At 37.0% G+C, this 244,556-nt stretch overlaps 6 protein-coding genes across 16 annotated transcripts in view; 4 read left to right on the top strand and 2 right to left on the bottom strand.

Moving 5' to 3' along the window:
* LOC128866553 (dynein regulatory complex subunit 2) overlaps positions 1 to 8,792 on the top strand; it is a 13,570-nt gene extending 4,778 nt beyond the window's left edge. Inside the window, exons 4-6 of the mRNA XM_054107378.1 lie at positions 5,356 to 5,748; positions 5,822 to 6,019; positions 8,241 to 8,792. Coding sequence (XP_053963353.1) covers positions 5,356 to 5,748; positions 5,822 to 6,019; positions 8,241 to 8,681 — 1,032 coding nt within the window. The 3' untranslated portion in view covers positions 8,682 to 8,792. The remainder of the gene's footprint in view (positions 1 to 5,355; positions 5,749 to 5,821; positions 6,020 to 8,240) is intronic.
* On the bottom strand, positions 3,919 to 5,049 carry LOC128866554 (odorant-binding protein 59a). The gene is made up of 2 exons (XM_054107379.1): positions 4,343 to 5,049; positions 3,919 to 4,280 (listed from the first exon to the last, which is right to left on the bottom strand). Exons 1-2 carry the CDS (start codon positions 5,030 to 5,032, stop codon positions 4,044 to 4,046), a joined length of 927 nt encoding a protein of 308 aa, XP_053963354.1. The 5' UTR covers positions 5,033 to 5,049; the 3' UTR covers positions 3,919 to 4,043.
* Positions 8,793 to 18,584: 9,792 nt separating the features above from the next.
* Positions 18,585 to 48,585, top strand: LOC128867866 (cilia- and flagella-associated protein 61-like). Its single transcript, XM_054109432.1, has 17 exons — positions 18,585 to 18,980; positions 19,059 to 19,240; positions 19,315 to 19,459; positions 21,845 to 21,989; positions 28,978 to 29,123; positions 29,942 to 30,052; positions 30,133 to 30,299; positions 30,371 to 30,663; positions 34,161 to 34,519; positions 34,617 to 34,809; positions 38,499 to 38,782; positions 38,855 to 39,085; positions 39,507 to 40,081; positions 40,152 to 40,315; positions 45,310 to 45,561; positions 47,978 to 48,190; positions 48,273 to 48,585. Exons 1-17 carry the CDS (start codon positions 18,637 to 18,639, stop codon positions 48,456 to 48,458), a joined length of 3,990 nt encoding a protein of 1,329 aa, XP_053965407.1. The 5' UTR covers positions 18,585 to 18,636; the 3' UTR covers positions 48,459 to 48,585.
* A 50-nt stretch (positions 48,586 to 48,635) lies between these two features.
* Positions 48,636 to 55,996, bottom strand: LOC128867867 (uncharacterized). 3 transcript variants are annotated; one of them, XM_054109433.1, is made up of 4 exons: positions 55,161 to 55,430; positions 55,014 to 55,061; positions 49,062 to 49,178; positions 48,636 to 48,998 (listed from the first exon to the last, which is right to left on the bottom strand). In XM_054109433.1, the coding sequence occupies exons 1-4, from the start codon at positions 55,215 to 55,217 to the stop codon at positions 48,636 to 48,638; spliced, it is 585 nt and encodes a 194-aa protein (XP_053965408.1). In that variant the 5' UTR covers positions 55,218 to 55,430. The 3 variants fall into 3 exon arrangements, with proteins under 3 accessions (XP_053965408.1, XP_053965409.1, XP_053965410.1); XM_054109434.1 differs by lacking the exons at positions 55,014 to 55,061; positions 55,161 to 55,430 and adding an exon at positions 55,852 to 55,996; XM_054109435.1 differs by lacking the exons at positions 55,014 to 55,061; positions 55,161 to 55,430 and adding an exon at positions 55,797 to 55,915.
* Positions 55,997 to 61,872: 5,876 nt separating this feature from the next.
* On the top strand, positions 61,873 to 219,808 carry LOC128868337 (protein N-terminal asparagine amidohydrolase). 4 transcript variants are annotated; one of them, XM_054110319.1, is made up of 8 exons: positions 61,873 to 62,199; positions 158,786 to 158,906; positions 207,664 to 208,075; positions 208,370 to 208,552; positions 210,371 to 210,579; positions 211,381 to 211,542; positions 211,618 to 211,731; positions 219,459 to 219,808. In XM_054110319.1, the coding sequence occupies exons 3-8, from the start codon at positions 207,823 to 207,825 to the stop codon at positions 219,468 to 219,470; spliced, it is 933 nt and encodes a 310-aa protein (XP_053966294.1). In that variant the 5' UTR covers positions 61,873 to 62,199; positions 158,786 to 158,906; positions 207,664 to 207,822; the 3' UTR covers positions 219,471 to 219,808. The 4 variants fall into 4 exon arrangements, with proteins under 4 accessions (XP_053966294.1, XP_053966295.1, XP_053966296.1 ...); XM_054110320.1 differs by having other exon boundaries at positions 158,789 to 158,906; XM_054110321.1 differs by lacking the exon at positions 61,873 to 62,199 and adding an exon at positions 62,665 to 62,871.
* Positions 219,809 to 224,993: 5,185 nt separating this feature from the next.
* LOC128868535 (maternal protein tudor) lies at positions 224,994 to 236,858 on the top strand. Of its 6 annotated transcripts, none has more exons than XM_054110728.1 (10): positions 224,994 to 225,669; positions 226,517 to 227,196; positions 227,634 to 227,795; positions 227,879 to 228,325; positions 228,397 to 229,200; positions 229,264 to 230,465; positions 230,532 to 231,319; positions 231,389 to 231,623; positions 231,680 to 231,879; positions 231,968 to 236,858. In XM_054110728.1, the coding sequence occupies exons 2-10, from the start codon at positions 226,783 to 226,785 to the stop codon at positions 235,810 to 235,812; spliced, it is 8,097 nt and encodes a 2,698-aa protein (XP_053966703.1). In that variant the 5' UTR covers positions 224,994 to 225,669; positions 226,517 to 226,782; the 3' UTR covers positions 235,813 to 236,858. The 6 variants fall into 6 exon arrangements, with proteins under 6 accessions (XP_053966703.1, XP_053966709.1, XP_053966704.1 ...); XM_054110734.1 differs by having other exon boundaries at positions 229,267 to 230,465; XM_054110729.1 differs by lacking the exon at positions 224,994 to 225,669 and adding an exon at positions 226,194 to 226,292.
* Positions 236,859 to 244,556: the final 7,698 nt, after the last annotated feature.

A 244,556-nucleotide genomic window follows, 5' to 3' on the forward strand; every position in this document is an offset into this window, starting at 1 on the left:
TGCGCTTCAACTTTTTTCCGATAGGGAGGGCGAACGACGCAATATTTTTTATTTTTCGCTTATCATTTGTAAACTTCATTAGTATACATTTCATCGTGGAATGCTACACACTTGAGCAACGATTGCAAATCGTGCAAATTTTTTATGAAAATAATCGTCCAGAAAAAAAATAATGATCCAGATTTTTTCCAAAAAATCATCTTCAGTGATGAAGCTCACTTTTGGCTCAATGGCTTTGTCAACAAGCAAAATATGCGTTACTGGGCAGAAAGCAATCCACACGTGATTCATGAGGCACCGTTGCATCCCGAAAAAATCACTGTTTTCGAGAACGATCGCCACGTTACTGTGAATGGAAATCGATACCGCGACATGATAAGGGATTATTTTTGATTTGTTGAAGAGTAAGTTCGATGAGCGCATTATTTCCAGAAATGGCCGCCGCGCTCGTGTGATTTGACGCCTCTAGACTATTTTCTTTGGGGTTATGTGAAGTCATTGGTCTACAGTAACAAGCCGGCGACGATTTGTGAGCTCAGAGCCAATATTGAACGCGAAATTGCTGGAATTTCGGCCGATTTATGCAAAAGAGTGGTCGAAAATTGGGTTCAACGATTGGACTTCGTAAAACGTGCACGCGGTGGTCATGCAATAGAAATCGAATTTCATACTTAAATGTATATGTTCAAACTCGATAATAAAAAAAAATTAGTTAAAAAAGTCAAACTGTTTGTGTTTTATCCAAAAACAAAGTTGAAGCGCTCTTACTGAAAAACGCTTTATTTATATTCCCACGCTCGTCCAATCCGTCGTTGTTCAGACGCCAACGAAATGACATTGTGTCAATTTTTCGTATATCACTAACATACTCTTAGTTTTTTCGTAAATAAACCGATTCATTACCCCTACTACGTCAGCTTAACTGATTCTATCAAATTCGCTAAGAGCCGGCTAATGGTTTTAATATTCGCACTGTAGCACAGCTGCAAGTATTTTATAATCATTCAACTATAGAGAGAATTATTATAATTTTTTATAATGTTCCTTTAACTGCAACGAATTTTGGTTTGTATTTAATATTCATATTACTCTACATTGATTTCCTATTAGTCTACAGTTCTTCTTCTTCTTAATTGGCGCGATAACCGCTTACGCGATTTTGGCCGAGATTAACAAAGCGCGCCAGTCGTTTCTCTCTCGTGCTAACCGGCGCCAATTGGACACACCAAGTGAAGCCAAGTCCTTCTCCACCTGATCTTTCCAACGCAGAGGAGGCCTTCCTCTTCCTCTGCTACCACCAGCTGGTACCGCATCGAATACTTTCAAAGCCGGAGCGTTTGTATCCATTCGGACGACATGACCCAGCCAACGAAGCCGCTGGATCTTAATTCGCTGCGCTATGTCTATGTCGTCGTAAAGCTCATACAGCTCATCGTTCCATCGTCTACGATATTCGCCATTGCCAACGTGCAAAGGTCCAAAAATCTTACGCAGAATCTTTCTCTCGAACACTCCAAGCGTCGCTTCATCGGATGTTGTCATCGTCCACGCTTCTGCGCCATACGTTAGGACGGGCATGATGAGAGTCTTGTAGAGTGTTAGTTTTGTTCGTCGAGAGAGGACTTTACTGCTCAATTGCCTACTTAGTCCAAAGTAGCACTTGTTGGCAAGAGAGATTCTATGTTGGATTTCAAGGCTGACATTGTTATCGGTGTTAATGCTGGTTCCTAAATAAACGAAGTCTTTTACAACCTCAAAATTATAACTGTCAACAGTGACGTGGGTGCCGATACGCGAGTGCGCCGACTGTTTGTTTGAAGACAGGAGGTACTTCGTTTTGTCCTCGTTCACCACCAAACCCATTCGCTTTGCCTCTTTATCCAGTTTGGAGAAGGCAGAACTAACAGCGCGGTTGTTAAGGCCGATGATGTCAATATCATCGGCATACGCCAGCAATTGTACGCTCTTATAAAAAATTGTGCCTGAGCGATTAAGTTCTGCGGCTCGTACGATGCTCTCCAACATCAGGTTAAAGAAGTCACACGACAGCGAGTCACCCTGTCTGAAACCTCGTTTGGTATCAAACGGCTCGGAGAGGTCCTTCCCAATTCTGACGGCGCTGCTGGTGTTGAGCAACGTCATCTTACATAGCCGTATTAGTTTTGCGGGGATACCAAATTCAGACATAGCGGCATACAGGTAACTCCTTTCCGTACTGTCGAATGCAGCTTTGAAGTCGACGAAAAGATGGTGTGTGTCGATTCTCCTTTCATGGGTCTTTTCCAGGATTTGGCGTATTGAGAATATTTGGTCAATGGTGGACTTTCCAGGTCTGAAGCCACACTGATAAGGTCCAATCAGTTGGTTGACGGTGGGCTTCAGCCTTTCACACAATACGCTCGCTAGAACCTTATAGGCGATATTTAGAAGACTAATCCCGCGGTAATTGGCACAAATTGCAGGATCGCCCTTCTTATGGATTGGGCAGAGCACACTTAAATTCCAATCGGCAGGCATGCTTTCATCCGACCATATTTTGCATAGGAGCTGATGCATGCACCTTACCAGCTCCTCGCCGCCATGTTTGAATAGCTCAGCCGGCAGTCCGTCGGCGCCCGCGGCTTTGTTGTTTTTTAGCCGTGATATTGCTATTCTCACCTCGTCATGGTCGGGTAACGGAACGACAATTCCGTCGTCAACGATTGGGGTATCGGGATCTTCACATTCTCTATGACATGCGCAGCTGTCACCGTTTAACAGGTTCGAGAAGTGTTCCCTCCATAATTTAAGATTGCTCTGTACGTCAGTCACCAGATCGCCGTCTTTGTTCTTACAGGAAAACGCCCCGGTCTTGAAACCTTCTGTAAGCCGCCGAACTTTCTGGTAAAATTTTCGGGCGTTGTTCCTGTTGGCCAGCATCTCAAGCTCCTCGCACTCACGTATTTCGGCCTCTCGTTTCTTCTGTCGGATAATACGTCTCTCTTCCTTTTTCAGCTCTCTGTAGCGATCCCACATGGCTCGCGTTGCGCCCGATCGCAGCGTGGCTCTATAGGCGGCATCCTTTCTTTCTGCGGCAGCATGACATTCCTCGTCGTACCAATTGTTTTTTCGGGCTCGCCGGAATCCGATTTCTTCTTCGGCGGCGGTACGTAGTGAACGAGAAATGTTGCTCCATTGCTCGCGCATGCCGGTTTGTTGGGCAGTGCTCTCCGAGAGCAGGAGTGAGAGTCGAGTGGCGAATCTTCTGGCTGTCTGTTGTGATTGCAGCTTTTCGATGTCGAACATTCTTTGCGTAGGTAGATGTACGTTTTTTGCTGCACAGAGGCGGGTGCGCAGCTTGGCTGCAACAAGGTAATGATCCGAGTCGATGTTGGGCCCTCGGATCGTACGTACATCTAATACACTAGAAGCGTGTCTTCCATCTATCACAACATGATCGATCTGGTTTCGCGTTTTTCGATCAGGAGACAGCCAGGTAGCTTGGTGTATCTTTTTATGCTGGAATCTGGTGCTGCAGACTACCATGTTTCGGGCCCCGGCGAAGTCGATCAGCCTCTGTCCGTTACCGGATGTTTCGTTGTGCAGGCTGAATTTTCCGACTGTGGGACCACCCTGGCGTTGAAGTCGCCAAGCACGATTTTTATGTCGTGGCGGGGGCAGCGCTCAGTCTACAGTTTATTATTGTTTTATTTAAAAAATTTTGGTTTTTGCCCTCGGATATATTACATTTTTCCAAACAAAAAATTCAATCTATGCTAATTTCTCCCACCCCTGCCGTAACCTACATAATCCCGGTACGTTACTACTACATAATGAAATACGCATACCACAGAGAGCAAACCCAAAGGGGGATGCGAATGTGGATCCTTTCTTTGAGCACACAACTTGCACAAAGACTGTGTATTTCTATGTGTTAGTTTCCTCATCATTCAAAACACGATAGTTTTTTAAGTTGCTAAATTCTTTTTATAGCTTTGAGGTGTACAAAAAGTCCTTGTGTTATAGTTCATATGCACACTTGCATATATGTGTACGTATATAATTTAATTAAAAACCATATTAAATTCCTGCCAGTCGTCACAATTCACCTTCGCATATTCACTCATACAATTTATGAGATCACGTGAGTAGTGACATTTGTCACGTCGACGCTGTGACTCCAAATAATGAAAGCAATCCTGTATTGTGTCTGTATAGAAATTGCGTAGCTCACGATCACGCATATCGCGCGTGAGCCCATATTGTACCTTATACCGATCCGGATAGTCGTCGGAGTTAAGCTGTAAGCACAAAATAGGTTTCTTTAAAACAAGACTTGCGCCAATTGCCTACCCACACGCACCATATTCATCTCCTCAAAGAAACAATGCACCACACAAGTGGCATCTGCAGTGTCGTTGTTGGAACTTTTGTTATTGTTGTTACTGTTTGAATTTCTCTGCCCATAACTCCTTTGGCTGTTACCACTACCACTACCGCTGCCATTTCCTCCACCACTGCCACCATTGCCATTTCCATTCTCATGGCGGCCCCCATTATTATTTCCACCTGCTGATGAAGCTGATGATACAGATCTGTTGCTATCTCCGCGATTATTTTGTTGACGTTCACGATTGCGTTGCTGCAGCGCATTCCGATTGCCTTGATCGCGTTCGTAATTCCCATTGTTGTAGTTATAATTGTTATTGTTGTATTTGTTGTTATAATTGTTATTATTGCTATTATAGCGATCGTTATCATCATCCTCATAATCATAGTTATAATCGTAGCTCGAATTGCTGTTATACTGCGCGCCGAAATTCGATTGGTGCAATGGTCCATAGTGTCGGTTATTGGAAGAACTCTTTGACCCGCCTTTGCTTGAATGCGCATTCTCGCCGATCTTGCCCATACAACTGCGCGTAATTCGTTTTAGTTCAACCTCAGAGGGACCATCGTCGGTGCGGCACTTCAATGCGTAGCAGGTGGAGACTAGGAGCAGCACTGAAATCCCAGTACGACAAAAATTAAAGACAAGCGATCGCTTCGACATGATGGCCTAACTTGTTGCTTTGAACCAAAATGCAAGCATTTGTGTACCTATTTATAGTAGCGACTTTGCCAGAATTATATAAAATATACACTCAATTTCACTTGATGATTGTCAATCAAAGCAGCATGCGATCGTTAATGCGACTACGATGAACATTTTTAGAGATATTCGTTGTATTGTGCTGCTGTCTGAAAATCACTGCCGTGAAGCAGATTTTTTTATACATACATAATTGTGTATAATAAATTAAATTTGCATTCTACTCATCCCCACTATCTTCACATCCCTCTTTCTCCCTCTTTCTCTCTCTCTCTTTCACACAGATGCAACTCTACATTGAAAATGTCACTCAAAGTGGTGAAACAAAACTCGAACGCCTCTGGCAGGAATATCAGGATGTGCTCGCTGGTTATATGCAGCACACCGAAAGCTTCTACACTGAGTACATGGATCTGAAGGAGCGCGATGAAGAGAGTACAAATCTCATACGCGATCATTGCCACGAAATCGAACGAGCCAGCGATCAATTGGCCCATCTTAAAATCGTCTATGCCGATACTGCAGATCAAAATGACACGAAAACAGTTTATTTCATTAAGATGAGAGATGATCTGCAGCGTCGTATGACGGAGTCCAAAGCCGAGTTCGAATCGGAACAGAAGGCTGATGAAGAGCGTTTCAAACTGATAAGCGTTGTGAGCTACAATACGCTGAAGGTATGTATTGTACAAGGTAGTATTTACCACTTCAGTGTGAGTGCATTTGAAAGCTGTGTTATCCGGTTTGCAGCAACTCAAAAGCATCGCCGCTGAGGGAGAGACGCTGTTGCAGTTGGCATTCGTTTGTCGCAAATATGAAACCGAAAGAGAGCAACTGATGCCTTTGGGCTTGCCACCACTTACGAAACCGATGTTCGAGGAGGCGCAGAGCCCTGAGGAAATGGAAGGGCTGAAGGGTTCAGATCAGCCGTCAAAGGATTTGGAAGAAGTGAGTTTATTTTTAAGATTGAGTTTTATTAATTGATACTTTTCTCATATTTCGTTTATCAGTAAGAAGCATCTAAGCATCCTAAGTGAAAAGCAGAAAAATAATAATCCGAAAACGGATTTTTCATGCCACTTCCGATATTTTTTTCAAATTCTCCACAAATTTCACTCCGAAAACTTTATTGAGCTCTCTGCAATAAATCGATTCTGCAAGACATGCAAAATAGTTTTTATTTTACTGGAAAGTTGTACATCCCCATCAGTATACCCGTTTTTCCATAATTATGCCCATTATCCAGTTAATTTCAAACTAGGGATGGATATAGATATAAATGAAAGGGTACTTCAAAAACAAAGGCGCTGTGATTTCAAATATCTTTTATAGCCCACTAATAAGTAAATCCCTAACTCAGATTTTCCAGGATGCTTTCAGCATCCCTCGTGAGTGGTAAGGGGTCCTTGATGGAGGAATCTCTAGCTCCTAGTTCAGCTCAACAGGAATTGAAGTGTTTTAATCTCAAAAATTTATAAGCAACCTCATCGTTCCTAATACGCAGCCGACGTAAATGATTAGGTAACCAGTGAGAAACCTTACTCAAGAATTGTATTTCCCTTCCATTAAACAGGTGGACAAATGGATTCACCTGCGCTGAGTTTATACTCTTACCTTTTAAACCTCTTACCTTTAAACGATAACCAGATAAGGTCACAGAATTGTTCCGTTATCAGTAAAATTACTGATAAACCACTTCTTGTTAGCCCGAGGACAGTTTCTGATATCTCTCATAATATCTCGAGAAATGCATTATGTTATAGCGATCCTCGGTAATCATTCGATTAGAGGAAATCCTTAGGAGTGCTTAACTCTCTGAAAATAAAACAAAACTTTTTCCAGCACAACTTTAAATTACTGTCACCTGAAAAACTTTAGCCCACTCACCACTTCAAGGAAGAGTTTGATCAATCTATACACCAAAGTAAGTATTTGGCATACAGATGGGGCCAGACATTTCCAGCCGATGCAGATTCCCCTATTCATTAAGGCAATAATCCAGCACATTTCCAACCATAAAATATTTTCGACTTATTACACAGAAATATCTCATTAGAGTATGATGATAGTTTTTTCGGCCATTTAAAGATAGGCTCTTTAAACTTTTCAGATTCACTTCTTCTACGACCTTTCGTCCTTTCATGGCTCATGAAGTTCTGAAAGACGTTTCCTTCTGCAGTTAATTGAAATATGTTCCTCGGGTTTCTATGAAAAATGTCATCTTTAGACGAGATTTAAGGTCATCATTTACATATTAGCTCTCAGGCGCCAACGGACGTATAAAGATTGATTAGAGTAGAGCATGCGCGACTTTTCCTGTCAAATATCACTTTGAAATAGTAGGCAACACAGCCTCTCGAGTAGCAGGACTTCTCGGATATATCTTCTATTAGATTTTAAGTAAAATGTTTGTTGCGATTTTGGTCGAGATACGGACCTAAATTTTGATGGATATTTTGAAGTTTAAGCTTTAGTGGGCTTGGTGAGGTTTCATCACGGATACTGAGTTTTTCAACTTTCCTTGAGCTTCTCTTGCAAAGAGGCGACGAAATGGAAAAAACATTCAAGTTATCTTCCTTTTGAAAACAAATGGGCTCGCTTACCATTTTTGCAAAACTATAATATTTCAGGACTTCGCCATATATGCATGAGTTTGTACATGATAACATTCAGGAGTGCCTGAGTTTGAGCTCCACCGTCGGCATGGAACCACAAATGATAGAAAAGGTTTTTTGTGATGACGGTTGCTTCTCGGCTGGTAATGGCAAACCTCCGAAAATGTTTATACTGTGAAGAAATTTCATAAAATAATGACCTGCCATTCGGATGCGGCATAATGCTGTAGATCTCTCCATTTGTGGAACAACGTCAAGGCACACCTCAGAAATTGCAAGAGAATCTCGGCCAAACACCTAACAAAGAATATGAGAATGTGCAAGAACATTTCTCTCTGAATTAAGTTTTTAATGCTCAGCAGTCCTTTTTGATCTCTCTTCATGCAGTCTGTATTCAATACAATCTGTATTTAACATACTTTAGGCCAAATTTGTCTAAGATGAACAAATCTATACACCAAAAGTTTAGAAATCCATCCTTAAATAGCTTCTAGCTTCTTAAACTTTGTATTAAATATTTTTTGTTTATCCCTGCTCTTAACTCTCCTATACAGAACACCTTCGTCAATTGGGTGTTGATGGAGAACTTTTGGCGTCGTGTCAACAATGCACGCGTTGATGTAGTCTGCATGAAGCGACAGAAGAAATCGCTCGAAGCCGAGAATGCCCAACTCAAAACTCAACTCCAGGAGTACCTCATCAATTTGAACATCAGCAATGGTTCTAATCTTCACATCAATGACTATCTCGCAAAACGACCTAGCAGCATGCGTGTGGATCGTGTGCAGCGGCTAACTAGCAGCGGCCAACGTCAATCGAAATGTCACAGTGCTACCGAGGCGCGCCGATTATCCGGCAATTTTCGTAGCAACATCGGCTATCGGCGACCCATCACCGCTTGCATTGAAGCGAATTTCACGAACACTGTGCGGACAGCGCGTTTGTTACGCGGCAAACCCAAGCTAGCGAAAATTGAATCATTCGTGCGCCTATAAAAAAATTGTTTTTTCACTTCCCTTTTTTGCTTGGAAGCAACTTTTCTAACTGGCATGACATTAATTGTGGCGGATGAAATGGATAATTAATTTCTTAGCTTTTAAGTTGTATGTTGTAATTTATGTGTATGTTTAAATTGCCATAAATCGTCGCGCGACAGTGCACAATAAAAAATAATAATAATATATTCAATCAGTAAGTTGTTATCCTTTTATATCCGTTCGGTGATATATAGTTGAATGCGAGCTGTCATAAATTTGGTGGCGATGATTTATTGAAATTGCGAAATTTTCCATTGAACGAGAGAGATTTGCGTATGAATGAGTCGTGAGGCGGAGCGTTTGTGGTTTTTTGTTATATTTGTTGCTAGGTAGGTGGCTGTACGACATTTATTGTTGTGATTTAGAATCAAAAATTTAATTCTACTAGGTACTGAGGTACCGAGCTGCAGAGGAGCAGAGTGCGAATGTAAATGCGAATGCGGTTGTTTATCTATGAGCTCCGACTATGTCTGGCGAGCCTATTATTGTCACACAGCTTTGCCCTGTTGCTGCGGCTAAAATGTCGCTCACATGCCGTGCCATTCAAAGTTATAAAACAAAAATTACTGACAACAAATCAATTTCAGCGCAACAGCAAAAGCAGTGCCACTGATAGCGACAACAGACAGCTGGAAGCCCTAAAAGTCAACAATAACAACGATATAATGCAGCAACAAATTTTGCTGGATTGCTGTTCCCTGCTGGCGCGTACTCTTCATTGAATATTCATGTCAAATGATGAAAGCCATTTGTCAAAAATCTGTAAAACAACAAAACTACAGAAATAAACAATTGCAATGCGGAGAGATTTGCAAAACGCAAAAAAAATTTGCAAAATATTGGACGAAATTATTTCGAATGTCATCGTCTGGCCACGGCGCCGTCTGGCTGATTTTTGGCTGTTATCGCGGCCACCCGGCGCTTCAAAGTGACGATTCCCGCCAACTACCGCTATGCAACCAGCTGTAACTTTATGTATTATATTATGTAAGTAAATACTTTAATAAGTAAAGGGTGGTCCAAGTTTTTTGTTTTTAGTAAAATAAAATTTAAAAAAAATGAAATTTCCGATTTTTAATTTTAATGAATTTTTTAGTTTTTAGAAATACATTTTATAAGCGATTATTGTACGATCTTTGTGCAAGACTTTCCACAGTCTGGGACGGAAACGGTTTAGTGATTATAATCAATAGCGAAACGATATTCGTGCAAATAGAAAAGCGCTGTCCTGCCAAAGCAAAATTATATTCAAATAAATACTTAGGTTTGAACCACCCTGTATGAGTACAAAAATGCATAATAAAGGTTTTCCAATAACAGGTGTCACTTGGAATAGCCCGCTATTTCGGTATAAGCGACTCTTGAAGCTGTCATTTTTTGATATTTGACAAGTAGAAACTACGCCATTAATAAAAATGGCAAACAACGCATTGAAATTATTAAAATTCACTATAAAAGTGGTGAAAATTTGGGAGAGATGGTTCGTAAAACTCGAACATTTTTGAGTCATCGTGAAGCACCTTGTCGGACCGCAATACAGAGATTAGTGCAAAAATTCGAGCTGTTGGGACAAATTAGTGATGTAAAGAATAAAACCCGTGCATGTCGCTTAAGAACAGCCGAAAATATTGCTGTTGTAGCCGAAAGTGTTGAAGAAAACCCAGGTTTGTCCATTCCTCGTCGTTCTTTGGAATTAGGCATTCCACAAACGTCATTACACCGTATTTTGCATAAAGATTTGGGCTTATAAAGTACAGTTAACACAAGAACTCAAGCCGGCCGATCATCAACAACGTCGTGTATTTGCTGATTGGGTCGTTGAAATGCATGAAAATGATCCGGAATTCCATCGAAAAATCATCTTGAGTGATGAGGCCCATTTTCACCTCGGATCTGGGGCTCAGAAAATCCAAGAGTTATGGTTGAAAAGCCTCTCTATCCGCAACGTGTGACTGTTTGGTGCGGTTTATGGTCCGGCGGAGCCATTAGACCTTACTTTTCGAAAATGAAGCTGGAGCAACAGTTAAGGTGAATGGATTGCGCTATCGACAGATGATTAACGATTTTTTAAGGCCGGAATTGGATAGTATTGATCTGGACAACGTTTATTTTCAACAAGACGGCGCTACGTGCCACACAAGCAACGAAGCCATTGATTTTTTATCAAAATAATACCTCTTATTGGGAAACCCTTTATAAATGTACATCTAAGCATATGCTCATGCTCGCATACGCATATAGCCCAAATAAAGTCAGTCACAATTTCAATTTTATTCACTAGCTGTAATCAGTTTTGCTTATCATTTAATATGATTTTATTCCAAAATTACTTATCCATATTTCGAAATTAAAACCACTAAGCCGGAAATTGAATGCTAATTCATTATTGACATAATACTCATAACGCATTTTACCTATGTTTTGGGAGTACGAATGTTAAAAACGTATATGAGAATATTAATGCAGGTCTCATACTTTCATAATATTAGCAGAGCTAACGTTTACTTTTATAATTGAAACATTAAACCATTTGCAGCCTTTGAACAATACAAATGATAAAGATAAAGATAAAGATAAAGGTAAAGGTAAAGGTAAAGGTAAAGGTAAAGGTAAAGATAAAGATAAGGATAAAGATAAGGATAAAGATAAAGATAAAGATAAAGATAAAGATAAAGATAAAGATAAAGATAAAGATAAAGATAAAGATAAAGATAAAGATAAAGATAAAGATAAAGATAAAGATAAAGATAAAGATAAAGATAAAGATAAAGATAAAGATAAAGATAAAGATAAAGATAAAGATAAAGATAAAGATAAAGATAAAGATAAAGATAAAGATAAAGATAAAGATAAAGATAAAGATAAAGATAAAGATAAAGATAAAGGTAAAGATAAACATAAAGATAAAGATAAAGATAAAGATAAAGATAAAGATAAAGATAAAGATAAAGATAAAGATAAAGATAAAGATAAAGATAAAGATAAAGATAAAGATAAAGATAAAGATAAAGATAAAGATAAAGATAAAGATAAAGATAAAGATAAAGATAAAGATAAAGATAAAGATAAAGATAAAGATAAAGATAAAGATAAACATAAAGATAAAGATAAAGATAAAGATAAAGATAAACATAAAGATAAAGATAAAGATAAAGATAAAGATAAAGATAAAGATAAAGATAAAGATAAAGATAAAGATAAAGATAAAGATAAAGATAAAGATAAAGATAAAGATAAAGATAAAGATAAAGATAAAGATAAAGATAAAGATAAAGATAAAGATAAAGATAAAGATAAAGATAAAGATAAAGATAAAGATAAAGATAAAGATAAAGATAAAGATAAAGATAAAGATAAAGATAAAGATAAAGATAAAGATAAAGATAAAGATAAAGATAAAGAAAAAGATAAAGATAAAGATAAAGATAAAGATAAAGATAAAGATAAAGATAAAGATAAAGATAAAGATAAAGATAAAGATAAAGATAAAGATAAAGATAAAGATAAAGATAAAGATAAAGATAAAGATAAAGATAAAGATAAAGATAAAGATAAAGATAAAGATAAAGATAAAGATAAAGATAAAGATAAAGATAAAGATAAAGATAAAGATAAAGATAAAGATAAAGATAAAGATAAAGATAAAGATAAAGATAAACATAAAGATAAAGAAAAAGATAAAGATAAAGATAAAGATAAAGATAAAGATAAGGATAAGGATAATGATAAGGATGAGGATAAGGATAAGGATAAGGATAAGGATAAGGATAAGGATAAGGATACGGATACGGATACGGATAAAGAAAAAGATAAAGATAAAGATAAAGACAAAGATAGATATAAGGATATAAAAAAATGAATAATAAATTTAAACATTAATTAAACTAATGGAAACTGTTATTGGTGGTCTTTTCGATCAGAGGGGTACTAGTTCTTTAAAAGTTCTGACACTACTTCATGTCCTCAGATATGAATTACATTAGTGTTAGATATTTTCATACATGTTCAATGGTAAAACGGCGGATATCCGAGTACAGCTTGCATAAGCATTAATAGTTAGAAGACAAAAGATTAAAACAGAATGGAATAGCTGTATTGTTTGTACCCAATATCTGGGACAAGTATTTGTCCATTGAAGAACTCTGTGTGATGTCTAACAACAAAAATTATTTCTTTATTAATTAATTTAATTTATTAATTGTGTTTAATTTATCCCCAGAAACAGAGTTGCACGCTTGAAATGTAGGCCCATTTTCACATTTTTCAATAGCGACATTCCTTGTGCATTCTGGGTAAGGCAAATAAACCAAATTTTATGGAGATACTGATATACACACTGCATATTAAAAGATTTAGTCTTTAATAGCTGAATCTTCTTCCATCCATACTACAACCACAATGACCCACTGTACATCCTCCCAGCTGTTTACCTTTTCTCTTCATACCAGCGAAGCGTAACAAGTTTCGCGACTGTCATTTTGCCACAATGACAATACAGCGAACGGAGATTATTATATTTTTGCGGTTGTTCTTGTTTCTATTGTTGTCACGATTGTTGTATGCCTTTATTTATTCAAAATAAATGACATAACAAAGACAGCAAACGTAACGCACAAAAAAAGAGACTTTAAAAAAAGTAGAAAGAAACTAAATTCCACTAGTAACTACCGACAAAGGCGGCAGCAATCACCTCTGGCCATTGCCAACAAGCAACTTCGCTTTGTCGCAGTAAACAGAAGCAAGAGCAACAACAAACTGGAAAAAAACAAGTGCAACATAAAATTGGGAGTGCAATGAATTTGGTTGTCGGGTACACTGTACGTGTAGTTACTAGCATTTCATCCACCTTTAGCAATTCTGCAGAGTTATTTTTCCTAGCACTGTAATCAAAATTTAGATTGAAAGAGATTTTGAGCAATTTTCGTAATTTCAAAATTTTAGATGAAATACTGCATAATATTGTAATTCTTATGCGGCTACTTTGTAGGGAGATGGTATAATGAAGCAAAAAAGACACAATCTCATACAGTGTGTTAAAAAAGTAACGAGAATCGGGCAATCAAACACAAAATGTTTGTTTTTCATACAAATTTATTATATTGCCTTCAAAGTATGTCCCTTACAAAATAATACACTTACGAAGTGTGACAATTGAGTTCAGGAAATTATCAATAAAACAGAAGATTCTAAAAAATCTCGCACGATTGGAAACACAACTTTTTTTTATTGGGAGAGTGCACTGCGATTCCTGATGTGGTCGAATGAATTTAAGCACTTTACGGTAAGAGTTCGTAATTGCTCTCTATTCAGGCTTGGGAGCCTACTTCATGCTCTTTTAGAAGGAATGATAAATAGTTTTGTCCTGGACTTGTCGTCCAGTTAACTTACTTTATGTGGGGCGTGGTAGATTAGGCTAGGTTGACATGGCTGGCTGAAAGCCAGGACCTTAGTGGTCCCTAGTGGTACCAGATGGAGCTAGATGGATGGTTTCAGTATCTCGCTTTCTCGTTAAAAGGGCAGGTAAACTGCGCTCTTGACAGTCTTATCTACAATTTCGTTTCTTGCAATGCCTTTATGTCCGGGTACCCAATAAATATGCAGCCGTCTGTCTGCGGCCAGTCTTTCTATTTCTTCCCTGCTTTTTACAAAGCTTTTAGATGAAATTTTATATGAGAAGTAATAAACTGCCTTTATCGCTGTTTTACTGCCAGCGTATATATTTATCTTGGAGTTGCTCGATATCTTTGTGTGCTATTTCTGTAGCCTTTCCTACAGCAATGACCTCTGCTTGAAAGATGCTGCAGTGATCATGTAGCTTGAACGGCTGCCTCATGTTTAGCTCTGTTCATCAGATCCCTGCACCTACTTCGTTCAACATTTTCGAGCCGTCGGTAAATGCATTAAGCGTACTGGGACTAGGTTTCATTCCTTTTTCCCACCCCTCTTCTTCTATTACCGTATTCCGTATATAATCTATATTTGACCTACAAGTATAACTCATACCTATTGAGTTATGTCCGAATATTTTACAGGTAAAATCAGCCGTTGCGCTAAGCCTTACGGCAGTTTTAGCTGCTAGACATTCCGCCGCAATGTCAATCGGTGACAGCTTGAGTATTCTTTCATTGCCGTTGGATTAGTTCTCATCGCCATGTAGTGCAAAGACGTTGAAGACTTTCCATAGGTACTTCGTACGTTGTTTTCCTTAGCGTGACTTATCACACTAGAGCACCATAGAGGAATATTGGCTTTACTATAACTAAATAGCACCAGTACATTATAGAAGAAGATGGGCTCCAGGTAATTCCCAGCATCCTTTTACATGCATATAGTGCGTTGCTGGCCTTTTTCTTCATCTCTAATATCATATATTGTACGTCCATGATAGTGTGCTATCCAAAATTACTCCGGGGTACTTTGGAGTACTTTGTCTTTAAGAGTCATATTCATTACGTAGCTTATAGTCTCTATGTATTTGCTTGTCACTATTATGGCTATGTCAGCTGAATATGCTACTAGTTTCGATATGTACCTTCAAATTTCTTTTAAAGTTCATTAACAGCGAGCAACCAGAGAGAAGTAGCGGCAGAACACTTCCCCACATGCTAAAGCACATGGGTTTTGGTAAGTCCGCAAAATGATTCTGATCCATGAAATTTTGATGTAGTACCTAAACAAATCGTCAAAGTTAGCCCGTTCAGCATAGCTTTTGCAGTAAAAAGTTGCTTACGAAATCCACGCCATATTAAGGTACATATTTCCCGAGAAATAATTGAGGCCCCTCTCGTATGCCAACGACCAACTCAATCATCAAAACATTTTTCAAACGAGCTTCTTTGAATCGCCCCGCTTCTCGCCAAGAATTCTATTTTATTTTTTCTAACGATTGTGTGCCTCGAAGCGATAATTAAATTAAATTAGTAGGATTCTGAAAGAAAAAAAATCGACTGGATCAATATGGGCTGAATACGGTGATTGTTCGGTGATCTTTGTTGGGTTTTAGAGCAAAACTTAATTCACAGTAGTAATCTTATGAGATGGTGCGTTATCGTGAGGATAAAAGTATACATACGTCTTCGAAGAAATCTAGATTATTTCGACAAATCTTTTTTCTACAAATCAGACATTTTCCGGAAAATTTACTCACTCAAATACCACGTAACCGCCATACAATCAATATTCTTGAAGTATCTACCATCGGATCTTTTGTTATTGAACTTTTTAACTATAACTGAATTATTTTAACTAGCTTTTTGAATCAGCGATTACCGTTATTTTTTACACAGAATACACATACATATGTATGTATGTAAATGCATGCAACTATTTATGAGCACACAAGCGTTTGTATGCGGTTTATTTACTTGAAAGTTGCATACGTGCTGAAGAGCTCTATTATTTTCTGGCATGAACAATGTGGTATGACCAAGTGTGGTGAGTCAATCAAGGCAATCGTCTGTAAAAGCCACAAAATTAATGGCCCCTGGTAGGGGTTGGGGTTGGGCGGCTCAATGCATGCGGTTGAGCTCACATATTTCGTCTGATTTTCGAATCTTTCACGCAGTCTTCGATATGTGAGATTATAAATGAGATTGCTGTAAGTCCTGTGTGGCCAATAGTAGTTTCCCTCAATTGCAATTCACTCAAGTGCATAATAATGTTGAGTGCACAAGTTTTTTTTTTTTGTATTGCACAGAGATGGAGTGAGGAGGAAAGAATATCATATTAATAAGTAGGATATATACTTTATATATAGTAATAGGTTCTATAAAATGCTAGATAAGCGAGGTGAAATATGAGGCGATGACGATGAGAGTGAAGGCCGGAAGTACTGCCGGAGTAGGGGACGTCCCTCTGTCGAGGAATGCGTGTTACCTTAATTATATACCTACCTAGTGGTCATGCTGGTGTCGGTGACTAAACGCAATTATAGTTGACATTGTGGAAGCTAAATGGACAAGCACTCCAATGTGGTCCAGTACCGTACCTGCAGTCGTTAGAAGCTGAAATATGAAGCGAGACTGCACCGGCACCTGGTAAAATAAAAAAAAGAAAATCGGACTACCCAAGAGGTGAGGCAACCATTTATTAGCAACCATTAGCAGGCTCAGAAACCGTCTCACGCTAACAATGAAATATAGTGTTCAACATTTTGTAGTACATTTTTAGAAAATGTTTTTACGTACAATATTGCACACAATATTACAATACAAACAAATATTTCCAATTCCCAACCACTAGGAGATACGAAATATAGGCAAAAGATACGTTTAATAACTATTCCTGATCTTTTAATAAAAAAAAGGTTTTAGTACATTTTTAGAACATTTTTAGGACATCGTTTTTAAGTAGAAACGTTTATGAATAAACATAATATATAGTATATAGTTATTCAAGAAAATACTATTAATTTATCCCATATGCTGCATAATATGTAATTGTATATGTTTATAAGTATTAACTCAAAAATCAAGTAGAAAAAATATTGCCAACTTTCGAGATCCCAAAGAAAACCAATGGAATATACGCAAAGTGTTTAATTTTTCTAAGTTAGGTAATTAATACTAAATTTCGTATTGTGTTCATGTTTTAGTTCAGTTTTAGAACATTTTTAGCACATATTTTTTAGGCCAAAATGGTCAACAATAAACTTATTTTATGTAGTTAATCAAGAAAATATCATACCATACCATCTACTTATTAACTCAAAAATCGAATTGAAAAAATATTTCAAAATTTCAAATCATCATGAAAACTAATAAGAGATAAGCAAAACAGTTGCAAGATATTTTGAATAACTGCTTATTTTTTGTGAGAAAAAGCTTTTAACAACAGTTATATCAGGTGGCAATGGTTTGTTAGAAGACACACATGTATCTTCTTGTACAACATCGAACGCCTGTTTTATATCCATTTCAAAATGGTGTGAGGCTTTGTGTTTACAAAATAGTACCTCCTTGCCATTAGGCCTCTTCTATTCACCACTTGTCTGCTCGCTATCTCAACAAAAAAGCTATCAAGCAAGATTCACCTCATAAAACTGGTATAACTGACTATTTTAAAAACAACTGTAACCAGCGCTACAAAAATATGTTATTTGTACCAGTTGCTTCATCTATTCGCTACTTGCTAACGCTTGGCGAAAAGAAGAGGCCTATTATTACAAATGTTTCACTTGCAAACAAGTCTTAAGGTTTAGTTACAGCTAAGTAAGAACAATACTTAAGGTCTAAATAATCATAAGCACATGAACACCTCTACTTCTATGTACCTAAAGGCCTATTCAGATATACGTACGTGGTTACAATACTACACATATTTGTTGGTTAAAAGTTTTTAACAATGAACACTTTTAAGCAGTTATTTAAGAAAGAATACTATGTACTATTTCATGTTTTATGCTGCAAAAAAATGTAACATATTATTACGTCTATGCGTTGAAAACATATTTCCAATTCTTTAGGTTCTTGGGGCCTTCAAGCACATACTTTGAAACCAGTGTTCTTTTCTTTGGTTAAAGGTAGTATTTAAATTTTAACAATGAATTACTTAAAAACTATAAGCCTCCGGATGGCACGGTTTTCAGTTTTATGATGGGGATACACCCTTCTATCCCCACTTCACATATTTTTTCCAAAGCGTGGCGCATTATACTGAATATTCCCCGATTCATTTATATCTTATGAAACTCATGACATGAAAACTTGCCTGAAAGCGATCTGTGAATGAAATGCCAATTACTTATTATTCCGAAGGGCAATCAACTTCATTCAAAATTAGCAATCATTATTAAATTCAAACTCATCTCTCTGACATAAATAAAAACATAAGAAATTTCACAAAAGCAAAAATCATATCATATCCAAATATCGATTTTTATTTACATATTTTTTAAAAGTAAATTTATAACAAAATGGAATCTGAAAGAAGTTTCGACAACATCAAAGCTTCCCACGCAAGAATTGAGACAGACGTGGAAGAAAATCTATACATAATGTCCGGTATCACCAATATTGAGCGTGATTTCGGCTACATATCGAATATGCTGAGATGGAAGGAAATCCGTTTTTTCGGTCCATCCCCGCACGGTTTCCATAACGCATCTGACTTCTTTTCAGAATATTCAACACAACGCATCATGGTGCGCAAACGGGTTGCAGATGTGACGATTATAGGTTATGCGGAATTCAGTTACTATCCACTAATAGGAGCGCTGCCACCGGATTGCTGGACAAACTGGTTGCAACATCATTTCTGGTGCGTATCCTGCTGTGCTAAATATCTGTACTAAATATTTGTACTAAAGAGCATTTTCGCATACATAACTTTAAACAGTACCACCAAAGAGTACAATCTTAACAGGGGCGACACAATGTTTTTTACTCGCTTCATATTTTTCCCAAAATATAATCCGACGCTCTTGCTTCGTATACTTAATGAGTTTTTCCATCGTGAATTTAAAATATACTACGTTGTGATACTGCAAATGCCTACTGACCCTAAAATGCCGCCAGAAGGTGAGTGGGTGTAGAGAATATTTGAATTCCATTTAATTGAAATGTTTTGCTGATTGACTATTTCACTTTTGCAGATACTCCTTGCTATGATATGCTGCAGGGCATGAGCACTATTTTGTATCCGCGCAATTTTAGCGTACAACAATGCCACAATGTTCAACGGATGCATATAATACATCGCAATAATGTTATAGAGCGCATGCGTTACCGTAGAGCTCTGTGAGTACCGGAAATCCGTTATGTTATTTCGAAAAATTATAACGTACATGCGGCTTAAAATACTGTGAAACTAAAGTTAAAATATCATATAAATGATTTCTATACAGCCGCTAGCTGTCATGAGCCGCAGATGAAAAAGATTCCATCAGTTTCCCCTTGGATACCTGGTTTCAGTTGAAGTAACGAACGTTTATTACAATTAAAACTTAAGCGCTCCACTCAGATGGCGAGATTTAGTACATCATTAACAAGAGACTTATTATTTGTACCATAAACAAAAGAAGTTTTAAGATCGCAAAAGCCCCCGAATAACAAATTTTAATCACTTTCACAATTTTTTTCTGAAACTTCTTTCACATTATTGGCCTTAATAGAGCCACCATTTCAAATTTTAAATAATGTCACTTTGTGATTGAATGTGGACATGAGTGCCACTATGGCATGGCTGTAGGAGTGTGGACTGTGAGCCACATACGAATTAATGGTGTACTCGTGTTGGTTATCGCACTTTTTTAGTATGAAGAGAACCCCAAGGCAATGCCCCAAAGAATATTTTTATGAAACATTTTAACCCTCCACCATCTAAGTCCCTTTTACTTTTTTTTCTATTACGTGTGAAAATTGCCCACACGGTAAAGAAATATTGAATTCAGATACAGTCTGTGTCAGAAAAAAGAAACCACGATTATTCATGATTATTCATTTTTTACATGAAAGTATAGGGTTTTTTAATAGGTGCATTAATAGGTGCGCTTCAACTTTTTTCCGATAGGGAGGGCGAATGACGCAATATTTTTTATTTTTCGCTTGTCATTTGTAAACTTCATTAGTATACATTTCATCATGGAACACTACACACTTGAGCAACGATTGCAAATCGTGCAAATTTTTTATGAAAATAATCGTTCTGTTTTTCAATTGGCGTGGGTCGATTTTGGCGCCCTGTGGCAGCCATTTTGTTTTGGTGACATCTGTCAAATCTTTTGTTTATTATTCAGTTGCTTATGCCAAATCATCATGGCAAGTTACACGATTGAACAGCACGTTCAAATGATAAAACTTTATTATCAAAATGAGTGTTCATTAGCGCAAACGTTGCGCGCATTGCGCCCATTTTTCGGTAGACGTGGTGGCCCTTCCAATTTCTTATGGCCCATATTGAACCATATGGACCTAGACGACATGTGGTTACAGCAGGACGGCGCTACGTGCCACACAGCAAACGCCATTTTATTCCATTTCAACATCTACCCGCTCTTATTGAAAAACCCTATATGTACAAAACTACGAGTCGCAATTACTCAATAAGCAGCTTTTCTGCGTAGCTCGTCGACAAACAGGACTAGATTTTACGAACTTGATGCACGAGTTGCTTTAAATCATGGACTGGCCTTCCGGCAAGATGCGTTTTCATAGTTCCCCACACATTTTCAATGGGGTTAGTGTCTGGGGACTGGGAAGGTCAGTCCAATACTGTGACGCCATTTTCTTGTTTTCTTGTTTCTCAATGTGTTTTTCTGGAAGCAATGGTTTTGATGATGTGGGACGGTAGGATATGTTCGCCTCCTTCAGTCGACGTTCGATAATGTTGATACTCGCATCTATTCCCTTTTTAGCAAGAACTGATCGTGCTTGGCGTAGTCACAAAGAAGGGTCCCGCTTAAAAAGTTGGACGATATCTTTATCCTGATTTTTTGTCCTCACTCGCTTCAAGCCGCGCTCGGAAAAGTCATCAACATTTTTGTACACCTATACTGCTGATTCCACATCACAACAAACTTTTTTGATTTTTTAATTACTTTTGCAGTCGCGGCATAAGACAATTTGGGCCCTTTCGAATGCGTGCATAAAAGTACCGCCTCAAAACGCTTCGCGCACTTCTCACTCATTTTTGTTTGGTTGCGTTTGCGGGAAAGTTTCCAACGACACTAACCTGAGTTAGCACTGGCGTCGAAGCCCTTCAGTGGAACTATTATGCAGCAAAAAGCAGAACGAAATATATCTTGAAGTTACAAGAAAAAAAACGGTTATTTGCTTCTGACACAGACTGTACAAACAAAAATTTCCGCTATTAAATTTTACTATGGTACGATATTAATTTTAAAGGCAGTGTTATACGAGTTTTTTTTCAATATTTTATATCAACTTGAGACTAAATTAGAAATACTAAAATACAACATACAAAATTCTAACTTTTAGGGACAAAACGGCCGATGGCTTAATAGTATACATATCTTCCCCTTTTGTATTTGCTATACCGCAATCCTGTCTTCATTTTCATTCCTGCCTTTCGTTCGATTTTGTAATTGATTACACAGTGTAATTAATGAATTCATATTTTAAACTCAGCTACATTTTTTATAAATGCTGAACCTCTACTTTTAGGCCTGAAGATAATGACGACATCGTAGAAGTGATTGATGTGGATCGTCCGGATTTGCGTGAGGAATATGGTGACTTTTACATAGCCGAAGAACTGCAAAAAGAAATGGATGAAGGCGATAAACACAATACTTTCATAGCTTGTGAGGTATGTACGTTCTTCTTCTTCTTAATTGGCGCGATAACCGCTTACGCGGTTTTGGCCGAGATTAACAAAGCGCGCCAGTCGTTTCTTTCTCGTGCTAACCGGCGCCAATTGGACACACCAAGTGAAGCCAAGTCCTTCTCCACCTGATCTTTCCAACGCAGAGGAGGCCTTCCTCTTCCTCTGCTACCACCAGCTGGTACCGCATCGAATACTTTCAAAGCCGGAGCGTTTGTATCCATTCGGACGACATGACCCAGCCAACGAAGCCGCTGGATCTTTATTCGCTGCGCTATGTCTATGTCGCCGTAAAGCTCATACAGCTCATCGTTCCATCGCCTGCGATATTCGCCGTTGCCAACGTGCAAAGGTCCAAAAATCTTACGCAGAATCTTTCTCTCGAACACTCCAAGCGTCGCTTCATCGGATGTTGTCATCGTCCACGCTTCTGCGCCATACGTTAGGACGGGCATGATGAGAGTCTTGTAGAGTGTTAGTTTTGTTCGTCGAGAGAGGACTTTACTGCTCAGTTGCCTACTTAGTCCAAAGTAGCACTTGTTGGCAAGAGAGATTCTACGTTGGATTTCAAGGCTGACATTGTTATCGGTGTTAATGCTGGTTCCTAAATAAACGAAGTCTTTTACAACCTCGAAATTATAACTGTCAACAGTGACGTGGGTGCCGATACGCGAAAGTGCCGACTGTTTGTTTGAAGACAGGAGGTACTTCGTTTTGTCCTCGTTCACCACCAAACCCATTCGCTTTGCCTCTTTATCCAGTTTGGAGAAGGCAGAACTAATGTACGTTATGCCGACTAAAAAAGGCAATCTTTAAAGATTTTTATTAAAGCCTTTTAGATATGTAGGTAAAAACAGTCAAAATAAAATCTAGTTAACTCCAGAAACTTCCCGTTCTCTTTGGACATTGTTTTAGCAATCTCCAATTTCAAAATAATGCTCCAAAAGAATACGTTCACTGGCTCAGTTACCAGATTGCTGTCAAGGAATCGCATTCTTAAAATGTTCTCAAGTTGCTCAAAGTTTTTGTAGAATTGTCGAGCGCTCTTCAGTTGTCCAACGACCGTGGCTTTTCGCACTCATGTAATTCGGACTTTTTTCCAAATATGTAATATGTTTCTGTTTCTTCCTCAACTCGCAGTAGCTATCCCACAGAGCTCGCGCTGCATTCATTTGCGAAAGATTCCGGAAAATGCATTGAGAAATGCCTAACTGTCCTCAAGAATTTGTTAATATCGTCAGAACATCGTTTTGTTGGTACTAGGACATGTATGATGATTTATGATGACAACGAGCAGGTTGAATGCTTAGCGAAATTAGGCGATTTTTAAAAATTTCATGGGCCACAACCCTTTTATGGGCTCACTAAAGCCGACATATATGTAGGATAGGAAGCACGTACAAAATTAGCTGGAGAGTTCAGGACAGAGGCAGACTAAACAGTGTATCCTTCGCTTCAGAAGAGCACCAAATAGGTTTCTAAACCTAGATAGGGAGGGCTTACGAACTCTCACAGGATATTTTACGGAGCAATAAAGTGTGGTATAATTTCAGGAAACTAGAATTAGCAAAAACAATCATCTGCCATTTTGCGAACTGGTGGATGAAACCCTTGAGTACATTCGAATGTACGAATATTATATATATAAATAAAACTATTACATCCAAGTGGTGCAACCCTAAGTCCATTATTTATATGGCACAAAAAACCTGAGGAGGTATTCAAGTTGTCTAGTGGAACTCGCTGGAAAGGATGACATCAGTTAAGAAGCTGAGAACTATTACATCCAAGTGGTGCAACCCTAAGTCCATTATTTATATGGCACAAAAAACCTGAGGAGGTATTCAAGTTGTCTAGTGGAACTCGCTGGAAAGGATGACATCAGTTAAGAAGCTGAGAGGTTCAAAGGTCTGCCCTCATTGGAATCAGTGGGGCGCTTGGGACCACACCTACTCGACGCTATGATGAATGTGGCACCCGTGGACATTGCAGAAAAAACTGCAGCCTTAAGCCAAACTTAAGCTACAGACACTCTAGCATTCTTAACAACTTTGAGTTCATCCCCATGGTGCTGTATCATTGTACACCTTCGCTAGGTCCGAGCCGAACTTTTTCCATTCATACTCCTTCAAGGGAAGACTGGGCGGGGTACAACATTTGGTGGCAGAGCATGGCAAATATGTTTACGGATGGCTAGACGGGACGGAAGAGTTGGTGGCGGAGGATTCTGCGAGGAGCTCCCCATCAAGTTCAAATTTAGGCTTCCGGACCACTGTAGTGTTTTCCAAGCAGAAGTAGCCGCAATTAAGAAAGCTGTGGATTGGTTGCTCGCTTCTGTAATTACAGTAAAGGAGAAAAATATCTACTCCGACAGCCAAGCGGCAATTAGGGCCTTGGGCTTGTTGTTTGTGTGTTCGAAATTATTCAGGGAATGCCGACTTCTCTCTCGATTGCATCGGAATACTTCTATGTTAGGCTCATTTGGGTTCCCGATAACAGCGGCATAGAGGGAAACTCCAGGGCCGATGAGTTGGCTTGACAGGGGACCCTTGAGACGGCTTTATCGCAATATGAGAGGGTTGGAGCTCCCTTAAGAACCTGTGATCTACTCCTGGAAAGATGGGTTTCGCGTCAACTCAGCGAGTGCTGAGCTAGAGCGCAAACATGCAAGGTAGCGAGACCCTTCTGACCGCGGGTAGATCGGGGGCGCTCGAGAGAACTTCTAAGGCAAACAAAGCTACAGCTGTCGAATTTGGTAGGTATCCTCACCAGACACTGTCCGTTAGGTGTCCATGCGGTGAGGCTAGGCATTGCTTCAAGCCCTTTCTGCAGAAGCTGTCTAGGGCATGAGGTGGAAACATCCTCTTCTCAGCTGTCCTGCTCTCGTCGGGCTAAGGTTTAAACATCTGAGCTCTCACTGTTTCGCTACACCAGCGGATATTGCGATTTTAAATATTACACATCCGGTGAAATTCATCAGCAGCTTGAAACAGTCAAATCCTCTAATCGAAGCCCTGGATTCTGTCTGGTTCCTCCCTCTCTCCTATTCCCCTTCCCCCTTTATGGTATCACAATTAAACCCATTGCTTTTTACAAACTCTGTTCAATTACACGTATGATAAGCTTTAACCGCGCTAATACTTTTGAGACTGTGGAGTTCATTTCAACTCAAAGTAAAGTTTTGATTACCATCGGGAGTATGTCATTTCAAGCAAAGCCCCGAATTATTCATTAGCCCGCTGATCCTAAAAAATGTATTTTAATACCTAGTAAGATCTATCCTATTTTATATTTTAAAACTGCATTCGACAGCACGGAAAGGTGTTACCTACAGTGGCTCACAGCTTATTTCGTGTGGCTGTATGTTAAACTAAAGAATTGTAAAATTATTTTTATTTGATTTACTTTAAAAAAAATTTAAATGCACAATCAAAGATAAATTATTTCTAATTACAAACATGTATAAATGCATTCAAATTTTTTCTGCTTTAGTAGAATATTTACAACAAAAACAGAATACTAGGTAAATTGACGTCACAGCTTATTTCGTGTGTTCACTTTTACCGTTATCGGCTCCAGTAAACCGGTTAGCAATTATAGGAAATTTGTTTTGCATAGTATATTAGATTATATCCTTATTTAGTTTATACATTGAAAATAGTCGGTTGTCCAGCTTAATTTAAAAATACCGTGATGGGTCGTCGTACGTCGATTGAAAGGCGCGAATTAGTGATTACGCATAACAAAAATGGAAAGTCGCAGAAAAAAATTGCTGAAATTGTAAATTTAAGTACTTCCACAGTACAGTACATTATTCAACGCTTTTCTCGCGAAAAAAGAGTGGTTGACAAAGGCCGCCAAGCTCCAAACAAAATTTTTACAGAAGCTGATGAAAGGTGGATATTAAGAAAAATTAAAAAAGACCCACGAATTAGTGCGCCAGCTTTGACAAAAGAGGTTGAAAAAGTATTTGATAAGTCATGTAATCCTGAAACAATAAGAAGAATTCTGCGCAAAGCTGATTTCCATGGTCGTGCAGCTCGAAACAAACCGTTTGCTTATGAGCGTAACAGAAGATTAAGGGTGGAGTTTGCCGAAAACCATGTTAATAAATACCAAACATTTTGGAATGACGTTATTTTCGCCGACGAAAGCAAATTCAACCTCTTTGGTTCCGATGGAAAGTCTTTCGTTTGGCGTAAGCCCAACGCGGAGCTGGACCCGAAGAATCTGCGTGATACAGTAAAACACGGTGGGGGCCATGTAGTGGTTTGGGGCTGCATGTCAACAGCTGGTGTCGGAAACTTGGTTTTTATCGACGAAATTATGGATAAAACAGTTTATTTGAATTTATTAAAAAATAATTTACTACAAAGTGCTGAAAAATTAGGCATTCGGGACAGGTTCAGGTTCTATCAGGACAATGATCCGAAGCATAAGTCGGAATTAGTGCACCGGTGGCTTATATGGAATTGCCCTCATGTGGTAAAAACGCCAGCACAATCACCTGATCTCAATGTAATTAAGAATTTCAGGAATATTCTGGATCAAAAAATTAGAAAACATAACATAAGCAAAAAACAAGTTCTAAAAACAGCATTGCAAGTGGAGTGGGAGAAAATATCTCCTGAATACACTGGAAAACTTGTTAGCTCCATGCAATCCCGGTTAAAAGCTGTATTAAAACAAAAAGGCTACCCTCAAAATATTAGATTAGTAAAAACATAATAAATTAAAAAAAAAATCATGTTTTTTCTAGTTTGGTTAAGCACACGAAATAAGGTGTGACGTGGATTTACTTATAATTTTGATTTTGCTGTAAATATATTACTTAAGAAGAAATAATTTAAGTTTATTTATGTATGTTTGTAACAAGAAATAATTTATCTTTGAATGTACGTTTAAGTTTTTTTTCTAAATAAAGTTTATACAAAAATATTAAACTTTTTTATTTTGATAAACGGGCACACGAAATAAGCTGTGAGCCACTGTATATGTCGCGATGTCTGAATTTGATTTACCCCCAAGCTAAAACGGCTTTGCAAAATGCCGTTGCTCAATATGAGCGCTGTCAGAATTGATAAGAGCCTCTCCGAGCCATTCAATACCAAACGAGGTTTCAGACAGGGTGATCCTCTGTCGTGTGACTTTTTTAACCTGATGTTGGGAAAAGATCGAGGAGAGCCACAGATCGATATCATCGGCCCAACAACCGTGCTGTTTATTCAGCTTTTTTCCACACTGGATGAAAAAGCAAAACGAATTGGTTTGGTGGTGAACGAGGACAAAACGAAGTACCTCCTGTCATCAAACAAATAGTTGGCGCACGCGCCTATCGGCACCCACGTCACTGTGACAGGTTATGATGGTTGTAAAATATTTCGTTTATCTAAAAATCAGCATTAACATCGATGACAATGTCAGCCTTAAAATCCAAAGGATAATCTATCTTGCCAATAAGTGCGGCTTTCTACTAAGTAGGCAATTGGATGGATCATGTCGGCTATTATGACAATCATCGAGAGAGAGTTTAGAAAACATTACTCAATTCGTTCTTCATCAAATATTGCCAACCTACAGCCTGCGTTGTCGAAGTTTGAACTTACCGAGCCTTTCAAACAGAACAAAAACAGAGAGTAGATTCTTCTGAACTATTACATATTTATTTCGTCTTTAAATTTTCCTCAAGACTTTGAAGAGATAAGTGTATATTTTATCATATATCCCAATTTTTATTTAAATTTATCAAAATATTCAAACAAATAAATTATTATACTAGGCGAAAAATTTATCTTCAGATTTGTTTTTGAATAACTGGTTTACTAAATAATTTGAGTGATCGGAATCTTTATTTTGATCTTAGTAGATTTTGTTTGAATTTGTGAGGATCAAAAATTTACTGAACATTTTATAAAAGATGATCAACTCAGAGGTATCAGATTTTAAATTGAAATAAAAAAAGGGAAATTCAAATTGATTGGGCAATCTTTATTATTTTTGTGTAGAAACATTCATGACATTTCATGAGATAATCCCTTTCAAATGTTGGTCCCAACTACACTGTAATTCGGCCATCCGTAAACACCAATGTTGACTGACTCGCTGGAGGACTTCGGTCTGTATCTCGTAAATAACTTTAGTAATGTTGGCTTCCAATGCCTCATCGAAGCTGGTTTAATCACAAAGCATTTAGACTTTACATACCCCCTCAAATAAAAGACCAAAGGTGTGATATCATACAATCTTTGTGGCCAATCCACTGGTTCAAGGGCATAGATAAATGCTCACCCTAGCGATGATGTAGTAAACCCATTGTTTCACGGGCTGTATGGTAAGTAGCGCCGTCTTGTTAGAACCAAATGTTACACTGTCCCATTGTCTTTGAATAAATATGAGCCGATGATTGCTCCAGCCCATAGGCGGCACCAAACGTTTGTTTTCAATGAATGTAATGGCTGTTTGTGAATGGCTTCGGGTTGCTCTTCAGCCCAAATACGGAAATTTTGCTTATTGACGTAATGAGCGCACGATGAACGCTTTTTACAGAGCGTCGATTTTCGTAATACAATTGTATGGTTTGTATACGTTGTTTATGCGAAAATCTTTCAGTGATGGAATGTCAATAAATACTGGAAAAAATTATGTATTTAGTTTCACAGTAGTCACGCGTGATCCGTCAAAAAAACCATATTGGAAAAAAGTACCTCCAATCTGAACACCTTTTATTTTATATCTCAAACGCAATGATCTTATGATTTTGTAAGGGGAAGACTTAGGATCCCCATAAAAACGAATTCATATGCAGACTTTGAAAACGATGTAAGACATATGTTTTGTTATTTCTTGGCGCACTTAACCGGAAGTTGCTGCCTGAGCCTCATTATGAAGAAAAAAGTTAAATTTTATGTATTTGTACAATATTTGTAGGCAGTACACATGAATTTGTTTGTAATATTTTGTGCTTCTTTAATAGTTACAACACCAAACAGTCGGCTTCATATGGCTTAATGACGATGTCAATGTTATGGCGCTGGTGGAAAACTTCGAATGCGAGGGGTTTGGTAATATGATAAAGTTCTCGGCAGATAAACCCTCTTTTGACAAACGAGTTGTTGTTTCGTAAGTACATACAAGTGTGGGATTCTTATAAAATAATAATAATTGATTTATTCAATATATTTTTCTTACTTACTTACTATTTTACTTTTTATGAAAAGGATTTTTTTTAGAATTTTGAATTAGAAAGTTTTTGTCAAGAACTCAATAATAAATTTTCCTTTAATATAATGAGTGCAGAACTTATTCTGTTACACTGTTACTGTTACAAGTTTAGCCTGTTATAGATGTGAAATTATAATTTTTATTTAATGAAATAAGTTTTATTTAATCATGTTAATATTAAAAAATAAAATTTTAAATATTCATTCGAAATGGTCACCATTTGCTTTTATACAAGCCTTCAAACGATTAGGCCATTCAGCTATTACAGCTCGCACTGTTTCCATGGCGACCCTGCTCGAGCCAAAGATTGTTTGGAACTCTCCAAATTTCTGTGAGGTCTTTGACAAGCCATGTTCTCCAATTCTGGCCACAAACTGTAGTCCACTGGATTCAGATCTGGACTTCCAGGTGGCCAATCTTCTGCGGCTATGAACCCAGGAATCTTGTTTTTTAGCCTCTGCTGAGCGATTTTTGCTTTATGGGCAGGAGCGACATCTTACTGGAGGATCTAACGCTCTCCATTGAAGAGAGTACTGCTCAAACCATTACGGAGGCTGTATACATAGTGGCCACGCTGAACCCTTGGAGCAACATTTATTGCGTCTTTAGAAATTTTAGCATAGATTTTAAAGTTTTGCTTATTTAAAACTTCTCCCATACAAATTGACTCACCGTAATATTCATAGATATATATATTATACTATATTACGTTTCAGTGGCACTGAGAAGAAGCCCTACTATAACCTTTTTACATCAGAAGCAATCGAGGAAATATATGAGCAGGAATTACATACATTAACCGCTGCAACGAAAAAGATAGACTCTAGGTAAACCTTTCATCTACTAACTTAGAGAAACTACATCTACTGGTATTTGAATATTAATTAAAAAAACGAACAAAAAACAGTAAAACGTGCAAAAGTCCAACATGCCCGAAATATCCAGGCAAAAGCCTCGTAACCACTATTCCAAGTCAAGATGGCACAAATTTCAATTATAGCATCAGCGATACGGGCAATGATTACTTTCGCTTACGAGAAGAGTTCCTGCGAAAAGTGCAAATACTCGAAACTTGTGTGTAGTATTCGAAACTTGAAAACTTCTCAATTAGCAGTATTTCATTTTCAATATCTCGTTACTCGTAGGTTTGAAGAGTCATGAACACTACCAATTGGATTTTCGCAAACGTTTGCGCATTCCGTACAATGTACCAGATACATATAAGGTCGGCGACGATCGTGCTTTTCCATTCGATGCATATCCCAATGTGTTCGCCATAAAATTGTTGGGCATTAACGAAGCTACGGACACACGTTTTGCTTCACGTTTTATTGCGGTTGCTTTCACCGCACATCCGGATCGTGATTACTGTGTCATATCCATTCCCAATAGAATGAATTTACCGAGAAGTGTTGCAATGCTGCTGTGTTTGTTTGTGGTGAGTACGAGTACTAATTATACTTTGCTCTACTTTTTATACTTCCTCTACTTTTATGCAAAATTTTAAATTTTAAATTTTATGCGAATACTCTCGAGTTAAATTTTAGAGTGCATTAGGGTGTAGTGTGATTTTTTAATCGCTTTTGGCAGACCTGCAGAAAGTTGATTCTCTGTTCTAAAAATAAAGTTGCAAAATATTATGTGCCGCCAAGTCCATTATATTTTGAAAACATGTAAAATTCAATATCTATCCTTCTTATTATTTTGTGACGTCAAATGTTTTTCTGTGATGAGTAAGCATTGCATGTGATACGTAGTGTTGGTTTTTATTACTTACTAGCTGACTCGGCAGACTTCGTACTGCCTCAATCGATAAATAAAAGACCTAAACTTTTGTTTAAAGTAATCTTAAAATAAACAAAACGAGTCCGTATTTAATAATTTTATCATTATTTTCGAACATCATGTTGCTTAATTATAAAATACAGTTTTCCTGAGATGCTGGCTATGGAAGTTATAAGCGTTTAAAATCGAAAAGTAAATCCGTTGAAATCATCGATATCCGCGCGATCGGGACATCCTCTCCTTTGTATTTTCCATTTATGATTGTTGCCTCAATGACGTTATTCATCAGCTTTTTCACAGCCAGTCTTGTTCCATTGCACAGTCGAGGTTGATTAATGTTACGCAGCATGATGACAACTGACCCTATTTTTAACTGCAAATTGTGAGGTGATAATCCAGACAATTCAGTGAAATTAAAAACTCCGTGGGATAGTTGGTTCATAACGGTGTCGACTGATTTGAAGGAAACCAACTGTCCTGGAAGAAAATTCTGAATGGTCGCATTAAGATTCTCGATATCTTTATTTTTCGCTGTCAATATTGCTCGTTCACCCAGCCAATTATAGATATTGAACTTTTGCGCTATATCTGGGAAAACACGCTGAATAAGCTCCTCTTTTGAGTCTGTGATTTGACAGAAATCTGTGGGTAACGTGATGAATCCGGTCGAGGTGTCCACTGCAACTTTATTATTTCCAATGTCTAACAACTGTTCAATCTTGTTGCAAAAATTCTCGCTAGTTGTTAATTGGAGTGTCTTTACATACTGCCACAAATTCGATGATTTTAGGCATGCATTTAGTTCATCAGCAACAGTTGATCTGGAAATTACTGGAAGAGTCTGACTAAAATCACCTGACAACAGTATCATGGTCCCGACAAAAATATTTTGGTTGTCACGAAGATCTTTCAACGTTCTGTCCAGTGCCTCCAGTGACCTCTTATGGGCCAAATGAAGCCAACGCTAGAGCAACATCATTTCGCGATCTGATCCTCGCCAAAAGCAATGAAATTTAGAACGTTTTTCTGGTTCCTCTGGGAGAAAGAAGAAGAAAAATAATTTCCACCAGATCCACTCTTCACAGCTTCTATCAAAATGTTGTACGCAATTTTTTGTTAATGATTTAATAGTGGAACATTTGTACGAACTGTTTCGACCAATGCTTCAATGACGTACTGTTGTTCTCTTTGCAACTCATGGTTTAATGCATCGTGCATATGACGATTTGGTGCTGTCATTCCCAAACACGACAATACTTTATTTCTGCAGTCATATGTTGTGTAGGATTCAAATTTCGACGGCGCACACGATACAAAACATCCTCAGGCATGTCATCTCTATACTTAACCCACAAATATTTTGGATTCGAGGGGAAACATGTCGATATGATAATCGCAAACTATGTACGAATTTGATGCGGCGATGAAGATATTACGGAATCCTTGAGCGTATCATCCCAGTGCGAATCGTTCTCAAGTAAATGCAATAGTTGGCATGCCTCACGGTAAGTCGCACACAGCTGTCCATTAACTGTTCTCAGTTGTTCAAAAGATATCGTACCACGAATATTCACCAACAACAGCCGCAAATAATAACATTCATCGTTATTTGGATGTACTGTGTAGATGCGACCCAGAACGTCTGAAGAAAATACATTTGGATGTCCTTCAACTGGTGTTCCTTGTTTTCGACGCTGAAACGATTTCGATGATGCATTCCAGGTGTAATATCGTGGCATGTCAGCATACAGCAAAGTGTAAGCAAAATCATCAGTTTGACAGACTGTGAAGAAACTTGTTAATGTTGTCGACGGTGGACGTGCCGCTCTGTCTGCCGCGTTCGATTCATTAAAATAAACTCGTTGACCAGTTTCTAAATGGACTGCCAAATGGACTACTGTAGGGTGTCTTTCATGGATCTCAAATGAAAAGATACGCCAGATTACTTCGTTGCTACTTACATAGCAACCCATCTGTTACTGTGATATTTCATCATTTGCATTGGTTACAGCGAATACAGCCATATCGCTACCTTTGTTAACATATTTACATCTGTACTTTATGGACTTCACAGAGTTACAGTATTCTACATTTATGTGAGTTTCAAAAGCTTTGGACAATATTGGCGAGTATGGCACAATCCAACGATTACCTACATCAACATTTTGTCCTCTAACCCTCACAACTACCGATCGCCCATTATCCGCAACTGATCGCCGACGATACAATGGGTATCCATCATTTCCCGTTACGGTTTCAGCAAGCACGTGTCTTGGGTACCACTTGGAACAATTGCTGTCGACCATATAGCGTGAATTGTAGTTGAAAAGTCCGCAAAGTTCATGTATCAAGTGTCTGGTAACTACTGCATACAATTTTGGGTCAACTGTTTCATCTGGAACTTCAGCTGAAATTATGTAATCAATCTCATCTGGCCTTATTTTGTCCACTACCCTTGAAGTTACGTTTTGGTTCATTAAATTTAAAAAAAAAGTTTGATAAAATTGGGTGAAAGTGCTCTCCCATACAGTAACATAAATGACTTAAGAGAGGGGAGGAAATATATAGCGCTAAGTTGATGAATTAAGTTAACAAATGTATTTCTTTTTTGTGCAACTCCTTTTTTTCAATTTATACTCAAATCATTGCCGAAAACCAAAATAATATTTTTATAGAAGTTTTAATAGGAATTTTTTTGGTAAGCACATTTTTTTTATATTAGTTTTTAAAATTTACAATTAAAATTAAAACAATCATCATTTTCTTTTTCTTTTGAAGGTTTCTGAGTTTTTAAATTATGCTTAAATGACGGCTTGAAAATTTCCCTTTAAAATGATATCAAACTCTTAATGGAGAGACAAAATGTCAGTATTCAGTGTTCAGAAAACAATAAATAAATTTACAACAAACAACTTGAACTTTTGATTGATTTGCTCAAAAAGTATGGCTGTTTAATTTCTAACAATACATCCAGGTTCAAGTCATAGCTGCTAAATTAGCGAGAAAGCCCTACGTGTACTTAAACTCAAACTAAAAACAATAACCCGCGCATATTTAGTATCTATCGACCAATTTTTTTTAAAACCTGCATTGTAGAAAATATTTTCAATCAATCATAAATCACTTATTTATTACATTTTCAACCTTCAGAGCCTCGTTCCACGTCCTGGCTCAAAAATCGATGACACCGTTTACATCATTAACCGGAGTTCCATTTTCGGCTACATGGGTGTAATGAATGCATTGCCCGAGGATGTTCCTTTCATTGAAAAACTTGTAAAAAAATCAACAGCAATGCTCAATAAGCGTGCCTCAACCTATTCAGTAGTCCTTTCCAAGCAGTCGTTACTTGCACCACCCGAGACGCTGGTCGAATCTAAAATCATTCACACCGTATTGGCAGATGTCTTCGAAAATCCAAATAGCGAATACAATTTTTTAACAATCCGTTGTGGCGATCCGAAGCGGCCGTTGCAAAGCAACACCATTGTTGGCTTCGTCATAGTGAGGTACGTTGAAGTATCAAGAATATGGGCATGTTCTACAGCTAAATACAATGGCGCAAATAATTAGAGCAACCATTTTTCTTTTCTCTCACCCGCACAGACCCTTCAACAAGCAACAAGAGTTGGAGTATAAATATAATTGCATGCGTAATGAGACGAGGTTGAAATGTGCTCCAGGCGAAATTGTCGTGTTAAGACTACATCCAAATTACACGTGGGAGTCGGATGTCATATTTCGTCAAATATCCTGTGTGACTGGTTACTGGGAGTTCTATTATGTGCAGTCGACAATGGTGAGTACGGTTTGTTCATACAGGGTTACCGGTAAAGTCTAAGAATAATGTAGATGAATAGACTCAGCAGCTAGTCCAACATAACGGAACATCGTTTCTGAACCCTATCTGTTTTTGGCCGGACGGGTGAACATTTTTTTGCGATGGGGAACTCCCCATACTGCTGTTTAATCGTTTTTTTTTTTTGTTTGCTTTAATCTGTAGTATAGGACTATGAATAAGTTCGTGCGGTTTTTTTTCGAAATTTGAAACTTTATTGACGTAAAATGGTTACAAATTTAATATTCAAAATATTGTCCATCGCTTACTACTACTTTTTCCCATCTTTCTGGCAACTCACGGATTCCCTTTGTGAAAAATTCGGTCGGTTTTGCCGCAATCCACGAATCGATCCATTTTTTGACTTCATCGTAATTACGGAAGTGCTGGTCAGCCAGGCCATGTTGCATCGATCGGAAGAGATAGTAATCGGATGGCGCAAGGTCTGGACTATACGGCGGGTGGGGTAGGACATCCCATTTGAGCGTTTCTAAGTATGTTTTGACCACTTGTGCAACATGTGGCCGAGCATTGTCATGTTGCAAAATAACTTTGTCGTGTCTATCGACGTATTGCGGCCGTTTTTCTCGCAGTGCTCGGCTCAAACGCATCAATTGTCGTCGGTAGACATCCCCCGTAATCGTTTCATTCGGTTTCAGTAGCTCATAATACACAACACCCAGCTGGTCCCACCAGATACACAGCATAACCTTCAGGCCATGAATATTCTGCGCCGACGTCGATGTTGAAGCATGGCCAGGGTATCCATACGTTGCCCGACGTTTTGGATTGTCGTAATGGACCCACTTTTCATCGCCAGTCACAATTCGATGCAAAAAACCCTTTCTTTTGTGCCGTTGAAGCAGTTGTTCGCATGCCATAAAACGGCGTTCAACGTCTCTTGGCTTCAATTCATACGGCACCCAATGGCCTACCTTTCGGATCATTCCCATGGCTTTTAAACGTTTGGAAATGGTTGATTGATCAACTCCCAAAGTTTTTGCAACCTCTTCTTGCGTTTGAGCCGGATCTTGATCGAGCAATTCCTCCAATTCGGTATCCATGAACTTTGGCGGCGCACCCTCGCGTTCTTCGTCTTCCAAGCCAAAATCACCACTTTTAAAGCGTGCAAACCACTTCTGGCACGTTCGCTCAGATAGAGCATGCTCACCATAAACTTCCACCAAGATACGATGACTTTCGGCTGCTTTTTTCTTCATATTAAAATAATGACGAAGAATTCCCCGCAAAAGCACATTATTTGGCACGAAATTCGATTTGTGCCTTACGACAGTAGCTCTCCAATGAATGTTTGGAAATGTGGATCGATGGAATAATAATCAAGTTACGCCATCTGTTGTAAAACCGCACGAACTTATTCATAGTCCTTGTTACATAAGAACAAAAAAAAATTCTAGTGCACTCACACACGTTTCCTCTTAGAAAACCTTTAAATTCTTTTTACTTTTTAAAATAAAAACATAAAATTCTTTAACTTTTTTACCAAAGAAAAAAAAATTTGAGTGTTGGGAATCTTTATTTTGACCTTTACGCGTTTCATTGCTAGTCTGAAATATGATTGAAGTACAACGTCATTAGCAAAAAGTATAAGTCTTCCGATAGGGTGATTAATTTTGTGCCAATTTGTATATAAAACTACTGCCGCTTTGTACAACAAACAAAGTGGATTTTTGTCGCATGATAGCCAACCCTGCTTAGAGTGGAAGCATTTGTTTTTGAAAATCAAAGATGTTTTCAATGAATGTAGTGGCTGTTTGTGAATGGGTTCGGGTTGCCCTTCAGCTCAAGTACGGCAATTTTGCTTATTGGCGTAACATTAAGCCAAAATTGGGCCTCATCGCTGAACACCAGGAAAGAAAAGTTGTATCGTTTTTTTTAATTAGCTACCATCTAAGTAGTTTATCTAAGTGGATTTTGGTACTCGTAATGTCAATCCATCTCAATTGAGAGAAAAACTGTAAGCACCATAAAAACACAGTTGAGAGCAAGGATGATAGATTTACAAGTTTTGGCCAATAACTATGGTGAAAAAGAAAATTTTGAGGGGAATTCCGGCTGCCACATAACGGGGACTCGGCAACCGAATTCTGCACTATCATTTCACATGTATTCACACACTCGTCCAATCAGTCGGTGTTCAGACAGCAATGAAGTGGCATTGTATTGATTTCTTTCATATATCACAACACGATCTTAGCTGTTTCGTAAACAACCCGCTTTGTCACCCAAGCTACGTCAGCCTATCAGCTGATTCTGTCTGCAAGTATACACAAAATATTAATTTTACATTATTTTGTCTTTACAGATTTTTATACAGAATTGTGACCCAAAAGTTTTTTAAGCTGTTTAAAATATTTTCACATCTTTTCCAGTGTAAAAATTGGAAAATAAGTGTCGCAATATTTCTCCAAACTATTAAAAGTCGTTTACCAGGCATCTCGGCACTAAACTTTTGATCATTTTCAATGGTCAATTTCAACGAAATTGTCAATCGAAACAGCAAATTGAATGAGTTGGCAATTTATGTCATGACCATTTTGAAGTCCGATATTGCCAACATCTGTGAAGCAAAGGGCTATCATTTTACATGTTTAACAGCCAATTTCTATTTTTTTGTGACACTCGGATTGGCGGCATCTTTGCTGATTTTAGTTTACCAGACTTTGCATTTCCCTCTTTGCAAAAAATAATTCCCCCAGAATCTCGACGTCCTTCTTTCCTCTTCATCGTATAAATCAGACAATGTTTTCAAACAACTAAGAGCGCGGGCACAACTAAACGGCTTACCTGAGGACATTTTCGAAATGACGATAACATAACACGGCAATGCCTGCACTTAAAATATTGCCGTCGCATTCAATTAAATTTGGCAATTGTTATACAACGAAAAATTGAGTATCGAGATGTTGACTTATGTAATATTTGGTCGCTCATCATGGTTCATGAGCGCTTGGCATTCTCCAAAATCGAGTTCCCAGCCGAAGTGAAATTAAAAAAATAAGCCCATAACACCCCCTCTGAATATTGTCAAATATGATAGATTACCAGGATTGGTAATTCCCTATGTTGAAAAACAAAATTGAGCGAGCGACTTTGGCTGCCATATCATAGAAGTACTCGGGTGCCGAACTCTACCCGCTCGTTTCACACGTATTCACACACTCGTCAAATCAGCCGTTGTTCAGACGGCGACGAAGCAACATGAGCGAAGGCTGTTTCGATTTTTTTTCGTATACCACTAGTTTTGTAGTAAACAAACCGATTCATAATTCCGGCTACAACAGCCCATCATCTGATTTTGTCAAATTCGCTAAGAGTCGGTTAACAGTCTGATGTTGGCCACACTCTTGCATTCTGTACATCGTGGCCACATTCTCCTGAGTTCGCACTGCGAGACCAGTGGATTGTGCATGTTGCCCATTCTCAAACCAGCCCTCTAAACTTTTTACGAAAACTCGGTGTTAAACAACATACAGAAATATATTTTTATTTGTACTACTCTGTTAATCAGAATCTTGTAAATAAAAATCGCCCAAACGGGTTTCGTAACCTTTTTGTTTCTTATATTTCTCATTATATTTGCTTAATTACATCTCTTACGTCTCGTACGTCTCATCGCCCTCAAACAGAGCGGTGTTAAAGCACTAACCAATGATTTAGTCAAACAAATGCAACCCATTGAACCGCGAGAAATTGCACAATTACACCGTCGAGAATCAAACGAACCAACAGTCACAACTTCTACCGACACCATTAATCCTCTGGACTTTAAAAATGATAGTTTTGCTGTTTACTATCACAATTTATTGCCGTCAAAACCATTTGGTAATTCAGAACCCATTGTAATACTGGGCTTCAATAGTATGACTCGTGCCCTTCTACGAATACTTCTTTTCAACTTTATAAACTCCAGGTAACACATTTTTAATATTAAAACCCCTTTTTTCTTTATCGAACACTTCTATTGATTTTTTATTTGATTTAGCGAAATGAAATGTCATTGTTGCCTGCCGCGCCCGCGCGTTACCGTCGTTTCATCAACGGGCGTAGTGGAAGGCATCTACGATCGTAATTTTAAATGCAGTGTCTGTGAGGATCAGAGTAACTGTTATGTTAATACTGAGAATAGTAACAGTTTTATTCGCGACACTTTGAGTTGCATGGACTTTCGAAAATTTTTCTGTTTCACCAGCTCCACCGTGAAGATGATCAATAGGTAAGGTCACCTGAATGCACATGCATACGTAAGTAAAGTTATACTTACATATATACCTACGTTTATGTGTTACACGTATATACATACATATGTACAATTAGAGTTGGTGTTGGCGAGATCCTGCTATTTGTGGTGTGCGTCTTAATGTTGCCACGCAAATTGAGGGACCTACAGTTTTAAGCCGTCTCCGAATAGCAAAGTTTTTTTTATAAGAAGTTTTTTCATGCCAGAAATACTCTTGGAAGCTTTTCATAGCCTGCCTAGGGGCCACCGATAAAATACAATTAATAAAACGTTTTATAGAAGCGAGAGATTTCGCATTCAAAAGAGGGAATCACGCTAAACATTATCTAATTCGTAAACACCTCAAAAACTATCTAAATAATCAACTCATTCTGCACTCTTGCACTTTCATTCACAGAGAAGAACGAAAGCTTGTGTTAGTGAATGGCTGTGAACTTTTATATCAAAGTCTCATTTTTGCACTAAGTCAGCGTTTTGGTGTTCCACCAGCTGTACAACGTGAACAACGCCCCTCAAACTATATGCATATGAATAATCGTTTTGATAAAATCGTTATGTATTATAAACTCGAAGCCCTTCTGAATGATCGCAATGCGAATGATATCAACATAATTGTGTTTGGCTCTCACTTAGGCACCTTTGAGTTCATAAATTTTCTAATTACCCATAATACACCCCCACAAGCCATCACATTGGTCTTGCCATGGGATCCGAGAGCAAATGCAAATTACATGAAGTTTAATATAAGTAATATGGATATTAATATTGAAACAATACTGCAAGAGATGACCGAAGATTTGGGTGTGAAAGTGAAAGCAAATTGCGTTCTGAAAAAATGGATTTTCTACGAAAATGAGAAAATCATATCGCATGCAGTGTTCGAGAATCAGAATGACGGCAATATAATGACATTAGCTTGTGATCTATTTACCAGTTTCCATTCACATGTCATCAGCACAGAAGTATTGGACAGTGAGGGTCGAAAATCTATTTCCATATAATATATTTACTTTTGCCTAATATTTACCTTTGTATTCGGTAGTAATGGCAAATGCGAATATTGAAATGGATGGATCGCATATTCTAATTGATGAAAATTATCGCACCAGTGACCCGAATATTTTCGCTGTGGGAAACTGCGCCCGTTTGAGAGTAACTCCGAACCATCAGTATACACATTGTGCCAAGGATGAATTAGCGGCTAAGGTAAGGAAATTTATGCATTTGTGATTTTATGTATTACATGTTGGCATTTTTTCTGGAACTCTTAACCCTCGGTTAAATATTTCACTACTTTTGTTTCTTTCTATGAATCTTCCAATTTTCCAATTTAATGAAGAATGCGTCAGAAAAGTACTACAGTACTATAATTCGTATATCGTTTAACAGTAAGCCTACCAGAGCGGTCAAATTACCGCTTTTGCGACTTTAAACAAAATTATGAAATTCCAGGTTTTTTATTTTTCTTGAACTTACTGCACGACTTTTTCTATAATGTAGAGCTGTTTAATTTTTCAATACAGTAGAAGCCCGATAAGTGCAATACCGATAACTGCAATTTCGCGGAAAGTACAATTCGATTTTGAGTCCATAGAAAACTCGAAAAGAGCAATAAAAAATTGCAATTTTCGGGCGCTAAAGAAGTCTTGTTCGAAGAATTTTTTTACTTAATACGGCAATGTATTTGCGTTGATCACGCGCGAAGACACAGCTTTACAGCTACAGTTACGGTTCTCGGAATTATTGCGACCAAAAACATTGTTCTCACGCTTTGTGATTTTTGATTTTTACAAATAACTGTAAAATTGTAGCGCTGATATCATAAAATATGGCACTGAATCGTTTGTGACATTCAACACGCGTTAGTTTCAAGCTGGTTCTTGAGAGTAAAACAATCGTTCGGAGTTTGAATCATTTTTTTTTTTGCTTTCATCAAATAAAATCATGGGAAAAGTGAAAAAGAATCTACATTTTCTTACATTGATTCTCCAAAAAAGTGAAAAAGGCGTTAAACAACGAGATCTTGCATTCGAATACAAAGTTGATTGCGCAACGATTTGCCGAATAAAAAAACAATCCCGTTTATTAAAAGAAAATGCATACAATTCATTTTCACTTGGAAATAAACGGAAAACTTTGCGGTTTGGCAATCATCCAGAGCTCGAGAAGCGTTTGTACCAGTTTTTCATGAATCAGTGGCGACGAAATGCTCCTGTTTCTAGCTTGATATTGAAAAGCAAAGCATTAAAAATATTTGATGAAATAAAAAAGGATGGAAGTGATGGATGGTTTTCGCGATTCAAGAAACGCTTCGGACTTCGCTATTTGACTGTGATCATTATCTTGTGATCCAGAAGCCATTCAGCCATTTAAGGAAAAATTGACGGCGAAAATCGCTGAAAAAGGATATGTAACATCACAAATATATAATGCTGATGAAACGGGGCTCTTTTGGAAACTTTTGCCAAATAGCACCTACGTTTCGAAAGATGAAAAGAGTGCTCCAGGCAACAAAGTTTCAAAAGATCGAATCAGTGTTCTTTTGTGTGCAAATGGCGATGGCAGCCACAAAATAAAACCATTAACGATCGCAAATCTATGAATCCGCGTTGTTTTAAAAATGTTCGTCTACCGGTGAATTATGCTAGCAACAAGACTGCTTGGATGACGCGGGATATTTTCAAAAAGTGGTTCTTTGATAATTTTGTCGAAGAAGTGAAAAAATTCGCCAAAGAAAATGATGTTCCACCCAAAGCATTATTCTTGCTGGATCAAGCCCCATCTCATCCGCCCGAAGAAGAATTAGTTTGTGGTGAGATCGAAGTGATGTATTTTCCGGCCAATTGCACAGCGATTTTACAGCCAATGGATCAGAGTGTTATTAACTTGACAAAAATTCAATACAAAACATTGCCAATGGAAACCATAATTGAAGAAAATTGATTTGAAAACCGCCGTGATCATGTTGAGCCAAGCATGGGGGAAATTACTCCCTAAAACGATCGCTAAATGCTGGAAAAGCGTATTGGGTACAAGCCCAACGCGATTATTGAATCTAATCCAGACGATATGCCATTGGATATCGAAATGGACGACCCCCTTCTTGTTGGAGGATTACAACGGTTAAATGAGATGGTCGAAAACTATGTGGGTGAAGCAGACACAGATGAAATCCGCAATTAGGTTTTGGAATTAGGAATAGATAAAGGTGATAGTAAAGCCAATGAACCCGAAGATACTACTCAAGAAGAAACAACTGAAAAAGTCCAGCATGAATCGATTTTTGGCTGTGTCAATACAATTTTGAAATGGGGTGAACAGAACGATGTACTGTCATTCAATCAGATCGCTTGTTTGCATGGTATCCGATCAAAAGCACTTGAAAAGTGTTACGAGAAAACGCAATCGAAAATAACAAAGTTTTTCCAAAAAAAATAATTGAATTTTGGAGCACACACTCATATGTCCTTCCGCATTGATCTCTTTGTATTAATTTCAATAAATATGTGTTCATTTTTCTTGAATATCGACCTTTTGAGCTCATTAATTGCATTGAATAGAGTTAAAATATTTTTCCCTAGGTATTCCTCGATCCACAGGAGAAATTCGCAAAAGTGCAATTTTTCGCTAGGTGCAATCATTGCTGAAATTTTCCAATTGTACTTATCGGGCTTCTACTGTATATACTTCTCGTCTTCTTTCGTTTTTCCTCATAATAATATGTACTCTACCGTTGTCTACCCTGAGCGATCTTTTGACCGCTAGAATATATATGAAATTTTATGAAGTTATCTGCATTTAAATCTCAAACTTAACACAAAAACAGTAGTTTTCGAAGAAAATGTCATCCGATTGTGTTCTAGGAAAACGCCATGCTTACATTTTTTTTTTTATTCTGGGTACAGACTGCTGGTAACTCACGAGTCGAGACAAAATAGCGATCATTCAAATTATATTACTCGCTCTGTACGCGGCATTACAAATATTTGCGACGTGATTAGTTCTATTAGTAATAATAAAATGCGCTGCAAAGTAGTAGATGAAGAAGAAAATTCTGGGAGTAGGGATAGTAGATATGATCCATTATACACTGACTCTGAGCTATTCGACACGGATAATGAGGATGAGAACATTGTGAACACGCGTAGAGAACGAAAAAGAATGCGATTGTTCTCCAGTTCCGAAGATGAATGTGAAGAAAACGATCAGAATACTGAAACTTCAGTTGATTAACCCTTCTATCTAAAAATGTACCCCTAAAGCCCGAAAAATCATTTTTTTTTATAATGTTCATTTCAAAGGCGGTCATTTGACCGCCATCGGTAGAAATAGGTATATATAATATGTCGGTAGATTTAGTGTAAAAGTATTTCACAGGTTCAGATACCACCCAACACCACTACAAGCCTAAGGTGATCCGCTGTTTTTCCAGCAAAACGTCAAAGAGGACGTAAACGCTATTTCCTTATTTTTCCAGTGAACAGTGAAAATGCAGGTTAGATTAGATTGATGATGCTGCCGCCAAAAAATTAAAAATGAAGGCCTAGTGTAACACCACAGCTTAGCTCACTAGTAACCATGCTGAAAAGATTTATAGAGATGTGACCGAGATCAGACTGTTAACCGGTTCGAGTTTTAAAGTTTCAGCTAATTGGATGACGTCACAAGGGACATAGTAGCGGTTTATTTACGACAAAACCGAGATTGTTTTGGTGTTATACGAAAAAAATCAACGCAGCCACTACTCAAATGGGAGAAAAAAAATTTTACTGCCGAGTCCCATGTAAAGTGGCAGCCAAAGTTACTCCCATAATTTCGTTTTTCACTACAGCGGATGGCCAAATCTGGAAATCTATCATCATTGATTTCTATATGCTCAGAACCAAACAGCGTCCACGAATAAATGCCATTAGACTTTTAAAATCAATGTCCCTCACCTGAAGTGTGGGACAGTTACAGTGAAGTTGATAAATCACCCTTCTAATTATTCTTACAGCCCCTGTAAGCATCTCCGAAAAGACGCTCTAGCCTGTCTATAAGTTTTCCTATTAGGGAATGTCTCATAAGAACTGAGATGGTAGTAGATATATCGCGTTTTTTCTGGGAGTATGCACCTCGTGTGCAGTCTGGTCCATTTTCAGCACCATTTCATTGAGAGCCAACGAACTATACTTTGATCTTATTTTTCAACAGCTCCTCTAGTGATGTAATGTGATTTAATATGAACTCAATTTACGTTATGCGATATTGTAAATTAATTTAATACGATGAGGTGAAATATTATATAACATAAGTATATTCCGGTGACCCCGAGATCACCCCACAAAGGTGCATATCTAATATAATTTGTTGTGATTTGGCACGATACTTTATACAAGTATAATTTGATGTCAAGTGACGCGGTATGATGTGGAGCGACGTTGCCCCCTGTGATATGATGTGATCGCCGCGTTATGATGTGATAAGATATGGTCTCTCGTTTATTTAAACGACATATGATGTGATATGATGAACTGAGTTCTTAGTGTGAACTTATGTCAATATGATGCGATATCATGTGATGTGAGTTTATATCAAATCCTTCACTTGTTGCAAAAATGTCATAATAAAACATTATATACATAGATAAGTGCGCAGAAATTACTACAGGTTGTTCTATTCTGACGATAAAACAAATTTTGGCGATATTGAATAACAGTATCTTTTAGACGAAAATATGTCCTTACTTATGTACTAAGGGAGGTTTAGTGAACTTAAAATCTGACGCCGTTTTTCTTTACATTTTGGTTTGTTGGGTTATGAATTATGAAGTAGTATTATAAATTATGATACGCTATCATATGATGCGATTTTAAATCATGTAACGTAATATGATGCGATATCAAGTGATGCGAATTTATATCATGTGATGTATTTTAGTGATCTGATATACGTGAACTAATCACTAATTGAATTGGTACTATGCGCATTGTATATAATTTGAGTCCTCCCGATTCTTGGGGAGGATACAGAGCCACACTGAATAACCAGCCAGCTGAGATCAAACCTATTTATATACATAGTTTAAAGTCAAGCAACCATTTTTTTTCAAAAACTACGTTGCCTCGTTAAACTTCTATCCAAATTTCACAAAATCACATTTTTCCATATTCTTGGCCAGTGTTGAACGCACTTTAACAAAAAATATTCACTTCCTTTAGCTAATTAACAGCCTCAACTTGAATCTGAATGAAGAGGCGGAGCATTCTGAAAAATTTATCAAACCGGTCTACTTTCAAGCACAACTACCATTAGGCTACTTTATGGCTAAAGTAGTTTTGCCCAAGCTGTATGTTGCACGTCATTTGGATAATAATTATGTGGTATCGCTTAACACATACGATGGAAATTTTACACGCGTGCGCATCAACGAGCATGGTATCGTAGAAGAGATTGTGTGTGTAGCTAAAACTGTAAGTAAAACGCTCTACTAGCTACTTATACATATACAGTAGAAACTCATTCTAGCACGTAATGAAAACCGGGCTCGATATAAGCGTGTCGCAAGTACTTGCATTTTTCTCCATACAAATTAGAATACTTTTTTATTGATAGCAATCCAAGTTAGTTTTCATTATTGCATATTAATTAAATACATTTTAAAGCGCTAAGTTTCATTTGAAATTTAAGAAATATTCGATTTTGGTCTGTTTTGTACAAACTCTGCCCAATGCAAGCAAATATTGAATGCTGATATTGCCTCCTCCAATGTGATTTTATTCGTATTTAACATCACGTCGTTGGTCCCTCTACCAACTGTGTCGTCGTCTCCATTACAGTATTCTTCATTTAAAACTGTAGGTGCCGAAAGTGGTTCAACGATCCATTACTCGATTTCAGATTGGGAGACTTGCTGAAATGCAATGGTCCTACTTCCCGAAGCAAAGATGCAACGAAATGAATATTCGATGCATCATCGGCTATCTGTAATCGTAACTCCGAAAGAGCATTGATATCGTCACAGTCTTAGTCAAACGCTTTTTCAAACAGTTTTTGAATTGAAGTTGCAGTATGAGCATCCCATTCACTAGCTAAAAAGCATATTGTACTTTTCAGGTCGATATTTCGCAGTTATTCATCGACAGTTCCTCTACGAGCAACAATGTGACTTAAGAGGGGTTTTTTAGTTCAATTTAGTAAGCCTCATAACGTTTTGATCCATGGGCTGTATTGGAGCGTACAGTTTAGAGGAAGACACATTACCGATATTTGGCCATCCTAGCTCTTTAACTAAACCTCTTTGGATGGCATGTAGCATTATCATTAAGAAGAAGAGCGTTTCGGGAAGTATTGCGCACGAAGGAACTCCTTTACTTGTTTATTTAAGCAATTTTTGATTTGTTTTGACAAAAAATGAAAATACCTCTGGAACAAATGTTCTGTTAAGCCATTCTTCAAATAGAATGCGGGTCACTCACGCACTTTTATTTTCCTTTTTAGACAACAGGCTTATTTGTAAAATCGTTTAATGAACGCGGATTCACCGATTTCGCAATAAACATCGTTTTTACTTTATTATTTTCAGCAGCATTTGTACAAGCAAGGAACGTTATTCTCTCCTTACTGATCTCATGCCCCGGAGCCGAGATTTCTTTTAAGCCCACATGAGTTTTATCGGTAAGAGCTTCCAAAATAAGCCAGACTCATCGGCATTGTTTTGTTAAATTTGTCCAAGAATGGGTGGATGGAGTCAGTCTTATTTGATAATTTGTTCCGCAAATTTTTAGCAATCGTATTCATGCCTCATTTTAAAGTTGTTGGCGGAAATTCAGAGAGAACGTAGGTTCGAATCTCGGTGAAAGACAAAATTAAGAAAAAGTTGTTTTCTAATAACGGTCGCCCCTCGGCAGGCAATGACAATATAAATATATTTATATATATAACGCAACCATTTCTAGCGTAGAAGCCTTCAGGCTTTTCCTGAATTTTGTCATGTAAGAACTTTGCTTTGTAATTGATAAGTTTTTGGTCCTTTGATTCGCAAACCAATATTTGGAAACTCAGAAATCTTAAGAGTTTTCTTTTTTTCTGGACCGAGTTAAGATCACGTAACAAAATTTATGGACGGTTCACGTGAAAGTTTTTAGCTAATGCTTTTATGGATATTCTCGCATTTAATGTTTTCAGAATGTCAGCTTTTTCTTTTACTGCATGCAGCATAAACTTTATCTTTGCCATTATGAGACCACACCAAGCAAAAGTTAACGCAGAACTGTCGCTTCGTCAGCAAATAAATTAGAGGGTACTTCTCCTAAATTCATTCAGGTGATTCAGATACTTAATAGATACCAGAATAACAACGACGGTACGTCCACGAGCTTTATTCTCAAAAATACAACGTCAAAACAAAAAAGAGAAAGACAAAACAAAAAGTGTTCCAAGTATTGCGGTAAACATTTTCTAATGTCGCAAGTGCTGAGTACGCAATAAAAAAAATTGTGTCGCAAGAACCGTGGTGCGCAAGTATCGAGTTTCTACTGTATGTACGTACCGTACCACTTCACAGGAAAATAAAAACAATGTCGTATTAAAGTCTGAGTCCTGAGTCTAAAGGGGCAGTCAAGACGGAAACATCGATGCATCATACTTTCAGAGTAGACTGTACTCGTAAATGCCGAAGATAGGTATGTCGGAAAATGTACAAAGGTGACTCTAACATTCGGTCAAAAAAACAAATTTTATGAAATTACCTTGGCAAAATACATTAGGCTCAGGGCTTCGTGTACGGCTAACTTTTTTTTGGGTACGGCTAACTTTTTTGGATTAACATTATTTTTTATATTCATCAATCAATCTATGTAAATGGTATATACCTCTGTCCATAAGCAGAAGCGCAGCTTTGATCACTTGCAATATTTCGTGGGTAAACATGAGGCATTATTGAATGATTTGCATGTACGCTGGTATCTAAAGGGAATAACTAGTTTTGTTGATTTTTTCGAGGAGCCTTGGACTGAGCTGATCATGCATCCGGGCTTTGATGATTTACGTCGTAAAATTCGTATCCTCGCGCTCGATACTGCTAAGGAAGTTATGAGTATGGTAAGATACAATATTGCATATATACATACATACATTTGAGCGGAACTCGGTATTATAAAATTATTTGTCTAAACTTGAACAGGACCCGGAAATGGATCGCAGAACGCGCAAGGAGTTCATGAAGCGTCACATGGCCGATTCGAAGAACACGCACGAGGTGGAGAAAGCATTATTGCGCTTCTTGAGAAAAAACCGCGATGACTTTATATATCCTTTTGCCTTGCCTGAGGACTTTCATCTTAATCTCGCCAGTAAATTAAATATGTGAAATACCGATTTTGTAGTAGCACACATAGTTAGTTCTATTCTTTATTACTGTACTAAAAATTATTGAGTGTATTGGTTACTTTTGCCTATATATTGCTTAAATTTGCTTAAATAGATATTAAATACATATTTGTTGTTCAATTATATACACAATGCAATGTGTCTACGAGTGTGTATGTTAGGCGCCCAAGCCGCATTGCGTCACAAATTGTTTCGCCAAAGCGCATTGTTCATTATCGGTCCAGCGATGTGCCGGACAATTCTTGAAGTATTCCATATATGAACAGCCGAGCAGCATGCCAGAGTAGGGACTGCAGCCGCGTCGCAGTGCAGCAGCCCCTCCTCTGAGTGGTGTCTGTTTGAAGACCTGCAACTTTTGCTGTACCACAGGTTCACATTTACGATAGGCTTGCATCATGGTCTCCACATAGGCGGAATCATTACTGAATTTGTTCTGCAAATGAGCGCGCATAGCATCATAGTTGAGCTTCTCCGGTACTTGCATATATTGCGTCTCTTTGAGAATACACTCGGCGAAGCACTGTCAGAGGAACATTGGTTCCACATTAGGTATGTACGTACATATGTATATGAATGTACTTACCGTAGCCTTTTCTACTGTGGGTGGTCCATTGTTGTGTTGGCCGCCAATACCCATACGCTGAGCGCATGCCTCTGTGGTTCGATCCCGGCCACCATCTTTACAGCAAAGCGATGGGTCCTGCGAAAGGAAGAGAGGAGTAGATAAATTAATTAATGAATAGGAAATTAAAAAGAAAATATGAAATATCTACGAACAAGTGTAATTCTCCGAAATAATACAAATACGAGCGATTTACATCGGCATCCAAAATATGATTACATCATATGATGGGATCAAGCACTCCGATCAAAAGCAAAAATTTTTCGATTTAAAGATCAAATAAAACAGAACGAAGTATCTCGCATGGCTTAACACGTTAAGAATTGCGCCAGATCTTAGAATTGGCGATCACGAATTCGAAAGCGTGGATGAATTAAATACCTCGGACAGATCATATTTTGCCCACGTTAAACTATTAAAAAGCAAGCTCTTGAGTAGGAAAACGAAAATCAAAATATATAAAACACTAATTCAACCAGTGGCAACGGGCGGTACGAAACGTAGACATTGAAAGCGAATACAATAAACAGTCTGGGAATAAGAATACTGAGGATAGTACTCCAATGCTAGGGCACGTTTGCAATGCATGATGAAAGAATACCTCGCAAAGCACTAGATGCGCGCATGCTTGGTGAAAAGCGAAGAGGGCGGCCACGGAAACGGTGGTTAGACGACGTTGAGGGCTACCTCAGATGCATAGGAGTGACCAACTATCGTAGTCTGGCTATGGGCTGAGATGCATGGAGAAGAATTGTGGAGAAAACTAAGGCTCACATCGAGCTGTAATGATATGAACGATGATGAATAAGTATGGGCGCGTTTTTGAAAAGGCACAGTGGTGTTAGGTTGAGTTAAAAGTTCTGACCATTTTCCACTAGATGTCTTAAGACAGTCATCACGACGTACGCACTGTATTGTCACTATTTCGTACACATATCATTATCGGGACTTCGAATAGTTTTAAAGTAATCCCGGAATCCCGGTGTGATCCACCATGGGCATAACTTTTGTGATATGAGTAAAACTCAATAACTGAAAGCATTTAAACATACCTTGTAATAATACCAGTAAACTGATTTTAAAAATTGCATAGGGAATGGTAGGCAATTATAAATCATCGACCCCATAAATAATTTTCAAATAGCGTGAATTGACCAAACACAGAAAACTGCTATTTTTTTTTTTGTCTTTTCATTAAGCTCACTTTATATCCAGCAGCCGCTGGTATCTTATAGCCCGAGCATACATTTTTTATTTCAAAAGTTTAATTTTAGAGTTTGTATTTGCCAAATTTCCGGGAACTGTAGCCGAATTACTTGGTGCATGATCACCATGCGGTAGTGCCCCGGTTGGAAACCCCGCGCATGAAGAACCAAATGATAGAAAAGGAGGGCCATTGCTCGGCAGGCAAGCGCAAACCTCCGAGTGTATTTCTGTAAAGAAAAAGAAAGGAGTCAGTGCAGAAACACAGCAACAGAACTAAACACCTTGGAACCACTAGTGAGGTCATGGAAAAGTGGTTAAAGGTAAAATATTCCAATTGTGATTTAAAAAATGAAATAGTATGGGATTATCAATGTAGGTTTGGATAGATGCCAAAAGCAAAAGCAAGAAGAAATTGCTTCAAAACCGAACCGAACTCTGTGCAGCTGGTGGGGATCCAAACGTTTTGCCTGTTCTAACAAATCTGGAAGAAGCCATAGTGAGCTTCTTAAAATAAGATGTTTGCGTCGATCCACCAGAAAATGATATTGGAATCAGTGACTCGCAAGATGAATTGAGAAGAAGCACTGGTGAGCAGGAAGCTTGGCACAGAGATTTAAATGAAGTACCTGCAGAAGATTATGAAATGGTCGAAAATCAGGAACCTGAATTACCTGAAGCACAGCTCATTCCAAAAACATTAAAAACTATAAATAAGAAAAACTCTAAAAATGTAATTGGCGCTGTAAACGAAAAGAGCAGCATTGGAATCGCAAGTGAACAAGCAAGCGAAATGATGAAGGATGATATAGTTTATATGAAAGAAAGTCTTGGATGAATTAAATGATGTGCAAGAGGATGCTTTTGGCACTGCAAAATATGACCATTCACAATAGAGTAAATTTTTTCCGATCAAGTTACACAATACAAAAACAAAATATAATCGACTCATTCGACAAGGGTCTATTCTACTCCCAGCCGACATTCGCAATAAGGGTGGTGATGTCAGATGTTATTATTAAATTAGAATAGTTGTTGAGATATAGCAAAAAAGCTCAAATTTTTGTGAAGTTGTATTAAAAATTAGACAAAATTCTATACAAATTCATGTATACCTCCTAAACTGGCAGCCTAATTAAAAGTGCTATATATGGTACATCTTTGGCAGAAAATGTAAACAGCTTTAATTTCATAATAGGAATTTTCAAATGAACTTGCTATGTTTATGAGGGAGGTTTTTAAAAATTGGGACATTTTACGTCTTACGTCCTGAATCTTTAATATCAGGATCAAAAAAATCACATATAAATTTTAATCCAAATTGGAGATGGTGTAGGCGTCTCGTTCAGTAGTCAAAACTCTACCTTATGATAACTCAAAAAAGTAAAATTAATTATTTTAATCTAAAACCAAAAAATATATACTACTAAAAGAAGATGTCACGTATACAATTTGGCCCCGATCTGTTTAATGTAATACTAAATTTGGTTTATTTCCATTTACTTTTAATTTTATCTCTAAATCTAGGAAAGCTCCATAAAGGGAATCTGTATTTTGCCCTCTGTACGACACATCTTAGCCGTCTCCAATCGGGACCAAAAATAATATGTGTTATCTTCGACCATAGCAGTATTTACTAATGGCTTGAAGTTCATGAAATTTGATGTAAAAATTGGCTTTCTACATTTATTGATCACCCTAATGTGTATCCGGAGACTGAATTCACTTTTTTCAGAACTCAAAAAAATTGAAGTTAGCAACACATCTCGAAAACTATTAATATCTGACTTCAAATTATACATAAAATATGACAATCGAATGCGACAGATAAAAATCATTTTAAAAAAGTAAAGTTAAGTTTATGCCATTGGTATTTAAAAATGAGTTTGAAGGTATGTGGCCGCGGTATTCTCAAATAAAGCACAATCTGGAAGTTCAGTTTTCGATGGTTCTTTTAAGTATCAGTGGTCGCATATGCGTAATAATACGAGGGATGTCTATGCAAATCATTGGTCTATCGGCGTAGACTTGCGATTTCATTTCCCCGCAGAGAGAATAAAAGGAAATGTTCCGAAAGCTTCCATAATTCGGAGATGACTTTTATTAGTTGACACTAAGAAATTAAATCCTGAACAACTTTGCAAACCCGATATTTCGGGGGCCCAAAAATTTTCGGGAATTACCATTCACATCAGCTCAGTTGAAAATTTGATCAGCTTTGTCGTGGATGCTGTAGCATTCATTAGGCATAACGGTTCAAATGTGACAACCGGCCTACTTATATCCGTAAAAATTGAAATATTAGTGTTGTAGTTGTTATAGCAGCATAAACATTCCCCATACATGTACGGCAAATACTGCTAGAGAGACAGTTCTGAGGCCGGATATAAATCCGAGTCGTTCCGGTACCATAGAACCGACTGTCGCAGGAACGGGCAGGTCACTGTAATATTTACTGCTAGCAAGCATGTTAATTTTTATATAAATTTGTGTAACTTTTCTTTAAAAAAAATTAATGAAACTATATTTGTATATCGTGTGCCAAAAAATGGAAATGCAGAAAACTACGTTCCCTTTAAAATGTAGAGAGTCTTAGACACTCCAAAAAGTTCCTAAGCTTCAACGCTAAAAGAGCTAACATGGCCCTCACGTTAAACAAAAAGAGCATTCGCACTCTCACAGGCTCCCTCACGGGTCACTTCACCTGCAACAAACACCTACATAAATTAGGCATAACTAACATCAGCACCTGCAGATTTTACTGCGAAGATGAGGAGTCTATAGAACATCTCTTCATCGAATGTCCGGGGTTGACGCATAGAAGGAAAAGGTTTTTAAACAAGTTCATGCTTACAGATGAAGACCTTCAATCACTCCCTCAGAAGGAGCTGGTACAAATCATAAGCATACTTAACAGTCAATAGACAGCATAGGGTGCACAATAGATCAATATGGTCGCAATGCTAAAGGTCCATACCTTAACCCTTTACTACCATTAACCATCCCTTTAAAATGTGGCATATTACCTCTTCAGGCCGATAGCATTCGCTGCTAGTTGCCTTTTGTCGTATATAATTATAAGTGTAATTCATGTAAATTAAAAAAATATATAGGTATAAGTCTCGGTATGCTGCCCCTCTTTTGCATTAGTTGTCCAAGTTGGTACTCAATTAAATTTCAATTTCTTTGCTTAAGTCTTTTCTGTTTCTATACATATGAAATATTCACATACGTACAGAGAGTGAAAAACAGTTTGGCACAGTAAGTTTTTTACAAAAGCGCATTATTTTTCATGCCAATTTTTTTTTTCATTAATTTTGCATAAAAATGTAGTTCATACTACAAAAAAGAACATATTTTTCAGCTTGAAACTTTATAAGACTTAAAAAAATGCATTCAATTTTTAACCAAACTTCACCTTTTTCCTTTGCTGAATTTAATTTTTTTTTTCTAGTATGTACCAGAGAACTGCACCGGCTCAGTGTAAAACATTCATACGCTTCGCTTGAACAAAAAAAAAGGCCTTTGCGTTCAAACGATCGAACTTGTTCAAATTAGTTATTGTCATTGTTTATTTCAGCTCAATCAAATCATGTGCTGCGTTTTAGCTCTTCGATGTTATCACCAATCGTCTTCATAGCAGCCGTTTCGGGTATTTGTTCGTTCGGCTACACATTCATTTTTTTGAGCAAGAATAAAAGGGCTACTGAGCCAAATGAGCCGGTTTGAACACGTATGATCCCGCATGAGTTTTTGCATGTAACTAACGATAGCAAAGTAAAAGCAAAATTTTAAAGCAAAAACACTATATTTTCATATTTGTTTTTTTTCCTAAAACTTATAATAAAACACGAAAGAAAATAATGTAAATAAGGAAACATTGCTGAAACCAACTAATCCTTTCAAATACGAAACGCAATTTACAGCGCACATTGTACGCCAACGCTCGTTTGCTCGAACATGTGCTATTTACAATAATGACAATTACTTCTTTGAACAAGTTTGATCGTTTGAACGCAAAGGCCGATGCTAATTTCATTCAATGCTGCTTTTTGTTCAATGATTAGATTTGAGCTGAAGACATTAGATCATACGTGTTGACTGAGCTGAACTACGCGTTCGCCTGCATGAGCTGACTGCATTTGACCAAATATTTTGGTTCAATTGACTGAATGTGAGCAAGAAATTTAGCGTATGAACAACTCAAGAAAACAGTGAGCCATGCAGGTCTCTGGTATGTACCTGATTTAACTCACTCAATTTTACTATTGATTTTTACTATTTTTGTTTTTCTTTTAATAATTTTTCTTATACATATTCTTCCATCATTATACATATTCTTCAAATCAGAAACCGTCAGCAGAAAAGTTATTAAAAATCAACGCAAATTTTCAATTTTGCACTTTGTTGCACTCGCATTAAATGTACTAAAAAACTGCGTACCAGAAAAAGGTTTAGGAATTCTGAGTAAAAAGTTCGAAATACTTATAGAAATTGTATACTTCTTTTTTATTTATTTTTTGTATTTTGGACAGCTTTATAACTATTAAAAACTGTATTTTCATTCAAATGAAAACAGAAAAAATGTCGCATTGTGAATATTAAAAACAGCACTGTGTCTGACTTTTTTATTTGCCTGTATGTATGCATGTAATATGCACTTGGAATAACTTTCACACTCTTCAAAGCAAATATTCACTTCATACTTACCACTAAGCGCGGCGGCCGCTGGCAATCGATTTCCACTGCTTCGGCACACTGTGAAGTAATATATGAAAAAACAACAATAATGTCATTACTATTAGCAGCAACTCGATGCAAAAACTTGCGTATCTTCTGTAGAAAGAAATCACTCACACTGTAGCTAACGATCAAGAACACACAGGACACAAGAAATTTCAGTGCCAACACCATTTTAAGATAAAAAATTCCGCGATTTTTTTATTAAAAAATGTAAAGTAAATAACAGCACGAATTTCAATTTTCGGCAAACAGTAGCACACAATAAATAATTTAAGCGTGGAAATGTGGTGTTGCTTTTATAGGTTAATTTGTGGAAAAGGAAGTTCAAAAAAGGTATATTTTTTTCGGCGGAATTGACTTATTACCACTCGCTTTTAACAAAAAGTTCTATAATCTTTTTTAATAAATGTTCCAATCACTGCTCTGTGGCGAAGTAGTCGACGAATGAACACAATTATGGTCGGTTGAGGAAATTTATACAAAAATTGGAAAGAAAAAATAAAAATGAAAATGTTAATTGTTTTTCGTTTTTTTTACAACAATGCACCAATAATTATGAAAATGTGGCATATAAATATTAACACAGTTTGTCGTGTCAACACAGCTGTCCAATGGCTATTTATTGTTGTTGGTATTCTTTCTGTTCATTTCTAGCAGTTCACTTAATCGCCCCAACCACGCATGACCAATGACCAACATTGTTGGACAACCAACCCCCTACATAAATTGAACAGAGCACCGCTGACTCACTTTTCGAGAAGCTTGCAGCATTGCTCTTGTTGCTTGCAGTCAGCTACTTGCTCACCTGCTGCATACGGCAGACGTCGCGCACTTCACTTAACTGGCTGTTGACATCAGTTTGTTGACTATTTGCGTTCATGCGCGAAGGTTAATTTTACTCATAAAGTCATTTAATAGCAAAAATATATTTTTTCTAGTTGTCAAATGAACTTGAGAAGAAGCTAATGGAACTTCTGAAATTTCAAAATAATGAATGTTTGAACCAAATACAATGATCGCTCTCAATGGCACGGTCAATTGCCTGACGAGACAACTATTGACGGAAAAAGTACGAGTATATTTACCATTGGTCAGTGGACGCAATTATGGAAAAATATGAAAAATTAAAGTGTTTAACAGTAGCAAAATAAAGTTGGTAAAATTTATGATCTATTTCAGTTTGTTATTTTGTCACTTTCTCGCATTTTCGCTACCGACCAAAGGGATGTTCATATCGAATTAGAAAATATAGAGGAGCTATGTTAAGCAGTCCACTACTTTGACCAGGGTGATCTGCTCTAGCCCCCAATCACTAGGCAGTCGTTTAATCGTAAACTGGATATATCAGAGTTACTTGTCTGAACAATTCTTCTCGATTATTGTCGTGACGGGCTTTTCAAAGCATGAACTCGATCTTTAACGGTATAGAGTGGTCATACTGTTAAAGCGGGAATCCATATTTGACCCTGTGAACTGAGAATTCATATTTAACTGTGGCTATACAATTCTTCAATATGCTAAAGCTTGAAAAAATAACCATCAGTGACGAGGCTCATTTCTAATAATTTCATAATTGGGCTCTTACACCCTTTTCGGGTGTTTGGCCGAGCTCCTTCTCCTACTTGTGGTGTGCGTCTTGGTGTTGTTCCACAAATGTAGGAGCCTACAGTTTTAAGCCGACACCGAACAGCAAATGGTTTTTTATGAAGAGCGTTTTCATGGCAGAAATACACTCTTTGGTTTGCGATTCTATCATTATACTAACCTACGCACTCCCGAATGGTAATCACGAACCAACAAAAATTGCCGTATTATGAGCGACGGAAATTCACAAAAAATTCGTCAGGTCGTCGATTCTACAACCCGAAAAAGTCACTGTTTGGTGTAAAAGTTGGTCCGATGATAATATTGGCAATCATTTATGCGAAGAAGAAGCTAGTTAAAGACTTGGAAGATAGTTAAAGACTTGCTTGTCTTTGGAAAAATATAAAAACTTATTTTTTTGAATTTCATTTTAGGGTAGTTCTTAACACTATGTTAATACTGGACTGCCTGCCGACATATTTGACAGTCGTATTTATACTTATACCTCATCTTTACTGTGTTAGGTACACGACTTGTATATTAGTTTCTTTGCTTGCTGTTTAGGAAAAACATGTTTACCTTTTGTTATTCTTAACATACACATGTTTACATTTGTTCAGCCCTGCTTGATTATACTTAGAATTTACTTACAGTGGCTCACAGAAGTATTTTGCATAATAGCGCGTATGTACAAATTTAAGATTTTGTATGTACTAAGTATCCGAAAATAAAAATGTTAATACTTACACGCATTATTGAGCACTGTCTTAGCAATTGGGCTACACATCATGCACAAAAATTGTACCGTTAGGTGCATATAACAAAAAACGTGCGTAGCAATGAAAATGTGTGCTCACAAAAGTATTTTGCTTATTGTTTATAGATACCGTTACTGGACGCAGTTCAGTTACTTTTTCTGTTTTCGCTGAAGTTGTGGCTACAAGTGCGTATTATAATCAATTTTATTTGTAATTGAGTTAATTTCGTTTGTAATTGTGGTACTGTGCATATCAGAAATGCCAAAGGGTAAAGAACTAACTACAGCTGAAAAAAAAATTATTTTACATCTCCATAATGAAGGAAAATCTACGAAATATATTTGCAATATGTTTAGTCGATGCCGCCAAACGATAGAAAATGTAATAAAACGGTGTAAAGAACGCGGTAATTTAGAAAATTTAACCCGTTTTGGTCGACCAAAGTTGCTAACTGAGAGAGAAGAACGCCAAATATTGAAAGAAAATCGAGAAAACCCACATTTATCAGCCCCAAAAATCAATGACAAAATAAAAGCAACCTTTCAGATTGAAGTATCCGATGAGACAGTGCGCAGAGCCCTCAGAAGCAACAATATTCACGGTCGTGCAGCAAGGAAAAAACCACTGATTTCACAAGTCAATAAAGCAAAGCGGCTTTTATTCGCCAACACCTATAAAACCAAAAGTTTTGAGTTTTGGAAAACCGTCATATTTAGTGATGAAAGCAAATACAACATTTTTGGTCCGGACGGACGTCGTATGGTATGGCAGAAGCCAAATGAAGAGCTGCGATTAAAAAATGTTAAATCCACTGTTAAGCACGGTGGAGGTTCCGTCATGGTGTGGGGTTGTATGTCGGCCCAAGGAGTCGGAAAGCTGGTGTTTATAGATGGAACGATGGATAAACATCTTTATTTGTCTATTCTCAAAGACAACTTACATTCCAGTGCAGAAAAAATGGGAATGTCGTCTAACCACTTTTTGTTTCAACACGACAACGACCCCAAGCATACAGCTCATGATGTCAAAATGTGGATACTTTTTAATACAAAACATTTACCAACACCTCCCCAAAGTCCCGATATCAACCCCATAGAAAATCTGTGGGCCTATCTCGAAGAAAGAGTGCGAGAACACAAAATTTCGTCAAAAAGTGACCTTAAAGATGTTTTACTCCAAGAATGGGAAAAAATACCTCTTGACTTTTGTCGCAAGTTAATAGAATCTATGCCAAGGCGCTTGGAAGCAGTTTCCAAAAATAATGGTTATCATACGAAATATTGAATTAATAGAAATTAGTATATTTGTACACCACCTAGTCAAAAGCAAAATACTTTTGTGAGCAATGAATTCTATTTTATTTTACTTTTTTTACGTTTACATTGGAACATATTTTTCTTTTAAAGTTTTAATACATTGTTAATGTAGATATAAGGTTTATGTTTAAGAATTTATGAAATAATTAACAAATGAATTTAAAAAATATACAGGAATTGAAGCGTGAACTTATTTGTCTTCTCATGCAAAATACTTTTGTGAGTCACTGTAACTATTTTTATTTATTATTTGTGAATGAAATCATTCCTTAACTAGCTGCGACCGCTACCAGGCGATGATAATATTTTCTTTGTGGCTGAGCATCTCGCATGCCTGCGGTTTCAACAAGATGGCACCACTTGCTATGCTGCCACGGAAAGATTGAATTTATTTAATACAAAGTTCGAAGACCTCGATGTGTCGCGTGTTGGCGACATTTCCTGGCCTCTGAGATCGCGCGTGGTTACGGAGAATTTACGGTATAAAACACAAACGGCAAGTAAACCATAGATCATTGCTGCCCTTTTTCTGGAAAAACTCATAAGTATTTGGTCCTTGGCATTTTTTTCTGTACTTTATTTATTACATAAATAGGTTTGTATTGAATTTCCTGCATCGTTTATAATTTTTAATAAAGAGAGTAAAATATCGATAATTTACTTTCGATACCAACACAAAATTTAGTACTGATACATTCTGTCACATCTTTGGATGCAGGTATCGATACTTATTTGGTATTACTTATACATAGACAGTTTGATTTGGTAAAAGTAATCACCAATAAATCCACAAAATTAACCTACCCTTTCACATATGGCAGATTACCAACAAAATTGACAATTAGCTGCCAGTGCTGTTTTGAAAGGTTTTTCTACATAGAAATTGATTTGGTGAAATATTGGGTTTGTTTAATTATTATTAGCAAAATGAAGAAATAGAGGATGGTTCCATGTGTAGTAGTCCACGCAACGCAACTGGGGAAAGTTACTGATCGCCATTCACTTGGGAGCGGCCAGGACGATTCTTCTGCATATGGTTCAAGCAGCTCACAACGTCCGGGACTAGCCCACGTATCCTCTGGGTAGCTTCCGAACACCCTTCGGGAGTGAGCTAACGTGAGAAGGCGAAGCATTCCAGGATAAGCTGGTTGTGCGCTGGGTTTGGGACTCGCCACTTAAAAGAGCACTCGGATGAGAACAACCTTTACTTATTACGACCCCTGCAAACGAAATAAGGAATACGATTTGAGGGCATGCACCTGGATGGGGAAGACGCCTCTGCCCGGCTGGTTGATGTCCTCGTGAGAGTAAAGGCTGACATCACTGCCATCCAAGAGATGCGAAGGACGGGGCAAGGCAAGAAAACCATAGGACCTTTCGACGTCTACTACAGCTGCCATTTAAAGGAGCGCAAATTCGGTGTCGGATTTGTTGTGGGAGAGAAACATCGTCGCCAAGTACTGTCGTTCACTCTGGTGGACGAGCGTCTCGCAATAATCCGCATCAAAGCGCGATTTTTTAACATCTCGCTAATTTGCGCCCACGCCCCGACGGAAGAGAAGGACGATGCGACCAAAGATTCCTTCTATGAGCGCCTGGAACGTTCCTATGAGCGCTGCCCCCGCCACGACATAAAAATCGTGCTCGGCGACTTCAACGCCAGGGTGGGCAGCGAGGGAATTTTTGGTCCCACAGTCGGAAAATTCAGCCTGCACAACGAAACATCCGGTAACGGACAGAGGCTGATCGACTTCGCCGGGGCCCGCAACATGGTAGTTTGCAGCACCAGATTCCTGCATAGGAAGATACAACAAGCTACCTGGCTGTCTCCTGAGCGAAAAACGCGAAACCAGATCGATCATGTTGTGATAGATGGAAGACACGCTTCTAGTATATTAGATGTACGTATGATCGGAGGACCCAACATCGACTCGGATCATTAGCTCGTTGCAGCCAAACTGCGCACACGCCTCTGCGCAGCAAAAAACGCACATCTACCTACGCAAAGAATGTTCGACATCGAAAAGCTGCAATCACAACAGACAGCCAGAAGATTCGCCACTCGACTCTCACTCCTGCTCTCAGAGAGTACTGCCCAACAAACCGACATGGAGTGTTCGACAGAAAGATTCTGCGTAAGATTTTTGGGTCTTTGTACGTTGGCAACGGCGAATATCGCAGGCGATGGATCGATGAGCTTTACGACGACATAGACATAGCGTAGCGAATAAAGATGAAGCACAAACGATCCGGCTTTGAAATTATTCGGTGCGGTACCGGCTGGTGGTAGCAGAGGAGGAGGAAGGACTTGGCTTCACTTGATGTGCCCAATTGGCGCCGGTTAGCACGAGAAAGAAACGACTGGCGGGCTTTTTTAAACTCGGCCAAAATCACGCCAATTAAGAAAAAGAAGAAATGAAGAAAAGGAGAGGGAATAGTTAATGGAATCGCGCAATTGGCTGTTAATAATAAACAGTTTGAGGAAAACCGTAAACGACGTTAACCGAGGTTTCAAAAAAGTATGGCAGTAAAACGCATTCGAAATTCGTCATTACATTTTATAGTTAGTAATAAGAGAACAAAACGTTTATGGACACACACTTTTTACTGTAAAATGAATCCCCAATTAATAATATCTAACAAGAATTTTATTAGAATTGCGTTTACAGACCTGTTTGCTTTGCCGGCATCCATTTCATTTAGTTTTTATTTTAATGTTTCTCCTAACATTCGTAATAATAATTATCGATAACACAGAAAACACAGGGTTGTATATCAATAAGTATCGTTATTATCTAGAATTATTTCATAATCTCATATTTTGGGAAAGAAATTTTGTATGGGAAATCGCGCTTTTTAATTACGGATTTTGAGTTAAGCGCGAAAAAGTAGATCTTCTACTTATATGTGAACGTATTATTACATCCAATTTGTCGAAAAGTTCACCATGAAAGCCGATAAGAACTAATTTACGATATTTACCAATTTGCGACTTTCACCATTAATTTCAACTTACGTTCCACCGAAGACGCAACCCCTATTTCATTCTTAAATATCCAACTCCCTGTACTTGTTTGTTATAAAATTGACAATCAGATGTCGCCATAACACAATTTTTGACAGCTGCCGCTGCAATGCTGGGCCTGTTTACTGCTTTCATTTAATCAACAAGTCTGTCAATAAACTGTCAGATTTCGTTAGTTTTTCTCTGTTGTGTTTTGGTTGTCGTCCTATTTTACGCTGACGCTCAGCGTCGCGAAAAAGTGCAAAATTACTAGCAAATAAAACGATTAATTAGTGATACAAAGGCAGCGAAAACTTTAAAGTGTCGCCTACTAATTTCTCAAATCGAATTCCCCAAGTGCATTACTGCCTATCAGCAGCCTGTCTTACAGTCAACGGTGGTTACTAACCAGTGTCCCTATTGACATTTGTGCTGTTTTATTATTCATTGTTCTCCCCTCTTCCCCTCCAAAGAAACGTTATTGGTGCCAGGTGAGTCAATAACAATTGCAAAATGTGTGTTTAGTAATTGAATTGGTAAAATTAGTTGGATAATTTTCCCTTGCCTTGAAAGCTCCTCGACGACTGAGCGGCAACCGCTTTTGTGAATAATTACCAATTCGCTCCGTTAGTTATTTTGATAAGATCGCGCATTAATTGCAAGGCATGCAAACCTTTCTTATAAGTTTAACAGATTTCTTCCAAATACATATCGTTTCTTCAGCATTTTTCTCAAATGAACTTAGAAAACAAAACAACTATCTTACTGCTATTCTAACAGCATTATACCTCCCCAACAATTTAGGGGAGTGCTTGGGGGGGGGGAGGGGCTCTTATCCTTAATCGGATAATAACCATGAACATTACGGTAGTTCTTACTGCAACGTTATAGGAGCGGCTATAAAATCCTGCAATTCAAAATATAATTAGAGAGAAAATTTGTTCCAAAATAAGTCAGATTTACGATTATTAATGAGTTCCAACAAAAGTTACAGCGAATTGTTTTTTCTTAACGTGCAAGTTTTTGGACTTGTTCGTGTTATAGCCATTATCACAGCTTGCCTAATTCTATTAATCTATTGCATGTTTCTGATCTATGCCATTTGCCGATGGGTCCAAGAGACGTAATGTTTCAAGTGAAATGGCCCTAAATACGTGAAATGAGTGAGTTTTACGAGCTAAATGAGTAAATATGATAGTTAGTTTCTTACTGTTTTTGTCAGGACATTCATACATACATACAGCGGTAAAAAAAATATTCGAAATAAGTAATAAAGTGTATTATTTTGTCAATAAAAAACTGTTAAATGTTAAACTTAACAAAAGGAATGAACACAAAGTTTTAATAAGGAACCAAAATGTAATATTCAATACAAAAAATGAGATTTCAAAACAAAAATGTAAAAAAATTCATGACTTCAAAAATAAATAACAAGAAGCAAGCAAAAAAAGTATTCAACATTGGTAATATTTTTAAAATGTATTAATGATACTACAACGCGAGTAGCAAGTTGCTTTCCCTTGTCGGCGTATGACCTCTCTCAAACGATCTGACATAGATTTGACCAATGTTTGGGTATATTCTGGGTCATGTGGCTCCATTCCTCCTGCAGGATGGCTTTCATCTGGTTCTTGTTTGCGAACTTGCGATTTCGATTTTTTTTTTCCAAATGACTCCAAAGGTGTTCAATTGGGTTAAGATCTGGGGAAGATCGCGGCGTTTTAATTATTTTTGGACAATTATAGAGCAGCCAAAGCTTTGTATTAATCGCGCTATGTTTGGGGTCATTGTCCTGATAGAATTTAAATCCATTTGACAGACCCAATTTTTCTGCGCTTGGCTGTAAATTTTGCTTTAGGAGATCAATATATTTTCGGTGGTCCATGATCCCATCAATAAATGCTAAATCATTATAAAAACCCAAAGGGAGTTTTTAGCAACTTCAAACTTGCATTTTTCTATAACAAAATTTAATAAGCTGTAAGACTACATACAAACATTTTTTTAGAAATTCTAAATATAATAAAAATTGTGGAATCGGGATGAAAAGTTTGTAGAAATTTTTAAACTTTTGAATTCAATTTTAAAATTGGATTTATATGGTTATTGTTATACAATGAGCTGTAAATGTATACAAAAATAATGAAAAAAAAAATAGTCAAAACGTTGATGTGCCATCATTTTGTCGCGGGGTGTAGATAGGAAGTGGTGTCGCCCCAAAATACACCGTTGTTAAAAAAAAATTTTTTTTGTAAACTTTCAAAATTGTTTCAAAACAAAATTTAATCTTTTAGCGTCAGCTGTCAGTTTTTTGCCTTATTTAGCGGCTCGTCTTCCGATAAACTTTTTTCACAAATTAATTGGCAGATGTTCGATAATGAAAATGAATTTGATTTTGATTTTGATTTTTCTCTCTTAAGGACTTCATGGTTAGGATTGCCTTTATATCTTTTTTATGCGTTTCGTAACAATTTACATGCATCGCAATTAAAATTTTGTATGTTTCCAACTTCAAATGTTTGAATTTCAAATGCTTCCAACAATAAAATGTGCCAAACTGAATAGTTAGCCGTACTCATTGTACAATAATTCAAGTAAAAAAAAACTCGTATTCTTCCAATTTTTAACAGGCACTCTTTGTGTGAGTTTGACAGGCAGTCAAGTGTAAGGGTGCGGCCAGAGTGAACGCTGATGCCGAGCCGAGCCGAGCCGAGCTTATTGACGCTTATTTTCATGCGAGAAGAAAATTTGTATATAACACAGTGAATGCGAGAATCAGCGCTGAAATTCTGTTTATTCCATGTGTTTTTCTCTTATGTCATTTAATTTTGTTGTTCATTTGTGTTTATAAAATTGCTGTACACGGTAATGGATTCATCTGATGACGAGTATTTTGCTTCTCCTAGTGTGATTAATGCAATTATTAACACAAAAGAGTTTGGAAAACATCAACAATCCAAAAAAGCGAGCAAAACGCTTTGAAACTGTTTTCTCGCACTCATCGGCTTTGCTCTCTGCTCTTGTCGGCGCTCACTGTGTTATACACAAGCTTATTTGTATTGACTTGTATGTAACCAGTTTTATCGCACTGACAATCTTTATCGCACTGACAATCTCGGCTCGGCTTTCAGCGTTCACTCTGGCCGCCCCCTAAGATAGTGTGAATGCGTATTGCTTGAACAATAAAATATCGACACAAAAAAAAAAACATACAAAATAGTATCTTTGACTTGGAAAATTTGCAATAACAAATATTTTAATTATATTTCTTAGATTTTTTATGCTTTTTATTGAGAAATATCTGATTTTTGGGTTCTTTTTTAGACTTTTTGATATTTTTGTTACACCAATGTTACACAAAAGAACGTTTTGGTAATCTCAGCTGTAGGCATTTTTTGATAACCAGAAAGTGTTTTTGCTTATGGATATGTACTATGTCCGTAACCATGATTCAATGATAAAAGATTTGCGCAGTAAGCAGCTTCCTCGTTCTCTCTTGACAAAACACTGGGTTGCTGGCTCTAAAAATTTTGAGTCAAAGTGGAGGAAAAGTAAAATTTGTAGAAATGGTTTGCTTACGAGCAACAAATAGCTAAAGAGTTTTCATCGGTATATTCAGGACTATGGTAGTACGACATGAAATTTACAAAGCTTTATTTCTTATGATGTGGTGATTTAGACAGAGTTCATGGTTTGCAAAAAGCTAATATTTCCCAAAGTGTTACAACAGGGAGAATAATTGGATAGTCCCAACGCGATCGATAACATTTCAGACCTCATTATAAAAAAGTTGGGATTGACGGAATTTGTTTCCAATGAGCCCACCTTCACATGGATGGATGAAGTGTCCAAAGGAGGCTTAGCAAAGCACAGTACCAGCATGAAAAAGCTCCACATAAAACTGTAGGTCCTTCCATTTATGGAATAACATGAAGACGCGCGTTACAATTAGGAGGAGAATCTCTGCCAAACACTTAACAGAAATGTACGTGCACATTATTTATTTATTTTTAACAAAAAAGTTTCATATTGGCGAAACTTCGCAACTTCGCGATCGGTTTTAAAATTTAAAAATTAGTTAAAAAAATAAAATATTGGATTAAGTGAAATAATTTCTTGATTTAAGATTAGACTTGGCATATATTAGGCTAATAACTTCTATTTGTACCATTATTTATATTTAAATATCAATTAAAATTTATTTCTTAAATCGTTCGCAGTTTCTTTCCATTTAAGTAAGAAAATACTTTTTTGCTACAATACTATTTTTACCAAAAAGCATTAAATATTTTCCACTTTATTCACCTTCTTAAATACAACAAATTAAACGTTTACACAAATAAATTAAAAAAGTATATATTAAAAAAGCCCTCTAAATATAAGAATAATTAATTTAAATAAGTACAAGTAATTTTTTAAGTAGTTAGTAATGCAAGTGGGTCAATTAAATTTATGGTGATTATTCTATGAAATAACTAATTTTTTTGCTTAGCTTCATATTGGCGAAACTTTGCATAATCGCGAACTTAAAATTCTAAAATTACTTTTGCTCGTTTTCTATTTTAATATTACGCTTGGTAATTTCCGATAATAACTTCAATTTGTACCACAAATTTGTTTATACATATGTATGAATGTGAAATATATTTACATTGTCCATAAAATATGTTATTTACATTCAAATATTAAGCTGATGGCCTAGTCGCTAATGCTTTTTTAATTCATTACTTTTTCAATTTTCAAATAAAAAAAAAAAAAAGCATTCAAATATTTATTTTAACTCATTTTTTAAACCGTTCGCAAAATACTTTTTGCTACCATTTTTACTAAAAAGGATTTAATTTTTTCAACTTTTTTTTAACTCTTCTTCCATGCAACCTTTTGTAAAGGAGTGTCAAAACTCTAATGTCACAAGTGAGCAAAACTTTAATATTTGACAAAAACAAATAGTTGTAAATATATGATCGAAATTTAAAAATAATGAACTTACAACGTCTCAACAGAAAACTATGATCGTTTCAACAAGGCCAAAGTTGTAATGTAGTTGAGTGGTTTTTACACCGAGACCGAGTGCGTTTTTTTTTTTGAAATATCACATTTTTTAGACTTAAGTACGTTGTGGTTTTTTTTTCTTATTTTTGTTTTGGTTTGAGACATTTTCTTACAGACAGATGTACGGGCGGATAGCCAAACATATGTTGTCTATAACCAGTAATATCCCAATTTCCTTATAACAAACCCCATACAATCGTTATAATACCATGGATCATCAGCTCTCGCAGGTATATAGTAGAAAGAATATCTCAACATTTTCCAGTTATAAGATCTATGCATTATTCATATTGAGTTTAGTTTCTCTTGTTTTTTTTTCAAACTCAAATTAACCAAAAAATTGTATGCTCGCGTATGCAGGTTGCACATTCGTTAATTAAAATGCCATAATTCTCCGAGTTGTTAAATGGCACACAACATTAACACGAATTAACTACATCACATTTTTCTTGCCTTAATCGAATCAAATTCTAAGCCAACATGCAACTCGGCGGCAGTCAAAAGTGCTAGTTGACCTGCCGGAGTCGATTCGAAGATTGTAACTATGCAACAACAAAAACAACTGCATTTGGTAATTGAAATTTGTACATCCATGGTAAGTGCCGTTGGTATGTTTGTAATGCAATCGTGTGTATAGCACATTAAAGTCAAAGCATCCCTGCAGTAAATTTAGCCAGTATTGGATTAGCGTAGCACTAGTTCCTTACGAAACGGTACTATATACATAGTTCTCGTTCTAACGTTGTTGTTGTTACGTTTAGTGTTGTTATAATAGCTCAAAGTATTTTCTATACACTTCTGACGAGTGCTGTTGAGGTGGCGGATATAAACCGGCTAGAAATTAAATGACTAATACTGCAATGTTGTTGTTGTTGTAGTAGTTCACGTGTGACTCATCTAACGGTAGGCCCAGGAAACGTGCTGTTTCGACAGGTTAGGTCCAGAGGAAGAGGGGTGTTAGGTGAGTGGGCTTGAGAGGGCATGTGAATAGCTGCTTAGTGTCGTGCGGTGTGCTTTCACATGCCGGACATATATTGAAGATAAGGGGGGCTTTTCTGCATAAGTAGGAGTTTAACCTACTATAATTTCCAGAACGTAATTGAGCCAAGGTTATGTGAGTCTTGCGATGCACGGGAGCTCTTCGTCTGCAATGGGTGGTAATTTGACTTCGACACCAGCATTCGGGGGTCAGGATTTAAGGAAGTTGGTAGGAGTCTCCCGATGAAGGTCATTTAATATCTCTTTGGTACTTGTTGTTGCTTTTGTTGTAGCAACATAAATATTGCGCATGCATATACATATATGGGGAATGCTGCTGAAGTGATATTCCTTGTCTGAATACAAATCGGTTTCGGTTACGTAGACTGTCGTGGTTCTCGTCGCTCTAGCAAACGTCTACAAGGGGCACAAATTTCTTGCTGAGCATTTTGCTACTTGACCGGGAGCATGGAAGACTCGCTGTGAAGGTGTTGCAGGGGAGACACCAGGAGGCATCCCGTGGCTGTCTTGATAGCAGCATTTTGACAGGTCTGGAGCTTTGCCCACTGCGAATCTTTAGTACCAGGCGATCAGACGGGCGCAGCGTAATTTAGCACCGGCTGCAATCATAACACAGATAGAGAATAAAATTGGCATATTCAGAAGAATCTACGTTTCAATATTCGAACCAGCAGGCATTACATTTATCATATTACTAAATGTTGTCGTGTTTTTCACTAGGCATAACACAAACGGCTCCGTCCAGCCACCCCGCGATATATCCGTTTTCCCTTCTCAATTCACATATTATGTCGGAATGCAAAGAAGTCGGCAACGTATTATGGTTCATTGGGAGTATTTAGGGAACATGGAAACAAATGTCTTGCTTGTTTCTAACTCTTAACCTTAGTGCCTCGAAGCCAATTAGCTGTTCGATTTGCTGCAAAATTATTTCTTCTTACGTAACTATCGTAACCGACTTGACTATAAAAACTATTTTTGAGAATGCCTCGACCTTAGCCTAGTTTCCCTAAAAACCTGACATGTCGGGAATTTAGGTTATGGTTAAACATTTGCAAAATTAGTCACTTTTCGCTTGAACAAATGGGCTCAAGAACGCGCATTCCTACCGAAAAATCATCTTCTCAGATGAAGCTAATTTTCACCTTGATGGGTTTATTAACAAATAGAATTGTCGCACTTAGAGGACGGAGAGGACGGAATGACGGATGACGTGCGGCGTCATCATGAAGAAACCGAAGCATCCACAATGAGGCACTTCGGGTGAGAATTTTAGTCGAGCGGCATAATTGGATTTTTTTTTCGAAACTGAGCAAGAAAATGTCATTGAAGTCAACGGCAAGGGTTAGCGTATCATATAAACCAATTGTTTGTTTGCCGAAATTTGAAGAGGCTGGCATAAATTAGTTTGTAATATCTTCGAAAAACGAAAAATCAGCCGAAACGGTTATATCTAAGAGCCGGCTAGAAGCTGCGCAGTTATTTGAATGAAAATGGGGTTCCATATGTCATGCAAAGTTTACGCTTTCCAATAAAAAAATCCAATCATGCAACTCTTTTCAGGAATTTAGAATTAGATTCTAAACGCTGGATGCTGTATATAATCAAAATATGTGGTTATTGCAGGCATTTAAATAAAAGTCTTTAGAAAAAAGTTATATTTGCACTTTTGTTTTCTGGAGGTTCAGAGCAATCGATTGATAGTAAAGTTGTTTATTATTAGAGAAGTACTTTTTTTGTCCAAAATATTATATTAGGTCAAGTTTAACTGCTCTAATAGGACTAGAAAAATAATGGTGCGGATTTTTCAGTTATTTTTGAACTTTTTCCAGAAAACCCTAAAAATACAATAAAAAGGGTCACAAATTCTTGTAGAAAGTACTGAGGATCAAAAGAACATCAATAACTTTTGTCTAAGACAAAATTTTCACCGGGTTTTTTTGTTTAACCTCCAAAAAAAACTTAAATTACGTCCCCGAATAATTGAATTCGTAAAACCTTGCCTCTTAAATTTTTTGCATTTTCTCTTTACTTTTCATAGTTACTTTTAGTATGCATCAATTGTGGACTAGTTCAGAACCAGTCATGAATTGCATAGTACAGCATTAGCACTTCAAAAGATCTTTCACAGTTTTTTTACTACAGGGATGATTCAAACAAACACAAAAGCACATAGCTGCCTCTTGGTGGCAACCATTAATAACCAGAGAAGTGCCGAAGTCCACAGAAAACTGCTGAACTCCTTCACTCCTCTATTCATGTCGATTTGTTTGTTCGCATTTGGCGCGCTTTTAATTGCTGACCATTTCTACGCATTCAACAGTTAAAATAACAAATCCACATACGCACACATACCTACATATGTATGAGGCGTACATATAATTTTACACATTGCACAACTTCTAACTGCGTTAATTTAATAATTTAATAAAAAATTATCATCAACGCCATCATTGCGGCAAGCAGTAATGCATCTTGTTAGGGTGTCAACAATGTCCGCGGGTCATGTATGCATGCATGTGTGTGTTTATGACAGCACAACTCTTTTTTTAGGCTTCGAGAAAACTTTTCCAATTTCTAATTGCTTAGAATGTGGCTGCACTTTTTTTTCTTTTTTTGCGGTCAAATGCACACAGTAGAAATTTGTTCTAATTCGTTGTATGCGAAGTGACAGCATGCAACAGCAAATATTAGAAGGGCTCACAATTAGTGCTCATCTCTTTGCCATAATGCTACCTCACCCTTACATACACATAAACGCATACATTCATATAATGAATGTATCAGAGTTTTGGTTGATTTGATGCATTTGACCGCAAATTATATGGATCTGGCTGACTGCCTGTCATGTCAATTATGAATATTCCATTGTTAGTGTGATTAATTGCATGTTAATGCTCATTGAATTGCCAATTACACTATATGAGCATGTGTGTGTATTTGTTAAAGTGCGTTGTCAAAAAAAATATCAATTGACCATTCAAAATGCCTTCATTGAAACTTTTGCTTGTTTTTTGGTTGTCTGATTTGTTTTTCAATATTTGCAGTTTAATGTTTTTCCTAGAGCATCAATTTCTTCCGCTCTTTACACTATGAGAAAGTTAGGGGGCGTCCATAAATTACGTGACGTGTTTTTTTTAATTTTCTGACTCTCCCTCCCCCCTGGTGAGATGTCGTGAGATTTTATTCAACCCCCTCCCCCATCCCCCAATCTCACGTGAGATTTTTCAAAATGTTGGTTTCTTATGTAAACGCGTTGGATTGTTATTGTAAAAAGAAAAAAAATTGCTTCGTTCTTTTATTTACGACTAGTAATCAATATTGCTGAGAGTTATAAGTGTAATAAAAATTTAACAATCGTAACTACTGCGATTAAAAAAAGAATATCTACTCTAATTCAGTCTATGGAGAATCATGTGCGGTTTAAAGAGAGACTATTGGGACCAACATGTCCATAAGATTTTCAGTAAAATCATCTGCTCCTTCAACTTCGTTCTGATCTAGCCACTCTAAGGCGTTGACACTTGCGCACAGTAACTCATTAGCTCGTCTTGTGACAATCCGTGAGGGTCGCACTTTGCGGAACATACGCGCTTGCTTAGCTGGTGCAATGTGAGCTGCTCGCCTCTGCTCTGGAGCTCTTGTGATAGATGCGAAGTAAATACCGCGTGTACTGCAACATCTTTTCTCTAAATCATCACGTATACTTGTGCAATAGAGTTCATAAGGCGTGCTGATGAAGGCATTTAGCGGTTGAATCGGTAGGCGTATTAGAAATGGAGCAAATGACTTTACGTCATGCTCTTTAAAGTCCGGAATTGTCAAACGTCCATCGACCTGAGTGGTAGGGTATGGAGGTGGCAGAAAACGGTCGTGAAGAATCATATGCAGATCCGTGTGTCCGTTGTCGCTGCCACTCAGCTCGTACGCTTTTGTTCATCGAGTCGCGCGTTCGGCTGATAGTGGCGCGAAAACAAATGACGGGCTACACTGTACAGTAAATTCAGATTCAATTGAGCTATTTGGTATAAAACAAATATGGTGGTTTGACAGTAGTAATGTATAACGTCGAAGTATGAATGAAAGAAAAAGAATTTCAATCAGAAAAAAAATTGCGTGATATTTGCCGAAACCCCCCCTCTCTCCAACGTAAGATTAGATGAGATTTGACTCGACCCCCTCCCCCCTTAAACATCTCACGTAATTTATGGACGCCCCCTTATAGTTTATCAAATTCTGCGCTGCAATGCTATACATTTTGTATTAAGTTGTCGGCCTTACAAATACAAATTAATCCAGTTGTAACTTTCGAAATTTTAGTTTTGTATTTTCTTAAAGCAAATATTTTCAAAACTGTGTTTACAAATTTGTAATTCGATTCAATGAAAATTGAATGAGGAAGCAGTTTTCCCAAGCTGGTTCAACCGTGACTTATAACTTACGAGTATACATTTTTCCACATTTTAAACTTTTTTCATTTGAAGCTCCTTTTGTATAATAAATTTGTTCAATATTTAGTGTTTCATGAAAACAAAACTCTTGTTTTGCGATCCAATGTGGCTGTCCCAATTATTACATTTTTAGCGTGAAAGCAGGAGATGTCAGGAATTAATGCATCTCGCTTCTAGCGGAGTGTATAAAATGGATTTTCAAAGATATTTGGCTACCAATGTTCCTCTCTGATCTTGCAATGGAGCGATTCCATATCAAGTCAAGTGATGCAAGTATTTTGGGCATCGTCATCAATTCTTCTAGAAATTGGGGTATTTGCTGGCTTGGGTTAATACAAAGTAAAAAAAAACAATGTGTAAAGAACGTATCTTTGGCTCCTTTTAACATATTTATAATTTTTTTTTTTTTTTAACAAAACCATGGTGGAACTATGTAGGTGAAATAAGAAGAGCAGCACGAAAGATTTGACATTGCCTTATTGGAATTGCAACAAAGGCAGGGCATGAGCTTAGTGTCTATAATGTTGAAATATATAAATTTCAATTGTCAATATAAGAGATTTTTTTCTATAAGTTTTCAAGCTGTTTTCTTAAAGCCTTTATGGGGAAATGCATCTCGCATTTGAAAAATAGCTTATTTTTTACATTTACATGGCTATAGATAAAAATTTCTCGGATAAGTTGGTAATGCCAGAAATTATTTCGTCATTAGACACTTGAAATATCTCGTCCAATAAATGAACACCCAACAAAATTAAAAAGAATTAGTAAGATTACAGATCTCACGTTTTTTTTTCTCGAAAAAATTCAATCGGAAAATTAAAGAAAAAAATCTACAGTCTTTGCGAACACGCCAGCGACGATTTTATTCAAAGGATGCATGCTATTAGTCCACAAAATTAAAAAAAAAAAAAATTGTGTTAATTTATTTTAAAATTTGAAAAGATTTACAATATTTTTGAATATTTTAAAATTAATATTCGGTATTTTCGTTATCCCTTTCATTGTGACTGCTTTCATCGGCATTAGAAGTTTTAAATTTTTTGGATGGTTGAATATACTCAAATTTCAGATGTATATGTAGATTTAGGTTTCTCAAAGTCAATGTCTTTCAACGGAACATAGCCTAAGAAATAAAACCAAAGAAATGTCATATTTTATTATTTTGAAGCTAGCAAACTTTATAACGCTCAACGCGTAATGTTTTTTTCCATTTACTTTCAACAATTTTTTTCCTTTGAGTTCCATAACAGTTGACGCAATTTTGACCGACGGGACATGAATCGTGAAAAATTTTCTCGAATACATTTGGTTTTCTCGAGCCTGTGATGTCTTAGTACGCAGTTTTTCCAAAAAAGAGGTTGTCTGTAAAGTCGGTTTACTGACGATAGTTTAACGTGATAACGTCTAAGAAAATACTGATTGAATGGTTGCATTTTTCAAAAGAAAATTTTAATTTTATTTGTTTGATAGATATTTTGTATGGATATAGATAATGAGTTAACATTAACATAACATAATAAACTTTAACATAACATAACATAACATAACATAACATAACATAACATAACATAACATAACATAACATAACATAACAAAACATAACATAACATAACATAACACAACATATCATAAAGCATTCACCAACAGCTTTCATTTGATACCCATATTGTACATACACGTCCGAAGGTTACCAGGGTCCACGTTTTGACCTATATCTCGAGACCCTATCTACCAATAGGTATTCAAACTATACGGAAATCGTCTTCAATACCTACTTAACAATGTGTGTAAGTTTGGTTTAATTCGGTGCAAAGACACGGCGGGTCCACGTTTTGGCATATATTTCTAGACCCTAGTCATCAATAGGTATGAAAATTCCCCCGTATTAAAGCACTTATCAACAGCTTTCATTTGATACCCATATTGTACATACACAACCAAAGGTTACCCGGGTCCACGTTTTGACCTATATCTTGAGACCCTATCTACCAATAGGTATTCAAACTATACGGAAATCATCTTCAATACCTACTTAACAATGTGTGTAAGTTTGGTTTAATTCGGTTCAAAGACACGGTGGGTCCACGTTTTGGCATATATTTCGAGACCCTAGTCATCAATAGGTATGAAAATTACCCCGTATTAAAGCACTTATCAACAGCTTTCATTTGATATCCATATTGTACAAACACATTCTAGGGTCCACGTTTTGGTCTCTATCTCGAGACCCTAGTCACGGAGCGGATGGAAATACTCTGAACTAAAGCATTCACCAACCGCTTCCATTTGATACCCATATTGTGCATACACATCCGAAGGTTACCCGGGTCCACGTTTTGACCTATATCTCGAGACCCTATTTACCAATAGGTATCCAAACTATACGGAAACCATCTTCAATACCTCCTTAACAATGTGTGTAAGTTTGGTTTAATTCGGTGCAAAGACACGGCGGGTCCACGTTTTGGCATATATTTCCAGACCCTAGTCATCAATAGGTATGAAAATTTCCCCGTATTAAAGCACTTATCAACAGCTTTCATTTGATACCCATATTGTACATACACAACCAAAGGTTACCCGGGTCCACGTTTTGACCTATATCTCGAGACCCCAGTCACGGAGCGGCTTGAAAAATACTCTGTACTAAAGCATTCACCAACAGCTTCAATTTGATATCCATATTGCACAAACACATTCTAGGGTCCACGTTTTGGTCTCTATCTCGAGACCCTAGTCACGGAGCGGCATGAAAAATACTCTGGACTAAAGCATTCACCAACAGCTTCCATTTGATACCCATATTGTACATACACATCCGAAGGTTACCTGGGTCCACGTTTTGACCTATATCTCGAGCCCTATTTCCAAAATAAAATATAATCCATGTTACTCGTGGATGATGTAGTTTCGAATGGTGAACGAATTTTTAAAATCGGTCCAGTAGTTTTTGAGCCTATTCATTACAAACAAACAAAGTTTTCCTCTTTATAATATTAGTATAGACAACATATCTTATAAGGTATATGGTAAATATTAAAATACATTTGTTCCTTCATATATAATAAAAAAATTAATAATTATAACATTAAAACAACAGGTATTATTAACAAACTTGGTTTTATTTTAAATTCTTCAAGTGAATCAAATTAATAATAACACAGGCCGACAAAATTTAACCAACATTCAGGCCCAGAAACCAGACTATATATTTCCGAAGGTTTATGATGCGCTGAGTCCAAATCTGGCCTCAGAATTGCTCTATTAGTTTGAGTTTTCGAGATATCCTAACCTAAAAGTGCAAAAAACCCCATTTTTTCCCATATTTGAGGTTATGTAGCCTTGCAGATGTTTTCTTTCACCAAAATTAAAGGATGGCATCTTTAAATACAATCCTTCTTTTTTCAAATGGCGTTTTGTTTGCTCAAATATCATTTTTTTTCGCAGAGATATCGCATTTTGAAATTTTCATGTTTCGAAATTTTCCTACACCTGAAAATCGATTAAGATAACATAGACATGATATATTCGATTACTAATTTTCTTGAATTGAGTCTTATTTTTCTTAAAATTTTGTCTCACACCATAAGTGTGCTGACTCACCACACCCCTACACTATCTAACCTTTGGGTACCGAGTCACACACAGCCCTAGCCCCTAGAAACCACCCCTATCATGCCGCAAGCAGGCTTACCCACAAACCCCAAATTTACATACTATTAATCCATATATTTCAGGCCCTCAACCTGGGCACCTAGGTGTAGTCCTTTGTAATGAAGAAGGTGGAAGGCCACTCTGAAGGAATGAGTTGGCGGTTCCAGGGTGGGCGACGGTTCCAAACGAGGGGTAGTTTTTTAGTCTCCGGACATACCATTGCTGCAACGGCAGCTTTGATGATACATTAGGCATTTTCCAGCCCCATACCGCAAAAAAAAAAACGGGATACCCGATGCTTGCCCTCTAAAGCCTTGATATTATGCAGAACTGCATTTGCGGCAATCTTCCGATTTACCCACACAAATACCGATCATGTTTCCAATGTGTGCAAATTTAATTGGTTCTTTATATTGAATAAAATTTAATCTCTTGACTACATTCTTGTTAAATTTTCTGCTTATATTGTCTTTATCAATAACAAGGGTGGGCTCATCCCTTTTTCACATCTGCCAAAAAAAACCATTTACAATATCGAAATCAAAATTTTCACTTTATGGCTTTATTACATATTTGTTATTGTTATTAACTTCACAGGGTTCTCCATCTTCACCTTCCGAAGAACTATCGACGGCTTTTTTAAAACTATCTCTGACTTCTCCCGTAGCCATTGCCTTCGTACTATGTAACATATAAATGCACACATTATTTTTTAATGGATACAAGTCTTTATAATCTTTTTTACAATTTCACGATATTTTTCATATCGCTCGGCATTTTGCCCTTTTATTGTTATTAATTGCTTTCTTTATTTCTCTACATTTTTTGGCACGCTCAGCAGCCGATAAAGCACATGCAGATTTTCCAAACTTTCCAGTATGGGTTTCCATATTAAATAATCTTATAGATAGAATTTTCGCAATTATCTAACACACTATAATTATCCAAACTATAAAATACTACATAAAAATAATGCCAAATCTACACATCTGACAATTATTAATATGTTCAGCAATACATCCTATGTTCAAATCTTCCATTTCTACACCGCGTATTCTAACATCCAATTTCTATACATTCAAAAACTCCGCGTTTTAACTTAAAAATTCTACACATTGTGAAATCTCCGCATTATAAAATTCTACATGGCCAAACAAAAAATTAAATTTATATACGAGGGCGCTTCAATAAGTACCCGTGTTTTATGACAGAGGGCGTGTTCCTCAAGGCAGTTGGTGTTGGTGTCGTGTGCTGCCATCTATCAAAAGACGGCAAAACAAATTTCAGACCGATTGATAGGTTAGTTTGGATTTAGCAGCTATTAGAGTAAGACGTGTTTCGCGAGATGGAAAAAGAGGAGTATCGTTCGGTAATTCGCCTTTTGTTTTTGGATGGAATAAAATGCGAGGTGATAAAAGCAAAGTTGGAAGCTGTCTATAGGGAGGCTTCGCCATCTATGACCACAGTTAGATATTGGTTCAACGAATTAAAACGTGGGCGAACATCTGAGGTTACCAAGGAAATCGCTCAAAAAGTTCACGACATGATTCTCGCTGATCGACGAACGAAAATGCACGAAGTAACAGAGGCCATAGGTGTGTCGACCGGAACGACAATTAATATTTTATCACGTATTTAGTTGGTGATGAAAAAATTGTCAGCCCAATGGGTGCCGCGATTGCACACAAGCAACAACAAGCGGATGCGGCTGTTAATTCGAAGCAGTGTTTAGAGCAATTTAAGCGAGATCCGAAGGAATTTTGGCGTCGCGTTGTCACCGGTGATGAACCCTGGATTCATCATTACACACCAGACACAAAGCCACAATCAAAACAATGCATTTCTCACGGTGAATCTGCTCCCAAGAAGGCGAAGACAGGCCCATCACGATGACGATTTTTTGGGATACGAAATGCGCCAAGCTCACGGATTTTTTAGAAAAGGAAGAACTATCACTGGACAATACTACAGTGAGTTATTGGACCGCTTTCACAAAAACTGGAAGCAGACACGACCGCATTTGGCGAAAAAGAAGCAATACATAAAGCATCCAACTAATAAAGGCAAAAAGGCCAGAAAATTAACAAAGCGTTTTTATTATCCCATTATGGGGCAAAATATTCTTAAAAAATATATATTTATACAAAAAAAGGTATTTTCTATTCAATATTTTTTCTCATTTTTGAAAAACACGTCAGCATTTTGTTAATTTCTCTTAATACCTGTTCAGACTAGATTCAGTGAGTCCTCAAGTTTCAAACAAATTAATACATTTTCCCTTTTTTAAATAAAAACAAGAAAAATACTTACACAAAATTGCTATTACCTATTAATTACTAAACGTAAACGTACTTGTATCATCAAAATTGTTGCATTAAAGTTAATTTTCCACCGAAATTCTACCCTTTTTTCAAAAAATAAGTTTTTTTTAAGCCGCTGAGCAAACCAACTGCCTCCTTCAATTACGAAATACCAAATTCCAATAATAGCACAAAATACTAAGTTTGAAACAGAGCCCCTAATAAATGCAATAACCCAAAATCATAAAGTAGTGAGCGAATGAGGAAAGCAACAGTAACTACATAATGATAGCCGAAAATAATCGTAATTTATCTATAGCCTTCATCCGAGTTATACCCCGCAGGCCAAGAGTAATATTTGGTTAAATAAAAGTTCTGAGCGTTTTTTCGCTTTTTCCGATAGTGAAATTATTGTTAGGAATGTCCGATTTGCATCAATTATGCTCCGTTCGACAACTTGTGTCTATTTGAAGAAGACTTCGTCCCTATTGTTAAAAAAAAAATTCCAACTCATTTTCAAATACCACTCTTGGTGGTGGCTATTTGTACCAGCAACAAATTTCGCAATTGCTTGAAATTGTGATAATTGCTTGGTGTCAGGTCTGCACTGTACGGTTGATGCGATAGAACCCCCACCCAAGCTCCTAGTGCTGCCGACGTTACGCTAACGTGGCTGTGTCCTGCTGAAACACCACACCCTTCCTATTCACCATTTCTGGAGACTTGTAGTAAATCGTCTGTTTCCATCAGGACAATAGTTGACAGTAGAGATCCGAGTCGAGTGTTTGACCCTACAAGATCAGCTCACAGCAGAAGATTCCATGATTTCCATGAATTTTTCGATATTTTACATTATCGACCCATCTGTGCGTGCATCAGCCACCTCATGTTCTGGCATGGAAGCACCACTTTATTCTGGTATTCGATATCGCGTGGCATGCATTAACAGCATACATTTTTTGGTCGCCTGCTCCGGCATTTCGTCGCAATCTTAGTGGTACTAAAGATACTATCGAGTTTTCTCTTTTTTACCTCCACCGCTATTAGAAAAATGTTTTTTCTTAATTTTAGTGTTTCACCCTTCATCACTCTGTGAATTCCGAATGGTAATCACGCACCAACCCATTCGGCTACAGCGGGCGCCGCTACTCGTATCGAGTACTACTTTTTAATAGTTCCAGTGCTCTGCCTAATGGCTACCGACGCCTTAACGCTTAGCTTAGTGATAAGCTGGTCTTGCAAACTCAATAAAATTTCATTCAAGCCTGCTCGCCATCCTTGAAGATAGGGATTTTACTGTCCCAATTGTAACAGTTTCAAATTAGAGAGATTGTGACTTATTTTCAATAGACAAAATTAGTTACATCAACCAATTTTTTCAATTAAAATATAAATGATATTTGAAGCCTATTCCGGAGCCTATAAAATACCTTTCTTCCTGAACAATAAATGGTATACGTACTACTTTTGCATGTATGTGCGTATGTACTTCAGCTAAACTTTAATGAATGCTCTCAGCGATTCAATACTTAAATTAGCCGATGCCAGTAAATTTCTCTATTGCTTTTGGGTAAACCTTGCAACCAACCTCCTTCTAGTAGTCAACCAAAGCTGCATTGTTCGGGGTCTGGGCTCATTACGCTGGTCAAGGCAGTTATTCAACTTGCGCACTTATCAGCGAGTGTGCAATGTTTACGCTGCAACCAAAGCACTCATTGCACATTTTCCTCGCTTTTCCAATTTCCTCGAGATCAGTGCCAGTACGCCTGCGCTTCATTATTGTTTGGCTTAGCTGTAGTAGTGTGTTTGTGCTGCATGTTTGGCTCCTCGCTGAAGGTGCGTGAGATATGCATTATTTATCTTTTGAAATTCTTCTCATAGCTGTTGCTCATTTCTCTGCGATCTTTGGCGATCCGCTTTTGCTATTTTAGCCAATTTTCGAATTTTCTGCGCGCTAATCAGCAAAACAAGAAGCGGGAAAAACAAGCCTACTGCGATTCAATCTAAGCAGCGATGGACTGCTGAGGACTGTAGTGGCTTCCTCGTAATAGTCAATAGCATAGTGCGCCATGTTGCTCTGAGTGAAATTTCACTGTTTTTTGAGCATGAATGAATTGTGTGAAACTTATTTCTTTTTTGATGGCACGTTAATTTAAGGAAAGTTTGGGTACTGCTCATTTTATAGTGTGTGTATATATTTTTTTGTTTCTAAGTTAACGGAAAATTTTAATTTAATTCATTATATTAACTCTAATTATTATTTTCAGGAATGAATAAATTATGATTCTAGCAAATTTATCATTTTAAGGGGCTAGGCCACAATAAAGGCGCAAAGCATAAGCATTTTTTGTGGCTTTTTTTAGCGGAACAATGAAATAAATCAAAATTCTGAAAAAAAATCCGAAAATGTAACAAACTGTATTGTTATTATTAATATTTTTTAAGCGTTTCTGCAAAGAAGCTCTTTTTTAAAGACTGAGCGACCAGTCCGACTGCAAATAAATAAATATAAAAGTGCGTAGTATTTTTCGATACATCGTTTGTCCATCGGGCAAAACATAATTGTGGAAATACAGTGCTCTGCCTAATCGTCAATCGATCATGATTTTTTCAAGTTTTGGGTCCGACCGGCTTGAAAAACGGAAAGGCATGATAAACGATTTTTTGTTGCCGGAAATAGTTGGCATTGGGACTTGGACGATCTTTGAACGCAGCATGATGACGCTCTATGCCACAATCGATATTTTGTGCTCCAAGTTTGATAATCGTATTATCAGCCGTTTTGTCAATGTCAATCAGCCACCTCGGAGCTGCGATTTAAGGCATACTGTGAAGCCACCCGGGACAGCCAAATGAATGAAATCGTGTTTCACCAATAATGGGAAACCTATAATCTATACTATAAAGGTGAATGTCTGTAGGTTGTCCGCGAATCACTACGAATTCATATTTTCACCCAATGAAGGTTATAGGCATGTTTTTATGATGGAATAATCCGCAGAAGCTGTTCAACAATGACCCAAATGCAAGTTCAAAAACGGGTTGAGATAGAAAATTAATAAAAATAATTTTGCTTGAAATTTTTCTGATTGGTTGTTTTGATTTTATTCAAAGAGGCATAGCAACGGATGCCGGGTATTGTAATATTATGGTTATTAATAAAAAAAATATTTTGTATGAAATTATTGTTTGTAATTCTTTTATACACATATCCTAAATCCCTCAAAACTACTCCTACGCGAGCGGGGCCGCGGGTTAAAGCTAGTATACCGAAAAAAATTATTTTTTGTAAATTTCTTGAATTATGTAAAAGTAAACCAATATTTATACTTCCCTGTACAATTACCCAAAAGAAAAACAAGACATATATCATGGTGTTACATAACTTAAAAAATATGGCCGAAAAACGTGTTTTTAGGCGATTTAAAGTAAGATAATTAAAGAAGGAGAATTCAGCCAGTCACCTTCGGAAAATTCTAGTCCGGTTCTTAGTTCTGAAAGTCAGTCAAATCTTCTTCGCCTGTAAAGTCCAGATAATTTCCTCTGTAAATGATTTATTTTCACCTGAATGTTTTTTTTTAATCCACTAAATGTTCACATAAACACTTTTGCTTTCACCCGCCTGATAAATGGAAATCTTTAATTTAAGCTAATAGGACTATGAATAAGTTCGTGCGGTTTTACAACAGATGGCGTAACTTGATTATTATTCCATCGATCCACATTTCCAAACATTCATTGGAGGGCTACTGTCGTAAGGCACAAACGTCAGTATAAGTTTTTTATTTGAAGCGTAAACAACAATATTTTTACCACACTTGAAAATGTCGAATTTCGTGCCAAATAATGTGTTTTTGCGGGGAATTCTTCTTCATTATTTTAATATGAAGAAAAAAGCAGCCGAAAGTCATCGTATCTTGGTGGAAGTTTATGGTGAGCATGCTCTATCTGAGCGAACGTGCCAGAAGTGGTTTGCACGCTTTAAAAGTGGTGATTTTGGCTTGGAAGACGAAGAACGCGAGGGTGCGCCGCCAAAGTTCATGGATACCGAATTGGAGGAATTGCTCGATCAAGATCCGGCTCAAACGCAAGAAGAGGTTGCAAAAACTTTGGGAGTTGATCAATCAACCATTTCCAAACGTTTAAAAGCCATGGGAATGATCCGAAAGGTAGGCCATTGGGTGCCGTATGAATTGAAGCCAAGAGACGTTGAACGCCGTTTTATGGCATGCGAACAACTGCTTCAACGGCACAAAAGAAAGGGTTTTTTGCATCGAATTGTGACTGGCGATGAAAAGTGGGTCCATTACGACAATCCAAAACGTCGGGCAACGTATGGATACCCTGGCCATGCTTCAACATCGACGTCGGCGCAGAATATTCATGGCCTGAAGGTTATGCTGTGTATCTGGTGGGACCAGCTGGGTGTTGTGTATTATGAGCTACTGAAACCGAATGAAACGATTACGGGGGATGTCTACCGTCGACAATTGATGCGTTTGAGCCGAGCACTGCGAGAAAAACGGCCGCAATACGCCGATAGACACGACAAAGTTATTTTGCAACATGACAATGCTCGGCCACATGTTGCACAAGTGGTCAAAACATACTTAGAAACGCTCAAATGGGATGTCCTACCCCACCCGCCGTATAGTCCAGACCTTGCGCCATCCGATTACTATCTCTTCCGATCGATGCAACATGGCCTGGCTGACCAGCACTTCCGTAATTACGATGAAGTCAAAAAATGGATCGATTCGTGGATTGCGGCAAAACCGACCGAATTTTTCACAAAGGGAATCCGTGAATTGCCAGAAAGATGGGAAAAAGTAGTAGTAAGCGATGGACAATATTTTGAATATTAAATTTGTAACCATTTTACGTCAATAAAGTTTCAAATTTCGAAAAAAAACCGCACGAACTTATTCATAGTCCTATTAATTTAATGCTAATTAAAACCTTTAAACCGAAACCACAGCGATCGATGGCGAACAATTTCCGTGGCTGGAGTGAAGAAAAAACAGAAATAAAATTAAAATAATTCCATTGCATTTAAGCGCAATCACGATCTCCCTACATTAAAAGAAACACATACATACTAACAGCAATACACAGGAAGTGGATTCCTCCTTTTACAATCCGCGCGATCGTCCGCTACGATCATTCTCCGTTCTCATTAGGCAATGAGGAAAATTAATGCAACCATTTAGCATAATTACGCTAGTAAACTGTATAAAATAAGGCGCACCATAGAGCAGCTGAAGCTACACAATTTTTCCCTGCACATAACTGTCGCCAAGCCAAGCGCTCGTTCACTATGCGATCACTGGCGTATTTTTGGTGTGAAAAAATACAGCGAACGGAGTTAAGTAGCAGAATAACCCTTACCGGACATTCGTTGTGCACCGCACGTTCCTGTGCATTGTTGATTTTTGTGCATTTGAGTGCTTGCACTCATTGACACAACCGTAACGATCATGCCAGCTACTTCAGCGGCTACCAAAGGGCCAGCATGCCGGACAGGAGAATGCGCACTCGGCAATCGCCTGCCAATACACTAATACTTTGTAGATATGTGAATGAGATGATACAAGTATATGTAGTATTGTGGTCGCAGTCAAAAGTCCCTTTGGGGGCGCAACCGCAAAAACAAATCAGCAAAGTGAAAAAGCAATTTGCAGTTTTGCACTTTAGCCACTTTAGCAAATAATAAGCAATTACACAGAAGAAATATCCGAAATGATTTGTGCCACCATCGACATCATCAACAAAACTATGTCTACATGCCAATATTGATCGCAGAGGAAGACATGGCGCTATTCATGGACACTTGGCATCAACCTACGCTCAACCAGCCAGCCAGTCAGCAAATCCAAGACAATCAAATGTGTTCAACCAGGCTGACACCACCGGTCGAATTGATCCTGAACCCATTGCAACTGGTGAAGCTTAAACAATTTGCGGTACGAGCATGGCACCTTGCTGTCATTACATTATGGAGATTTGGTTGTGCCAGGCCGCAAATTGAACCTGAACCTGTTGTACCTATGTATGTACCTTTCTGATATTAATGCTGTTTTTTTTTTGCGGTTACTATCGTTTACCTTGTATCCACTGCTGTGTGTATGTTAGTGTGTGTTTGTTTTGTTGCTATTTGGCTTGCAAAAGGTGGTTAAATTATAATTTTGCGATTTGCACCTCATCGCCGATTTGGATAATTTCCATCTTTTTCTTCCAGTTTTTGCACACTTTTTTCGTTAGTCTCAAAAAATAAAGACAAATAAAAAAAACAGCACTTTGAAATTTATTTGTATTGCATTTTGGCAGTTATTTGCTTATGCAACATAAATTATTGCGCAGGCGCATATAATCAAAAATTCATTTGACGACTCAAATCGCTTTAATGCTTGTTTGCCTTCTGCCCGCAAATAACGTGGATGGCCGGCGATTCTGACACTCAGCTAGTAGTTGAGATTACAAAAGAAGAAAAAAATCAGAAAAAACTTGTTAGCATAAATGATCGTAGCGAATGCGATGCATAAGCAAAGAGTGGCTTGCCTGCGTTCTTCTACGGGTACGTGGTAAATATTTTGTGGAATTTTGTGTGCTGTTTTCGAACTACATATTAAGAACTCAACAGGGGTAAAAAATTGTATACGTGTTTATTATTTTTGAAGCTATACCGTTCCTTAAAGCTCCTGCTTTCAATCGACTATATATTTGATTATTCTTTTTCGGCAGCTCATCGTCCAATAGTAACCAAGTAGTTGAGGGCACGCAGAAGGTTGCGGAAATGGTGGTGCCGCTACTCGGCTCGCAGTGAATTTGGCAGAATCAGTCGTTGAGCTGACGCAATTGATTTGTCACCTGTTACGATGTCATAGCCGTGCTTTGAACCACCGCGGCTTAATTTCTTCAACATTTCTTTACACCAATCGACACGAGCTCGTTTTTGGGCATTTGTCAAATTAAGCGGTATCCAACGAGAACAAATCCTCTTTACCAAATGCTAATGCAATTGTTGTTGTGTCATGCTAGCTCTATATCCCTGTCTGCGTAGACGAGGGATACCGCAGAACAAATAAATGCTTCTACTAGATCCATATAAGATGAATATGGTAGTTGCAGAAATATTGATGGAAAACTCACCCAGAATCGATGCCGTGTGAGACGAAGAAATTTCCAGATGTGATATTTCAAAATTGATCCTTCAACTTTGTACAACTTATAAAATCCGAATCTAAGGTCTCCGAAAATCCTCTGCAATATTCTAAATATTCCCGCAAATAAAAATTAATGGCATTCCCTTACTCACCAAATCTAGGAATTTTAAAAATCTCCAAAATCCCGAATCAAAATCTCCAGAATCCCAGGAGTAACTACAGTCGGTCTAAGAGAATCGTGATCGCCATAACCTAGAAACTATTTGACCAGTTCGATTCTAACAAACTGCATTGTATGGGCTTATAATATTTATTATATGCAATACATTCAATGAAATGTGTAGTCATCCCCATTCGCTTCACCTAATGATGGCTTCACCTCTTCGAGTTATATTTTGTGTTAATTTCTGCGCAGGTTGTGGACCAATCGGTTCCAAATCAGCCGAATTTGCTTTGGTAACTGTTTGAACGTCCTTTGTTTGCTTTCTTTAAGTTTTTACTTAACTATTGCCCAAACATTCTCAATAGGGTTGTCATCAGGCGACTGTGAAGGTCAATCCAACAACACAATCCCATTTTGTTGTTTTCGCTCTACACACCTTGGGCTTCGATCCTTGATGGGTTAGTTCTTTCCAACATCTTCGCAACGGACGGGAAAAATTGGTTTTTATTCATCAAAACTGCATTCAGATTGGCGGTAAACTTAAATAAACAGCCAAATTCTTTTTCGGAGAAGCAGCCCCAAACATGAACCTCTACTGAATGCTTAACAGTTCGCTGAAGTTGTCGATTATCAGCAGGGCACCAGGACCGACCCGAAAGGAAGATTCATCCGTGAATATTACCTTTGCCAAATTCCGTTCTGAATTTGCCTTAGCCCATGCAAGCATTTTTCAATGTGTGGTAATGAGAGCAGCGACTTTTCAATGTGCTTCAAAATTTGAGGCCTTCTACGCGTTGACATCCGCGAATCGTGTTTTTAGATAGTTTAACACCACTTTCCCTTAAAACTGCTTCAGCTGCACGCAACGATAAGTTCGGATTTGTCATAAACAAACCAATTATCTTCTGCTCTTGCTTTGGAGAGTTTTTTTTTTTTACTTGCACATCGTCAGGGGAAATCGTCAACATTTTTAACTTCGATACATTGTAACGCCCATTTTATTAGTAACGTCTTCGACTTCTTTAAGTATTTTGCTGCATATGACATTTTTGAACCTTTATGGTGTGCACATAGGAACGCTGCTTCAAATCGTTTTCCATACGCGGAACTCCTTTTGTAAAAGCAGCGTACGCTTTCTACATTCCAGCTCGCAAATTTTCAAAATTCAATTCTTTTATGGGCACATAAATTATAGTTTTAATAAAAAGTATTACACACACCCTGGACTTTAAAAATTAAAAAGTTTCCATTTGGAGTTTGAACCAAAAATGTATGTATAACTTCTGCATTTAGCTTTTATTGATATACAGGGCGTTTTAAGCTTAATTCAATCGGAATGAATTATTTAATGGTAAAGAATAAAACTTGTCATTAAACGTGAACCCCAATTTCATTCAAATAACTCCGTGACTGGCTTTTCTCTAACCCAGCCATTTTAACCGGGGGGCTTTGATGAAACGTTTAACATTTTCACCATTTGTAAGCTAGTCTAGCTCGTACCACCTTATACACCAACCGCCGTGATCTTTGGATCGTTGGATCTTAAAATCGGATGTATATTTTTAAAAGTTGGCCACCATTTCAGATCCATTTTTCACGGTGCATCACCAAAAATAATCTAATGTTTGATTCGCAACCAGTTTTGGCTGATTATTCGATTTTTGAATTTTTCAAATTCGTCCCATTTTGTAAATGTCTAACCATAAACTAAATTTTTCACGCATTATCGATACTGTCTTAATTGTTAAACTAAAAAAAAATCTACATTTCAAATTCTAGCTAAACCACCCTGTAGTTGGCTTTTAACTCTCTTTTTCCCCCTCACTGTATGCTCAAAATTGTACCGCCTCCAGCTATACTGCGCGCTTGCCAAGCTTTACCTGTTCTAACTATATATTTGATGGAATTCTTTGGCTTCATATGACGAATTAAAAAACTTGTTAAAGAGCGAGGAATAATTTGTTTCGCCGCTAATTATAGTGTCACTTGGCCAGCCCAGTGCTTCCATCCCACAACGGTCAGTGAGCATACATACACACCTACTCACTTACAGACTTGCGCATACAATGGAGCTCCTCAGCAAGTGCCACCTTGCAGTCGGGCAGCGCTCAAAGCCAAACGGCCACAACTCAGCCAACTGAATTACATCCTTCGGCCGACTATATTTCCTGCTCGCAATTAAATGTTTTGGAGCAAAGCAGCTTGTTCAACAATATATCGCTTGGCTGTAGGATTCTCTCAAGTGTATGTATGTACTTGTGAGTATATAAGGCAAGCATGTGAACGGTATCATTGTTGACAAACTTTTGCTTTGCTTTGGTTGAGTGGCCAATTGCAATGTGACTAATTGATAAGTCTGCAGAGTTCGAGACGAAGACGTTAATTTGTCGTCTCTTTGCAAATGCCTTCGTTAAAACAGCCATTACCCCATTAGCTGGTGGATAAAAATATTCATGCATATGCATGTGTTTGTGCTAAGTATTTACTTAGAAATAATAAAACTGGATTTACGGCTAGTCAACTCATTCATTGCATTTGCTCATGCCTAGAGCTGCTTCGCTTTGGTTTTCCTTGGACGACGTTTGCTGGAATTGTATTGATGTTGATGAAAAATTAATGGAAGGCATACATTAGTATCTTGAAAAGGGGCGTGTAATTTAATATCAAGGCTTGCATATAAATATGAAAAGTAGATAAAAAAAATAAAAATATTGCAAAAAAAAAAAATTCTTATATCGCTCGTTAATTTAACAACTATTGACATTTTTAATAAAATAAATAGATAAAAAATAGATTTGATAAATTAAACTATTAAAAAAAACATGTTTATGGCTGGACTAGAAATTCTTACTATTCATGTAATGCACTCGTGACCATGCACATGCATACATATGCGGGCAATAAAATAGAAACCGCTGACTCCTATGTGAAGAAGATATAAATTGGTTTTTATTAATAAATATATAATAGATATTAAATTTTATGCGGTTTTTATTTATTAAACTAAAGAACCAAAAATAAATACGGGGTTCACTTTTTATATATCTTGCCTAGGGCAATTCAAGAGTTGATGTTTCCATTGCAAGGTTTGACATATTTTACCATAAACGCCCTCAGAACGTTTTGATGTGTGAGCCATATTAGTATTATTTACAGTGGCTTCACAAGTTAATCTCTGCAAAAAATTGGTGAACCGTGAAAATTTTCGTACACAATAATTAAGCACCGTAAAAACTTGTACAGTAAATTTTTCCGTGTTGGTCGTTGTTCGCTCACCAACGAATTCCAGGAAGATAGTCCAAAATTAGTTTTTGTACCAAGAAATTGTATTGCTGATCGCGAAATTATTGAGCACGATCATCGTGTCGCATGGTAAAAAGGTGTGTTCACTTAATTTCCACACAATTTAAAAACCGATCTTTAAAAGCGACTAGACAAAGTGCTTCGAACATTGATTCAAACGAATTCAAACGTGTATTGATAATCATGGAGATCATTTTGAAAAATAATAAAACCATTTTTGCCCAGCAATATTCTTTTTTCCATTGCTAAGCAAGAAATATTATAGCAACCCTGGTACTGTGAGAAGTCAAACAGCGCTCGTGGAGTAAAGAGGAAGTGGAATTGTTCCTCTTCCCAGTTCTCTCTGAGTTTAGAGGCAATAATTTGTATGGTTTTCTTATAATTCAAGTGAGTACTGTACTTTGCTCGAAAATAAACGTGCATCAAAATATAATATTAATATTATTTCGGAGCGTAAACCTTAAGCAGCTGTAATACTGTATTTGATTTATTGGTTCCCTTGAATAGAGGCATTGATCACATAAGAAAAAATAATAACAAATATAGGAAATTTTGTTTCTTTACATTTATTATTTAAAGCTTAATAGTTTGTGCTGCCCCCTGGTGTATAAATTATTTCGTACCATAAATACTTTGATGATAGATAGCTTAACGAAAATTCCTACCAGGCAATTTTAATGGTTCAATTTAAAGCATTTTTGTTCTCAAATTGTTGCACATTCTCATAAACCTTATGAGCAAGCCATCAGCATAGATTTTCAAGAATGTTCAGATCTGGGAAATACGTTGGCCATGCTAAAGTTTCAACGTTTTGGGACGCAATCCAAGTTTTGACCACGTTTGAAGTGTGTACAGATGCATATTTCTGTTGAAAGATCCAATTAATAGGTCCAAATGTTTCACGAATCTCATGAAAAGATGATTCCAACAGTGCTTTATAGCTGTTTCCCATGCCATAACACCACCTTCACGGCTGTGATGCCGACTCAAGTACCTTTCCTCCTTCCTTAAGTCATGGAAATAGTATGTAATTGAATCCATCCAGATTGAACCTATTTCCATCACTAAATCCTTTTTTCCATTCACCGGAATCGTTATATGTAACAGAACTCCAAGCTATTTGGTCCTTTGCAAAATCGAGGTGGCGATCTTTGCGAAATTTATTCAACGGTGTTTTATTTTGTATGCTTTTATGCGGCCATTTTTGCAGCATTCATCATTTCTTTAATTTTTGCTGAAAGGTCGGAATTGCAATCCTAAATATTTTGAGGGTTTCTTTCAAAATCCTTTGTCCAGACTTTCAAAATGATATCAACCCTTTAACGACTCTGTCAATGCTAAAAACATATCAAATAAAATATAAAATATTTTTTTCTTTGATGTGATGTGTTCAAATCTGTGACCAACGTCGACACTCCAAAATGGCGGATCCAGCATTGGGTACATTTTTTCAAATGCATTACATCTTGATGAAAATAGGCACTTTGAGGTTGCTGATAACGAATCTAAAAATGTTTATAATAGGTCTGAATCTCATAATATTTATAATAAAGATTTTAATAATTCAAAATTGTGTACAAAAATTTACAAAATCTGATTTCTCCTTGCTTTAGATTCGGCACACAGATGATTTCCGGTTCATTATTTATTGTAAAAAGACTATCTTTGTATAGGACTAATTGTACTGGGGGCTTATTGTGAAATTTGATATTTGTATTTAGTTTATTACATTAGTATTTGAAACTGCTTCCTTCCCTTGAGATTTAAAAAAAAACTTTTCTCTTCATATTTGCAACTATCAGGTCAGCCCATAACTTCGCGCGTTTTTTAAAGGTGGTTTTAAAATTAATAAAAAAGATGTTTAAAGTATTTATTAATCAATAATATATTTTCCTTCATTATTTACAATGTCTTCCCAACGTTTAGGCAAACTCCTAAAAACTTTTTTGTACTTGGAGCCAAAATACGCTTCGATATCCCTTTTTATAGCTTCTTTTGAGGAGTAGTTCTTGTTACTCCTATGAGATTTAAGTCCACGGAAAAGGTGATAATCACCAGGTGCAATATCTGGAGAGTATGGTGGATGCGGCATTAGCTCTCATCGGAGCTCGTTAAGCTTGCCTAATGTTTGCCTTGCGGTATGAGGTCTTGCGTTGTCGTGGTGAAACAAAACTTTGCGTCTATTCACTAAAGACGGTCGATTTTTTTTAAGTGCCTCATTCAGGTTTTATAGCTAATGAGAATAATAATCTGCAGTTATCGTCAGATTTGGTTCCAGAAGCTCATAATAAACAATACCGGCCATATCCCACCAAATACACAGGAGAATTTTCTTAGGGTGAAGGCCATCTCTAGGGGTCGATTCTGGTGTTTCATCTTTATCTAACCATTGGCGTTTGCGAACAGTATTATTGTTAAGAACCCATTTTTCATCACCAGTAACGATACGGTTCAAAAAACTTTCATTTTCAAGCCGTTGCAGCAGCTGAGAACACACATTCACTCTCTGCTGAAGGTTGGTGACGGAAAGTCTATGCGGAACCCATTTTCCCAGCTTTCAAACCTTTCCCAACTGAACCAGGTGCCTGTGAACTGTTCCATACTTGGGCTAAGCCCGGAAGTTGTGAGCTGTTTGAACCATATGTAGAACAATCGTCCTGGCCACTCCCAAGTGAATGTCGCTCAGTAACTTTCCCCACTTGCCAGAACATAACTACTATTTGCCGATTAGTAATTTGAGCTTAAAATTATCACTAGCAGTCTTTCAAAGTTGAATGTAAGATTTTATAGCAATTCGTTGGACTATTGTAACTCTACGTTTTACCGCCCAAAAAACCCCACTATCATGCCAACGAAAGCCATGGCTACACTGGTGCTAACTCTGGACTTTAGGGCAGATAATTAGGTGTAGGGTAGCGATCGCTACAAGGACTTTAGGCACAGGTGCATGGCCATACCAAGAAACACATCCCGAGTTCATTTTGTTATTATTTTTCTTCTGTTAATTATATCTTTCAGTTTTTACAAACGAAAAGCGTAGTATCTCCCATAATGTTGTAAAATTATTCCTTATCATCGACTAACAAAATGCATCTGAATCCAAAAAACCACCAGTGGACATCACCTTTCCAACTGATTGTAACACATTGAACTTCTTAGGCAGTGCTGTAACTTTTTTGTGTCGCTGCATGGACTTCTGCTTCGACTCAGGTTATTAATGGTTAACCTGTCTTCTATCTTCAGTAACAATTCGATTCATAAATACATCTCTGTTCTCAGTAACAATATTCAAAAAATTGTATGACAACTCGACGCTATTCTGCTTCTGAATTGGTATAAACCTTCGCGGAACCCACCGTACGCCCACCTTAGATAGGAGGATGCTCAAAACGACCGTAGATGAAACACCAGTCATTTTTGCGATTTGTTTATTATTGTAACGTTCATCTTTCATCAAAAGTTTTTCGACTTATCCAACAATGCCCAAAGCGTCGACCAATCGCTCCAATCGACCGGCTTGAACTTTGATCATCTTGAAACGACTCTTTACTCACCGTCACTTATATTAAATCGTTGTAAAAAGAACAAATATTTTCACCTTAGAATAATGGGTGCCACTTGTACACAAAAGCATAAATTGCTATAAAGGTCATTAGTTTTAAGATCGACCAATGGAGTTCAATTAATAAACCAGGGTATCTATTCTAGTGGCCACGTGTGTATGTGCACAACAATATTTGCTTGTAATCACTTCCATCTTGCGAAATAAATAAATTTGTAATAGTTAAACTGGTCTCATAAGCTAGACAAATATTTGCGAATCAGTGAAGAAATGGGTCATTAGTGGCGCTATATGTGTTAAAATACTTAAACAAATTTTATTATTACGACAATACTTGGATATGCATTCAGCAATTCTCGAGTACAAAAGTACAAATAATTGTAGAATAAAAATAGAAATAATTAAACTAAATTTAAAATATAAATACTGCTATAAATGCTTACTTATTACTTAAGTCCTACTTATGTACCTATTGTTAAGTTCATAAATTGAACTACATTCAAAAAATGCACTCAATCACGCTGGCTAACCCTAAAGTTTCTAGAAAAACATAGAAAAAATACACATTTGATTGAAAAAATGAAATATTGTCTTTTAAAATACTCGCCGTTAAGTTCTTTGTAAAAAGTATTGAAAAAGTGAAGTAAAATCTTCAGTTCCTTTGCGGATTTCCTGTTATGACTTGAATTGGTTCAACGTACCTTCCTCGAAGTGCTAATTTTAATTTCGGGTACAAGAAAAAGGATCCGCGGGCCATGTTACCAAAAAACGATGCTTGGTCGATAACATTCGTTCCATTATTGGCCAACAACTCTTACACAATGATGTGGCTTTGTGCGATGGCGTATTAAGCTTCTTTAAAACCAGTCGTGCGGCGTCCCGTTTCATGCCCAAAAGACTGGTATTTAATATTATGAATAGACTGAACAGATATTTTGATTTCTTGACAAAAATCTCTAAGACTTAACGACAGTTTTCTTGACTAGCATTTTGATTTTATCGGTATTTTCCTCGTTCGTGGACGTTGAAGTCCGACCAATACGAGGCAAATTAACTAACATTTCTCGACACTCTTTAAGAGCTTTACTATGCTATGTACAGGGTCCGCCATATAACTTAACGGAATTAAAAATGCTATAAAAAAGAAACTACTCAATATTTTTCCAAACTGTTTTTTTTTTATTTTGAAGTACAATCCTTCTGGTTAATGATGGAACACAACTTAATTCATACGGCTGCCTCGACTAGCCATGCACCATCCCATACGATCGGTCCAATTTTTCAACACATTTTCGATTGTGCTGCATTTCAGCTATGACATCGCGTATGTTGGTCTTCAGTGCATCAATTGTTGCTGATTTGTTGGCATAACACTGGACTTTGACGGCACCCCAAAGATAATAATCCAACGGCGTCAAATCGCAGCTCCGAGGCGGCCAAACGATATCAGAATTTCGGCTGATAACGCTCTCCATTGACGGTTACGGCCATTCCTCGCTCATTTTCGAAGAAACATGGAATGCATCGGCTTTTTTTCGAGTGCGTGCGGGTTTTCTGAGCCCCAAATGCGGCAATTTTGCTTGTTAACATACCATTCATTCGGTGCTTTTCTTCTTCCCATTGCCGTACGTAATTTTCGTACACATTCTGCAGCGTTCTTTGAGCGTATACACAACCATTTTCGTTCAGCGGAAGAATAAAACTAATTTTCTGTCAAATCAGATGACAGCTAAATGTTACCATTTTTCAAATAATACCTAGTTCAAATCCGTAACGATAGATGGCGAGCCCTGTATATGTTAGTATTTTTGACATGACCGTAGATGCTCCTGAAGGTTTCAAGTGATTTGGCACACGAGATTTCGCTTGAAACACATAATGTAAGACACACTTTTTGTTCAACTAACTTTGCCATTGTAAAAATCCCAGAGCCCCCAGAAGTATGATAACCAGTAACAACTGTTGTCAACGCACTGTGTGACAGATCGCGGTAAACTTGCGATAGTGGCACCAATTTACTTGTGTAACTTGTAAAAGTTACTCTAGTGTAACTTGTAATAGATATCTATTACGCGCATCCTCCAAAGAATAGATTGATAGTACTTTTTACACAGAATTCATATATATACTTCAAAAACCGAAAAAACTAGTTACAGAAAGAAACATTTATTCCACTCCGAGGTAAGTATTTCAAAAACTTATTTTTAAATACTTCAACAGCCCCTTCAGATGCTGAAAAGGCCTCACACGCGCAGAAGTCATTAAACGATAAATCAGGTTTATACAGGCAGTGACTCAATAATTCGATAATAATAATAATCAATAATTTTCTCCTTCAGTTATTAATCAATTGTTTGAGTCGCTATGTGAAATCATGGTGAAACGAAGACCTGAAACAAACAAATTGTTGCACATTATTCGGAATTGACTGTTTCGATCAGAGCAGAGGTAGCAATTGGCCCAGTTTTACGAAAGAAAAAGTCATCACATCTTTTGTGAGATTCGATCCTCACTTTGAAAGCTGAATTAAAGTAAGTCTTCAATGCTTTAAATTTCGGTTTCACGCAATCAGATCCCGCCGTAGTATTTTATCCTACCCCATGTATTCAATATTTGTCCTAATTTTAAGATTGATTCACTTTTAGATGAATGTTAGCTGGGGTGTCTGTAAGAATGTTTTGTATTACACGGCTTGAAATAAATATGAGTAAATATTGTATATGTATCTAATATGTAAGGTTATTATAATCATATACTTAAACTACAATAAATAAAGAAAAATTATTATAAACTATGGTCCGAATCGGTCGCAAACGATCCATTCGCTTTAAGAATTTGAACCTTTGGAAGCTTTCTCCATTCTGCAGGAATACATTTTTGCGCACATGGAAACTTCATTAATTTTTAGTGCCTATCTTGGCCTGTTAAATTCTTTATACCTAAATCTCGAACTAGGTTACATATTTGGACAGGGGTCACAAAAAAAATGTATGTAAACTATTATATTTTTAGCTTCAAGACAAACCTCAAAAAACAAGATTTGTAGCTGCAATAGACCGGAGCTATGACATTTTTTAATTAAATCTACAAGCCGAAAATAACGAAATTCCCGAAATGACATATCTTAGCCCCTTCGTGTAAAAATGCATAATCACATCTTATTTTTCACTATTGAACGAGTAAAAAAATAAAAAAATTTGTCGGCCAGAAATGTTTTCGGTCTGTGCCCTATACATATCTATATCTATATTTGTACCCTATACATATCTAAAAAAAAATTATTTAGCTATAAAGTAGAAAGAGTCAAATTCAGCAAAATTACTAATGCCTGCTAATGTCCCCATATTAAAATATTCGTTCATTTTTAATAATACTCGTTATCCAAATATTTGCTTTGCAGCACTCGAAAATATTAAATTTAATATCAAATTTTACAACAAAAACATATTTGCATATACGAAAATGACTGCAGTGCATGCATTTGTATATCTGTATATTTACTGTAGTATGCAAGTAACTTGGCAAGGTGGTTGCCTCTCCAAAGGCTGTGCGTAATTTGACAAATGTCCATAATTTGTAATATCATTTTTCAAATTTAAACTCACACTGTGACGTAGAACGGAAGGTAGCCGGTGAATTATGGTGGCTGGTTGGCTTCCATAACGACGACATACCCATTTTTTACGCATACATATTTACATATCTAATCTAGCAAAGAAGAAGCCGGAATTTTCATTCTCACGCACCTTTACTATACCATGTCATGCATATTTTTATACACATAAACTAACAATTCAGAATAGTTCCTTCTATGAGTACAGACGTAATATGTGCATACTCAAGCAAACGTCATTATAGTTTATATGTATAATAGTAAAACGCTAAGAAAGAAAAAGTTTTCTTAATTTTAGCCAAAGTAAAAGCGTTGAAGAGTGTTCAAACCAACTGTTTTCTCCACGCAAGAAGAGTGTGCTTGCGGCAAAAAATGAGCTTCGATGAACAGTGGTCATTAAGGCAAATCTACAAGCGCCGTTGGGGACGCAAATTTCATACAGCTGCTGTGAGAAAAAATAGTACTAAGTTTGTGAAAAATATAATAGTATAGCTCTGTTGCAGTTTAATGATTTTCCTTTTGGAACAAAATTTTAATTTAGAACATTATGTATTTTGTTGAAGAGCCATATGACACACCTTCAATTTCAAGAACAGTAATAACTTGCTTGTAGCTCTCAAAGCAGTTATGATAATTCTTATATTCAAAGCGGTCCACAGTGGATTTTTTTTTTAACAATATGCTATTTTGACAGTGACAATCCTCTCCCGCTGAAATTTTTTTTTTTTTGTCGATGTTGTGCTGCTCAAACAGTGCTAAATTCGCGCATCTGGGAATCGGAAAATTCGCACGTGATCGTCGAAAAACCAATCCATCCTCAGAGAGTAACATTTTAGAGCGGTGGCATCTTTCGGCCACTTTTCTTTGAAAATCCTGCTGTAAACGCCATTTTGGTCAACGGTGAGTGCTGCAGAGGCATAATGAACAATTTTGTGTGGATGGAAATTGAAGCCGCAGACTTAGACGATCCACATGATGGCGCGAGTCCGATGTTATGCGAACAAACGAATATGGAACACGCCTTTCGGGATATAGAGAGAAATCACCATATGGACCACCCGGAACATGTATTCAAGACGAAATAATAGTGTCGACAACGGCATTCACTCAGAAGTGCTGCAGGTGAACCTAAGCTTACAGTTACTTGACTTGAAGTTGAGGTACTAGCTATAAAAGAAACTGCTGTGTAGGGCAGAGACTCGCCCGAGGTAGTTTAACCGATGACTATCTACTCCAATAACCTAGCTCTCTAAGGTAGCAATTGAATATAGAATATGCTGAATGAGCTAGCTAAGCGGTGCATAACGAATGTTGTTTGGATTTCTGGGCAAAGTGACATTCCTGGAAATTGCATCGCGAATGAGGATGAGGGTAGGCACTGATTTTAAATTAGTTAACTCTGCCTAATATGTGGGCGTCCCTTTATAGCTGTGAACCAGGTCAGTATACTTCGCGCAGGCCAACAATAGGATTGACTTGTGGGATAACTAAACAAGTCAAGCTTGGAAGGAATTAACACAGAACTAGGTCCCTCATCTACCTCGGCCGATCTTCCTAATATCATTATTGGGCACTGCTTTACGGGAACATATGGGAAATGTATAAGGTTTCCTTCTAATGACTTCTGTCGCACCTGCAGGAATATGGAGAAGAGGAGAGTGTAGAGCACTTTCTGTCACTGTTCTGCTCTTGTCAAAACGCGGCATTGCTTTCTAAACTCGTCCGCAGTCAGACACAATATTTCATCGTTTATTGAAAGGCGTCTTGTTTTCAACACACTGGCAGACGTGAGTCGCTCTACACCCCTACACAATGTTTACTCGGTGGTTTTTGGTTTTCGATCTTAAAATCAAGTTTCTGAATCGTTTGACCAGGTTCGCTAAGCCCCTGCAGCCCAAGTGAAACTCCAAAAATGTAATAGCCCAGTCCGAATTAAAAAATTGATATCATTTACTTAATTATGCTGCTCCAATTTGTGCGTCAGATACTAGGATAAACTTAAAACAGCCACGAGCCTGCCTCTCAACAAGCAGTTTCTGTTGGGTTGCTTTCAAATTGAATACTACTGCAGACAACTGCTACAGGGCCGCCTCCTATATACAGCAGGAGTTACCTCCATGAGCTTATCTTAGTTCTGCAATACATATGCCAACTACTGAGCCCGACGAAGTAACCATCGACTATAATCAACATCCATCTAGAGCCAGTTAAAACTCCACTCTTACCCCATTGATGCCATCCTCGCAGACCTACCGCCAACCATTGCACACGAAGAGCTTGAGCACGAATAAGTTCTGCATTTTGTAGCAGAATAAACTCTTAACTTATTGAGAGTAGACCCCGACATACACAACGTAACTCCTTTGTTTGAAGAGTCTTTCTTGCTTCTTGATTTTCAAATTTTTTATCAGTGTATTAAATTCTCACCTCTTCAAGTCCACAGTAGAGTTTCAAATTTGCAGCAAAATAGCCTCACTAACTGCGTTTATGTAAATTCTTGAACATTATACATATTGATTATAAATTGATCGAATCGATTGTAGAATGAATTTATTTTGAAGGCTTAGTAAATGCTTACAAAGACAAATGGATGATGAAAACGCCCGCCCAATCGACTGACCAACCTGTGACGAGATGGGATTGTCCGGGTGTCAGAAGGAGTAGACAAACACTAGAAAGGAATGCTGTTGCCATATTGCTGCGTTGCCCATAACGTGTTGTCTACTGCCGAGATTTTCCAAAATAAATTTCCTTACACACGCTAAATGATGGGTAATTTGCAAAACGCAGCAGCATCCAACCAACGAGTGCACCATTGTAATAGAAATCTCTGCATGCAACTGCAGTACTGGCGCCAACACAAGTGAATGGTCGAATAAATTCGAGATGGTGAACGTGGAAAAGTTGTTTGCAAAGTTTCAAGCAAATTTTTGTGTGCCAGCTGCGGATATTTCTGTCATTCTTAATTTCCGGTGATGGCAGCCAACAATTAAAGTGGCAGACCGCAATTAATAATTTTACACTTGCAACGCATGCATATGTACCTACATGGATATTTGTTTTTATACACAGTGGTGGTCATTAATAGTCGTACACTTACAATTCACGATTTTTGTGATTTTTTATTTTATTTTTTAATTATTATGATTAATTTTTTTTTATGCGTATTTTTTAAATTACAGCTCTTTAAATTCGAGCTCTGCAGTGACCAGATTTTCGTACTCTTTGAAGCCTTACTCGAACGATGTCAGTACGTCGGCAGCAAGCGCATTGTGCTTGAATTTCTTAACATTTATCTTAGATAAAATTGAGATATGACTTGCCCTGAACCCCAGCAAGATATCCCCGCTATTCTTCCAGAAAATAAATGAAATAATGTATGTATTTCTGCGGCTTTTGTTAAGTAGAGACAAAGATTGTTTGGCCTAATACCTATGTTACCATTGAAAGAGAGATATGGGAACTTTAACCTTCCCTTCAATAGTAGTGAACACTTTCTGAATTACACCCTGATGCACGTTAAAGGATAGCACATCAACATTTTGAAGGTGTTTTCACTATTTAGGATTTTTTATATGGAGAAAATGCGCAACTTTACCTAGGAAAAAAATTATAAAACACCAACAGAACGGAACGATCTATATATAGTATGTATATTAGGTACTTAAAACCAATGCCTTGAATAACTTAATAATAAACACAACTTCTTCCTGGGGCTATATAGCGGAAGTATTGTAGGTTAATAAGTTTCACACGGCCTTCATTGGGTAGTACATTTTTTATGATACCCCCAAAAAGTTAAACCGATTAATGATAAATAGCGGGTTCTATTAATACAGCGTGGCGCAAACTTAACACTTTATGTACGGGAAGCCTACTAATTGGCTTTTCTCCAATAACGCTTATGGACGGGAAGCCTATTAATAAGCTTTTCAGTTGCAGTTATTTTATAGAGGCATCAAATGCATAAAAGTGCATCCGCATTAGCCAAAGAAATGTAGTTATTGAAAAGACTCGTTAGTCTCATTTTATAATAATAGGACTATGAATAAGTTCGTGCGGTTTTACAACAGATGGCGTAACTTGATTATTATTCCATCGATCCACATTTCCAAACATTCATTGGAGAGCTACTGTCGTAAGGCACAAACGTCAGTATAAGTTTTTTATTTGAAGCGTAAACAACAATATTTTTACCACACTTGAAAATGTCGAATTTCGTGCCAAATAATGTGTTTTTGCGGGGAATTCTTCTTCATTATTTTAATATGAAGAAAAAAGCAGCCGAAAGTCATCGTATCTTGGTGGAAGTTTATGGTGAGCATGCTCTATCTGAGCGAACGTGCCAGAAGTGGTTTGCACGCTTTAAAAGTGGTGATTTTGGCTTGGAAGACGAAGAACGCGAGGGTGCGCCGCCAAAGTTCATGGATACCGAATTGGAGGAATTGCTCGATCAAGATCCGGCTCAAACGCAAGAAGAGGTTGCAAAAACTTTGGGAGTTGATCAATCAACCATTTCCAAACGTTTAAAAGCCATGGGAATGATCCGAAAGGTAGGCCATTGGGTGCCGTATGAATTGAAGCCAAGAGACGTTGAACGCCGTTTTATGGCATGCGAACAACTGCTTCAACGGCACAAAAGAAAGGGTTTTTTGCATCGAATTGTGACTGGCGATGAAAAGTGGGTCCATTACGACAATCCAAAACGTCGGGCAACGTATGGATACCCTGGCCATGCTTCAACATCGACGTCGGCGCAGAATATTCATGGCCTGAAGGTTATGCTGTGTATCTGGTGGGACCAGCTGGGTGTTGTGTATTATGAGCTACTGAAACCGAATGAAACGATTACGGGGGATGTCTACCGACGACAATTGATGCGTTTGAGCCGAGCACTGCGAGAAAAACGGCCGCAATACGCCGATAGACACGACAAAGTTATTTTGCAACATGACAATGCTCGGCCACATGTTGCACAAGTGGTCAAAACATACTTAGAAACGCTCAAATGGGATGTCCTACCCCACCCGCCGTATAGTCCAGACCTTGCGCCATCCGATTACTATCTCTTCCGATCGATGCAACATGGCCTGGCTGACCAGCACTTCCGTAATTACGATGAAGTCAAAAAATGGATCGATTCGTGGATTGCGGCAAAACCGACCGAATTTTTCACAAAGGGAATCCGTGAATTGCCAGAAAGATGGGAAAAAGTAGTAGTAAGCGATGGACAATATTTTGAATATTAAATTTGTAACCATTTTACGTCAATAAAGTTTCAAATTTCGAAAAAAAAACCGCACGAACTTATTCATAGTCCTATTAGTATTAGTATATGCTTTACCGAAACAATTAATTGAATTCCAAGTAAAATTAGTTTTATATAAAACCAAAGTGCAATTATATATGAGGTACCGGATCATAAAATACTAATCGGGGCATACAAGTCCCATTTAAAAACACTGACGGGACATATATGTCCCAGCCCCTCCCACCACCGTTTTTACCCGATTCAAATCCTGAAGTGATGGAATGCTTTTATTTTCCCTATTGTAGCGATTGAACACGTAAAACAAGTTCCCTTTACCTCAGCGGCTTTTCGAATCGACAAGGCTAAGATAATGTCTATCCCCCCTAACTCTATCGGTTTGCTCGCCACTGTACTTAGCGATTCCATAGTATTTATATGCAATCAACCTTCTAGCAGAAGAATAGTGATTTTCTTTTGAATGAAGTCAATTGGTTGAGGGCGCAAGTACTTCCGATGTCATCACCAATGCGAGCAATTGCAAATGTCACGAACGCTGCCAATTTGATTAGAAAATTTTAACCCAGTAGAGTAGGGGTGTTATGGGTAGAAGTGGGAAGTGGGCTGCCAGCAATAAGTTTTATGTGCATTAATTGCTGCAAACAGCATTTGTAGTGGCATCACGAGCAACGGATGAAAGATTTCATTCATAAAAAATTGACAGGGTGGGGGTGGGCCACGAAAGAAGAAGCGAGCTGGCCGCTAGATTTCAACACAACCTTCTTCATTGTACACTGCCTAACACTACTTGTACTTGTACTTGCACTTGTAGTAAACGTATTGTACAAGTGAATGTATGCATGTTTGATACCGCGGTCGGTTTGTATAATTAACGCGAAGATTCGCGCTACGTAAGAACAATGAATGATCGACTGCGGCCAACGTTGTCGAACGGACCGGAAGTTGTCATTTGATTTTGCACAACTCAGTGCGGGACTAATTGTCTTTCAACAATTGCCACATTCATTCATTCATTCATTGCGCGAGTATGCAATGCTTACAGAGTTTATTTCGAGAGCGTGTAGTTCAAGCGTGTTAATTGAAGCAAATCATAAGTACTAGGGTGATGATATTCCAGAGACAACTTGGATAGCATCTTGACGAGCACAAATATTTATATAGATAAATACTACTTTTGTTCATACGTCTTTATGTATGTGTGCCCCTAGCTATTATTCGCGCAGTACAAGCATACGTCATTCATGATTCTATGGAAATTTGATTTACGTATCGTTTGTGTCTGTCTTGCAACATCAACGGAAATATGCCAATTTATTACTATTTTATTATTAGAATTATTAGTGTTGGAAAAAAACGGAACTATGACGTAAAATTGGTGATTGACGATAAATGTGCGATTGTTATGTAAAAATTTGCAATGGAAGCAGCATTAAAACCTCACCGTTAGCTTTACTGTTTTTGTGTTTTTCTGTTAGCCGAAAATGTCATGTGGAATTACATTTGTACTCGTCTTAAACTAAACCATTAAAGCAATTTTACAGTGTTGTTATATTACAGAGGTCTTAATTTGGTGATTACACATTTTTCCAACTTTTTATATATTATATTTTAATGATTATAAATATTTTTAACAATTAAAATTCTGGTGTGTGCAAAATGCACTCATATTAAGAGTTCAATGTTCAGATTTCTACAAATGGCCACCATAGCTTATAAAAAAACGTTAAACGGAATTTATTATTTAATGATAAATTTAATAGTATTTGTTTTTTTTTTTTTGCAAATGCTAATATTATTACAAATATATGTTTTTTCAGTTATAAAATTACCATAGTCTATTAAATGACTCGCAAAAATCATGAAATTAATTGTCAAACATTCTAAGAATTTATATTAGAAACGTAAAGATCTCATTATTTTTCTCTAGATATTAAAGCTTGAGTGAGCCAAGGGGCCATACTAGACAGCGACTTAAAAGTGGCATCACACTTAAAAAAAAAACTCTTTAACAGTTTTGCGTTTGCTGAAGCCAGATGTGGTTACAGCATTCCAAAATAAATAAAAAGTAAAAAAGGAAACAATTCGATGGATTCAGCACCACTAAAGCACCAAAAAAAGAATTGTTCTGTTTACAGACTCACTACACTATCTAAAGCAACAAGAAAACCGTGTATAAAATATTGATGAAATCATATAAATCCTTGAATCGAGCTGGCATTGGACCACTTATTCCATAGCTCAAGAATTGATTATCCTTTCCATAAAGATAACAAAGGTCTACAAAATTATTTTTTTTATATGGGACTTCGCTTTCAGGTCTCCCTTAAATTCCTCCAAACAATGCTTCGAGTTAACAGCCGCAGCCGTTGCTTGTGAGTAATGCGATACCCATCGGGCCGACTTTCGTTCGTCGATCAGCGAGAATCATATCGTGAAGTTTTTGAGCAATTCCCTCCGTAACCACGTCTACCGGGCGTTGTGATCGCTCCTCATCAAAAACGGATGTTCGTCCACGTTTAAATTCGTTAAACCGATAACTAACTGTGGTCATAGATAGCGAAGCGTCACCATAGACAGCATCCAACTTTGCGTTTATCACCTCGCACTTTCTCCCATCCAAAAACAAAATGCAAATTTCCGAACGATACTCCTCTTTTTCCATCTTAGCGAAAACCGCGAAACACGTCTTACTCTGTGCTATTAAAAATTTCGAATCCATTACTTTTTGTTCTCTCATAGTAGATAAAAACTATATAGCAGTGAAAATTTCTTTGAAACAAGAGTACCGCTTTTTTTTTTTGTTTTTGCTGGAGTGTATCTATGTTTACATATACATTTTGCTTCTGACAAGGAATGCGAACTCTTTAGAATATTAAAGCGATCCGCACTATTTATACCCGGCGCGGCACTTGTTTGGTTGCGTCGCACAGTGCTTTCTGAGCGAACACAAATACAAAATTTTGTTGTCTGAAATATACACCTAGTTGGTGTTGTTGAAATGTTTCAGAAATACTCATTTTAAACTTGATTTTATCGAAAATATTAAGGCTATGAAAAACCAAACGAACAACCCCGACTATCAAGTATCCAGCCCTCTAAAGAACACGTTTTTAGCAAAATTTATCCATTTGCCCATTTTTGCCCACACTTATATTGTACGCTGCGTTGCGTACTCTTTGTGTATACGAGTTGGTCGCCTTTATAACTCGACACGATGATTTGCCAATCCTGTTCTTTTCTTTGCAAAAAGGGGGCGGGCAACATATTTGAGTAGAAATAATTTTCGAATGATTTTTATTTGGGATAGTGATTATGACTATGCGATGCTCAGTTGGCTGAATTCGAGATAAAGATGCATTACAAGTTTGTTTTTACATTTGACGTGTTTCAATAAAAGATTTACTAGGTTCCGACCGTAGTATAAAATATATTAACAAAGATGACGGCATAATCAGAATTATTTACATCCAAAGATCCTATAATATTAATTTTACTGTATCGTAATACTGGACTAAACTAAATTAAAAATAAAATCAAATGGACAACGCTCTCCCACCCTTTTTGCAGAGAGAATAAAATGCCACAGATGCGCCTAGTCAGAGTACAACAGTTTTGCGACTTGGCCATTATGATCGAAATAATAAATCCGAAACAAAGTAAAGGAAAAAACAAGTATGCTAAAAAAGCCCAGACAAAAGGGTGGAAGATCGAAACCATGAATGAAGAGATTTTTAAGCTTATGCTAAACGCTCATTCAACTAACATAAATGATGCGAATGAGCAAGCTCAACTACTGATAACACGCCTGACCACAGCTTGTGATGCTGCAATGATCAGGAAAAATACATACATTCGTGTGGAAATTGACTGCTGAAACAGCGATATAGCTGAATTCAGAGGCGCTTGCCACAAAGCTAGACGTCAATACCAAAGAAGCAGAGGAACAAGTGAAAAAGAAAGGTTGCGGGAAATTTTCCAAACGAAACGTAAGGGCCTCAAAAATGCGATTAAAAAGGAGCCTTGCTTGCCCTGCTTCAAAGAACTGTGTGCCAAAGCTGATGAACATCCGTGGGGAGGAGCGTATAAGTTCAGATTAGTGGATGCAAAGGAAAAGTGCCGACTTGCCCTGTTATCTTAAAAACGGTTGTGGAAACCCTTTTCCCAAGGCAAGAAAAAGAACAAGAATACCGACTACCAGCAGACGCATCATTTATCACAGATATACCTACAGTCACGGAAGCAGAGGTATGTAAATACAACCTTGGGCCGTTTTGGGAACGCTAAATAAAGCTCCAGGACTAGAATACCTAACGGAGCTCTTAAACTCGCACTGAAAGAAGACGCAAAACCTTTCACGGAGACGTATCAAAAGTGTTTTCGAGATGATGTTTTCCCAAAAATTTGGAAAGCGCAACGACGTGTCCTTTTGCCGAAACCTAATAAGACGCCGGGTCAACCAAGCTCATATTGACACCTCTGTATAATTGATACTATGTGTAAAATTTTAGAACGGCTTATTGCTGGTCGTTTGGAGCAGCACCTTACTGAAAAAGAAGGCTTGTCCGACAACCAATATATGTAGTTACGCAGGGGACGCTCCACTATTGAAGTAATAAAAAAGCTTACATAAAAAAAAAATAAATAAATAATTGGCGCGTACACTTCTGTTAGGTGTTTGGCCGAGCTCCTCCTCCTATTTGTGGTGTGCGTCTTGATGTTGTTCCACAAGGCGGCCGCCGTAGCCGAATGGGTTGGTGCGTGATTACCATTCGGAATTCACCGAGAGGTCGTTAGTTCGAATCTCGGTGAAGGCAAAATTAATAAAAACATTTTTCTAATAGCGGTCGCCCCTCGGCAGGCAATGGCAAACCTCCGAGTGTATTTCTGCCATGAAAAAGCTCCTCAAAAAAGCTTACATCAATAGCAGAAAATACCATGGAAGGAACAAGATGGACGCATGGTATCAAGGAGTATTGCGCCGTCATAACATTGAACGTAAAAAATGCATGTAACTCTACATGCTGGTCCCACATTATGGAGAACCTGGAAACGCCACCATACCTATTGCGCTTGATAAAAAGCTATCTGTCAGAATAATACTCTATGACACAGACGATGGAGTTAGCAATATAGAGTAACTGGGGGAGTACCACAAGGTTCCGTGCTGGGCCCTCTATTGTGGAATGTGCTTTACGACAGAATCCTGCACATCCCAATACCAAAAGCAGTCGAATTAATCGGTTACGCGGATGATATTGCGTTGGCAATAGCGGCAAAAGAGCTTCATCAAATCAAGACTATATGTAGTGCGACAGTTTGCAAACTAAAAAACTGGCTTACATCGTCAAACCTACAGCTTGCGGGCCAAAAAACTGAAGCAGTTTTAATCACAAGTAGGAAAAAAATTGAGAACATCACACTAAGCATGGAAGAGCATAACATCAACCGTACTTGAAATACTTGGGAGTCATGATTGATGCACGCTTAAACTTCGAAGAGAAAGCTTCTGAGAAAGCAGCACGGCGGGTAAATACGGCGCTATTTCGAAAATTGGCTAATATAGGCCGGCCAAGTCAGAGCAGAAGGTTACTACTGGCAAAATTTGCCCAATCCATTGTAATGTATGCTGCACCTGTGTGGGGAGTCAAGCGTTAAAATACGAAACATACGGCAAGATTACAAATTTTTGTTTCTACTGAGCGCTATTAGAGTCGCTAGCGCTCCTCGCACTGTATCCCATGAAGCTATCGGGGTAATTTCTGGCATAATGCACCCAGATATAATGGCTCTGGAAAGTAAGAGAATATATGACAAAAGCCGAAGCCCTGGCAGGTCGTTAATAGCTGAGGAGCGCCAAGAAATCAGATACGAGAGTATATCTAAATAGCAAAGACGTTGGGATATAACAACCCAAGGGAGATAGATACACCAACTCATTAGAAATGTGCAGGCATGGGTCGATAGAAAACACGGCAATGTTGACTTTTTTATGACGCAGTTCCTGACAGGGCATGGTTGTTTTAGAGAATATCTCTACAAGTATGGCCATGATGATGGAGTTATATGCTCATTTTGTGCCAAAGCTAATGAAAAATGCGGAGCACATTTTCTTTCACTGCCAAAGATATAGTAAAGAACGAGAGTTTTTGGAAAACCAACTAGCAGATCCAATAACACCGGACCATGTTGTTCCACACATGCTACAATCTAAAGAAGTATGGGATTGTATTCAAAAATTGTCAGCGTTCGTACTCAATAATTTATAGTAGATGTAGTAACTTTTCCTGTAGTAGTAAATGTAGTAACTTTTCCTGTAGTAGTAGATATAGTAACTTACGGTTGTGCTGTAGGACCACTTTCTAGATACATTTATTTGGATGCAGGTAAACTGACAATAGCGGACATAGAAACTTACCTTTCTATGGTATAGACAGAGACATGGTGGGTGGGGGAATACTGTTATGACACGGGTGGCTCTCTCATCAAATTACCTAAACAGTGGGTGGTAACAAGCAGATGCTACGTTCGACGTATTGCATCAGCACAATAACGGACGTTGAGTTTAGTGCTCAAACCACCTCCCGACGAATACTTAAGGGTTGTACCGGGGGGATCGGTACCTTGACGGTAAGAGGTTTAGTTCGGGTTAAAGTCCCGCACTGACGGGGGTGGCTTTCGATGCTTCCTCCTCGTAAAAATAAAAATAAAAGTACAACAGTTTGAAGAAAGAACACGCAACCCTATGAATATGAACGAAAATTTGACAGCTCTGGCGCAGGAGGAATAAATGTGATATATTACTTTTTTATTATGTCTTCTGGCGTCTAAACTATAGCAGATAAAACAAATCTAGTTCTGGTTCTGAGTTGAGCAATTTGCTTATTATTTCATTCGTCAAAGCATGCATGTTTGCGATTCCCAAGCGGTTTATGCTATAATATGTTCATTTAAAAAGTACACAACTTTCATATTTTCCGTTATGCTTGGATCACTAATAAATAAATAAATAGCCATACTCTTTGCATAGCAGCTAATGGTAATTTTTCTCACTACAGCAAATTTTCTCACCAAAACTGCAATTACTTAATTCAGCTCTACGAATTTGCGCATAATCAATCCGTTTGCCAAGACATTCGTAATTTGTTGTGACAGTTCTAATTCTTGTTTTCCATTATAGGTATTTTTTGTATTGGATTTTTCAATTTTGAGTAAAGATATTATAATTTTTAATTCTCAGCAATTGAATTTAATGCAAATTTGAATAATTGAAACTGGGTTACCTATAGATATAAAAGCTCGGTTGTCAAAATTTGTGTAACAAAAAATATATTGTAGAAAAAGCTCGAGTCAGATATTTGTGTTGCTAAATAAATTGTTATATTGAGAGTATTTGTGGGTATCGTAGCATTAATCGATTCTTAGAGTCATCTCAAGTGGAGGAGTGGGTCAGAATTGGACGTCTACGCGTTGTTCGAACGTGTAGAGCTACAAAAGTAAATATACCCGATTTCCTTTAAAAACCACAAAATCGTGGCTCGATCAACAAGTTTCTTCGCTCTAGTAGCTTTGAAGTCTTTATAAGCGATATTATTTCAAAAGTTAAAACTTTGTACCGAATGAAAATCAAGAGAATTAAAATCAATAAAACAGAATGTCATTCCTTATTTATCATTATTGTATAAGTATGTTTGAATTTTGCTACCTTTAAATTACCTCTTTTTTCGCAGGAATTGTTTTTCGTATTAAAATTTATTTTACTGAATATTTAAATTTTTTTATGAATATATGAATACATGAATTTTTGTTTTCAATTATATTATAAATCCGGCTGGTATGTCTGCTTACAGTTATATTCAGCCGAAAAATACTTAAGAACGATACCCAATTCTCTCCATTTGAGAGAATAATAATAATCAAATCATAAAAAATGCAGCGGAACAGAAAAGTATACATTAATATTTTGTTGAAAATCCTTCTTGCTTTATAACTGCTTCACAGCACCTTTGCATTACCATTATTAAACTTCTACAACATTCAACATGAATGGATTCTCATCCTCCGTTGGCCATTTCAAATAACTGATCCAAATTTATGATATTCTGTGTACTGAGTGCATTTTTCACGTCGTTCCAAAGATGCTCCCTTACATTTAAGTCGGCACTCGAAAATGCGCAATCCAGAACAATGAACAACTTTTTTGCCACACGAGAAGTGTGCTCCGGATCATTGTCTTGTTAAAATTTCCAAATCTCCGATGAACTCTCTTCCACATAAGGTAGCATTAGATTTTACATTTAATTTTTTTTATTTGTAACTTTATTATATTACATTTTGCAATATCTGAACGTACTTGAACGATATTATCTTCAATACGATGAATTTGCCCGACGCCGTTCCGCGAAAAGCAATCCACTCCACTATTGAGCTAACTTGGGGTCGAATGCTGCACGTTTTGGCCGCCGCACGTACTTCCTACCATCTGGACCAACTCTATTTATTTTCGTTTCATCGCTGAATAAAATATAATGCCACTAATTTTGAGTCCAGGATAGTGCTCTCGAGCAAACTCAATTTGGCGTTGTCGTTGCGATGCTGTTACCAATGGCTTCTTCCGTGGCAGTCGACCGGATGATGAACAAAATTTTCTCGATGGAGCACTCTTCTTGGGATCCTTTTTGGACAATCTAGTGATCATCCTATCAATCTGTAGTCTTTTGCGCTTTTTTTTCAGAGAACATTTTCTGTTGTTTCATACTCAGAAATATCGAACTTTCAAAGCATTAAAAACCATCGTTTTTGAAACGTTTAATTGTGTTGAAATAGCACTGTAGGATGATCCGGCCTTTTGGCAACAGTGACGTGGGTGCCGATGAGCGAGTACGCTGACTGTTTGTTTGATGACAGAAGGTACTTTGTTTTCTGTCCTCGTTCACCACCGGTGGGTTGGTGCGTGACTACCATTCGGAATCCAGAGAGAATGTAGGTTCGAATCTCGGTGAAACATCAAAATGAAGAAAAAGTTTTGTCTAATAGCGGTCGACCCTCGACAGGCAATGGCAAACCTCCGAGTGCATTTTTGCCATGAAGAAGCTCCTCATAAAAAATATCAGCCGTTCGGAGTCAGCTTGAAACTGTAAGTCCCTCCATTTGTGGAACAACATTAAGACGTACGACACAAGTACGAGGAGTAGCTCCGCCAAACACCCAAACAGGGTGTAAGCGCCATTTATAGATACACCTATATATTTATAAAGTATGGAAAATAAGGCAAAGTTTAATCATATAAAGAAGCGAAAACCATTATTATTTTATTTAATCGCTTTGTAACTATCATAAATTTTTTACCGTTTTACGTGTTCCCGCAGGAAATTTCTACTTGTAATAGAAATATTTGTTAATTCGATTTAATCTCGTCAAAAAAATCAACGCATCCCAAGCAGATATGTCATTAGTATTGGCGAACTCAGTCATTGGCTTCTTATCATTTTGCATTTGTGACTGAAAAACTTCCTATCAGTTGTGTCAACATCGCTTATATCAAAACACAAAAATCTCTGTTCCGAAATACTTAGTTATGTTATAGTAATCTATCATTTTTATAATAAAACTAACCCTCTACAAGGCGCTCATCATGCCCCTCATCGATGGCAATATCCGTTGAAGCATGGCTTGGAGTGTTTAAGAGAAAGATTATTGCCAGCGATGGAACGATGAGCTGTATGAGCTTTACGGCGACATAGACATAGCGCAGCGAATAAAGATCCAGCGGCTACGTTGGCTGGGTCGTCCGAATGGATACAAACGCTCCGGCTTTGAAAGTATTCGATGCGGTACCAGTTGGTGGTAGCAGAAGAAGAGGAAAAGATCAGGTGGAGAAGGACTTGGGTTCACTTGGTGTGTCCAACTGGCGCCGGTTAGGACGAAAAAGAAACGTGTGAAACTCGATCAAAATCGCGCCAATTAAGAAAACGAACCTATAATTTTTGGCCCCCCCTCCTTGGTGGACAAATAGGTCACCAAAATGGCTCATTAGTTTGTTAGCCAAAAAATACTTCGATATTTTAATAGTGGGTTCTATCTTTCAGGTATCCAATACGGCAATTTTTATTATTTAAACTTTCATTTAAATGGAAATGGGCTTCATCCACTGACATGGATTATCGCGCAAACTTGTAGCGATGAGTTCAACATTTTCACTTGCTCTCAATGCCCTCTGGGCCCCCTCGTAGCCATGAAAAAGTCAAATCTTCAGTTAAGACGAGCAGTTGGACTCGAATCATTTGAATTACGCTTCGATTGCGGGCGAACATCGTAACAAACTAACCTGAACGAATAAGAAAGCCAACACGGTCGCCAAGAGAGAAACTTTAAATTAAACCCAAAACTCAACTGCATTGTCAAGGAGTAATATTTTTATTTTATTTTTTTTTTTGTTTCTTGAGTCGAGGGCTAGCCAACTATTTTCTGTAGATTATGAGAGAGCATCCTTCCTCCAGTACATACATATGGTTTCAGTAAGATGGCGCCATGCCGCAAACGGGCAAACCATGGCGATACTGCGTGATTTCTTCCCTAACAAACTTAAAGCTATGAAACAAAATCAAAAGTAAAGTTAAACCCAAAGACGGAGGCCAGACTCTAAGAGTGTATCCTACGTTACGTAGCAGTCAACATTTAAGGGAAGTAATTTTTAAAAATAAAATCCCCACTTGTCTAATAATAAACTTCTATCATTTGCATTTCTTCTTTTAATTTAGCTTTTAATTTCTAATTCTGCCGCCAGGTACCCTATACAAAAGCTCTTTATGTGACTTATGTTTTGGTTTATCAACTCATTTTTCTTGTTCTACTTCTTTCACCAACCAGTCAAAAATAGGTTTATCGCTCACAAAAAGTCAACTTAAAGTAATTTCCCCACCAAAAGGGAATTTATGTTTTCTCATATGCGTCGAGGGTGGCCAACGTAATTTTTTAAATAAATTAAACTTAAATTTAGCAAATTTAAAGGAATTAAATTAATTAATTGGTTCAAATTCTTCCATAAAAATTGGAAAATGTTAGGCAAAGATGAAGTAAAAGCAAAATACGATTTTTTTTATTTCTACACTGGTCCTAACCACTTGAATACGCCACTGGTTGCAGCTATTCGAGTTTCAAGTTTCCGAAAATCTATTCTACGATATTAGTACACTTCAAACCTTTAAAACTGTTAATACTTTTTTTAACTTTAAGATAAATAAATGTAAAATCGTTGATGTGCCAAAAATATAATTATTTTTACATCTCATATTTTAATAGTAAATAGCGGCTGTGTGGTTGCCTATTTGCAGATTTATAAATATGTATATATTGCAAGTGTGTACAACGCTGCATTGACACAATATCCATCCAAAAATAAATAATTGCAGATATTCACACAAAAAAAAATCGCTAGTAAGCCAACGAAAGAGCGGCAATCGCTCAATGCAGACGAGGCTGTCAGCAAAACGATATGTTTAAACGATCATTAACTGGCAAGATTTTGACACTAACAAAGCGACGAACTCACAAGCATGCAAACATATGTATCACACATACTCATGTGCACACACACATGCAAGCAATGTGATAGTAATATGCAAATATAAAGTTTACGCTTGGCTTGCCTTCCTATTGCCTGGACGCGATTTGGAAAATCACTCCCTCACATCGCTTTTGGCTTGTCAGTCAGTCAAATGCGCGCAGCCGAAAGCGGCGTAAAGCAACAATTGTGCTGACAGTGGCCAATTGTCAGTTGGTATTTATGGTGGAATTGCGGCCTTAGCGATGGCTATGATTTGCTGAACGTCTAAGGAATATGCTCTGGCCGCAACACCCGCTCGTTCGAGTCATTTATGGCTGCATCGCTAACCACTGCCACTGCCAACAGCAAATGTCGCAACAATTGTCAACTGTCAGTCAACGCCAAACTGTTGGTGCAAAGATTTTAAGCTTATTTTCTGTTATTGCTAGCATTGTACGCACACACATGCATATGTATATATGTATGTATGTTCGTATGAGTGTGCTGAGAGGTCATTAAAATAACTCCATAATCACCTTTTTCTGGTTAAGTTCATTATTTTGGTCGTTGCGTCTTGGCGCTTCGGCGGTGTTCGTTTACCCTTTTTTCTGCATACATCCACAAATTTGAGTGCATTAAAAATATGTATGACAGTGCGAGCAAATTTTTTCGCCACACGCTCGTACATACAAGCAAAGACTTGCTGGAGGAAGCAGCAGCCAGTCGCTACGTTATTTCTTTGCGTGTCGTAAATTTTCTAATTTTCCACAAATTTCTTCCTTTTAGTGTCTCTGTGTAATAAAATCAATTAAGCCATTTTATGACACTCTAAATGCCACAAATCTCGGCATATTGCTGCGACTCAGAGTGCATAGTACCACAATACACGTACACATGCGTGAATGTGTGATTTATGCAACATATGTTGTCGCTATGCGGCATGGATGGGAGTCATAGTGGTGTACGCACGCACGTGTGCGCGCCTTAAAAAGGCGAACGACAAAAATAAACAAACAAAAAACAAAAACTAAAATGTGTGAAATAGAAAAAACCGTGGTGAATTGTTTCCCCATTTAAAAAAATTCGTTTAAGGACTATAAAAGTTCACTTCGACATCTAGGTGATACAGTGGGGCGTTTTGGCTGAAATCTCTGTACATTTGTGATTTCACTAAAAGTGTGATGAGACATAGCCGAATGTGTTGTTGCGTGACTATCATTCGGGAGTGCGTAGGTTCGAATCTCCGTGCATGCACGTCAAATAATAGAAACAGTTTTTCTAATAGCGGTCGCCCTTCAAGCAATGGCAAACCTCCGAGCGTATTTAATTAAAATGTTTAGAGTAATGTTGGGTATGCAGTTGTACAGCCCATTGCATTTTAGTAAAATAAAGTGCAAATTCAAACTCCCTCAAACATCATGTTGATGTTTAAGGGGGAACACCACTGTGATTTCAAAAACATCGATTTTTTTTGCATTTTCTTAAAGTAGATACATATATTCAAAAATATGTAAAAAACTTAACTTAACTTAAAATCTTGAAAATTTACGAAGTTATACCGAATACAATAAGTGCAGGTAGTGAGTTACAACGGCCAATGAAAACTTTAAACGCGTTTTTCTCAAAACGACTTTTCTGAACACGGTGGCCTCGATTTCTCGCACACTTATGTACCGAATTTAATTTTTTTTTTAATTTGTGTACATCTGTTGGCTACAGTCGTACATAGCCGTTTTTAAAAATAGCCAAATACAGTGCACTCGCGATAACTCGAACTAATTAAAACAGGCGCTGTTCGATTTATCGAATTTGTTCGACTTATCAATTGAGTGTGCTATGTTAAAAAAACAGTCATCGATATCGATTTTTCGATCGATTGTTGAAAATGGAAGCCAGTAGAAAATTTCTGTAGTATAGTTTCGTTATACGAATTACATTTTGGTCCATGGCTGGATCAATGGTGTCACATTCGGCGGCATAAACATAGTTAAAATTAAACCATCCTCGGACTTTAATTCGATTTCGTTGGGATATGATGGGGCATTATCAATTAGAAGAAGAGCCTTCTCAGGTAGTCCCCATCTTTCAAATTTTTTCTTACCTAAATATTAAAGTCATTTAACTTGGTTAAAACAATTGTTTTAATTAATCTGGATTTTACCTGCGGCACGAACGAATTATGAAACCAGTCTTTGAAAATCGCCGAAGTCATCCAGGCTGATTTGGAATTTTTGTACTCCACCGGACAGTTAAAATTTTTGAAAACTCGAGGATTTCTTGCTTTGTCAATAACGAGAAGTTTAAGCTTATGGTTGCTGGTAGCGTTAGTGCAAGCCATAAATTGCCTTATCTTTCTTTTTTATAAGACTTATGGTGGACTTGGCTACCCCATATTCTTTCGCTAGAGAAGTAACACTACGTCCACGTTTAATTTTGTTAAGGACTTCAGCCCTCTCTTTTAATGTTAAACACTTCAACCTTTTACGATCCATTACTCACGTGCACTGATATACTACAAATGACAAATTTAAAGCAATTTGGTCAATGCAAGATGTTGTTCCCAGAAAACTAACGGGATATTAACGCCGAAATATTCATATGGACAATACACTAGTATACATATAATTTATATACATATACTATTACATATGTATCTATGTACAAAATATACATGTTTGAAAAGAATGTGTGTACAAATAAATTTGTTTTTTTGTTCGAGTTATAGCGCTTTTTTATTGTTCGAGTTACAAAGAAGTCAATAGGGGAAAAAATGTGTTCGAGTTAGCACGTCGTTCGACTTAGCGGCTATTCGAGTTACCGCGAGTGCACTGTATTAATATTCTCACGCCTTTCGAAAACAAAAAAAGGGTGAAAACACAAACTCATTTTCTCAAAAAACAAAAAACAAAAACCGCCACATACGACGATAGCCATTGATGTATAGATTAAGATTTTTTTGGTTTTTTGCTTTCAGATGATTTTTCACCGCTGTATCGTGACCACCAGGGTGCATTTATGACGTCATTGCATTAATATTAACAACAATTGTAATTTTTTATATTTTTTAATAAAAATTTTTGTCAGTATAGTTGAATATATGTTAACTCTAATATATATTTTGTTCAATCCTCAAATAATCATTCCTACTTATAAAAAAAAATTCATGAACATCACTTAATTTTTACGCGTTCACAGTGGTGTTCCCCCTTAATATTGACCGTCTTGTGAATTTTCTCCCTATAAAGAAAAGTTTGAGCCTTAAACTGGTACAGTACTATCAATAAAATTCGAATGGCTTACCCATTGAATTCTATGCATGTATTACTTTCGAGCATTCTACAAAGGATCTAGAGACTCGGAAAAGTTTAAAGTTTACTCACAAGACTCAAGGAAATAATGGAGCTGCGATTATCGCAAGAGATGGAACAGTGAATTGTACAAGCTTAACAGCGACATAGGCATAGTGCAACGAATAATGATCCAGCGGCTCCGCTGGCTAGGTTATGACATCTGTTAAACTCGGTCACTGCCGCTTAAGAGCCAAATCAAGAAGCAGAAGAGTTCATCATTTTGAAAATTTTTAGGTATATAGTTTTACCATCCACTTAACCGATTCACACCACTGTCACCGACCAAGTGTTTGCCTTAGCCCCAGCTTCAGTTTATCGCTTTGGCGAGCTTTACGATCTTCCTCTATTATACCCGGTATGTTGATATACACGTTGCATACCCACATACTTATTCAGTATATTATTATGCTTGTAGTGTGTGCGCCAGGTCGACCACACGTCGTTTCATATCGACGCGGTTGTGCTACAGCGCTTTGGCATTCGGTCGATCGGCGTACGAATTTTTTGGTGTTTTTCGCTTCACATTAGAATCGCCTTTAAAGCGTTTTTGCGCACCATCACCTGCCTCACCAAATTTGCTATTGTTTTTCGCTTCATGCGCTATTCGCGCACGGTCAATTTTAATGGGCCGCACAAGCAAGCGAGCGGCCAAGCAACCATCCAGCCGGTTTTGTTTCGGCTTTTTAAGAATAAAAAAATCAAAGAAACAATACAAAAACAACAGCTCACATTTGGTCACCACAGTTAATGTGTGCAATTATCGCCACAATTAAGTGTGTTTGATGATTAAATGTGGCGCACTTTCAGGCGGCGCAAGCCGCGCCATTAAACTTTTCGCACAAGAAACCAAAACAAAAAATTGAAAAAAAACAAAATTCAAGTCAAGATGGAGTGCAAAATTGGTAAAAGGCTGAGTGTGTACGTAAACATTATTATTGAAAAGCTTTGGAAAAGTGATCATAAATGTTGAAAATCCTTTGTTTTAATTAACCCACGGCGAACTCTATATGCGCACTTTTCTGGTGCAAAGCTGCAAAGAGCCAATAGGCAAGCTCTAACGGGGAATTGCCAACAACAGAGTCCCTGCAACACTCGCAGTGGCCTGATTATCCTACTAAGCTCTGGTTCGTTTGTGCATTTGTCACACTTGACTATTACTGGCTGGTGTTGCTGCTGACCAAAAAGGCGCATCTAAGCAAAACTAACCCTTTGCTGTGAAAAACCAAGAAATGCGATTAACTAAAATCGTCAGCCAGATGATTTTGAATCTGGTCTTTGCTGCCGCTTTATCGCACGCTCATACCGCATGCTATCATTCTGGCTTCCACTCGAAAATCTACTCAACTGATAAGACACACACACAACTATGGGCCTCACTCGCGCTTTCAGTCGACCAATTGTGGCTCCATTGCGAAGTATTCGCTATCTCTCTTTCTTGCACATGCATGTGTATGTGCATGCCCTCACAAACTCATACTTGCAAACTATTACTCAATCAACATTGGAGGCACTCAGCACTACGCTGCTGGTCATACGAACGCCCAATTGTCTATGCGTTGTCTTGTCTCCTTCGAGTTTCCTTCATTCATCTGGCTATTCAAAACAGCGGCCACTAACTGACCACTACACTACCGCCCTACTGCTGCCTTTGTGCGCTTGCTCTTATTTTAATTGTTGTTGTTGTTGCTTTCGTGCACATCCATGTATCCAGTATAACATCCCTGGCTGTGTCTTGTCTTTGAAGCAGTTAAAACTAAATACACACAAATACACTAGCAATCCACTGTTGCTGTTGCCTTTGTGACCACAATTGCTGACTTAACAACGCATGTGCTTGTGTGGGTTGATTAACGCTTGTGTGCGTGTGCGCAATCCCTTGAGTCAGCACTGAGCCTCACACACATAGCCCACAGCAATAGCAAAAGTAGCAGCAGCAGTCGCATTACAGCGCACTTAGAGCCATAGCCAGCCAGCCAGCTCATCGACTCAAGCCGCGCGCCACTCAAATTCAGTCCGGTTTTGAAATTGTCGCTGAGCGCAACGTCTGGAGATAAACCTCTTAGTGTTACGGAGTGCGCTTCAAAACAGTTTTGCCCAAACGTCAAGTTCCTAGTGTGTCGCCGACTATCTAATCGCTCCCAGTGCAAGCGTGTATTTTATTGGAAAAACTTCAAGTGAGCAATTGATGCGCTAAAGTCTCTTGTTTTTGTGCTGATAACTCTTAAAAAGCCGTCGGGTTGTTGTCGTTTGCAAATTATGTGTCGATGGTGTGGAAAATTCGCAAACAAAATTGATGTGAAAAAATATTAAAAGAAAAAAATTATATTTTTAACAGTGTGAAATCTTAAGCAAACAAATAGAACTTTGAAATTGAAAATTATAAAAAAACAATTGAACAACAAAGTAAGTGCCTTTTAAAATACGCTTTAGAAATCTTACGTATATTTATGCTTTTCATTGAGCTTAATGTTTTTGAGGAAATTCAATTATTTTTTATTCCATGTAAAGTAAAACCAATACAGTTAACTATTCAATATAATTGCATTCAAGTGATTTCTACCGACCCTATTTCAAGAACGAGTTCGATGAACACAATTTCCACTTTCCTATAAATCGACTCGTATGTCATCACTAGCGCGTGTTTAATATTGGTTTTTGAAGCATGAAGAGTCTGGCTTATTCACATAGGAAAATTGCTACAATAACCCTAAAAGAAGTAGTCCAATGGTGTTAAATCACAACCTTTTAGAAGCCATTCAATGTCGCAAATTCTTGAAATGATCGAGTCGCCAAATTTATCCGAGTATGTATAATTAAATTTCTTCATGTGGCATGTTACCTCGTCTTGTTGTAACCAGATGTTATTAAGCCATAGAAAGTTGGTTATCATCGATCTATATCGTTATCCATTGGCAGAAACAGTATCGCCAGTTTCATTTTGAAAGAAGTGCTTGGCTTTATCAAAGTCCACACCAAGCAGTCAGTTTAGGTGAGTGCAATGGCCTGGTACATCCACCTCATCAATTTACCAAACAGTCAGTTTTGGCGAAAGCAATGATTCTTCGTGGACTAATTTGGGGATCTGAAGCGACAGTTTTGTTTGTTGACTGGAGTTTTGATATGAAAGTATCATCATCTGAGATAATTAGCTTGATAATAAAATTTATTGATTTGTGAACGTTTTTATGCGTATACTATATCTCTATGATAAAATTATAAACATTACTGAATACACTGGCAGATAGCATAACATTAAATATGGGCGAAACGTTATGGAGAAATCCGAAAATCACTGAAAAACGTTTTATACTCGTATATGTAAAATGTGTTTTTTTTTTGCCTATTTCAAACTATATTTGAATTCTAGATTTTTCCAGTTCATTCAATTTATTCATCCCAGTCCAGTCCAGGCTGTTGTTGTTACAGCATAAAAGGAGCCCCAAAGAGATTTGTGAAACTCTGCTGCTATAACATCTCTTAGTTATAAATCCGGATCGTACCGATAAAGTAAACAATTATGCGAATGCGCTACTCGTATCGCTATACCAAGTCTAGTTCTGCGTATCATATCGACTAATAACGTGAAGCATCAGAGCTCGGACGATTTCGGCATGTGCATATATTTCTTTTGGGGATCACTTTACAAACAGTGGCATTGTCGTTGACCTTAAGATCATTTCCATTATAGACATCAATAATTGTCATTCAGATGCTAGCTCTTTAGTTTATTATAGGTAGCTGATTGATCTTCGTGATTTATGCTTGACAACATTGCCCGGGATGCCCAACGATTTTAGAGTAAGAGTTCCGAATGATTGCCGACAATGTAACTATCGATCTACTACTCGCTGTATCTTCAACGAAAAAGGAACCCTAAAGCTTCTCTTTTCATACAGGATTTGAAATGGTTATAAATAAGTAAAAGTACTATTTTTTTTTGTAGCAGAAAGAGTAAACCTTGCTATTATATGATATTATTCAAATGACTTTCGTGGGTGGCTTTACAGTAATCCCTTCTATTAACCCAATTTTTCAACATTTGAGACGTCTCTGGATGGTTCGCGTAACAGTCATACTTGAAATTTCTCACATATTCCCGATGTTGTTTTAGCTGACAAGATAAAATATTACGGCATTTAATTCCAAACGGGCGTGCGGCTCTATATAAGTAAATCTTGCCATTATGATAAACTACTTTAACGCTAATAAAATGTGGATCATCAGCTTATTTTTTGCTATATTTTGCTGGAATAAAGCAAAAACAAAAAAAAATTTAGCACTATTCTTCTGTTATTTTTGCTTTAATGATTGTTTCGGTTGGCCCTACAGTGTCACCTCGGCTATCACCCTTTAATATCCCATTCTGTCAACACAATTTTCCATACCTTGTCGGATTCTAGTTCTATCTCAAGAATGGGGCGAAAGATATACCCATTAAGGGCGGCAACCCACTAACTTGATTATTTGACGTATGATGGATTGATTGATAAATTGTACCAATAACCAACCAATAATCGTCCATGTTCATATCGTCAGCTCAGGTTCCAAGAAGTTCATTATTATGAATGAAATGCCGGCTCCAATAGTTTCTTTGAAAAAAATTTACTAATTACTCTGCTGGTGTTCTGGCTCCTTGACAATCTCTTCTGCTTTCCGGATTACCTGACGCAGCAATTTTGCTTGTTAAGCTTGTACTCTTGTAGTATCTTTTAAAGCCAGTAGCGAAGGAACAAATGATGCAATTCGGGAATAAAAAGAACGTCTGCCGGCTATATAAAACTTTGAGATCCGAAAAAAGAAGTTTTTTTATTTAATTAATTGAGGTATTTCTACAGCGTCTCAAAGCAAAAGAGGGTATTTATCCGCTTATTTTAAGGCTTGCTCAAAGAGGAAAGTTTTTTTAAGTTCTTAGTTCGTTTTCTTAGAAAAAAGTTATAAGCTATTTATAATACCACGAAAAATAATTTCCATTAAATTCTACACAAGTCTTTCAATTGTCATTAAATTCTCTACAAGTCTTAAAATTCCACATGGTTTTTAACAAGTCAAGACGGAAAATGTATTTCAAGGTTCATTTAGTTAGTTGGTAAAATTTCAGAATTTCTAAGTTACCGCACACATTTCTAGTTTTACTACCTTCGAAAGCACCCCTGCAATCCTCGGAAGTTAACCACAACTTCTTTAACTTCCTGTACGCTACCATGATGGGTTTTTCCTAGAGAAGCGAATCCTTCTGGAAGAATTATAAAAAGTCGCATAGAGCAGTATCGGTGCCTTAGAGTGGGCACGGAAACGTTGGAATCCATTTTTTACACGCAAACTCTTACTTAATGAATGAAGAAAGGGCCAACTATTTATTGAGGTACAAAATGAAGTCACTCACGGCGCGTTCTGGTAACACACGAAAAATGGATGCCGCTCAAGGATGCCAACATAGAACTGTCCAGGCATCATCTGTTCAGCTGGAATATTTTCACAATCACTCCCAATGGCTGATCCCCACCATTTTCCACCCACTACTGAATTTGCCTACGGGTCTCGTGATCATCATCAAATATCCAAGACTTCTGTCCAGAACTATTTTCGGAGAACTTATTTTATTATTATTTTCGCCATATTTCAACAAAAATTGGATCACAACACACGGGTTGCAATGTTAATCACTCATTTTTACCCCGAAAACTGTTTCGACTTTATGAAATTAGGTGGCAAATGTCAAAATCAATCGAAAAAATTAGAAAAAAGGTTTCGAACCATTCTGTCGTATGGATATCTTTATTGGCTATGGTTGAATAAAAAGTTTAATATTGATTTTCGGTTTCTGCTTTACACTATCAGAAATATCAAGATACAAATTATCTAATTTCGTATTTTCGAGGTGATTTTTCCATTGTTTGAAACAAAAGTTTTAGGACAATTCCACAAAAAGAAGCGGAAAATTTATATTTTTTTTATTTCGTTGACAATAAATTGAATACCAAAAATACGTTACAATTTAGTGTCGTTCCTAGTCTGAAGCGGAGACTAACGGTTCCATCTACATATCTAATATTTTATATCTCGAATATAAGGCCAGCTACCCATTCGCTGACATTCAGCATATACCGTTCTTATACATGTACTTCTGGGTTGTCCTCTCCTTCGGGGCAACTCTCGAGGGCCATTTTAGCGATGCCATTATTTTGCTTTCACAAAGTGAGCTCAATCCAACGCCATTTCCCTCATTTAGTATCGACATTTACAGGTTTTGACATTGTTAGTGCTAGTAAATTGTCATTCGTTATAACTCTGGGCCAGAAAATTCGGAAATTTCGTCGAAAACTTTTGTTTATAAAGGTTTGCAAACTCTGGCAGATTTTGTTAGTGACTTTCCAGATTTCACAACCATTGAAGAGTACCGTTTTTACACTCGTGTTAATAATTGTTAGTTTGGTATATCTACTAATATTTCACGATACTCAAATTTTGCTCAATTTATCAAAACATCTTCTGGCTTTGTTTTACAGTTAGATACGTTACTTTCAGTGCCTCCATTCCAGGCAATTGTGCTACCCAGAAAATCAAAAATTAATTTAAAAAAATTAAATTTAAAATCCGAACCGGTACTCACATTTTTTTTTAATAGTAATCTAAAGCATATATTTTTCTAAATCCATTTTTCGATAAAAATACAAATAATTGATCGCTACCTTAAAGTCGAAACACTGTGCGGCGCCACTAAAAAAGCTACTTTCGATAAAGACGCGTACTTCGACTAGAACTAAAGAAGGCCCCTTTTTTAGACCAATACGAGGACGCAATGCTTCCCGTTCCATAGTTATAACTAAATATATCCTACAAATGGAGGGTTCAAAAGGTACATTTCTCTCAATAAACCAACTGAGAATTCAACTCATAGGATAGTCTAAATCAGTCTTAAACCGAAAATTTCCAGAGTTTCATTTTCTTAAATCCGTAGATTTAATGTTGTAGTGCTTCTGCGTGGCTGCACGTTCTTTCATTTTCACGATGGCTGTTATCTCATTTAGTATTACGCTTTTAGACAACTGTCCAATGACTTCATTCATCTTCAGTTTTTGCTGTTCCCACAGTTCCGGCAGTTCACTCAATAATTATGCAAATGAAGTGTCCATATTCGACAAAAACAAAAAGTAAAATAAAATTCAAAACAGCCGCGAAAGGCAGGAAAGGATAAGAAACAGAGACAAGAAGCAGTTGTCCAACAACCGGCAGACTGACCGCCACTGCAGCAGCCGACAGCCGGCCGAGCATCAGAGCGACACTCAGCATACGATTTTGCTTGCTTGCCTGTATGCACATCCTCGTAATAAAGATCACCAACGCCAGATTAAAAGATTGAACAACAAAATGTGCTGTTGCCGTTAAACAATGTACTCGCAGCAAGGCAATAAAAGTATGTACCGAATCGTTCGTAAAAATGCATATAAAAAGAGCAACTCCATGAGCGATGAGCGAGCGGCCGATTAAAATATACAGCAAAGCGGATAGGAAGGATAATCGCGCACATCAACAAGTGTATGAGTATGTAGAGAATAAGACATGGTCGCTTGCCACAAACAACAACAGTAATAATAAGGTGAAATACATTAAAATAAAAAATATATATCTATGCATTATTGCCGGAATGTGGCCAGAACGACATGCAAACATACATACCTACTTAGTATGATACAGCTAAATAATTCTTCTTTACAGCCACAAATGAGAATTATGAATGCGAAAGCAAATATTGCCGCGCGCGTCCCCATTAATCGTCGATGGACGGAAAAGATGAGGTGGGTGGATCGTACACAAGATATTTTGTACAACGGAGGCTTTTTGTTGTGGCTTGGTTGTAGTTAGCAGCAATTGTACGAACGAATCGTGTGCTTTGCTGTTAAGCTCAAATGTTTTCTAAGTCAGTCAGATTTTTCTAACAGCTCATTTTGTAAAGTGGAAAGCCAGGCAATAGATGCAAAAATTTACTCAAATTTTTGTAAACTTTTTTACCTTTTTTTGGTGTTTTGCTTGGTATTACTGCTCCCTTGCTGTTGTGAGTTTACTTCGCTAAAATACAATAACAACAACAAGCGCCTCAATGCTGCACAAGCTCGTCATCAACATGGCACACCATACAAGAAATTTCGTTGGGAATGCGCAACACGCCTGCGTAGCAACACTGGCTCTGTCCCTCCATAGCTGTTTTTGCCGTTTGTTCTTTTACTCGTTTAATTTTTATTTGAATTTTTTCTTTTTGTTTATTTGTCTGCTGCTCGTTTGTTGCACTTTTCGCAGATCAGTGCAAATTTGTCTGCGCTTAGTTTCTGATGTTTTTACCCCGTCTTTTCATGCTTTCTTCCTGGTGCACTGCTCCCCCACCCGCCTCATTGTAGACAGCGCTTCATTCGCTGACGTAGTATCTTTCCTTATATCCGCCAGTTGTTCTGTTGTTGTGCAAATAACGCGTGGTTGTACAATGCAAATAAAAGTCGCAACAAACATTTATTTAACAAGTCCGCGGCAACAAGGAAGCTACAAAATGTTGCGCCCTCCGCACCGCCGTGATTTTTTCGTTTCTTTTTTTTTGCGCTCAACATCTTTCATTGTTCTCAAGAGTTTTTTTTCTTCTTATGTTGCGTTGAGTTGTGCTGTGCTGTGTTATGTTGGGCTATTTTGTTGTACGTGTTTTATGTGGTAAATTGTATGCCAAGTTTTACACCTACTTTATATGTAGTAGTTGAATGTTGGCAGCATATACAAATTTCATGGCAAATTTTCTGAACCTTTTTCTCAAAGAATTGCTTTGTTAATGGAGCCGACAAAGTTCTAAGTGAATAAGAGTATACCTGAAGGAGTTGTCAGAACTACACAGCAGCTTAGCAAACAGTTACTTGGGAGCAGTAAGGTTTAAGTATATATAAAATTTGAAGTCGTTGTTGTTGTTTTTAAAACAGTTGAGTAACAGCCCTTGGCCCAATATAAATCCGGGTCGTTCCGGTAACGTAGAACCAACTGTCCTGGAAGTCGTGCAGTAGTAGTTTTGAGCAATTCAATTACTTGGAAGCCTGCATTAACACCGTTATTAATGTCAGCCATGAAATCCTCATATGACGAATCTCTGCAGACCAACAGTGCTACTTTGGACTGTTGATCAACAAAATAGAAACCTCACTTCCTAAGTGCTTCGTTATGCTCATTCGATTGTGTTGCGCAGAGGTTTAAACGTTGACGATAAGACGGCCTTTGTAGTTAAAAAAAAAACAGATTCTGTGGATTATTTATACACTTTCGCGCTACAACAATCAAATATTGCAGCCATTGAAATGAAGAGCTGGATAGGCTTTACAGGGCATACCTATAGTTGAGCGAATAGAAATTCAACGGCTGCGCTGGCTAGGTTCAAAAAAGCTCTAGCCCTGAAAGTATTGAGCGGTAGCTGCTGGTGACAACAGAGGTAGAGAAAATTCCCCTTTCCATTCGAAAGCCGAAGTTATGATCGACGTGGCATCACTTAAAAATAAATAAAAAATATAACAAAAGAGTTATAAAACTAAATAAAATAACGTACAAGATATAAATAAATTTGAAAAAAAAAAACAAAAAATAAATAAATAAAAATTAAATAAATTAAAAACAAATAATAACAAAACAAAGGTAAGTAAAAAAATAATAATAAAAAAATTAAAACAAATGAAAAAAAAATAAATGAAAAGCATTATTAAAATAAAATAAGGCGGAAATAAAATAAAATAACGTACGGAACATAAATAAAATAAAATATAAAAAAAAACACAATACAAATTAAATAAAGTACAAAAAACAAAATAACACATAAAATATAAGTAAAATAAGTAAAAACCAGAAAAAAAAATTTGGTGAAATAACAAAATAAATAAATCAAAAGCATTACCAAAAGAAAAGAAGGCGGAAATAAAATAAAATAACGTTAAGAACATAAATAAAATAAAATAAAAAAATACTATACGACAAAAAACCCGAATAAAAAAATAAAGTAACATAAAAAAATAAGAGAAATAAGTCAAATACAAAAAACATTGTAATGATCTTCACTTCTTCGACTACGAATCCCAACTCGAAACACTTCGCCTGTACGGTTTCTTCGCTTCTGGTTGTTATTTTTCGTTGATGGTTGCTCATTTAGCTTACATTTGAATATTACCAGACAGCCCTTTGAAGTTGCCAAATTGTCCCGGATCGCTTTTCATGTCCAAAATAATCAAGACTTAGCTAAAATGGAAGCAACAAGAGCTTTATTCTGATAACTTCGAGTTTATTTATACAAAATAGTCCCCTCTGGCCTCGATACACTGTTTTGCGTGATCTAAAAGCTTTTCGAAAGAGTGTTTAAGGTCATTGACCGGAATGTCCTTCCGGATGTCGGTACAAGCGTTTTGGATGGCCTATACGGACGCAAAACGTTTTCCTTTCATGCCCAAATGCAATTTTTCGAATAGGTTGAAGTCACAGGGAGCCATGTCACGCGAATATGGTGAGTGATTGAAATTTTAAAAAATCAGTCACAAAGTGGATCGATGAGATGGTGCATTATAGTATAATAAGCGCCAGCTTCCTCCTTCGCGGTATTCAGGGCTAATTCGACGAATGTGATGCAACAAACGCTTCAAAATACCAAAACGGTTTGGCCCGTTGGACAATTCCCTCAGAATCGAAATGAGCATCGACTTGATTTTTGACTTCTCCAAACGCGATTTTTGGGGTGATGGCTCGTCTGGGGCCCTCCATTCGGCACTTTGACGCTTAGTTTCCGGTTCATGTTGGAAACACCACGCTTCATCACCAGTTACAATGTTTAAAGGAAGTTCTCGTCTTTTCTCGACTCTTTAATGAGGTTTTTCGCATAATGAATTCTGAGCAATTTTCAGTCATCAGTTTATATGTGCGGAATGAAACGTGCACAGACCTTTACTAAGCACAAATGATCAGTTAAAATGCGATAAATCGATGTTTTGGAGATATTCAACTCCGATTCCATGAATTTCAACGATGATTTCGGTTCATTTTTGATAAATTTACGAACAATTTCGATGGAGTTTTCGGTGATTACTGATTTTGGGCGGCCTGTATGTTCATTGTCATTTATGTCCTCACAACCATCTCTGAAACGTGGAACCCACTCATGAACTCTGTCACGAGATAGTCAACTACTGATGTAACTTCCAACGCACTAGCTCATTAAGAAGATGGTGCCATCAAAAACATGTTTATGACGCCAGTCTTATTTATTTTGGACTTCACTTGAACCAGTCCACGCCTCTAGCCTTTCTAGCCTTTTCAAGTCCGAGGACATTCACCTTAACCAACCATTTCTGGTATGGTGACCGCCATTGGGCGACCATAAACTTTGGCGTAATTTGTTCTGGTACGACCGCGCCGAAATTAAGTAATCTAATAATGGATGGCCATATTCGATTGGTAAAGAGTCTCTATTATACTTTTCAAGGTTTTTTTTACTTCCCACGAGGCTAATTTTTCCATTTTTTTGCTATATTCCAAAAGGCCGTCACAAAAAAGTAATTAGCTAATCAGACAGAAAAAATGGGGAACGTTTTGTTAAAGGAGTCTCGATAATAAAAATGTTGGATTTTAGGTGACAGTGCCTTCTATTCTAATCCTCACGGCCCTACAGTTTTTTTTAGTACAGTTTCTTTTTTATACTTACTACTTAATCCGAATTCACCAATTAGTAGACGTGTTTTACAACAATTCCAAAAAGGATTTTTTTATTAGTTATTAGTTGTAAGTATACTGAGGTATTATACAATGAGGTAATCGATAACATGTTAATGTTTCTCGACACTACCAACTAGCTTGTATTCCACCATGAGTTTTATGATTGAAATACCTATTTCAGCGCTTATAAAAAACGTTCGGAGGCCGGTACTTATTCCAGAACTACAGCTTTCACAACAAAATCCGAAATTTTAAATATCAAACTTAGATTTTTTTATGATGCAGTTTTCTTTGTATGCATAGCTGCTATTAAACTTTCTCGCGCGTTCACCTTAGTCCGTAGAAGTTCTTCAACTTCGGTGACCCCCAATAAAATTTCCTACTTAAAATCTCTGTGGATTATTTTACCTATCTGTCTTTTTTAGTAAACTTGCCCAAGACTTTCAAATACCCATTCAGATGAGAGTTAAGGAGTCAAAATATTCTATAAAAAAAATTCAAATTAAATTTGGCTATAGGTCTTTGAAAACAGGGATTCCGTTTGGAGTCGATTTATGTAACTTGTAATATAATATTTCAAGTACAATAAAATAATCGCATTTTTCACTTAAATTTTCAAAACTATAACCCACTTGGGGTTCGACTACTGCGCATGGATACTAACGCTTCTAGTTGGTTTGGTTGAGGCCTTGAACAATAAGCTTAAAGTGGCTGCACAGTGTGATCCAACACATTTCAAGGTGCGACGCATGCAACGGGGAAATTATTACGCTTAATTTGGAAACGGCCGCAAAAGGAAATTTCTCAATTTTATACAAAAAAAGTAGCAAGAAATTTTCAGATATCAAATGCAGCTTGCCAAGCTTTCGTCAGTGCGTTGAGTGTGCTGAAATAACAAATAATTCATCAGATTAAATTTTCAACTTTATTTATCTGACACTCAAATCCATAAAAATTTTATAAAACTGTAAGTAGAAAATTCGAAAGTATTCATTTTATAAAATCTAAATACGCGCAGTTAGAATTTTATTAGAATTATTTGAAATAAATTCTCTTAAGGCTGATAAAAGTTGCAAGTTTTTTATTGCCCCAATTCTTTGTTTGCATGCAAAGCATAGTCAATGAAGAGCCAGTGAAAGTAGAATTAAAAAAATCTTACTTTTCAACGCCAACAAAATTTTACATCAATACATTTACAAATGCACATGACTACGTATGTATGTATATATTTTGTGTATGTATGTATGTGTGTATATATGGTTTGTATTCACAAGTAATCTACGCACACATGTGTGTCTATAAATGTCTTAAAACTTATCAGTTGCGCATCATTAAAAAAAAATTCTTTGACACAATATTTATGTGTTTCAAAACGGTGATAATGCACATTTGTACAGGGATGTATGTGTATATGTAAGCTCAATGCATTCCTACTCGCCCTGTAGGCAAATCATCATCTATAGCATTACAGACTGTGCAGACCATTGCTTCCACGAGGGAAATCCTCTAGAATTAAAATGTTTAGCGTCTATTACATTTAGAACCTTGTCTAGTTAGTTTCTTCTCTTTTCAACATAGTAAGTAGCTGATGAATTTTGCACAGCTTTGTCTTAGGAGCTGTATCTTTCTTGATAGTTCAAAACTAGATTTTCACACGAATTTAATTAGCATCTTAACACTTTCGCAAAGTAACACATCCGACAACTGAGTCCCCATTCCAGGTATATGTCTGAGTCTCTACTAAAACTTACCTCACCTCTTGTAAACCCGTAACTTCAAGTAAATTCGTTTCACTACTTCACATTTTTCCTACTGGGCGCGCACAATTAAACTCACAAATGTACATATGAATGCATTCGCAGCACAGAATCAACTGATAAAGATTTCTCTTCAGCATTTGCAGCGTGTGATCTGAGGCACGTTTGAATTTTCTTGATTGCTGAGTTTTTTTCTATCATTGTTACTCAAAAGTGTAGTTTTGTCATATTTTTTATTTTTTAATTACTTAAGTAATACTATATTTATCAGTTTGGTTAGGGTCCATAAAAATTTAAAATAAATCCCTTTCGCTTTTTTTCACTTATAAAAAGCGGGCGTTGTGTATAAATAAAAATAAAAAAGTTTAATAAAACTGTTGATGGCAAAGCCTTTCGTGAGAGATAGTCGCTAGCTCTTTTGAAGTGTTGCACTTATCGAAAATATGAAATTCATTGAGTAATAAAAGCTGATACTTTTTGATATATTTCGGTTACAGCTATTCACTATTCTAATAAAAAATATTATACTACAATTTTTTATTTATTTGGGCCGTAAAGATCCTAATAATAACTTCAGACTGAGGTCGAGATATCAGCGGACGAAATAAATAAAGCAAAATAAAGTTGTATTTTGTATTTAAACACCGGCTTTGAGCTCAACTTAATGGTAAAAATATTTACAATTAGATGGTCGAAAACCTAATAAAGAATTTTTGAGCATATTTCTATTTTTTCAATAACTTTTTATAGACACACATTTTAGTTATATTAGTTTTAAGTATTCAGCCACACTGCATCTCAACCAAACACTTACATTTAGGTTAGGTGCTTCACAAGCTGTCATAAGTGTTGTAAAGTTTCCAATAGTTAGGTAAATACCCTAGGCATCAAATGAAAGTAAAAACTTCATAGTAGTTATTTCATTACCGATTTCTTAAAAGAAATGAATATTAATTCACACGATTCTATAAATTTCTATAACAATAACATAAGAATATATCCTTTTCCCTTCCCAGAGGTCCAACGGTAAACATTATTTTTGTAATTTAAAAATAAGGATTCTAAAACAAAAGACGTCAAATGAAAGTATAAACTGGCAAAACTTAATTGATATTCCCACATTTGCTTTGAATTACTGCTCGCATACGTTTTCGCATACTTCAAAGTTTTCTAAAATAATATAAAATAAATATTAATTCATTGGCGCCTCATCTCTGAGAAAAGTTACTCCAAGGTAGGTGTGGCTGCTTTTTGATACCTGGAGTCAGAATCAACCACAAATGCTCAATCGGACTTAAATCTGGCGATTAAGCTTGCCAGTTCAGCTTCCCGATGGCGTTTTCTTCAAAAAAAGCTTGTAGCAAGGAGGGACGTGAGTTTGTGATCCTTATCTTGTTTCATTTGCATTGCAATTTTTCAGCGCTTGTTGGCAAATTTCCGCTGAGAACATCAACATATGTAGATGCCATCATTCTTCCGTCGATTTTTACCAAATTACCCACACCTAATTTTGAGAAACAACCAAACCATAAAAGACCCGCCTCCATGTTTTACCGATGTTTGTACGCACTTAGCTTCAAGCGATCCAAAGGTTAAGGAAGGTTTTGAGTTCCTCAGCTCGAACTTAGACTCATTCGACCAAATTTCCTTGTCCCAAAATGTAGTGGGCATATTCGCAAACTGAAGTGTTTTCCCCTATTTGCAATGTAAATTAAGAGTTGTTTGTTTGTGACATAATTTTTTAAACTAAATGTTCGTAGTTCTTTCTGCACTGAATCATCCAAATCCAAACAACTTTCGATCAATTACTTTGATGAAATTTCAAGGTTTTCTTCTCATGAGGCGCTCAACATGTATCGTAGTTTTTATATTGAAGTTTTAGAGCTCCTCCGTACTGAGTCTTGCATGTTTCGCTTTTCTTGAAGTGTTCAAAGATCTTCCTTGCCCCTCTAATCAAAATGGAATATTTTTCAGGCATTTTTGCGTATGTTTCACTCTTCTTCCTATCGTCTACAATCAAGTTGGGGATTTCTTCAGTTTTGCGCATTTTTCACTTAGGCCAAAACAAATATGAAACAATTCGCTTAATCGATGCAAGTTTTGTAAAACCTGAAGTAAACTTTTGTTTTACCTTGTTAGAAATCAATACGAGTACAAACTAAAATTGTGAGCAGTTAACCTGCACACCTATCACTTTCCATCCACTAAATATTGCGTAAGTAATAAAACCAAATATTTACATAATGGCGCGAAGCATAAAAACATATTATTTTATTTTTAGTATTATTATAGAATGAGTATAAGCAAATATTTTTGAGAAAAATATATTTCAAAAACAATTTGGTTTTGGTAGCGTTGCCATCTGAATTTCATTGCAAAAATAGCAATTTATCACCAGTTTCAGTTGAATATTAAGACCACCCTTTATTGGGTGTTTAGTCGAGCTCTTCCTCTTATTTGTGGTATACGTCTTGATATTTTTCCACAAATGGAGGTACCTTAAGTTTTATGTCGCCTCCGAACAGCTCTTTCATGGGAAATTAGTTTTTCATTACGTGCCGAAGGGCAACCGTCATTAGAAAAACCTTTGTTTTGTCAATTGGTGTTTCATGCCCAGAGACTCGAACCTGTGCACTTTCGAATGGTCGTCACGCACCAACCATTTCGGCTACGGCGGAAGCTTCAATAAAAAATAGGTTTAGTTGGTGTTGTCACCTCTTTTTTTTTTTTAGAAATTAAAAATGTATTCTTCTTCTTCTTAATTGGCGCTATAACCCTTACGCGATTTTGGCCGAGTTTAACAAAGCGCGCCAGTCGTTTCTTTCTCGTGCTAACCGGCGCCAGTTGGACACACCAAGTGAAGCCAAGTCCTTCTCCACCTGATCTTTCCAACGCAGAGGAGGCCGCCCTCTTCCTCTGCTACCACCAGCTGGTACCGCATCGAATACTTTCAAAGCCGGAGCGTTTGTATCCATTCGGACGACATGACCCAGCCAACGTAGCCGCAGGATCTTTATTCGCTGCACTATGTCTATGTCGTCGTAAAGCTCATACAGCTCATCGTTCCATCGTCTGCGATATTCGCCGTTGCCAACGTGCAAAGGTCCAAAAATCTTACGCAGAATCTTTCTCTCGAACACTCCAAGCGTCGCTTCATCGGATGTTGTCATCGTCCAAGCTTCTGCGCCATACGTTAGGACGGGCATGATGAGAGTCTTGTAGAGTGTTAGTTTTGTTCGTCGAGAGAGGACTTTACTGCTCAGTTGCCTACTTAGTCCAAAGTAGCACTTGTTGGCAAGAGAGATTCTACGTTGGATTTCAAGGCTGACATTGTTATCGGTGTTAATGCTGGTTCCTAAATAGACGAAGTCTTTTACAACCTCAAAATTATAACTGTCAACAGTGACGTGGGTGCCGATACGCGAGTGCGCCGACTGTTTGTTTGAAGACAGGAGGTACTTCGTTTTGTCCTCGTTCACCACCAGACCCATTCGCTTTGCCTCTTTATCCAGTTTGGAGAAGGCAGAACTAACAGCGCGGTTGTTAAGGCCGATGATATCAATATCATCGGCATACGCCAACAATTGTACGCTCTTATAAAATATTGTGCCTGAGCGATTAAGTTCTGCGGCTCGTACGATGCTCTCCAACATCAGGTTAAAGAAGTCACACGACAGGGAGTCACCCTGTCTGAAACCTCGTTTGGTATCAAACGGCTCGGAGAGGTCCTTTCCAATTCTGACGGCGCTGTTGGTGTTGAGCAACGTCATCTTACATAGCCGTATTAGTTTTGCGGGGATACCAAATTCAGACATCGCGGCATACAGGTAACTCCTTTCCGTACTGTCGAATGCAGCTTTGAAGTCGACGAAAAGATGGTGTGTGTCGATTCTCCTTTCATGGGTCTTTTCCAAGATTTGGCGTATTGAGAATATTTGGTCGATGGTAGACTTTCCAGGTCTGAAGCCACACTGATAAGGTCCAATCAGTTGGTTGACGGTGGGCTTCAGCCTTTCACACAACACGCTCGCTAGAACCTTATAGGCGATATTTAGAAGACTAATCCCGCGGTAATTGGCACAAATTGCAGGATCGCCCTTCTTATGGATTGGGCAGAGCACACTTAAATTCCAATCGGCAGGCATGCTTTCATCCGACCATATTTTGCATAGGAGCTGATGCATGCACCTTACCAGCTCCTCGCCGCCATGTTTGAATAGCTCAGCCGGCAGTCCGTCGGCGCCCGCGGCTTTGTTGTTCTTTAGCCGCGTTATCGCTATTCTCACCTCGTCATGATCGGGTAGCGGAACGATAATTCCGTCGTCAACGATTGGGGTATCGGGATCTTCACTTTCTCGGTGACATGCGCAGCTGTCACTGTTTAATAGGTTCGAGAAGTGTTCCCTCCATAATTTAAGATTGCTCTGTACGTCGGTCACCAGTTCGCCGTCTTTGTTCTTACAGGAAAACGCCCCGGTCTTAAAACCTTCTGTAAGCCGCCGAACTTTCTGGTAGAATTTTCGGGCGTTGTTCCTGTTGGCCAGCATCTCAAGCTCTTCGCACTCACGTATTTCGGCCTCTCGTTTCTTCTGTCGGATAATACGTCTCTCTTCCTTTTTCAGCTCTCTGTAGCGATCCCACATGGCTCGCGTTGCGCCCGATCGCAGCGTGGCTCTATAGGCGGCATCTTTTCTTTCGGCGGCAGCATGACATTCCTCGTCGTACCAATTGTTTTTTCGGGCTCGCCGGAATCCGATTTCTTCTTCGGCGGCGGTACGTAGAGAACGAGAAATGTTGCTCCATTGCTCGCGCATGCCGGTGTGTTGGGCAGTGCTCTCTGAGAGCAGGAGTGAGAGTCGAGTGGCGAATCTTCTGGCTGTCTGTTGTGATTGCAGCTTTTCGAGGTCGAACATTCTTTGCGTAGGTAGATGCACGTTTTTTGCTGCACAGAGGCGCGTGCGCAGTTTGGCTGCAACAAGGTAGTGATCCGAGTCGATGTTGGGTCCTCGGATCGTACGTACATCTAATACACTAGAAGCGTGTCTTCCATCTATCACAACATGATCGATCTGGTTTCGTGTTTTTCGATCAGGAGACAGCCAGGTATTACAAAAATATATTAATTGTAGCAAATCAAAGCAATGTAAATCAATGTAAATGTAAAAATAACTACAATATAATCAATCAACTAAAAGGCGTTGCCATCTTATTGTTATTATACAGGGTCCGCCATATAAGTTTACGGAATTAAAAATGCTATAAAAAAGAAACTACTCAATATTTTTCCAAACTGTTTTTTTTATTTTGAAGTACGATCCTTCCGGTTAATGATGGAGCACAACTTCATTCATATGGCTGCCTCGGCTAACCACCAAGGTCTTTACGCAAAATTCGTCTCAATGATGTCTCCGAAATGTCCAATTGTTGAAAACGACGGTGAACTGATGTTCCTGGTGATTCACGAACACTCTCGGCCACAGCAGCAATATTTTCGGGTGTACGCACGGTTTTTGGTCGGTCACGCGTTGGTTTGTCAATAAGCAACCCAGTTTCTCTTACTTTTTTCGCAAAATAACGCACATACGCTTCATTCGTAGCTTTTCTTCTTCCCATTGCCGTACGTAATTTTCGTACACATTCTGCAACATTACCATGATTTTCAAAGTAATATCGCAATATTTCCCAGCGTTCTTTGAGCATATACACAACCATTTTCGTTCAGCGGAAGAATAAAACTAATTTTCTGTCAAGTCAGATGACAGCTAAGTGTTACCATTCTTCAAATAATACCTAGTTCAAATCCGTAACGATAGATGGCGGGCCCTATATAACAAAATTAATTAGGTATCAAACTCAAATTTGAAGATTGAACTTGAAGGTATGAACATTATTTAAACAAGTATTTGTGCATGACGTTGTCACCCAGTTCTGAAGGCTCAAATGATAATAATAACAGTGCAGAGGAATTTAGTATTAGGAAGTGGATACCACAAAAATTGTATTGAGAACACATAGACTTTGAAGAACCCCACAAAACAAAGGCAAAAACAGCTAGTGCTTGAAAATTGTAATTCTCGTATGACAGCCCCTTGGCGCACATTAGACATTAGCAGGACATGTAAATAATGTAATTTTTTCTCAATAATTGTTAAGAGCTGTATCTTGAATAAAATTAGTGAAACCTGAAAGAGTCTAAATTTGAGTCATTTGTGTTTTATTTTAAATCAACATCTATGCAGGTCTTTTGAAAGACCCTTAATTGTAAAATATGTGCATCTTGAGGCCGCATAAAAAGTAGGTACGTTAAAATAAAAAAAAATAACTAAAAACATAAATTTGTTTTTTAAAGTGCATCATCCTTAGATTCAGTCTTGGGCAGACCATAGTTTCCGCAGCTACATTCCTCTATTTAACTTTTTTAATGTTGTTAAGCGTTTTATACATAACTGTTAAATACATTAGGTATTTGATTTGATATGCATGCGAAGCCGCAGGCACCAGCTAGTATTTACATAATTCTTCTGTAGTGGAATTGGTTATTATAAAAATTGGCCTTATAAAAAAATCTTTTCAAAAGTTGTTTTTAAAAATTATATGCCTAATTGCACAATTTGTCTACACAAACAAATTATGCAATTATCCAAATCGCGCACTTAAGTTAAAACAAAAAATAGATAAAAAATCAATGAAATATAAAAGTGTTTTTAGTAGGTATACGTTTTACTTTGCACACGCACATTTTATAAAAATAATTATTATTTATTAGTATCATTTTTTCATAAAAATTTATGAAAATTAATTTTACATACCAAAACAAGATATTTGATTACCCAAAATAAGGCAACTAAGCTAAATGTACAAATATCTGTAATGAAATTAAATTAAATCATTCAATAAAAAACCTGATTTTTTCTCCAATTTACAAGAAACTTGGCGCAATTATCTTAAATATACAAGATTTTTGTGCAATTATGCGCTTTCTGAATTCATATAAAGCAAATAAGTATAACTTAATTGCAACAAGAATTTAAATTTGTTGAAAAACATTATTTTTGGTTAATAAAAAATTGTGTATGCACAATAATGTAAAATTTTAATTTCAAATTCAATTATACACATACATATATAGATTTTCACTAAACCAGTCTTGTTAGAAAACCAAAAAAAAATAAATAAAAACGCAGCCAAATATAATAATAATAAAATATGGCCGATGATGCACTTCAAATAGTTGGACCCCATATTGAAAATTTTCATATGATATCGCTTTTCCGAGTTAAAATTTTTCCTCATTATTTGTTTACTTCAAATTACACAGGCCGACAAAATTTAACCAACATTCAGACCCAGAAACCAGACTATATATTTCCGAAGGTTTATGATGCGCTGAATCCAAATCTGGCCTCAGAATTGCTCTATTAGTTTGAGTTTTCGAGATATCCTAACCTAAAAGTGCAAAAAACCCCATTTTTGCCCATATTTGAGGTTATGTAGCCTTGCAGATGTTTTCTTTCACCAAAATTAAAGGATGGCATCTTTAAATACAATCCTTCTTTTTTCAAATGGCGTTTTGTTTGCTCAAATATCTTTTTTTTTCGCAGAGATATCGCATTTTGAAATTTTCATGTTTCGAAATTTTCCTACACCTGAAAATCGATTAAGATAACATAGACATGATATAGTCGATTACTAATTTTCTTGAATTGAGTCTTATTTTTCTTAAAATTTTGTCTCACACCATAAGTGTGCTGACTCACCACACCCCTACACTATCTAACCTTTGGGTACCGAGTCACACACAGCCCTAACCCCTAGAAACCACCCCTATCATGCCGCAAGCAGGCTTACCCACAAACCCCAAATTTACATACTATTAATCCATATATTTCAGGCCCTCAAACCCAAGAAAATTAGTAATCGACTATATCATGTCTATGTTATCTTAATCGATTTTCAGGTGTAGGAAAATTTCGAAACATGAAAATTTCAAAATGCGATATCTCTGCGAAAAAAAATGATATTTGAGCAAACAAAACGCCATTTGAAAAAAGAAGGATTGTATTTAAAGATGCCATCCTTTAATTTTGGTGAAAGAAAACATCTGCAAGGCTACATAACCTCAAATATGGGCAAAAATGGGGTTTTTTGCACTTTTAGGTTAGGATATCTCGAAAACTCAAACTAATAAATTAATTTTAGTTATCAATCCGAATTTTGCATGGACAGAGAAGCAGATATTAGTTTAAATTATTTCGGATACTTTTCCTTGTAGACTAGTGTTATTACAGATAAAAGTATAAAAGAAAATCTTACTAAAAAAATCCCGCAAAAATATTAAAAAAACCGGGATGATATTATTTTGTACCATAGAATTATTTATAGGCGTTGGTATTTTGTCCCTTGTACAGGGTGGGCCAAATAAGACCTACTAATGTTAAACACAAATAACTTTTGCAATAATCATTTATTTTGGTTAATTGTTTTTATATATACATTGAATATAATTTATGGAAATTTTGTATGAAATATTACGACAGACAAATGTCCACCATTTTTCTCGATACAAAGATTGGCTCTTTTTAACGCGTTTTCCATTACACCACATAATGTTTCTGGTTGAAGGCTCAGTATTTCGTCTCGAATATTTTGCTTCAGCTGTCTAATAGTCTCTGGTTTATTAAGATACACTTTGTCTTTTAAATATCCTCATAAAAAGAAATAGGGCGCAGTCAAATCTGGCAAACGAGGTGGCCAAGGAAAATCTGAATTTTTGGAAATCAGACGTTCGCCAAAAATTTCACGCAGGAGGTCCATAGTTTGCCTAGCAGTATGCGCAGTTGCTCCATCTTCTTGAAACTACAAATTAGGATACTGCTCCGCCATTGGCCGCAAAAAGTTTTCAATCAATGTTCTGTAAGAAGCTCCTGAAATCGATTCCGGCATTTCATCCTCATTTTCGAAGAAATATGGACTGATAACTCTAGTGGCCATAACACCGCACCAAACAGTACATTTAGATGGCTGCAACTGATGTTGGTGTGTTGCCCTTGGATTTTCAGAGCCCCGCAATCTACAGTTTAAAAAATCAATTTGTGTGGCTAATTGTGTAAGAATAGAAAAACTCGATAATTTTAACGCGTTGTGTTGTACTGTAGGCTTCCATAATAAATTTCCAACAATTCAATTATAACCTACAAAAAGAGAAAAATAAATATGTGAAAAAATGTGCTTAACATTAGTAGGTCTTATTTGGCCCACCCTGTATATACTCGTATCTATGACACAGAAGAAATAGTGTCATTAACTGGCATTAGGAGAAGAAAAGAGTTGTGAAGGATTTTTTCGTTTTATTTCGTCAATAAAATTAAAATCAGTCAAGATTGTCCGATTCAAATTAAAAAATCTCTTCTTGCTAATCTTCAGTGTCTAAGCAATGAAATAAGTGATCTGACATGCCGGCCCAACTCAACGATTCGCATTCAACATTTTTGACAATTGGCCCACGAGTGTTTGTCTCATCTTTGACGCTCGTACTACCAGAACAAAATCGTTAGAATTCCCGCTTTGCTGCAGCTAAATATTGTTGGCCGCCTGCTCTCTTCGTCGTATGGAATTCATCGAACTTTCACCTATCTTCTTGGAGCTCTATAAGACGCAACTGCTCTCGTCAAACACAAAACTGTCACATAAGTTTCCTTAAAGCGTAATCTCACCTTTAAATCGTAGTATAGTATGATCCACTGTGCATCACTGTATACACAATTATATTTGGTGGATCATTAAAGATATCTAGCAGAAAATCCTCAGAACTTTTTATTTATCTATTACTATTTTTTTGTTATTTTTATATTCCCGGATTAGTAATTTTTATTTAATTTTATAGTCGTAAGACGGGGATGTCTTTCGGCTTTTATATTTTTCAGAGATAGACAAATATTACTTGTGTGCGACTTTCTGCCTGTAAATGTATTATACCTACTCATATGGCTGTATTTGCCTACAAATAGCACTCTCAAAATTATCACCCCTCAATACATCATCCTTAGAGCTTTGGAATATTGATTTTGGTCACTAACTACCCACTTAACTTTCGCCCAGCCTATTATTATTATTTAAAATAAGTCAGAAAATCAAAATAGAGTCCCCTTTAAAAAATAGAGTCCCACTGGAAAACACTCTTATTGGGCACTTTTTTAAAAACTAAGTTGCATAGCCCAACAATTTTACAAAAAAGTGACTCGTCTTGAAGATACGTTAATAATTATCAAAAAGGATGTCTCCAGGATTAACGATGTAGAACTCAGTACTGATCTAAACTTTTTTTTATTGACGATTCTAAAATTACATATTTTAAAATTATTTTTTATAGTCATGAAACATTTCATTAATATTTCTTTGACGACTTTACAACAACCCGATCAGTCAATCCAATTTTTCCGTACATTTTTTGCTAGTTTCGGTACTTACGCGCATCTCACCAGCGGCAACTTCAATTTCATGTCTCTTCAACACTAACATTAATTCTGAACAACGTCCAGCAAAAAATAGCCTTTGCGCCTGATTTTTCGATTTTCAATACTCAATTTTAATAACTCTCAACGTTTTTGAAGCCAAAAGCGGCCGATTTTGTGAATATCTAGTCAGAAACCGAATTTTCGACACTTCACGGATGTTTTTTTATTTTTTATTTTTGTCAAGAAGTAGGCGATGATTTCCATTTGTAAGACACCATCAAGTGATATCTTTATTTTTATGTGCTCTCTAGAGTTTGAACAACGACAATAATCGTAACTAGCCCAATTTCCGGATCACTTGGCAGTTGTGACCGATTCTCAATGCTAAACGCAAAAAATCCATACTGAGCCAAATAGTCCTATCACTAAATTCTGTTATAATGGGACACTGTCTAATAGACAGACACCCCAGAGAATAGATTCACAGGCACATGACTTCTGCAAAAGCTTTCTATCCAGACGAAGAGACAAGCGACTTTACAGAGACAATTCCTAAAGAGTTTCAAAAGCTTATCACTGTTTTTAATCAGAAATCTCCTCAAGTTTTTGATCAGTCGCATTCGGAGATATTAAGACGAGTTCTCATTATAATAGTGGGCTATGAGCCTGAGTGTGCCCAATAATGTACATCCATTCCAACCTAACGTAACATATACAACTTCCTCACCCATTCGTCTAACTCAAGGTACAATGCAAAAACGAAAAACTGAAAACCACCTTCCTTCGTAATTTGGTATTTCAATTGTGTCTCTAACATTAAGTTTCGTTTTAATTTATTTCAATCCACAACTGATATTGCGATATTATCCTCTCCAAGCAACTTATAAAGACTGCGTCTATCAAAGCCCACAAGCACAGAAAATAAAATAAATGAAAAACAATTTCGTTCACTTCCCTACCTCTTGACTCCTCTAGAATATAAACTCTCGTGCGCCCTCTTGCATTGAAACTCATGTTCAAGTTATTAAGATAATTAATGATGCAGACACCACGCAATAATGTCCACCACCACCACAACCGCCGCGCAAGTTAGCCGCAACCAACAATACTCACATAGCATACACTTGCGCATGTATGCAGCGCCAGCTTCATACGCCAAAAGCATTGATCAACCGATCACTTTTGGTTGGTCAGTTGAATTTGAGATGCGCCTTTGCTGTAATGGCCAGCTGGCCGTTCGCAATAACGAAGATGCGATCAGTGATCTCTTCTTTTTTCTTCTTACTGGGATGCTGCTGCAACATCACGTCCTCATGCGGCTTTCGCAGCAGTAAAAACAATGTAGCTGCCAACAATAATGTTATGTTAATGCTGCAACTGATGGTCGTCTTCATCGTCATCGTCGATCCCGAATTGTGCAGATCGCCACAAGTTGTTCTACACGCTGTCTTCTGCGTGTAGTTACATTTTGTTTTTCAATGCTTGTGCTGCCGCACACACTCATTACATATACATACATATATTACATATTACACATACATACATACATATTTAAGTTTTTATGTGTTGCAATTATTTGTGACAAAATAAAACTGCAGAACGTTTATTGCTTTTTTTCTTTTGCAAGCAAATATTTTGCAAAAAAGCTGCATGAATAAAACTATGATCATATAAAATGTAATGCGTCGCCATGCATTATCCGCAACGATCAATCACTTAGGATCGATTGAGTTGGGGCGAAGCAGTCTATACGGGCTTCCTTCTAATATTTTAGCAACCGAGTTTGTAAGAGTGTGCAATGCTCCGCTTAATAAACGCCAGGTGATCGTGCGCACGCGCATCTTGCTCACCGTCAAGTGATCGCGCTGATGAAGATACTACAAAAAGTGGCTACATATATTACTTACGAGTGGAAGTGTTGCATGCATAGGGTTGATCATCTTTATGCCGATCTTGATAATCATGCGGCGGTCATATTTTGAGCTCGCGAATCGCGCGCTTCATATAATTTCTACAATATTTCAAGTAATTTATTTGTTTTGGTTTTTGCACGGCCCAAAAACGGATCGTGGTGGTGTAAGGCAGTCTTACTTACTTAGTAAGTCAAATCGTTCGAAAATTAACTTGTTCGACTTTCCGTGGTGAGTTGATTGATAGTTGTGCGCATAGTAGATTTAGTTTGATGGAAGTGAGGGCGCAGTATTTTTATTTTTATTTGGCTAAGAGTATATCAGTTCGACGCCTATGAGTATACTGGGTTGCCCATATTCGACGGACTCGATGACTCTTTGGGCCCATTCCAATCGACGAGGCTTGCCCGCAGGCAACAATCTTTGCGTCAATTGAATCTTATACGGGAATAAATGCAAATCAATGCGGAAAAATCTCCATGGTAAAAATCTGCTTGGACTGACGCTTCCAACGCGGTATGTCATTAAGCGATCTGACGTCTCTGTCAAAAGATACGGGGTTGCCAGATAAATAAAAAATAAATAATTGGCGCGTACACTTCGGTTAGGTGTTTGGCCGAGCTCCTCCTCCTATTTGTGGTGTGCGTCTTGATGTTGTTCCACAAATGGAGGGACCTACAGTTTCAAGCCGACTCCGAACGGCAGATATTTTTTATGAGGAGCTTTTTCATGGCAGAAACACACTCGGAGGTTTGCCATTGCCTGCCGAGGGGCGACCACTATTAGAAAAATGTTTTTATTAATTTTGCTTTCACCGAGATTCGAACCAACGACCTCTCTGTGAATTCCGAATGGTAATCACGCACCAACCCATTCGGCTACGGCGGCCGATGAGTCCGTCGAATATTGGCAACCCTATACAGTTTTACATATTTTGATTTGGATTTTTCCATTCCACAAAAAAACAAATTATTATTTTTACTAAATTTCTGATTCATATTTTATACATTTAAACATTTTCACAAACTAGAAAATGATGCAGATTTGCCTAAGTGCATACACTTATGAGCAAAATAATAGAATCGTGATATTTTAACTGCTATTTAATGTCCTTCACGTCCTTTGATGTGGTCTATTATGCTTGAGCGCAAGCTCAAAATTGGAGGCTTCTGATGAATTTGAGTCCGACTTCTTTTGTTCCATATGGCCAATCCATAGTGAAAAGATTTATAGAGACGTGGCCAACATCATACCGTTAATTAGCTCCCAGCGAAAGAAATTGAAATAATCAGAAGAATCATCACATGGGTCATGACAGCGGTCTGTTCACAAAAAGGCGGAGATTGTGTTGGTGATATTCGAAAAAAAAAACCAATACAACTCCCGCTCATATTGCTTCCATACTGTCTAAACAACCACTTATTGGATTAATGTGTGAGCCGGCGACTGCCGAAGTTACTCTCACAATTTTGTTTTCCACCATAGCGGATTACCAAACCTATTAATCTATTATCCTTGGCGCCACCCAGGTTTAAAAGTCTTTGCCGTGTGAGAGCTGCCCAACCGCAGTCACTTATTTCTACTATTTCTAGCTTCCTGAGATAATAACAAAGATTAAAATGTCCCATATGGTACTCACTGAGAACTCGTCAGCGCTTCTATTCTGGTTAAATAACCTATTTCATGCTCTTTGGGAAGAAAGCATAAACTGTTTAGCTTGCCGCTGTCCTGGACTCTCCAATATCGCCTAAATTCCTTGTCTTCCCAGTCTTTGATAAATTTCTTTATGTGGGCTTTGGTGGGTCCACAAAAGGGTTCTGGTCCATGGAATTTAAAGATAACGCCTGGTTGCGCTCTACAGTCTATGTATTGTTATCTTCATAACCCATAACAAAACGGTGTTCTTTGCTCCTAAGGTATTGAAGACAGTGGAACAAAGTCATGTCTAAAGACAACCATATAAATCTAAATTTCTAATTTGATACATTTTCTTCTTAAAAAAAGTATGCATTCGGTATATGGAAGAAATGCTCAACAGCATAAATTGGATGGGCTATAAAACTAAGAACTCAATTTTTTTTTAATTCTGATAAAAAAGTTAGAAATGTTAATGAAACTTCGTCAAATTTTTATAAGTCTTATAAAGTTTTAAACTTTGATTTGTTGGTATTTATTGTAGAATGCGCTATATTAAAAAATACATAAAAGAAAAGTAGTCAAAAGAAGTCAAAATATTTCCATTATTTTGTCCATAAGTGTATTTACATATAAGTATTTAGCCGCCGCCAATACAAGTCCATACATTTTGAAAACCACACCAATATTCATAATAAATTTTCACTGAATACCTTATCAGTTTTTGCTAATTTTATAATATTAAAAATAAGTTTGCCCACACTTACATACTAACTTTTATATATATGTATATTTCTATTACATTTTGGATTTTTTATTTAGCTACATATATATTTTATAATCCTGATAACGTTGTATAGCTATTAAAGAGATTAAGGCTGCTATGGAAATAACACACATAACGCTAGCGGCCGCCGACTGTTTATCATGAAGCCTTCTCCCGAATGCAGTACCTCTCGCTTATGTAAACCAATTAGTATAGCCCTAAATGTCGTTCTCATCTTTTGACAGACCATGGGAAATTAAATCTACAAAATAAAAACACAATTCAAATCTGCCAAAAGACTTCCTGCGAACTATAGCTTTACTTACTTTACTCCATTGCGGCAGTGCAAGAGAAAGCGATACGCTTAGCTGCCAAAATAGACTCCCAGACCAGTTCCGAGAATTTAAAGATTACATGTGACGTTATAGAACTTGAAGGTAGACGGATATTGCAAGTAATTAGGAATTGTTTTGTAAATTGTTAACAGCGTTAGTTTGCTATTTAATAGCCGCGTCTCTTAGAGTTAGTTGATAGTTAACAAATTCTCTAAAAATATTTAACAATAAATAGAACTGCTGTGCGCGAACTGATATTGATATTGTGACCTATCGTGAGATTGAGACAATCTTAGGCATTAGTGGGACCAGCATACATTCAATATTGCATAAACATTTGACTATCAAAAAAATTTGTTCGCGTTGGATCCCACACAATTTGTCAATCGCTCAAAAAAGGCTCGTGTCGATTGGTCGAAGGAAATGCTCAAAAAATACGATCGCGGGGCTTCGAACCACGTCTATGACATCGTGACAGGTGATGAATCATGGATTTACGCGTACGAGCCCGAAAGTAAACAGCAGTCGACTGTATGGGTGTTTCAAGCCAAATCCAATAAAAGTTGTTCACGCACGAAGCACTTCCAAGCAAATGGTCGCCTGTTTTTTCGGAAAAACTGGACATGTCGCAACCGTACCACTAGAACAACGCAGAACAGTAAATTCTGAGTGATACAGAACCATTTGTTTGCCAGTTGTTTTCCAAGAAATTAGGAAAACTAATCGCCAAAGACGGATCACTCTTCACCAGGACAATGCGAGCTCTCACACATCGGCTCAAACAACTGCATTTTTGAGCACTCAAAACATCGAATTAATGGGTCATCCGCCGTATAGTTCTTACTTGGCACCGAATGACTTTTTTTTATTCCTGTACGTAAAAAACAAACTGAGAGGTCAACGTTTTTCGACACCTGAAGAAGCGGTTGCGGCATTCAGAATGCATGTTTTGGAGGTACCTCATTCAGAGTGGCAAAAGTGCTTCGACAATTGGTTCAAACGCATCCAAAAGTGTATTGATCTTCATGGAGAATATTTTGAAAAACAATAAAGTGATTTTCGATGATTAGAATTTGTTTTTTTGTTCTCTAATCCCGACATATAAAAGGCACCCCTCGTATTCGCTCTCCGCAACTGAATACTCGGCTAGAAGATGTAAATAAGTTTTGAAGGACAGATCTTCAAATCAAGTCCACAGCGATCAATCAACCGATTTTACTTTTCACTTAAGTAGATTACTCCAAATTAAGTTAATTCAGCCTCTGTGCTTATCAGTGTTGTTCAATATTCTTCATCTCTCAATATTGCGAAACATGCATATGTTTGTATGTGTGTAAGTATGTATGATTGGGGAGATCTATTCCATAAATTTGTTTAAGAATATTAGTTATTGCCTAATCTGCATGCCAAATATAATACAGATGATATATATGTATGTATGCATGTATGCGCAATATTTGTATATTTATGTATAAACGGAATCGTATTATCAGTCGTTTATTTATATAATTTATTTATTAAATGCTTATCTTTTTAAACGGTTTTTTTCAGACTTAAATGAATTATTTCTCAATAACTGCAAAAATAAAAAAATAAAAAAACGAATTATATATTTATTCATTTCATTAACATAAATAATGTCGTATATATCTACATACATACATATGTATATTAGGACGTCTCACCAACAAAATTTGCTGTTTCTGCACCGAAATTATAAAATGGTTTATAATTTCAGACTTCCGCCAATATATTTCAAAAAAATATTAGCTCTTGCTTTAGCCAATTTGAAAATGCCTCCAGAAATCGAGGTTTTTATGTATAGAATTTGTCTTTAAAAATATTGAAGAGTTTAAGCTTTAAAAGGCTGCATAAGAACTTTTAAAAATAATACCAGCAGAATAAAATAATGAGATTTTTGTGCTACTTTCAATTCGATCCAGCTCACGAAAATCTTAATATTTTCCGAAAAATTTTCGCAGAAGTTTTGAAATACAATAAATTTTATATTTCCGATGGAAAAGAACCAATTCTTTTTTTATAAAGAGTAATGCACTCTAATGTATATTCATTATACACAAACGAAATTTTCTGGGGATTTTTGTATTTACTGATAATTTTGTCAATAAAAATATTTTAATTAACACGCTTACTCACACTGCTTCGAATACATTTTTTGAGATACAGTTGTTCATTGAAGAACAACAGATTGGTTGATAATATGTGTTTTGTTGCAAGTACTTAGTGAAGTGGCTATCCAAAAGTGTAGTACAAATTGGTAAGGAGTAGTTAAATAAATGTTCCTATAAGGTTCTAGCGAGCGCATTGGGTGAAAGGCTGAAGCCCACCGTCAACCAACTGATTGGACTTGATTTGTGTAGCTTTAGTCCTGGAAAGTCTACCATCGGCCAAATATTCACAATACGCCAAATCTTGGAAAGCGCCCATGAAAGGAGAATCGACACACACCATCTTTTTGTCGACTTCAAAACTGCATTCGACAGTACGAAAAGGAGTTACTTATATGCCGCGATGTCTGAATTTGGTATCCCCGCAAAACTAATACGGCTATGCAAGATGACGTTGCTCAACACCAGTAGCGCCGTCAGAATTGGGAAAGACCTCTCCGAGCCGTTCGATACCAAACGAGGTTTCAGACAGGGTGACTCGCTGTCGTGTGACTTCTTTAACCTGATGTTGGAGAGGATCGTACGAGCCGCAGAACTTAATCGCTCAGGCACAATATTTTATAAGAGCTTACAATTGTTAGCGTATGCCGATGACATTGACGTCATCGACCTTAACAACCGCGCTGTTAGTTCTGCCTTCTCCAAACTGGATAAAGAGGCAAAGCGAATGGGTCTGGTGTTGAACGAGGACAAAACGAAGTACCCCCTGTCTTCCACGTCACTGTAGACAGTTATAATTTCGAGGTTGTAAAAGACTTCGTTTATTTAGGAACCCGCACTAACACCGATAACAATGTCAGCCTTGAAATGCAACGTAGAATCTCTCTTGCCAACAAGTGCTACTTTGGACTAAGTAGGCAACTGAGCAGTAAAGTCCTCTCTCGACGAACAAAACTAACACTCTTCAAGGCTCTCATCATGCCCGTCCTAACGTATGGCGCAAAAGCTTGGACGATGACAATATCCGATGAAGCGACGATTGGAGTGTTTGAGAGAAAGATTCTGCGTAAGATTTTTGGACCTCTGCAAGTTGGCAACGGCGAATATCGCAGGCGATGGAACGATGAGCTGTATGAGATTTACGACAACATAGACATAGCGCAGCGAATAAAGATCCAGCGGCTACGTTGGCTGGGTCATGTCGTCCGAATAGATGCAAACGCTCCGGCTCTGAAAGTATTCGATGCGATACCAGCTGGTGGTAGCAGAGGCCAAAACCGCGTAAGCGGTTATCGCGCCAATTAAGAAGAAGAAGAAGTTAAATAAAATCTAGTGGTTTATATCTCGCCGATATAGGGAGAATCAAAGGCTGCTTACCTCTTTACTCTTTCTTTTGATACCATGGTACGAAATAAATCGATTTTTGATTCAACAACGTCTCGAAATCCTCAGGAAATTAACTCCGAACGGGACCTTTTCTCATCTAAGCGACTAAAACAAACGAAATTGCCTCATCTTTTGAATGGAAAACACACACGTCAGACAGAGAGTATGTTTAGTTGTATGTATGTAAGCATGTATGCAGCGAAGTCTTGTGAGTTGTGACAAAGAGAACTTCTGTCGGCTGTTGAAGAAATTCAGCCGCGGTGGTTGGATCTATGCAGAAGAGCGCGAAACAAAATGCAAACAACAGTATAGTTGTTCCAAAACGAGCTGAATCCAACAGAAGTAAATCGCAGAAGGAGCACCTCTAAACAAATTGTCGCCTGTTTTTTCGGAAAATCGGGTCATGTCTCAACTGTAGAGAAATTCAAAACAGTCCACTCTAAGGGTTGGTGCTTGACTACCATTCGGAATTCACAGAGAAAACGTAGTTTCGAATCTCGGTGAAACACCAAAATTAAGAAAACATTTTTCTAACAGCGGCTGGCCAGGCAATGGCAAACCTCCGAGTGTATTTCTGCCATGAAAAAGCTCCTCATAAAAAAATATCTGCCGTTCGGAGGCGGCTTGAAACTGTGCCTCCATTTTGAGTACTCAAAATATCAAATTAATGGGTCATCCCCTTACCTTACCTTAGCACTGATTTGGCACCTAAAGATTACTTTTTGCTTCCGAGCATCAAAAATGAAATGCGAGGGCAACGTTTTTAAACGCCTGAGAAAGCTATTGAAGCCCTTAAAAAGGTCCGTTTTGAGGGTATCTATTTTAAGTGGCAAAAATGCCTTAAAAATTTTCTCAGGCGAATGCGAAGTGTATTAATTTCCAAGAAGAATATTTTGAAAAACCATGCAGCAATTTTCATTGTTATTTTATTGTGTTTTCATTATTGGAAATATAAAAAGGTAACCCCCCTACTTTACCATTTCTAGTTCTAATCCCAGGACTACCATAGTCTGCTATGTGAGACAGGATAAGGTTTTAACATTTTCCTTCACCATTAACTGTAAACAAAATAAATTGACTAAAATCACATCCGCATAAGCCAAACAAATGCCAGCTCATCAATAAACTCAAACTAGTCTCCTTTGTAACAACAACAACACTATTGAACACTCAAAAATATGCTTAAACTATACAGCAAAACCTGCCGTCCCACACCATTTTACTGCACAGGATGAATGACAGCCAAAAGGACAGTTTACATGAATGACTTAATGGCCTAATAGCAACTCCATGAGCACAAACATTCTATAACACACACAATAAAGGGTTGACCGTATATACATATGTATGTGTGCGTATGTGTGTCTCAGCATTGAATCGATGACCATTGACAAATTAAAGTTTGAAAGTAATTGGACAACAAATGGACGAGAATTTTATTCAAAACTCTCTTAGAGTGGTATACTCACATACTATTTGATTAGTCGATAGTTGTTGTAGAGAATTACCTTCTGAATTTTGGCAGCGCTGGCTGAAAGGAAATGTTATAGATACTTGCATAATTCTTTAGATCTGCGTAACTCCACAAACAATTTAATTAATTCGCCTTGACTTGTAATACCGACAAACACGCTTGGCAGTCGAAAGGAATATGTAGAGTGACAGCTACTCGAAAGGGGTGGACTCTGCAATTATTAAGCCGACACATATCCACTCGTGGGCAAATGTGCGAATATGTATGTATGCACCTGTGACGTTAATATCACTATCAAATTGTCAACTTGTGATGATGTCTTGTGTATAGTAGACAATTAAATTTGCAGGTAACACGAGTAGATGGAATTTTTGTGTGCCGAACAAATGAAGTAGCAGTTTTTAGTTGATTTTACTTGACATTTGGCATACGGCACAATAAAGCACCAAGTTCATCGCTTGTAGGCTCACTCGTAAGTGCTGGTAAATACTTAAAATACAGTTAAATGTTTGTCTATGAAAGCAACCAAAATAGTTAGACTTTTATGTGTTTCTAAATAGCGGCTGCTGTGGCAACTCAACTCAACTTTACTTTACAGCGAAAACAATCAAAAAAAGCCACAAAGACCAACCATTTGTACATCTCCTTAGCCCACTTGTATTTGTTGCATAGATATGTATGTATGTATTTGTTGCGCTATAAGTCAATGAGCCAACGAGATGATTATTTAGCAACAGACTATTACATATACTACAAGAATAATAACAACAGCGCTAATCCATAGTAACGAAAAAACAAAAACCAAAAGGCATAGTGGAGAGTGACAAGTTTCGCCATACTAAAATAACTAGCGACCAAGAGTAAAAAAAAAAAATATTAAAATAAAATAAATTTACGAATAAAAGATTTTAAGGCACAAAAATAAAATTTCGAAACCATTTAACTGTGTACATTCATATATATGGATACATATATTAGACTAAATGAAAATAGAACTGAAAAACCCCATTAAAAAGCCACTATTTTAAATTGGTCAGTTAAAAAGTAATTACAACAATAATTTTGGTTGAGCAACAAAACAAGATACTTTGTTGACTGACAGTGCACACTCGCTCCACTTTCTGCAGCATCCGCTCACTTGCTCACCCTCATCATGTCCCTTGCTTTGCTGTCTGTCCTCGCTGTGCTGGGTTGGCTAATAAGATATCACTCTGCTTCTTAAATAACTCATTTTCAGCTTGTTACCGATTTTTTCACTTGAAAACCGCATCGTACAATTATTGTTGGTGTTTTTTCACTTAATTCTAACCATTTTTGTTCGCTTAAATTGGCAAAAAAGACACTCGCTGATATGTAAACCGTCAGCAAATGGTAGTGTGTTCTTGTGAATAAATTTATGGTGTTGTGTGTTAACTTTTGGTTTTACTTAATTAACCAAAAAATTATAAATTATGTTTACCTGCACTGCCTTCAACAAATATTCGCACTACAGTTTTGATGAACGCTATAACTTGAACTGTAATTTATCCAACACTGTTGGCACTGCGACTTGATACAGCCCTCTACTTGCGCACAATTTTACACAAAGGCAATGGGCAGGAGCCAAGTTCTGATGCTCGTTCACCTATAGATGAATTTGGAATACCCCGTATGGCAAAAATGTTTTCCTCAGTGTCATTGGTAAAATATTGGGCCTCTCGCCTATTGTAATTTATAGAATTTGTAAAAGCACAAAGTGAGCGACTCCTTATCAAGTGATGCAAGTAGGTATGATATTTTGAATATGATCTAACATTTTTCTGAAAATTGGTTAACTTTTTCCGCTTGAGTATAAGAAGTAAATTGAAAAAAAATTCACAAAAAATAATAATAATAAAAAAAATACATTTAAGATTTATTAAATGTTAAACATTTAGGTCAGCAGTTTTTGAAAGTCAAATATATTCGATTATTTTTACAATTTTTATTAATTGAAGTATATTTAAAAACATTTATTTAGCGAAAAACTGTATATTTTCATTAAAAATATTTTGGATCATTTTTTTTTTTTTTTGATATTTGTGAAAAACTTCCCCTTCCCGATTTTTTTATATTTTTTCATTAATGGCTGTAACTATGTTTTCCCTGCAGGCTTCATAGTGGGTTTCCATAAAATTTTCGATTTATTTTCAAACAAGTAGATCGCATCAGTGCAAAATACTGTTCAAGTGAAGCGCCTTGTTTATACTCGTGTCTTAATCCCAAATAAGAAAATTCGCTTTTGCATGAACACATATTTGTCATACTGTACCTTCATGCACAGCATTAGCTTGGGTTAGTTATTCGCAGACAGTATTTTTGCTCCATGCAAATTTATAAAGAGCTGCGAAATAGTTAATGTTGCAAGTTGCTTATGATTTTTACTTCTGGTAAAGTACAAGGAGAGTTGAACTACTTAGCTTTGTATGTACTCGTATTGGTTATTAAACCTATTTCACATCAAAATCCCACAAGTATCCATCGGCAATCGTGTACTCCTGTCATTCAATAAATGAATGAAACTAATAAAATGAAGTTATGTACATAAAATTTTTTACAAGTGATCTAAATGTTAACCACTTTTTCAAAACGTGCTTAAGGTAATCATAAAAGTAGTCACTCATAAAATAACTGCCATAAATAGGAATGATAAATAAATATTATATTTGTAGCAAACTGTTTGACTTTTAAGCCTAAATTCATAGGGAAATAAATGCACTTAATATATAATAAAAAAGTGAAAGAATCGTCAAAGTATGAGATCACGAAGGAAATATGATAATTGTGATAATCAGACATATTCTGCAATTCACTTCCGAGTGAGTTTGAATTTGAGCAATGTCAAAACTATATACATGCATTGAACTTCGAATTGCTCCCACATCTACCGTATGCGCCAGATTTAGCTCCCAGCAACTGGCTGCTCGTAGACCTAAAAAATAATGATCGAGAGGTTATCGCTGAAACTGCGGCCTATTCTGAGATAAAAGATAAATCGTTCTATAAAAGTGGTATTGAAATATTAGAGCAGCGCTGAAATAGTTGCGTTGTTCTTGATGGAAATTACGTTGATGAATAAAGCTAATTATTGAACAAAAAACAAAACGTATTCTTTCTTAGGCCCGGGGACTTTTCAGCCCATGTGTTATATGTCGTGATTTAAGTAGTTTTTATCTTGTCGTCATTTCTTGAGTGTAACTATAGTGAAAAAATAAATGAACTGTGAAATATTTTCAATTTTGAGATTTACCCAAACTAAAAATTAAACTATCGATATATTCAATTGAAATATCTGAGGTTCCTTTTAACATTATTCATTCTCAGGAAATGGTTGGTTGGTGGTTAGAGTGGTGATTCATCCAGAATCCAACTAGTGCTTCCGCACCATTTTGTTGCCACATCCTCGTTACCAAATTGTTTAACAGTTATTTACAGCAGGACTATATCCAGTCTGTGCGGTTTAGGAACCTTATCAGGTTGTTGACATCTAAGCCAGACAGCTGTTACAGACTCTCGAACAGCGGTTTGCCCAGGGTTAACATTCTGTCCTTCCATAGGGCAGGGCATTCACAGAGGAAATGGAAGATTGTTTCTTTTTTCTCCGGTTGTTTACAACTATGGCAGTATGTGTTGTGAGGGATGCCCATTTTGGCGGCTTGTTCTCCGATAGACCAGAAGCCAGTTATGACTGTCGTAAGTCTACAGGTGTCCCGTCGTTTCATGTTTATTAATGTCGACGATTGCTTGAGGTTGTAGGTGGGCCATAACGTTCTGCTGATTTTGCATTTCGTCTGGTCTCTCCATCTACAATCTGCAATTCGAAGGTATTTTAGGGAAATTGCATTCTTGGCCGCACCTAGTGGAGTGAATACTGGTACTGCAAGAGCGCTATTCATGACAGATCCCCCTCTTGTCAGTTCATCAGCTTTTTCGTAACCTTCTATGTTCCGGCGTCCCGGGACCCAAATTAAGGTTACTCTATGGTTTTCACTCAAGTTGTTGAGGCTATTCCTGCTTTGCTCCACTACTTTAGAGGTTGTTATAGTCGCGTCCAGCGCCTGGATTGCAGCTTGGCTATCCGAAAGAATAGCGATATTGCCCTTAAAAGAGAAATCTGCGATTAGTAACCTACAGGTTTGCCCAATTGCTAGTACTTCCGCTTGGAAGACGCTGCTGGTATTAGGGAGACGCACAGATTTTTCAATTCCAAGTCTATGAGAATATATACCAGCTCCAACACCACAATCCATTTTACTGCCATCTGTATAGACTGTGGTATCGAAGTTGTTTAGAGAGAATCCCTTGTTCCATTCTTTTTTAGATGGAAAGAGTGTGGCAAAATTCCTATTGAATATTACTATCGGGACGATGTAGTCAGTCCTCACCGAGGTTAACTGAGTTTGTCGCAATAATAGACAGGAAATGCACTTATTAAAAAAATTATTTACAATACAAAATTTGATTTAAAATAATAAAATAAAAGGATTTCTGATATTCGTCGTCAGTTTTTGAATATTATTATTATTATTTTTTTTTATTAAATAGAATACAAAAATGTAAAACTGTAAAAATGTAAAATATAAAGGAGAGTACAAGCATTTAAGGTCATCGACTCGTTGAAGACGAAAAATTAAATGTATGGGAAAAAAATACCTTGAAATATCTACTTATAAATATATGTTTATTAAGCAATGTTAGGTTTAATAATTGTATGCAATTGTAAAGCTAAAGTGATCTTTTCTTGATGTTCTACTGGGAACAAAATGGGCAATAGGCAAGAGAATTTCCGGCCAGTATGTGTTGATGGTTTATGTTTGTATGTCCAATCCTTAGACATGTACAAATTGGTGATTGAAGATTTGCGCACAATTTTCCACAAAGTCAATGGTTTTTTGTTCGCTTGAGTATAATAAGAAAACAATTTGAGAAAAATTAGAAATTTTAAGATTTATTAATTGTTGAAATTTTGAGTGAGTAGTTTTTTAAAGTCAAATATCTTCCGTAGTTTTTACAATTTTTATAAATAGAAATACATTTAAAAAACATTTATTTGGCAAAAAATTCTATATTTTTATATAATCAAATCATCATTTAAAATTTTTTGGAACATTTTTTTGTTATTTGTGAAAACTCCTCCTTTTCGATTTTTTTTTTTTTTTTTTCATTACTGGCTGATACAATATTCAGTATTCTCTGCAAGCTCATAGTGGGTTTCCATCATGGGAGCAAAATTGGCAAAAGGCAACAGAACTTCCGGACAGTAGGTGTTGATGGGTTAAGTTTGTATGTCCAATCTTTAAACATGTACAAATGGGTGATTGAAGACGTGTAGTACTGCTGGTGTAAACGGTTTTTGTTTTTTCAAGCGGAGTTTATTTTTGTATTATGTATTTATCGTTCTGATGCTCCACATGCAATAATGTGTTGTTGAATGTGTTTACTCAAATCTCTCTAATCCAATGACATAAAGTTCGTGCAGCTTCAAAGAAACGGGCAGTCCTGTCTGAATGGTCAAGTTTTTGATATATAATGAACTGAATAGATATTGATATAAGTATATTAAAAAAAAACTGAAAAATCACTTAATCAATACAGAAAATTATAGTATAGGTACTTATTGTTATTTTTAAATATCTTAAATTCTTTTTAAGACCCTTAAAAGTTCTTTTTTCTTTTTAATTCTTCCGGAAAAAAATACATATGCTTGTTAAGTAAAATTATTAATTAAAATTATTTGTTGTTTGCATACTCCGCTATTTCCTGATAACGAATAGTTTTACTAAATCATAAATTGTGTTCAATTTTGTTTGCTTTTTGAACAGAAACTAGAAAAATAGTCCACGAAAATCGAAAACAATATAGTGGAAAGACCTCTATTTGGAAACGTGTGAAAGTTCAGCCACCGAGCTCTTAACTTTTTATAGGAAACAACTTTTTCTAAGACAAAGTGCTAGCTTTTCAAGATTTTATACTTGCGGTACAAAAACTAATTATAACCCCCTTTACCTTTGCTTATAATGTCTATCATCACTATTTTTCATTTTCGTCACCATTTTCAATTCGCAACGCTCTGATTGGATATTTATCCATTATACACTACGAATAGCTCGACCAATCAGAAAGGTTTGCATGATGCGCTCTGAATAGCTTCGCTCTGTTAATTACAGTCCATGTGCAGGTGTAGTAGAGTGCAATGTTACATGCAAAAGCCTGCAAATTGAGTTGCTACCACTTATACAAATTTATAACGAAGCTAACATTAATGACAAAATAAACTGTCTAGTTAGTTATTTTATTAATAATATACACTGGCAGCAAATAAGAGGTACGGGTGTATCTGCTAACTTGCATATGGTGCTTGTAATGTTCATATGTATACGAGTATGAGTATATGTATGTGCGCGAATAATAATATCTTTTGTTAGCTTTAAAATATAGGCGCCATTTAATTAGTAGTTGGCGGTTGGCTGTTGGCGATGTGGTGACTGAAGATTTAAGTTATTGTAGTTACGCATTTTAAAGTTATTTAAAAAAATTGAGCGCGTTTTGAATTTTGTAAGCATTTTTTTTCTTATTGAAAAGGGTATGCAGTGGGATGGCACATATTTGTTTCTTTATGCTACCTCCTATTTTTTTATTTATAATTTAATATTTGCCCCTACGTTTCACAGTTGCTATTGAATACCCGAGAGAGAAATGTGCTATGAATAATATATAATCTCCTCTTTTGGTTTCACTTCACAAATGTCAAAAAAATTATAAATGCACCCTGTATTTGTATTGAAGACAACTTGAGAGTAAAACTAATTATCTTTTATTTAAAACAAAATTTAAAGAAACTTCACGAAGCTTTACACAACATTAATTTACATAATAGGTATATGTAAAAAATCATTCAATAAAATTTCCATTAGCTGCAATAACCCACTCGATCCATGTCCGGAAACGATTGCATGCATACACTTTGACCATAACGGTATTAACTGCAGCCTTCAGAGAATAATTGGTGGATGGAAGATGAGGATGCTTATAGGTTTCACGCTCAACTATACCCCATACGTAGTAATCCAATTAAGATCCAATATTGTGTCCGCATCGCTTTGTTTGAAGGGGGCAGAGTCTTGCTGATAGATGTATGTGCTGTCACCGCGTACACTATCAATCCAGGATTTCACTACTGTCTCTAGAACATCGATATAAGCAGCAGAATTCACTCCGAATCCTTGAGTAAAGAAGTGTGCTGAGATGACATATCCTTTCTTGCTCAGAACTTTTCAAACCACAACAATGACTAGAAACTGCGTGTGCTTTACAGCCGGTTTTTTGGTGTTCGTCATAAAAAACCTGTAACATTTCAGACGATTTAGGGTGTCTCGCCTTGTTGAGAAGGCGTTTGTTCGGATAACTCACTGTTCTCGTGTTTGCTCCGACATAAACTGCCGCATAACGTAGGATTCAGACCAGACAATTTCCTCGCGTTTTTTGTGTTTTGCAACAGATTCTGTATCGCCGCCTGATTGTTCCAATTCTCGGTGAACCTTATGAACGAATGAACGATCGCATATAAAAAAAAACAGAGATTTTAAATCCGTATGATTTGCACATACATATGTATAGTGACGACAACCGCATGTCATTTCATTTCTTGAGTTCAATTGTATAAGTAGTCCCCCATGGATTTTCTAAAAAATGGCAAAAAAAAATTAGTTTCGTGAAGTTATAGCTACACGTTTCGTGTCCTCAATTACCGTATGCATCCTGTATAAATATTATATGTATACTTGAGGTTTATATAAAGTAAATATGTTTGAGGTATTTCAGGCTTTAATTTTATTATACTAAAATTTAATGAGCTACAAAAGCTCTTTACAAACTAATTAAAAAATTTTAAATTTTATGAGTATTTGATGAATTTTTTTGAGTTTCGTACAAAGTTTGGAGCTTTGAAATGCTTTTGTTAAAGAATGAATTATATTATTACTGAAAATTAGTTGCAGCTAATAAAAAAATGGAGGCCGCCGTAGCCGAATGGGTTGGTGCGTGACTACCATTCGGAATCCAGAGAGAACGTAGGTTCGAATCTCGGTGGCCCCTTGGCAGGCAATGGCAAACCTCCGAGTGCATTTCTGCCATGAAAAAGCTCCTCATAAAAATATCTGCCGTTCGGAGTCGGCTTGAAACTGAAGGTCCCTCCATTTGTGGAACAACATCAAGACACACACCACAAATAGGAGGAGGAGCTTGGCCAAAAACGCAAAATGCATGTACGCGCCAATTATATATATATATAGGTATAAATAAAACAAAAGGTTTTGGGTTTTGATTTTAAAAAGAAAGCATTTTTGTCAGGGCTTTTTTTTTGTAAAGAATGAACTATACTTTTAGTTAAAAATTCATTTAAAAAATTTTTTAAAAACAACGAAGAATTTTTTTTAGTTTTGATTTGCCACAAAAATGAATTTTTGGATTTTGAAGAATGGACTACATTTTCACTGAAAATTAGTTAAAATTAAAAATTTATATTGGCAATTGGTGCGTGCGTCTTTTTTCGATCCCCAACAATTATATATTTTTGTATAGTTATTATACATAACAAGAAATGGAAAAGTCAATAATTTTGTATATTTCCCCCAAATTAAAAAATTGCTTATCAACCTGCTTTTCACCTGTTTCGAGCATTCAGAAACCAACTGGCATTGGCCACTGCACAATCACCACTACTACTCAATACCTTAGTTTATCATCCAAATGAAATCAATTTTAATTTCCCGTTTTTCACTATTTAACAAATCATGCTACACCCCTACACTTACATATATCTATGTAAAATCCTCGCACGCCACTTGCCGGAAATTAGTTAAAATATTCATTGAATAACTCCTTGTTAAGCTGATTGACTATTGACTTTTATTTTGTTTTAAAACCATAGAAATAAATAAAGTCCTTTTTGCTGCCCTGCCCATCCTGTGGTTGTCGAATTCGATAAGCAAAAAGTTGTGTTTGTAGTTTGTATGTGGCTGAATAAATAATTTAATTTAGTTTTATCTAACGTATATTTTTCTTAATCCTTTTTGCAGCAGCTAACAAGCAAGCACACATACAAACCTATATACATATATTGAAGAAGAGGAAGAGTAAAAGTTGAAGGATGTGTTTAAATGAAACGTTGTTTGGCGATATAAGGAACTGAAGTAGAAGGTGAGTGTGAAGCATGTATAAGTTTTTAATTTAATTTCCGACACATATACACAGACATACATATGTGCCCTTAGGTTAATAGATTTTAGAATTTCAGAATGACTCTGTACAACACCAAAACTATAACAGAATTCTGATAACGGCTTATTGTAAACGGAGCTAAGTAATAATATAATATTTGTCCTTCATCATTTCTGCAACTTATGCGTGAATTTTTGTTTTTTAGAGTGCTTTCGAGAGGAAATATTGTTTCTAGTATTTCTCTATGACTAGCAATAGTGGGAGGATTGATGAGCTTTGAACGACTATTGTATGAAGGAAGACTATATAGCGAGTTTTATCTCTTACAGCACAAAGTAAAAGGTTTTCAATGGATTCTAACCTATCTGGCTTAAGATAAAACGGTGCACAAAATCACCGCACTAAAAATATCCTGCCCTTATATCGGATGTTTTTTTAAGTGCATGAGAACTATCCATATCGATAATTATGGTTTGACAGCTGAGAATGGCAAACCGTGTTGATATTTCTGTTCAATAAAGTTCGGCAAGTAGTTATGAATCGTTTAACCCCAGATCAATACTTCCAAATTGTGAAGCCTTACTTTGCAAAAAAATAAATAAATAAATCTGTTCTTTGTCCGTTTTACGTGTGGTTTACGTGTTTAATTTACTGTTTCGATGCAGTGAATTAAAAAGGTGTAGACTTTAATTAAAACTACCTATCTATCCAGAATCAATCCCGACTTGTTCAACATATGTCCGGCATATGAAGGTACCCCGTACGATACTAACCACTCACCTAACGCCCTTCTCGTTTTTAAGCAAACCCTAGGCCCTGGGCTTACCGTTAGATTAGATAGACGATGACTATGCCGTAGTAGTGCTTTATGAACTGCTCCAATAGCAACAAAAAGAGCCAAAGGTAAAGGTCCATTGTGATAGCTCAAATTTAATTGTTCTCTTTACTCAGCCATATAAAAGGTGGCGAGTTAGCAATGATAGTTGAAATGAAATGAAATGATAGTTTCATATTTTAGCAGCTGTTTAAATGACCGAAGACATCTATGTTAGGTTACGGTGGTTGCCACTTCCCATGAGGATGTAGTGTTAGACCTGAAGGCCCATTCTGAAACCACTTGTTTGCGGTCAAGTTTCCCACTTCAAAATTTGGTATTCACACGCTTTTTGGGTGTTTGGCCGAGCTCCCCCACTTATTTGTTGTTGTTGTTCCACAAATGGAGGGTCGATAGATATTTTTTAAGAGAAGCTTTTTCGTGGCAGAAATACACTCGGAGGTTTGCCACTGCCTGCCGAGGGAAGACCGCAAAACGACTTTTCTAGCAGTCGCACCAACTAACTTTCCAAATGGTATAACCTGCTTTTGCACTGTACAAAACAGTTAAACAGGAGATGAAGAATATTGCATAAAACATTCCCTAAAAAATTGGTGACGAATGCTGCTGAATACTCGTATGCAGTCAATGGCCGAATATAAATTTCTTCATCTAGAAAGTTTCTACGGCTCCTATAGCATCCTCGAAAATGGATCCCAAGCCTTTCCCAATGCTCCGATAGATCTCAACGATATTAAATTTATCCTACCTTCTCAGAGAGTACACGCTTCGGAATCACTTCCAAATTCTTTCGACCAAATCCGGCTATGCATATGATGTATGCTTACTTACTTAGTTTACGAGAATGGCCGACGGCCGGTCTGGACCGCTACCAAAATATTGCCCCAATCGACGCCAGTAGGAACCACCAAGGGCGGACAGGTCGTTGTCGACTTGGTCTTTCCAGCGTAGATGAGGACGTCCTTTCTTTCGAGTTCCACCAGTACATTTTACAAAGAGCACATTTTTTGCTGGAGTGTTATATCCATTCGCTCAAAGTCTTAAAGAAGCAGTTTGCAAGTGTGATTTCTCTCAAATGAACGGCTTAGGTTAACATAGGATCTACTCTATCAAAACTAGTCACAAATACAATGAATAATCAATCTGGCTCTCTGATATTTCCCATTGAGCCTTACCTCTTTGACCACAGTTTCAACAACAACATTGCAATTCTTATAATATTCACCTGAGTAAATTGCTTTCAAAACTATGCGAAACTTCCTAAGCAGCCAAGAATATTGGAATACAAGACTACGTGGATTGAAGCGCAATTTCGATAGTAAATTTACCGTAACCTAATTTTAGAGAAGCTATTTCCAAAGGCGCACTGAGCGGAAAGGAATAAAATAGTCGAATTTTAAAAATAAAAATCAAAAGTTTGGTTGTAGAAGGGAATAGAGCCACGAACTTCAAGCCTAATATGTATATGCCACCATCACACAATCTGCTGCCAGCAGCTGCCCACATAATCACACACATACACACATGCCTATTATCCAATGCACAATACTAATGGCCTATCACTCACACAAATCTATTTTCTAAATAATTCCCCTCATCCAAAAAAAACTGCACAAAAAAAAGGAATCGAAATAAATATAAAAAATGGTCAGTGTTGTGCAATTGGTGTTGGCGAATCTTCTCCACACGTCGACCAACTATCAGCTGTAGCCCAATAAAGTGAAATAATTGCACTGGTTGTGAGCGGCCTGTAGTAATACATGTATCGCTTCAACGGCAGTGGGCAAACGCGGAAAAAGTTAATCCATGGTTAGCAAATAAAAACTCGCTCGTCGCTCGCAGTGCATTCAGCGGCAAACTAGATTGCAGTGCAGCGATAGAGGCGTGTCTCCGGAGTCGCCGGAGCACTAGTACAAAGCGCGACTGCTAGCAACGTCCACAAATAGTCGAATTGGATTCGATTGGATTCGACTGAGTTTTGTGTGCGATGAAATTTGAAATTTTATAGCGCGACTCTGATGCAATGCGCCTTGCTTGACCAGAGACGGGGTTGGCTGAATGATATAAATTACAGTTTCAGCCTAGCGGGCTGCTGCCACCCGCTCAAGTGGATTTAGTTTTACAATTTCATTTCTAGGTTTTTTATTATTATTTTTTTTCTTTTCATTTTTATTTGTTTGTGCGCCAAATGCTACATTCAGCCGCAGCTAAAAATACGGCAATGTTGCGCAGGCGCACACTGTTGCATGCCTCCATTGTACTACGGAGGTAATTGTAAGGCAATGAATCTGCTTTGCCATCATCAGCGTGCTTTTCAAAGTTATTGTTGTTGCCTTGTGCTATATGCAATACAAGTATATTGTGTGCAATATAAAATGGATGCTCTTTTCACCACTAAGATATTCCTTGAAATTGTTGTTTTTATTATTGTTATTTACTTTTCACTACAACCCCAACGATGCCGATGACGATGACGGCGAGCATTACGCTGAACGACTTTTGTCTGCTGTTTGAAAAATTGGAACCCAACTACAAAATTATGAGCGGTTACATGGAAGAGGAGGCGTCTGGCGGCACATGTGTTTCGTGGTTTTTTTTATATTTTTGTTGCTGTCAGTGCACCATAGCGGTGGTGGTTTTGTTGCTTATGGCTGTTTCTGCGGGCGCATTAAATGTAAATGGCAACGCGTTCGCGCATTACAACTATTTTAGGCGCTTAGATACTGCCAATTTCTGTTCAACCATTGTGAGGGAAAAATGTTAAAGCAAAATACACAACGACAAAACTTTTTTTTCGTACTAGTACACTACTTACACAAGTAACATAAAATTTTTATTACAACTAAATATTTTATGTTGTTACCACACATACCACGAACTGTCCATCCTTTCGAGCGCTGTTCATTTTTAAATTGCTATTTTTATTCTTATTTTATTTGCCTATTGCATAAATGCATTCGATGGTGGGAGTGTTGCACACAAAAATCTCATAAACTGTAAATACCGCAGCTCGTATACGAACATATGCGCACAAATATACACTCACATACAGACACACGGATAAGCACTTAAAACGCTTCCAAACACCTTCATCAGTTCCATAGGCAGTCGAAAGATTTGTCTCGCTTGCGGTGTCTAGTCTGCCGCTCGGCTTGTTTGATTTAACGACTGGGCCGGCTGCAGTTCGCGCGCCTGGCATTTTTGCCCTCCTCACCGATGTTTTTGTTTTTTGTGTTATTCATTTTCATAAACGAGTACCTGCGCATGTAATGACACATATGCATGTATGTACTTTTATGTTGCTAGCTCACCTTCGCCTATTAAATGCGTTTTAAAGGTGTTTCCGGAAATTTGAAGTTTATTTTAAAAATATTTTCGCAATTAGTGTTGGCAGCGTAAATTAGCACAAAACTATGAAAGCTGTATGACATACGGGGCCTACAGGGATAGGAATTTGTTTATGCACGCATGCTACGTGCTTGCGTGCAGGCATAGTTTTTGCGAAATTGCTTGGAAAGTGGAGCGAAGCAGAGGTTAAGTATACGACCTGCCCAACGAATTTGAATAACATTGGACGAAAAAATCCTACTTTTTACAGATATTGCTTTCCATATCTATCGCTCCTGCTCATTATTGTATGTAAAGGATGATTTTTTAAGAGCTACAGGAAAGTTTTTCAAAAAAGGACACGTAAAATTCAGAAAAATGCATGAATTTTTTTATTTAAATCGATAGTACAGTCCATATAATTTAATGTTTGAAGATTATTTCATGCAAATGTTGACCGCGACTGCGCTTCAAATGGTCCATCCGCTTAGTCCAATTTTGGCATACTCTTTCCAATGTATCGGCCGGTATCTCACATATAAATGCTTTAATGTTGTTTTCCAATGCGTTAATTGAAGCTGGTTTGTCTGAATAGACATGAGCTTTAACATAGCCCCACAAAAAATAATCTAAAGGCGTTATATCGCACGATCTGGGTGACCAATTGACAGGTCCCGAACGTGAAATAAAATGTTCACCGAACTCGCCTCTCAACAAGTCCATTGTTACGCGTGCTGTGTGGCATGTAGCACCGTCTTGCTGAAACCACATGTCATGCAAGTCAAGCTCTTGCATTTTGGGCAAAAAAAAGTTGGATATCATTTCACGGTAGCGCTCACCATTCACAGTTACGTTACGATTCGCATCATCTTTGAAGAAGTACGGTCCAATGATACCTCCAGCCCATAAACCGCACCAAACTATGACTTTTTCTGGATACATTGGTAGCACTTGCAATTCTTCTGGCTGATCTTCACTCCAAAATCGACAATTCTGCTTATTTAAGTACCCATTGATCCAAAAATGAGCTTCGTCGCTGAACACAATTTTTCGATAAAAAAGATGATCTTCGGCCAACTTTCCAAGAGCCCATTCACCAAAAATTCTGCGTTGCGGTAGGTCGTTCGGCTTCAATTCTTGCACCAGCTGTATTTTGAAAGGCTTCACACCTAAATCCTTTCGCAAAATTTTCCAAACTGAAGATCTTTGACAGTGAAACAAAACACGAAACGTGCATTAGCTGTTTAAACCAATTGTTTAAAAAGATAATAGCTAAAAAGTCACCCGTTATTTACAATGCATCTATACCAGATAATTGCTTGGACAAAGCCTTTTTGCGCACTCACCTTAGCCCGTTCGAGTTTTTCGTCTGCGGAAACCCCAAGTAAAATTTATTAATTATTTTAATAAACTTTCATAACACCTACTCTGAGAAAGGGCCACAAATGTCCATTTAGGTTGAAGGTGAATGATTGAATTGTACTACGAGAACTTTCCTTTTTTAAATTCTGTTATAGAAGTCTGAGCATGGAAATTATATTTTAGGTCGTTTCATATATAACAAGCGGTTTTGCGGAACCTAGATTACAAAAGTGAAAGAGTAAAATGCATAAAAAAATTGCTATCCAACAACAAATTACTCTGAACAAAACTTTACTTTTTTACACAAGCTCAGCCCATGACTGAAATTTTTTTTCGCAAAACTAAAATAGTGCCATTTCTAATTGTTAGCAACGAGTCTTATAGCACAGTTGGGTTATAATTGAAGCATACCGAGGCGAGGCATATTTGTGTTGATTGGGGGCGATTGCATTGTCTGGATGAAATTTCAATAAAAAGAACTACTGTAAATGTAAACATCAACTTTTATTATTTATCAACTAATCGCTTGAATTGGAGGCAGGAGTAAGTTAATTGCAGAATTAATGGTAAAATCTTCTATATAATTATATATGAACTTATTGAATTCCTATTAGTGTCCACAATCAGCAAACGCAAGCCCGAAAACCCCATCAATGGTCTCTTGTAACGGCTTTTCTTTCTTTTGTCGGGACAGACAGCAAGTGCAACAAGACCTCCGAAGAAATCTGAGTAGATCTTGTGGGGCCAAGGAGCCAAGGTGGTCGCTTCGTAACACATCAGTGGCAAAGACCTCAAACCTGATTCGAGCGAAGGCGGAGGAGACGCACAGAAAGTGGTCCGCCGTCTCATTCTCCTCTCCACATGCTGGGCAGAATGCCCTGTCTGAGATGCCCGTCTTTTCCAGGTGATTTGCCCATAGAAAATGGCCCGTCATCGGTCCAACCAGCCTCCTACAGTCCCTTCAGCTTAGTGACAGGAAGAACTGCGACAGTCGGTCGGACATGGCAGATAGCATCAGTTTTGTCCATCTGCAGCCTTTCTCAGCCTGCCAAGCTCGGTTATGGGTTGGAATAACCCGTTTGCTAACCGTGGCTTTGATGCCTGCCGAAGGGAGTGCCAGAACAGGCTCCAGGCCAAAAAAGTTGGCCTCAGAACCCAGCCTGGCTAAAGAGTCAGAAATCTCGTTCCCCACGATACCCACGTGTCCCGGGAGCCAAGTGAGCATCAGGCTATTATGTCTACCGACATAGCTCAGCCTAGATTTACAGGACTCGACTAGCCTTGAAGTGGTTGGGGGGATGTCTAAGGCCATGATGGCAGCTTGGCTGTCACTGCAGACACATATAGTCGTATGTAGATCTGTCTCTTCATCTGTTTCCCACAGCAAAGTTCATCGCTTCTTGAACAGCATACACCTCCGCTTGAAACACAGACGCATACATTCCAAGAGCAAAGTGCTGAATTCCACGTAGATCCCAGAGCCGGAGACGTGCTCGGTCCTGGAGCCATCCGTGAAAATGCGAAAACAGTGTTTGCCGGGCTCATTTTCTGATTTTAACCACAGTTGAGCCTCTGGCACACACCATACTCAAGCACGACTCTGGATGGCATGGAGTCAAGTAGCATGGCAAGCGCCGTTGAATTGAAGTCCATGCCTGTCTCTCTTGTCCAGTGCTGTACAGAGGCCGTACCAGTTCCCATGGTGAGACTTGCACAATTATTTTCTTTCGTTTAAATCTCTACTTTGCTGTTTATACATTTTTTTCGGGCAGTAGTCTCCGTAAACAAATGACTTATCTTCCATATCATGTGCTCCGGTTTTCCCTTACTTAGTAAGGATCTTAATCAAAGCACATATCTCAATTTTCCTCACAGTTATCATTTCCTTCAAGATTGAATTCAAGTATTTATAGTTTTATCGAGTCAACAGTTGCTTAAGAAAAGTACTCCTCAAAGTAATATTTCACCATTAGTAACTTTTATCTTTAGGATATCTATAAAATATACATACATATATATATATTTATGTCCAAGCTTTCGACTACTTCGAAGTTGTTGAATGCATTGTAAGAGATACTACTTGGCATATCAGCTTTTCCCACAGGTTCTTTATACGAATTTGTCTAAGTCAGAGTTTCACATTCAAGCCTTGTTAAAAATTGAGTCTGTCTCATACTTCTCCGTTCTTCAAAGCAACAGATCGAATCGAAACTGTGGTAATCTGACGAAAATTGTTAGAAATATATTTTATTGTGGCTCAAACCACATTTTAAAATGTGTTCTAAAATGAACATATCAAAAATGTTTTATTCTTTTGTTTTGCAATGTAAGACGCTTACCTTAGCTTAGTCATGATCAAGTTAACAAATTTCCATGTTCTTTTTTATTTTTTGGCTTATTTTTTTCTTTTTCGTAGTCGTACAACCAACGAAATACACTTTCCGGTAAACACTTGGCTGAGGGGCGACAGTTAGACAGACAATTTAATTGGGTTTCTGTGTGCCTACGAGTAGCTATTTGCTTGTTTCCTTGTAAAAATAAAATCCACATACCAAAAGGCATGAGAATTCAGACATTTTTCTTACAACGAACCAATGCATGCGCATATACATACCAATACGTGTTTATAAAGCCAAGATCCCCTTCGCAATTTACCTTAAACTACGATCGAGTTGCAAAGTTGGCATGTTGATACAAAAAGGGGGTGGGGGTGGTGGTAAAGATTAAAAAAGCGGAAGAAAAACAATACGTCGCATCATCAACTGGTTTATTTCGGTTAATTTTCCTTTTTTTGTTTTTTTTTTGTTTTTTGCTACTCGAAAAGTACCATTTTACCATCCATTGAGAGTCGTGATGTTCCAGTAAGATTTTGCTTGTTGGTACATACATTGCATGTCACAGTTGACTTTGCTCTTGGCCTGTATGCAATGTTTACGCTTGTTGTTGCGACAAATGAAAGTCTTCAATTCGCTGCTGCATACATTCTTGTTTTTGTATAATTATATTTACTGTGGCACATACAACGTGGCGTGCAACTGTTGAATTTGACAATCTAAGGTAATTTTGGGGGAATACCCTACATTTGTGGTACAGTTAGCCATTCGGGAAATTTTATGTTTAAAATATTGAAAGAAAAAAGTTAATCTGGGACTCTCAAAAACTGATTTCATATCCCTTAAATTTTAAAAGATTCTAACTTGACAACTTGAGGATAATGCCGAAGTAATAATTTTCAATTTTCTTGTGTCAATAATTCAGAATTCAAGGTTTATTTGCGCAGCCTACTCATAAAAATATTTAGAATATTCTGCTTCAACAGCCAAGGTAACTTAATTAAAAATTGAAATTTGATTATGGTAGAGCTCACCGAAACATTCAATATTAGTAAATATGTAGTTCGAAATTCGTATGACTGCTCGATTCAAAGTTTATTTTAACGTGCAAGAGACGCTTTGGGGTTGGCCGGAAGAATATTACAGAAGGGACTTCGCTTTTCAGTCTTGCTCAAAAACTGATTCTGTCAAATTCATTCCACCGTACTGGATAACTATTCTGGATAACGTTTTCCCTGAGTAATGTGGAGAACTAATCAATGATTGTGTCTGGCACCTAAAAGGGCATTAGGTGTGAAATGGTAATTCGATGGTCTCAAACCAATTGGAGTGACCGCCAGGTCGGACAGCAAATATGCAATTGTGAAATTGCTCTGCAGCCATGAACAAACAAATACATATTTCGATAGGGAGATAGAGAGAGAGTAGACAAAAATCTACATTTAAGAATAATATAGTAAAAAAATAGAAATGCAAAATTGAACGTAATTTTGCCATGATGTAATTCTAGATAAAGTTTGTGAGAGGACTAAGAAGCGAGTGTCAAATTAATCAGATTTTTTAAACAAATATAAAAGCTTAGGATAGGTTAATGTTAGTAAGGGAAGTTATAGAATAGGAAATATAAACAAAGAAGGAGTTTAAACATGGGCAAACAATGAAAGCCGCGTAGAGGTATAGAAATATGTGTAAACCTCTATATCCTCTTAAACGCGTATTACATAAAGAGGATATTCTAAGTCTGCATAACTGTAAGAATAGCAAGAAATACGAAAACCCTATACCAAAAGATCGAAGAGAATGGGACAACATATTAAAGCAAACAACAATAAACAGCTAGTGCCCGATACCTAAGTATACCAGGCGAAAAACAAATTGCTCGACCGTTCTGATGTTCCGACGACAGTTGGTCCACGTTACCAGACCGAACCGGATTTATATTTGGTCAAGAACTAGCACACCGGAAGCATTCCCCAAATAGTTGTAGAAATAGTTTATGTAGTTACAACAACAAGAATCATCCTGTGCTGGAATCTGCAACAGTCAGTTATAGTTATTTGTGGCATATTCAAGTAGATTCAGAGCTGATTTTCTGTTCGAAAATATAAAATCTTCATTATATATAAGTATAACTCCTCTTGATCGAAGGTATTCAAAATTTTAGTGCATTGGCTGCCAATTTGGCTTCAGAAACTCTATAATAATGTAGTAGAACGCCACGATTTCTTTATTCTGACCAAACAGCACCGCCGGCCACAAAACTCTATTCTTCAGTTTGGAGCCAATCCTTATGAAAAAGAACATAATTGCTTGGGCCCGGAAATTTGCTCAATTTTTTTTCCTACAGCTTAATGTTGCAATTTATAGTTGTCGTACATACAGTACTCGGTTATGCCTGAGAGGCAAATATCGTCTAGCAGTGTTGTTTGTGTCCCTTGTCCAACTGAATCTTGAAGGTAAATAAAATTGGTTTAATCAGCTATCTTTAAAGTGTTTTTTTTTTTTTCTTTTTTTTTTTTTGTCGGGACAACTAGCCAGTGCAGCACTCATACATTAATTAAGGCTATTGTACTAAAATTGGATTCCCTTTTAATTTTCTTTAAATCTACCCGATGGAAAAACTGCGACAGTCGGTCGGACATGGCAGATAGCATCAGTTTTGTCCATCTGCAGCCTTTCTCAGCCTGCCAAGCTCGGTTATGGGTTGGAATAACCCGTTTGCTAACCGTGGCTTTGATGGCCGCAGAAGGGAGTGGCAAAACGGGCTTTGAGGCCGACTTCTTTGGCCGACTATTTGTCTCTCAGGCATAACCGAGTACTGTATGTACGACAACTATAAATTGCAACATTAAGCTGTAGGAAAAAAAATTGAGCAAATTTCCGGGCCCAAGCAATTATGTTCTTTTTCATAAGGATGGCTCCAAACTGAAGAATAGAGTTTTGTGGCCGGCGGTGCTGTTTGGTCAGAATAAAGAAATTCCATCTTAGCTAAGGAGTCAAAGGTCTCGTTTTCCACGATACCCACGTATCCCGGGACCCATGTTAGCATCAGGCTGTTATGTCTGCCGACATAGTTCAGCCTAGATTTACAGGAGTCGACTACCCCTGATGTGGTTGGGGGGCTGTCTAAGGCCATGAACACAGCTTGGCTGTCGCTGCAGGCACATATAGATCTGCCTCTCCATCGGTTTTCCACAACAAAGTTCATCGCTTCTAGAACTGCACAGACATCCCTTTGAACAAAGTCTTTAAAGTCTTAAAGTCTTTAAAGTCTTAAAGTCTTTAAAGTTGCATTTTTTATGTTTCCTAGAATTTTCTTTAATATTCCGGCCAGAGCTCTTCGCAGTTCAAAGTTTTCGTATGTTGGTCACTCAAAATCTCTTTATGCTCGAAATGCTCCTATTACTAGAGCTTTAATTAGTTTAATAAAATCTATAGATTTCTTGAAATAGATTTTTCATTTTCAAGGTCGCCTATGGAAATTTTTTATTATAAATATTGTAATTTAATTATACTTTCTCTTTTATGCCTATTAAAAATAAGAATCTATTATATTCATTCGCTTAATAAATAAATAAATTCGCGCATGAATTTCGAAACACTGTGCAAACTTCCAAAGTTTCTCCTGTAGTTTTCTCACTACCTCTGTTTTTTACACGCCTGTCACCACTTGTAGCTGGTTGTTTTGTTTTTTGCTCGAAGGTGAAGATTTGTACGACTGTAATTTGTAGGAAATTCATTTGATTACGAATGCAATGCTTGTGCTGATCGTGTTATGTTAACAATTTTCCTTTTTTTAATTTGTTTAAGCAGCAAAAACGTTCCGCAAACATTTGCTGCCTTTGCTGTGTTATTTTCCACTTTTTATCACTATTGTTATTTACTCTGCCTCAGCTGCTGTTGCTCTTTCGATCCACATTGAATTACTGCAATCATTCCACTCATTCTAAATTTCACTTCGCCTGCTAGAAAATCACAAAATCACAGCGAAACTCAATAACAACTACCTGAATAGCTTCCAAATTGGGTGGAAAATAAAGTAGATAATAAAAACGTGAAAATGGCATAATTTGGAGTACCTCGCCGTGATTAATGATGATCAGCCTCAACTGTTGACATTGACAAGATCATTTCTTTCCATGCATAGATGCCATACATACCTACCCATAAAGAGATATGTAGTCGTACACTAACTGCTATGAATGGAGGCCGTGGCCAAGAATTTTCTGCAGATGCTTCTTAACTACTTCACACTTTTTTGTCTGATTTTGTAATTGCGTTGATTTTCTATAAGCAATTCTTTATTCTTTCATTCAAAATTACGTTGGTATTCTGTTTCACTGGGCAGCTGCAAAGAGAAGTGGGGGAGTGGTTAACAAAAGTGTAGCAAGCCATCAGTGCTGGACTTAATGTTTCGTATTGTTGCGCGTACGAGTATGAAACGAATGCGGAGTTTTCGGTCATCTATGGGTATCGCAGCGATGGGTTAACGTACGGCAAATGATGTTGCCTAGAATTTTTCAACAGACAGCGGGACATAGCTGATATGAAATTCAACTGGATTTCAGATAATTAGTTTTTATTGATTGAAAAGTGTTTTTAGTGATTTTTGCAATAAAAAAAAATTGCAAAAAACAATAAAAAGAACTTCATTGTGAGAAAACAGATTGCCCTGAAATGTGGTTGCTAGTGTGATGAAAACCAATGTCAAATAGTTGTTTTAAGATTAAGTTTTCTTTATAATATTCAAGCGTTTCGGTTTGCAAATAACACAGGCTCGTTTCTTAGATTTCGGAAACAAAATCTAGCATACGTTATACGCATACCTGCATACGTTCTTCCGAGTAAAGCTACCTATTCATTAAAGGATGAAAATTCTATTTTTGGTATCGCCACCAGAGCCGTTTTCGATTTTTCCATTACTTCCTTTCATTTCAGCTGTTCAAATGCCTTCCCGGCAGGTGGGCATTCGATGGCTATTGGATGGTAATCGTTTCATTCTTGGTCAAAAATCCACGGATAATTATGACTCTGTGCGACGATGCGTTTTTCCCCCACCTATCCTTTATTTTTTGACGAACTGCTTCACGTAAACGTCTCATAATACCCAAATAATAATCTTTATTAACTATGTGACCTTCTGGCAAAAATTCGTGGTGTACTCTACTGTTGTAATCCATGAAAATCGTTACTGAAAGTGACGTGGTTTTTTATCTTGGTTCGTTCGGAGCACTCCACTCACTCGTCTGATGTCTAGATTGAGTGTCATACTCATAAATTCACGATAAATTCACTCACGATCTTTTCTGAAGCGTTCATGCCTCTCCTAATCGTTGTTTTCTTTAAAGTATCATTACCGAAACATTTCTAAGGTTTTCGCACCATTGAATCCATTTTTAACACAAAATTTAATACAAAATTGTCGTTTCACATCCAAATCCATTTTTAAAACTGTAAAAAATCTAAAATCGTAATAGGAATGTTAATCACAGATGTCGACAGAACTCAAATCAGTTGACTTAGAGCGTAACCGAGCATTCCAGGAACTTTTTGATCACGGTGGTATAGCCTCACTAACGGAGTAGTTCTGTGTGTGACTACTAATCGGTGAATGCCGTACTCTGTGCCAACTGGAGATAGGAAACACTAAGTGATGAAAAGGGTAATAGCTGTCGCCCCTTGAGAAGCAAAAGCGAATCTCGGAACGTTTTCCGCCATGAAAAGACAAACGCTGATTGGAGCGACCAACATCAAGACGTTTACTGAAGCACCTAAAAAGTACCCAATTATACAACGTGTAAGAATTAATTTCCGCGCATTTAGTGATAACTTGGTAACTGGTCACACTTCGTAAACAATTGTAGTTCTTCAGTTGTAGTTGCAGTGTATAGCACTTTTGATTTAGTTTTATGCATGATTTTCGAAAAGATATTTTTTAAGTGCAATTGGGAAATTCGATCTGCGAGGATTTTTTGTTTCGCAATCTCGAGTGCTTTGGGTTCATTGTTAATCTTATATATATAAGGATTGCTTCTGAGCTGGAGGAAATAACATAAATCTAGCCGGCTTTTTGGCATATAGGTACTGTATACATAGGAGTACAGTACTGTGTAGGTAGGAGAATAAATACTTTTGAAAATCCAGCATTTTAACGCCAAAAGTACATTTTGTTTTAATAAATCATCATTTATTAAAAAAATAGGCCTTAGAATAAAAAAATTAATGTTCTATAGTTTTCCACCTCTTTTTATAATTTTAGTCACGAAATGATTTGGTTGGGCTTTGGGCAAAGATGGTATCATCTTTTGTTTCTCTCTCACTTCCCCGCCAACCCAATATCTTATTAATTTTTTAGCTTTATTGCAAATTTTCTTAAGGGGTTAGGTGGGTTTCAGAGGTTGAAAAAAAGAAGATTTTGACTATTTGTTTTTAGTATATAAAATCATATATTTTATTTAAGCAATTCACTGTATCTAAGATATGTACATATATAAACAGTATTTTGTGAAATTTTTATTTAAAAATTTCGAAAACTCAGCCGTTGGTACCTCATCTTCCTTGACGTCTCAAAAAAAAATGCTCTTGCCGTGGACAGCATAGCTCATTATTGGTTCATCTAAAATCAGAAAACCAAACGGATTTCGTTAGTACATGGATAAATCTCGTTGTTGTACGAAGGAAAAAAAAAATCTAAATTTGAATTTATGACAGGCTTTGAACCAAAAACCACATTTTTTAGTGAAATTTTCGACATACATTGGCTAAAAAAAATTGTTGTAATTAACAAAAAAAAAATCCTTCGTTCAATAACTAGATAATGTTATTTCAAAGATTTGTACAAAATTTGAACTAAATCGCTTCATAACTTTTCGAGATATCGTGTCCACCGACTTAAAAAATGGAGTTTTGAGATAAACACGTATACGAGCGAAGCCCTTCTGAAGGGTCTATCTCTTAGAATTTTACTCGGATTGACTTAAAATTTTAGGAGAGTATTTTAAACATACTGTACTATTTAATGAGACAAAAAAACAAAATTCGATTTTTTGAAATTTTCAAACCCACCTAACCCCTTAATGCTAAAATAGTACAAAATGTCTCAGTTCATAAAGAACAAATTGTAAAACTTATGAAAATCGTAAAATGAAAAGACACGCTATAAAACTAGCTGTAACTGGTAAATTGTTATTATTTATCTCCTTAGTACTTGTGTATTTTACTTCTTTACAATATTAGTTTGGTTTTCATGAAAAATAGTCACTAATTGCAAAGAAATTTAAGACTGGTGTTACAAAAATTAAGAGCGCTACTTTAAATCTGGCAATTAACGTGATTGCACATGTATAAAACAAAAACAAAACGATGAAAATCAGGTTGGGGTATAAAAATCTCTTTAAAAATGATCGACTGAACACAACTACTGCATATTAAAAATCAATAACGAATGAAATGACATTTGAAATTTGGCAGTAAAATATTTTGTGTTCTTATTGTGGTGAATGAAAAAAAATTATCGTGGAAGATTACAAGCTGGCCATAACTAACCGTCGAGAGATTTGCATGCCACCAGCGCTAAGCCAATCCTCAAGCACGTGTACGAGTACAACTACAACAATAATATAAAAGCAGAAATATCAAAACGAAACTACAACAGCAATAATAAAATAAAACCAGAAGCTGTAATTTCATGAGAAGTCTAACATAACAGCAACAACAACGAAGGCAATAAATACATATCCCCATACATATACTCGTACTAGCGTAAGCATACAAATACTCGTACAAACTCTCTACATCAAGCCTTAGAGGCAGGCACCTATGTATGTGCTCGTACCTCTGATCGCCGACGGCAAAATGTTGGCCAAAAAACACTAAAACAGCATTGTAATGCAAAATCAGCAACTGTAAGCAGCAACAACAATCGTCGTTGCATTGCCAAGACACAATTTATAATTGGCGGTTGATGACATCCTTTTCGGTTACTGATACCAGCAGCAGCGGCACGTTTTGGTGCCACTGCTGTTGTTGTCAATGTTTTCGTCGTCTTCTTATTGTTTTTTGTATAGGTATAGGTGTTGTTGGCTATGGAGCATTGTTGCATTGTAAAATTTATATACTCACCAACTGGCTGTTTATAAGCTGATTTGCGGGTGAAACCGCAGGCTGCCGAAGAGAGAAGAAGTGGTCAGCGGGTTGAATTTCTTTGAAATGGAAAATATTTTCATTTCATTGTGCTTTCGAAGTGAAAATGACAGTTTAAAATATGCAGTTTTTTTCTTCTTTAATTTGGTATTCCATAGTACTTTATATTATGCGCCTTTGCATGATATTACACATGCCCGCATACCATATACATATATGACATTAGGGTGGTCCAAAAAAAATTGCGAAGCATAATTTATTTAAAAATTTATTTTTTTATTTTGAATTTTCAATTTCATTCAAATGGCTTCCATGGCTGGCCTAATAATAGCATCTTCTGTCAAGCGAGTTTTTCAATACATTTTCACGGGTATTGGCACTTGTCTCAGCAATAGCAACGTATATTTCATCTCTCAAATTGGGATCGCCTATGTATGATATGTTTGACGTAACATATCCACAAAAATAGCCTAAATAGAGTCAAATCGCAGCTTCTGGGCGACCAATTGATACCATCGATTCGGCTGGTTATGTCATATTTAAAAATTTTGGAATGTTTTTAATATTTCCCAATTTTATTCAAGAATAAATTTCGAACCATGAACTAATTTTTAACACATAACAAAAATTGGTATTTCAAATTCCAAACGGTAGATGAACGTCTCCGTATATAGGGAAATTCAATTTGTTTGCAAATTAGATTTGAAAGATTTCTCTTTTGAAATGATCGATTTTGAATTCTTAAAATGACGATCAAGTTTGAATATGAATATCGTTTGCTGATTGAAAAATGGTAATTGTTAGCTATGTTATATCAAATTTGTAAAAAAGTCCCAGTTCACAAGTGAAATGCCTAGGAACTCGATAGGTTTTGCGGCGTCATTAAATATAATCGGTTACAAAAAACTCTTGTCCAATATTGAAAGAAACCTCCGGAATGAGAGAAATCCCATTGTAATCGAGAATCTGACTACATTCAATATTTTGTCATCTTTTGAGGTTAGGTCCTCATTAGTCCTTGAAGGTACAGAGAATTTCAATATACTAGGAGTGAACAATAGCATTCGGCTGTGGGTACGAAAAAGCGAATGCATTAGGTAGGTATCATTACTAATAGCACCCAAGACTTTTGTTGCCTTTGAAGCAAGGACTTAGAAGCGAAGACCTAAGGCTACGAGATAAAAATTGCACCAAACTGTCGGGTTACGTAGATAAATTCCTTAATGGGAGCAAAGGATAAGTTAGGTTAATAAAGCACACAGATCATCTTAAGGCCGAAATGCAAACCTCCTTTTCATGCCTATATAGAAATCATAAATTGTCATTAATCTGCAGTAATTTGACGTTTTTTTTGACTACCCTAATGTACAGCTAAATTATATATGTGTATATCGGCCACTGAAGCCCATTGTAATCTGTGCTGGTTTTCTTCCATTTTCAATACTTCGCCGCATTTTTCCTCCATTTTGGCGGCCTAGGAATTGTAAATTGTTTACTGTGCATTCATTGATTTTACTTTAAATTTGAATTTCATTTGCTATTTGACTTGCAAATGGTTATATATTTATACCAAGACTCCAAAGCAAATTAACATAAACGGTTTGCCGTTGTTGCCTATTGTTGTTACTGTTGTTTTGGCTGCTCAACTCAAGTTCCGAGTACAAACAAAAAGCTCGTACGAGTTGAAATTGCATATACGTGCCTGGGAAATAACTAAATTGTAAGAAAAAACAATAATAAAAACAAAAAACAACCCAAGCTTTACAATAACAACGAACAGTTGCACTACAGTAAACAGCAAAAACGCGAACGATTAAGCTGCAACAATGCAACAATCATATCGCCATTTTAATTTTTTCGTTTTTAATTTTAAATATTCACTTCATATTTTTCATTGGTTATATATATACGTATATTTATGCCCTTCACGCAAGGGTGTATTGATTAACTAATCATAAAAGAAATTATATTGAAACTGTGCATGCAACATTAAAAGGGTGTAGCATCCTACACCCCACCGCAGTCCGATTTTTATGAGAAGCTTTCTAACGACAAATATGGCCTTAATATGAACTCAAAAGCCTGGAGTTTACCTATTGAACATCAATCAATATTAAAAAACCCATTTACTATCATTTTATTGCTTTAAACCCTAAGTGGAATTCTGATTCAGACATTCCATTCAGACAACTTTGTATGGTATAGTAATCTGTATTCAAAATTCAGGGTTTTAGAACGCTGCATTGTAAAATTGTTCTTAATAAAATTCTTTATTGCGAAATGATGTACATATTTTGAAATTCAGTATTGTCAAAATTCTGCTTTGCTTTGATTTTCTGAACTTGTATAATTTTTCTTTGTTGTAAGGGATAGCAAATAGTTTAAAATTAATAATCCTCCGGCCGGTTTCTTTGGGGTGGAATACCATAGTTCTTTGATCGTTTGCCATAAATCGTTCTTATTTTTGAAGGTTTCATTTCCGATTCTTTTCTTTAAATGTCTCCAAAGTTTTCAATGGGGTTTAGGCCGGCTTTGCCAATCCCTAACTTTAACCTTATTTTTTAAAAACCCATTCACGTACTAACTTTGAGGAGTGTTTTCGGTCATTATCTTGCATAAAAAGTCCCCAAAGTGGCATATTCTGCTCAGGAAATAGTTGCATCACTGCTTGAAGTATGTTCTTGTAAATAAATTTGTTCATTTTAATGAGGTGCATAGGTCCTACTCCATACCAAGAAGAGCATCCCCATTATATTGCCGCCACCGTGCTTGACGGTTTTTTCGGGAAATCGGTCCTTTAGGACGTCCGTTATTTCTCCAAGCATCAGTTCAAAATATATTTATTTTGATTTCATCGCTCCAAAGTATATTACACCATTTTTTCACACCCTCCGTCCGCATCATGATTTGTGCTCTTGAACAAGACTTTTCCGCTTCCTTAAATTAGCTTGTTTCAACAAAAAACCTTTATGAGCTATTCTGCTCGGTAGGTTCCTGTTGTACAATCGATACGGTACAGTTGTCGCTGATACTACGTTGTTGTTTTCAATTGCTGGCTTTTGACGACTGAAAAGGTTCCCCTTTGGCAAGAGTCACATATAAATTATTAGTAGTGCAAGTCGTTTTCTGTTTCTGTTAGAAATAAAAAAGTTTCATAGAAACTTTACTGTTTTTCATATTATTCAATGTGATGTGGTTTATGTTGGAAAAAAAATATTTCTCTCGCTTAAAGACAAATCGATTCTTTTGCCTCAGACTAGTAGAGTTAAATCAACGAGAGCAAAGTATTTTGTTTTTGCTTTTGGTCCCTAGAATTTCTAAATATACTGTATAAGTATAAACATAAAATGACAGTTTGAGATCAAATAAATTTACCAAAAATACATTAGCTGCTCGATTGATACTTCTTATTCATTGTCCCTTGGTTCAGACAAATATTTTTATTTACAATCTTTTGTTTTGTTTTGTTCTATGAAAACCCAAATTATATTTTTAAATTATGTGATTAGTTGAGCATTTTTTTCAATCTCTATCTCCATTGCTTTCATCTCCTCTTCACTCAACCAAGCAAACTTCTCTGCTTGGCACTCGCATCCCAATGCATTACTGCTGATTTCTCTTACACGATCGCATTTTTTGTGCATCAAACTTAAGTGGTATTTTTTTCCAATTTTCCAACTTACGGACACTTTAATGAAGCTATTAAAGTCAAACAAAGTGCCTTTCAACATTCATTTCATATGGCCATTTTCTATAACAACTTTTTTACAAGTCGCCAAAACGTGATTTGCCGATCTAGGAATAAGACGTCTTCTTGTGCGCTCGCAGATACCCATTGGAGTTACAATTTAAACGATTTTATATAAGCATATGTAAGTGTATGTATGTAAATGTGTATGTTAATGTAAATTGCAATTCAATAACTCAGTTAATAAATCAATTGACAATATTATTAATAGAAATTATGCAAAAGCGCTTGACATAAATTGCCAATAAAACTGGCAGTTGCAGTGAATAATTGATTTGGATTTTTCACTTGAGGTGTTATTTACGGCCGCTCCAGCACGCTATATATAGTACATACATACTTATACCACATTTCAACGAGTACTTATGTATGTATGTATAAATGTAGGTACGTTGGTTGCTGTGAGAGAACCGGGGACGATAGTGAATTGATAGAGCGATGTAATATGAGGCGATTGGTCAGCTGTGGCTAGTTGGCTTGCTCGCTGACTAGCTGACTGGCTGGTGTGGCCGCCACTACTAAAGTGCGAGCATTTACCCTGCAGGGAAACCCGGTGAAAAAGTCCTAGTGCATTTGAAATCAACTAGTAAGCTTTTCCTCTGGGAATTGTGCTGGGAAGGAACTCCTTACTGGGGGTGGAAGATAATGCAGGACGACAAATTGATTTTCAACACTAAAAACTAGACTACAATTTTTCGAAGGTTTTTGACGTACTTAACCGAATTTGATCACTGAATAGCTCAAGCACGTCACGTTTTTGTCATTTTCTGGTTTGAAAGTACAAAAACACGATGTTTGACTATATTTGAGGTTATGTAACATGATGAGATAGTTTTATAATATCGTAAGAGTATCTCAGTAACTTTCACAATGGACCTGCGAAAGGTCTAAGTGTGTCTTTTTGACAACCACCCCACCTACCTAAGAGTATCTCAAAGTACAATTATTCTGAGTTCAGATTCGAAAACAGTACGTCGAGGTTCTCGAAAAAGCGTAGAAAGGATCTTGGTGCAAAATGTGTGTCGATCTGTGGAATCATCCAAAAATATGTTACTGCTATTATTATAGGTTGAGTTACGCCTAATTGTAGAAAGTCCCCACTTTTTATCTCATCCCTTACCTTATCCTCACTTCTGCAGAAATAATCATGAGCGACGAATAGCTCTCAACTTATGGTTATCTACTTTGCGGCTGATCCCTCCGCTGACTTCAATTTTCCTACAGAGCACTTACTCATAAAAGCAAATACTATGGCGTAGTACTATTACTACTTTATATTACAAATATTAATAAATAATTTCCTGTCGTTGATTAAGTGGCTGCGTTATGAGTTCGTGTTATGAATTTTATGAAAGGCTTAAATGAATGGTGTATTTTTCGCCAATATACCGACGTGCACTAAACACTTTGCCAATTGGTGTATGGGTGAGCAACCAAGTCGCAGGGTGGGGCAGTTGTGGAAAATTGGAATGGACATGTAAAGATAGAGGCACCGGTATTTATTTTCTTAGTTTTTGTGTGAAATTTGATTCAGAAAACCCCAATGGAGATTAATTTTTTCGAATAGTAAAATGAGCATGAATTTTGGCAGTAAGTTATGGGTTAAGATACTAAAATGAATGCCAGAAAGCACATTTAAAAGGAATGACTAAATTACATTGAACATAAAGGCGCAATTTTATGAATATCAAAACAATAAACATACATTTTTTAAGTTTTGATATAGGAGGTCGATCCAGCCGTAAATTATCTTAGGCGCTTTGTCGGCCCTCTTGAAAACACTTAAGTGGTTATTCCAAATATGGTTTTGTTTTTTGTTTGTTGCTCAAAAGCTGCCCCAATATATATCTTAAAAGTTATATATGTAGTTTGAAATTGATTAATCTAGATTAAGGAGGGAAAAATTTGTAAATACTTCTATCCATTTTTAATCTTTACTTGGCTCCTCTCATTCCGAAAACTTTAAACGTGTTGTTTAAACTTTTTCAAGTCGACCAGATGCATAATTTTAACATCAACTTTATATTCTCAATAACATTACATTCGAGTTTTTCTGTATAATACATAGTTTTAAGTTTTGGAAAAAAATGCAGACAATTTTTTTCTCAAAATTTTGTTCTTTTTTAAAAACGTCCCGTCCTTTTGCAAAAATCATATGTATAAAAAATGCTGCGTCTTTCTTTCAAATGAAGTGGGAACGGCCGCGTGTCTTTCAATCAAAACCTCATCGAAGAAATCTGTGCAGTCGCTATTTGCTCTTATGGTACTTAAAAAAAAAGAAAAATGTTTGTACAGCTTATGACATGCCTAATAAATAACCTTGTTCAGAATTTAGATTTATCATTGTCCCGCTGAAAACAAAAATCTCAAAGTATGCTCACTTTTCCCGCCGCCACAATAGCGTAGCTTCTTCAACCGCAATAAACATTTGCTACCACACACCTTTCCAAGATGCATTCCCAATTTCATAAACTCTACTATTCTTCTCACCATTTTTCCGAGGGAAAAAAGACTAATACGAGCGAAGGCTTTGGCCTAGAATGATAGATTACACGGTTTGGCTATCCGAAGTAGGATTGCGAGAATAACTTCGATTGCCGCATCGTACGGGATTCGGCAGAGAAATCGTGCCGACTCATTTCGCACGCATTCTTACACTCGCCCAATCAGTCGTTGTTCAGACGGCACTGAAGTAACATTAGCATTTTCTCCGTTAATTTTTTCCTTTATCACCAACACAATCTCAGTTTTGTCGCAAGCAAACCGCCGTCACATCTCTTTTTACGACAGCAAATGAGCTGATTCCTTCAAATTCGCTGAGATCCGGTTAAAGGATGGCTACATCATCTGAATTTTTTTCGCCTTGGGTTATGACTATATGTTCTGATTTGTTTACAGAACTGGTAATTATTGCATTCGAAAGAGAAGGATTCATGCTCGCTGGCTTTTAATGGTTGGGTTCATCTAGATTATCGAATTATAAACTATTATTTAATTGAACCTTCTTCAAAAACCAAAACCATTAGTTCCGGAAAATCTTTAAATTTGCATTAGTTCTTGTTTACTCAGATGAGGTTTTCAAGGTAACATAATATAAACTGGAAAATCACCTATAACGTCGAACTGAAACTATAGCAGGCAAAACGAACTGGCAAAAACAGGCCTTAATGGAATCATTTCAAATAATCTTTTAAGCTTACGGTTTGTAACCCTAAATATATTGATTATTTTTCATTAAAAATTATTTGACTTTGTTGTTGTTTAAAGTTGTATCCGGTACCATAGGTTCATGGGATACATTTGTATATCATTACTATTGAAACGTCATCCGTCATCTGCTCCATTGTATCTAGACGATTCCCTGGTATACATATATAAAACGTAATATTTACAGACTCAAGCCTACATGTCACACCCCATAGAGGTACTACCACTTTCCGTTCTATCTAAATTGTATTCAATGAGAGCAACAATCATTATTGAATCGAAAATTGTTTCAAGAATATATGTATGTATGTATGTGTAATATAAAGATAATTTGTAAATACAAAATGAATCCTTATTAAATTGCAATTTAATTACATACCCGTGCTGTTAAAACTATTTGCAACGAATGCATTTTCACTGGCTTCTAATGCACAAACGAGCTTTAAAAAGGTAATAAAAATTATGTACGCATACTTTACGTCAATAATTCATTTTAAACGCTTATTGGTGTCAGCTGAGATGAATGTCATATAAAAGGGATTTATAAAAAAAAAATAAGTAATAATACCTATATAACTTTGCCTATATTAATCCAACGATAATATTGCAATATATTACAGTGATAAATATTATATTAGATTTTCGTATTTTATGGCTTATCGAATCTCCGTTAGCATCATATGTATGTAAATACTATATACATATAATATAATGTATAGTATAATATTCAAAGATTAAAGAAAAAGTTATCAGATGCACTCATACTCGCAAAATACGCTATTTTTTGGTAAAAAAAAAGCGATTAAAAATTTTACGCACATATTTCCAAAATCAATTAAGATGGCAGAAGGTTTCATGTTAAAATTCACACTTTTCTTTAAAAATTTCCCAAAAAAATCAATCACAAAAAAATTACTAATAAATAATCACCTTTGGAAGCTTAGTGTGAAAACAACGAGGAAAGTTAGAGCGGTATAATATGTGGAACTTTATCTAGTTGCACACGATACCAAATGCTTTATCAATATTTCAATTAAATAAAAAAAATAAATAATTGGCGCGTACACTTCTGATAGGTGTTTGGCCGAGCTGCTCCTCCTATTTTTGGCGTGCGTCTTGATTATCCAATGAGACCAAAACGAGTAGCCCTCGAATGCACGCGGATGTATCTGGGTATTAAATTTTAATAGCAATTGTTTTAACAATCTATTGAGTTTTTTCATCCGCTGTATCTTGTAAGCCTTCGAATTAACTTCGATAGAACGATGCCAACTTATCCATTGAGTACCAGAAGTCATTCAAAACATTAGGAAATTGCTGAGAGAGTTGTTAATGTTTTTGCGGATGTAAAAAATTATAAATGTCTTTCATCTGTTATAGAGGCAATAAGAGTAGAATAAAATTGTATTAAACAAATAAAAAACAAATTAAAAGGGCTACCTACACAGGCGGCCGTAGCCGAATGGGTTGGAGCGTGACTACCATTCGGAATTCACAGAAAGAACGTTGGTTCGAACCTCGGTGAAACACCAAAATTAAGAAAAACATTTTTCTAATAGCGGTCGCCCCTCGGCAGGCAATGGCAAACCTCCGAGAGTATTTCTGCCATGAAAAAGCTCCTCATAAAAATATCTGCCGTTCGGAGTCGACTTGAAACTGTGGAACAACATCAAGACGCACACCACAAATGGGAGGAGGAGCTCGGCTAAACACCCAAAAAGGGTGTACGCGCCAATTATATATATCTATATATATATATACATATATATATATAAACTAAGCATGGTTGTCCGATCTCAATAATATTTATGTCGGATCTAAATGAGATGGGCAGCATTTTGGTACACATGTCAATGCCTCAGTTCCTTAATGCTGCTATACACAACCGATATATGAATTATAATAACCTTATGCATATGTACCAGTGGAATGATAATTTGCAGTTTTTGAGATTTTCGCATGAAAGTGTTAAACTTGCAAATGCATTTTCTCTAATGAAATGGGCACCGAGCAGTCGAACTAACATCATGAAATCTACAACAAATTTCAGCATTGCCATCTACTATGCCAAATGACATAAAATATTTTGTATTTTTACACCTATTTTGAAAATGCATGCGTCAGACACACTTCCTCTTCAAGCTAACGATATAAGACTCTGCTTCTAAAACCTAGTATACTCATCATTTTTCAAGAGATATCTTACAGCAGGCTTGTGAAATCCCACTTTTTCGCTTTTTTCCGGAATGCAAATTTGTCTCTTCTCTTCTATATGATTTTTGAAAATTGTATCTTCACTGCAATTGCTCATTTTTTTCACAAAACTCAAACATTGGATGGTGTGAAAAAGGTTTTATTGCATGCTAAACCTAAATACTAAAAATTACAACTCTGTCCGAGTTTTTATGTCTGTCACTGTATGTCGACCTATACTGAAGAGTAGCGCAGAAGCTCCTCATCAATCATGAAGCCTATACAAGTAGATCTAAGTACGTACTAAGAGATAAGGATCAAATAGTGTATAGAACTCATCTGTAAGGCCATTAACTGGCAGTAGCAAAGACACATCGCTTATGAGCGATCTACGCACGTTCATACTTACATATGACATACCTGCCTGGTATATACTTATGTATCCCTATCATCATGCAGAATCCATAACAGACAAAAATCCACAACGCGTCTATAGTAATTTTATGATAGCTTTCCATTTGCTTGCACTCAATGTTGCTGCCCAAATGCCGCACTACGTCACCAACGCGTGGTCCACTTGTTTACGAAACCTCTATCTCCGCCCGTGCCATTGCTGATACAAAACAAATTGATAGATAGCTATCGTCGTCGGTAATATCGGCGTCAGATCTACAAGACATGAGCGCCGGCAACATATCATTTGTAACGGCCAACCAACCACCACTCAATCGAACGATGGATCGTGCGCAGTATTACATTGTTGGTTGATTGTCGTTTGATCGCCAAGTTGATTGGTGAGTTCATTGCTGGTAATTTGCGTGCATTACATATGTAGATATGTATACTTGTTTGTATAAACGAGTGTTTCAATGCTTGTAAAACAAGTTAAAAAATGTTACTTAGTTGTTCATACAAATATATACAATATGTATATTAATTGAATGGAAAATTTTCTTAGGGAAATTTTTGCAACACAAAATGAAATTCCGCATGCAGCTCGTGCTTGCTCAACCAAGAGATGATATCAAAAAGTCTATCAATCTCTAGAAAAGGTTCAGGATCGAGCTATACATTAAAACTAACTTGAGTGCATCTTCCCGTGAGAGGCAACTTTCATAAGGCATAGATGCTGCGATCATATGTCCCAATACAAAAAAAAAGTATGTGCCGATGGGTAATTCTGCGAGTAAGCATATACATACGTATTAAACGGACATGTACGCCATCAATATATATGTGTGCAGAAATATCCTTACAGGGAAACTAGTTGCAATCGAGTAGCAACCAACAGGAGCTTAAGTCTCTATCATCATTTGAGATAAAATCCGCTAAGCTCTAGAGTACTAGATTAAACTTCTTAACGGTGCACTATCACATACAGCTACTCCGAATCTCAAAGGCATCAACGGAAGAGAATGTTTCCGTTTGGACCCCGTAGAGCCGACAATAAAGGAATAACGTAGGAAAGATAAAAAGCGGATCAGATAACTGAACTGGAAACACCATTATGGGAGAATGACTTGCGAAGTTTTTACTCGCCGTTTTTTAAACGTCGTGCTTGCTTACAGTAAGTCGCGCGGCCACTGTAGACTACGAAATCATTTGCACAGGCTCGAAATATGATCTTTTGATTTAAATGGTTTTTTGTTATCTTGGCTCATTACGGCCAAAGAAGAGTGCAACCTTGTGTCCTCTTAGGCAACATGGGCGCATTGGCTTAGGAGAGAAGAGGTGATATAAACTTTTTGGTCGAAGTGCGTACTTATTGACCGCCGTAGCGAATGGGTTGGTGCGTGACTACCATTCGGCAGTGCTAAGCCTTCAAATCTCAGAGACGAAACACCAATTGATAATTTGGTGAAAAAGTTTTTTCTAATGATGGTCGCTTCTCTGCAGACAACGCCAAACATCCTATACAAAAAAACAACCACCTGCCGTTCGGAGTTGGCCTAAAACTGTAGATCCCTACTTTTGTCAATGTCCAGACGCACACCACAAATAGGAGGAGGCGGCAGGCCAAACACCCATTAAAGGGTGTAAGCGCCAATTATATACATAATATATATATTTAAATATTGGAAAAAATTTGCTCTAGTATAGGCTTAAGTATATTGGATTTGGATCATATAACTTAAAACTTTCACACTTATTCTTTTAGCAAATCCAGGTAGCCACAGTCGTAGTAAAAATGTTCCATGTCTCCTCGCGGTTTACCTGGAGAGTGGCCTCTCGATAAAGTTTTGAGTTATCTAGTCTAATTATTTGCCTTTTAGCACTTTTGTGAGAAGCAATACTGCCGAGCTAAAGATCTCTAAACTATCACCTAAAATATTTCCTTAAAAATTTTGTTGGACTGATTGAACAGTCTGTAGGAACTCTGGGGCACATGTCCGTGCTTTGTAATGAGATCATTCTCCGTATTTCTTTTTTTTTTTTTTGTTTTTGTTTTTTCGAAGAAGTGTAGAGTGTCATGGGACATTCATACTAGGTGCTCTCTGATTGAGTATTTCTTTACTCAAATAAGAGCGGAACGATTCAGGAAACTTTTACTTTTACCTCCTTTGCTTGCGGTTTTGTTGAGACAGTCGACCATTGACAATCTTCCGCTATGAGTTGCACTCTCATAGTAGCAGGATGAAAAATAACACTGACTTCCTGCAGGAGAAACAAAGACTGACTCTTCTACGTTAGCTCCAGAGAGTCATTAATTGCATTCCTTAGAGCATTGTTTTTTGTGTGTCCCGCTCCTTGACATGTACCGTGTTAGAAGGCTCCGGTAGACATAGTACTAACTTAGTGGAAGAAAACCATTTTTTTTATTCAGTTAACACTCTGGCTTCTTAACAATAGCTCCATTTCTTGATTTATTACATGTCCCTGACATTGTTTAGCATTTTTGAAAATCCTACTCTATGGGATACACCTCAGAGGCCCCTTACTGAGCTGTTCCTGCGGCTGGCTTTGCATCCGTAACATTTGTAAAAACAGTCCCGCCGTCTAAAGCTCAACTTATTGATTGGTTTCTACGCCCCGTAGAGCATACTTAATAGAGAGGAGTGTATGTGCTATGCACAGGGCACAAAAGTAGTGCATATGATCGAAGTGGAAATCTTTTTTTCATTAAGCTGTGAGGCCTAGAGTATTCAATATTCTGAGTTTCGAATGTCTGGCATTATTATTAATATTTTTTTTTTTGTTTTTAAAAGCTTAAATAACAATAGAATAGCTAAATAAACAAAAAGATAACGCAGCGCTAGCAACGGAGGCTTGCAGCTGGCTGGTGAAGAATTCCTGGTTTATAAACGTCGTAGAAGATCAGAGTCCTTCAAAAATTTATAGATTTTCAAAAAGTTGGAATCGGAAGGGTTAATTAGTAGCGATAGTGCATCATGAACGTGAATTTTGTCTTTGTCTATCTAGTCCAGGGTAAAAGGCTTGGCATTATTTTATTTCAATAATTTACTAGAGATTCCATATTTGCAATTTAGCCCACTATGCCACTAAGTTTTCCATGTGTTCTTTCAACACTAAAGCCCAAACAGTTCTCGCACAAGTAAAAGCTTAAATAAGCCGAAAATTTTGGATCGATTTGCCTCGATATACCATTTTTCTACTCTATTTCAACTATAATGCAACAATCTTCATGCTCCCAAGTTTCATTGAAATTTCCGGCCCACTCAATGACTACGGCAAATCTCTGACCGCCATCAACGCTATCAATTATCAGAAGTCGCTTCTTTTTTTGTATCGATTTGCATTGTTCATGCAGAACGTCCATGCTCAAGCGCTGACGAACTTGCCGCAAGTCGGCTGTCAATGCGATTTATCTAGTTCACGGGGGGCGACCACAAATATTTCTTCATTTTTTTAGCTTTTGTACTCTTTTTTCCTTTTCGTTTTTGAGGAAACGAAAATCGTCGCCAGCGTTGTTTACAATCAAACCAAATGCATCTCTACCTAAATGGCACTGTTTCAAAGAAGTTTGTGGCAAACGCCGTGTGGCATTGGTTGACTGCACGAGTGCCATTGTTGTGGCACGATCCGAACCGCAGCGCAAGCGAAACAGCGAAACGCTTCCAGGTACTACTAAAAAATTGTGGCTAAAATGCTGCGGCAGCGGTAATAGCGATGGTGATAGGGCTGGTTAGTTGAGAGTGGCGAGCACAGGAGTAGGTTTTTTAGAGGATCAGGCGCTGCAACGACTGCCGGCTGGCATACCGAATCGCAGTGTGCTTGCCTTTTTGCTTCCTCGTTTCAATTTCGTTGATACGCTTGCGTTGTGCTACCATTTGGCATTATTTCATTTTTTGGACACTTTGCAGTGCAGTATGACTGGGTTTGGCAGCCAGAGCTGCTGTTGCCTTTTCCATCCGTTCATCCGAGCCCTTCTTGATTTCTGCGTCCACTCTGCTTGGATACGTTGAGGCTCTGCTAGTTGCTTTATTTCACTTTTTATACGTTTCCACTTATCTTTATGCTTGCCTTGGTAGTTGCTTTTTTATTGCTGTTGTTTCTTATGTTGTGGAGCCCCGTTTTTGCTCTTTTGTTGTCCTCATATCTCAAACTGTCATCATTTTCAAATTATTTCCCGTCGAATATCTAATCGAGATTCATGCATGATCACGGCCGAAATTGCTGTTGTTGTCTATTGCTTATTGCTGTGTTGCCTGTTGCATGTTGTTAACGCTACTGCTGTTGTTGCTGTTGTAGGTTGCAACTATTGCCGTTGTATTAACCACATTTTGTTGGTAACTTGCGCCGCGCTATTTTATTGCCAATGTTATTGTTGTGTTTTGTTTGGTCGCCTGTGGCCTCCGACGATTGCTGAGTGCAGCAACATACATACATACACACATGCACACGCACATATACGATTTTCAGTTTTATTCATACATATTACTATGACGTACGAGTATATGATAAATATGCATCTATACCCCGCAGTCAAGCCTACTAGTTCTGGAATGCATACTTTAATACCAGTTGTATTTTCAACTCAAGTAGTTCGCTTTCTATCTTCTTCCAATGTTATCAAATGGAATTTTTAACATGGCGACGTTCCACAAATTGTCAATTGTCAGCCTTTGTAACAGAATTATACCAGTTATTGTGTTAGTAATCCTCAGCATACGCTTTATACCATTTAAAAAACTAGTAACCCTCTACATCAGTCAAATGATTCAAGTACCAGTCTAACACTCGCCAAGTAGCACTAAAACGGCGTTTTTCAGACCTCCAACGGATAGATATTTATAGCCAACTAGAGTTGTAGATGCAATTGAAAAGATTGATGGAAATTAAGTTGAAGCACTTTCCCAGACAATTGAGAAGATTGATGGAATTTAGGTTGGACCACTTCCCCAGACTGTGGAAGAAAGGAGCACTCAGTGACTTTAATCGTCAAGCTGCTAAACCCGGGTACTCACAGTGAGACTCGTTTTCTGAAAGGTACCCACAACTTCTGAAATGGGGCTTAAATGGTAAACCTAGCTTTCTTGCGTGTAAGCCGATCTAAAATGACCGGTAAAGACATCTACAAGTTTGGAAACTTGTTGCCGTGGAGTTCCCAGAACTTTCTGCGTCCTCCGTCTATTGTATTGGGGCCAAAGGGTTTTATAAAAAGCACACAAAGAAATGGAGCTTCATCTGTTCTGCGCTTTTCTGAGAAATAAGTTGTGCAATCCCCCTTTAACAACAGTCAAGGGAATGCCGATGACCGGGTAGCATACCTATGAGACCAATTCTATTGACCCATTCCTGGCCCCTGATCAAAGAAATATTACCCAAGATATATGAGCTCCTCCTTACAGGAGCTGACCAGTTTGGATCTACACCATAGCGCCGTCAGTGCCGTAATCGCAGCTTGACGGTAATGTTAAGGAAATATATAAATTGGCTGATTAAGAGAAAACCCATGCTCCGTCTCCCGATTCAATCTTGGAACCATCAGTGAAAGCAGAGTTACCAGCATCTGTACAGGTTTTCTCCTCGTTCCTACTCGGAAAGATTGCCCTAGCCCAACCCTCAAACCGCAGAGAGATAGAGAGATCTGTGGTTATAGAGATCAAAGCTCAGAGAAAATCCGATGTTAACTGCTTAAAAATCCTACCATGTCGCCTGAGAAATTGCCTTCAAATGCCAATCTCCTTTAACCTGATTGCACTTTGAGCAGCGTTGGAAATAACGTGAAAATCGATGGGAAGTAAGTGCAAAATGATATTATGGGCAGCACTGGATCAAATCCTACATACTTCGGTGATGCCAATACAAACAGTGCTTTTCATTCTTCCCAGTTCAAAGAAATTATAGCCCTTCCGAAGAGTTTCCCACCAAACCAGGCACATTAAAATTGGCGGAACCACTACGTTGTATGCACTTCCAAAGAACGACTTGTGACTTAAGTCCCCATTTTTTGCCGAACATAGATTTCCAGGAGGAAAGACATGCTGGCCTTCTTCACTAGATTTTTAATGTGTAGCTTCCAATGGAGTTTGGAGTCAAGTATCACTCCAAAATACCTAAATGCAGAATTGTACCAGTTAACGAGCTGGTAAGCCTTTGCCTCGGCATTATGCCAGTTACTACACTAGTAACCCTCTTATACCAGTTAATGAACTAGTCCACCTCTGCATCGATTCCTTCAACATTAATGTGCATCCTTTTGTATATAGTGCAATAATAGAAGAATATTTGTTTTGCATACACCTCAAATTGGTCATTATCAACTAGCACAATTCTAGTCACTTTCGAACTAGTATCACTTCGTCCATAAAATACCAGTTGATGAATTAAAATATTTGCTGAGTTTGTTGTGTCTTCATTGCAGGGCATATGAAAGTATCTCTATGTGTGTAAGTGTTTTGCAAGTGTTGTTACTGCTGCTGCCGCTGCAGTTGCTATTGCACTTTGAAGAAATCAGTCCAATCCGGAATTGTAGGCTGTACACAATTGTTTATTGCATAGCCTAGGCAATGTAACGGTGTAGTGCGATATTGCTTTGCCTTCCACAAGGTCTTTCAAGTTCGAGAGTCTTTTTTTAGAAACTGCCATAGTCTCTTTTTACTGATGTTAAATAGAAAATCTACAATTTCAACTCAGTATAGCTCAATTTTGTTCGCAAACCGTAGGAAGAAAAAATAAAAATCCCTCATGAAAAATGCTCTTGTACATTGCATTTCATGAATTTGTATATATTTTCGTGTACTACAATATAATCCCAACAGAGCAGGGAATAAAAATCTTGTCGGAAAATCTTAGTTAGCGAGCTCGGTATGAGGCATAAAAGCACCAGTACACGTTCGTCAAGGCCGTTCAATTCAAAATATCGTCATTGCCGTCGTGGAAATAAGCCGGAAACAATAAAATCATTGCAAGTTAACATTCGGCGTGAAGTTGCCGAGATAGAACCGCTATTATGTAGGTGAAAATTCCTCGAAGAAAATCGTTCATGCGTGATGCAGAGGACAATTGGTAAACCAGAAAGTAACATAAAATTAATTCACAGAGCAAAATTTAAAAACAATACGATTTTGCAACTAATTCGATTGCGTTTCCGTTTGACTATTCTGTTTTAAACGTCAGTAGTTATTTCCCAGTATTTTAGACAGCAACAGATTAATATTGCGCCCTTATAGACGCGCCCTTGTGTTGAAATTCGAATGCCAATTATTCAGTTGCGAGAAGACAAAAAAACAATAAAATAAATTTCAGTCATCGTTAAAACAAGTCATACTTGAAAGGTCCACGATATAATCAAAAACTTTGAGAGGGAGAAGGGGGTACATAATATTAGTCATGGTCAAGGAAAAAAAACTTACACAAGCCGAGGAGAAGTTTATGCAACGAATCGTTAAAAAAGCTCCGTTTTCTTCGTCGGAAACCATAAAAAGTATGTATATCAGAAAAAGAAAAGGTGAAGAAGGTTTCAACAGAAACGAATAGTCGAAAGAAGACAAGCATATCTCAAAAAGAATATAAGGCATGTGTGGCTTGAAGTTAGGCGAAAAGTCTGCCAAAGGTACTGAATAGCCCAAAATGTAGTTAATTCTATACGAAGGCAACTAGAAACTGTTATTTCTGCCAAAGGATACGCCACAAAATATTTCAACATATTAACCAAAGAACAATCAGTTAGTTATGTGGAACGAATTTTGTATATTTTGAGTTTTTTTTTCATTTTTGATCTGTGAATTGATTTGCTATTACTTTTCTGTGTACAAGAATAAAGGGCTAAATATTTCCTTTAATTTGGATGATACCCCAATAAAGCAATAAAGTGTAATACTTTTTAAATTTTTCCATTATGATTGAATAATTTCAAAGTCTACGGGGCATATATTCGCTTAAACGTGTGAGTCACTGTATGTGTATATTCTAAATTTAAAAAAGAAACTTCAGATTGAAAGGCCCTGTACAATACTATGTACAAGCACATGTATTTAAAGATGTACGTATGTATATGTATTCGTGTATGTTTTGAGGAACGCGCGCCTGCGCAAACTGCTTAACATGCCTCCGAAGGCAAAGCGTGCTTTCAGTTTTTATATGCACAAATATTTGCAAATATATGTATATTGTGTGCACATACATTTGCACCCATGCATACAATCCCCTAGATTTCTATATGCAGCATTTCCGAGGAATTCATCTCTATTCGGCTGAAGATTTGTTGGTAGTTGATTTTTGGCAGTTTAATTGGCGATGGCGTTGCCAGGTTGGAAGGAAACGTGAAATAATGGAAGACTCAAGACCACCAATTACTAAATTTATGATAACGAAATTTTCTTCGCTTTAATATTCTTTCTTATTCTGATTTAGTATTATTTATTATCGATTTTATTGTTCCAAGTTCTCTTCCGTTAGCTGCCTCACAACGTGGTCCCGTTTCTCTCATCTTCAATGGACTAAAAAATATTCTTCCATTTCATTTGGATTTTTCGCTAGAGAACATAAATAAGTCACGCGGCACGAAATCCGGCGATTTGGGTTATCTTTTCCATATCTTTAACAGAGTTTGGCTAAAATATGAAATTAGCAATATTAATTAATAGTTTAACCTCTGCGAACCCAGTAAAGGGTCGAGTTGAACCTGATTATACATTGTTACCATATTGGCGTGAATCATCTGCAGCGTCTCCTGGCCATCTTGAAAATGCCTAAACCGCTTAAAACACGTACAGTGCAATTTTCTGGAATAGTTATCATATGTGAACTTTGAGGTTTAGTCAACGGTGATTGCGCTGAGAGTTTTGCAAGGATTTTTAAAAATATATCCTAGCTCGTTTATAAATTGGAATCTCGTTGGAACAAGTGTATTGATGTTCTTGGAACTATACTGAATACTAAAGCGTGTTGCAAAGCTTAAAATTTTGTTGTTCTAATCGAACTTTTTTACTTTTTGAACAACCTAATATATAGTATATTTTCGAAAATAGTCCTTTACTGTACGCTCATATCTTCCACATTACTTAAGCTAAGACAATGTCATTGCTGTTTTTGAACAGCTTATCATATGAGAATGCACAATGAAATGCGAAAATAAAAATAAAAATTATTTGAAATCCTACCACTCCTTAGAATGGCCAGTGTTTTTCTGCACTTACTAGAGCGTAGCTGTTAATCAAATAATAAGATTTTAAAAAATAGAAAAGCATTCTACTTATACTGAGATTTTTTTCTCTAACAAAAAAAGGTTGCAGTACAAATATTTTTAACCAAGAGATATTCTGCCGAACTCTACAACAAAATCTTGATTTTTTAACTTTAGTCGTAAAACTATCACTCCATTTTTAAGGGTTTATCACCGTAAGAAAAATTCTTCCTAAAAAAATTTTTATTGGATGGATATTCTGCTGAAATCCGCAATCAAATTGAAATTTTTTCAAAAACGTGTTTTTTGGCACCTTGCTAAATACAAAATGAGTTTCTCCATAATCTTATCCGAAAGTTCCGTACCAATTGGCAATACTTCTACCAACGTGCCGCTCCTAGCCACCAGCAGCCAACCAGCCAGCACACCCGCCAATCGCCAGCAATTCTTCATGCATAAACGAATATGAATTCATTTGGCGGAACATGTTGTTACTGCTGTTGATGGTGATGTTTGTTGTTGATGTGATTCGGTTGTACGGTTGTTCAGCTACTCCGTTGCCTTTTTCCTGCTGCCTGCCAACTTCGTAACAACACTAGCAGCTCACTGCATCTCTAGTACACCGCCTCCGTTTCTTCTGCATCACTAGTTAAACACACTCACATGCATAAATAATGAAGAATGCATACTTATATTCACTCATACACACGTACTTGTACATATTAATATTTATATGCTGATGCCACCAACTATTGTACTATAGGCACTGCCGTGTTTAGTATTTACTCTGTACTGCGCTCTCTATAAGCTGCCTTCATTCCGGCCTATTCGCCTCAACATCAACGTACTCGGATCGGCCGCTCTGCACGTCCCGCAGCGCTGCAATCACAATCCGCCACATCTGCCAAAAGGCGAACGTGCAGAAAATTGCTAAGTAGTTGATTTTATTCGTGGTGCCAACTTGCAACCTCCATGCTTGCCTCCTCAAATACCTACATTTCTTTTAAATAAGTAGTATTCTTCTTCATTTGTTTTGTTTTTTACTGTTTATTGTTTTTGCTTTTCTTTTATCTTGCCTTCATTTTGCCTTTGACTGAACTTTAACTTGATTTGATTTCAATCAATTTAACGCTGTGGCAAAGTAAATAATTCAATTGCACTTGTCATAAGCAATCTTCAAGCATTTCCAAAGAGAAACCACAAATAAATAAAAAACTATTTAAATGGAGAATATGAAAGCCTTTGGTGGCACTTAGGTAGTGAAGAGAAAATATTTCATTAGTCTGCAATCCTAATTGACTTATTTGCCAGGCAGGATGTTCGATCGGCTACTGAACTGTACTTTTACGTATATACGACCACGCGCCTTTTGGATTTGAAAAGAACTGCAATTACTCGTAATTAGATATTACAGCCTGTTTTTGAAGTGCCACTAGCAAAAACTAGAAGTTTCACATCATATCCATCCTGTAAAATGCCTTTGTGAGTAAAATTAAGAAGAGAAATGTATAGGCCGCTCCAATAATAGCTAGTCAAGTTTTATTGTGTTTTCTTTTCTTGTAACAATGCGGCATTTATTCCGCTCTGCCCCAGGGCTTTCCAACTGATTTTAACTTATCTGAGTACACAAGTTCGGCAAAATAGTTGAGCGAAGACTTTAATTGTTTCAAAAAAATCTATATAAATGTTGTGCATTTCCTTCCATATAGGGAATGCTAGAAATGTCTTTATAGTGAGGAAAATACGCAGCATAAAAAAGATTTCCAAAACTCAGTGGGAAGTTTTAGCCACTTTAAAATTTTACTATATTGTCCCAGAAATAAATAGGCTGCAAAACTTCATACCCAGAATTTTTATAAAAATTTTTGAATAAACGTTTGAAGTTTTGATGAAAATTCGTTGATTTTTTTTTTTTAATTTTGTGTAAAGTTTGAAGCTTTGAGTTGTATAGTTTTTGTTGTAGTATAATTATATTTCTATAAAATGCAAAAAACAATTACAGCCTGCGAAAAATCTATAGTTCCACAATATTTTCATCAGTCTTCACTACTTTGTTTTTTTTTTACATATGACTTAATCTACCAAATACTACAGAAATCAAAAAATTTAACTTTGTACAAGATTCATAAAAATTCAAAAAATGTTCATCAAAGTGTCACAGTTTTAATAAAAACTGGCAATACGTTGTTCTTAATATTTGGATCACCACTGTAGATCTGTTAATATTTTTGATAAATTTTCTAAATATATTATCTATTATATACCATTAATAATAAATATAATTCAGAAAGTAAACTTAACTCAGTGATTTTTTATTGACTTCGTAGTTTTTCTATTTTTCTTAAAAAAATATAAAAAAAGCCATTTCTACCGATTTTTCATTTCTGAAATTTATCTGCCTTATTGCGACGCATGCATCAGCAGTAATGCATAGGTATTATTCCATCTAGTATTTACTGAGGCGGCCGCTGTGTGCGAGATTACTATTCGGATTCACAGAGAGAACGTTGATTCGAATCTCGGTGAAACACCAAAATTAAGAAAAACATTTTTCTAATAGCGGTCGCCCCTCGGCAGGCAATGGCAATCCTCCGAGTGTATTTCTGCCATGAAAAAGCTCCTCATAAAAATATCTGCCGTTCGGAGTCGGCTTGAAACTGTAGGTCCCTCCATTTGTGGAACAGCATCAAGAGGCTCACCACAAATAGGAGGAGGAGCTCGGCCAAACACCCAAAAATTACAAATGTCATACCTGTATTATGTTCACAATGGTAATCATCTTCCTTTCATTATCGTTACTTTTGTTTAGGCAGAGCTTAGACGTGAAACGAGTCTATCTGAACTTTAATGTGAAGGAGAAAGTCATATGGCTTTAAATTCAAAAAGCTCTCTTCTGTGTCCGTCGTCCTGACCTTCCATCAACACAGGCTAGTTTTTTAGTTTTTCTGATTGAAAATTAGTAAAACCAAAACGATGTGATTGTAAATTTATCAAAATCCCGGCATGGCCCTCACCTTGCAAAGATAAAAACTAAAATCTTACAAAAGCCGAGATATATACTTATACTCCTAGCTTGCGATGACTTCAGAGAATGTAATCAGAATGTATTGGAACTCAATACTGTCATAAACTCCATGATTACTTATTATTATTAAATATTTAGTTAAATTTTTTTTTTTAAATCCCTGAAAAAATAAATTGTTGCCCATGGGAATTTTTTTTATAGCCAGTTAGACTAATCTAATAAAATTACAATTCTTGACACATTGGATCACCAATTAACACATCTGAACATTTCAAATGGACTGCAACCTCCACAGTTTCACGAGCATTCGCTTGTCACAATCAATGAATGAAAGTGTCAATCGACGACACTACACAAGCAGAGAAAAGAAAAATTGATAGCTACACCATTGTGCATGAATGAACAAACAAGCACAACAACAAATAAGCAGTCGTACAGTTAATAACAATTAAGAGCACAAGTCAACAATTTTCTTCAATAATTTAATAAAAATGTCACCGCAACAATTGACCGCAGCGCAGTGGCACATACTCTTCTATATACAAGCACAATGCACACAAACACACATACACAACATATGAGTACGAATGCGAATACGAGTTCATATAACAAAGAAGAATGGATTGTTTGCTGGCGTTCGTCCATACGATCGCTATCCATTCGCCTGTCCGTCCATGCGCGTTGTGTCGTGCTCCACATCACTGACGCTAGGCAAATTCATAGGCAGGCAGTTGACGTTGGAGCAATGAGATTGAGCTAGGCAGACGAGGTTTGAATACCTATTGTACAGCCTTTGCAACTGAGCATGAGGACCAAAACTCTGTGCATGCTCGTGGTGCATGCACCGTGTGCCGTGTGCCATAAATTGATGACATGCGGCCGCAAAAACTATGCTCTGTTTATTGGTGGATTGTGTGGCTGGTAATTGTGGTTTAGTTGTTGGCCTCTTACAGGAACACGACATCATCACTGCTTCAAGAGCTTCCTAAAAGCTCAATACAAAAAGTGCACGACATGTGGGTGTGAAGCGCAAGCAGAACGAAGGAGGAGGCCTAGGAAGCAAAACAAGTTTTAGCTGGTTATATGCACATACTTGGTGTAGTATCAGGACTTAAGTACGGCAATTCAAATATAATTGAGCTGTCAAGTTTGTACGACTAAGAGCCAAACTCTTTCGAATACTGATGTGAAGAATCGAAGGAAAATAATTGTTTTGGTTCTCACAAACTTTTAGTATTCCTGAAGTTTGCCAAGAAGCAGGAAGTGCATGGGTTTTGGTTATAAAGCAATATATATTAGTTTTTTTTTTTTTTTTTTTTTTTTGTGCATTTTGGAGCATATAAACAAGTAGAACAAGTAACAAAACAAACAAACGTTGTTTTTTAATTTTTTATTTTGAATAAAACACATTCTTTAAGCTATTAACTATTGAATGGCGCACATAATAAAACAAAGATATGGCGTCTGTATCCTTACAGTGTTTTTGCCCGAGCTTCTTCTCCCATTTGTGACGCAGATCTGGGTGTTATTGTTGTATCATTGGAGCGTATATCTTTGGTTCGGCGTTTGGTGGAAGTGCTCCTCCGATTTATAGTGTATGTTAGACGGCCTTTTGGAAAAGCTTTTTCATGGCAAGAAGCAGGAATAGATTTAGCATGGCGTGGGAGCCGCTATCATAAGAAAATGTTTGCAAATGGGACCTATCCAGCAGTAGGCTTGTATAGTGACCTTTTGATACCACCGTCAAAGTCGCTACCTTTACATGTTTCTGGTATCTGAGCAAAGTATCGAGTATTGAATAAATATCAGTAAAAATTATCGTGTAAAAATTTCAGTTATAAAATTCATATATTTCTTTTTTTTGTTTTTTTATAAATAAACGGAAATTCTTATTTTGAATACACCTTTTTTGGCATGATGGAATGACTTTATGATGAATGATAGTTGTGATGTCCAGTTGCCATATAGTAAGTACTCCAAAAAAGTATTAATACCAAGTAACAAAATCGAAAAAAGCATCGATTAAAAAACACTACTAAGTTCGTGAAAAGTATCGAATATTTGCTTGCAAGTACAGGTATCGAGGAATCACTAGTCATGCACACACCCTTTCGACTACGGCAGTTCGAGAGTTTTGAACAGCTGTCTGGTTTAGATGTCAACAACCTGATAATGTTCCTGAACCGCACAGACTGGATATACTCATGCTGTAAATAACTGGTAAGTAAGTTGGTAACGAGGATGTGGCAACAAAATGGTGCGCAAGCGCTAGTTGGATTCTGGAAGAATCACCACTTAAACCAACCAATCAACGGCAGCCGCCAAGTTCGCCATGATCAGTTCTTACCGCAGTCACCATTTGCTCCATTGCCCACTTGTAAATAAATTCTCACCAAGGTGAAGCAGAGTGAGTCAATATATCGAACTACCTCAATTCTAACTGAGATGATAAGCCGTTTAGCAGCGTATAATAATTATATGTCGTTGTCTTTCCCCAGCACCACGAAACACATTCAAATTTTTCCTCAAATGAGGATATGAAATTACCCTATACTCGCTTTCCCAACCTAGCCAAAACTAGCCATCATTTACACTGAAATAGTTCTCTTTTCACACTTTTTGTCGACGAATGACTCTTATTAGGTAGATGTGTCATGTAACTGGCGGATGAGTTCCATTGAGGATAACTTGGTTGTCTGAAAGTATATCAGTAGGTGTCCACTAGAAACCTTTTCATGGTTTATTCTGTTTAAGATTGGCCAGCGTCTCTGCTTGAAATACAGACTTCAGATAGAAATTATACGATCTACAAGTGTATGTTCCAGTATCCTAATAATTTTTAACCCATCAGTTAAACAGTACCACCAGTGACAGTTCATTCAATTTGAAATTTCGGAATCCAAATTATATCAAGTAGAGGATTTATTCTAGTTCTCTAAGCCATGGTAGCAAATGTTTCTCTATTTTTTTTTTTTATAATTTTAATTATAACAAAAATGTAAATGATAATAATATTATTCTAGTTCAATATAGGCGGGCCAGAGTTTCAGCCTGAAATATAGGCACCAGGTACTCTGATTTTTAAGTTTTCTAATCTCTTAATCCTTCTTTAACAAATCAGTTACAATCATCTCATCTTGAGATTTCTTGAACTGAATTATATCGAACAGGCGTCTAATGTAACTGAATGAATGCTCTGTAAATATATATTTTTACGAAAAATCTTTAAGTTAAAATAAACTAAATGCCCAGTTAAATTTCAAGTGCCATGACATGGAATTTAATGAAGGATTAATTAATTTTTATTTATTTATTTATTTAAGAAAAAGAAAATTAAGTTAAGTTACAATTTTTCTTACTTACTAAATACTACAAAAATATCGTTATTAAAAAATTAAATTACAATGGGCAGCTTAATTGAGCAGAAACACATAGTTTAGATAACGTAAAATCGAATTTAGTAGAATTCGAGATATCATTGAGTTCATGAAGAGAACGAGCAATCGGAGCATTGCAAGCATAATTTGTTCTGAAGCTATACAAATGGAACGGATATTTATTGCGTAAAGACACCTGGTGGGGGCCGAAAAGTTAATCAGAAAAATTAAGGATCAAAGAAATTTCTTCTCTTAATTTCTTAATTAAGGTAAGAAAAACTTTTTGAACTCGTTCAATTCTGACAATAGAGAATGGGTCGTAAGGTCTTCAAATAAAGGCGGCATATTCCAATGTAGACCGAACCAATGCAGTAAATAGCAACTGAAGGATATAAAGGTCTGCAAATTTCGAATTATTTCTTCTTATAAAGCCAAGAGTAGAGTGCGCTTTAGACAGGATAAGACGATATAGACGATTAAGAAGATGTAAAGGGTGCATCAAAAACAACCCCCAGATCGTTGATGTTAGTATTTTTGAATAAGTGAGTGTAAAACATTTTTTAATATTCAGCGATAATCGAGAGACACTACACCAAGTAACTAAACTATTAGCATCAGTTTGCAGTTTATGTAAATCCGCCGAGTTTGAAATAATAGCGTATGTGTATGTATTCTTAAATCATCCACATAAAGAAGGAAATTGACAAAAGAAAACCAACTACGAATATCATTGATACATAAAACGAAAAGCAAGGGACCCAATATGCTTCCTTGAAGCACACCAGAGCACGCAGAAAAAGCAGCAGACAAGGTCTATTACGTATGTAAGTAAGATCGCAGCCAATCTAGGAAAACTGAGAGAAAGCCCGGAAACAAAAGTTTATCTATTACAATTATATGCGATATTTCTCGAACGCGTTTGAAAAATCATTATAGATACAGTCGACTTGAAGCCCTGCTGAGAAAGCCACAATACAGTATTCAGTAAAAACTGTCAAATTGGAAACTGTAAACCTGCCACAAACCCATGCTGGTATGGTGATATGATACTTTTAGTTGCAAAATACATTTTTTCTTTGACAATATTTTCAAATAATTTAGAGACTGATGAGAGCTTCGAGATTGGTCTGTAATTACGAAAATCATTTTTCCCCACTTTTAAAAATTCGAGTCACAACTGTCGTTTTACAGTCGTCGATAAAGGCACCAGAGGCTTTAGTTTATTAAAAATTAACTTGAAAGGCAAAGCAAGGGCGGAACAATGTTTGAAAACTTAGCATCCAACCAAATTTCTTAAAATTTTGTAAAGCAAATTTAATTATTTTTAAATTTATAAAAACAGTTTGGAAATTATCTAACTATATCTGTCGTTAATAGCAAATTAGCGAACTCACTTTTTCTAGAGCTCAACAAATTTAAGTTTTAGCTTTATTTATAAAACTGTTTTACCTTTTTAATATCTGACTTCATTTTCGGATTCAAGTTCAAATTTAGCCTAAGAAATATTAGCCAACTACAAAAGGCGAAATCATTGCAAACTGATGTATTTAGGTCTCATTTGATTTTAAAGGATGACATTTCTATAAAAGAAAAAAACTCATAAATTTTGAGAAAACTCAAATCAAATGAAAAATTACTTGAATGCGTTCTACGGAGAAAATGCACGAAATGTTCAACGAAAAACCTCATAACTTTTAAACTGTAAATTTTGCACAATTTTATATCAGAATTGAACGTTCTAAAACTACAGCATATTCGAAAATCTGAAAAATCTTATTAAATTGTTCGAAATTTTGTTCCAAACGTTTGAGACTCTGACTTATACTGTTTTTTTGATAAATTAACAAATATTGGATGATTTTTTAAGAGCTATAGGAAAGTTTTTTAAAAAAACACGTAAATTTCAGAAAAATGCATGAAATTTTTATTAAAATCGATAGTACAGTCCATATAATTTAATGTTTGAAGATTATTTCATGCAAATGTTGACCGCGACTGCGCTTCAAATGGTCCATCCGCTTAGTCCAATTTTGGCATACTCTTTCCAATGTTGCGGCCGGTATCTCACATATAAATGCTTCAATGTTGTCTTCCAATACACTAATTGAAGCAGGCTTGTCTGAATAGACATGAGCTTTAACATAGCCCCACAAAAAATAATCTAAAGGCGTTATATCGCACGATCTGGGTGGCCAATTGACAGGTCCCGAACGTGAAATAAAATGTTCACCGAACTCACCTCTCAACAAGTCCATTGTTACGCGTGCTATGTGGCATGTGGCACCGTCTTGCTGAAACCACATGTCATGCAAGTCAAGCTCTTCCATTTTGGGCTAAAAAAAGGTGGATATCATTTCACGGTAGCGCTCACCATTCACAGTTACGTTACGATTCGCAGCATCTTTGAAGCAGTACGGTCCAATGATACCTCCAGTCCATAAACCGCGCCAAACTGTGACCTTTTCTGGATACATTGGTAGCTCTTGCAATTCTTCTGGCTGATCTTCACTCCAAAATCGACAATTCTGCTTATTTACGTACCCATTGATCCAAAAGTGAGCTTCGTCGCTGAACACAATTTTTCGATAAAAAAGTGGATCTTAAACTTTCTTAACAGAACACGCATTTTTATAATAAAATTCAATGATTTGCAAGCGTTTTTCGTTTGTAAGACGATTCATGGTTAAATTATAGACCAAACTGAAGATGTTTGATAGTGAAACAAAACACGAAACGTGCGTCAGCTGTTTAAACCAACTGTTTAAAAAGATAATAGCTAAAAAATCACCCGTTACTGTTAACATTGAAAGCATTGCAAAGAAACTGGCCTTACGATTTTGGTCACTCTACTCACTGTGGCCGTTCATAAGTCCATACATACACACATATATACAATGTCATATAACAATAAATTCAATTTTAATTTCAACGACATGTAAAACATAAATTTTCACACCATCTTCTTCACCACCTTCTGTGTTCACATTTTCAATTTGTCATAATTCAAGTCAACCAAATGGACACTCGAAAGCAGGAGAAAAACAGGATCGACAGTTGTTATTGTTGAGCTACAAAGTAGTTTGTGGGCAGCAGCAGTAAAAATACATACCAATGACAAATTTTTAATATAAAGACATAACAAATTTACGATATAAACGCCAAAAGCACTATGTAGATATTCAACGACGACTACATAACTAAATATGTTATATGGCACTACGAATCAGAAGCAGCAGTGCGACTGTGGACAGCAACAAGAAATTATTATCAAACATGTGAATCAGTGAGCCACAAATTTTCCACGCAAGACAGTCATTTAACATAAACACACATAACCATATTTTGCGACTCATATGTATGATAGTAAAGAGTGCATACCCTGCAGAGAGGATGAAGTAAGAATCACGCGAACTAGCGGTCAAGTGCGACAAAATCATAGGAGCGGATATTATCCTTTTTTTGAAATGTAATGTTAAATAATATGTGATCAGATTAGATTAAATCCTAGAAGATAAGTATACGGTATACCTTCCCGAGCATAGTTTGTTCAACGTACTTTGAACTTATCTGATAAGCTTCTTTCGCGGTTGCTCTTACAGATCTTCAAAGAAATGGTTAGGTAGGTAGATGCTTTATAAAAGTCGAAAAATCTTTGATGGTCGAATGTGTTTCAATAGTTCGTTTAAGCAAAACGTTAGGCATTTTGTAAGTTTAATCTAACCAAGACTGTACGAGCATGTTCACAAAAAATATGCGCTATGGAGTTCAAAAGCTGCGCTCAGTTAGCTATTAAAATAAATAAATAATTGGCACATACACTTCTGTTAGATGTTTGGTCGAATTCTTCCTCCTATTTGTAGTGTGCGTCTTGATGTTGCTCGACAAATGGAGAGACCTACAGTTTTAAGCCGACCCCGAACGTCAAATGATTTTTATGAGGAACCACTTCCAAATGGTAGTCACGCACCAAACTATTCGACGTCCGCCGCAGTTGGCTTATAGGCAGATGAAATATTTTAGTCTCCATGTAAAGGCTTCCGTAATAAAGTTAGAAACGAGATCGGCTCGATGGCTACTAAGGAAGGTCATATTGGAATAACTTACATAAGAATAGGCATCGTTGTTTTGAAGTGATATCCGAACAGTTTTATGTCCCATATCTTCACACCAATATGCAGAAAGTTCGGCCATTGGATTCATATTTCCTGCGATGAATATTCTCAATTTGTGTGCTGCTTCAAGGAGCAACTGTCTGAAATGTGGATACTGCAATGTAGATTCTTGATGTTATCGGTTTCTTGGTTCACAAAATTCATCTATTCAATAATGCTCCTGACCACGAATTTCAACCAAAAAATGTTCGCAAAACAAATTTACATAGTTATATTTAGAGTACTTTTTTTAAGCAATGTCCATACCCATTGTAATCAGCAATTGGCCTTTCAATAGTTCGCAATTAAAGCTCACGTGAATAAAGTGCACTGCGATCTTTTGTATGGTCTATTGTACTTAACCGCGAGCCTATAATTGAAGGCTTCTGATGAATTTAAGTTCTTCATCGGACTTTTTGTTCCACATCACCTATGAATTTAGAGTCAAACCACCTATGTGAGTGAGCCTTCGTCTTACGAGAGCTGTACATTCACTGAGGATTCGTAAGTCTTCCTTAAACTAGTTTAGAAGCTTACTTGACGCTCTTCTGGAGGGAAGAATAAATTGTTTTACCTGCCTGTGTACTGGACTTTCCATCTAGTGTCGTATAAATTCATGTCTTTCCAGTGGGTGATAACTTCCATAATGTCGGCTTTGGTAAGCTATTATTAGCTTTATTTCGGTATGCAGTCCGCCTGTTCTCCGCCGTCATGACTTTCATGTTCTGATACCCAGCTGAGCAAAATAGTGTACCTTGCTGCCAGGATACTGAAACGTTTCTCAACGAGTTTTGACTTTGTTATAGGAAACTGACAAGCAATGGTTTCAAATTAAAAATTTCATTCACTATTTTGCACTTTTCCCGCTGGGTATGTTTTCACATGCACAAATGTAATGCATGCAAATAAATTTACTGTAACATAGGTATGAATATAACAGCTGCGTATTGTAGGTTTGCTTCATCATCATCATCGTCATCCACCCATCCTTCGCCATGGACCACGGTCGCACAATCGGCTAAGTGACTGGTCTATTCGCGGTAGCACTTTACTGGTGTCTGAGTGGCTTGTGCGTGCCAATTTTTGCACTGCTGGCGTCCGTTGTTTGCCAACAAGGCGCCCAGTTGAGGATGCAAATTGAAAAGTTCTTGTAAGTGAAGCAAATATTAGTTTTTTAAGCTTTGAGTAGAACTTGGAAAGAAAACAAATTTACGACCTAAACTGTCTGATATTATTTGGCTAGAACGTGGAGGCAATTATGACTCTCATAATCTTGTCCTAGTGACTGCTGATATTATATGTATATGGATTTTCACGTTGGAAATATATAAAGGGATACGGGGTCCAGAAGGTCTAAAAGAGTGTAATCTCATTTGTGTTTAGATACACTGTCAACAAAATTTGTAATAATTAAAAACTTTAAAATCTATCGAACGTTGTACATATGGAAGAGGATACCGTATGCCGAATTCCACACAAGTGCGGAAACTTTTGACTGTCATTTCCTGGAGGATGGCCAGGATCTTAAGCCTCTGCTGCCAACAAACTGTCTCCCCTATTGTACAACTAACCAACTCAGATTGCTGTACTCTGTTCCATTTTAAAATAGGAAATAGACGTCCAAATGAAACACGAAAAAGTCTCTCTTGTTAGGCATGAACTAAGTACACAAAAGGATGTTTTTTTAACCATTGCTGCCTGTTTAAGTCAGCCTTGATGTTCTCGTTTTAATACCAAGGCACTTTAAGGTTTTTTTTTGCAACAATGTAAAATAAGTTTTGAATTAAAAGAACCATTTCGATGTTTATACCAGAATTTCCATTCGCATTTGGTATATCGGACTTAATTTGTTTCAGAGTTGTTTGGCGTGACGTAATTTTAGAGAAGCTATGAGAGAGAAAGACGGCCGCCGTAGCCGATACCGTTGCCTGACCACATTCGGTATCGCCCGGGCATGAAACTCCGCATGATAGAAAGAGTTTTTTCTAATAGCAACCGTCCCTGTTGTTGTTGTTATTGTAGCAGCATAAACATTTCACATATTTGCATACGGGGATTGCTGCTGGAGTGACAGTCCTTGGTCGGATATAAATCCGGGTCGTTTCGGTAACGTAGAACCGATGGCGTGGAAACGGCAATTGTCCCTCGGCATACATGGTTTGCTATCTGATCACAGCAAAGATCGCGCAAGCACATGAGAGAGAGCTTTATGAAAAGCTTTTTCATGTCAATCGTTTTAATAGCAGTCGTCTCTCGGCGTACAATAGCCAACCATGCATCATCCTGCATACTTGTCACTCGGCATACATGGTTTGCTATTGTACGCCGAGGAATGATTGCTATTAGAACGAAAACGAACGAAAAAGCTTTTCATAAAGCTCTCCTTCATGAGCTTGCACGATCTTTACTGTGATCAGAATGGCTTGTCTCATTAACTTTTTCATTTTACGCAATTCACTTTCGGACTGCTATTAACAACTTTCGTAGTGATTTAAAACAAACACTTGAAAATGCAATTTTATCCTGTTGAACTTTATATTTATTTATTTATTATTCTGCAAAGTATATAGAAAAATTTTAGGCCCTTCAAGCGAATTTCGGCCGACCTATTCGTGAGTTTGAAGCATAAATCATCCTGAAAAATTGGGTTGATGCGATCGCTTCTGCGACTAGCACTCGGGCTACTCTTTTTACAAGGCAGATTGCTATTCGAAATCGAATCAGTCAATAACCACGGCCAGCTATCCTATGACAGTTGTATTCTAAAAGGTCAAAAAAGTAGTTATTTTCTCATTAGCAAAGTAGTCTTATAGAAAGAAAAAATTGCATTAAATAATTACACTAGTAACAAAAGTTTTCTTAAAAAGTGATACCTCGTAAACAAAGCGCTTTTAAGACTATTTAAGACTGAACACGAACGCCTGTATCGCATGAAGTGCTTTCCGATAGACGCCACGCAAAGAGGCTGAACAAAGAGGCTCTCGAACAATATCCGTTATAGGTTTATTTTATTCACTTTCTGAACTTTTCTAGCTGCAAAAAGGCCTAGAACAGATTACTTGCCCATATCTCGAAAATGCTTATTTGGAAAAATAACTGAAACTCATTTTTGTGTTCAACGACCCTTATTTTTTCGTGAAAACTGTGTAGTGTTGCTAATAATTTGGATTGAAAATTTAAATAGGTACATTTTAATTTTTTTTATTGTAAAAAGTTATAAAATATTTTCTGCTAAACTTTGTTAACTCACATGAAGAGTAATTATAAATTGTATATTAAATAACTATAATATACAACTAAAGCAATTAGCATCAATGGCTTTCGGCCAGTGCTGAACTTAATTGCCAATTTTTGTATAATTTTTTTATTTTAAAAATATTTATTTTCCGCTAAACTTTAAATGTAAATTTAATTGGTCCCCTATATTCCACTCTATCTCTCCTATAGATTTAATATAATTTAACACAATAACAACCAACAACGGCATTGCACTTTCGCATACTACTCACACTTTTCTTCGCAACGCCGCAATTACGAGTCTCCCAGCCGCAGCAAAGCCGCTTTGAAGAACTCCTTGAAGTTATAAAAGAAAATCAAAAACATAAAATGGTGCTGGTATTGAACGGAGTCTTGCAGGACGATTGTCCTATGGACACAAACAGTCTCTTCCTGCAACACCCTGTTTACAGAGATTATGCCCAACAATTACTATCCATACCCACAAAATCGGTGGGCCCGGTGGGGCTACTCTATGTGGGCCAACGTGAAATGGCCGCTGCAGCGCCGCACGACAAGAACATCAACATTATTGGCGCCGACGATGCCACAACATGCATTATAGTTGTGGTCAGACATTCAGGTATGTAAGCGCAACAATAATGCATAGGAAAACACGTAGACGCATATGTATATATGTACATAAGTCACACATACTATGTATATATGTATGTATGTATGCAAGCAAGACTTAGTTGTTATTTGTTGCCTTTGTTCAAATTGGCTTCATTTTACGAAAAACGAAAGATGCTTTTCTTTCCATATTCACTGAGCTTGCCATTCATGTAACAAAAGTATTTCTTATGTTTGCTCATCTTTGATCCTTTTTTCTTATTTTATGCCCTTGGTCGTTAATGTTGACGTTGCCGTTGCATAGGTTCAGGCGCTGTGGCTTTGGCGCACTTTGATGGCACTGGTGTGGATGAGGCTGTTTGCACAATGGTCGCACGCGTTCAAGAGTTGGCCTTAGGTTATCCGGAGGGACGTATTGAGTTGCAATTAATTGGTGGCTACCGAGATCCGCAAGGATACGGCGAGGATGTATTCTATAGCATAATGCGTAAGTACAATTGAATTTATGGCAAGTATGTAAAAGTGGAAATGGTGCCCAGGGAAAAGGATGATTTCACAGTTCACAAACAAATAAGAATTTTCATATTTAAACAACGTAATAGAAGACGTTTAAGATCAGCAAAAGGTATTTTGAAGACGAACCAAAATAGTTTGAGACTTAAAGTGAAAATTATAATTAAAGTTTTCTAAGAAATTTTATTAAACATTTTCAAAAAAAATTTCACTAATTTTGCGCAAAGTTTTAGCTAATAGTTTCGCGTTTTGTAAATATTTAACCCGGCATCTAGCGTTAAAATTCAATGCCAGTTGAATTCTTGTTTTTGATTGGCGATAACCGCTTACTAGATTTTGGGCGACTATGTCAATTGTCTTAGTGCATTGAAACAACTATTCTTTTTTTTTATTACAGTATATACAATTTTTACTTTGATTTACTGAAGTACGAAAAATTACTTTTAAACGTAAAATAAATTTAAATTTTGTGAAACTCTACGAATAGAATCAAAAATGATAGAACAAATGTCACGCAGACTGAGGTGGAAATTTCATTGTAATTTCCTGAGCTATAAATTTAGAGGAGATGCGACAGATTAGTGAATGGAAAGTATCAAAGAAGTCAATTTTTACAATCAAAAATTTAAATTTAAGTTCGGTTGATGTAAAAATTGGAAAATAATGGGAAGAAAAGTTATTTGTTAAACAAGCAAATCTAAACAATCGTCTAGAAAGACGTTAGCTCACCAACTGGTTCAGTCAAATTCACTGAGAAACGGGAATGGTGTTGCCGCCTCTTACACAGCCTTCGTTACTCTCTCAGATATGGAATAAAATTGGCCGGCCCTTCATCATCAGGAGTTGGAGAACGATGACGGACATTTTTTTTTTTTACTGCTGAGGAAATGTTCACCGTTGTTCAGAACGATAGATAAAGCATCGCGTGTTTTTTAGCTGAATTATCTATATCGGGAACTATGGTTCGACAGCTGAGCATGGCAAACTAACTGTAAATCGTTTAAGCTCAGAATAACAATTCCAAATAGTAGAAATTTACTTTGAAAAAAATAAATCTGTTCGCGAAATTCAAAGAGCGAAATGTTGAAGAAGACGACTCGTTCTCAACTTGTCGGCGTTTGTCCTTCGTTTATTTCGATTTTTTTTAATGCAGCTCGTGCAAGTGTTGAAGTCAAATGTCCATCATTTGTATGAGCAAGCACTGTCCTTTAGTACCGTAAAAAACTGGTACATTGAGTTTTGTTATGGTCGCGATTCGTTCGCCGACGAATTCCGGGAATATCGTCTAAGTTCAGTTATTGTGCCCAAAAATATCGATGCTGTGTTTTAAATGATTTAGCAAGATCGTCGTGTTACATACCTTGGGCATCAATGGCGAGCATCAATAAGATTTGCCATTTACGCCTTGTGCTAAGAAAGGTGCGTTTGCGTTTGACCCCATTTATTTAAAAAAAAACTGCTTGGAAACGCAACTGGACGAAGTACATACTTCGAAAATTGATTGTAACGAAGTATATTGAATAAAAACCATTTTCACCCATCTATTTTCATTTTTCCATTGCTAGGCAAGAAATACGAATAGCAACCCTCGATATTAATTATTAGCATATAATTCTTTTTTGTTTATATTCTAATATATTATATTTAAAAAAGGATATACTGTTTAGTGAAGTTATTGAATAAATTAATCAAATTATAAACCATATTAAGCAAAAAACATTATAAATGCTCAGAAAACTAAACTATAACAAACTATAACTTCTATTCTACTTATTCGCTATTCCTTCTTTAGAATCATTCCACAAGCATCATCTCGAGATCGATCTAACTCAAGCCTGCGTCGGTGAGTTGAACACTATACCGCGCGGCGATATCAACTACCCTATCATTTATGGTGTTGGCGTTAACATAAAAACCGGGGAAATATTCCCTGCCACATTCCCGGACAGAGGACCTGATAGGCAGTTGCGTGATGCACGAAATTTTATGGGTGCGCAAACGGTACGTATTTTTTCTTTTGTTTTTTTATTTGATGTTCGACCAAGGACATTTTGGAATGTATTTTATGTTGTTACAACAACAGTAGTTGTAATTTGTTTCTGTGAATTTTTGACACGAGAAACAAGAAAATGTAGTCGGATTTGCGATATTTTTTTTATAGTTGAGATAATCTGAAAGGATACACTTAGGATACTTCCACGGTGGCTCTTGTGATTTGGTTCCTGTGCTAAAGTGGTCCGTAGTTAGTCCAAACCTAAAACCGCTGGAGAACCCCTGGAGCATTCTTAGCAAGCAAGTTTATAAAGGCGGACGCCAGTTTAAAAGTCTATTGCACCTTAAGAAACCGGATGAGCAAAAATCGACCTTAGTGTCAATCTTAAATACGATGCCACGACTACTGGTATCACTTACAATAAATAACGGAGAACATACAAGCTATTACATATTATTTTATATTGTTTTCTTAAAATTTAATTTAATCTTAGTTTTGTCCCATATATCTATTTCCTCTTACGTCCTTGGAAATTATTACATTTTTTCAATAAAAGGCTGAAATAAATCGTTTAACATGTAAAAACACGAAAAGTAAAAAGTTTCAACCTCTGATTATTTTATTACAAACAAAATTTGTATTCAATGCCTCAGCTATTTCGATTAATGTATATAAATCCTGGCTGTGTGTGTTTCCCCGTATATGGAAACGAATTTTGAGGAAAAAACAAATTTTTATGTCACAACTCAAAAATTTCCTATTTAATTTCAATTATTTAATTAAATTGAATTAATTTTTTCATATTACAGGTCTTGGACATTTACGACTCATCGCTTGGCATGTTGCGCATCGGCCCCTTCAATTATGATCCATTACGTGGTGCTGATTTGTGGCTCTCACAGACAGATGAATTCTTGTTGCAGCATCTATCGACGAGTCCGGATGTCGAACCGCCGCACTTCACAATGCAGGTGCGACTAAAGCTGCTTAAAAAATGTGTATGAACTTAATGAAAAATTCATTTTCTACAATTTGTTCCTATGCAGATACGCGCAACTATAAAATTCATACAGGATAATCAATTCCCCGCAATTACCGTTTTCCGGGACAATCGACCACGCTACTATCGGCGCGACGAGACTACGGGCTGCTGGACTTTGGTTAGATATTAATTACAAATACAATACGTGCTCGCATATTTGCGTATTTGCTTAAAGCGAAATTCACTTAACACTAAACTGCGATTGTTTTAATTGTTTATTTGCCTCTGCTACTACGTTAATTCTGTTTCTACTGTACTTTTGTACTCATATGTAAATTTGATTTGTTTATGTTTTATGTCTCGTATATTTTTAATTATTTTTATTGCTTAATACTGTTTTCGCTGTACTCGTGTGCTTAATCGAGTTAACTTAGTGTAAGCACTCCTTCCAATTGTTGTTTTTTTTTTCTTTCCTTATTTTCCAATTGTTTTAGACACTTATTGTTTTATGTAATATGTATAGTGCTGTTCTATTTGATTTGTTTTTGTACTATATTCGTTTAAAAACAACTGAATGAAATGTGAATACGCGGCATTGTTGTTGTAAAATCAAAAATTGCAATTTGCAGGTTCATTTTGTGAAAAGGTAGCAAAAGAAGAATATATTACACACACATGCATGCATACATATGTATAGTATGTGAAATTGAGAGCTTAGCGTATATATACGATTTTAAAATAAAACATTTGTAGCTAAAACGAAATCAAATTTAAATTTTACCTGGACGCGTAAATGTACATACACACATAGGTTAGGTTGAATTTTCTATGGAATTATTCAGTTATTCTTTCAAAACAAAAAAAAAAATACAAAGCGAATGTGAACACACATCTTTAAGACAAATGGGTAGTTATTTTTTTAAAGCAAAGTTGTAACATAAATAAATTATTAGCTTTGAGTGAAAAGGTGCTAAATTCACTTTCTATAGAAAGTGAGATATAAAGTGAGTTTTTGTTGTTTTTTGAAAACCAAATACAAACAAACAATAAATCTTACAGATTTAGTCAATAGACTGATGTTCTACAACATTTTTTTTAATCAGTCATATTTACCCTCACCTCTATATCTCTAGCAGACCCAAGACTAAAAGAACATTCAAAATAAATAAATAATTGGCGCGTACCCTTCTGTCAGGTGTTTGGCCGAGCTCTTCCTCCTATTTGTGGCATGCGTCTTGATGTTGTTCCACAAATAGAACATTACCTTGAGTAAATTTATCGTTTATTTATTGACAGTTACGATACAGTCTTCGTTATCCTCGAAAAAGAATAAGCCGACAATGTTCGTAGCGCAGCCATTACATCAAACAGAGATTTTAACATAAAGCACAAATTATTCATGCGCGATTCGATATTCAAAGTCCCAGAAATGCCAGTTTTATTTATTTACTTCTCTGCTGAGAGTGAAATGTGTATCATTATTCAAGATAAGTGAACTCCTAAAACAAGACTTGTTTTCAAAATAAAGTTTCACGATTTCCCCTCTGGGGTTTTGTGCCGCACCATGGCTAAAATTGTACTGCATAAATGTTTATAAAACCCTATTTATAAGGGTGGCTGATGAATTTTGCTACATTAATAAACTCAAATAACTTTTTTTTTAGTGTATGGAATTCATTTATTTTTGTTTCAAGTTGAAGGTCATTAAATTTTATTAAATGTATAAAATAATTGAATTTAAATGCCCCCCATGCTCGTTGACACAAGTGGGGCATCTTAGTAAAAAGTTATTCATTGCTGCTTTGAGAGTTGCGACAGGAATAGCCGCAATTGTTGCCCGAATGGATTGTTTTAGTTCATCCAAATTTGTTGGCTTTGTTTTATAAACTTCTTGTTTACATAAACCCCACAAGAAAAAGTCAGGTGCAGTAAGGTCAGGCGACTTGGGGGGCCAACGAAATTCGGAGTTTCTTGAAATCAGTTTATTGGGAAATTTTCGTCGCAACTCTGTCATAACAGTCTGGGATATGTGAGACGTTGCCCCATCTTGTTGAAACCACACAGAGTTGAAAGGAATTCTCTTTCGGCGTAGTTCTGGATAGAAAAATTATTTCAGCATTTTCAAATAACGGTCTCCAGTAACCGTAACGGTGTGACCATTTTCTTCAAAAAAATAAGGCTCGACAATACAGCGTGAAGAAACCGCACACCACACTGTCACGCGAAGAGGATGCAATTCCGTCTCGTGGAGTATCTCTGGGTTAGAAGTACTCCATATTCAACAATTTTGTTTGTTCACATTGCCGTTTAAATCGAAATGGGCCTCATCAGACATGAAAAGGCAGTTTAACATGTTTTGGTCTTCTTCCACCATTTGCAGGATCTTCTGGCAAAATTCCAAGCGAATCGGCAAGTCTGCTGCATTCAGTTTGTTAACCATTTGAATTTTGTAGGGAAATAAGTCTAAATCTTTGTGCATTATTGTTTGCAAAGACTGTCAGCTGACACCAAGTTGAGCAGATAAGCTTCTTGTTGAAACCCTTGGATTGCTTTGTATAGCTGCAGCTACAGCAGTGATCGTTTCCTCCGTCCGAACTGGTGGGTTTCGATGATAAGGCCTTCTTGCGACTGTTCCTTGCTCAGCAAAATTATTCACCAGTCTCATTATGGTCCATCTGCTCGGGGGATCGCCGCCAAACATTCGCCTGTACTCTCTCTGTACCAAAACTACGGACTCCAGTGCGTGATAGCGGCGGACTATCCAAATTCTTGTTTGCGTGTCCCAGTTATCCATTTTAATAAATTTTAAAGATCAATCTGCAAATTAAAACAAAAATGGAACAGATAACTTAAAAAGAAAAAAAGTTATTCAATTTTTTTTTGGTAGCGGCTTTCATCAGCCACCCTGTATAAGCAAGTCGATCAAAAACTGTCAAAGCTATTCAAAGTTATCTTGTGCAAGTATAGATGGAACACCCTGTGTATTATTTGGCTAACGTTTGGAATTTAATTCAATCCAGCTTAATTTTATTCTTACTATTAAACATGGAACCCAATTTCATTCAAATGTCTTCCACTTCCGGCTTTACAGTGACCCTTTCTGTTAATTTTTTAATATATTTTTGCGAGCTTTTACACTTATCTCTCTAAGAGTAACTTCGTTAATATCGACGTCGCTCGTACTAATCGTATCTCGCCAACTTGGCAAACATTAAGGCGCTTAGCTGTTGGACTTGAATAGACTGGAATCACACGGGACCTTGCAGGATATGGCCGTCACTGGACTAGTCATTCGACAAGAATATCGCGGCTGAGGACGAAGAAACCTATTTTGCTTTTTGAGGACGTCATCCGCAATGCGTTCACTTATACTGGTGAACTCTACAGGGCCATGATACACGCCTTCTTACTGCTGGAATTGGATGAGCGGGGCTTGGTGAACATAAATGATTTCAAGAAGACGGCTCAGCCGCAGACACACTACGGACCACAATAGATATTGTGAAGGAAGCGTTCCTGGGCGCGTAATCTCCCGTTTGGCGATTTGACATGTCTACTTTCTTTGGGGCTCCTTAAAGTCGCAGATTTATGCCAGCAAACCTTAGGTAATCGCAGCCCTTAAAGAGAATGTTCGGCAGGAATGCGAACAGTTATCACCGGAAGGTCATAGAAAATGCGATAAAACGGGTACAAGTGTGTATCACCAGTGGTGACATCCACTTGGCAGACGTCGGTTTTTCTTCTTCTTAATTGGCACGATAACCACTTACACGATTTTGGCCGAGCTTAACAAAGCGCGCCAGTCGTTTCTTTCTCGTGCTAGCCGGTGCCAGTTGGACACACCAAGTGAAGCCAAGTCCTTCTCCACCTGATCTTTCCAACACAGAGGAGGCCTTCCTCTTCCTCTACTACCACCAGCTGCTACCGCATCGAATACTATCAGAGCCGGAACGTTTGTATTCATTCGGACGGCATGACCCAGCCAACGTAGCCACTGGAACTTTATCCGCTGCACTACGTCTATGCCGTCGTTAAACTCATACAGCTCATCGTTCCATCGTCTGCGATATTCGCCGTTGCCAACGTGCAAATGTCCAAAAATCTTGCGGAAAATCTTTCTCTCAAGCATTCCAAACGAAGCTTCATCGGATATTGTCATCGTTCACGCTTCTGCGCCATACGTTAGGACGGGCATGATGAGAGCCTATCGTTTTTGCTACTTAACAGAAAAAATTGTAAAAATCCAAATACAGGCTTTAACTCAAAATCATTTTTTTATTTACAATACTAAAAAAAAGATACATTATATATTACATATTAATACATACATATAATACATACCCTGTGGAAGAACAGTAAGTTATATAGAAATTGCAGGACCATCATAAAAAATTATAACAAAGAGAAACCCTATGTTGTGAGAAAGAAACTGACATTTTTTTGCCCTCATACAAAAGCTTTTTGCAAGAACACAACAGTTTGCGATAAATATAAAAAATGCTTATGCAAGCAACAAAGTTTGCATTGATTAAAAAAATAATTTTAACAAAACAAAATTATTGATTCAGTTTTGTTTGCCAAATATGTGAAGTAAAATTTTGTTTGCCTTTAACTTTTTATATTTTTTGTATTGGGTAATTTAATTCAAGAAAATTTCATATAGGGTTGGGTTTGAATTTGTGCAGATGGGTTAAACATATACATATCTCTTAAACATATACATATATATAATATATATTTGGCGCGTACACCCCTTTGGGTGTTTGGCCGAGCTCCTCCTCCTATTTGTGGTGTGCGTCTTGATGTTGTTCCACAAATGGAGGGACCTACAGTTTCAAGCCGACTCCGAACGGCAGATATTTTTTTTGAGGAGCTTTTCCATGGCAGAAATACACTCGGAGGTTTGCCATTGCCTGCCGAGGACGACCGCTATCAGAAAAAACTTTTTCTTAATTTTGATCTTTCACCAAGATTCGAACCGACGTTCTTTCTCTGAATTCCGAATGGAAGTCACGCACCATCCCATTCGGCCATGGCGGCCGCCATATATATATACAAATATATATATATATATATATATATATATGTTTATGTATGTCGCAATTTCACGGCGAATCTTAAAAATAAATTTGGTATGCCGCAAGAGAACTTGCCAATCGCCAGTACTTAGTTTTTATTTTTATTAATTTTTTTTGGTTGTTTTCGTATTTTACAACAAGTCTAATTCCCTTATAATTGTACACAACTTTTTACAACGTTTGCCATTTCTCTATAATTTTACGCAGCACCTTTCCATTCAAAGCTAGCGATATTTCATTTTAAAATTGTATAGCAAAACTATTTGAATAGCAATCAATATGTATACAAAACTTAAGTTTCGTTTTTTGTTTTTTAAATAAATAAATATTTAATATATTAGTTTATCGAGTTCTGACAATTGAGCTGTTTTCTTTGAAAGTGGTGTTCGTGTATTTCATTTTATATGGAGATATTTAAGGTTTTGCAATTGAATAATTTGAAAAATATGGATATACTCGTATGTTATTACGTTAATTTTGTATTTTTTCAACATTAAATTGGATAAAATTTATAATGTAATCATTGTTTAATGAGATTAACAAGAGTTTATACTCTTAATTACTTCAAAAGGACTTACACCACTTTCCAAGTGAGCAAAAAGTAAAAATCTTTTTTACAAAATATTACCGACGGGATTTCAATTGAAACAAACGATTTTTTTTAATATTTCAACAAAAATGCCTTAATTTGACATTTATTTACTATTCAACCAAAATTACTTAGATATACTCTTACTATTAATATATTTTAACTATTTTCATTATGATGAAATTTTCGAAAATAGTCTGATGTATTGGAGGGATATATGGTAATAAATCAATCATATCTGTACATTTTTCGAATGTGATGGGTCGGGAATGATGATATAAACGTGGTGTACTCTATTTCCAAAGTGCTGTGGTCTTCCCCGTGAGAGCAATAAATTTAGTGATATAAAATCGTCATTCTCACTAAATTAAGTTCTATATAAGATTGTCTATGGTTTGCTTTTTAAAACCTCTTTCCAATATATTTCAACCTATTTACTTATCAACCATTGATATTTCTTCGCCTTCTTAGAATCGCATTTTCTAAAGATTTTGTAGAAATCATGAAAAATAAACTCTTTATATTTTCGGAATGGTTTTGTGATAATATAATAGTCTTTCGGCGCGTACAATTTTTTTTTCTTATACAGTAGATTCTGTTTTTATGCGGTTTTGGAATAGTTCGGTTTTTTTTTAATTAAAAAATGCATGTCGACCTATCGGGAATTGTACATCTAAACAAGATTCTAAACCAGCTAAGCAAAAACTCATCACAGATTACATCAAAAATGCTAACCCTACAAGTATGGAACCGCCTGCATCACCATCCTGATCAGACGTGTACATTTCCTCAAGTGACGGAAGTGATTTTAGGCCAAATCCTAAACGAATGCGCAACATGCGGGTATTGTCTTATTCTATTTCTGACGATGTAAATTTATTTTTCGATTCTGACGTTTCTTAAATAAAGATATAATTTTCAAAAATAAAATTTTTTGTTTATGCGATTTTATTACATTATTTCACATTTATGCGGTTCTTAGCACTTTTGAAACGTATCTATAGTTTTACTATAGAACTGGTAGCTTTTTTATGCTGTTTTTACGGAACGTATATACCGCATAAAAACAGAATCTACTGTCTTTAGTACTCTCAATACTTCCAAATCAGCATCATTTGGTAGATAAGAGTGCCCAGAATATAAAAATGTATGGTCGATACTGAACAACTTTAAGCCACCATAAAGCCAATTTCAAATTTCGATTTTGAGCAGTGCGCATATTGCCGTAGGTTACATTTTCAAAATGCTTTAAGCAACAAGAAGCAATTTCTTGGGCACCCCTGTATGACTTCTTTATATTCTATAATAATCGGGGAAAACCGAGTTTCCGGGAAACTATAAAAATATGTGTCGTTTACAATGTGGCCACACTTATAAAAATGCACTAAAGAAATTATGTAGTACAATTTTGAACTAAATAGTAATATGTCTTTGAGGAAAGTGGGCTGACGCCATTTTATAAGTAATTAAATTTGTAACTTTATTAACTACGAAAATTTTTAATAATTTAACAGACTTTTTTTTTTTTTGTTTTTTGGGAAAAGTTTATAAATATAAAGTTCATAGTAAATTGTATGCGTTTTTATCATTCACTTTTTTTTTGTGAAAATGGACTTACACACTTCTCAAAGAAAACGGCTCAATTGTTAAATTGTTTTTGATTTTTTGTTCCATTTTTTGTTTTCTTAATGACATTTCGCATTCCTAAAATTCAAATAAAGTCTTAATACATAAATAAGTTGATCTACCTATAAACAAGAAATATTAGGTAATAAGAAACATTTTTAACTATTAGCATAAATCTTAAAGCAATTGTATATGTATACACGCATTCATGCAAAATAAAAACGTTTTGGTGATACTCGCATTCAGATCAGCTTGAGAGCATTAAAAATCAATTACATACATACATATGTAGATATTATACATTTATGTGAATTTAGAATTATAAGCCTTGCCTTGCTGCTGCGTTATTATACTTATACACACACTTACTCAATTATATAGAATTTAAATTTAGAAACGCATAACCTTTTCAACCAATGTACGCTTCCGTTTGTGTCCAAATGCCTTTCTTAAATTCTTTAATTCTTTTGTAAATAGCTTTACCACCTTAAAATACTTGAAAATTTAAGACTATTTTGGTCTCTATTTTTTCTTCTTCTTCTTCTTCTTCTTCTACTCACTATGCTATCCGCCTCTCTTACAAATGTTTTTTTTTTTCATTTCTTGTTCTAGGTTGATGATTGAGGCATAACAACTGTAAATCAACTTTTTTAGCCACGTAGGCGCATATATTAACAAGCCTTGAAGAAATTTTAAAAACTAAAAAAAAATGTTTTAATCAAATTTATTGAAATTAGTAAAATATTTTATGAGATATGTATATGACATGTAGTAAGTAAAAACAAGAATATAGACATACAAGTAAATTCATACATTTAAAAAGTTGAAAGCGTAAACTTGCTCGAGAATTTATTGCAATTTATCTTTATTAATAAATATTATTTATGCGTTCAACGTAAGCATTTAATTATTTAAGGTTTGTGCACATTACCACAATTAAATAAAATGAATATTATAATGAAGTGATGATGAATTTAAATAAAAATATATACTTGCATGCATACATACGTGTATATGTGCATAGATGCATATGTATAGCGGTACATATTATATGTACACACAAAGGACACAAGTTGTATATGAACAAGAAATGAGCGAACATACCTACATACTATACATATAGGACATACATATATATCACCTACAAAACAATTAAAATCAATTTCTTCATCATTATACACATACAACACACATTCGTGCACACACATATGTGTACATATATGGACTCGAAACTGGAAAACAATAAAGAAATTCATAAAAATGATTAACTTCTGTTGGAATCTTAAAATGATTTATTTTTAAATATAGATTGGATATTTGAAAACATTTGAAAACAAAGTGACGTCCCTCATAACCGAACACTCACCGTCGTAGTGTTTTGGTCCGGTTAAGGATTAAGGGGCGTGTGCTTATGGGGAGCGCAAAAAAGAATTATGTTTTAATTGATCAGAATTTTTTGTTCATTATTGAACATATTGAACTTGATAAGACGACCGTGTCTTAAAATTTAAAAAAAAGTTAAATATTTTAGAGGGGCCACAGTGTCCAAAGTGTATCAAATTTGGAAGGATGTAAAAAAAAGATTGTCAGTGTAATTCTACAACAAATTTGGTATATCTGGGGAGTGATTAGCTGCATCGACGACACCCAGATCAATTTGATAAAACCTCGTGACAATGAACATTTATGTTTGCGATGATACTATGTTAAATGATTCCTTTTGTGCCACTTAAATTAAAAATGAGCATTGGAAAATTACAGATTCGATATGTAACTAAAAAGGGTTGTAAAAGGTATGGACCAAGTCATAATTCGTTCGTTTCCAAATTATCCAGTACAAAGTTGTGTCTGGTATTTCGTTATGCATTAGAATCATTTCTGCTGTCACTTTATTGTGGTCCAATACTTGAACATCGCATTATAAATTTACTTTGCAACATTCAAAAAAAAAACAATGGAGTGCTTCTATTTCTATTTTTCATTGGCTGTTTGTCCACTGCGACAGTGCAAACAGTTTTGGGCTGCTAATAAATCCTAAAACTGCTGTAGGCCTAATTTCTACCAGGAGGTTAGGATCTATAGCCGCATTTCCCAGGTAATTTAGTCTGCGACGTGCCACTGCTGGGCAGTCGCATAGAACGTGTTCTGTTGTTTCTTTTGCCTCTTTGCAGAGTATACAGGAGTCGTTTTCTATCGCACCTATCTTGTTCATGTGATAATTAAATTTACAGTGTCCTCTTAGTAGTGCAGTGTAAAGTTGTATGTCCTTTCTGCTTAGGTTAAGGATTGCTTCTGTCTTTATCCGTTCAGGATCTATAAGTCTTTTCGATTGCCGCATTCCCGATTGGGCTCTCCAGTAATCGATTAGGCCTCGTTGTTCCTGCTAACGCAGAAAGGCACTTTTGAAGTTATTATTCACCCCGCAAAAGGGTTCAGTACCTATGAAGGTAGATAGTGTTTGGGCCCTTTTCGCTAAAGTGTCCACAATTTCATTCCCTTCGTGCCTCTCATGTCCCGGAACCCACATCAGGGTAACAAAGTTTTTGGACGCTAGGGTCATGAGGATTTTAAAACATTCCCAGACCAACCTTTATTGGAATGAGAAACGTTCCAGCGATTTTAGAGCTGCTTGACAGTCAGAGAGAATGTTAATATTGGCACCGCGCTTGCCTCTCCGTAGACATTCTCTGGCACATATATTAGTTCTAAGACGTTTACCTCTTCTGGAAAATGGAAGTGATTTTTCACATTGCGATTACTTTTTTGAAACGTGGTCCCACAATTCCAGCCCGGTACTTCTTCTTCTTCTTAATTGACGCGATAACCGCTTACGCGATTTTGGCCGAGTTTAACAAAGCGCGCCAGTCGTTTCTTCGTGCTAATCGGCGCCAATTGGACACACCAAGTGAAGCCAAGTCCTTCTCCACCTGATCTTTCCAACGCAGCGAAGGCCTTCCTCTTCCTCTGCCACCACCAGCTGGTACCGCCTCGAATACTTTCAAAGCCGGAGCGTTTGTATCCATTCGGACGACATGACCCAGCCAACGCAGGCGCTGGATCTTTATTCGCTGCACTACGTCTATGTCGTCGTAAAGCTCATCATTCCATCGTCTGCGATATTCGCCGTTGCCAACGTGCAAAGGTCCAAAAATCTTACGCAGAATCTTTCTCTCGAAAGAGAGTACTACCGTCTTCTATTTTGGGACCATGAGTAAACCCTGTTTTAGGGATATTTCATTGTTTCTCCACGCTGAGCGCTCACTAATAACCACTTTGAATTACTTGGATAATTCTAGTTTACTTTCCATCTTGGCTTTATTTGGAGTGCTTAAAAGTCGTTTTAAATGTTTCCAGACCGTTTTGTCATATACACCGCAGCACGTTGCCAAAATTATTAAAATTTACTTTCCACAACATATATATGTAAGTTTATTTGTCGAATGATGATGGTACCACGGACGCATTTTTCGAAGAAGTAATCTATATGGCCACCGCATTTTAAATGAAATGAAATGGCGAATTCACTTGGAGCCGAGTAGCGGCACCTCGATATATGGATGGTTTCTAATTCAAGCTTCTTTTATCCCGGGAAATTCTGCTTGAAATATACTACTCCTATTCCCCAGGCGGAAAGGCTTGAAGCTCGAAGCCTTTCGAGTATGTATACACCGGCGCCAACGCCACAGTTCATCTTGGATCCGTCCTAAGATTATACTGTTTGTTTAATGCAGGCCACCATACTAATCCACCGTGTGACATAATCGGTCTTACTATGGCGGTATACATCCAAAGTGCGAGTTTAGGCTTTAAACCTCGCTTCTACTGATTACCCTTTTGCAAGTGTAAAACGTTACATAAGCTTTTTCTACCCGCTCTTCTACATTGTGCCTCTAGTTAAACTTCGGATTTAGCACTCCTAGTTTAGTTGTAAACGAAATTAATTGCGTTTTGCTTGCCTTAACAATCAGGCCACTGCACGCAGCCCATCTACTTATTTTTCCCGGACCTCCTTCTAGTATTTCGCAAATGTATAATATTTGATTTGTTCCTCACCTACCTAACAAATACCGATTAAGGTCTGCCTTAACTATGAAAATTTCAGAAAGTTATTGTTTGCATTAGTAGATATGAATGCCTATGCCCTGCTTAAGTCAGTGAGCCCATTAATTATTGTGATTGAGGTAATTAATCTAAGAGTAACCCATAAAATAGGCTTTGTCAGACATGGATTTTGATCAAAGAGCTCTTTATCTAAACATACATTTTACTTAAGCTTTCGAATATAAGTAAGCAATGCTATAGCCGGGCGCCTTTATCGTATTGTCATCACAATATAATGCTGGAGAAACTCTTTGTTGGTTACGGAAGCTTCGGTATGTAAAAGTTATGCTGAAAACAGTGAACGACGTAAACGCAGTCCGCAGTCAGCTGTTACGATCAAACTAATGAGAACCCCAGTAAATGAAAAATTCCTTCCTTCCGTATCGTAGTATCGTAGATTTTATTTCACGATATTCGAAAAATTCTGTAAAACCCTGTCAGCTGAGTGATCTCTCACCACACAGTGTTGCCAAGCAGTACATTTCGAAATCATTTACAAAATAAACTAAGAAAAATTAAAATTTTTATTAAAATAACTTAAAAACACTGTTGAATAATGTTAATTATAGATAAATTAACTATTTGCATTTGTTGGTTTTAGGCTTTGGTTTATTAAACAATGAAAAATAAATAATAAATAAAATAAATAAAAATAAATAACTGATAACGCGGATGTGTGAAAAAGTGTGTAAGCAAACATATCAATGGCAACATTTTACAATATTGTGTAAATATGTAACTAAAAGAACGCATTTGTTCTCACGGGATGAGTTTTTGTGCTCGTTAGGGGCTGCGGTAAGGGACTGCGTACGGCGTTCACTGTTTTCAGCATTAAACAAAAGCTCTAATGCAGATGGAAGCGAAAAGTACTCAATGTCTTCTAGCAAAACTGTGCCGACAAATCCCAGGTACTAAAAATTATGTTATAAAGGGTCTGTCAAAAGAGGTACTAAGAAATATATTATAAAGGGTCTGTCACTAGTGAAGAATTCCTAGACGGTACCTTTTTTTATGTCATCTTTGCCATTTGTCTAGTAGACAAGTATATAATTTTACAAGATAGAACAGCGCGTTAAAATTTGTAGAATTTTTGTTGAAAATGTTCGATCTTTACGAACAATCGACTATATGGCGGATTTTACCTGTAGACGTACTCATGGTGGACATTTAAATTATGTCATTTTTACATATAATTGGTAATTTGCAATTTGCATAAAAATATTGAAACCTGAAAGAATTTAAGTTTTACATGGTTTTTTTAAAACAACATCTAGTCGGGTAGTTTGAAAGACCCTTACATATTAATTTTGGTTTTGTCCTAATATCACCTTGTATGGGTTCGCCTTTGTAGACTTGCAAGTAGTACGTTTTCGCGCAATTTTGCATGCAACAGTTTGGCATTCATTCACATCTCCAAAAGTTTGTAAACATAGACGAAAATGGATGTTAAAAGTGATTGGCAAATCAAAGTAAACAAAACTCACACAAGGGCGTCTGGGTTTGCATATTTCGCTATTGTAATATGGTAGCCACCAACGGTAGTGTTTTATTTTTATTAAAATAAGAAGGTAATAAAATTTAAATAAGGCATTAGATGAAAGTTATTCAAATAAAACAATTAATGGCACAAAGTATGGCACTTTAAATTCATATTAAATTTGCCCATATCTATGCGGTGGTAGGAGGATTTGATGAAAACGCACATTGGCGCTATTCATTCACAATAGAAACAGTTACATGTACAATAGTGCAACCCTGGTCACTGTGTGATATCTGAAGATAGTAACAGGCGGAACGATTACTGTGATACCGATATTTATAAAGCTTAACATATATGCCTTCATATTTATTAAAAATCAAAATGTATATAAAGATTTCGCTCCTGTTAGCCTGTCTAGTGATAGAATAATTGGAGTTAATAAAGTTCGTATTCGTTCAAGCACAATCACTCAACCCGATAGTAAATTTATACAAATCGAAAATAAAATGGAATTGGAATAATCGGTGTCATCGAGATATGGAGATATCGAGATTTTTACAGCGCTGATTTGCAGTCCATTTTAAGATTCGCAGCGCGACGTGTGTGTGAGTCGGGTGGTGAATATTTCTTTTGTTTTTACCATTTGTGTTTCTTGCAAAAGGTTTTCGAGAAGTACATCGATTTAAATAAATCAAAAAAGTATTATAAAAACAGGCTTCGAGGAAATAGTTGCATATTCTGTAACAAAAACAGCGCATTCTTGCGCCAATGTGCACTGCTGTGCTGCGTGAAAGCGCCTCTCAGTGTCTACATAATCGTCATCATCGTTTCTATTGCCATAAAGTGCCCGTACGAAAAGAAAATTTATAAGACTGAAAAAGAGCCATAGGCAGCAAAATTACATTTTTTTTATAAGTTTACATATTTGTAATACGACGAGACCAAGTGAAACTTGAATACACTTCACCTGCATTTGAAGAGTGGAAACGCAACGTTAAAATAAGAGAAAATCAATTGTATACGTTCAGGAAAAAAAGAAAATCCATTCATTATTTGGATAATCCATGCATTCGGTGATGACTACAAGTGACTACTTTGAACAAAAAAAGTCAGAACGGAAAGATAATTGAGTCGCAAAAGTAGTTGGAATAAGACGAAAACTGCAAAGCAACTTAGATAAAACGAAGAAGACGCAACAAGAGGGCGTAATAAGTATTTGCATACGTCTTGCACTGTGAATGAGTAAGTAGGCGCAGCTAGATAATGGCGAGAGTGAATCTTGGAAGACAAACATATAGGGTATCTGCAGCTTTTCGATGTTTCGCTACGCTATTTAATTTAGGGTTCAATAAGGAAGGCGGATATGCAGCTCATGAATGTATCAACGATGTAGACAATTTGAAAGTTGTAATTAATTTGGATCTATTAAAAAAATGTATTTACATTTGCAATTCAATTATGTATTAGACTACATTCGCTTTTTTTTTCTTATAACTTTAAAACTTATTACGTTTAATAAAGTGACTAACAAAAAATAATGATATCATACAAAAAAGTGGCGCGGTTGACAACCCTGTTGAAATTTGCAAAATCTTCGACGTGTCTGCGGTTATTTTGGCAATTCGCAAATATTTGTTTTTGTTTTCTATTCATTGGTTTCTCTGCAATTTTTTTTGCGAAATTTCTCCATTGTTGTCTTTCGCTTACCACTTGATTTCCCCTGTGATTAAACGGAATACAGATAGGCAATGTTATGCCCATAGCCATTTTACAGTCTGTACATATCGATGTATGTAAGGAATAACGGTTTCATTTCGCAACAACGCCGATCTTTCTATTTCCCTGCTGCGAGTGCACTAAAATAAGTAATTTCCCTCAGATATACTGTCAATTCCAAATTTCTTATTTATTTGCATAGTTTGGAGTAACTTAAACCAAAACTTAAGAATAGTTTCCAGATTCAGTGAAACGTGAATGTGAAACTTGAGCTACTGCTTTTTTTTGTTGTATCCACGATTCGCTTGTTTGATTTGTTGGTTGTTTAGTAAAATATGTATATACATAAGTAATTGTTTCTTTTCCTTTTTAGAAGCCGTATTAGACGCTGAAAACAAGTGAATTATTTTTTCAATTAATGCAAGTGAAAAAAATAATTTTGATAACAAAAGTTTTCGCATTTTAAGCAATGCGAAAGGACTTTGTGACTATTTAGTAATAAGAAGAATATAAATCGATATAAAAATAACTAAACGAAACGAAACTAATAAAAATCATATACCACAGAAGCAACAGACATTGCACAGATAAGAATATTGGACGTCGAAGCACTGAAATATTAAACAAAACAACGATACAATGAGTTCTGTTTCGTCAGCGGCGTCTGCGCAGTCAGTCGCCTCGACCACGGGCACAGATACCACCAAAAGACTACAGATCACACACGTCGATGCGTTTGGTCCGTATTTGCGCATATACGGTCAAATGAATCCGGACGCAATGGCAGTGGTGCGCAATAAAATCCAGCAATTGCTGCCCACAAGCCTGGCCATCGATCCAACTTGGCCGGTGCAGCGACAGCAAGTACCACTACGTATTGGCACCATGTGCCTGTATAAGAGCACTAAAGGTGCCCTACAAGCCGGCTCAGAGTTTATGCGCGTACGCATACTGGATGTTATTAGTACCATCACTCAAGGACAAAAACCGCTCGTCCAGGTTGAAGTGGAATTCATCGACTACGGCGGAAAGGCCCTGGTAGCCAGTTATGAGGTAAATGCATTCGCCAGTGAAGCTCAAAGTGATGTATATATAATTGTTTGCAAACTATGATATCATTCTCTGCAATGATGAAAAAAGTAGTGCTCTGCTCGTTAAAAATGGGTGGTGTCACGTTCAAGGCATAAAATGTATTGAATTGCTGTTACTTTCGATGTAGATAGTGGCTTTGAAAGCTATCCAAACGATTTAACTTAAGATGGAATTATTTCTGAAAAGTAGACTAATTTATTGATTATGGACTTCAGACTAGCTTAACGGGCATTTGGTTTGGTAGCCCTCGTCGGGTTGCCAACATGAAATATTTTAACAGCAAGAACGAAAATACATTTTATAAGAACTAAAGGCATGCACATGCTTAAAACTTTTACGATTAATTACAATCACATCTTTTGTAGAATAATAATGATAATTACTATTATTTTTCGTAGCTCCTCTTCCCTCAGCAGCAGCAGGATGCCTTATCATCCATGCCCACAATATGCGCTCCATACATCCTATTGGGCATTTGCAAAGACTTCAAAACAGCAGACCTGGAGGAAATTACACGTATAATCAAGCGTCAAACACTAGAAATATCCATTGAATTTGAAGTAAGTGGTTGTTACATTGAACAGTGCAATCGTGCATGCGTCACTTCAATAAAATTACTCTCTTACTTCATTTTCTTTTATAGTTTAAGCAGTACAAATTCATTACTATGAAATGGAAGGAATTCAATTTTGCTGAGTTTTTAATACATCAAAAGAAAATAGGCGCTCCAATCGCAAACGAATTGCTACGTGATAATTTTGCTAAGTTTTTTAAGCAACAAGCGCAGAAGGAGCAACAACAAACGCAACAGCTAAAATCGGCAGTACCAGCCCAGCAACCAAAAACTCACCATTTAACAGCGTCACAGCAACAGCAACAGCTACAGAAGCAAGCAATGCAGATGTATAACGCTGCCGGCAGCAATATTAACAATAACAATTATTATGCCATTAATCATAACAATAATGTATCACCTATTAGTGGTATATACCCTGCTATGGGCCGTTCTCTCTCATCGCGCTTACAACAATATCAGTTGCAGCAACAACAACTGCCAGCTCATTTGGCCATGTCGCCTCATATTGTGATGGTAAATAAATCTGTCATGGTTTTCCACATAACACTACATTTCTCATTCTACCATCTATTTTTTGCTCTTAGAATTTGCAACGTCCCATACAGCCACGCATGCCACACACCATCGGTAATCTGCGTTCGCTTTATGTGCCTTATACTGCTCCAAACTATCAGCAGCAAAATGCTTATGATGGGTTTGCACCAAAAGTTATGGTACCACAACCAGTCCCCAGCCAAATGTCTAGCGTTTCATATGCTAATTCATATAATGCACGTTACCAGCGTCCACAACCACAACAGCAGCCAAAAGACGTTAGTACTAGTCCAGAGAATGAGAAACACTCGCTAAAAACTTCACCACGTCGTGCTACCACTGCCACTTTTAAGACCAACAACCTGACGGTTGGGAAAACTTATGACGTTTATGTTAGCTTTGTGGAGAATGGGCCCTGCTTATTTTCGGTACAGTTAGCTGTGGCACAGAGTGACTTAACTGAAATGATGAATCGGATTGAACGCGTGCATTTAAAGCAATTCTCTGATAAACCAACTCTGGGCACAGCTTGTATTGCACGTTATTCAGAGGATGGTCAGTTGTATCGCGCACTGATTACTGGCGTTCAAACAACGGCTTGCAAAGTGGTTTATATCGATTATGGTAATGCTGAACTTGTCAAATATAAAGACTTATACGAAATACCTGATGAGTTTCTTGAGGCGAAAGCGTTCGCCATCCGTTTTACACTCTCCGGCCACAAAGAACTTGAGCCAATTGATGAAAGTTTGAAGAAGGCATTTAAAGATCTAATGATGTATAAGAATTGTCGTTTGAAAGTGATGCCATTAGAGGGGCCACCGCTGGTGCAATACTGCGAGTTATATTTACAGGTAAGCTTTTGTCCAAATTTAGTTGTGAATCAATTTAACATTTTATTTTTACTGATAACACAGCAGCAAAACAACGTTCTTGATGTGTTGAAAGAAATTCAGAAGTGCCGTCTGGTATATCCAAAGTCGGAAAATTTAAATAATAACGATATTGTTGAGATTCGCTATATCGATTCACCGAAGCATTTTTATGTGCAAAAGGCTGATAACATCTCAAAGTTCGAACACCTTATGGACGATATGTACTTGTATTATAATAAGAATCAAGTTGTACCGAATCATTTGGCACTTGGCGCGCCTTGCATAGTGAAATATGACAATGAATGGTATCGTGCTGAAGTGATGCGTGCCGACTCGACTGCCATAATTGTGCGCCATGTTGATTTCGGTTACGAACAAAAAGTCACCAAAAATTTGCTCAGCATCATAGCTGAGAAACACCTGAAACTGCCACGCCAGGCGGTACAATGTTGCCTAAAAGGTTTCGAAAATAACGAACTTAGCAAAGACTTGGCCACCAATCAATTTGAAATGCTCGCCGAGGAGTCGAATCGCCAACGACGTTCGTTCACGGTCAAAGTCTTCCGCATACAACCAGACGGTGTACATTTGGTCAACCTCTGCACTAAAGACTTGAATGTAATGAAAAAGCTTTACAAACTTTCGATGCCTTTCGAGCAGTACTTAACATTGGAGAAAGAAGAATTTAATGTGCACTCTCATAATGGGCATCAGAATAGACACGCGGGCGGGCATGATAATGGTAACAAAACACCATCGATTGCTTCTTCAAATGATTTATCATCGCTGCAATCGAATAAGAAAACTGCACAATTACTCAATTCCACTCCTCTTCAAAATGATGAACATATGCCGCAGAAGCCTCAGCAACAGCAGCAGACGCGAAAGGCAAGTTCACGTACCTCCAATAATAAGGTCAACACCGCTTCTAGTAGTGCTCCGACCAGCAGTATCCAGGGTACACTTTCGGTGGAGTGGGATAAACAAAGTTCGACCAGTTCTATGGATAATCGAGATTCACGTTCGAGCTCAAGCGATCTGAAACAGAATAAACGCCAGCAACAACGACAAGGATCGAATGCACAACAATCGCCAACATCGCAAAACTGCTTGATTGTTAGTAATACTAGCAGTGGTGGCGACAGACGTAGTGTGGGCAGTGGCGCTAGCAGCGTCGCAAGTTATAATCACAAACCGCGCGGTGGCGGTCATCAAATACCGCCACGTTTTCAAAACGATAATCGGTAGGTACAAATTTGGTTGAGAGCAAAGCAATTAAATTATTTTTCAACTAACGTTATTCTTTGTAGTCGGCAGAAAAAGGAGCATCAGGCCGCAGCAATACCACAACGCCAACAACGTCCACAAAATGCGCCACAAGGCTATTCACAGCAACGCAACAAGACTGACACTAATGCTTCCAACACTTCGTCACAACGTTCCAACGATGTAGTTTCCGAAGTGGCCAGCATTGCAAGTGAACCTTTAATAACACAATTGCCGGAAGAATATATGCCGCTGAATCAACCGTTCCCTGTACAACATTTGGACACACCATCGCGTGAAGAAGTGATCATTTGCTGGTGGATCTCACCACATCAATTCTACACACATCTCAAGTCACGTCTTCCCAAATTCGAGCGTTTGATGCGTGACATACAGCTGTTCTATAAGAAGAAGTCTCTCCAGCAATTGCAGTTAAAAGTCGGTTCCTATGTCATAGCGCGATATCGCAAAGAAAATCTACTCTACCGCGCGCGCATATTGGCTTGCAATCAGATGTTACGCAAGTATAAGGTGCACTTTGTGGATTTCGGCAATCAATACACCGTCACCTCCGAGGATATTTGGCAAGTGGAGAAACGTTTCGCTACTTTGCCTGTCATGGCACATCTATGTAGCTTCAGTGGCATAGTCTCGAATTATGATCACCTTTATATAATCGATCGCATGGAAAAGTATTTGCCCGCAGGTGCAACACTGAGTTGTGAATACATTGAGCGCGAGGAGGAAATGTACTATGTCAATGTCAAACTAAATGGCGTATCACTTAAGGAGACCTTGAAGACGGAGGGTATCATTACCGAAGTAGCACCTGGTTAGTAGCAACAAATAAATATCTTCCTTTTCGATTTAAATTGGTAAAATTAATTATATCTGATCACAGAATTGCGCCTAAGCTTATTAGCTGGGCAACAAATACGCGTGAAAATATCATTTGTAAAAGATATGCTGAACTTTAAAATTCACGTGGATGGCATGAGCGATGAAGTGCAATTACTCTGCTGTTATGACGATGTACGCTATGTAAAATCGAATCCTGATGTAGCTGTGAAATTCAAACAATTCTACGAAGGCAAAACGTGTGTGGTCAATATAAAGGATGTCAATGACAACAAAGTGTAAGTTTTGGCAGTCTAAATTTAAATAGAGTTATATGAGTTCAAGGCCTTTACAGCATTCTTCTACGCCCACTTGTGCCATTGTTAAAGGATGATGTGGCAACATTTATTTGTCCGCAGCCTGTTATTTTGGAGCATTTCGAGGCTCGTGTGGTTCATGTGGTCAATGCTTATCGTGTATTTGTCCATGCAATCGCCGCAGAAGAAAAAATTGTTGAACTACTGAACGAAATGTATGAATATTACGAAAATAACGGTTAGTGGAAATGGGTTTCACAAATGCTTCGGTTTTTTTAAATTAGCATGCGTATATTAAATTTATTAATTTGGCATCTTTCTCTTAGATACTCCATTGGTTGCATATGAGCCGGAAAAGATTTGCGCAGCATTGGGCAGCGATGGTAATTGGTATCGCGGGCGCATCACTCCAAATAGCACAAAAGATGCAATTGAGGTGCGCTACATAGACTATGGAAACACGGAAATATTAGATGCAAACAAATTGAAAAAACTGGAGGAAAAATTCTATATGAATTGTAATTCATTTGCAATTGAATTGAATCTCCCAGTGCGCACATTCGCAGCCGATGCGCAGAATAAAAGTTCGAAATCGAAGAAAATCACAAATACGTCGACCGATAAAGACGCTGGTGCGATGGAAAAATTAAAGCAGCTCACATTAGTAGGTGAGCCAGTGTTGGATGTAAAAGCTTTGGAAGTACAACACAACCATCTGATTGCTGAGCTCATTTTGTTTAGTGGCGAGAATGTGGTGGACGTTTTACTGCAATCGCAACTGATAAAGTCGCGTGATGTGGACTTCATGCGTAAGCAGTTGGAAAAAGACAAGACAAATATATATGAGTATATTGAGTTGGTGGACTTGACGCTAGAAGAGGAAGACGAGATCGAAAAGAAAACGCCAAATAAGAACAAGAACGCATCCACACCAAAAAAGAAGAAGCAAGCGAAGACAGAAGAAAAGCTGGATAAAACTCCAATACAGATTACGAAAACGGAAAACATAACAAAGGAAACAAAAGAAATTGATAAGCAACTTGAGGTCGCAACTCCCAATATAATAACTGAAACGCCACAACAAACACAGCCACAGCCACAGCAAACTGCATCGGAAATAGTTACTACAGCAGCGCCGCCATCGCCACCATCGCCTGTGCCATATCCCACGCCAACATCCCCAACAACAGCGTCCGAGCCCCAATCGGTAGCTGAGTCAGAAACTGATTCCGTTGATCCCTACGCTGATATGGAACACGCTGTACTAAGCCACTGCGATAATCCCGGACAGTTTTTCGTACATCCATACGATAAGCTGGATGAATTGCGCAAGTTACAAGAGAATTTGCAAATCGTCGCGAGCTCTTTGCCGAAGTTGACGACCGCTGTCAATGGTGCTCATTGCGTTTCGTGGTACTCCGTGGACAAGCAGTGGTATCGCGCAAAAATCCTTGATGCTGAATTAATGGTATTGCAATTTATCGATTTTGGTAATACGGATTGCGTATCCGACGCAAGCGATTTGAAAGAAATGAGCATCTTTCCCGACATCAAACCGCTTTGCATGCCGTGCTCTTTACCGATCAAACCAAACGGCACTGCCGACTGGGTCGATGCAGCCAATGCGATCTTCAATGATTCGTACACTAAATTGCTGAATTTCGAATATATCACACGCGGCGATATATATAAGCGCAGCTTTATAAACTTACACATCGATGGAGTCAACATCGCCGATCGCCTAGTTGAAGATGGTTTCGCCAAACACTTGGAACTGGTCGATTCGGGAGAAAATTGTTACATTTCACATGCGAATAATATAATGGACTTTTATATACAATACGAAAAAGACTCGAAAGCGCTGGAATTGATCGAGATGTATTTGGCTGAAAATGAGAAACTAAATAAACTTGAGAAATTCGAATATGGGAAAATAGTCGCTGCCCTCTTCCCCGATGACGAAATGTGGTACCGTGCTAAACTGTTGAAGCAGGTGCCAAATATGGGTTACGAAGTACTGTTTATTGATTATGGCAACACTTCCACAAGTCCGGAATGCCGGCAGATCTCGGAAGAAATCGCAAAATTGCCACCCTTATCGAAGAAATGTGCGCTACAGCTCCCTGAGCATTGCCTGGCCTGGTCTGATGCTGCAGAGGAGAAATTTTGTGAGATAACCGCGCAAGGCGAAACCATTTTTACCGTGGAATTGCGTGAGCCAGCTGCCGATCATGCATTGGTGCACTTGTTTATTGATGGGCACAACATAAATAACGATCTTGAACCTTTGTGCGAGCACAAGCCCCTTGAACCTGCACTAAATCTTAGCTTCAACACGACCATACAATCATCGATTTTTGAAATTGGCAAAGTGTACGATGCGATTATTTCGCATGCGAATTCACCAACAGACTTCTATGTGCAATTTAGTAAGGATTCAATTCGTCTGGATGATATGACCACCAGCTTGAATGCGCTGGGCATGGATGTGCTAAAGGACCCACAGATTGGGCAACTATGCGCCACAGTTTATAGCGAAGATAATGCGCTTTATCGTGCACGTATATTGGAACTCGTCGAAGAGCCTGCTGAAACGCCACAATATCGCGTTATATTTGTTGATTTTGGCAACGAAGCCATTACAGATGATGTACGTGTCTTGCCGCACGATCTACAAGCATTGCAGGAATTCTCCCGACACTGTCAATTGGCCGGCATCACAGATGAGATCGGCGAAAATAAAGCTCAAGTGGCTGTCGAAGCCTTCGCCCAGCTGGTGGAAGAGTGTGAGGGTTTAGTGAAGATAGAGTTTGTAGAAAGCAGGGAAGATACTACGCCTGACCAAGTTAAACTATACACTGCCAGCGGTGGAGAAGATCTGGGCGAAAGACTGCTCGCGCTTATAGCAAGCATCAGTGCAAGTGCCACGGTGGTAGTGACAAAGCCACAAATAGCAGACAACACTTGTGTCATATCACATGGGATTTCACCAACACATTTTTACATACAACCAAAAATCAATTCATTGCACATGGAACTAGTGACAAAATCTTTAACGCTATCCGATGCTAATCAGCTACCTTTGCTCAGTAATGGTAGCCCAGTAGACCGCCTTTGCAGCGCTTACTGTGCCGAGGATGACTGTTACTATCGCGGGAGAGTGCTAAAGGAGCTAGCCGCGGATGATGGATACGAGATATTCCTCATCGACTATGGCAATATCATAAATACCAAGGTTATACGTGAGGTACCAGCTGCATTGTCTGCCGTACCAGCGCTGGCATGGAAGTGCAAACTAAATGTAATACCTGAGGCGCCGGAAAAACTGATAAACGCGTGCTTTGCCACGCTCTTGGAGGCACATTTTGGAGAAATCTACGAAATCGAGTCAGATGATATTGTAACGGACGGTAGTGAGCGCGTACATATTGTCAAATTGCAAGCGAACTATAAGGATCTGGCTGAGGAATTGGCCGAGGCAGTAGCGAAGGGTGATGCCGAGAAAGCGGCAGCTGCTTTATCGCCAGTGCCCACTCTGCATAACTGCACCATAATACACGTCAACTCGCCTGCATCATTTTACATACAGTTGGCCGAGGATGTGCCTGCCGTAGAGAAAATCACAGATATTCTATTAGATGCGCAAACTGACTTCCAACAATTCACCGACTTGCATGTCGGAGCACTGTGTGCCGCACAGTTCCCCGACGATATGGCATATTATCGTGCAGAAATCGTACAACTATTGGAGGAGGGCAAATGCGAGGTGCATTACCTGGACTTTGGCAACAATGCAGTGACAGATCAATTCCGAGTGCTGCCCGACAATATGCTGCATACCGAAGCCTACAGCAAACACTGCGCATTGGATTTTAACTTCGCGGGCAATATGGACGTATGCGCTACTTTCACCCAACTCATTGATTCGCGCTTTTCCGAAACATTCCAGGTTGAATTTCTGAAGACCACGGTGGAGCCGAAAATTTGTCGTCTATTCTATCAGGACAAAAATGTGGCTAATGAAGTGCTCCAGCTGGTGAAAATCGGTGCTGGTAGTGGACTGCCAAATGGGGACTACGCTGGTCGGGGGGACAACGACGTGTGGAATAGTGATAAGAAAAATGCGGCTGAAGTAGTCGGTGCTGGTGATGGTGCAGCGACTACGCAGTAAAGTGTGTCGCAAATATAATTTATTTGTACGCATTAATTCTTCAGCAGCGTTGAGCAACTGCAAGACTTACCAGCGAACAAGAGTGAGATAAACCGATACTGATTTGTTTGTAGCAGTGATTGGTGACTTGTGAGCCAACCACAAGCTATTAACCAATACTGGCCGTTGTGGGTTACGGTGTGGTGCACCATGAAGGGAAAAATGGAAAATGGGCAAGAGAGCATATGAACATTTATGTGATATACATATATATTTTTGTTTTGTTAGAACTGAACGCCGTCAATGAGTGGAGCAAAAACCAGTAACGGTCAACTTCTGAATTTGTAATTCTAAATGTATAATGGAGGGCTGAAGCCTTTTTTTTGGATATTCTAACGATGTTTTTATGAAACCAGTTAAAGCAGCAGGGGGAACTATTATAATTTTTTTTTATTTCGATAATGAAACGAAGCATTGCAAACGATAAAGTTTAACTGAAAATTCAAGAACGTGAAATAATTCATTTTAGGTGCAACCGTTTTGGTATAAAGAATATTTTTTTATGTTTATAAAATGGCGGTGAGAAGTTACAAATCAAGTTTCTTAGTTGGAAGGGTCTGCCCGAAAGTGTAAATCTAAAAATACTTGATAATGTGCTAAAGTAAACTGCTTGAGGGCAATTAGATAATGCAGATCTCAAGCCAGGAAAAGTAAAACGTGAATGATTTTGAGGCGAATATAATCTCGAAAATTAAAAAAAAAGTAAAATAATTATAAAAAATAAACAAAAAAATCGAGTCTAACAAACATAAGTATACTATATAATGAATGCATTAAACACACCTACACGAACATGATAAAATACTTACAAACAAACAAAAAATGATAAAAAAAAATAAAAATAATTTGCTCAATCTATATACGAAATTCCTAAACACACACACATATATATACTGTAATCCAAAAAAAGCTGGAGAAAAGCAAAATTTTGCTCAGCGAAAAAAAAACGAAATCGTTGCAATAACTGTATCGCTTAGCGAAACTGATTTTTGCAATTTAAGAGCAGCGAGCAAATCGTATTGTTTTAAATGAATTCTTAAAAATATCACAGCGCGTCCATTTATGTGTTTTGGTTATTTAAAATTGATGGGGAAGCAGGAAATGCCCTCTTACTGCAATTTTACTTTATTTTACACGGCTCTAATGTCCACGTGGCTGCTTGTTTATGATTTTTTTTAAATGAATTGTTTTCTTATTCTTATTAGTTCTTTGACTTTGAGAAATTGAATTATTTATTTAAATTAGTTAGAAAAGAAGTGTAACTGAACGATTTATTACTTTATGTAGCCTGAATAATACCGTTTCAAAAACAAAACAAAAAAAATACATATATGATTTTTTATGTCAGTAAAGACAATTCACCATTTTTATACTTCATACTTTAAATATATTTGGTTTTATTATAACGCTTGCGTGACTTTAAATTATAATAAAATCATATGGTATACAAACTCAGCGAAAAAATTCAAGATATGATGAAAAAAAAAAATAAAAAATTCAAAAGGCAATAAAAAAAATAAAAAAGATCATACTAAAAACGAAAGAAATGCAAGTGTTTTATTTATTAATCGGTTGATCACATTTATTTTAATTTAGTTATAGACAATAACTAAAACTAAAAATCAAGTTTCAAAAAGCGAGTAAGTCTAACTTTTCCGAGCGTTAAATATTTTGGCTTAGGTTTTTTCGAAAAATTGCAAATAAAATTTCAATTCGAGCTGGCTCATTTAGCGTTTGGAGTCCAAACTATCGAGTTTTCTGACTTTGGCAGCTTAAATAACACAAGGTGGGCCATATAGCGTTTGCTTTTTGAACCACCTATTTTTTTGAGAATGGTAACACAAATGACATGTCAAATGTGTTCATAGTTTACTTAAAAGTTTGACATTTACGAAATGGGACGCTATACGCTTGAACAAAATTGGGAAATATTGAAAACATATTTCCAAAGTGGTGAGTCTTCTTCTTTTCTGATTTTCACATCGGTGGCTACGTCAATAAGCAAAATTGTCGGATTTGGGCCTCAGAAAATCCACACGTTACTGTAGAGAAGCAAATGCATTCACAACGAGTCACTGTTTGGTGCGGTGCTTGGTCTGGCGGCATCATCGGGCCATTTTTTTACGAAAATGAACGAGGAGCCGCGGTTACAGTAAAAGGCGAGCGTTACCGTGACATGCTCAAGGAGTTGTTTCCAAAAATTGAAGAGGATGACATGGACGACATTTGGATTCAGCAGGACGGTGCAACATGTCACACTGCCAAAGTTACACTCGAACTTTTGGCTTCCGTTTTTGAAAACCGAATAATCAGCCGAAATTCCGATATCAATTGGCCGCCTCGGAGCTGTGATTTAAGCCCGTTGGACTATTTTTTGTGGGGAGCCGTTAAGGACAAATGCTATGCGAACCATCCAGAGACGATTGATGCTTTAAAACACGAAATCGAAGTTGCCATTCATGAAATTGGAGCTCAAATAATCGAAAATGTGCTTGAAAATTGGGTTGATCGAATGGCCTACTGTAAATCCAGTCGTGGCAGTCATTGAACGCTATTATTTTTCATTCATAAATGACAATGTTAAATCTTCAAAATAAAAAAAAAGTTTGAAAAAATAATGATTAGTTTTTTTTTTATAGCCGATTCAAAAAGCAAATTTTACATGGCCCACCGTATATACATACACCAGTGTCCAATATAATAGCAACGTGACATATTGTAAAGTTTAACTTTACTTATTTTTTATTTAATTCCTTTTATCTTCTCATAAAAAATACATATGGTTTTTATTTCAGGAAACTGTACAAAATTAAAAAAATGTTCTTTAAAATTTCGTATTTTTCATTTAGAATTGTTGGAAAATTTTCATTACGCTGTTTATTGATTTTTGGTAATATTATTATACTTAATCATTCGTTTTTTCTAAGGCAGTGGCAAAACCTCCGAGGGTATTTCTGCCAAGAAAAAGCTCCTCATAAAAAAATATCTGCCATTCAGAGTCGGCTTGAAGCTGTAGCAGCGCATTCAAGCCCTAGCCGAGCAGGTTCTGGGTGAATATCAATGTGGTTTCAGACCAAACAGATCCACAATAGACTAAGCGTTTCTCCTTAAGCAAAATATCGACAAATGCCTTGAACCGGGCTGCGACATTCACCTTCTATTCATTGCTTTCAAAACAGCGTTCGACAGCATCCATAGAGAGTTCATCGCCAACGCAATGCATGAATTAGCAATCCCATGAAAGCTGGTTCGTTTGACGATGCTTACACTGAATGGCACGAAAGGAAGAGTTTCTATACAACAAAATATGACGAGCGCATTAATATCAACAGCGGTGTAATCAATCCAGTTTTAGACGCTAGTAGACGCTACCTACATAGATAACATCTTCCTAGCGATAGAAAAAAATGCGAAATTGGTAGGACTGGCAATAAACACAATCAAAACCAAATATATGAGGATTTCAAAAGTGGAAAGGAAAGCGTTTGGGGATATTAACATCGAAAAATTTAGTTTTGAGAGCGTGTCCAAATTTACATATCTGGGCGTACTAGGAAGTAACGACAACAACATGCAAGACTGTATATATGACAGAATAATGGTGGCGAATCGTGCATACTACGCTCACATAAATCTCCTGAAATCAAGATCTCTCTCACGTAGGTGCAAACTTGCTATTTATAAATCGCGCATTCGACCCGTGCTGACCTACGGCGCAGAAATTTGGAGCACGATTCTTACAGACGAAGAGCGTCTAAGAATATTTGAGCGCAAAATATTGCGTAAAGTATTTGGTCCTATACGCGAAGAAGGTGGCGAGTACAGAATCAGGCACAATAAGGAGCTGCTAAGTATCTGCAATGGCGAAGATATTGTAATATTTATCAAGTCGCAACGCATCAGATGGGCAGGTCACATCATCCGCATGGATGACGGTAGGCCACCAAAACTTCTGCTGGACTACAATCCTTTTTGCTCAAAACCCCGTGATAGACCAAAAACAAATTGGTTGCATAACGTAACCGAAGGTCTGAAAAAATTGGGCGTCAAAAACTGGAAATCTCTCGCGCTGGATCGTGTTGAATGGAGGAAGATTGCTGGGGCAGCTAAAGCCCAACCCGGCCTGTAACGCTAATAGATCGTCCCCTTAGTATTAAAATAGCCTATAAATTTTTTGATGTTTTGAGAAAATGAATTTCAAACTTTTTGTCGAAAGTAGCTCTCACTCAAATCTCGTTATATCTGTAAATATTTATTATTTTTTGACTGACGTTTTGACCCACTTTGTGGAACTAGAATTTGACAAAATTTTGACCACATATAAAATCGACGATGGAAAATCCTAAAATTCAATAAAAAAATAATAGCCTATGAGCACATAGGCTATTGTTATACTAAGGGGACGAGATGATGATGAATCGGTTTAAAAAAATAGGTAGCGTGGACTTTTTAAAATTTGTTTTGCAGGCGGTTTAGCGCATTTTCTTCAAAAGCTTAACATTTTTATTCGCTGGAACAAAGTTTAAGCTACAACAACAACAGGCCAAAATATTTGTTCTTTCGCTTTAATCGAAATTATACATACAATGTTGTAGTCTTAATTTTACTGTTATCTTAGCCAAACTCAAAAGCAGATGAGCCTCAGCTAGTTACGAGGCTTACCAAAAACTTTGAAGCTCGTTCTCTTGATTTTTCATTTTAATATTTTTCTTGGCGGGCGTAATTGAAAAAAAGTAGTACATATTTTTGAACGAAAGCGTGTTATCTTCAATCAATATATCTTTTTCTGAAAAACGCGCATTCTTTTCAAAAATTTAAGAGGTTGAATTTTTTGTATTTTCCGTTTACGTGTTTAGTTCGCCCAGAAGTAGAAATCATAACAACAAAAAAAATCGACTGCAAGCTGTATCTTTCACGCAGTTGCGGTGTATAACCAAATGTTATGAGATATCTTAACTAACAAAAAATATGTGTATGTGCATGTTAAAGCATACAACAAATTTTGCAGAGCTCAATTAATTTTTACCCTGCCAAAAAATCTGGAAGAAACGGCGTTTTGTGACCTAAAGCAGGTTCTCCCTAATAGTATATTCCCAAAGTGGAGAGTCTTAAACGTGAACTGTAAGAAATTTACGCTTGGTTGAAGGGGATCATTTTTAAATCTCATTCTCAGATTAGCGACTCGAAAAGTCCATACGTCGTGGAGGAGCTGACGACGGGTAGCATTATTATTATGTTTTAGAAATTGAGCAGGAAATCTAAATTACAAATAACGGTGGAATTAACACGCCATTTTAACATTGCGATTGTATTTACATTATTTAACACATTGAGTGCCACGTCTGACGAAAGCGCGCGACAAGTGTTGTTTCACATTAAACCTCATTTTGCGCTTTTCCGCGACGCTACATGAGTTTTTTTTTTTTTTTTTTTGTAGACTTAGAGTACTTTGTACTTTAGGGTTTTCGGTCAGCTTTCATGTGCAGCATAAAAAGCCGATATAAAATCCAAAATAAGCAACAAAGCAGATCGGGTATTGCTCAGAAATAAATATTTTCCCCCGCCTTCTAACAAAACGTCTACTAGAGCTCCGGTGAATATTTTCGTTAAATACGCTTGGCACTCAATGTGTTAATGTACATCACTGAAAGATATTAGTGTATATTTTAATTTATAGCCGATTCCAAAGCTATTTAGACTACCTTATATTCGAGCGTATCTAATGAAATTTTAAGGACAATTTTTTGTAAAATATTTTAACCCACTAATGCCTCTCAAAGTGGGCCAAAAACTGCTCTTAATTACGGACTTAGAGAGCTTATAATACATTCACATATAAGTAGATGATGTACTTTTTCGGGATGAAGCGGGATTTTCCATACAAAATTTCTCTCCTAAAATCTTAGTTTATAAAATAGTCCTAGGTAATAACCATACTTTTTGACATACAACCCTGTATTTTCTGAGTAATAGATCATTATTTTTACGCGTGTAAAGAAAAACGTTAAAGTAAAAACTAAATTAAATGAATGCCGGCTAAGAAAAAGATTTGTAGACATAATTCAAATAAAATGTTTGTTAGGTTTTATTAACTAAGCATTCATATAACAGAAAAAAACTTGTTTATTAGCAGCCAATTGCGCAATTAAATTAGCTATTCCTTCTCCTTGTCTTTTCTTCATATCCTTAAAAATAATTAAACAAACAAAAAACATCCAAAGATTCCACCAAAATAATTTCTATGAAGAAAAATCTTTCAGAACAGTATTGACAGTTGATTGTTAATTTTACAGGTAATCTGCAACATCTGAACGGGTAGATTAATTTTGTGGATTTTTTGGTAATTGCAAATAGCGCCTATTATGTTAACGTAAAACTATTTAAATCAAAAGATTTGTCCAGAGCACAGAAAATAAGAACGTACAAAGCACTAATACGATCCGTCCTTACATATGGCGCAGAAATATGGACGCTGAAAACAAATGATATTCATCAGCTGATGTGCTTCGAAAGACGTATCATAAGGAAAATATATGGTCCGGTTGCAACAATAGATGGCAGCTACTGCATTCGCTACAACAATGAAATCGAAGAAATCGTTCAAAGACAAAATGTAATACGTTTTATCAAAGCCCAACGAATTAGATGGATTGGGCACGTACTGCGCATGCCGAAAGAGCGAAATGCTAGGAAAGCTTTTATTTTAACACCCATTGGAGGAAGAAAAAAAGGACGCCCACGAAAGCGATGGTTAGATGACGTCGAATCAGATCTTAAGCAAATGAACGTACACAACTGGAGAGATGTAGCCATGGATAGAGTAAAGTGGAGAAAAATTGTTGATGAAGCTATGGTCCACCACGGATTGTGAAGCTAAGAAGAAGAAGAATATTGGTAATTTATGCATATGAAACGAATCAAATGCTACTTATTCATATTGACAATAACGGCTGAAAAAATGGTGTTATGCGGATAACTACGAGTATAGGTATCACGCTCAACTATGCCTCATACGTGGTAATCCAGGGGACAAAGATCTGGGGAGTTAGGCGCCCATGAGTTCGGTGTTATGTGGTCATGGAAATTTTTAGCCATCCAATTTTGTGTCGCCATCGTTTTGTGTGAAGGAGCAGTATTTTAGAGAACCTCAATTCACCAGCAGAATTTACCCGAAATCCTTCTGTAAAGAAGTGTGGTGACAATAAATGTCATTTGTTGTTCGGAACACCTAAAACCACAACAGTTTCTGGGAACTTCGTGTACATAACGATGGGACTACTACAGAATTCTACATACATACATTCATACGCATATAATGTCTTTAGGATGCTAATCTTTTTGTTACAGCAGAGTGCGGGTTTGCACCTCGCATACGTATGTAAGTATGTAGATACATTTGTTTACACTACAGGTACGTTCGTAAGCATATATGTATGTATGTATGTGTGTATTCATCAACGTAGGTACTAAGATATTGAAATAAACAAGAGAGGCTGGAATAGTTTGGAGTTTTATTTATTGGTTGTCCCATGAAGACTTGCCATGTGTAAACATTGAGTTTTATGTAGAGTATACACGTTCCAACCGTTGTATCCACATGTTGTACAATGAGTTGAATGGCTGTTTAGTATAAACGTTCTAACATGATATACAACGCGCTGTCCAACTTGATTATTCTCATTTTCGCAAAATGCAGGCAGCAAGTAAAATTAGTTCAATAATAATTTTAATTTTTAATTTAATTATTGTAATTTTAATTTTTTTAATTTAATTTTTTTATTTTATATTTTTTTCCGGTGTAAATAACTAAAAAGAAAAATGTAAACAAAGTTGGTTGTACAATCTGCGTATATATGATACATTCCAAGTCATTATACAACCGCTAACGCCGCACCCCCAAAAATTAAAACATTTTAATTGTCACGCAACTGTTGGACCTACAAGGAAATCGGTTGTACAACCATACTATGGTCCATACATGTATACCTACATCCAATGGGGATACAACGTGCATAACCAATACAATCTACAAACTCTGTTGTAAACCGCTGTCACTTCCCTCTATCGCTAACGAATCAGCTGATTTCTCCAAAACCGCTGAGAGGTAAATAATGGTCTCTTCTTGATCACATCTTCAGTATTTTATCCACCGGGCTATCAGCTCTTAGTGACCGACAGAATCAGCTGTTGTTATGACTTAATTGGCAGTTTTGTTTACATTTTTCTGTTTACAAACAGCACTTTTTCATTTTATTTTCTTTTTTTTTAGATATCTTTCTTGTTACCATTAACCTAATCTAACTTTTCATTTTTTTTACAAAAATTAATCTTTTTAGGTTTAGTGATAATGCTTTTTTCACTATCATTAAACCTTTAGTGATAGTTATTTTTTTTCACTATCGCTCAATTTTCAGTGATAATGGAGTTTGCATTTTACTATAATTACCACTGAATAGACTGTGATAGTGCAATTTAGTGGTAGTGCAAACATGGCCAGCCCTGTTAAATTACTAAAAAAAAAAAAAAAATTAAATGTTAATTAAATTACTATGTAGTACTAAAATTGTGGATTGGAAAGTGCAAGTTTGAAGCTGCTGAAAAATCTAGTTATATTTTTGTAATTTTTCCCTCTAACGGTGTTGTCCATGTACGTCATATAAAATAATTTCGTGCATTCGCTATATGAACAAAATTACATTTTTAAA

This window comes from Anastrepha ludens, chromosome 6 (genome assembly GCF_028408465.1).
Source record: "Anastrepha ludens isolate Willacy chromosome 6, idAnaLude1.1, whole genome shotgun sequence".
NCBI classification, from domain to species: domain Eukaryota; kingdom Metazoa; phylum Arthropoda; class Insecta; order Diptera; family Tephritidae; genus Anastrepha; species Anastrepha ludens.

Bases quoted from the DNA above. Each gene is read 5' to 3' on its own strand.
- LOC128868535 (XM_054110728.1), top strand. From the start codon at position 226,783: ATGAGTTCTGTTTCGTCAGCGGCGTCTGCGCAGTCAGTCGCCTCGACC. The intron at 227,796-227,878 runs GTAAGTGGTTGT...TTTCTTTTATAG, and splicing joins AAATATCCATTGAATTTGAA to TTTAAGCAGTACAAATTCAT. The intron at 231,880-231,967 runs GTTAGTGGAAAT...TCTTTCTCTTAG, and splicing joins TGAATATTACGAAAATAACG to ATACTCCATTGGTTGCATAT.
- LOC128867866 (XM_054109432.1), top strand. From the start codon at position 18,637: ATGGAATCTGAAAGAAGTTTCGACAACATCAAAGCTTCCCACGCAAGA. The intron at 19,460-21,844 runs GTGAGTACCGGA...CTCTACTTTTAG, and splicing joins ATGCGTTACCGTAGAGCTCT to GCCTGAAGATAATGACGACA. The intron at 48,191-48,272 runs GTAAGATACAAT...AAACTTGAACAG, and splicing joins CTAAGGAAGTTATGAGTATG to GACCCGGAAATGGATCGCAG.
- LOC128866554 (XM_054107379.1), bottom strand. From the start codon at position 5,032: ATGTCGAAGCGATCGCTTGTCTTTAATTTTTGTCGTACTGGGATTTCA. The intron at 4,281-4,342 runs GTGCGTGTGGGT...TTGTGCTTACAG, and splicing joins TCTTTGAGGAGATGAATATG to CTTAACTCCGACGACTATCC.
- LOC128867867 (XM_054109433.1), bottom strand. From the start codon at position 55,217: ATGGTGTTGGCACTGAAATTTCTTGTGTCCTGTGTGTTCTTGATCGTT. The intron at 55,062-55,160 runs GTGAGTGATTTC...ATTACTTCACAG, and splicing joins TCTTGATCGTTAGCTACAGT to TGTGCCGAAGCAGTGGAAAT. The intron at 49,179-55,013 runs GTAAGTATGAAG...TTCCTTTCGCAG, and splicing joins AGCGGCCGCCGCGCTTAGTG to GACCCATCGCTTTGCTGTAA.
- LOC128868337 (XM_054110319.1), top strand. From the start codon at position 207,823: ATGGTGCTGGTATTGAACGGAGTCTTGCAGGACGATTGTCCTATGGAC. The intron at 208,076-208,369 runs GTATGTAAGCGC...GCCGTTGCATAG, and splicing joins AGTTGTGGTCAGACATTCAG to GTTCAGGCGCTGTGGCTTTG. The intron at 210,580-211,380 runs GTACGTATTTTT...TTCATATTACAG, and splicing joins ATTTTATGGGTGCGCAAACG to GTCTTGGACATTTACGACTC.